Source organism: Oryctolagus cuniculus, chromosome 10 (genome assembly GCF_964237555.1).
Source record: "Oryctolagus cuniculus chromosome 10, mOryCun1.1, whole genome shotgun sequence".
NCBI lineage: Eukaryota > Metazoa > Chordata > Mammalia > Lagomorpha > Leporidae > Oryctolagus > Oryctolagus cuniculus.
Window position 1 is genome coordinate 100,379,154 of NC_091441.1, and position 232,294 is coordinate 100,611,447.

General features: G+C 57.5%; 12 protein-coding genes and 3 long non-coding RNA genes across 40 annotated transcripts; 11 read left to right on the forward strand and 4 right to left on the reverse strand.

Annotated features, from left to right (window-relative positions):
- Positions 1–2,330: 2,330 nt before the first annotated feature.
- On the forward strand, positions 2,331–34,933 carry IP6K2 (inositol hexakisphosphate kinase 2; the record flags this gene model as incomplete). The annotated part of the gene is given in 6 exon segments (NM_001082377.1): positions 2,331–2,373; positions 25,037–25,357; positions 27,246–27,468; positions 28,596–28,771; positions 33,563–33,738; positions 34,166–34,933. Coding segments are annotated over 5 exon segments (1,278 nt in total). The 3' UTR covers positions 34,667–34,933.
- LOC138844104 (uncharacterized) lies at positions 29,426–34,275 on the reverse strand. The gene is made up of 2 exons (XR_011379549.1): positions 34,142–34,275; positions 29,426–33,150 (listed from the first exon to the last, which is right to left on the reverse strand). It is a non-coding gene; the product is annotated as an uncharacterized lncRNA (long non-coding RNA).
- Positions 34,934–37,026: 2,093 nt separating the features above from the next.
- On the forward strand, positions 37,027–46,464 carry NCKIPSD (NCK interacting protein with SH3 domain). Its single transcript, XM_051852467.2, has 13 exons — positions 37,027–37,308; positions 39,371–39,480; positions 39,673–39,877; positions 40,050–40,140; positions 40,392–40,918; positions 41,910–42,080; positions 42,222–42,308; positions 42,397–42,535; positions 42,613–42,693; positions 42,859–42,987; positions 43,079–43,171; positions 43,282–43,454; positions 45,579–46,464. Exons 1-13 carry the CDS (start codon positions 37,138–37,140, stop codon positions 45,780–45,782), a joined length of 2,181 nt encoding a protein of 726 aa, XP_051708427.2. The 5' UTR covers positions 37,027–37,137; the 3' UTR covers positions 45,783–46,464.
- A 4,403-nt stretch (positions 46,465–50,867) lies between these two features.
- On the forward strand, positions 50,868–78,302 carry CELSR3 (cadherin EGF LAG seven-pass G-type receptor 3). 7 transcript variants are annotated; one of them, XM_008260612.4, is made up of 36 exons: positions 50,869–55,965; positions 57,468–58,118; positions 58,436–58,661; positions 58,867–58,982; positions 59,317–59,405; positions 59,499–59,656; positions 60,120–60,283; positions 60,571–60,696; positions 60,787–60,956; positions 61,348–61,533; positions 62,102–62,218; positions 62,585–62,756; positions 62,925–63,066; positions 63,170–63,290; positions 63,608–63,791; positions 64,092–64,193; positions 64,399–64,413; positions 65,441–65,535; positions 65,718–65,927; positions 66,185–66,380; positions 66,604–66,759; positions 67,059–67,221; positions 68,467–68,634; positions 68,864–68,990; positions 69,082–69,288; positions 69,526–69,700; positions 69,883–69,995; positions 70,401–70,480; positions 70,910–71,033; positions 71,379–71,495; positions 71,585–71,733; positions 71,920–72,029; positions 72,365–72,523; positions 73,059–73,262; positions 73,887–74,772; positions 75,905–78,302. In XM_008260612.4, the coding sequence occupies exons 1-36, from the start codon at positions 51,768–51,770 to the stop codon at positions 75,930–75,932; spliced, it is 10,404 nt and encodes a 3,467-aa protein (XP_008258834.3). In that variant the 5' UTR covers positions 50,869–51,767; the 3' UTR covers positions 75,933–78,302. The 7 variants fall into 7 exon arrangements, 6 of the variants coding, with proteins under 6 accessions (XP_008258834.3, XP_051708402.2, XP_008258835.3 ...); XM_051852442.2 differs by having other exon boundaries at positions 72,365–72,496; XM_008260613.4 differs by having other exon boundaries at positions 70,922–71,033.
- Positions 76,999–85,398, reverse strand: LOC127492443 (uncharacterized). Of its 5 annotated transcripts, none has more exons than XR_007921923.2 (3): positions 85,271–85,378; positions 82,946–83,015; positions 76,999–82,794 (listed from the first exon to the last, which is right to left on the reverse strand). It is a non-coding gene; the product is annotated as an uncharacterized lncRNA (long non-coding RNA). The 5 variants fall into 5 exon arrangements; XR_011379546.1 differs by having other exon boundaries at positions 85,238–85,361; XR_007921924.2 differs by lacking the exon at positions 82,946–83,015 and having other exon boundaries at positions 85,271–85,398.
- Positions 78,344–88,038, forward strand: SLC26A6 (solute carrier family 26 member 6). Of its 2 annotated transcripts, XR_007921921.2 has the most exons (22): positions 78,344–78,476; positions 79,996–80,154; positions 80,237–80,376; positions 80,504–80,614; positions 81,432–81,595; positions 81,732–81,896; positions 81,986–82,138; positions 82,437–82,519; positions 82,606–82,753; positions 82,919–83,032; positions 83,138–83,215; positions 83,484–83,579; positions 83,676–83,782; positions 83,920–83,989; positions 84,793–84,885; positions 85,250–85,354; positions 85,726–85,818; positions 86,394–86,570; positions 86,704–86,758; positions 86,995–87,131; positions 87,341–87,405; positions 87,714–88,038. XR_007921921.2 is itself a non-coding variant. In XM_051852456.2 (21 exons), exons 1-21 carry the CDS (start codon positions 78,418–78,420, stop codon positions 87,353–87,355), a joined length of 2,322 nt encoding a protein of 773 aa, XP_051708416.1. In that variant the 5' UTR covers positions 78,344–78,417; the 3' UTR covers positions 87,356–87,632. The 2 variants fall into 2 exon arrangements, 1 of the variants encoding a protein (XP_051708416.1); XM_051852456.2 differs by lacking the exon at positions 87,714–88,038 and having other exon boundaries at positions 87,341–87,632.
- A 778-nt stretch (positions 88,039–88,816) lies between these two features.
- On the forward strand, positions 88,817–90,258 carry TMEM89 (transmembrane protein 89). Its single transcript, XM_002713348.5, has 2 exons — positions 88,817–89,750; positions 90,066–90,258. Exons 1-2 carry the CDS (start codon positions 89,457–89,459, stop codon positions 90,249–90,251), a joined length of 480 nt encoding a protein of 159 aa, XP_002713394.1. The 5' UTR covers positions 88,817–89,456; the 3' UTR covers positions 90,252–90,258.
- Positions 90,259–96,672: 6,414 nt separating this feature from the next.
- UQCRC1 (ubiquinol-cytochrome c reductase core protein 1) lies at positions 96,673–106,897 on the forward strand. The gene is made up of 13 exons (XM_002713384.5): positions 96,673–96,843; positions 97,069–97,209; positions 98,999–99,085; positions 101,476–101,605; positions 101,756–101,954; positions 102,645–102,724; positions 104,680–104,795; positions 104,992–105,135; positions 105,244–105,404; positions 105,482–105,567; positions 105,801–105,889; positions 106,210–106,285; positions 106,727–106,897. The coding sequence occupies exons 1-13, from the start codon at positions 96,775–96,777 to the stop codon at positions 106,789–106,791; spliced, it is 1,443 nt and encodes a 480-aa protein (XP_002713430.1). The 5' UTR covers positions 96,673–96,774; the 3' UTR covers positions 106,792–106,897.
- Positions 106,898–110,238: 3,341 nt separating this feature from the next.
- Positions 110,239–140,136, forward strand: COL7A1 (collagen type VII alpha 1 chain). Of its 3 annotated transcripts, XM_051851641.2 has the most exons (119): positions 110,239–110,325; positions 110,498–110,736; positions 111,173–111,353; positions 111,977–112,136; positions 112,227–112,320; positions 112,398–112,559; positions 112,675–112,838; positions 112,916–113,045; positions 113,146–113,262; positions 113,363–113,509; positions 113,597–113,713; positions 113,789–113,938; positions 114,016–114,147; positions 114,635–114,778; positions 114,867–114,992; positions 115,105–115,248; positions 115,768–115,887; positions 116,028–116,171; positions 116,451–116,576; positions 116,677–116,823; positions 117,084–117,206; positions 117,475–117,621; positions 117,812–117,946; positions 118,025–118,171; positions 118,251–118,387; positions 118,648–118,774; positions 118,857–119,003; positions 119,091–119,263; positions 119,368–119,403; positions 119,488–119,514; positions 119,609–119,653; positions 119,725–119,787; positions 120,204–120,284; positions 120,378–120,413; positions 120,533–120,568; positions 120,717–120,788; positions 120,873–120,950; positions 121,176–121,202; positions 121,283–121,336; positions 121,464–121,526; positions 121,628–121,687; positions 121,816–121,851; positions 122,023–122,067; positions 122,147–122,182; positions 122,424–122,468; positions 122,562–122,597; positions 122,694–122,729; positions 123,024–123,056; positions 123,213–123,266; positions 123,344–123,403; positions 123,501–123,536; positions 123,641–123,721; positions 123,805–123,840; positions 124,041–124,085; positions 124,266–124,337; positions 124,525–124,569; positions 124,813–124,839; positions 125,022–125,051; positions 125,185–125,265; positions 125,341–125,376; positions 125,452–125,487; positions 125,575–125,655; positions 125,823–125,858; positions 126,247–126,309; positions 126,394–126,438; positions 127,268–127,303; positions 127,387–127,422; positions 127,540–127,635; positions 127,755–127,790; positions 127,877–127,912; positions 128,023–128,070; positions 128,326–128,361; positions 128,462–128,584; positions 128,667–128,867; positions 128,963–128,998; positions 129,075–129,128; positions 129,275–129,343; positions 129,418–129,462; positions 129,557–129,619; positions 129,750–129,794; positions 130,080–130,115; positions 130,242–130,277; positions 130,410–130,454; positions 130,605–130,637; positions 130,717–130,779; positions 130,901–130,936; positions 131,017–131,097; positions 131,200–131,268; positions 131,402–131,437; positions 131,513–131,554; positions 131,724–131,768; positions 131,862–131,906; positions 132,574–132,609; positions 132,693–132,752; positions 132,898–133,005; positions 133,181–133,252; positions 133,375–133,410; positions 133,505–133,564; positions 133,673–133,717; positions 133,875–133,910; positions 134,025–134,060; positions 134,135–134,191; positions 134,322–134,393; positions 134,856–134,927; positions 135,114–135,149; positions 135,704–135,784; positions 136,000–136,053; positions 136,159–136,212; positions 136,287–136,349; positions 136,600–136,662; positions 136,751–136,867; positions 137,429–137,506; positions 137,601–137,654; positions 137,746–137,794; positions 138,386–138,418; positions 138,558–138,644; positions 139,054–139,146; positions 139,270–139,482; positions 139,814–140,136. In XM_051851641.2, exons 2-118 carry the CDS (start codon positions 110,652–110,654, stop codon positions 139,467–139,469), a joined length of 8,814 nt encoding a protein of 2,937 aa, XP_051707601.2. In that variant the 5' UTR covers positions 110,239–110,325; positions 110,498–110,651; the 3' UTR covers positions 139,470–139,482; positions 139,814–140,136. The 3 variants fall into 3 exon arrangements, with proteins under 3 accessions (XP_051707601.2, XP_051707600.2, XP_051707602.2); XM_051851640.2 differs by having other exon boundaries at positions 110,246–110,736; XM_051851642.2 differs by having other exon boundaries at positions 110,246–110,736; positions 114,019–114,147.
- A 121-nt stretch (positions 140,137–140,257) lies between these two features.
- On the forward strand, positions 140,258–141,834 carry UCN2 (urocortin 2). The gene has a single exon (XM_070050836.1). It carries the CDS (start codon positions 141,039–141,041, stop codon positions 141,375–141,377), a length of 339 nt encoding a protein of 112 aa, XP_069906937.1. The 5' UTR covers positions 140,258–141,038; the 3' UTR covers positions 141,378–141,834.
- Positions 141,835–142,996: 1,162 nt separating this feature from the next.
- Positions 142,997–173,629, forward strand: PFKFB4 (6-phosphofructo-2-kinase/fructose-2,6-biphosphatase 4). 3 transcript variants are annotated; one of them, XM_008260608.4, is made up of 14 exons: positions 142,997–143,087; positions 151,726–151,842; positions 151,989–152,085; positions 154,848–154,914; positions 157,607–157,681; positions 157,982–158,038; positions 158,500–158,621; positions 160,903–161,110; positions 162,090–162,236; positions 170,074–170,178; positions 171,464–171,593; positions 171,681–171,743; positions 172,377–172,441; positions 173,552–173,629. In XM_008260608.4, exons 1-14 carry the CDS (start codon positions 143,030–143,032, stop codon positions 173,609–173,611), a joined length of 1,371 nt encoding a protein of 456 aa, XP_008258830.1. In that variant the 5' UTR covers positions 142,997–143,029; the 3' UTR covers positions 173,612–173,629. The 3 variants fall into 3 exon arrangements, with proteins under 3 accessions (XP_008258830.1, XP_002713422.1, XP_051707615.1); XM_002713376.5 differs by lacking the exon at positions 142,997–143,087 and adding an exon at positions 146,430–146,621; XM_051851655.2 differs by lacking the exons at positions 142,997–143,087; positions 151,726–151,842; positions 151,989–152,085; positions 154,848–154,914 and adding an exon at positions 146,436–146,621.
- Positions 173,630–184,315: 10,686 nt separating this feature from the next.
- Positions 184,316–212,965, forward strand: SHISA5 (shisa family member 5). Of its 3 annotated transcripts, XM_002713345.5 has the most exons (6): positions 184,316–184,518; positions 186,120–186,276; positions 203,412–203,495; positions 211,237–211,352; positions 211,503–211,715; positions 211,834–212,965. In XM_002713345.5, exons 1-6 carry the CDS (start codon positions 184,446–184,448, stop codon positions 211,911–211,913), a joined length of 723 nt encoding a protein of 240 aa, XP_002713391.1. In that variant the 5' UTR covers positions 184,316–184,445; the 3' UTR covers positions 211,914–212,965. The 3 variants fall into 3 exon arrangements, with proteins under 3 accessions (XP_002713391.1, XP_017199290.1, XP_008258829.1); XM_017343801.3 differs by lacking the exon at positions 203,412–203,495 and having other exon boundaries at positions 184,339–184,518; XM_008260607.4 differs by lacking the exons at positions 184,316–184,518; positions 186,120–186,276; positions 203,412–203,495 and adding an exon at positions 210,067–210,256.
- Positions 203,502–207,341, forward strand: LOC138844106 (uncharacterized). The gene is made up of 2 exons (XR_011379554.1): positions 203,502–205,103; positions 205,184–207,341. It is a non-coding gene; the product is annotated as an uncharacterized lncRNA (long non-coding RNA).
- Positions 212,966–213,182: 217 nt separating the features above from the next.
- Positions 213,183–214,933, reverse strand: TREX1 (three prime repair exonuclease 1). Of its 3 annotated transcripts, none has more exons than XM_002713344.5 (2): positions 214,755–214,933; positions 213,183–214,178 (listed from the first exon to the last, which is right to left on the reverse strand). In XM_002713344.5, the coding sequence occupies exon 2, from the start codon at positions 214,163–214,165 to the stop codon at positions 213,221–213,223; it is 945 nt and encodes a 314-aa protein (XP_002713390.2). In that variant the 5' UTR covers positions 214,166–214,178; positions 214,755–214,933; the 3' UTR covers positions 213,183–213,220. The 3 variants fall into 3 exon arrangements, with proteins under 3 accessions (XP_002713390.2, XP_008258827.1, XP_008258826.1); XM_008260605.4 differs by having other exon boundaries at positions 214,456–214,933; XM_008260604.4 differs by having other exon boundaries at positions 213,183–214,207; positions 214,456–214,933.
- Positions 214,934–215,075: 142 nt separating this feature from the next.
- On the reverse strand, positions 215,076–230,571 carry ATRIP (ATR interacting protein). Of its 7 annotated transcripts, none has more exons than XR_011379553.1 (13): positions 230,199–230,571; positions 228,441–228,571; positions 226,016–226,186; positions 224,454–224,572; positions 223,428–223,585; positions 222,145–222,249; positions 221,684–221,813; positions 220,827–221,516; positions 216,898–217,034; positions 216,657–216,748; positions 215,970–216,046; positions 215,613–215,865; positions 215,076–215,233 (listed from the first exon to the last, which is right to left on the reverse strand). XR_011379553.1 is itself a non-coding variant. In XM_070050844.1 (13 exons), exons 1-13 carry the CDS (start codon positions 230,440–230,442, stop codon positions 215,172–215,174), a joined length of 2,370 nt encoding a protein of 789 aa, XP_069906945.1. In that variant the 5' UTR covers positions 230,443–230,571; the 3' UTR covers positions 215,076–215,171. The 7 variants fall into 7 exon arrangements, 4 of the variants coding, with proteins under 4 accessions (XP_069906945.1, XP_008258822.2, XP_017199288.2 ...); XR_011379552.1 differs by having other exon boundaries at positions 216,657–216,745; positions 230,115–230,549; XR_011379551.1 differs by having other exon boundaries at positions 230,115–230,548.
- Between the last annotated feature and the right edge of the window lie 1,723 nt (positions 230,572–232,294).

Genomic DNA, 232,294 nt, shown 5'->3' on the forward strand with positions numbered 1-232,294 from the left:
GTTCCTGGTGCACTGGGGTATAGGTATGAAAGAAAGTAGGCAAGAGGTATTCTGAAGGACCAAGCTGCTGTCACTGATCTGGGGCAGATGAGGTAGAGTGGGTCTGAAGGATGAGCCAGAGCTAGTTTGAGTGTGAGATGCTAGTGACTGGAAGTCGGAGTGAGGCTGCCTCGTCAATAAGTGGACATTATCAGGACTGGACATACATCTCTGGGAGTGATTGATGTAATGTATGTACACTGAATGTAAGTAGCCTGTGGAGCCGTGACCCTGGATGGGGTTATGAGGGAGTACATTAGTCAGCTTTTCATTACTACAATGAAATGCCTGAGACACGCTGCTTATGAAGGAAAGGGTTTTATTTAGCTCACAGTTTTAAAGGTTCAAGTTTAAGATCAGACAGCCTCAAAGGTTTGATGTCTGATGAGGATGGCAAATGACAATGGCTGAACACTGTTGGGGAAGGATCACATGGTGAGCCAGGAAGCAAAGAAATGACTTAAGGACCTCCCTCTAGGCCTACCTCCCAAGCATCATGATTGGATTAACTTCCACCCTCTTTTTCTTTTTAAGATTGATTTATTTGAAAGGCGTAATGAAAGAGAGAGCGAGTGCTCTTTCATCCACTGGTTTACTCTCCAAATGCCCACAACACCCGGGGCTGTGTCAGGCTGAAGCCAGGATCCTGGAACTCCATTCAGGTCTCCCGTTTGGGTGGCAGGAACCCAAGCACTCCCAGGCACATTAGCAGGAATCTGCATTGGAAGCACAGTAGCAATAGGGGATTCCCACCTGCTGGTCCACAATGCCCTCCCCAGTTTCCACTTTCGTATTTCCATTAATTTTTGACTTTGGAATTTTAAAGTCTGGCATGAATTTAGGAACCAGATCATGTTCAAACCATAGCAGAGTTGGTGTAGATAGAGAAAGAAAAGGTAATTACAAAAAACCAAGCCAGGAAAAGCAAGCCCTAGAAGCCACCCAAGGAAAGTGCTTCTGTAACAGGAGACTGGCTGACCACAGAAGTCCCTTGGTCATACCTGTAAAGGCATGGGCTTGTTTTTCTCTTTCTCTTTTTTTTTTTTTTTTTTTTTTTTTTTTTTTTTTTTGACAGGCAGAGTGGACAGTGAGAGAGAGAGACAGAGAGAAAGGTCTTCCTTTGCCGTTGGTTCACCCTCCAATGGCCGCCGCGGCCGGCGCGCTGCGGCCAGCGCACCGCGCTGATCCGATGGCAGGAGCCAGGAGCCAGGTGCTTTTCCTGGTCTCCCATGGGGTGCAGGGCCCAAGCACCTGGGCCATCCTCCACTGCACTCCCTGGCCACAGCAGAGGGCTGGCCTGGAAGAGGGGCAACCGGGACAGAATCCGGCGCCCCAACCGGGACTAGAACCCGGTGTGCCGGCGCCGCTAGGCGGAGGATTAGCCTAGTGAGCCGCGGCGCCGGCCTTTCTCTTTCTCTTTTTAACTGTTCTGGTTCACTCTGTGATTCCAGCACAGAATGTAGGTGCTTAATGAATACTGAAGTACAGCATGTATGAATGAATACACACCTTGCTAATGCCCAGGACACAGGGTTGTAACACTGGCCCCCTGTACAAAAGCAGGGATCAGTTAGGAGGGAACAGGCTCAGTGGCACCCACACCTTCCCTTCCCTTCCTCAGCTACACCAACATGCACTCAGGTGGGAGTCCTTCTGGTCAACACACACTCCAGGGCAAGCCCTGTGGTGTGGAGCTCGGTGGATCTGGGTCAGGCACTGGGTCACCCTGCAGCAGTCAGTCCGCAGAGCACTCTCCAGCCACCCCCTCTGTCCACTCCTCCATGTCTAGTTGCTTGGCCACCCATCTGTCCATCTGTCTATATAACCATTCCTTTGTCCACTTCTACAGTCACTTTTCTGTCCCTGCTGTGTATTCATAGCCAGTCCTCTGTCCATCCATCAGCTAGGGTGATCAATTTCCCAGTTTGCTGAAGACTGAAATTCTGGCATCATCCTTGGAGACCCCTAAGTAACGGGAAAACCAGAGCTTGGTTGACCCATCCTTCTCCAGGCATCCTACATTCTATTCCAGGGCTCCTAGCCAGACTGTCCACCTAACCACCCACCTGACCTCCAGCCCATCCTCCCCGGGAGAAAACAAGCCCCCACCCCCTTGTGACCCCGCCCCTTCCGGAAGTGGTAGCAGCTAATCCCGGCGCCCTAGCAACAGCGCCTTTCAGACCGGCCAGTCCGCTTGCGCGGCTCTCAGTGCGAGCCAATAGCGAGGGGCGTAGGGAGCGAGGCGCGGGGGGCGGGGCTCGGCGCGGCAGCAGCCATTTTGATGGGAAAGAAACAATAGGACGGAAACGCCGCCGGACCGGGCTGAGGCCGCAGGTAACGCCCGCCTCGCCGGGCTTAGGGCTCTGCTATTCCAGGAGACTTGGGGGAGGCTTTTTCCGGGTTGTTGGGGGGCGGAGTCTCTAGTCATTCAGGGTCTCCCCATCCTATTTGGGGAGGGGGTTCCCCGCGATCATTGTGGGGGAGGTCTCCCTGTGTCTTTGTGGAGCCGGATTTTCCTTGATTTTAGAGAGGCATTATGTTTTCAGGTCAATGGGGAGGGACGATCTCCCTTGGCTTTGTGGGGGCACAATCTAAAAATACGGGGAGTCTCCTGTGTTTTTAAGAGGGGGGGCAAGATCCTCATCCGTCATAGAGGATGTCTTCCCGGGTCTATGAGGGAGTTATCTCCGGTGTCATTGAGGGGTCTCCCCAGGTCCGAGGGCGGGCACGGTCTCCCGGATTACTGGTGAGGGGACGTCTCCTGGGGTCTTTGGGTGGAGGGGTCAGCCCGGCGCCTCAGGGACTGTTACCTGGGGCCAGCAGATGTGCAGCCATTTTGGGTCCTGATGCCAGTCGGGCCTGTCAGCCTGTGTTTGATGGGGCTGCACACCTAACGGTAGTATCAAATAAACTTCTTAATACATACCAGAGAATGCCTGCTTTATAGTGATGTTTCCACCTTGAGTGGAGTTTTCATTTCTTATATTTGATTACACAGTGTTTTTTGTATTTTGCTTCCTAATGACTTATTTTATTTTAGGATTTTATTTGGTATCATGTATCAATAAAGCTGCACTAGAAGAAAATGAATGAAAATAAAATGTAGAAACCAGTAGAATCTAGTGCTTTTAAATAGCTGGAGTAATGGCATTAGTCACTGCTTGGTTTTAAACGTTTTGAATGCACAATGTATATAGAAACAAGAATAGAAATCATCTCCATGAATAGTTTTAAGAAACAGTAGAGAAAGTTTTGAGGCTTGGTTACAAATGCTGCAGATCATCATTTGTTATTTATTTTTTACAAAGGACATAACCACAATAATTTTGTTGATGGTATTTTAAATGTTTGCTGTATTTGCATTTTTAGCAGGGTAACATTTTGAGTGGACTAAGATGCTTATTTACATAGGTTGTTGCTGTGGGGTTTGTATAATTACATCTTGTAACTTGGTATTAAGGATTTAAAGAGAAGTTTCAGGGTGTTTAAATGATCACCAGTTTCTGAATTAGAAATACATCATGAAAATGTTATGGTATTTGACATAATAGATGTTTAGATCACCCAGTAACTTTTTCTTTGGAGAAAAAAATCAGTTGAACTGATAACTGTTATTCAAGTAGATTTACCCGCTTTGGGACATGACAGTAGAATTCATAAGCATCGTTAAAAATCAGATGGATGAGAAGCAGGAATAGAGTTGAAATAATTGTGGAAACCACTTTAGCAGACGTAAAAGACTTGAAGTTGTGTGGGTGACAGAGGAGTACACTGTATACAGCCCTGTGTGTGTCTGAGCAGTGGAATATGCCAGGAATGAGCAACTACCAACTGATGAACTTTAGCCAATCTCTGTTGCAGAAGGATGCAGGAGCCTTCTGTAAGCTCCAGAGGTGTCATTGGTATCTAGGCAACAAGGATGAGCCTGAGCCTCCCTGAGGCCAGCTTGCTGAGGTGAAAATTTTCCATTGTTTGGCTCATCAAAAGGATGCATTGGGGAAGCGCTATCCCAAAGTGAAGTTATTTTGCATAGTGGGGTAATCATCTTAAGAAATAATTTAAACACACTTCTGTATGTTACATAGTAAGCAGATGATTACTTTTGTGTGGTTACATTTTTTAAAAGTAAATTATGTTTTTGCTTATTTGTATACTATATAATAAAATAGGTATTCATAGTAGTTTTGTAGTATTTCCTAATGACAATAAAATGGACTTTTTGCCCCATTTTTTAAAAGATTTTCTTTATTTCTCTGAGAGGTAGTCACAGAGGGAGAGAAGGAAAGACAGACAGAAAGGTCTTCCATCTGCTGGTTCACTCCCCAAATGGCCACAACGGCCAACAGGGAGCTGATCCAAAGCCAGGAGCTTCTTCCTGGTCTCTGACACAGCTGCTGGAGCCCAAGTACATGGGCCATCTGCTAGTGCCTTCCCAGGCTGTTAGCAGAAAGAGCTGGATCAGAAGAGGAGCAGTCAGTACACAAACCAGCTACCTGTATGGGATGCCGGTGCTTTAGGCAGAGGCTTAAACTCTTCCACCACAGCGCCGGCCCCCTTTGGCCCAAAATTGAATTTAGAAGCCACCTCAATTTGTAAGAAAAAAGTCTGGTAAGGAGTTGCATGGTTGATTTGAGTCTCTTACCATAGCTGTCTTCAGCAGGTAGCAGCGCCTAGCCAGTATTATTTATCCACATTCTGTGCCCTCTCTTTAAAAAAAGAAAGCTAGATTTTTTAAGGATACATATCCAAGAAATGTTATTTTTTCTGTAAATGTTTCTGTATGTATCTGTTAAGACACAAGGAGCTAGCCACAAATTGTTAGTACCATTGTTCTGCCCAAAAAACAATGATAATTCATTACTTTTTCCAAATTAAGTCATAATCAGATGTTCCTAGCTATCTCAGTAGTTTTTATTAATTTTTTTCATTTTTACAAGGATGTATTCATTTGAAGGGTAGAGACAGAGAAGGAGGGGGAGAAAAAAGAAAGATCTTCCATCTGCTGATTGACTCCCCAAATGGCCACAATGACCAAGGCTGGACAAGGCTGAAGCCAGGATCCAGGAGCCTCCTCCAAATTTCCCATGTGGGTGCAGGGGCCCAAGGACTTGGGTCACCCTCTGCTGCTCTCCCAGGCACATTAGCAGGGAGCTTGATCAGAAGTAGAGCACCACCACCACCATAACTACCAATTAAAAAAAAAAGAAGAAGAAATGGAGCAGCCAGGACTTGAACCAGTGCCCATGAGGGATGGTAGCACTGCAGGTGGCAGCTTAATCTACACTTAACGCCAGCCCCTCTCAGTAGTTTTTAATAATTGGTTTGTTCGGCTGGCGCTGTGGCTCACTAGGCTAATCCTCCGCGTAGCGGTGCCGGCACACCGGGTTCTAGTCCCTATCGGGGCGCTGGATTCTGTCCTAGTTGCCCCTCTTCCAGGCCAGCTCTCTGCTGTGGCCAGGGAGTGCAGTGGAGGATGGCCCAAGTCCTTGGGCCCTGCACCCCATGGGAGACCAGGATAAGTACCTGGCTCCTGCCATCGGATCAGCGTGGTGCACTGGCCGCAGCGCACTGGCTGCGGCGGCCATTGGAAGGTGAACCAACCGCAAAGGAAGACCTTTCTCTCTGTCTGTCTCTCTCTCTCACTGTCCACTCTGCCTGTTAAAAAAAAAAAATAATAATTGGTTTGTTCAAATCAGGATCTATGGAAGATCTGCATAGGGCATTTGATTGAAATTATTTTGGTTTATTTGTGTTCACTATATTTCTCTTGTAATTTTTCTGTTGAAGCAATTGATGTTTGTCTTGCAGAGTTTCACATATACTGGCTTTTGCTGACCATTCATTATACTTTGAGACTTTTTGACTCTGGTGGCTGGGTGTGAAGGGATCATCCTTGATCTTTTTAATGAAGTTATTGAGAAGGAACTGCCACAACTCATTAAAAAATGAGCCCCAGAGTGTGGACCCAGAGGATTAGCAGACACTTAAAGGGCCCTCTTCCCCTCTCTCTGTCACATGGCCTAAGGATTTGAGTGGTAAATTTATCTGTGTGGAACTGGGAGGAGATTCTAACTCTTAGACCCCAGAAGTGTATAGATGTTCCGCTGTTTGTGTCTTTTTGCAGGTCCCTTTCTCTTACACCGATGTTGGCTCCTTTTGCCCACAGGAGTTTCACAGTTTTCGAGGCTTGACCCCTTCTAGATTATTCACAAATATTTTCAAGTTAGATTCACTTAAGCTCCCAACTATCTGCTGAACATTTCTTCTTGAATACTGCTTGGTCATCTCTTTAAAAACATTTTTTTAGAGATTTATTTATTTGAAAGAGTTGCAGAGAGGGAGAGAGAGACAGAGAGATCTTCCAGCTGCTCCCCAGATGGCTTCAATGGCCAGGGCTGGGCTGGGCTGAAGCCATCTGGGTCTCACACATGGGTGGCAGGGACCCAAACACTTGGCCATCTTCTGCCACTTTTCTCAAGCTTTTAACAGAGAGCTGGATCAGGAGTAGAGCGGCTGATCTGGGATGCCAGCAGTGGCTTTACCTGCTATGCCACAGTGCTGGCCCCACATCGGCATGTTTCAAAGGATACCACTGCGCTGTTAAGAGGCAGTAAGTCAGGACCCAGGACCAGGAATGGAGAAGGAAGCAGGTGTGCTGTTCGGCTGGCCTTCTGTCAGTTGTGGTATGTCACACAAAGATGGATGCCCTGTGACCAGAGAAGCTGCAGGGTATGACCATTTTGCTGGTTTGTATATGGGCACTTGGACAGTGGCATTTCTTGACCCCTGACCGTAGTCTACAACCTGCTTTGTTACACAATGTATTCAAGTGTCTATTTTCAGATATCTTCTCCAGTCTTTTTCAGTGCTTTACATTTAATTTTTACTTTTTTTTTTAAAAAATATTTATTTGAAAGGCAGAGAGAGAGTGTCTGCTAGCTCACTCCCCACGAAGCCTACATCAGCCAGGGCTGGGCCAGGCTGAAGCTAAGAGCCCAGAACTCCATCTAGTTCTCCCAGGTGGGTGGTGGGGACCCAAGTACTTGGATCATTGTCCACTGCCTCCCAGAATACATTAGCAGGAAGCTGGATCCAAAGCAGAATAACTAGGACTGAAATTGGTACTGCCAGTATGGGAGGTTAGTGTGGCTTAACTTGCTGTTCCACAAATCTGCCACATAAATACATAAATACTTTAAAAAAAAAAAAAAGATTTGTTTATTTGAAAGGCAGGGTTACAGAGAGGCAAAAGCAGAGAGAGAGAGAGAGAGAGAGACAGAAATGTCTTTCATCTTCTGGTTCACTCTCCAAATGGTGGCAGTGGGCCGGAGCTGCACTGATCCGAAGCTAGGAGCCTGGAGCTTCTTCCAGGTCTTCCACGCAGGTGCAGGGGCCCAAGCACTTTTGAGCCATCTTCTACTGCTTTCCCAGGCTATAGAAGAGAGCTGGATCAGAAGTGAAGCAGCAGCCACTTGAACCGGCACCCATATGGGATGCCAACACTACATGTGGTGGCTGTACCTGCTGGGCCACAGGTCTTTATTTGAAAGAGTGCTGGAGAGAGAGAGAGACTGAGATTTTTTTCATCCACTGGTTCACTCCCTAAATGGCTACAACTGCCAGGGCTGAGCCAGGCTGAAGCCAGAGGTCAAGAATGCTTCCGGCCGGCGCCGTGGCTCAATAGGCTAATCCTCCACCTTGCGGCGCCGGCACACCGGGTTCTAGTCCCGGTCGGGGCGCCGGATTCTGTCCCGGTTGCCCCTCTTCCAGGCCAGCTCTCTGCTATGGCCAGGGAGTGCAGTGGAGGATGGCCCAGGTGCTTGGGCCCTGCACCCCATGGGAGACCAGGAAAAGCACCTGGATCCTGGCTCCTGCCATTGGATCAGCGCGGTGCGCCGGCTGCAGCGGCGGCCATTGGAGGGTGAACCAACGGCAAAGGAAGACCTTTCTCTCTCTGTCTCTCTCTCTCACTGTCCACTCTGCCTGTCAAAAAAAAAAAAAAAAAAAAAAAAAAGAATGCTTCCATCCTGGGGTCTCACATGGGTGACAGGGACCGTCTTATGCTGCCTTCCCAGGCACATTAGCTGGGAGCTGGATCAGAAGTAGAGCAGGGGCCAGTGGTGTAGTGTAGCAGGTTAAAGCCCTGGCCTGAAGTGCCAGCATCCCATATGGGCGCTGGTCCTAGTCCTGGCTGCTCCACTTCCAATCCAGCTCTCTGCTATGGCCTGGGAAAGCAGTAGAGGATGGCCCAAGCCCTTGGGCCCCTGCACCCATGTTGGGGAACTGGAAGAAGCTCTTGGCTCCTGGCTTTGGATCGGCACAGCTCCAGCCATTACGGCCGTCTAGGGAGTGAACCCTCAGATAGAAGACCTCTCTCTCTGTCTCTACCTCTCTCTGTAACTCTTTCAAATAAATAAAATCGTAAAACAAAACAAAACAAAAGAAAGTAGAGCAGACAGGCCTCCAACCAGTGCTCATGTGGGATGCAGCATTGCAGGTGATAACTTAACCCTCTGTGCTATAATACCGGCCCCTCTAAGCTTTTTTTTGAGAGACTGTACCCAGTTGGTATGTAAGGTGGATCTTAGAAGACTAGGTCCATGTGCTGGCCATGGATGTTGTGGCCATATCATTCTACCTGAACCCCACTGTCAGAAGAGCCCGCAGGGGTCAGTGGTACAGCAGGTGGAGTTGACATCTGCAACACTGTATGCCAAATGAGGGCTAGTCCCAGTCCTAGCTGCTCCATTTCAGAGCCAGCTCTCTGCTGAAGTCCTGGGAAAGCAGGGAAAGTTTGCCTAAGTACTTGGGTACCTGCCTTCCACATGGGAGACCCAGATGGAGTTCCAGGTTCCTGGCTTTGCCCTGGCTCAGCCCTGACCATTGCAGCTGTTTGGGGAGTGACCCAGCGGATGGAGGATCTCTGTCTTTCCCTTTTAAATAAACTAAATATTTTTAAAAAGAAGAGCCTGTTAGCCACCTCTCCTTGCTTTAAGCCTTGTGTTCTTTTAGTTTGGACTGATCAGATCTAGTGGGCTTTCCCAACTGCAGGTGCACACTCAGAAGTGAGATGCCCCATGGGCTTTGCAAGCTTCTCTCAGCTCTCTTGGGGAATGTGAAAGTCTGGCATCACCCTTCAGTGTTTGTTTAATAATAAGAGTAAGAGTATTTTTGTTTTGAAACACACTGGGTGTGTGTTTTTGCCGTAACCTCCTCCCCTTCTAGACTCTTACTCCCTCCGTCTCTGATTGAGATCCCACTTCTGTGCACATTCGATATTGCTGCACGTGGTTTTGGGGTGAACCAGCTGCAAGCCTGCCAGCTTTCACTCTGCTGCCCATTCGCTGAGATGCACTTCACACTTGGTGTCTGTTGACTGTGCATGGCGTTGCCCTGTCTCACACTGGATCTCTGCAAAGTTCGTAGTTCTTTGAAGAGGTGCCTGTGGAAGTTGCAGACCCAGTACCTCTTTGACTCTCGTGCTGAACAGAGTTGCACTGTTCCCTTGAGGACTTTCCCGGTCTTACCTCTAATGAAGAAGAGGAGAGGTGAATATAATATACTTAAAGAATGTATATTTTATGAGCTTCAGCAGCCTGATAGGAGAACATTCACCAATAACTTAATTCAGATTTGTTTTGAAAGGCAAAGTTAGAGAGAGTTTCCGGGGTGGGGGTAGGGGAGACAGAGAGATCTTCCATCTGCTGGTTCTCCATGAATGGCTGCAATGGCCAGTGCTGGACCAGGCCAAAGCCAGGAGCCAGGAGCTTCTTCCAGGTCTCCCACATGGGTGCAGGGGCTGCTTTTCTTAGGCCATTGGCAGGGAGCTGGATTAGAAATAAAGCAGCAGGGACATTGACAGGCTCTCATGTGGGACGCTGACATTGTAAGCAGTATCTTTACCTGCTAAGCCACAATGCCAGCCTCTAGTTAATTCTTACCGCATGTCTTCACTTTCGTTACTATTATTAATTGAGGTCTTACATGGCCTTGAGCAGTGTCTGTTCTCCAAAGTGAGTGCCTTGAGCAGAGTTAGCCGGTGGCAGACCCACTGCCAAGGGTTGGGGTTTCCTTGCTGTGTGTCCGTATCTGAGTGTGAAGGCACTAGTATGTCTTCCCCAGGTCCTTTGGACTGCTCCTGCCCTTTGTAGAAATTGTGGAACTGCCTTAGAGAATTGACAGCAATAACTTCCCAGGACCCTATGATTTAGTCCAAGGCTTTATGCTGCACCCTCACTGAGGAGGCCAGGGAAGGACTTTAATCCCAGGATGTAGGTTTCCGGGGCATTTTGGGGGTCAGACACTGTAGGGGTATCAGTAGGCAGTCGACAGGCTTGGGCACCCAGAAATTGAGGAGTGTATTCAACAGTGTTGGGGCAGGTAAGCCCTGGGAAAGGAAAGCACAAGTTACTCTCCACCCAGGAATAATTTATGCCAGTTCAACGAGTGTCTTTACTTTGAAAATTACTTAAATTACCTGTGATGCACCAAAGAAAGGGAACAGATGTCAAAAGTGAAGTGCTTTGTCCTTCAGTCTCAGCCCCCAAATGTAATCTTCATTAATTAAAGCCTCTAGCCGGCACCGCGGCTCACTAGGCTAATCCTCCGCCTAGCGGCGCCGGCACACCGGGTTCTAGTCCCGGTTGGGGCGCCGGATTCTGTCCCGGTTGCCCCTCTTCCAGGCCAGCTCTCTGCTATGGCCAGGGAGTGCAGTGGAGGATGGCCCAGGTGCTTGGGCCCTGCACCCCATGGGAGACCAGGAAAAGCACCTGGCTCCTGACTCCTGCCATTGGATCAGCGCGGTGCACCGGCCACGGCGGCCATTGGAGGGTGAACCAACGGCAAAGGAAGACCTTTCTCTCTGTCTCTCTCTCTCTCACTGTCCACTCTGCCTGTCAAAAAAAATTAAAAAAAAATAAAAAAAAAATAATAATGAAATCTAGAAGCCACTGGCTAAAGCAGGAAAAAAACAAAACAAAATTAAAGCCTCTAACTGCCCTCCTCACAAGCTGGCTGATTCCAGAGAGGACAGTGTAACCTTCACTTTGGAACTGTGAGGTTGTACTTAATTTCCTCAAAAATTTTTTTAAATTTTTTTTTAATTTTTTTTTTTTTTGACAGGCAGAGTGGACAGTGAGAGAGAGAGACAGAGAGAAAGGTCTTCCTTTTGCCGTTGGTTCACCCTCCAATGGCCGCCGCGGCCAGCGCGCTGCGGCCGGCGCACCGCGCTGATCCGATGGCAGGAGCCAGGTGCTTCTCCTGGTCTCCCATGGGGTGCAGGGCCCAAGCACTTGGGCCATCCTCCACTGCACTCCCTGGCCACAGCAGAGGGCTGGCCTGGAAGAGGGGCAACCGGGACAGAATCCGGCACCCCGACCGGGACTAGAACCCCGTGTGCCGGCGCCGCTAGGCGGAGGATTAGCCTGGTGAGCCGCGGCGCCGGCAAATTTTTAAATATTTTGCTGTCCTTTTTGGAAGGAAATCTCAGGGCCCATGAAGGACATTCAGCAAGTGGCTTTGTATTAAGACATGGTACTGTGACTGATGCCACCTTGTGAATTTTCACTCAGTCATATCTCATTGTTTTCCCGGCTGGTTCTGGGAGAACAGTGTGTTCAGGCAATGGATAGGTAACTGAAGTTGCTGGAGTAATGCTGTGAACCTGGGATATTTTGCAGACCCTTGGGAAGGTGGAATGTTTGCTTGAAAGGACCCAGAGGAAACTGTCAGAGTTCACTGGGCACAGGCCCTGGTACAGCTGGGGCACATCTCAGTCCCCTATCCAGCATGTAGAGGTCAGGGCTGCCTTGGTTCTGTGGCTGCCCGTGAACCAAGTCATTTTTGGTACCTTTTGTTTCAGATGATCTAAGTGTGTGTGTGTGTGTGTTTGTTATTTGTGTTTAGGGACAGACTAAGACCTGAACAGGGGGTAAACACTGACCACAGGCAGGGAGCATATAATCTTATCTGAAGCTGTGGTGCACAAAAGATCTTTGACTTGAAGCAGCAAAATCCGTCACAGATCAGGGACCTCTACTCATAGGGCAAGACCTCCAGGCAGTTGCAGCCATAGAGAGGGTCACTTCTGTGTGCACCTGTTGCATATGTTTCATACGAGGTGGTAGGAGTCCTATTCTGCATCAAAAAGGAGGATACTAGAGATGGAGACTTGCCCTTAAATGAGGATAACTGGCTTTTTAAGGATGATGGAAAATTCTTGGTGTGCGTATGGAATATATTTAGCTGTAAGAAAATTTTATATGTTCAAGTAGGGAACATAAGATACCTTAGAATCAGTAATCTAAATTTACTTGGGAATGGTACTATACTTATAGCCAAAAGAAGCCTTTTAAATTGGTAAAGTTATGTGTGAGTCTAGCAGCTTACTTGGATGACAGGTTTCTTGGTAGGCAGACAGCTCCTTCTCCTTATTTCCCTAGATGCTGGGGCTTTCTAGCCGGTCATCCCAGGAATCTCGCCTGACGAGGCACAGAGCTGAGAGGCTGCTACGTCCCTTGTGGAATGGCTCATCCAGATTTTTGGAACAGAATTTTCTGTTTTATGTGTTCCTTGACTTTTAGGAGAAGGGCTGCTTTATATGATTTTTGTAAAAGTATTCCAAGTTATAACTTGTGGTTTCTTTTTCTTTTCTTTTCTTTTCTTTTTTTTTTTTTTGACAGGCAGAGTGGACAGTGAGAGAGATAGAGAGACAGAGAGAAAGGTCTTCCTTTGCCGTTGGTTCACCCTCCAATGGCCGCCGCGGCCGGCGCGCTGCGGCCGGCGCACCGCGCTGATCCGATGGCAGGAGCCAGGAGCCAGGTGCTTTTCCTGGTCTCCCATGGGGTGCAGGGCCCAAGCACCTGGGCCATCCTCCACTGCACTCCCTGGCCACAGCAGAGGGCTGGCCTGGAAGAGGGGCAACCGGGACAGAATCCGGCGCCCCAACCGGGACTAGAACCCGGTGTGCCGGCGCCGCTAGGCGGAGGATTAGCCTGGTGAGCCGCGGCGCCGGCCAACTTGTGGTTTCTTTTTGATTAATTAGAATAAAATGCAGTTGAGGGTGAAAATGAACATCTAGTGTTGGAGACCAAGAGTGTGGCTGATGAAGGGGTTTTCTGTCTTTGCTGTCTGGTCCTGTGCATTAGTAGGTTTGTTGCCTTGCCGTGGTGTGGAGGTGACCCTCCCAGCCAGCCGGGCTTCAGCCCCTTCAAGGTTAGGTCTATGATGCCAGCGTTCTTAGCAGTGATTCTATTTATTTATTTATTTATTTTAAGATGTATTCATTTAGTTGGAAGAATGATACACAGAGAGAGCTAGTTCACTCTCCAGATGGCCACAAGGGTTTGGGTTGGGCTAGGCCAAAGCCAAGAGCTTCATCTGGTTCTCCCATGTGGGTGGCAGGGGCCCAAACACCTGGGCCATCTTCTGCTTTTCCAGGCCCTTACCAGGGAGCTGGATTGGAAGTGGAGCAGCCAGAACATGACTGGTGCCCACATCGGGTGCTGGTGCCACAGGTGGCAACTTCACCTGCTAGGCCGCAACACTGACCCAGAGTGGTGATTCTTTGATCTCTAGTTTCCATTGTTTTTCTGCGATGAGGCATAGGTGAATGTTGCTTCAGTGTACCCACCTGTAAGGACAGTGGTCCATAATATGTACTTCACAGAGTTGTGAGAACATAGTACCTTAGGAGCTATGTGAACAGTGAGTGCTTCATAAACAGGAGCTTCCATTTCTGGCACAGTTCTATCCTATTGTCTTACAAGGTTGAGGAGTTGGCCACTTCACTTCCTCTGACCTTCCAGTGCCTTTTGCACACTTCAGGAACAGTGTGTTTTGGGATTGTTATCTTCACTTGTATATGTGTGGTCCATCTCCCGGCTGTCATGGAGTGAAGTTAGGAGCTCGTAGATAGGCTAGATCAGTGTGTGTTTGTGGATGTATTGAAAATCCTACAGCGCCAGGCAGCCATTGTGATTTCAGACCCATGAATTCCCTCTGCCACCACCACCAATATTTTCTCCCTCAGTCATAAAAGCAATGTAAGTTCCGAGTTTGAGAATATTTTAAGAGGTTTGAAACATTTCAAAAACTGAAAAGAAGGGAATAATGATTTTTGTATTTAGTGCAGGGCAGGTTTTATGATGTCTGAAGTTATATAACAATTTATTCTTTATGTATAATTACAAATGTCATCCTTAAAAGGAATTTAGTTTTGGAAGCAGAATTAGGTAAGAAAATGACTGTTTATGTAGATTAGAGAAAAATCCCACAAAAATTACATATTTTAAAAAACAAATACGACAACTGTAATACTTTTTTCCCTGTAGTTTTGGGCGGCATTTTGACTGTTTCTTTGGCAGCAGTGTTACAGCTTTCTATAGAGAGAACAGAAGGGTTTCACAGTCACTGCCCCAGGGTGGTTGATCCCATCTGCTTTATGTTATTGACAACTCAGAGAATTTCTTTCAGCCTCACAATTCATATGTCATTTCAGCTTTTAGGACTGTTGCCATATTGGGAAAACCCATGTCAAGACTATCACACATGAGCTATGAGACTTCAAGGCATTAAAAGTTTTTTATGTTTTGACTGTAGGGCTTTGGAAAGGAGTGGGCAGCCTGGAGCCCCTCTAAGTAGCTGATACTTTTTTTTTAGTATGTAGTAAAATATACAATATAGTGACATAGCCTGTGCTTTTTGCCAGTCTCTTTCTAAGTTTCTAAAGTCCAGATAATAGAGAGGAAGAGATGGAGAGATAGAGATCTCGCATTTGCTGGTTTACTTTCCAAATGACTGAATGGCTGGGGCTAGGCCAGGCCAAAGCCAGGAACCAGGAACATGATCTGGGTCTTCCACATGAGTTCAGGGGCCCAAACACTGGGTCATCTTCCATTACTTTCCCAAGTGCGTTACCAGGGTACTGGATTGGAAGTGGAGCAGCCAGGACTCAATCGAGCGCCCATTTGGGATTCTGGCTTTATAGGCAACCTCTTAACCTGCTATGGCACAGTGCTGGCCCTCATAAGCAGTTTTTAAAAATTGTTTAAAAAAAAAAACTGGTAAGTAATTTTTTGTTTCACTGTTATTGCTGGAGCTGAGCGCATACATGATGGGGGGTGGATGAAATGTCCTTCTGAGACTTGAGTTTACGGAGCAGTGGGCTTGATTTTTACGGTGTTTTCCTGAGGCCCAGACAGATCAGTCTGGTATTCCCAAAAGCATCCTGTCACTGTCAAACATAGACAACTTTCCTCTTTGTTTCTTGGCTTTATTTCGCTAAAACTCCTTTTTGTATATGAATTTTGTTACCAAGGATTATACATCATTTGTTGTCCAGCTTCCCTGGAAGTGCAGGTAATGGGAGGGAATGTTTTGCCTTTGGCATCATGTTGCTGAGACACTCTTTAAGGCTCGCCCGGCAGACCTTTTGCTGAAGAGGCTTTCCTCATATAATGAGGAGCAACTTAGGGCTTCACTTTGCTTTGCCTGCAAAACATGGGGATAACTGTCTTTCAGTGACAGGTAAGCAACCTGAAAGCCTTGGATCCTTAGGATGTGACCTCAATACCAACACAGAACTTCCGAAGTGATTAATGCATTTGTTTTAAACTATGATAGGATTTAAATCTTACAGTCATGACCAATATTTCTCACTTAATTGTCCACAAGTGAAACTTTTCTATGGTTAGTTGCTGTCGTATAAAGTGCTTCAGCTTTGTTTACAGGAATGTTTCCACACCAGCAAGGCCCAGATGAGTGTTCAGTTGCAGGGCCCTTCATTTATGCTCTCTAGTTAATGAAGACTCCATAAAGGTAGGCGATAATACATGCAGAATAAACACATTTGGGACTGGCATTGTGGTGCAATGGATTACACCAGCATTCCATATAGATGCCAGGTTCGAGCCCCAGCTGCTCCACTTCCAATCTCACTCCTCACTAATACACCTGGGAAAGCAGCAGAAGATGGCCCAAGTGTTTGGGCCCCTGACACCCACATGGGAGACCTGGATAGAGTTCCGCTCCTGGCTTGGGTCTGGGATGGTTGGAGGGGGGGGGTAAATCTTTAAAAAGTAGGGTCTGGCATAATAGTATAATGGGCAAAACTGCCATTTGTGACTCTAGCGTCCCATTTGGGTGCCATTTTGAGTCCCAGCTGCTCCACTTTCCATCCAGTTCCCTGCTAATGGCCTGGAGAAAGCAGCAGAAGATGGCCCAAGGGTTTGGGCCCCTGCTACCTATGTGGGAGACCCGGATGAAGCTTCTGGCTCCTGGTTTCAGCCTTGCACAATCTTGTCTGTTGTGGCCATCTGGGTAATGAACCATCCCATGGAAGATCTGACTCTCCCTCTCTTACAATTCTGACTTTCAAATAAATAAATAGTAAACACATTCAGTGCTTGGAATGCATTTTGTGAACTGTGCATTGGTGCCTCTTGTTGATAATTATGCTTCATATATAATTGGTGTGGGTTTGGATGATAACTGCATTGGGTGCCTTCGGAGTTCTCTGATTACCTGTGTACAGCAGGTATTTATGACACAGTAGTGATTTGAGGCATGCTTTGTGGGGTTCCTTCTCTATGTTAGTGCTCTTTAGGTTTCTTGGAGCTTGAGCAGTGAACAGAACAACCAAAAATCTGACTTCATACAACTTGTTTTCAAGTGCATGTGGGGTGGAATGAGACAGACAATAAACAAGAAATTAAAAACCATAGACTGTTAGATGATGGTAAATACTGAGGAGGAAGTAAAGGGGTACATCAGGGAGCATGGTTGGTGAGGTGTGGTGTTTGAGTATTTTATTTATTCATTATTTAAGAGAGAAAGATCAAGACAAAGCTTTGATCTGATGGCTCACTTCTCAAATGTGCACAGCAACCAGGACTTTCTGGACCAGGCCAAAGCTGAGAATCAGGCCCTCAATCAGTGTCTCCCATGTGGGTGGTAGGTACCCAGCTGCTTGAGCCATCTGCATTGGCAGGAAGCTACAATCTGGAGCTGGAGCCAAGAATGAATTAGAGGAATGTGGGTGTCTTAACTGGCCACTTAACTGCAAGGCCAAATGCCTATCCCTTGTGGTGCTTTTAGACAGAAGCTCAGGAAGAACTAATTCAAAGGGTGACATTTGCATAAAGAACTGATAGAGGTTAAGAACGTGAGTCATGGCGGGGGGAGGGGCCTTCTGGGGAATAGTGTTCCAAGCAAAGGGAACAGCAAGTACAAAGGCCCTAAGTACATGTTTGTGTCAGGCGTATTTGAGAAATAACAAGAAAGCTAGTTTCACTTTATTTGAAAGAGATGCTGAGTCAGATCATCCAACCACAGATTTGTTCCTCAAATGCCTGCACCAGCTGTGACTGGGTAAGGCTAAAGATAGGAGCTTATAACGTCTGGGTCTCAAACAGGTGGCAGGAACCCAAGTCTTTAAGCCATCACCTTCTGCCTTCCAGGATGCACGTTAATAGGTAGGTGGGTCAGAAGTAGAATAATTGGGACTTGAACCAGGCACTTTGATATGGCATGGGGTCATCCCAAGCAATCTCTAGTCTGCTGTAGCCACTTCCTTGATTTTTCCTTCTTTATGGGTATTTTATGGGAAGGCTTTTTGGACCTTTGTGTTTGTGTTATGCTTTGTGCATGAAGATTGCTTTTGCTTTACAAGAACTAAGAAGGCTGGCACCGCGGCTGAATCTGCCTGTGGCGCCGGCACACGGGTTCTAGTCTCGGTCGGGGCGCTGGATTCTGTCCCGGTCGCTCCTCTTCCAGTCCAGCTCTCTGCTGTGGCCCAGGAGTGCAGTGGAGGATGGCACAAGTGCTTGGGCCCTGCACCCACATGGGAGATCAGGAAAGTACCTGGCTCCTGGCTTCGGATCAGCGCGGTGCGCCGGCCGCAGTGGCCATTGTGGGGTGAACCAATGGAAAAGGAAGACCTTTCTCTCTGTCTCTCTCTCTCTCACTGTCCACTCTGCCTGTCAATAAATAAATAAATTTTTAAAAAATGGAGAAAAGAGGCTGGCAGTAGTGCAGCTGGTTAAGCCACCACCTATGATACCAGCATCTCATATGGGTGCCAATTTAAGTCCTCACTGCTTCTCTTCTGATCCAGCTCCCTGCTAATGTGCTTGGAAAATCAGTGGAAGATGGTCCAAGTACTAGGGCCCCTACCTCTGGACGAAGCTCCTGGCTCCTGGCTTCCGCTTCACCTAGTCCCAACCATTGCATCCATCTGGGGAATGAACCAGTGGATGGAAGATCTCTCCCTTTCTCACGCTGGAGCTCTGCCTTTAAAATAAATAAATACATTTTAGAAAAACAGTTGAGGGGCTGGAGCAGTGATGTAGCAGGTTAAGCTGCCATCTGCAGTGCAGGTACCCCAAATGAGCACCAGTTCTCCACTTTCCATCCAGCTCTCTACTATGACCTGGGAAAGCAGTAGAAGATGGCCCAAGTCCTTGGGCCCCTGCACCCATGTGGGAGACCTGGAAGAAGCTCCAGGCTCCTGGCTTTGTACTGGCCCAGCTCTGACTATTGCAGCCAATGGTCTCCCCACCACTTCTGCCTCTTGGTTACTCTTCCTTTCATATAAATAAATATTAAAAAGAAAAAAAAAAATTTAAAGTGGGGCCAACACTGTGGTATAGTAGGTTAAGCATCTACCTGTGGCAGTGGAATCCCTTATGGGCACTGGTTCCTGTCCTGGCTGCTCCACTTTGATCCAGCTCCCTGCTGATGGCCTAGGAAAGCAGTAGAAGATGGTCCAAGTGCTTGGGCTCCTGCACCTGTTTGGAGACCTGGAAGAAGCTCCTGGCTCCTGGCTTTGGATCAGCCAATCTGTGACTGTTGCGGCTATTTGGGGAGTGGACCAGCAGATGGAAGCTCGCTCTCTCTCTGTCTATAACTCTGCCTCTTAAATAAATAGTAAATCTTAAACAAAAAGAATTGAAGAAAAAACTTTTTGTAATGATAGGAGTCTGTTAGTGTGATAAAAATTAAGATTTCAAAGTGAGGAGATGGCTTTGTTAGTGTTAGTATTAGCAGCTGGTGTCATGGGTTTACAAGGGAAAAACATGGCTGGCCATATTTCAGAGGTGAAAATCTCAGAGGATGCCTTCACTTTGTTTACGATTGCAGCCCAGGCTGACCTGAGCCTTAATGACTAAGATGCTTAAAGTGAGACAAAGGATTCCATTTAGAATGAGTTGGAAACGGGTATCAGGTCATGAGTTTGCATGTAGCAATTATTTAACAATGGATATGATCTTTTTAAAAGTATATTTTCTTCGTTTAAAATAGTGTATACTTGGGACCAGCGCTGTGGCACAGTGGGTTAACACCCTGGCCTGAAGCGCCAGCATCCCATATGGGCACCAATTTGAGACCGGCTGCTCCACTTCCTGTCCAGCTCTCAGCTGTGGCCTGGGAAAGCAGTAGAAGATGGTTCAAGTCCTTGGGCCCCTGCACCCGCATGGGAGACCCAAAGGAATCTCCTGGCTCCTGGCTTCGGTTCACTGCAGCTTTGGCTGTTGCAGCCATCTGTGGAGTGAACCATTGGATGGAAGACCTCTCTCTCTCTCTCTCTGCCTCTCCTCTCTCTGTGTAACTCTTTCAAATAAATAAATAAATCTTTTAAAAAAATAGTGTATACTTATAAAAATTTTGTAAATGCAGGGACCAGCATTGTGGTGTAGTGGGTTAAGTACCGCCTGTGACACCAGGATCCCATGTGAGTAGCAGTTTGAGATCCACCTGCTCCACTTCCGATCAAGCTCTGCTGATGCACCTGGAAAAGTAGCAGAAGCGGGCCCAACCCCTTGGGCCCTGCACTCACGTGGGAGACCTGGCGGAAGCTCTGGGTTCCTGATTTCAGCCATTGCATCCATCTGGGGATCTTTTTTTAAAAGTATAAATTCAATAATGTATAGGTTAATTTATATACAATGAGAGATACATTGATATTAAGTATATACTAAATGGAATTGTACAACTTACAGCCTTTTGTGATAGGCTTTTTTTAAGATTTATTTATTGAAAGACAGAAAGGAGCGAGATCTCCCATCTCTTGATTCATTCCTCAGATGTCTGTAACAGCCAGGGCTGAACTAGGCTGAAGCCAGGAACTAGGAGCTTTGTCCAGTTCTCCCATCAATGAGGTTTTTCCCACACCATTAGTAGGCAGCTGGATTGGAAGTGGAGCAGCTGGGATATGAACCTGTGTCCACATGGGATGCCGGCATCACAGGCAGCAGCTTTACTTGTTGCACCATGCCCTATGATTGGCTTCTTTCACTTAGCATAATGCTTTTGTGGTTCACCTGCATTGTGGTGTGTATTAGTATATTTATTCTTGAATAATACTCCATTTTATAGATAGACCACCATTTGTGTCTCCCTTAACCCACTTGTGGGCATTTAAATGGTTGTTTTCATCTTCTCGCTGTTATGAATAGTCTTTGCTGCAGCAGACACTCTTGTATAAGTCTTAGGTATGTATTTCTTTTTCTTTTCTTTTTTCTTCTTCTTCTTCTTCTTTTTTTTTTTTTTTTTTGACAGGCAGAGTTAGAGAGAGAGAAAGGTCTTCCTTCTGCTGTTTCACCCCCTAAATGGCTGCTACAGCCGGCACGCTGTGCCGATCCAAAGCCAGGAGCCAGGTGCTTCCTCCTGGTCTCCCATGCGGGTGCAGGGCTCAAGCACTTGGGCCATCCTCTACTGCCTTCCCGGGCCACAGCAGAGAGCTGGACTGGAAGAGGAGCAACCGGGACAGAACCGGTGCCCCGACTGGGACTAGAACCCAGAGTACTGGTACCACAGGCAGAGGATCAGACTAGTGAGCCGAGGCAACGGCCTGTATGTATTTCTTTTAGGTAAAGACCTAGAAGTAGAATTGTTATATATGTGTATATATAGTAAATATATGTTTAAATTTATAAGAAACTTCTCAGCTGTTTTGCAAAGTGGCTGTCCCAGTGTGTCAGACTTCCAGGGGCTCACCCTGGCAGCATGGTCAGGAGTTGTGTATGAATGTGTGCCAGGCAGATGCTGAGGGTCTGGGAAAAGGTGTGAGTGGTGAGGATAGTTTTTCCATCCTCCAGCTAGTGTGTCTCATGCCATCCCCTGTGACTGCCTAACCCTGGGGCTTTTCCTGGGGTACAGTAAGTAACCCCAGTGGATCTCATTTGTAGCCTCATTAACTAAATTCTGAATGAGTGAGCTAAAGGCCCAGGGGCTTTTATGAATCATAGTCATTTTATTTGCAATATTTTAAAAGTTAAGAGTATTAAGGCATTATTTTCAGTAGATTGTTAAACCAGTTTAATAGAGTTGGAGGGGTGGGCTGTGGGAGAAAACTGTCTTATCATAGGATGGATCGTGTTCTATGCTCCTTACTGTTCCTAGCTTGATGGACAAGTATGAGGCAAAATGGAAAGGTAAAATAATTGGTAATGTAAAGCCAGTGTTTTGTGGTTCTTCCCATCTTCCACAGGGTTTACGCGTTGCATGGGCTTTGCAGTAACCATTAATACTCCAGGGTTGCTAGGAAACTGGGTTTTAGACCTTGAATGTTTAGAAACCATTAAAAGAGAGTCCCTGCTCAAATTGCATGTGGGATAGAATGAGAGAGAGAATATGTGGGAGAGAGAGAAAACCAGGAGAAGTAGACTAAGTGCTTTGAGGCTTTTCTTTTTTCTGGCCTGGTTGAGGCCCCTAGAGAGAAAGCCGGACTGCTCTGCAATCCTTGGGAAGTTGATCCTTCGTTTTCATGCAGTGATAGGGCCTCTAAAGGGGCTTAGAGCAGAAGCTCTGTGTCTGTATATCTCCAGATGTGAGGAGTGTGTTGTCCAGTGAAGCCATACTTAGGTTCACAGTAAGAGTTGAACTTTATAACTGAAACAAAGGAGTCACAAAACAGGACTGAGTACTTGGAATGCATCGATGTTTTCTACTTCATTCTATTTGAGTAAAAAAGCAAAACAGAGCTGTATCTTCCTGAAACTGCTGATTACCACTCACTAATTTGGTTGCAACCCACTGAGTAGAAATCTCCTTTAAGCCTTTCTCTCCTCCCATTTTACCAGAAAACTGGAACCTAAAGGGGGGGAGTCAGAGGCTTCGAATGTTTCTACAGAAAAATTGAGTGGCAGAATTTGGACTAGAATGTGGCCCCACCTCACGGTTGGGAGTTTGCTCTGTCATCAGACTTCATGCAGGCAAGATTGAGCCTCATTTTTCCTACCTCTATACCCAAAATGCTGATTCTCCCAAGGGTAATTGTCCTATGGACTGCCAGAGTAGGGTGCAAGGGGTAGGGTGGCAAGGTGCCACATCACATGCCTCTCAACTAATGAACACTCTAGAGACGTGGGAGCAGGAGGTAAAGACCCAGGCTTCATATTTTGGTTTCCAGCTGCCCCATGAACCACACTCTAGAGAGATGCCATGACAGACCTGGGCTTTTTTTATTTTTATTTGTATTTATTTATTTATTTATTTGACAGGCAGAGTTAGATAGTGAGAGAGAGAGAGACAGAGAGAAAGGTCTTCCTTCCATTGGTTCACCCCCCAAATGGCCTCTACGGCCAGCACACTGTGCCGATCCGAAGCCAGGAGCCAGGTGCTTCTCCTGGTCTCCCATGCCGGTGCAGGGCCCAAGCACTTGGGCCATCCTCCACTGCACTCCCGGGCCACAGCAGAGAGCTGGACTGGAAGAGGAGCAACCGGGACAGAATCTGGTGCCCCAACCGGGACTAGAACCCCGGGGTGCTGGCACCGCAGGCGGAGGATTAGCCTTAAGAGCCGCGGCGCCGGCTTGGGCTTTTGTTTATTATTATAAGTTTTTTATGGGAGGTCGGGATGGGTAAGAGGGAACTTGGAGAAAGATATTTTTGTATTTAATTGAATACATTTAAGGAATCCTGAGCATAGTTTGAAAAGGGTTTGCATCATTAGCATTGCTGTAATAATAGAGGCAATTTCACACATTTCTGAAAACTTTGCACTGTGTGTCTCAAAGCCTGACCCATGAGGAGAGTCTTGTACTTTCAGTGTTCACCATGCTTTGGTGCTGGCAGGTTGGCTGAATCACTGTATTGTTTACTCATGAGATAGTAAACTAGTGCGAACTTGTTTGTATAGAAGTGGAGAAAGGGCTGTGTGACCAGTCATTGGAGAGCGCCATCTTCTGGAGAGAGTCTGAAATAACTAGGATGTACTCACCGTTAGGGTCCCATAGCCTGTGTTAAATTCTGGACTCTTCCTAACATGCCCTCCTGGGGACTTCTGTGGTGATTTGCAGGTAGTATTAGTGGGAAATGAGGACCTCTGGGTCTCTGTTCTTTGCATATAGAAAAAACTAGTGTTCCTAAACCTTGAATCCAGTTGGGGCTCACAGGTTCTAAGAGGAAAAGATTAATACCAACTTAAGTCATTAAAGAGGCTACTGTAGAAAAATACAATTATGTGGTAAAAGCACTCTTGTGAGACAAACACATTATATAGTAGGAATACTCTTCCAAGGCATAAGTGTCAGATCACAGAGGCTCCTGTCTTGGAGCACTCAATAGTCTGGGGTTCACTTGGGAGCTCTAGCTTATTGTCCCTGGCCCTGGATGCATTTCCTAACCTACCCAAATCAGCTTCATTGCAACAGGAAGATGTCGAGGGGGCTGGTGCTGTGACGTAGTGGGATAAGCCTCCACCTGCGGTGCCAGTTTCTGTCCTAGCTGCTCCTCTTCCAATCCAGCTCTCTGCTGTGGCCTGGGAAGGCAGTAGTGCTTGGGCCCTTGGGCCTTCATGGGAGACCCTGAAGAAGCTCCAGGCAGGCTCCTGGCTTTGGATCGGCCAGGTCCTGCCATTGCAGCCATATGGGGAGAGAACCAGCAGACGAAGGCCTTTATCTCTGTCTCTCCCTCTCTCTGTAACTCTACCTCTCAAGTAAATAAATAAAATCTTTATTAAAAAATGCTAAAAAAGGAAGTATGATGAGGACTAAGAAGTTTCTGTAGTCAGCCTGGCACATGACAGGTGCTTTATCTACCTTTGAGGACGAGGGCACATCTCCGGCAGATCCATCCTTACTTCCACCACCTCCTTTGGAATCATGAAAACTGAAAGGGTTTCTAGTAAGATCCTATGTGGATACTGAAATGTAGCTCAAGTCCTGGTAGTGCTAACAGAGACTGCATAGTCTGTCAAGTATAGATGGAAAAGTTCGCCTGACATGCCCTGAGATGGTTAAGAGGCACAGAGGTGTGTTTTTGCTGAAATCTGTGTGGCTCTAGATGCCACAGTAGATGAGTGCCCTGATTGCCCCAGGAGCTCAACTTTGTTTGAAAGGTGTGCCCCAGCTTTTGGCGATCAGGATAGAACCGATAAAAATAGTCGGTGACCTGGAACGCTCTGTGTCTTTTAAACGGAGTTTGCCAGCCTTGATCGGTTGTTTTTAGATACAGACGTTAATCATTAAATCTGGTCGCAAGCTTCATGGGTAATAAGGTTAATGGGGCTTGTCTTTGGCCTTGGGCAGAGAAAGGGTTTGTGGGCACCTTGGGCAAGTGAATCTTGATAGATGATGAATAAGTAGGTTTTAAGTGCCTTTTATAAAAATATAATTTAATGGAGAGATTTGGGCACCAGTCAAGCTTGACAGTCTTACTAGAAAATGTAAAATGTAACCAGAATATTAGGTTTTAAGTTGTGATTTCACCTCGTCACGGTTTAATGTTTTTCCATAGTGGTTTTTTAACTTAATAGATCGTGCCTGTTTATGGGCCCTTGGATCTCAATCCCTGCCTATCTGCATCCGCCCCGCCCACCAGGGGCTCAGGGTATTTGTCTTGAGGGAGGAGGCGGGGCCTAGGTGGGTGGCATGGGCGGGGCCTCGCCTGAATTCCGGCTGTTTGTCTTTCTGCTAGAGCAGCTGGGCCGGCCTGAGGCTCTAAGGCGGTTCCCAGGCAGTTTCTAAATCCCTTGTCATAATTGTGTTTGTTTCTGGCAGAGCGTCCTGGCCTGCGCAAGCCAAGCAGCTGAGACCAAACAGAAGGACAGCAGACGGAGGACGTGCTGGCCGCAGGACCCCGCTGCCTCCCCCTTCTCCCTGCTGCCTGCGCCCGGAGGATGAGCCCAGCCTTCAGGGCCATGGACGTGGAGCCCCGCACCAAGGGCATCCTGCTGGAGCCCTTTGTTCACCAGGTTGGGGGGCACTCGTGTGTGCTCCGCTTCAATGAGACAACCTTGTGCAAGCCTTTGATCCCAAGGGAGCATCAGTTCTACGAGACCCTCCCAGCTGAGATGCGTAAATTCACTCCCCAGTACAAAGGTGAGCCCCCAGCTTCTGGAGGGGTCACCAGGCTGGTGAGGAGATGTGAGGGAGCGTGGCCATGGAGGGCCCCAGAAGCCGTCCCGGGTGCCCCTCCCTCCCTCCCGCTCGCTGTGTTTTCCCTCCTCCTCCTCCTCTTGGCCCGCGCCCAGCACCTCACACCCTCAGTTTTCAAGCCCTGGTAAGATCGCTCAATTTTGTTTTGTGGATTTGTTTTGAGTTGATTTTTGGTGGAAGTTTAGTTGTGTTTTATGTTCAGGTATCTCTAGATCACAGTAACCCATAGTCCCCCATGGGGGGGGCCAGTGGGGGAAGACTTTGGGAGAATTTTACACAGAATACTTGCCGCCTGCTTTTTGTGCTCCAGGAAACCAGAAGCCCAAGTGATTAGGTAGGCTGGGAGCAGGGTTGAGTCAGATGGAATGCAGGAGTGGGAGGCTGTGCTGATTAGCTGAAGCCCTTTGCTGTTACGGAATGTCCCAAAATTTCTATGTGAAGGCAACCCTTTGATTCACATTTGGTGACTTCTTTTTTATAATGCATTTTTGGGGGGACAGCAGCCACCATGGTGGGGTGGGGATGGGGTTGTAAATCAAGGAAGAATTCTATTAAAGAAATGAATTTCTAAATGTGCATTGCCTGGTTATATGAAAGACTGGAACAACTTAGGTTTTTCTGGGACTGTTGAAACGTTCTTTACAGACAAAATGTACTGCGCACCTCTCTGTACTCTGAAATGCATGTGTGATGTGATGGGGGTGGGAAGAGTTGGGGGCCCTCACTTGGTCCTTCTCTGTTGTTTTTTCCAGGACAAAGCCAAACGCTCTTTGTTAGCTGGCCGCCCCTGTCCCCTTTTTTCCCTTGCTCATTTTCCCCATAGCCACAGGGAAGTGTGGCTCCCTGAATTCCCCGTCCTGGCTCCTCTCCGCCCAGCGCTGGGGGCCACCTCAGAAGTGTCGTCTCTCTCTGAGCACGCATTTCCCTGCAGCAAGCCAGCGAGCGGGCGGGCAGCAAGGACTGAGCAAATTGAGTGATCCTGGGGCAGAAAGGCCTGGGAGGAAAGGTGTTCCACCAGGCGGTTGTAAGGCGCTCGTCGGCACCTGCTGAAATGCTGCCACCTGACAGCCCCCTCCTCAAACAGAGACTGTCTAATTACACATAGCAAGTTCTAGAGACTCAAGGGGAGAGCTGCTTTCAAGTCCATCACATGTCTGTGCTCCCCACACAACCCCACCCGCCTTGTGTTCATTTTGTTCTTTTGTGACATGAGACTGCAAAGACCAATAAAAACATTTGAGAGGGACAAAAGGCTTGAGGTGCCACCCGTGTGGGGGTGCTACAGGAAGCCTCTGCTAGGGTGTCTGTTGTGCTGTGTGGTTTGTTTGCCCCTTTATTTTGCTTTGCTTACCCGGTCTTCCCTTACCCTTGGATGCTTCTCACCCCAAGGCAAAACTGTGTTCCTGCTTCATTCAGGCTCTGCTCTAAAGCAAGCCTCAAGGCCACCAGTTTCTGTTCAGGACATGACAAATTCCCACAAGATAAAAAGAGTGATGTTTTGCGTCTTTCTTAGGATTAGAAGAGTTACATGAAAATTAATAAACATTTTCAATGATGGAAAAATGTGTCTTGTAATTCTTTGGCTCTTGCCTTGTTGAGTGCATCAGAGAGGAAGACTCTCAGCCATGTTTGCTCCCTAATCGCTTGTCTTGTATGGTGTCATCTTTTCTAGCTGTTTTGATATTTGTTAGGTTTGCAGAGGAGTTTGGGGCCTCTGGCAACATAGAGACTAAGGAACAGGGTAAGAAAAAAACAAATGTTAAAATCATGTTTTTAGAATGCATCTTCTTATGGAATTAAAAATCTTTCCTGCTCCTCATCCCCTTTCCAGGTGTAGTATCTGTGTGTTTTGAAGAAGATGAAGACAGGAATTTGTGTTTAATAGCATATCCATTAAAAGGGGACCATGGAACTGTGGACCTTGTAGACAATTCAGACTGTGAGCCAAAAAGTAAGGTCCTGAGGTGGACAACCAAAAAACACCATGTTCTAGAATCAGAAAAGACTCCCAAGGAGTGGGTGCGCCAGCACCGGAAAGAGGAGAAGATGAAGAGGTGAGTAAAACTAGGGGGAACCTTGGGCTCTGTGGGAGCGGAGGTGTTGAACGCCTTGGGTACAGCCTGGTTCCCTGGGGATAAAGACTCACCATGGACTTAGGAGGTGCCTAGTCACACAGCGGCTAGTTCCCACTTGGCATACCCAGCCTCTTTTGACTGTGGATTTAGGTCATGCCATTTTATGTAAACAATCACAGCACAGTGGTGCCTGTAAAAGCCATTCAGCGATTCGGTCCATGGCTGCTCTGTGCCTGGAACTGTCTCTTTGTCTCAGGCTGCTCACTGAGAGTGAGGGACAAAATTGTCAGTTAAGCATTCCTGAAACTTGAGGATCCACCTAGGCCGCACCTTCCACGTCCCATACCTTGGCAGGGCTTGTGAAAATACAGATAATGCAGATAGAGTATATATAATGTAGCTAAGTAAATGACTTGCTTCCATGGAATTTCTTTTCTTTTTTTTTTTTTTTTTTTATTTGACAGATAGACAGAGAGAAAGGTCTTCCTTCCGTTAGTTCACCCTCCAAATGGCCACTATGGCCGGCGCTGCGCCGATCCAAAGCCAGGAGCCAGGTGCTTCCTCCTGGTTTCCCATGCGGGTGCAGGCGCCCAGGTACTTAGGCCATCCTCCACTGCCTTCCTGGGCCACAGCAGAGAGCTGGACTGGAAGAGGAGCAACCGGGACTAAAATCCGGCACCCATATGGGATGCCGGCACCACAAGGCAGAGGATTAACCAAGTAAGCCACGGTGCCGGCTCCCTCCATGGAATGTCAATTCAGATTTTCCCGTTCTCTAGTGTTTGCAGTCAGTGGAACTTGGGTGCATCAGGGGCCAGGAGATGTGGTGCTGCCTGGAAGTGTTGGGCAACAGAGGCAGATCATGTATCCTGGGTTCTTCTTGTGGCAGTCTGGCACTTATTTGTTTATTTATTTTTCTAATCAACTTGAGTTTTGATATACACTCTATAAAGTGTACCTATTTGAAAGAGATCAATGAATTTATGCAGATATATACCCTGTAACCACCACTGTATCAAGATCTAACTGTATCACTCTCAGAAAGTGCCTTGGTGTCTCTTTTTATAAGATGTTGTGATTTAATGGATCCTTATCTCTCTTTATAGCCATAAGTTAGAAGAAGAATTTGAGTGGCTAAAGAAATCTGAAGTCTTGTACTACAGTGTAGAGAAAAAAGGGAATGTAAGTTCCCAGCTTAAACACTACAACCCTTGGAGCATGAAATGTCATCAGCAGCAGTTACAGAGAATGAAGGAGAACGCAAAGCATCGGAACCAGTACAGTATCCTTTGTACCAGGGACAAGGAAGGAAAGAAGGTCCTTGGAACTGGTAGAGAGAAGTTGTGTTTTAAGTTGTGGGTGAATTTGAAATTCTCTTCCAGGATTGTGCCAGAAGCCTCCTGTGATGACTGGGGGCAGATAACACATTCCTCAGGGCTGGGAGCTTGCCTGGAAGTCCAGGTGGTGGGGAGTGGGGCTCGTGAAGAAGCCAGCTTACACCAGGTCGGCTTCAGCCTAGGTGGCCTGCCCGAAGCTGGCAGGGGCTGGTCCCTGTTTTCAGACTCCTGCACAAGCCCCCAAACCGTACTCAGCTGCGAGAGCTGAGGCCAGAAGGGTAGGGGACCAGCCTTTAAATCTGACTCATCAGACTGGCACAGGAAGTATACGTTAGGGTGGTGCTAGGTTCCTTTCCCCCAACCCCCACCCCTTGTTACTTGCCCACTAAGCTTTGCTTTAGTGTCTGTTATTTTGTTTGTTTTTATTTTATGGAATGAAATTCTTCAGAATTGAGGATGTTTTATTTTTAACTTTCATTTGGGAAAACAAGTTTAAAATAGAACAGTACATTGAATTTGTAAGTGCCTGTCACCCAGGTTCAGCAGTGAACCCTTGTGTCGTGACTGTCTGTATACCCAGTACCTCATAACTGGACTCCTTTTCTGTTCTTTTTAAAAAATTGATTAGAGAGACAGATGTTTTTCTGCTGTTTTATTCTCAAATGCTTGCAATGGCTGGGACTGGGCAAGGGCCAAACTCGGGCCAGAAACTGAATCCAGATATCTGCAGAGGTGACAGGGACTCAAGTCACTTGAGCCATCACTGCTGTTTGCCATAGTACACATTGGCAGGAGCTAGAGTCAGGAGCGAGAGTCAGGTATCCAACTTAGATACTCCAGTGGGAAATGTGGGCATCTTAGCTGGTAGGCCAGATGTCCACCCCAGACTCCTTTTGAAGCAGATTTGAGATATACCATTTCATATGTGCCTCTTGGGGCCTGGATTTTTATAAGACGTTGTGTGTGTGTACCAGCATGTGTCACTAAAGGATATTAAAACCATTACGTCTCCTCAAAAAGTGGGCAGTACATGTTCAGAGGATAAAAAACTCATCTGGGAGCCAGTGTTGTGGCATAGCTGTGACCTGGCATCCCATAGAGGTGCTGGTTTAATTCCCGGTTGCTCAACTTCTGATCCAGCTCCCTGCTGATAGTCTGGGAAAAGCAGTGGAAGATGGCCTAAGTGCTTGGGTCCCTGCCACCCATGTGGGAGACACGGAAGAAGCTCCTGGCTTCGGCCTGGCCCAGCCCAGCCTAGCCTTGCAGCCATCTGTGGAGTGAACCAGCAGATGGAATGTCTGTATCTCTCCCTCTCTTTGTGTATTTTTTCTTTCAAATAAATAAATAAATAAATCTTAGAAAACTCATCTGTACACTTAGGTACATTTCTTGGTATGTATACTGTATTTCAATAAAATGTTTAAATTTTTAAAAAGTAGGCAATAGTTCCTTACTGTCAAAAGCGTAGTTCTTGTCCATATTCTCCTATCTCAAAAGTATGTTTTTATTGATTGGTCTGAATAGGGATCCATATAAGGTTCATGTGTTGCATTTGATTGAAATGTTCAATCTTTTTTTTTTTTTTTTTTGAAAAAAATTTTTTTTAACTTGACAAATAGAGTTAGACAGAGACAGAGAGAAAGGTCTTCCTTCTGTTGGTTCACTCCCCAAATGGCTTCTACGGCCAGTGCTGTGCTGATCCGAAGCCAGGAGCCAGGAGCTTTTTCCTGGTCTCCCATGCAGGTGCAGGGGCCCAAGCACCTGGGCCATCCTCCACTGCCCTCCCGGGCCACAGCAGAGAGCTGGAGTGGAAGAGGAGCAACCGGGACTAGAACCTGGTGCCCATATGGGATGCCGGCGCTGCAGGCAGAGGCAGAGGATTAACCAAGTGAGCCATAGCACCGGCCCCCAATCTTTTTTTTTTTTTTTTTAAGATTGATTTATTTGGAAGAGTTAACACAGACAGAGAAGGAGAGGCAGAGAGAGAGAGAGGTCTTCCATCGGCTGGTTCACTCCCCATTCAGCCACAATGGCCAGAGCTGAGCTGATCCAAAGCCAGGAGCCAGGAGCTTCTTCCAGGTCTCCCACATGGGTGCAGGGGCCCAAGGACCTGGGCCATCTCCCATTGCTTTCCCAGGTCATAGCAGAGCTGGACTGGAAGTGGAGCAGCCGAGTCTTGAACTGGTCCCCATATGGGATGTCAGCACTGCAGGCGGCAGCCCCACCCGCTGTGCCACAGCACTGGCCCCAAAGTGTTTAATCTTTAATATAGCACTCCCATTTATTGGAAATTTCTTGTCCAGAGAAACTGGATCTTCTAGAGTATGCCATGATCTAGATTTTACTAATGGCACCTCTGGGTGTTATTTACATGTTATTCTGTCCGTTCTGTTTCCATTAAATTGAAAATTGGATCTAAAAGCTTGATTATATTTGGGTTCAGTTTGGGAGAGGGTGGAGCAAGGATCTTGCCATGATGGTATTGTACACATCCGTTGGGAAGCACAGGGCTTACTTGTCTTTCTTTTGGATCATAATTGCCTTTGATCCATTTTTTAATGAGGTGATTTTCTGATGTTGTCATTCATTAGCTGGAATCCCTCCATAAAGAGCAACTTTTCCCCATCAATGACATGTTTATCCTGAGATATTGCTTATATCGGGAAGGCAGTTCAAATGTTTACTTACATATAACATTTGGAATAATGAGTAGATTCCTTTATGTCTTCCAGAAGTGACCAGTGGATTTTTTAGCATCATGATAGATGCATGAATTCAAATTAATTGGTGGGGCTTTTAAACATTTAGTTATTTGAAAGAGCAACAGAGAGGAAGAAAGGGGAGAAAGAGAAATAAAAGAGATCTTCTCTCCGCTCTCCATAAGGCCCCGACAGCCAGGTCTGAGCCAGGCCAAAGCCAGGAACCCCATCCTGGTTTTCCACATAAGTAGCACTTGGGCCATCCTCCATTGCCTTCCCAGGTGCATTAGCAGGAACCTAGATCAGAAGGGGAGCAGCTGGGACTTGAACCAGCACTTCGATATGGGATACTGCATGCAACTGCCTAACCTGCCGTACCACAATGCAAGCCCCAATATGGTGTTTTAGTCCATTGCAGTTGTCCCAGTTGTCCAACGTTGGCCAAGAAAACCTTTTCAAATAGGCTTTTGAGTGATTTTGACACAGTCATGGTATGGTATGTCTGTGAAAGATAGCCTGAGGCCATGTACATTTCCTGCCCTAGACAGGAACTCAGATTCCTCTCAGGCAGAGGTCACCAAAGCTTTCCAGTCAAGGGCCAGATGGGAAATATTTTAGCTTTTGTGGAATATGTCATCTGTGTCACATCTCTGCCACTAGAGCGTGGAAGCAGCCATAGATAGTAATGTAAATGAATTCACGGCTCTGTCCCAGGCGGACCCTATGGTTACTGTCAGTGAATCTCATTGGATTTTCATGTGTCATAAAGTATTACCTATCTTGATCTCTTTAAAAATGTAAAAACTAGGGGCCAGCGTTGTGGAGCAGCAGGTTAAGCCATGTTGTCAATGCCAGGATCCCATTTCAGGGTGCAGGTTTGTGTCCCTGCTGGCCTGTTGCCTATCTGGCTTCCTGCTGATGCTCCTGGGAAGACAATAGAAGATGGCCAAGCATTTGGGGCTTAACAGGAGACCAGGATGGAGTTCCAGGCTCCTGGCTTCAGCCTGACTCAGATCTGGGGAGCAAAGTAGAAGATGGTAGGTCTGTCTCCCTCTACCCTGTCTTCATCTCCCTCTTCTCCCTTTCTCTCTGTTGCTTTGCCTTTCAGATAAATAAATATAAATCTTAAAAATGTAAAAACCATTCCTGGGCCGGCGCCGCAGCTCACTAAGCTAATCCTCCACCTGCGGCTTTCTAGTCCTGGTCGGGGCGCCAGATTCTGTCCCGGTTGTTCCTCTTCCAGACCAGCTCTCTGCTGTGGCCCGGGAGTGCAGTGGAGGATGGTCCAAGTCCTTGGGCCCTGCACCCGTATGGGAAACCAGGAGAAACACCTGGCTCCTGGCTTCGGATCAGCGTGATGCGCTAGCTGCAGCGCGCCAGCTGCGGCGGCCATTGGAGGGTGAACCAACGGCAAAGGAAGACCTTTCTCTCTGTCTCTCTCTCACTGTCCACTCTGCCTGTCCAAAAAAAAAAAAAAAAAAAAAAAATTCCTGGCTTATAGGCTGTGCAAGAATGAGTAATAGGTCATAATTTCCAGATTTCTGCGGTAGGGCTCACTGGTTCCTTGTAATCCGAAGTGGTGAGACAACAATTGCTGCAAGCGTTGAAGGCCTTGGTACACACAACTGGGAAAAAGACATTGTAAAGAGAAAAATATCTTCAGTTTATACTAATTTTAAATTTCATGTTTAAGGCTATAAGATGTACTGAACTTCTTTGATGTTCTGTGTATAATTGAGGCCAGTTTGCTGGACCGCGGTCCCACACGTAGCTGAGTTCAGGGAGTGGTGTGTGATGTCCCGCACTGGCAGTATCCCAGACCTGTGTGAGTGCAGATGCAGGCTGTGTGCCTGCCAGGTCCCCAAGAAATAGATGTGACTCAGCTCTGCAGTCTGCCCTGGCTCCCTGCCTGGAAGATGGGGGGACTGAGGGAGTCCCCTGTGAGATAAGGGGTCTCCACAGCCAGGCACTGTGCCCTGAGGGCACCAGGGTCCCGAGCAGTAACTTCCTCTTGGAGGATTGTCCTTAACCACTCAGAATTCATCTTACTGGAAAACCTGACTTCCCGCTACGAGGTGCCTTGTGTCCTGGACCTCAAGATGGGCACGCGCCAGCATGGTGATGACGCGTCAGAGGAAAAGGCAGCCAACCAGATCCGAAAGTGTCAGCAGAGCACATCTGCGGTCATTGGTGTGCGTGTGTGTGGCATGCAGGTGAGGGACGTGCTAGTGCAAGAAGGCGCAAGCTAGGGCCTCCAGCAGTCGCCATGCCCCCACCGTGGGATAGTCCTATTGATTCAGAGCGTTCCAGATTTGGCCCTGTGTGAATTTGTTGCTTTATGGTTAAGAAGGGAAGCATGTGTACCTGAGTGCTCCCCTCTGAGACTGGCAAGGCTGGCTGAGTCCAGAGTCTGTGGATAGGAGTGGGGAGGAAGGCAGGAGGGTTAGGCCCTCTCCCACTGACTGTTGAGTTAGGGGCTGTGGCACAAGGACCAACCCTGGGTGGATGGGGGGTGCTGATCAGAGAGTTTAACTCTTCTGCTTGACAAAGCATCTGATGTGGCCTGTCATACCACCCCACCCCACCCCGGTCTTAACATGACCTTCAGCTACTGACCTGCTGCTGTTCTGTCTCCAACAGGTGTACCAGGCAGGCAGTGGGCAGCTCATGTTCATGAACAAGTACCACGGGCGGAAGCTGTCGGTGCAGGGCTTCAAGGAGGCACTTTTCCAGTTCTTCCACAATGGGCGGTACCTGCGCCGTGAGCTCCTGGGCCCTGTGCTCAAGAAGCTGGCAGAGCTCAAGGCAGTGTTGGAGCGACAGGAGTCCTACCGCTTCTACTCCAGCTCCCTGCTAGTCATATATGATGGCAAGGAATGGCCTGAAGTGGCCCTGGACTCAGATGCTGAGGACTTGGAGGACCTGTCAGAGGAGTCGGCCGATGAATCTGCTGGTGCCTATGCCTACAAACCCATTGGTGCCAGCTCCGTGGACGTGCGCATGATCGACTTTGCACACACCACCTGCAGGCTGTATGGCGAGGACAGTGTGGTGCACGAGGGCCAGGACGCTGGCTACATCTTCGGGCTCCAGAGCCTGATAGACATTGTCACAGAGATCAGTGAGGACAGTGGGGAGTGAGCTCGCTGGCTGCTCAGTACCTGAGAGACGCTCTGTGTCCCAGGCACAGCTGTGCTGCGTCGGGGAGGAGGCCAGTATGGCCAGGTGGTGGCCCCTGCAGCCTGGAGCTGATGTGCAGCGGCCTCCGAGCCCCAGCCTGAGCCAGCCCCAGCTGCGCTTGGAGTCTTTTATTTATTTTAACTGTTTCTTCAACATTCCATATTTGATGATGCAGATACCTCTTTCTTCCCTGGGTGTGATTGTTCTAATACACATCTCTTCGTTTATTGTACGCAGTGCTGCTGTGGTTCTTTCCAGGGCAGGCAGCCCCCTCCAACCCTCGCCACGCGCTGTGACCTCTTCCCCAGCCCACCCCCCAGATCCTGAAGTCGCCACAGCCTCTTGGTTTGGCCCTTACTCCCTCAACCCGGCGCCTGGAAATTACCCGGAAAGCAACCTCGCCACACACCTCGCCCAGCCAGGCCCCTCTGTGGTCTGTGATGGCCAGCTATACCTGACAGGTCTTCCTGTGGGCCTGTGCAGCTGCAGCTGACATTGATGAGCAGATGCTGCAAACACTGGGCCTCGCTGTTGCTCCCTCCTGGGGCTGTGTGCTGCCCTTAGATGTCCTGGAGCTAGTTCTGGGGTTAGGTAGCCATGAGGCTCTGATCCATTGGCTGCCATGGGATCTGTGGTAAAGGGGCCCAGGGGATGGAGGACTCAGTAAGGGGGAAGGGGAGGGGATCTGAGCTACAGGGTCATCTTGGCCACGTCCCCTGTCCCCACTCCTACTCAGCTCTGGGCCCCACCGCAGTTCGTACACCAGTCTCATTTAGCAGCCGCACAGCCCAAAAGCTACTGCAGCTCTGTGCCAGGAGGGTTTTCTTTAATGAGGAGCTGAAGGGTGGTCTTTGTTTTTTGTTTTTTTTCATTTTAGTTTCACTGGGGCCGGCACTGTGGCACAGCAGGTTGAGCTGCGGTCTACAGTGCCAGCATCTCACATGGGCTCCAGTTCAAGTCTAGACTTTTCCACTCTGATCCAGCTCCCTGCTAATGCTCTCCACGGGAAAGCAGAGGAGGATGGCCCATGTGCTTGGGTCCCTGCATCCATGTGGGAGACCCGAAAGAAGCTCCTGGTTCCTGGCCTCAAACCAGCTCTTCTCCATCGGTTGCAACCATTTGGGGATGGCAGATCTCTCTGTATGTCTCTCTCAAGTCTGACTTTCAAATAATGAATCTTAAAATATATATATATATATATTTATTTTACTTAAAATGGTAAGATTTTCCAACTTCTGGTTCACTCCCTAAATGGTTGCAACAGCCAATGCTGAGCCAGGAACTCCCACGTGGGTAATGGGGGCTCAAGTGTCTGAGCCACTGTTAGCCGAGACACAAAGTAAGAACCCCAGCGTGGGGTGTGGCCGTGTGCAGCACAACGAGGGAGGTCTTGAAGTGCAGAGCCAGAGCTGATGCAGAAAAGACAGGGCCTGACTGTCAAGTCCTAGCAGCTCTGCCCCACACCTGAACCTCCTAGGACCAGCCCACTGAGGCCCCGGGGCCAGTGTCCACTACTGCATGTTCCAGTGGAAACGGTGTGGTTGGACCAGCCCCAGGAAGCCCTCTCCTCAGGACCCTGGGGGCTGCTTCCCTGGCTCTACCAGGGACCCTTACCCCAAGGGTTCAAAGACCTGGAGGTCTGGGCTGAGTACAGAGTTGAGCAGGTGTGGGTCAAAGTGCTCTTGCATCCCGCTCCTCACTGCCTGCCAGCCCCCCCCCCCCCCCGATCGCGCTCAGGAGTGGGTGTCTGGAGTAAGACAAGAAAACAGCAACATGAAAGCGAGTATCAGGGTGGGAGCTTGACGACCTCTTGCTGTGGGAGGCAGGAACGGGATGTGCAGAAGCCGGAGGCTGAAGAGGGAGGGCTGGAGCCGAGGAGCCAAGATGGGAGGACTCGGCACAGGATAGTCGGACCCCCTTCCCCACACTCGCTCCCCATTGCCCACCACCGGCATAGCACTGGAGCTGGGGTTTGGTGCGGAGCAGCCCAGGAGACCCGGCCTCTGTAGAGGCTTTCAAAAAACGAGAGCGCCGCGTCCGAGTCGCTGTCCTCTAGCAGGTTGGAACCCACTGCCCGGGAATGTTCGGGCTGCGGCGGGGAAAAGGAGCGGAGAGCCGGGCCAGGGAAGCCGAGGCCAGGGCTCTGGGGGAGGCGGGGTCGGTCCTGGCTGGCGTGGGGTAACCGTGCAGACTTTGCGAGGTTCGGAGCAGAGGCAGACTCCCGAGCCGCGCCCCGCTCCGTGGAGCCGCCAGGGGGCGCCGGCGCCCCGCTGCGTGGGCTGACACCCACGGGGCGGAGCAGCGGCGGGCGGGAGCGCGCACGCGCGGTGTGTCACGGGGCGGTACGAGCGCGGCGCGGCGCTCCTGGCCTGGCGTCCTGGCTCCGCAGCTCCTGCCGCTTTTGCGGCACCGGGGCGGCCCGGCCTGGCCTCATGTACCGAGCGCTGTATGCGTTCCGCTCGGCGGAGCCCAACGCGCTGGCGTTCGCTGCGGGCGAGACCTTTCTGGTGCTGGAGCGCAGCAGCACGCACTGGTGGCTGGCGGCGCGGGCGCGCAGTGGCGAGACAGGCTACGTGCCACCCGCCTACCTGCATCGCCTGCAGGTGAGTGTGCCCCTCCTCGGCGCGGCCTCCACGGCCCCTGTGACTGGACCCCGCAGGACGGACCCCGACGCTCGGGGACCAGCGGCCGGGACCTTTAGCAGACAGGAAGTTTGCGATCCTGACCCTTGAGATTCCTAGACCAATGGCGACTGAGAATCTCAAGAGCCAGCATCCCCTGCCGAAAACCGGGCTGTTGACAGCCAACCCCAGACACACCTAAAGACTCACTGTGGGACCTGAGACTCCTTAGGACCCGGAACGCCCGGCAGAGGAACCTCCGTCATAGAATAACAGAGCCTGAGACTCCCACCCTATCGAACGCTGGCCAATTAAGCCACTCCCTGAGACCCCAGACCCTTGATGCCTTCTGCCCGTCGAACCTCGGCCCGGAGCTGTGCCTCCGCTGAGACCTGGGTCACCTTCCACACCACCTGTTTCTCCAGCCATCTTCCAGGCCCTCAACCCCCCACTTGGACCCCACCCCTCACGGGATCCCCAAGCCCTGTGCTGTAATCAGCTTTTCCCAAGAGCCCCACAGATTCCCCTTTGAATCCAGGCCCCCAGCCCGCGCCGACATCCCTGGCGCTGCTCCTCAAGCCTCCGGTCCCAACTTCTGGGACTTCCTTCCTCCCAAAGCAGCGAAGCTCTGTCGCTCGTGCCCAGCCCGGAGTGGAGGCTTCTCCTGTCAGGAGGAAGTGAGTCCTCCTCGTGGTCTGACCGTGGCCCCATTTCCTTCCCATGGATGCTGCAGTCCCAGATCCTGCTCCCGGGGCTGGGGTGCGGAATCTCCAGCCAGTCTGTCCAGACCCCGGGGAGAAGGTGGGCCCGGAGCCGCCCTGTCCGTGCCAGACAGTCCCTAGCCTTAGGAAACATCCTGTCCCGGCCTGGTTGAGGACAGAAATAACAAGATAAATTTGGAAGTGTCATCTGGTCTTACTGGAGGGGCTGGGCCCAGGGCCCTTGGGGCTCCTTCCCAGACCCTCAGCGTAATCCCATTTGGACTGCTCTTGGGGTGAGAGCGGAGGCCCTGGGCACCCGGCTGCTGGGTCTGGAGCGAGTGCGTCAGACCGAAGCCTCTGTGGGGTTGGGGTCTCATCAAAGGCTCCTCTTCCCGTCCTGGGCATAGGTCGGGGCCTGCATCGTGTCTTTCGGCGAGCCTCCCTGTCTCTGTGGCCCGCTGTCGGTCTCCTGTGGCTCTCCACCTGCGTGTCTGTCTGTCTCTGACTCTCGCGGGCCGTCCGTGGCTCTCAGGCGCTCTGAGTGTCTCTGCGTGTCTCTGTTCCGCTCTGGTGTCACTCCCTCTCGCTGCACACTGGCATGCCCCGTTCCCCCCGGAGGGGCCATGGCCACCTCGGTGCTCCAGCTCCTGTGCAGCCTGATGGACCATGAGGGCCCGGGGCGGGTGGGGTGGGGGGCATCAGGTCCCACAGCTGCTGCCCCACACGCTACCCTGTGCCGGCAGGCGGGGTTGCCCGAGATGGCAACAGAACCTGGAGCAGGGGCCAGGCCCCTTTCTCATGTGCATCCATCCCACAACACAGAACCACTTCCCAGGGAAGTCTGGAAGGTTCCTGGGGGAGGGCCAGCAGCGGGGATGGGGAGGGAGGTCCCTTTGGCCCGTTCTCGGCTCCCAGGGCCTGCAGAGGGCTCCCTGAGGACAGGGCTCTTCTGGGGTGTGACCTTGGCTTTGTGAAGGATCAGCAAGCCCCAGAGTGATTTCTCGAGGGTTCCAGACACTGGAATCGTCCTGCTTGGCTTTTCCGCACGAGCTCCGAGCCCAGCCCCGGGATAGACGAGGTGTACCCTCCTGGCCTCAAGCTGGGGGTCCCTGGGCTGTGTCGTGGCTCTGAAGCCCTGCCTTTCACAGACATCTCAGCCAAGGTCCTCCCTGTGGGATAAAATTGTGGGTGGCCACACGAGGGCCACCCTGCGTCCTGGCTCCCCGGCAGGACGGTTTGTGAACCCCACTCTGCGTCCTAGTTCTGCCTTCTGTGCTCATGCCCAGCATCCCAGGCTTCAGCCATGGGTTCCCCCAGCCCTGACGGCCTCCCCTGCCCCCCAGGGCCTAGACCAAGATGTCCTGCAAGCCATCGACCGGGCCATCGAGGCCGTGCACAACACAGCCATGCGGGACGGGGGCAAGTACAGCCTGGAACAGCGTGGCGTCCTCCAGTGAGTGCGGCGGGTGGAGGTGGCACCTCCCAGAGAGCGTGCTGGGCGGGGACCCTCAGCGGCCACCAGAGATGTGCAGGGGACGAGACTGGCAGGGCACGCGCACGGGGTGCGGCGGGGGAGATGGTGTTCGTGGGAGGAGCAAGTGTGAGGACTCCGCACCCCCTGAGAGTCTCCCTGGCCCTCTGTCAGGAAACTGATCCACCACCGGAAAGAGACCCTGTCTCGCAGAGGCCCCTCGGCTTCCAGCGCTGCAGCGATGACCCCGTCCACCAGTGACCACCATCTGGATGCTGCAGCCGCCCGGCAGCCCAATGGGATGTGTCGAGCCGGGTTCGAGCGGCAGCACAGCCTGCCCAGTTCTGAGCATCTCGGGGCAGATGGCGGCCTCTACCAGGTGAGGGCATCCTGGAGAAGGGAGGGGTCGGAGCTTAAGGCTCAGGGGATGCACTGGGCTCTGCACCGCAGCCCAGCCCTGCAGCCCTCCCCCTGCCCGGAGCCCAGGGCCCCAGCCAGGCTGTCGCCTGGACGGCTGCCCGTCCTCCCAGACCCTATTTCTGTCTTCCCAGATCCCGCCACAGCCGCGCCGGGCAGCACCCACCACGCCGCCCCCACCCGTGAAGCGCCGGGACCGAGAGGCCCTGGTGGTCTCAGGGAGCGGTGAGAAGGCAGGGGTGGGGGTTCTGGGCTGGGGGCACCCAGGGCTTGGAATGGTTTTTCTGTCCACATCAGGGAGATGAGGCTCTAGGCTTGGATAAAGACAGGGCTGCCACGTTGGGGTATTGGGGCCTCTGGGCGTGGTGGGGAAACAGGAGCCAGCAGAGGAACAGGGCTGGGGACACGGGCTCTGGGCTAGGAGGGCGGGGAGCCCTGGGGGCTGGCCCAGCACAGCATCTACTCTCTGCCCACAGGCGGCCGCAGCGCCACACCCTGCGGGGGCAGTTCTGTGTCCAGCGGCTCCTCAGTCAGCAGCACCTCCCTGGACACACTCTATACCGGCTCCAGCCCGTCTGAGCTGGGACCCAGCTGCTCCCCCACACCCCCACCCGTGCCCCGCCGAGGGACCCATACCTCCATCTCCCAGCCCCAGCCTCAGCCCCAGCCCCAGCCCCAGCCCCAGCCCCTGCCCCCTCCCTCCAAGGTGCCATCTCCTGAGCCCACTGCCGAGGAGGTGGCAGTGGGTACAGCCTCAGCCCCTGAGCCCCTGGAGGCCCTGGGTGCGCTGAGCCTGGGCAGCACAGAGGAGAAGGCAGCGGCCGAGACCGCTGTGCCCAGGACCATTGGGGCAGAGCTGATGGAGCTTGTGCGGAGAAACACCGGCCTGAGCCACGAGTTATGCCGCGTGGCCATCGGCGTCGTGGTGGGTCACATCCAGGCCTCGGTGCCGGCCAGCTCACCTGTCATGGAGCAGGTCCTCCTCTCGCTGGTGGAGGGCAAGGTGAGGGTGGGCAGCATGGCCAGGAGCCTCCCCACCCTCAGTCCACCCTGCCACCCCCACACCCCCCCGTCCGCTCTCCTGCTCGCCCAGCCTGTGTGAGACAGGGACTTGTCAAGCGCCAGCCCTGGGCTTTCATTGTGCTGGGCACTGGGGACGTTTGAGCTTGTCCACGAAGAAAGGAAGGCAGGGAGGAAGTGCACTCAGGCGTGTGTGCAGCCCGGACAAGGGCTGTGCAGCAGGACTGAGAACGGCTCGCAGGAAGCGGAAGAAGAAAGCCCGCGGGGTGGGCCTTGGGGAGAGGGAGCTGGTGGTGGGGAGGAGGTGAGACACGGACCGGGGAAGATGAGACCATGTCTGAGCGGCCGGGAGGGAAAGAGGGCGAGGCGGGCCATGGCAGCCATGGGGCGGAGAGAATGGGTGCTTGGAGAGCTGTGACGGGGGCCTGGCACTGACGGACCTGGACGAGAGGGAGCAGGTGTGTAGGCATTGTAGGCTGGGACAGGTCCGTTCCCAGATCTGGCTGTTGGTCAGCAGCAGGACTGGGGGCAGTGACCCACATTCCATGAAGGGGGCCAGATGTGCCCAAGGTCCCTCCTTAGGGCTCTTCCTACCCTCTGGAGTGGGGGCAGTGGAGCAGCGGGCTTGCCTGTGCTGGGCATGGCAGCCAGTGCCTGGTTAGCAGGGCTGTGTGGCGGGTGGGTCGACGACAGCTGGATACCGTGGGGAATGGACGAGTGGGGGCTCCACGTCACACTCAGAGTGACAGCGCCCCTGACCTCCTGGGCGGTGTTTGTCCAGGTCTGGGAGGACAGACAAGTTGCTGGATCCTTCTACCCCCTCACTGTCTCACGCCCTGTCCTGCCCTGGGAGGCCACCATGGGCCCTGAGCGGGCCATGAGGGGCTTGAGCTCAAGGGGGCCCGGGCTTTGGGGGCTCCCTGGAGATGGTGGCAGGCAGAGCATGTAGTGAGGCACACCCCCTCTCCCCCCAGGACCTGAGCACGGCGCTGCCCTCGGGGCAGGTCTGCCACGACCAGCAGAGACTGGAGGTGATCTTCACGGACCTGGCCCGGCGGAAGGACGACGCCCAGCAGCGGAGCTGGGCCCTGTATGAGGACGAGGGCGTCATCCGCTGCTACCTGGAGGAGCTGCTGCACATTCTGGTATGGGGTGGGGGCCCCGCACGTCCCCCAGGGTGGGGCAGTGACCCCCACACTGCCCCGGCCCTCTTGAATGCTCGGGAGTCTCCCCCTGCACACAGGTGCTCAGCTCACGCTGGGTGACCCACCTCCTCTCCCCTGCAGACTGACGCAGACCCTGAAGTTTGCAAGAAGATGTGCAAGAGAAATGAATTCGAGTCTGTCCTGGCCTTGGTGGCCTATTACCAAATGGTGTGTGCAGGACAGAGGGGAGGGGGCGCAGAGGGTCCCGGGTAAGGGTGGGGCTTCTGGGCACTGAGTGCGCGGGGTCCCCTGCCAGGAACACCGGGCCTCGCTGCGCCTGCTGCTGCTCAAGTGCTTCGGAGCCATGTGCAGCCTGGACGCGGCCATCATCTCCACCCTCGTGTCCTCTGTGCTGCCTGTGGAGCTGGCAAGGGACATGCAGACGGACACACAGGGTGAGGCCGCTGGGCAGGCGGGTGGGCCGGGCTTCCCGCCGTTGTCGGGAGCTCTGACTGCCTTCCTTGCCTGCTAGACCACCAGAAACTCTGTTACTCTGCGCTCGTCCTGGCCATGGTCTTCTCCATGGGGGAAGCGGTGCCCTACGCACACTACGGTAAGACCGCAGGGTGGCTGGCCGGCCGAACGCAGGGCCTGGGCACCTGCTGACCTTCGCCTGGCAGGGCTAGGGTGTCTCCAAGGCTCCCAGAAAGCCAAGGAGGCTGAGTCCCGTTGGTAGGCGGCAGGGACGCAGCTGCTCACTTCCCTGTGCCCCTCCCAGAACACCTGGGCACCCCCTTCGCCCAGTTCCTGCTGAGCATTGTTGAGGATGGACTGCCCTCGGACACGACGGAGCAGCTGCCAGACCTGTGCGTGAACCTCCTGCTGGCGCTCAACCTGCACCTGCCAGGTGGGGCGGGGGCCTGGCCGGGAGGTGGCCGGCTCCCCGGGGGGCCGTCTGGCCTCAGCGTCTGTCTTGTCTACACTGTGCCCTTCCTCAGCCCCCGAGCAGAACATCATCATGGCTGCCCTGAGGAAGCACACCAATGTCAAGATCTTCTCCGAGAAACTGCTGCTGCTGCTGAACCGAGGGGGTGAGGGCGCCGAGCCAGTGTGCCGTGATGTCGCGGTCCCCTGCAGCCCCGCGGGGCGACTCTGGCACACCCCAGAGGCCATCCTGACCCCTGTGACTCCTGCCTCCTAGATGACCCCGTGCGCATCTTTGCGCACGAGCCCCAGCCGCCGCACTCCATCCTCAAGTTCCTGCAGGACGTGTTCAGCAGCCCCTCCACGGCCGCCATCTTCTACCACACAGACATGATGGCACTCATCGACATCACCGTGCGACACATCGCCGACCTGTCGCCCGGGGACAAGGTGCCTGGCCGGGGCCGCGGTGGGGGTTGTGTGAACACTGGGACGTGACGCTGGGTGGAGGCGAGGGGCCAGGGCCCCTGCCGGAGCCGGGCGAGTGTGGGAGACCACTTGGGAACCAGGACAGGTGTGGCAAGACACAGCGGGGGGCCACACTGAGGCCATCTGGAGAAAGTTGGAGGGGCAGGAAGTAAGGATGGGGGGGCATGGGGGGGCATGGGCATGGCTGCGGCAGGAAGTTCTGAGCTCTTCTGTGGCAGGGAAGGGACCCGACCCGCAGAGTGGAAGGCAGGAGGCCGCGAGGAAGCACCAGGGTGCCGCGGCAGTGGCGAGACGCGGCCCGGTCTGCGGTGTTGCAGGGGATCGGGCAGGGCTTGCGGCTGGATGAAGCCCCGATTGTCGGGCAGCAGCAAGGCAGGAGCAGGGACTTCCTGGGCAAGACCGTTGTGTTGCTGGTGTGTCGGGGTTGAGGAGCTACCTGCCGGCTACCCAGGTGCCCGGGGCACCAGGGGGACCATGGGAAGCGAGTTGGGAGCAGAGCGAGGTTTTAGAATCGTCTGTTCCGAGATGGGATGAGAAGCCCGTGGCGGTGCGGTCACCTGGGAGGTGAGATAGATGGCCAGGTCAGCCTGGGCGCAGCAGGGAGAGGCCCAGGGGAAACCGAGAGAGCAGGAGCCCCAGAGCCACGTGTCCGGTGGAGGAAAGGAAGCAGCCAACCCCTCTCAGCACCGTTAGGAGCCTGAGTACAAGGGCTGAGGACTGGCCCCTGGCAGTCGCCCAGAGGTCAGTGGCGATGGGCTGGTGCGCCGTGGCATGGAGGGCAGAGCGTGGGCAGGAAGTTGGGAGTGGGAATGAGGGGCCGTGGGAAGCAGTACGTGGAGACAGTGCTTGTGAATTTCTGTGAAGGGAAGCAGAAAATGGGGGGGGGGGGTCGTTAGGGGAAATGAGAGCTGGGGTCAGGAAGCCTTTGAAAGGTGGGAGGTGCTGGTGCATGTCCTGAGCCAGGAGTGGCCCAGCAAGCGCTGGCCAAGGGCCGGCCTCTGGGGAGGAGGCCGCCTGGACAGGAGCCAGGGCAGCTTGTTCTGAGGAGGGGCTGCCGAGAGGAGAGAGCTTCCGTCTTCTCCACGAAGCTCAAGGCCAGCTGTCTGCAGTTTAGGGTTGGGAGATAGAAGGGGGTACCGGTGCCGCCGGGAGCACGGACGCGGCAGAGAACAGCGCTGGGCGCCCCGGCAATGTTGCCTGTCGGTTTGAGGTTGGCGGAATTGAATGAAGTTCTGGCTTGCACCTGGCTCCGTGCTGGTCTACAGCTTAGACACTGGCGTGGGAGGCGCGGGCGCCGCCTGGTTCTCCCTCCCAGGGTTGGGAGTTAGCAGGGTGAAGCCTGGCCATCGATCCCTCTGTGAGAGACAGCGAGGGAGCAGACAGGGCTGGGGTGGGGGTGGGGAGGGGGTCTCGAGGAAGAGATGGGGGTCACATCACAGGGGTTAAGCCCGAGGTGTGGGGAGTATGGTTTCAGAGCCTGTGGCGAATGTAAGATGGCCAGGTCTTAGGCCGGGCTTGCACGTGGGATGCGTGGGGAGCTGGACTCCTCCCGGGTTTCCGACCCGTACTGTTGCAGCAACTGTGTGCTTTTTATTAGGACAAAGAGCAGGAGAAAACCTTCGCTTGGGAGGGTGATGGATCACGAGTTGATGGTGGGTTTATGGGTTTGAGGTCTCTGGGAGACGTGCAGGCAGTAGCAGGTGAACAGTGGGATGTTCTCGTCTGGAGTTCACAGGAGAGGCTGAGGCGAGGGGTGCCAGGGTGGGTCCCTGTTTGAAGCTGCAGGTGTGAATGAGATGTCCGGGTGGACGCAAAGGGCCTCTGACAGACGGACACAGCACCTTGAGGGCCCAGTTCTGAAGGCTGAGCAGGACCTCACTGGGCGGGCAGGTTCTGGGCCTGTCCGCCGCTGGGAGGACACACAGGCTGCCTGAGCCACCGGTGAAGGCGGGTTCTGGGCGCTGGGGACGCAGCCCGGATGTTCAGGTAGTGGGAGCTGGCCCATGGGGCAGGAGTGGCCTGTCCCCGTCTGGTGGCTGGCACAGTGCCTCCCTGGGGTGTCTGAGCTGGCTGCTCTCTCCACAGCTGCGCATGGAGTACCTCTCCCTGATGCACGCCGTGGTCCGCTCCACACCCTACCTGCAGCACCGCCACCGGCTGTCCGACCTGCAGGCCACTCTGCGGCGCATCCTGACGGAGGAAGAGGCTTCGCCCCAGTGCCAGATGGACCGGATGATTGTCCGAGAGATGTGCAAGGAATTCCCAGTGCTGGGAGAGACCGCCAGCTAGCACCTTCCCTCTCTCCTTCCCTGCAGCCCCAGTCAGGGTACAGGGGACTCAGGGGCTTGGCCCTAAGAATGTTTTGCACTGACAGTGAGGGGAAGAGGGGATAGAAGGGACCTGAGCCCTGAGCAGGTAGCCCCCACCTGAAGTAGTGCTCATGCAAGGGGCCAAGTGCAGGATTGGGGACCATGGTCTGGGAGCTACACTGGGGCAGGGGAAATGTACAAGCTGAAGCCCTCTCTCCCCTGGTAGGCCGCTTCTTCAGCATGCCCCCACCCCTACCCATATGCGCGCTCAGTCCTGCCGCTGCTCCAGGCTGGGCCAGGGCCCCGCTCTGCCTGGTCTGTGTCCTGGGCCTCAGCAAGCCATGTCCTTGGGGTGAGGGGAGGCACCTCCCACCAGCTCTGTTCTTTGCCTTAGCTTTGCAGTGAGTGCTGCTCATGTGCCCCTACCCCTAAGGGGGTCGCTGCCCCTCGCTCCCACCCCCAGAGGCCTTGGCCAAGCTGCTGCTTTGAAAGCGGGATCTTGGAGACAGGCCATCCATCCTGGAGCCTCACGGCACGGGATGATGGTGCTGAGAATGCCAACGACAGAATCTATTTTCTCTCTGAAAATGCAGACTGGAAGCCATGTGTATTTTCTGATGTGCTGCAGCTCACCTTAGGAAATAAATCACAGGCACCTGGAAGTGGGCTTCCCTGTCTGATGCTGTTGGGCGGCAGAGGAGGGTGGTAGGGGTCCCCGGACCCTGGCAGCCCAGCCTGTGCCGTCAGGCCCGAGAAGCAGTGGCCCTGGAGCCCTGTTCCAGTGTCTCCCCCTAAGCTTCTACTCCTCCTGGGCTCCAGCGCGGCGCCTCCCTCTGTCCACCTGCAGGCTCACTTACATCTTTGTCTGCTTTGAATGCCACCCCCTCTCCCTTGTTGGTCCCCTGTCACCCACAGCTGTTCTTAACTGCAGCAGGCCCTCCTCGCAGCCCTGGACGCCTGGGCCCCTGGTCCACCCTGATTTCCCGTATTTGTCATTGAGTCTGACACAGTCCTCTCATTTTACAACCCCAGAAGAGATTTGATGATGGTAGGGTGAAAAGAATATCTTAACCACCGTCGGGCTACGTTTGCACAGCTGTTTAGAGGAACTAGGGGCCAGACTGTGACAGAAAGTGCATTGTCGTGTCTCCGTGGGCTCCCAGGTTAGCCCAGAGGCTCTCCCTGCGTAGGGAGGAGAGTCGGGCACCCCACGCAGGCCCCAGTTGGAAGAAGTTTCCAGCAACTCCCTTCATTTTTCACCCAAAACTCTGCACTCACCATATGATCCCACTCATCCAGAATCGTTGACACTGTGATTTGTGGTCACCGTTTTTTATTTTTAAAGATTTATTTATTTGAAGGCAAAGTTGGGGGGGGGTCTTCCATCCACTGGCTCACTCCCCAGATTGCCAGGGCTGGGCCAAGTTGAAACCAGGAGCTTCTTCCAGGTCTCCCACGTGGGTGCATGGGACCAGGGACTTGGGCCATCTTCTGCTTTCCCAGGCCATAGCAGAGAGCTGGATTGGAAGAGGAGCAGCTGGCACTTGAACCAGCGCCCATATGGGATGTCGGCACAGCAGGCAGAGGCTTTACGCACTATGCCACAGCACCAGCCCCATGATTTTTCCTTTTCCACTGGGGAGCTGTGAAGGCAGGGAGCAGTTATTCCCCCAGCAAGCAGCAGCACAGGGTGGAGGGTGGGACCCCCACAAACAGGTCCTCAGGAACCCCATGGGCATGAAGTGCGGGAGGCTGAAGGGGAGATGTCCCTCATTGGCCACTGGCAGAAGGCAGAGCCTTCACCCACTTCAGCACTGGACGAGGGAGCCTTGCTCCGTGTGCAAGGGACACAGAAGCCACAGCTGACAGCGTTACACAGAGGCTGGGTCCCGGCAGCAAACACCCTGCTCATGGCCTCACAACACAGAATTGGAGCCGTAATGATGATGACTGGCCAGACAACCTCCCGGAGGGAAGTGCTGAGGACACCTCTGGCTGCTTGGCCAGAGGTAGATGTGGGTCGGGGCTGGGCAGGAGAAAGGGCAATGAGAATTAACCCCTCAGAGAAAAGGGAGTGGAGGTGACTAAGAAGAAAAACTCAAGTTTGGGGTCAGAAATGGCACCTAGAAGTGGATGGCTGCAGGTGCTAGCACCGTGTCTGGGCACGCACTGGACCACTGTGTGTGCGCATAAGGCAACCCCAGGATGAGGGGCTGAGTGCAGATGATCCACCTGCTTTCCCTTTACAGAAGTAAACACTAAGTGAGGACGGTCTTTCGTTTCTATGGAAGAGTAACAGTGTGAAAAGTACAGTTTCAAAGAGCAGGAAAAAGAATGAGAACAGTGAAAATGCTAATGTAACCACTACCTAGGTGAGGAGATACATGTCATCAACCCCAGAGCCTATTTAGTCACTCTCGATTGCTGACTGCCTTCTATAATAAAAATATATTTTGTTTTCATTATATTTAAAAGGCAGAGAGAAATAGAGACCTTCCATATGCTTGTTCACTCCCCGAATGCTCCCAACAGCTGAGCCTGAGCCAATTTGAAGCCAAGACCTTCATCTGGGTCTCCAACATGGATGGCAGGGACTCAGGTATTGGAGCCATCACCTGCTGCCTCCCAGGGTGAGCATTACTAACAGAAAGCTGGATCAGAAATGGAGCCAGGTCGGGGAGGGGGGGAGGACAGACTAGGCTGGTGTCCTATATGAGTGCCAGTTCGAGTCTCAGCTGCTCCACTTCCAATCCAGCTCCCTGCTAATGCATCTGGGAAGGCAGCAGAGTATGGCCCAAGTGCTTGCCGCCCACATAGGAGACCTGGATGGAGTTTGGGGAATGAACCAGCAGATGGAAGATTCTAATTCTTTCAAATAGATGAATAAATCTTAAAAGGGGGGGGGGGGAGGCTGGACGCCAGTGACTCTGATACAGCCTCTGCCAGATGCCCACCCAAGGCTCCTCCCCAGAAAATCATAAGTTTTGCCTGTTTTTGACTTCATCCAAGTGGAGTCATACAATATAACCTCTGTGTCTGACTTCCTTCATTTACCATTAAGTTTCTGTGATGCATCTGTCACAGTGTGTGGTTGCAGCCTGTCCATTCCCAGTGCGTATGGGACACACCCTCATTCCTCCAGCCACTGTTGAGAGCCTTCCAGTTGTTTCCAGTGTTTGCTACCGACAGTGCTACCGGGAGCATTGCTGTACCTGTCTTGCTGCTGGTGGTTTGCATAATCTGGGGGTTACTTTCCCTAACCTGGAGTTGCAGAGTCCCAGGCAGATACTGCCAAATAGTCTCCCAAAGTGCCTGTACCAATGCACAGTCCTCTGGTAGTGTCTGAGAGTTCAGCTCCTAGCTTTTCCAAAACTTGAAATGGTCGTTATTATTCTAGATATTCTGGTACAAAAAGGAGGCTCAAGGAGGCACCTATTTTTACTTGGCTTTTCCCCGATGACTAAAGGGGTTGAGCACCTGATCACTTTACTAGCCACTTGAGCATTCTCTTGTGAAGTACCTGTTCCGATGTCTTCCCGATACACCGACTGATTGATCAGTCTTACTGATTGTAGTATGTACTTGGGATAGGAGTCTTTTTTTTTTTTTTTTTTTGTATCTTGCAATTTTTTTTTTTTTCCCTCCAATGCTGATTTGATGAAAGGAAGTTCACTGCACTGTAATTCATCTTTAAGATCTTCTGTGGTCTCTGCCCAAGGCTGCATTGTCTTTCCCTTCATGTCCAGATGTCGAATCTACCAAGACTTAATGATGTGGCGATTAGGAATCTCATTTAATTTTTTCTATATGTATATCCAATGGTCCCAGCACCACTTATTAAAAAGCCCACCCCATGACAGGCATTGTGGTGCTGTGGGTTAAAGCACTACTCAAGATGCCTGCATCCTGCATCAGAGTGTCTGGGGTCCAGTCCCAGCTCTGCTACCAATTCCAGCTTCCTGCTAACGTGCACCCAGAGAAGCGGCAGATGATGGCTCAAGCATTTGGATCCCTGCCACCCACATGGGAGTTCTGCATTGAGTTCTGAGCTCCTGGCTTTGGAAAGGTACCCTGGGCTGGGAGAAAGGAGGAGGCAAACACAGGGTGGGGAGGAAGAGAGGCAGAACAGTGCTGGTGGCAGTATCTGCCATGCCGTCGCTCCACCGGGCCCATAGAAACCCAGGTTTCTGGGTCCTGGGAAGACCCTCCAGCTTGGAGCTCATGAAAGAGGATGAGGACCAACCATGTTTCCATGGGCAAGGCTGGCATTGGAGGCAGAGGCTTGTGTCTTTCCAGGAAGTGCATTAGGGCCTGCCACTGAGGGTGCGACATACAGGTGCATGCAGACAGGGAGGGCGAAGCCTCCACAGGGTCCACAAAGGCAGGTGGAGACCCGCCTGCGGTGGGCTCAGGTCGGCGCCAGCCCTCCTGCTGAGTCTGCAAACTTGACCTGTCCCGGCCATGCTCCTTTGCTTTCCTCCACATTTGCCCACTTAGCCCCCAAGACCTAGGGTGGCTCCCCCTTCTCTCGCAGAAGCTGATCTGGTGGTCGATCAAGGCGCGCTGCCCAGGCATCTTCTGCGGGAAGCCTTCCCGGATCGCTAAGAGCCTCAGGCGCCTCCTGTGGGACCTCAGCATCCCTAACCACCGGTTTACGCCGCCCATCCCTCCGCTCCGTCAGCGTCAGGTGCTGTGACCTTCACTCCTAGACCGGAGAGCAAAGGACTTTCATTCCTGGGTGGAGAGCAAAGGCGCTGTCAGAACCACCACCCCGGCCTTCCTCCTCCAGCCCCTATCCAACCGCCTGCCCCTGCCGCACCTCTACAGAGGCGGAAGCCGGGGCCGGCACGGGGTACCCCCGCGGAGATGTGACCCACGGGAGGTCCTAGGGTCCCGGGGAGGCTCCCCCAACCCAGGCTGCTCTCGGCGGCCACGTGGGGCGCCCGGGAGGCGGGCCCCGCGAGAGCCCCGCCTCCCGGAAGCGGCGAAGTCCAGGACAAGAAAACGCTCCACCTCATTGGTTGGTGATGATGTCATAGGCACCGCTCTGGGCGGGCCAGACCCGTGGCCCCGAGTCCTTGGCCTGTCGGAGGCGGCGGGGTCCGCTGCGTCAGGAGAGCCGCACCCAGGGACTATTCCGGGGTCCCGGCCCCGACCCCCTCCTCGGAGCCGAGATGCCCGCCTTCTCCGTGTCGGGCGCCGCAGCCTGTCGTCGACGCCACCTTAGGGTAGAACGTCCCGGGCGCCTGTGCCGGCGACCGCGGAACCCTGCGCCCCCTCCCCCACACAGTGTGTCCTCCGTGGGGGCGGGGCCTGCCATTGTGCCAATAGAAACAATGACTTTCTGATTGGAAAGCCGGGCTTCCCCCCAACCCGCCGAGCGTCGGTGACGTCGCTGCGCCGCACCCACCATTGGTGGGCTGCGGCCGGCGCGTGCCCAGAGCTGCGCGGTGCGGGCAGCGCCTGATTGAACCCCGCGGGCAGGCGGGAGCTGAGCTGAGGGTTGCGGGCTCCGCTGGCGCGGGGCGGGGATCCAAGGAAGCCAAGGCAGCTGCCGCGACACAGTCTGCTCTGCACGTGGCCTGCCGGAGCACTCGGGACCCCTGGCCGAGAGAGCGGGCGTGGCCGTCAGTGCCGGGACCCTGGGGTGGGGGGCGGCGAGTCACCTCCGTTCTCTGCTCTACAGGGACGCCCCAAACAGGTGCTCACACGTTAACACTCGCTGCTCAAGCAGCCAAAGCTATTGTTAGGGCTGCTGGCTCTCCAGGCTCCGTCCGGCCATCGTCTCTGCGCCCCAGCGCTGCACGTGGCACCCCCCACCCAGAGCCGCGAGGGCGCTCTCCTTCGCGTGTCCTGGCACCAAAGCCTCATCCCCAAATCCGGGACAGGATTAGGGCCAGAACTCAGGAAGGGGAATAAGAGATGTGCAAATAGAAGAAAGGCTGGAGAGGGCGCTGGGAGGCGGATGAGGGCGGCGGCCGAGAGCGAGGAGGGCGGATCCACCAGCTTGAAGCCCCGCGTTCAGCCCCGCACGGCGAGCGGCTCTGACGTCCTTAACAAAGATGGCGACCACGGCTTCGGGTGCCAGAGCTGCCATGCGCGGCGGGTCGTACCACCGGGTCCGGGGCATCGGGGCGGGGGTGGAGTGAACCATCGGGCGGCCGGGAGCCATGTTGGAGCGGCGGGAGGCGGCAGCAGCGTCGGGGATGCTGTGGTGGGGGCGGCAAAAGCCGGGGCCGCTCGCCAAAGGCGCCCTGGCCACGGAATAGATGGTGCCCAGGGGGCGGCGGCGCGGAGCGACAGGCCGAGGGGCGGGGGGCCGGGGCGGCGGCAGGGGCCCGGGAGGGGGCCTGAGCGGCGGGGCGGGCCTAAGGCCCGGACCGGGGCGGGGGGCGGTGGAGGCCGTGTGGGGAGGTGGAGGGTGATGGCGAGGCGGCCGCCGTGGCAGGGTCTCGAGAGACCATCGACCCCGGTACTCCTGCTCCTTCTCCTTCTCTCTTTGTTCCCCCTCAGCCGGGAGGAGCTGGGGGGCGGCGGAGACCAGGGCTGGGACCCGGGGGTAGATCTGCCCAGGGCGCGGATCAGCGGCGGAGCCTTAGCTCTTTGTCCCAAGCCGCCCGGGGCCCGGGAGGATGAGGGGCCTGGCTTGGGAGTCGGGGAGCCTGTTTCCGTGGCACTCCGAGGCGGAAAGCAAAGCGCCCAGAGCGGTCAAGGGTCCTCTGAGCAGCCGAACGCAGAGTTGGCCGCTGAGCACGGGATCCAAGCATTAGGCAGCCGCGCGAGAGACACGGGACAGGAGCCAAGGTCTCTGTTATGCTGGCGCCCGGAAGTCTCCTCTTGCCGGCGGACAGGACCTCTGCGAAGAGGTAGTCTGTCCCCAGAGGCTCTGTCCTTAGGGGTCCCGGGCCCGGGGAACAGCCTGTCCCTCCCTTCGGACTTCTTGATTCAGCCCGGTGGTCCCAAGCCAGCGTCCTTCCAGGCGAACTCTGGACGAAGCGCGCGGAAGAGAGTGGGAACCGTGCGCTGCTGTGGGGAACTGTGGGTGACAGGGCGCAGGGGTCAGGGGGAGAGAGCCGCGCCGTCCCGAAGGGAGAGGACAGACCCTCGGCGGGAGTGTCCCCCCTGGGCTGCGGAATCTGGCCCGGGGCTGGATTCAGCACCGCGCACGGCTAGGACAGCTCCTCTGGCGGGTTCAGCACCCCGAGAGCTTCGGACAGCTCCCGAGGCGGTGCCCCGGCGCATGCGCTCCCGTGGTCTCGCCCACCGCCGCTTCCTCCCGCAGCGCCCCGGGCCGCGCCCCCCCGGGGACCCTGCGGCTCCTGAGGCCTGGAGAACACCCCCAGCAAGCCGGGCACGTCCCCGTCGCGCCGCAAACCGCCACCCGCAGTTTCCGCAGTACAACTACCAGACACTGGTGCCCGAGAACGAGGCGGCGGGCACCGCGGTGCTGCGAGTGGTGGCGCAGGACCCGGACGCCGGCGAGGCGGGGCGCCTGGTCTACTCCTTGGCGGCGCTCATGAACAGCCGCTCGCTGGAGCTGTTCAGCATCGACCCGCAGACCGGCCTGATCCGCACGGCTGCCGCTCTGGACCGCGAGAGCATGGAGCGCCACTACCTGCGCGTGACGGCGCAAGACCACGGCTCCCCGCGCCTTTCGGCCACCACCATGGTGGCTGTGACAGTAGCCGACCGCAACGACCACGCGCCAGTGTTTGAGCAGGCGCAATACCGGGAGACACTGCGCGAGAACGTGGAGGAGGGCTACCCCATCCTGCAGTTGCGTGCCACGGATGGTGACGCGCCCCCCAACGCCAACCTGCGCTACCGCTTCGTGGGGCCGCCCGCTGCGCGCACTGCGGCCGCCGCCGCCTTCGAGATTGATCCGCGTTCCGGCCTCATCAGCACCAGCGGCAGGGTGGACCGTGAGCACATGGAAAGCTACGAACTAGTGGTGGAGGCCAGCGACCAGGGTCAGGAGCCTGGGCCGCGCTCAGCCACTGTGCGCGTACACATCACTGTGCTAGACGAGAACGACAACGCGCCCCAATTCAGTGAGAAGCGCTATGTGGCCCAGGTGCGAGAGGATGTGCGCCCCCACACGGTGGTGCTCCGAGTCACCGCCACAGACCGGGACAAGGACGCCAATGGATTGGTTCACTACAACATCATCAGTGGCAATAGCAGAGGCCACTTTGCCATCGACAGCCTCACGGGTGAGATCCAGGTGGTGGCGCCTCTGGACTTCGAGGCAGAGAGAGAGTATGCCTTGCGCATCAGAGCACAGGATGCAGGCCGGCCGCCTCTGTCCAACAACACCGGCTTGGCCAGCATCCAGGTGGTGGATATCAATGACCACGCTCCCATCTTCGTCAGCACGCCCTTCCAGGTCTCTGTCCTGGAAAACGCACCCTTGGGCCACTCTGTCATCCATATTCAGGCAGTGGATGCAGACCATGGGGAGAACGCCAGATTGGAGTACTCCCTAACTGGTGTGGCACCTGATACGCCTTTTGTGATAAACAGCGCCACTGGCTGGGTCTCTGTGAGTGGCCCCCTGGACCGCGAATCTGTGGAGCACTACTTCTTCGGTGTGGAGGCCCGAGACCACGGCTCACCTCCGCTGTCCGCCTCGGCTAGTGTCACAGTGACCGTGCTGGATGTTAATGACAACCGGCCTGAGTTCACCATGAAGGAATACCACCTGCGGCTGAATGAGGATGCGGCCGTGGGCACCAGTGTGGTCAGTGTGACTGCTGTAGACCGCGATGCCAACAGTGCCATCAGCTACCAGATCACCGGGGGCAACACTCGTAATCGCTTTGCCATCAGCACCCAGGGGGGTGTGGGTCTGGTGACACTGGCTCTGCCACTGGACTACAAGCAGGAACGCTACTTCAAGCTGGTGCTAACGGCATCTGACCGCGCCCTCCATGATCACTGCTATGTGCACATCAACATCACAGATGCCAACACTCACCGGCCCGTCTTTCAAAGTGCCCACTACTCAGTGAGCATGAATGAGGATCGGCCAGTGGGTAGCACGGTAGTGGTCATCAGTGCCTCTGACGATGACGTGGGTGAGAATGCTCGTATCACGTATTTCCTGGAGGACAACCTACCCCAGTTCCGCATCAATGCTGACTCAGGGGCCATCACGCTACAGGCCCCACTGGACTATGAGGACCAGGTGACCTACACGCTGGCCATCACAGCTCGAGACAATGGCATCCCACAGAAGGCAGACACCACTTACGTAGAGGTGATGGTCAATGATGTCAATGACAATGCCCCGCAGTTCGTGGCCTCCCACTACACGGGCTTGGTCTCCGAGGATGCTCCACCTTTCACCAGTGTCCTGCAGATCTCAGCCACAGACCGGGATGCTCACGCCAACGGTCGGGTCCAGTACACGTTCCAGAATGGGGAGGATGGGGATGGAGATTTTACCATTGAGCCCACTTCTGGCATTGTCCGCACGGTGAGGCGGCTGGACCGGGAGGCAGTGCCAGTGTATGAGTTGACTGCCTATGCAGTGGACCGGGGTGTGCCCCCGCTGCGGACTCCAGTCAGCATCCAAGTGACCGTGCAGGATGTGAATGACAATGCCCCTGTCTTCCCAGCTGAGGAATTCGAGGTGCGGGTGAAGGAGAACAGCATTGTGGGCTCGGTGGTGGCCCAGATTACTGCCGTGGACCCTGACGAGGGCCCCAATGCCCACATCATGTACCAGATCGTGGACGGGAACATTCCCGAGCTGTTCCAGATGGACATCTTCTCTGGAGAGCTGACGGCTCTCATTGACCTGGACTACGAGGCTCGCCAGGAATATGTGATCGTGGTGCAGGCCACGTCAGCCCCCCTGGTCAGCCGGGCCACTGTGCACGTCCGCCTGGTTGATCAGAATGATAACAGCCCCGTGCTCAACAACTTTCAGATCCTCTTCAACAACTACGTATCCAACCGCTCAGACACCTTCCCCTCGGGTGTCATCGGGCGCATCCCAGCTTACGACCCTGATGTCTCCGATCACCTCTTCTACTCGTTTGAGCGTGGAAATGAGCTGCAGCTGCTGGTGGTCAACCAGACCAGTGGGGAGCTGCGACTCAGTCGAAAGCTCGACAACAACCGCCCACTGGTGGCCTCCATGTTGGTGACCGTCACAGGTGAGGGGCAGGGGGCAGGCAAGTGACCCAGTGGCTTCAACCTGTCAGGGCTTCAGGGCTTCCCCAGGGCACCTCAAACCAAAAAGGAATTTTCAAGCTTCCAAGAAACCCTTAAGTGTTGGGTTCTGTGGCCCTCCCCCCCCAAAAAAATCTCACAGACCTCACAGGGACTCTGCTTAGGTTCTTGGGCAGTCTCTACAGAAGCCCCCACATTCTTAAGTATCTAGCAAACCTCATAAAGACTGTAAAAAACCATTTACTGCCCTAGGACTAGCTCTCTTCCTCCCAGAAGGCCCTACGGTGATGCTCCAGAGGTCTCAGGCAAAACCACACGATGCATCAGTCTGTTTCATGCCCACACGATGCATCAGTCTGTTTCATGCCCAGATTCAGATGAAGGGAGGCTTTAGGTCCAGTCAGATGCTCACCCCATCTGTGCAGGGAAAGGAGACCAACAGTTTCATGGTCAGAAACAGAAGTGTTCAGGGACAGTTTCAGGCACAGTAGGCTTGCACTGGCCTGGTTTCTCTTCAAGACCCTGCTGTTTGGGAAAATGTCCAGGGGCCCGCCTGCCTCTTCCCTGTGCTCACTGCCCCAAGCTTTCCCAAACCCTTCCCTAACAGAGGGTGCAGGCGGGGGAGGCTCTCAAGGCCCTGCCTGGGGGCCGGGGGGGGGGGCAGGTTTTACCAGCGCTCCTCAACTCCGCAGCAGGGACTCCTGGCATTGCTAGAGAAGACCTTCACCTCTCCCTCAATACACTCAGGAACCAGTCCTTAGAAGCCACTCAGTGTGTGCAGGCGTGGGGCAAGGCGAACAAAGCAGATGAGTCCCTCATCTCCCTCTCTGGGGTGGCCACTGAAGCCACAGGACCCAGCTCTGGAGTGGCAGGCAGCTGGCTAACTCAAGATTACTGGTGTGTGTCCGAGGCCCGCCTGGGGCTTGCTGATCCAGGGTTCCGGGGGGATGGTGCCATCGAGTCCCATGGGAGAACAGTCGGCTGAGTAGAGATGGGGGAGGGTGATCCCTGACCTGGAACCCTCCCTGGTTTTTTTGGAGGGGGTGTTTTGCTGGTTCTGCTGTGTGGGAGGGGCAGTTGGGAATGAGTGGCCAGTGAGCCTGGCTCCTGTTGGTGTCCTGAGTGGGCGTGGCCTGCTGACATTACAACTTGAGGAAGTGTGGGCTCCTAAGCACTTAAGGACCTTCCTGCGTGCTGCTGGAGGATGACTGAGCTGGGGGCTCTGTGGGGGGTTGGTTGTTCCTTCACCCAGAGCCCTCCTTGTGCTGGGAGCCAGAGGGGAGGAAGCAGCCACTTGTTGACACCTGGATGCTGGGAGAGCTGGTGATCACCAGCACCAGACCCGCGAGTGTCCCGGTGGGGCCAGTCTGTTGAGTCAGAGGTGCTGGCGGACCGGGGTGTCACTGGCTCCAGCCCTCTTGTGTCCCAGAGGGAGCCAGCAGCTGACCCCAGGCTGATCACTGACCCTGCCTGCCCCCACCTGCAGACGGCCTGCACAGCGTGACGGCTCAGTGCGTGCTGCGCGTGATCATCATCACGGAGGAGCTGCTGGCCAACAGCCTGACCGTGCGCCTGGAGAACATGTGGCAGGAGCGCTTCCTGTCGCCGCTGCTGGGCCACTTCCTCGAGGGCGTGGCCGCGGTGCTCGCCACGCCCGCTGAGGACGTCTTCATCTTCAACATCCAGAACGACACGGACGTGGGGGGCACCGTGCTCAACGTGAGCTTCTCGGCGCTGGCGCCGCGTGGGGCAGGGGCGGGCGCCGCGGGGCCCTGGTTCAGCTCCGAGGAGCTGCAGGAGCAGCTGTACGTGCGCCGCGCGGCGCTGGCTGCGCGCTCGCTGCTCGACGTGCTGCCCTTCGACGACAACGTGTGCCTGCGTGAGCCCTGCGAGAACTACATGAAATGCGTGTCCGTGCTCCGCTTCGACTCGTCCGCGCCCTTTCTCGCCTCAGCCTCCACGCTCTTCCGACCCATCCAGCCCATTGCCGGCCTGCGCTGCCGCTGCCCGCCCGGCTTCACCGGAGACTTCTGCGAGACCGAGCTCGACCTCTGCTACTCGAACCCGTGTCGGAATGGCGGCGCCTGCGCGCGGCGCGAGGGCGGCTACACCTGCGTCTGCCGCCCGCGCTTCACGGGTGAGCCGGGCGTGGGGCCGGGTGAACCGGTGGCCAAGTTTGGGAGCGGGGCCGCAGTTGAGTTTCAGGCCACTGGGGCTGCGGTGGGCGCGGTCAGACCGGAAGCGCTGGAGCCTGACCCTGGGAGAGCCCGACGCCGCGAAAGGAGAGGGGCACCGCGGGTGGGAGAACAGAGCTGCAGTGGGAGGGGGCGGGGCCAGTCGGGGGCGTGTCCACAGGCCGCGCCCAGCCCGAGGCCGGGGCCCCGCAGGCCGGCGCGCGGTCCTGAGTGGAGCCTGCGCTCGCCGCAGCGCGGTGACCGCGACTTCGCCCCCCAGGAGAAGACTGTGAGCTGGACACGGAGGCCGGACGCTGCGTGCCAGGCGTCTGCCGCAACGGGGGCACCTGCACCGACGCGCCGCACGGCGGCTTCCGCTGCCAGTGCCCGGTGGGCGGCGCCTTCGAGGGCCCCCGCTGCGAGGTGGCGGCCCGCTCCTTCCCTCCCAGCTCGTTCGTCATGTTCCGCGGCCTGCGGCAACGCTTCCATCTCACGCTGTCCCTCTCGTAGGTGCCCGCCCCGGGTCCGCGCGCCCCCCCGCGGCCCTTGCCTACCAGACCCTAACTCCTGACTGCGCGGCCCCGACGCCCCACAGGACGCCGGCCCGGCTCTCTGGCCCCAGCCCCGGCGGGCGTCCCGCCTACCTGCCCACTGCGGTGGTGGGTGGGAGGTGGTGGCTGGCTCCTGATGCCCCTCGCCCACCCTGCCCAGGTTCGCGACGGTGCAGCCGAGCGGGCTCCTCTTCTACAACGGGCGGCTGAACGAGAAGCACGACTTCCTGGCCCTGGAGCTGGTGGCTGGCCAAGTGCGGCTCACGTACTCCACCGGTGGGTGCCCCCGCGCGTGAGCGTGGGACGGCTCGGGGATACGTTCCGAGTCCCCTCAGGCCTGCCTCACCGTGCCCCTGAACACATGCCTGATAGCAGACAAGCGAGGACCCTGCTCCGTGCCATTCCCTGCGGGAAGGCCACTTTCTCCAGGAAGTGTGTGTCTCTCCTATGCATGCAAAGGCACTGCGGTCCAGCCCGTGTGGTCGCCAGTGGGGGGACTCACCAGATCCATTCAACGTGCTGGGGGTGAGGTGGGGGAGTAGCTGTGCCTCAGTGACCAGGGTGGGGGAGGGGCTACTCCAGACGTTCCTCCACGAACCCCCCCTTGCAGGCGAGTCCAACACCGTGGTCAGCCCCACAGTTCCAGGCGGCCTGAGTGACGGGCAATGGCATACAGTGCACCTGAGATACTACAACAAGGTGGGTACCACCGCAGGAGGGAGCTGGGAGTGAAGGCTGTGCTCCTTGGGGATTAACCCACAGCAGTGTTAACTGCTGTGCCTGGGTCCTTAGCCCCGGACGGATGCCCTGGGGAGTGCTCAGGGGCCATCCAAGGACAAGGTGGCCGTGCTGAGCGTGGATGACTGTGATGTGGCCGTGGCTCTGCAGTTTGGTGCTGAGATTGGCAACTACTCGTGCGCGGCTGCTGGTGTGCAAACAAGCTCCAAGAAGTGAGGCCCCTCCCCCCGCTTCCTGTGCCCATTGCCTACCAAAGCCCGCCCAGCCCACCATGTTCCACAGCCTTTCTCCACACTACTCGGTCCCCCTCCCCTCACAGACCCTGAAAGCCTACTCACCCTAGCCCGCATCCTGTAGCCAGCCCAGACCCCCTGTGCTCCAAAGCCCAACCCAGTCTCAAGTTTCATACCCAGCCCCAGACTCCACTTCTCCATCCCCTACCTCAGCCACCCACAAGCCTTGAGGCCCTCAAGCCTCGCTCCCCACCTTTCCCAGGCCATCAGCCCTACGTGTGCTCTGTCTGTACCCCTATGGTTGAAGGAAGGCTCTCACATCTTCCCTGGTCTGGCTTTGTCCTCACTCCCTCAGTCACCCTACTGTCTGAGTCCTGTGGTCCCCAGGAACAACCCTCTGCCGATACCCCTCCCACCAATGACACGGACCCCTGACCCCCAGGTCCCTGGACCTGACGGGCCCTCTGCTCCTGGGGGGTGTCCCCAACCTCCCCGAGAACTTCCCCGTGTCCCACAAGGACTTCATCGGTTGTATGCGGGACCTGCACATTGATGGCCGCCGAGTGGACATGGCGACCTTCGTCGCAAACAATGGCACCACGGCAGGTAGACTTGTGACTCCTACTGCCCCGCCCATGGCCCTGAGTTGCCACGGGGAGGGGGTGGAGGGCTGCATGGGGTGGCTCCGGGTCCCATCTCACCTCAGTCTGTTTTGATGGCAAGCGCCACGTTGTAGCCCAGCATCCTGCCAACCCCTACTGTGTTCCCTGTGGGAACACGGGGCTGACATGGTGACTTCTTTGGGCCATCTGGACCTCCACATCCCGCCCAGCCTCCAGCCTCGCTGGTCCCCCATGTTGTCTTCTTACTCTCCATGTGCCTTCCCTTCCCAGGCTGCCAGGCCAAGCTACACTTCTGCGACTCAAGTCCCTGCAAGAACAGTGGCTCCTGCTCGGAGCGCTGGGGCGGCTTCAGCTGTGACTGCCCTGTGGGCTTTGGTGGCAAAGACTGTCGGCTCAGTGAGTGGGCTGCCTGGGGCAGGAGGGGCCTGCAGGGTGAGGTCTGTTCCCGGTGTGGGGCCTGTGAACCTGTTCCTCTTATCCCCTCAGCCATGGCCCATCCCCACCATTTCCGTGGCAACGGCTCACTGAGCTGGGACTTTGGAGGTGACACGGTTGTGTCTGTGCCATGGTACCTGGGGCTGGTGTTTCGGACACGAGCGACGCAGGGGGTCCTGATGTACATGCAGGCTGGGCAGCACAGCACACTCCTCTGCCAGGTGGGTCCACCCTTCTGATCCCTCCCTATGCCCTCACCTCTCAGCCTCTGATGCCCCGAAGATGTGATCTTCATGTGGGTTCAGGCCTGGTTACACCGCCTGGATGTCCCAACCACATTGACCCTGCTATGCACTCTGACCCTTGACCCCCTTCCCCACAGTGATATCCTGTGCAAGTGCTAGTCACTAGCGTAGCTCTCTCTTGTGCTGGCCGTGTCAGTCCATGACCCCTGGTCCTGTCCCCTGCTCCTGGCCCCGTATCATCAGCGTAGTGCCCGTGGCACAGTGCCCCCATGCGTGTAAGCCTTGACTCTGCTGTTCTGATCTCATTTTCCAGCCCCAGCCCCACTTGGGGCTCTAAACCCAGGGCTGTGTGCATCTCTACCCACAGTTGGAGCGGGGGTTGCTGTCTGTGACTGTAGCCAGGGGCTCGGGCCGTGCTGCCCACCTCCTCCTGGACCAGGTGACTGTCAGTGACGGCCGGTGGCACGATCTGCGGCTGGAGTTGCAGGAGGAGCCAGGTGGCCAGCGGGGCCGTCATGTCCTCATGGTCTCATTGGACTTTAGCCTCTTCCAGGTCTGACCTCTGACCCTGGGGTAGTCTGTTCTCCTCCTTCCAACTAGACCCACCTTATCTGACCAGACCTCTAGTCCAGCCCTCCCAACTCCCCCCACTGCACATAGTCTGCTGCTGTCCCCAGGCCCCTTCTGTATGTCCTTGCCCTGAGCCCCCCCTCCCAGCCAGGTTGGTCTACTCCCAGGCCCTCCTTGTGTCAGGGAGACCACAGTTTTCTGTCTTGGTCTCAGGGTATGTCTGTAGCCAGTATTTTTTCTGACTCCTGGAAGCCCCTCCTGTTTGCCCTGATTCTTAGCCACCCCAAGTCAAAATCCTGGAATTTGCAGGTCTTTGCTGGGTCGCAGAGGGAAGAGCCTATCAGAGCTCTGCTCTCAGAGGAAGCCCTCCTCTCATGTTTGACCCATGCCCCGCAAGTTCTCCGCACTTCAGAGCGGCTCCTCCACAGCCCGTGCCCCTGGCACGGAGGCCAGAGCATGGTCACGCAGGGCCGGAAGGCCAGGGCCAGCTCTGGGGTACAGGGGTCCACCCAGCCCCTCCCCCCGCAGTGCTGACAGTGTCCCTCCTCCAGGACACCTTGGCAGTGGGGAGTGAGCTCCAAGGCCTGAAGGTAAAGCAACTCCACGTGGGAGGCCTGCCCCCCAGCAGTAAGGAGGCGGTTCCTCAGGGTCTGGTCGGCTGTATCCAGGTGGGGGTCGGCATGGGGCTGTGACTTGGGGGCACTAGGGCTAGTGGTCAAAGTTGAGGGCACCCTTGGACCCTGAAAAGCAGCATCCACATGGGGTTGGGCATGGTGTGTGTTGGGGGCGGATGGCCCAGAGCGGTCGGAGACAGAGCAGAGCTTTCCATGATGTTGGAGGGGAGAGTCCAGCTTAGATCCTCTGTGGTCACTAGGGATCTGTGTCAGACAATGCAGTTAGCAGCCCCGTGGCGGGGGGACTAGATTGAGACTGTTTTGGGATCTGGGTTTTATTGGAGCCTGCGGGACTGCATGTCAGGGTGGCCTGGTTCCCTGCCTTGGCATGGAGCTCATCCTTGTTGGCCGTATCCACAGGGAGTATGGCTCGGCTCCACACCTTCAGGGGCCCCGGCCCTGCCACCCCCAAGCCACCGCGTGAATGTGGAGCCCGGCTGTGTCGTGACCAACTCCTGTGCATCTGCGCCCTGTCCACCCCACGCCGACTGCAGAGACCTCTGGCAGACCTTCTCTTGCACCTGCCGGCCAGGTGGGCCCTGGGAAAGTGGAGGAAGGGTGGTCTGGGCAGGGACCGGTGGTCTGTGGTGAATCCGGAGGGCCTGGAAGACCTTGAGGAGGTAGGCAATGCAAACGACAGGTGCCCACTTCCTTCTCTGCTCTGTGACCTGTGTCCTGAGCTTCCTGACCCCATCTCCAGGTTACTACGGCCCAGGCTGTGTGGACGCCTGCCTTTTGAACCCCTGTCAGAACCAGGGATTGTGCCGGCGCCTCCCAGGAGCCCCCCATGGCTATACCTGTGACTGTGCGAGTGGTTATTTTGGGCACCACTGTGAGCACAGGTGAGAGACTGTGGGCTGAGATGATGGGGGGCCTGGCCGGGACAGGGAGGGTCACTGAGGTATCACAGAGCCATCTCACTTGACTGTTTGTCCCCACACCCAGGATGGACCAGCAGTGCCCACGGGGCTGGTGGGGGAGCCCTACCTGTGGCCCCTGCAACTGTGATGTCCACAAGGGTTTTGACCCCAACTGCAATAAGACGAATGGGCAGTGTCACTGCAAGGTGTGCCTTGCCCCTGACACTTGACCTTCCAGCCCTTCCTTGGACACAATCTGTGATTCTTGTCCAGCTTGCTGACCTCTGCCCCCTGACTTGGGCCCTAGCTTCTTCCCCGTGTCCTGTCACCTCTTTGCCTGCCAACTCTCATCCTTGATCCCAGCCCCTCCCTTGCCATCAGAGGCCCTGTCTTCCCTCCGGCCTGTGAGCACTGCTCTCTTTACCCCTTTCCCTTGATCCCATGCATGCCCCAAGCCTTGACCTGAGACCCTTACCTTGAGCCCTGACCTCTGACTCCAGGCCCCTGACCCATCCTCAAACAGGAGTTCCACTACCGACCACGGGGCAGTGACTTGTGCCTCCCATGTGACTGCTACCCTGTGGGCTCCACCTCGCGTTCATGTGCACCCCACAGTGGGCAGTGCCCCTGTCGCCCAGGAGCCCTTGGCCGCCAGTGCAACAGCTGCGACAGTCCCTTCGCGGAGGTGACAGCCAGCGGCTGCCGAGGTAAGCAGACTACGCTCGGCTCCAGCCACCGAGGGCTGGTCCCAGCGTGCTGCCCCCAAGGTACCCGTGGCCTGCTTGGCTCCTTAGGTAGGGGCTCTGGGGAACTTCTGAGGGGACCACTTACACCCAGGGAACCGCACGTTTGCTCCAAGACGCCGAATCTGAGACCAGCTCCTGAGAAGCCAGCAGAGGGCTGGGGCAGTGGACAGTGGGGGGGGGGGTGTGAAGGAGCCACACCAAGTGTGGCTGTCCCTTGGGCTGGGCCCTGGCCACCTGGCTCAGCACCTACTTTCTCCCTAGTGCTCTACAACGCCTGCCCCAAGTCCCTGAGATCTGGTGTGTGGTGGCCCCAGACCAAGTTTGGCGCTTTGGCCACAGTGCCATGTCCCCGGGGGGCCCTGGGTGAGTATTTGGGGAGCAAGGGTATCCCTGAGGGTGGGGGTGGGCTTGTTCTCTGACTGCCGGAGCCAGCTGTTCCTGAGTTGGGTGGTCTTATCCCTGCGCAGAGGCGGGAGTGGGGCAGGAGTCCTTGTGGGCCCCTCGTTACCCTCTTGGGCCTCTGGGTTCCTCACTGAGCCTCCATCTGTTTCTCTTGGCTTCTGGGCAGGATTGCGGGGTGCAGGTAAGGGGTACGTGTTTGCTCAGGTGTGCTGCCCCTCCCACCGCCAGAGCTTTTACAGACCCCTCCCTGCTGCTTGGTCTCTAAAAGCTACTCCCACCTGCTTAAGGCCCCTGGCTGCCCCTTCCTGCTGTCTGAGGGTCTGGAGGCCCCCCTCTGGCCTCCTCAGAGACCCCTCCCCATTGCCTGAGGACCCTGTAGAGCTCCCCAGCTTCCTAAGACCCTGGTAGAGCCCTCCTCCGTCCCGGAGGTACCTGCAGGCCTCTTCCTGCTGCCTGAGGTTGTGAAAGACCCTCCCCTGTGACTGAAAACCTGCAGCTCCTCCCTGCTGCTTGAGGCCCCGGCGGGGGCTGGACAGATTGTGTGCATGCTCACGTGCCCTACTCCTATGCCTGTGCACGTGTCTGTGAGTCTGTCTTGGGGAAGGGTTGTGTATTGAAGTCAGGGGCCCTCTTAAGCTCTCCCTTAAGGTACAGGTCAATTTTCCAACCTCCATCACCGTCCTCCAGATAAGGGAGAGCAGAGTCTCCAAGGGCAGCTGGAACTGGGAGAGAGCCCTACCCCCACTTCCCTTTGCTCACGGAAGACTTCTGGGAGACCTTGTCTGTGTTGGCGTGTCTGTGTGTGCACAAGAGAGCTTCGTGTGTGTGTATGTGTGCTTGTCCTGGTTCCTGGATCTGTGTGAGTGCCACTGTGGGCATTACATGTATGTGACTGTGGGCGTGTCTGTGAGCCTGTCCTGGTTTACATGTGTGAGTGTTGTGTGTGTGTGTGTGTGTGTGTGTGTGTGTGTGTGTCTGCAGCCCTACCCTTGTGTTGTCTTTGTGGTTGGTGGTGATAACCGTCCACAGACCCCTCAGGAATTCCCTGGCCAGCAGCTGGTCTTGGGCTGCTGCATCCAGTGGTACAGCCCTCGTTGCCTACTCTGATGGGCTCTGCCTCAAGGATTCCCCCTGGGGTAGAGTGCTGGGGCAGCTCCTCAGCAAAGCCGTCGCGGCCTGGGGCCTGAGCAGGGGTTGCCCACCCGCAGGTGCTGCCGTGCGGCTGTGTGATGAGGACCGGGGCTGGCTGGAGCCCGACCTCTTCAACTGCACCTCCGCTGCCTTTCGAGAGCTCAGTCTGCTGGTGAGACTGCCCAGCCCTTACCCCCGCACCCAGCCCTCCACAGCACCCCCAGGGCTGGGAGGCGCCCGTCTCGTGCTCCAGAGCTTTCCCTCTTTGCCCTTTTATCTGGTCACGCCCTTCTCCCTGGGAGGGAAAGGCCTCAGGGACCATAAGAGTGCCTGCTCCCACCCTTGTCCTGGCAGCTGGATGGCCTGGAGCTGAACAAGACAGCCCTGGACACCCTGGAGGCCAAGAAGCTGGCTCAGCGACTGCGGGAGGTGACTGGCCACGCTGGCCACTATTTCAGCCAAGATGTCCGGGTCACTGCCCGCCTGCTGGCCTACCTGCTGGCCTTCGAGAGCCATCAGCAAGGTTTTGGACTGACAGCCACCCAGGATGCCCACTTCAATGAGGTAGAACTGTGTCCTCTATTCCCAGTCCCCTGGCCCAGGGCCCCCAGCCCTGTGACCCTGGCTCCCAGCTCGGGCCCCTCCTGACCTCTGGGGAAGTGAAGGGTCCCAGCCTCTCCCTCTTTCTTTGTCCTCTTCAGCCCCTGCCCCCTTGCCTCTTGGGGCCCCTGTGAGCACGTGGTCAGTCCCCTCCTGCCTGCCCCGTTCCCTCATACCTCTCCACCACCTGGCTGAGCCCCACTCCATCTCCATCCTCCCAGAATCTGCTGTGGGCCGGCTCTGCACTGCTTGCTCCGGAGACGGGAGACTTGTGGGCGGCGCTGGGGCAGCGGGCCCCCGGGGGCTCCCCAGGCAGCGCTGGGCTGGTGCGCCATCTGGAGGAGTATGCAGCCACGCTCGCAAGGAATATGGAGCTCACGTACCTGAATCCCGTGGGGCTGGTGACACCCAATATCAGTGCGTGGTGGGTGGGGCAGGGCAGGGGGCCGTGAGAGGGCAGGGACCTGGAGGTCTGAGGAGCGGGACTGTGCTACCACCCTCATCTGCAGGCACAGGCCCTGCACTGGTAGCAAGGATGATGTGGACCGTGGGACTGGGGCGCAGGATGGGGATCAGAGGGCATGGGAGCCTCAGCTCGGGAAGGCGTCCTTGATGGGCCCCACCCCTTTCCTGTGGGCAGTGCTCAGCATTGACCGGATGGAGCACCCCGGGCCGACCCGAGGGGCCCGCCGCTACCCCCGCTACCACAGTAACCTTTTCCGAGGCCAGGATGCCTGGGATCCTCACACCCACGTGCTGCTGCCTTCCCAGCCCCCGCGGCCGTCCCCATCTGAAGGTGAGCCCTTGGGTGCCCCCATGGCTGGGTCTTGTCTCCTTGTTCCCTGGTCAGACACCGAGTCCCCTTCCCCCAGCCCATTTGCCACTTGCCAACCCTCCACTACATACCTCGCCACACCCTCAGCCTGCCACGCCTGTCCCTCACCGCAGACCACCCCTCCCAGGCCTTGACTGTTCCCTCCCTGGCTGCAGCCCCCCGGCCCCCATTCTAGATCTGCAGGGAAGAGATCACCGTGCATGGCGCTGGGCTGGTTGGCGGTCACTGACGGTGGCTCCTTCCCTCCCCTCCCCCCGCAGTTCTGCCCACAGGCAGCAGCGCAGAAAACTCAAGTGTGGGCCCCCCGCCGGCACCCCCGGAGCCCGAGCCCGAGCCTGGGATGTCCATCGTCATCCTCCTCGTTTACCGCACCTTGGGTGGGCTGCTCCCTGCCCAGTTCCAGGCCGAGCGGCGAGGCGCCAGGTACCGTGGGTGGAGTTACTTCAGGCCCTCACCCCTGGGCTTCCTGTGAGCTTCCATCCAACCCAGCTTCTCCTTTTGTGGTGGGCAGATAAGGAGGTTCAGAGATTCTTCTTCTTCAAAAAAAAAAGACTTTTATTTATTTATTTGAAAAAGAGTTACAGGCCGGCGCCGTGGCTCACTAGGCTAATCCTCCGCCTTGCGGCGCTGGCACACCAGGTTCTAGTCCTGGTCGGGGCACCAGATTCTGTCCCGGTTGCCCCTCTTCCAGGCCAGCTCTCTGCTGTGGCCAGGGAGTGCAGTGGAGGATGGCCCAAGTCCTTGGGCCCTGCACCCCATGGGAGACCAGGAGAAGCACCTGGCTCCTGGCTTCGGATCAGTGCGGTACGCCGGCCACAGCACGCTGGCCACGGCGGCCATTGGAGGGTGAACCAATGGCAAAGGAAGACCTTTCTCTCTGCTCTCTGTCTCTCACTGTCCACTCTGCCTATCAAAAAAAAAAAAAAAAAAAAAAGAAGAAGAAGAAAAAGAGTTACAGAGAGGGAGAAAGAGATCTTCCATCCACTGGTTCACTCCCCAAATGGTTGCAATGGCCGGGGTTGTGTCAGGCTGAAGCCGGAAGTCCTGAGCTCCATGGAGGTCTCCCATGTGAGTGCCAGGGTCCCAGTACTTGGGTTGTTTTCCGCTGCTTTCCTAGGTGCATTAGCGGGAGCTGGATCGGAAGCAAAGCAGCCGGGACTCCAGCCAGCAGCGCTCATCTGGGATGCTGGCATCACAGGCAGCAGCTTAGCCTGCTGCGCCGCAGCACTGGCCTTAGATAGAGATACTTCTGTGCACAGCTCCAGGGAGCTGTGTCCGTGCTGTGCTCCGAGTGGGACAGTCCCTGGAGCTGTGCAGAATAGCAAAGCTTAGGCTGACAGACACAGAGCCGCAGGTGGGGGCAGTCCCATCCAAGAGGGGTCTGTGATCCAGGTCCTGACAGAGCAACTGGCCCACAGAGGCAGGCAGGCAGGCTGGCTGATGGGGAGCAGGTGTGGGGGGAGGGAGGGCAGTTTGGAGCCAGCAGGGCCCGACCGTCTCAGACCCCAGTCTGGGGAGTGAATGTGAAATGGCGCACTGAAGGCTTGGGGGGTGGTTCTCAGACTAGCATCCACCCTAGGACACTTGGGACCATGGGCCCGCTGTGGTGAGAGGGGTGAAGACAGGGAGAGGTTGGCAGACACCAAGCTCGGATGGGTGTCTCCGTAGGCTTCCCCAGAACCCTGTGATGAACTCCCCGGTGGTCAGCGTGGCCGTGTTCCATGGGCGCAGCTTCCTTAGTGGGCTCTTGGAGTCCCCCATCAGCCTTGAGTTCCGCCTGCTACAGACGGCAAATCGGAGCAAAGCAATCTGCGTGCAGTGGGACCCACCTGGCCCGTGAGGATCCCACTCTGGAAGCCCCTGGTCCCTCTGGTAGCCCCTGGGAGGTCACTTGTCACTCCAGCCTTCCCCCGGGTCCTCACTAGGTGGCGCTGTGCAGCGAGGCCCGTAAGGAATGCTGCTCCCCCATCCACACATTCTCAATGCCTCCCACAATCTCACCACCCCCACCCCTCACTGGGGCACCCCAGAGGGGATGGTGGCTCTGACTGTCCCACGGCTGCAGGGCGGACCAGCACGGTATGTGGACGGCACGGGACTGTGAGCTGGTGCACAGGAACGGGTCCCACGCACGGTGTCGCTGTAGCCGGACGGGCACCTTCGGGATCCTCATGGATGCCTCCCCTCGTGAGGTGGGGCTGCGCTGTGTCCTGGGGAAGAGTGGGGAGGTCAGAGGGCAGGAGGCTCTGCCCAGCACCTCAGTGACCGTCTCTGTCCCCCCAGCGGCTGGAGGGGGACCTGGAGCTGCTGGCTGTGTTCACGCACGTGGTCGTGGCACTGTCCGTGGCTGCGCTGGTGCTGACTGCGGCCATCCTGCTGAGCCTGCGCAGCCTCAAGTCCAACGTGCGCGGAATCCACGCCAACGTGGCGGCTGCCCTGGGGGTGGCAGAGCTCCTCTTCCTGCTGGGGATCCACAGGACCCACAACCAGGTGCAGGGCCAGGGCCAGGGGACCTGTGTCCTCATGACCCCACTGGCCCAGGAGGGCCCCCTGGGGCCAAAGCTTGGGGTCGGAGATTGGGGATGCAGGGGTGGGGACCAGGGTTTGGAGCAAGAAGCTGGGGTAAGGTGTTGTGGCTCAGGGGTCCTAGGTGGGGAACAGATGCAGGGCGTGGGTGTCAGCCGTAGGGCGAGGCAGAGGCCCTGACCCCGCCCTCCCTGCCTGCAGCTGGTGTGCACCGCGGTCGCCATCCTCCTGCACTACTTCTTCCTCAGCACCTTTGCCTGGCTCCTCGTGCAGGGGCTGCACCTCTACCGCATGCAGGTTGAGCCGCGCAACGTGGACCACGGGGCTATGCGCTTCTACCACGCCCTGGGCTGGGGTGTCCCTGCTGTGCTGCTGGGTGAGAGCCCTGTCCACTCAGAGCTGTCACCCCGACCCTGTCCCTAGTCCTGATCGTGAGCCCCAGCCTCATCCTCCCCTCCTCCTGGGGGGAGGAGAAAGCAGCTCCGCCCTCACCCCTCTTCTCCCCACCCATGGGAGGGTCTCTAGAACCCCCTTCCAGCCACCGCTTCTCTCCCCAAGGCCTTGCTGTAGGCCTGGACCCCGAGGGCTACGGGAACCCTGACTTCTGTTGGATCTCCATCCACGACCCCCTCATCTGGAGCTTTGCCGGCCCTGTTGTCCTTGTCATCATGGTGAGTGCCCTGTGCTGGGGTGGGGTCCTGCAGGGTGCAGTGCCGGGCACGCTCCAGCTTCCTGGACTCCCTGCCTCTCTGTTGTCTGGGTGGGGAGTGGCCACTCCCCTCTCAGCCGTCCCGGAGACGGGGGCAGGGGTCAGAGACTTGGCTGCCCCTCCCCGCCTGTGTGCTGTCTCTCCGGCTCCGTCTGCATCTCAGTCTCGCTCTGCTCCCCCACCTCTGAGCTTGCGATTCGAGGCTCCCCTGCCTGTGTTTCTGATTCCTGCCTCTGGGAGCGTGTGTGTGTGCATGGAAGAACTTCTCACTGGCCCTGCCTCTGCCGTGAGTCTCTGTCCCGGCTCCCTCTGTCTCTCACTCCCTCTGTCTCTCCGTCTCTCTGCCCTGCTCCGCCCGGCCCCACAGATGAACGGGACCCTGTTTCTCCTCGCTGCCCACACATCCTGCTCCACAGGGCAGAGGGAGGCCAAGAAGACCTCTGTGCTGTGAGTCGGGGGCTCTCAGGAGCGCGGGCTCCTCCTGGGAGGGGTCTGGGGCCCCCAGCACATCCCCAAATCCCAGAGGAAGGGGAGGAGCTGCACCTGCCCTGGCGCCCTGGCTGTCTGCTGCTCTCCTTGCCTCCTGGGCCTGCCAGGGTCTCCTTACGGCTTGGGTGGTTCCCTTCGTCCCTGCCCCGTGCACCCGGCCCCGGCCCCCGTGTTCTCTCTCACGTGGATGTCGTTTTTCCTCGTCCCCTCGTGGCTCGCTCCTCCAGGGGTGCTCTCCTTGCTCCTGGTGTGACTCCCACCTCCCCTAGTATCCTCCCGAGGCCTCCATGTTCCTGGGAGTTCCTTTCATTCCATAGTCCCAGCGTGGCCCCTGCGTGTCGTCCCGTGTCCCCTGCATGAGCGTGACCTCGCGTGTCCTCACGGCAGGCCCCTCCGCAGCTCCTTCCTGCTGCTCCTGCTGGTCAGTACGTCCTGGCTCTTCGGCCTCCTGGCAGTCAACCACAGCGTCTTGGCCTTCCACTACCTCCACGCCGCACTCTCTGGGCTCCAGGTAGCTCTGGCACCCCTCCCCCACCGCAGCCCTGCATCACTCTTCCTGGATGACTGTGCCGTCCCCGGACACTGGCCCCGGCCGCTGACCCAGGCCTGGAGCTACCTCTCAAGTAGATACGGGTCCTGCTCTGACCGCTCTGCCCTGGCTGTCTCTCCCTGACTCCTCTCTGGGGCCCCCTCCCCGGGCTCCTCGCTATTCGCGCTGACCTGCAGTGACAGCTCCCTGCTAACCGGCAGGGACTGTGAGCTCTTGGTGACTCTCTGGCCTTCGCCAACTCTTCTGACCCTCTCGGTCCTTTGCTGACCCCTTACCGAGCCCACACCGACCCTTGCTAACCCACAGGGCCTGGCGGTGCTGCTTCTCTTCTGTGTGCTGAACGCAGACGCACGGGCCGCCTGGACACCAGCCTGCCTGGGCAGGAAGGCGGCGCCCGATGAAGCAAGGCCAGCACCTGGGACGGTGAGGGAGTCGAGACGGGCACCGGGGGGCTGGGGTCAGAGGCCCTGTCAGGGCTGGCTCACGCCCCTGTGCCCACCCCCGTCCTGTAGGGCCCTGGGGCCTACAACAACACAGCCCTGTTTGAGGAGAGTGGCCTCATCCGCATCACGCTCGGAGCCTCCACCGTCTCCTCTGTGAGCAGTGCCCGCTCTGGCCGGGCCCAGGACCAGGACAGCCAGCGGGGCCGCGGCTACCTCAGGTGAGTGGAGGAGTCGCCTCGTGATGGACACGCCGGCCTTACTGGGGTTGGCATCATGAGGTGCCCCTCCTGCCACATACCAGGGACACCCCCTAGCCATTCCGCACGCAGCTGGGAACCCAGAGTCCCGCCAGCCTCAGGCGCTCCATCACATCCTTCTCTGATGGGGGGCTCCTGCGTTTCCAGGGACAACGTCCTGGTTCGACATGGCTCGGCTGCTGACCACACTGACCACAGCCTCCAGGCTCACGCTGGCCCCACGGACCTGGACGTGGCCATGTTCCATCGAGACGCTGGTGCAGTTGGGGGCCTGGGAAGGGAGGAGGGAGGCGGAGGCGGAGGTGGAGGCTCTCTCCCCTGTCCCCCTTTCTTCTGCCCTACCTGGAGCAGTGGCTCACTGGGGTGGGCGAGCTCCCCCCAGCTTGCTACCACAGGAGGCTCCTATACCCCAAGTCCTGGTTCTCCCAAGCCATCCCGGGGAAGTCTCTGCCCCCCCCCCCCACTCCCACTCTGAGCTCCGCCCAGATCTCTGCCCCAAACCCTTGCGCCCACCCTCCAGACTCCTTACGGCCGAGCCCCTCGCCTCCCCCGCTGCTGCTATACCCTCCTGCCCTGCCCTTCCCAACTGCAGGTGCAGACTCCGACTCCGACAGTGACCTGTCCCTGGAGGAGGAGAGGAGCCTGTCCATCCCATCTTCAGAAAGCGAGGACAATGGCCGGACACGAGGGCGTTTCCAGCGTCCGCTACGCCGGGCAGCCCAGAGTGAGAGGCTCCTCACCCACCCTAAAGGTGGTGGAAGTCCTCTGACCCCGTGCATGACCAGGGACCCTCCCCTACTTTCCATTAGATGCGGGGACCCCGCCATCGCCTGAGCATGCCTGGGCTGGCCCATTGGGAACCTCTGGGGTCATCACTGGTACCGCATGCACCTGTCCCGTCCTGCGTCCTGGCAGTGCTTGGGGGACTGTGAACAGCCTGGGTGGCACAGGTGACGAAGTGGCCTGTTATCCCTGCAGCCCCTCATCTCCCCGGCAAGCTGAGGTTCAGCCTGGGCTCCCTGGCCCCTTAGTCCTCAGGTTCCTCCACCTCCAGTGTCTTTCTAGCTCCAGTTAAGGGTGGGGAGCTTGTCAGCTACCCCTTTCCTGGATGCCTCCACTAGCCTCGCAGGAGACGCCCTCCTGTTGCCACCTGTGCTCAGTGAGCACAGCCAGGGTGTCAAGGGTCACTCAGGTCAAGGTCATGAGTCTGGGTCACAGGGGCATGAGTCAGTGGGGTCAACACAGCGGGGCCATCAGCTCCTGTAACACCTGCCCTGGCTCCGCAGACGTGGACGGCAATGACCTCCTGTCTTACTGGCCAGCTCTGGGGGAGTGCGAGGCGGCTCCCTGTGCACTGCAGACTTGGGGCTCTGAGAGACGCCTCGGCCTGGACAGCAGCAAGGACGCCGCCAACAACAACAACCAGCCAGACCTGGCCCTGACCAGTGGGGACGAAACCTCCGTGGGCCGGGCGCAGCGCCAGAGGAAGGGTATGATCCCGATCCTTGTGTGTTGCAGGAACCCTGGGTGCTGCCCGTGCCCTGACCCAGGCGCTCACGGCTTCCTCATTTCAAACCCCGGGGCCCCTCCCATCTGGGGAACGTCCGCTCCTCTGGCCTGCTTCACAGTTCCCAGGGCGGCCCGCGTTCTAACTCGGGAGCTCCTGTCCCACGGGGACACAGGACCCCAGGGGTTACTCCTCCTCCAGCCGCAGTCAGGACCCGGACCCTGAGCCCCTGCTGTGCGCTGGAAGCTTCCTGTCCCTGCTCTCCTGCCTTACAGGGACCCCCAGAGCTTCTCCCTGTCCCAACCCGAGGTTTCGGCCCCTCCCTTGCATCTCAGGGGACTCCTGCCTGCCCCTTTGGCCCAGGCCTGTATTGCCGGAACCTGGCAGCTGCCCCTCTTCCAACCTGGGGGAGCTTTGCCTGTCCCGCACCATGGGGACCGCCCCCGCCGGATCCCTGCATCTCTGCCTCTCCACTCCCACCGCTGTGCTGCTGCCTCCCGCCCTCCCTAGGGGTGTCTGTTCCCAACCCAGTCTCACAGGGACCACAGGGGCCGCCACACCTCTCCATCCAGGGAAGTCTTGTGCCTGTTTTTTGTCCCTTCTGTAGGCATTCTGAAGAACAGGCTGCAGTACCCACTGGTGCCACAGACCCGAGGCGCCACTGAGCTGTCCTGGTGCCGCGCAGCCACCTTGGGCCACCGTGCTGTGCCAGCCGCCTCTTACGGCCGCATCTATGCTGGTGGGGGCACGGGCAGCCTCTCGCAGCCGGCCAGCCGCTACTCTTCCCGAGAACAGCTGGACCTGCTCCTCCGGCGGCAGCTGAGCCGAGAGCGACTGGAGGAGGCCCCTGCTCCTGTCCTGTGCCCCCTGAACCGGCCAGGTTCCCAGGAACGCCTGGATGCTGCACCAGGCCGCCTGGAGCCCAGGGATCGGGGCAGCACCCTGCCGCGGAGGCAGCCGCCCCGGGACTACCCTGGCGCCGTGGCTGGGCGCTTCGGCTCCCGGGATGCGCTGAACTTAGGGGCACCCCGTGAGTGGCTGAGCACGCTGCCTCCACCCCGCCGCCCCCAGGACCTGGACCCACAGCACCCGCCTGTGTCCCCGTCTCCCCAGAGGCAACTCTCAAGGGACCCCCTCTTGCCATCCCGGCCCTTGGACTCTGTGTCTAGGAGCTCGAACTCTCGCGAGCGGCTGGACGAGGTGCCTAGCCGGCACCCCTCCCGAGAAGCACTCGGGCCACCCCTGCAGCTGCTCAGAGCTAGGGAGGACCCAGCCAGTGGCCCCAGCCACGGCCCCTCCACAGAGCAGCTGGACATTCTCTCCTCCATCCTCGCCTCTTTCAACTCCTCGGCCCTCTCCTCCATGCAGTCCTCCAGCACGCCTTCAGGCCCTCACACCACTGCCACACCTTCCGCCACAGCCTCTGCGCTTGGGCCCTCCACTCCGCGCTCTGCCACGTCCCACAGCATCTCAGAGCTGTCGCCGGACTCAGAGTAAGCACGGTCCAGCCACTGTGCTGTCACCTGTGTACCCTGTCCCGGGTCCCACCACAGAGTGGGGTGGGATGGGGTGGGGTTGGGAGGTGCAGGCTACCCCTGGTTCTGCTCTCACAGTTGGGGGGCTACAGGCTGGGGACAGCAGTCTGGTAGGGCATGGGGGTGTGACCAGCAAGAACTCCCCAGCTGTGTGCTGGGAACGTGCCACACCTCCCTGCAGCTCCCGGGGAAGGAGGGGAGCTGGGTGCCTCCCAAAAGCCTTGAGCCAGAGGAGGGGGAAGCCCTAGAAGCAGGAGGCGACCTGGTCTTCCTGAGGGACAGGGAGGTCTCACCTCGGGCTGTATGGGGTGCCAGGATGTGCCAGCAGACGAGCAAATCATGCATTCATTCACGGATTCCTTCAGCCAGTGTGAAGCTCCTCCTGCCTGCGGGCACGGTGGAGGGGGCTCCCCGGAGTTGAGCTGGGACCTGGTGCATTCAGGCGCCTGTGGGGCAGCCATGGGACACGGTGTGCGGGCCTATCGGCAGTAGCTGCGTGCACAGGGCTCAGAGAGGGAGGGGCTCAGGGCTTGTCAGGTCTTGTGAGCCCAAAGGGGGGCTGAGTCGCTCTGAGAAGATAGTTGCTTCATGCTGTGCAGGGTTGCAGGGTGAGAGATGGCTGTGGGGGGAAGAGGGCCCCGTGGGTGGGGCCAGGGCAACTGAGCAGGACCCAGTGGTGAGAGAGGAGGGGTGGGGTGACAGGAGTGACCTACAACCTGGTCCCACTACCATCCAGCCTTGGGCCTGGTTGTGTGAGAGGTGGGCTGGGGGCCGAGCCGGGGTTCAGGCTCTGGACTCACGCAGGTCTGAGTTTGCGATCTGTCCCTACCTCAGTAGCTGTGTGACCCTGGGCAGGTTCTGTGCCTCTCTGAGACTCAGCTTCTTCATCCATGAAGGGGTCTACAGTTCTGAGATGTGAGATTTGTGAGACAGTATCTGCCAAGGGTGTAACACAGCAGGTCTTACAGAAAAGGCCCAGGCGGCCAAGGAGCCTTGCATCTGGCTGCAGGACTGAGAACCCTGGAGGGGATACTTGGGGGAGGTGAGGTCCACTGAGTGATGCCTATGATTTCCATCTCTAACTCTGCAGAGTTCCCAGAAGCGAGGGTCACTCCTGAGGGGCCCGCGGAGTGAAGGAGGAAGAGCAGAGGGCGATGGAAGATTTGGGCTAAAGAAGAGGCTCCAGGGGTCGGGGCCAACCCCAAGGCAGCCTCTGTCCCAGCTCCCAGCCCTGTGGAGGCGGTGCTGAGGCTGCGTGCATCTGTGAGCATGCCCATGGCAGGTGCAGGAGGGAACTGAAGGGAGGACTTTTATACGTTTTGTACCTTTGTAACCAGAGAGAGATGCTTATGTTATTTTTCAGCTCTTCTGACTCCAGGGGTCTGAGCTGGGCTGGGAGGGGGAGGGGACAGGATGAGATGCAGAGTTGGGCCCCATGTGGGTCCCTGGGAAGCCCTGTGCTGTCTCCTCGCATCTTACAGCGGTGGGGTCAGACAGGTGGCACTGAGGCCCTCCTCCCACCCCACCACGCCCCAGGTGGATCTGGATATTGTCGGGGCCCAAAGTGCAGAATTGATCTTTGCTGTTTCTCCAGTGCCCCCATCCCAAGGCCAAACTTCCGGGCTGGGGGCTGGTCTTGAAAACAGGGGTCCTCCGGCCTCCTCAGGGGCACCCGCTCCTGCCACCCCTCTCGGTGGACGTATGTGTTTAATACGTGGAGTCCTTGCCACTTGCTGCCTTATGACCTAGGACGGATGCTGTGGCGCGCTGGTGGAGCAGCAGATGTCGTGTTTACAAAGCAAGGCTTCCCTTTCGCCCAGGGGAGGGCTCAGGCCTCTGCTCAGACATTCCTGCCCAGTGTGGGTCGGGGTCATTGGGCAGCCCCCACCCCTGCCCTGCTCCCCGACGCTGCCCCCCAGGGGTGGATGGGAGGGTGAGCAAAGGGAGCAGAAGCAAGGGCATTCCAGACCCAGAATGTAGGTGCCACTGCCTCCCGTGTTTACAGGATCCTCCCTGGCCCTGGGCGCCGGGGCTGCCTGCCAGAAGTGACTCAGTTCCACGCTGCTTTACTCCCTTCAAAAGGGAAAACCGACTGTTCGACTCTGTCTGCAAAACTCCCACTCTTGTAGCTTTGTCTGATGTCCACCACTGGGGACTTTAACGTTTCGTTACTTTGTTTACAGGTTGAGATTTACAACATGTTTTTTTTTACTTTGTTTACAACTTGAAACTTGGAACTTTTACACTTTGTTTACAGTCGAGGATGTCCCCCCCCCCTTGTTTACAAGTGAAAGGTAGGGAAAGCGGAAGAGGGACTGGGAGGACCCACCTGTGAAGACCCTGGACCTGGCCATCTTGAGGGGGTTTCTAAGCTCAGCTCTCCCAGGCCAAAGCTCCACCCTGGTTTAATAGCAGACCCAGAAGGCCTGAGAGTAAGCATCCTCTTACCACGTGGCTGTAGGGCTGGGGGTTTGGTGCAGACACCTGCTCCCCTCCCCCGGCCCCATGCAGTTTCCAAGGAGATTAAGAATTCTGCTTCACTGACTGGTGCCAAGTCCCACCAGCCAGGACCCCACCTTCGTTCCCCACAAGGACGCCAGCCCTCGAAGCGCAGAGTGGCATCCTCGCTTGTCCTAGGTTCTGTAGATGCCCCTCTCCGGGGGTCTCCCCACTCCGGCCCAGCGTCCCCTCTCCCAGCTGTGTAAATTGTTCCGTGAAGCCGCGCTCTGTTTTGGGAATAAACTTCTATAGAAAACAGTTGCTGGCTCTTTCTATTGGGGGGGGGGGTGGCCAGTGGGAGACACTCAGGCCAGACTGACCTTTGGAAGCAATCTGAGTCCTCGTCCCCAAGAATATCCAGCTATTCTTAGCTCACTTCCTGGGAGATTTGGACCAGGTTCCCATCTCCTCGCTCTGAAAGCCCTCACCTTGGGATGGGAGCCTGAGGTGGGGGACCGGTGCTGTGGGGAGGGTGCCTGAGACTGCAAGCCTGGGGCCGAGCCAGTCCCAGGAGCTGTGTAGTTGCTGCCTTGCCCGTTGACAGCACCGACCCCTTGCCAGCCTCTCTCAAGAAGTCAGGGTTCTCCACTGCTCAGGCGGGAGCCCTGAGCATAGCCCCACGTCTGGGCTGAGCCTTCTGCCTTGGGGACCCTCTGCGCAGGGTCTCGGAAAGCCCGAGGGTGATGCCCTCAGCGACAGGCATAAGAAGCCCCACGAACCTGGATCCATCACCGAAGATTTACTGAGGTTCCTGGCCTCACCCGAGGCCTCGCAGCCATTCAGGGATTTCTGCTCCTTCCGCATCGACCCTCTGTAAAGCCAGGACTCAGGATCAGCTCCATCCCGCTCAGGAGCCTTGGAGGCGCGGCTTCCCGGTTCCCGGTTTGCAGTCCCACCTGCTGGGGGCCCAGGATTAAGTAAACCCGGCTGAAGGGCACAGTCCCGGCGGCGGGAGAGGAAGAGGTTAAACCTTCCCTTCCGCCCACAGCGCGTCACTTAGGCCACGCCCCTACATGCTGATTGGCCCCAGCCTTCCCCAAGCCGCCTTCGCGCCGCTGGCCGGGTCGACGCAGCCTTCCATCGCGTAGCGGCCTCTCCTTGAAGATGTCGGAGCAGTCGCCGCAGGGCCCCGTGCGGGCCGTGAGGCTCTCGGATGAGGCGGGGTGAGTGCAGGGCGCGGCCTTGGTCCGCGTGGCGAGGGCCCCCGGCCTGGGTTGGGCTCTGAAGAGGAACCCCCAAGCCCAGGTCCGGGGTGAGCACGTTCCAGCTGCCACGCCCAAGTTTGCTGCCGCGAGGATTTCCTAGAAGCAGGCGGCAGCCAGCCCGTCTGCAGCGAGGGCTGGGGGCGGCAGATGGCGCGTCCCCAGCCCGAGATTGCGTGCGGAGCAGCGGGGTCCCAGAGGTGCGCCCGCTGGAGGCGGCGGGGCCGGCCGGGATGTCTCCACGAGAAGGTCCCAGGCCGAGGCTTGTGGACCAGTCTGGTCCTGAGTCCACACCTCCCTCAGGGCGCGGCGAGTCCCGGCCCCTAGAGCCCCAGCCCTCCCGGGGGAGGGGCCAAGGGCCGAGGCTCCGCCCCCCGGCCCGCCAAGGGGAGGGAACCCTTTAAGAAGACCTGAGTGACTCCCGGGGCAGAGAAGGGGCCCTAAGATCTCGGCGAGACAGCGGTGGCCGGAATCCCCGCTCCCTGCTCCGGCCGAGACATCCCGGATAGAGGCCCTTCCCGGTGAGCTCTGGCCCCCCGAGTGGGGCTCTCTCCCAAATCAGAACTTTCCTGACGGGTGAAAGCTTCGGAGCCCCCTCCAGGTGAGCTCTCCCCTCTTTCTGCAGGAGCCTCCCCCAGTCAGAGCCCCTGGTCTCAGGGAGAAGCCGCTGGGCAGATGAGAGATCTCCCTCTCTCAGCTCTTGCTGGGTCGGGACTTGCCTGGCTGGCCAGAGTCCCTGGAGGCAGGATTGGCAGGATCTCCCCGTGCAAGCTCCTCTTCCCTGGACAACCGGCCCTGGACTCCAGGGGGACCCTTCCCCCACGGAGAGCTCTCCACTCCAGCAAAGGCTCCCTCCTCTGCGGAGACCCCTCCCCTTCCCAGACTAGGCTGAGCTTACCTGCAACTTGGGCCCCGGGGGGCTGGAGTCCCAGGGGCAACCAGGCCCCGACACTGACCCTCCCTGGAAGGAGAGGGTGTCTGCTGGCGGCCTGAGGCCCGACGAGAGAGTGGCTTATGGAACTGGGCCTCTGGCTTGCTGGAGGCCTTCCTTGGTTGTGCTCTGAGCCAGCCAGCTCTGGACTCACGGGGCAGCTGGATAAGGACTCTGGGACTGGACAGGGATTGGCTGGGGAAGGCAAGGAGTGGGGGGAGGGGCTAGGAGGTGCAGCGGACCTGGACCTGGACTGGTGGATCGATCAGGGCTGGGCGGCCACACCTAGGCTAGAGATGTGGATCGTGTCCATCCTGTTACCCCTTCATGAGGGACTTTGGTCTAGAAAGAGGCTTCCAGTAGCCAAAGTTCAGGGACTGCCCCTGCCTGTGTGTGGGCATGGGGCCCGAAGGGTGAGCTGGGGGCTGGGCCTACCTTGATCTTTGGGCCTGGAGAAGTCAGGCAGGAGAGTCCATGCTCCCACGTGGATGTGTGGGGAGGTAGGCCCAGGGGTCCCCTCACTGTACCCCTGTGGTCTTGCCACTCCAGACCGAGGGACACACAAGCACTGCTGTCTGCAACACAGGCCATGGAGCTGCAGAGGCGAGACTACCACGTGGAGAGGCCGCTGCTGAACCAGCAGCAGCTGGAGGAGCTGGGGCGCTGGGGCCCAGCGCCCAGGACCCACCAGTGGCGAACCTGGTTGCAGTAAGATCAAGGGTGGAGGTCTGGGGGTGCTGGCAGAGCCCAGGTGGCCCCTGTCCCTGACAGCGGCTCCTCATGTCCTCAGATGCTCCCGTGCTCGGGCCTATGCCCTCCTGCTCCGGCACTTCCCCATCCTGGCCTGGCTACCCCGCTATCCTGTGCGTGACTGGCTCCTGGGTGACGTGTTATCTGGCCTGAGCGTGGCCATCATGCAGCTCCCACAAGGTGAGCTACTTGCAGGGCCTCGCCTGGGAGCCGCCATGGCCTGCGACATCCTGGCCCCCAACCCAGGGCTGGGGCTCCCTCAAGCTTTCTCTACCCTCCAGTCTGCGTCCTCACCACTCCCCCGCAGGCTTGGCCTACGCGCTCCTGGCTGGATTGCCTCCTGTGTTCGGCCTCTACAGCTCCTTCTACCCTGTCTTCATCTACTTCCTGTTTGGCACTTCCCGGCACATCTCCGTGGGTAAGTGGAATCAGGCCTTGCTTTCCAGGGGGGCTTCCATCCGCCATGGAGGACAGGGTGAGGGCAGGCTGAACAGGGCAGAGAGCCTGGGGAAGAGGGCAGCATTGGTGATAGGTCACTGGGAGGCAAGCCCAGGGACTGCCCCAGGCAGGACCAGGCCGGTGACTGCGGGATCACAGGTTCAGGGTGACGCACAGCCCTGTCTCAGGAGGATGTGAGCAGATCAGCTGGAGCAGCTGTGACTCTGTCCTGCTCCACAGGGAGGCCGATGGACCCAGGCAGCGCAGGCTTAGCTGGTGCGAAGCCAGCATTTCGTCTCCTCCTGCCCCGGCCAGGCCTCGCTGCCAGCTCTGCCCCCATTTGTACAGCCTCAGTCTGAGGATGTTTGTCCAAAGCTGGGTTGTCTGTGTGTCTCTGTCTCCCCCACCCCCCACCCCATCTTTCTCTTTTTATTTTTTGTAACATCTTTTTCTCTTTTTTTAAAAAAATTGATTTTTTTTTTGAAAGGCAGAAAGCTTCCATTTACTGGTTCGTTTCTCAAATCCTCAAAACGATCAGGGCTGGGCCAAGCTAAAGCCAGAAGCCTGGAACTCTAACCCGATGTCCCACATGGGTGGCAGGGACCCAAGCACCTGCGCAATTGTTTGCTGCCTCCTCGGGTGTGCGTTAGCAGGAAGCTGGATCAGATGCCGAGGAGCTGGGTGCAGGCACCCCAGGCAGTGACTTAGCCACTCTGCCACACACCGGCCCTGCGTCTGGGCCCTCAGTGCAGGGTGGTGTCCTCCGGCCTTCAGAGCTGCCCTGCCCTGTCCTGCAGGGACCTTTGCTATCATGTCCGTGATGGTGGGCAGTGTGACAGAATCCCTGGCCCCGGATGAGGACTTCATGGACATCGCAAATTCCACAGTCAACGAGACTGCCAGGGACACCTACCGGGTGCAGCTGGCTTCCACGCTCAGTGTCCTGGTTGGCCTCTTCCAGGTGCAAGCCGGTCAGGAGTATGGGTCCCCCACGGCTCCCCTGGGTGCCTGCCCGCCCCCAGTCCCACTTGCCCTGGGGTCCTCTGCAGCCACCCCAGGACCCCCGTCTCCCCTGACCATCCCCGGCTACCCCGCAGGTGGGGCTGGGCCTGGTGCACTTCGGCTTCGTGGTCACCTACCTGTCAGAGCCTCTGGTGCGCAGCTACACCACGGCTGCGTCCGTGCAGGTCTTCATCTCGCAGCTCAAGTACGTGTTTGGCCTGCAGCTGAGCAGCCGTTCTGGGCCACTCTCCCTCATCTATGTGAGTGAGGAGGGGCGGCGGGCCGGGCGGGCTGGGCGGGCCGGGGTCCCCCGCCCCCGAGTGCCGGCCGTGACTTCCCCTCTCCTCAGACAGTTCTGGAGGTCTGCTGGAAGCTGCCGCAGACCGTGGTCGGCACCCTGGTCACCGCGCTCGTGGCGGGGGTGGTGCTCGTGGCCGTGAAGCTGCTCAGTGAGAAGCTGCGACGCTACCTCCCGCTGCCCATACCCGGGGAGCTGCTCACGGTGCGGGGCCGGGCCGGGCCGGGGCGGGCGAGCGAGGCTGCATCCCTGCCGGGGCGGCCTCCGGGTGGGCCCTGGGAGGGTGCCCAGGTGCCAGGGGGCCCACAACAGAAAGCCCCACGCTCTCTTCCCCTGCCCCTAATAGCATCTCTGTCTTCCCGGAATTGTGTGTGTCTCTCACCCTACTGATGCCTCCCCCGCCCCCCAGCCCCTGCAGAAGGCTCTGTCCCAGGGTCTCCCCGCCTCTCTGGGACCATAAGGCCCACCCGCCCCCGCCCCCTGACCCCGTCTCTCCCCACAGCTCATCGGGGCCACGGCCATCTCCTATGGTGTGGGCCTACAGCAGCGGTTCGGGGTGGATGTTGTGGGCAACATCCCAGCAGGGTGAGTGGTAGCTCCATGTCCCAGTAGGAGGGGCTTGGGCAGCCAGGGCCTGCCCCTGCCTGTGGCCTCACCGTTGTCTCTCCCAGGCTGGTCCCTCCAGTGGCCCCCAACCCACAGCTCTTTGCAAAGCTTGTGGGAAACGCCTTTGCCATCGCTGTGGTGGGGTTCGCCATCGCCATCTCGCTGGGGAAGATCTTCGCCCTGAGGCACGGCTACCGCGTGGACAGCAACCAGGTCCGGGTGACGCGGGACCCGTGGGGGGGCCGCCGGGGGCGCTGAGGGTGAGAGGACAGCAGCCAAGTCTCTGGAGGCCCTTGAGTGGGGGTGGAGGTTGGGGACAGTAGGACACTGACGGGCATGACTGGCGAGTGTCCTGACACCCACACTCCCCCCTCCCAGGAGCTGGTGGCCCTGGGCCTCAGTAACCTCATTGGGGGCATCTTCCAGTGCTTCCCCGTGAGTTGCTCCATGTCTCGCAGCCTGGTGCAGGAGAGCACTGGGGGCAACACGCAGGTGGGTGTCAGGTGTGGGCGTGGGGGATGTACCCCGTGAGCAACACTACTCTGCCAGAGCCACCCCACCCCTGCTCACCCCCACCTCTGCCGCCCCTCCCCCCAGATCGCTGGAGCCATCTCTTCCCTCTTCCTCCTCCTCATTATTCTCAAACTCGGGGAGCTCTTCCGAGACCTGCCCAAGGTGAGCCCCTGCCCTAGCCGAGTTCCAGGTGAGGGGTGGCACTGCAGGGTCATCCTGGGATTCCAAGACCAAGTTCTTTGGGGTGAGACTTGATGTCCAGGACCAAGGGTTGGGGCTGCGGACCCACGTTGTGAGGGCCGAGTAGGTGGTCCTTGCCGGCAGCTGGGGTTGCGCTCAGGCCCTTGAGGCCAGACGGGTCATGCCCAGGGCCAGGCTGGCAGCCCCAGGTGCCTCTCAGCAGCCCCTGGTGGCATTCCCCTCCCCCCAGGCAGTCCTGGCCGCTGCCATCATCGTGAACTTGAAGGGCATGCTGATGCAGTTCAAGGACATCCCCTCCCTCTGGAAGGCAAACCAGATGGATCTGGTAGGAGCCCTGGGCGACAAGGGCTGGGACGGGGCGCACGGGGACTTCAGCCCCAGTGGCCCCTGCAGACCCTTAGCCATTGCCCTTCTGTCCTAGCTCATCTGGCTGGTGACCTTCGTGGCCACCATCCTGCTGAACCTGGACCTCGGCCTGGCTGTTGCCATCGTCTTCTCACTGCTGCTCACAGTAGTCCGAACGCAGCTGTGAGTTGACCGTTTCTGTGCCCCGCCCCCGTTCCTGCTGGAGTGGGGGTCAGTGCCACACGAGCCCCCTCCCGGCTCTCCCCACTGTGGCTGCCTGTCTCTGCCCCCGCCTCTTATGGCCACTCTCTCCTCCGCAGACCCCGCTACTCTGTCCTGGGCCAGGTGACAGACACGGATATTTACCGAGACCTGGCCGAGTATGCAGAGGTACTGAGAGGATGGTGTAGGTAGGCCCTGTCCATCCCTTGCACCCCAGCAGGGACACTGGGCACTGGGAGTCGCAAGCCATGAGTTTGGGTCTAATGACCCCCATCGTGGTATAAGGGGTTGGGAAGAGCACCCAGGGTCAGCAGTGTCCCAGGGCAGGGACCTGGGGCACTGGGGTGTAGGGGAAGCTGTTCCCTGATCTGCCCAGTGGACCCCAGTCCCTACGTCTCAGGCCTGGCCCTGGGAATATGATGGGGAGGGGACAGAGGGATTGGGCTCCGGAATCAAACAAGCCCATCCTCCCCTGCCCCCCGACGTGGAGTATGGGGGTCTGCACACGGCTGGGTCAGACAGGAGGTGGGGAGGAGCCAGGGCAGCTGGGAGTGGGAGAAGGAAAGGCGGGGCCACGTCGCTGTGCATGCTGGTTGCTAAGCACAGAGCCGGGCTAGGGGCAGGGAGTGTCCAGGAGGGACAGGGTTCAGCACAAAGGGAATCGATCCCAGGGAAGGGCCGGGGACCCACGAGGACTGAGCCTGGCCGGGCTTGTGGCAAAGGGCAGGAGACGTGCAGGGTGTGCCCAGAGGCAGCCCTGTGGGGCCGGCTGAGAACTGGGCAGGGGCGGGGGAGCCAATGAGGAGGAGGATGCTGCTGCGGCCTCATGGCCCAAGCCACCAGGAGGATGTGGGGCACAGAAGCCTGGGAGTCGGGGGCACAGGGCTCCCTGGGTCGGGGGAGGCAGGAAAACAGCGTGCAGGGCAGGGAGAGGACGGCTCTGATAGCTCCAAAGCCACCCTGCTCCCCAGGCCAGGGAGGTCCCCGGCGTGAAGGTCTTCCGCTCCTCGGCCACCCTGTTCTTTGCCAACGCTGAGTTCTACAGTGACGCGCTCAAACAGCGGGTGAGGCCGGGGTCCCGGGGAGGGGCGGCCGGGTCCCTCCCTGGCGGGTGAGGCCGGGGTCCCGGGGAGGGGCGGCCGGGTCCCTCCCTGGCGGGTGAGGCCGGGGTCCCGGGGAGGGGCGGCCGGGTCCCTCCCTGGCGGGTGAGGCCGGGGTCCTGGGGAGGGGTGGCCGGGTCCCTCCCCGGTGGGTGAGGCCGGGGTCCCGGGGGAAGAGCGGCCGGATCCCTCCCCGGTGGGTGAGGCCGGGGTCCCGGGGGAAGAGCGGCCGGATCCCTCCCCGGTGGGTGAGGCCGGGGTCCCGGGGGAAGAGCGGCCGGATCCCTCCCCTGCCTGGAGTGCCCAGCCCCCTGACCTGCGCCCACAGTGCGGGGTAGACGTCGACTACCTCCTGTCCCGGAAGAAGAAGCTGATGAAGAAGCGGGAGCTCCAGCAAAAGCGGCTGAAGAAAAACAAGCGGCCCCGGACCCAGGCAGGGCCCCTCTGAGCCAGGACTCCTGGCCTCTGCCCTTTGCCCTGCCCTCTGTCCCTCTCCTCTTTCCCCTGGCTGCTGGCCCCTGCCCTGCCGCTCCCTACCCCTGCCCTTCCTCCTACTCCTGGCTCTACCCTCTCCCCCTTATCTTCATCCTCCCTGTCCTCCTGCCAACCCCGGGGACCCTGCAGCATCCCCCGCAGGTCAGGGTGTCCACAGCTGTCCCCAGGATGGGTCCGAGCCCTGCAGCCTCTGTGGGCCAGACTCCACAGCCTCAGGTCCTGACCTTCCGCCCTCCCGCCTGCCTGCCTGGCTTGGTTGTGCTAAGCAGCTGAGAGGGCTCTTTGCTGTCTCCCCCATCCCTGGCCTAGGCTGCTCCGTCCAAGGACACCTCTGTTTCCGTCAATGTCAACGCCAGCCCGGAAGACATCAAGAGCAATGATGTGGATGACTCCAGGGCCAAGGTGAGGATGGAGGTCAAGGAGAAAGGGCCGACCCTGACTCGCAGAGATGCAGGTGCCTCCGCGTGTCCCCCAAGGACAGCTGGGGTCCAAAAGTGCTGTTCCAAGGCAGGCGTGGGGGGCGGGCCAGGCATGGTGCAGGCCCATGTCCAGGGAAACACCGTGGAACTGTGCTGGTGGCTCTCTGGTCTGTGGTCGCAGGCCTGGATGAAGACCTGGCATCTGTAGATGTCAAGGACCCCACAGTCTGTGCTTGTAGGCGGAGGGAGGGACTCGCATGCGCAGAAAGCAGTGTAGGCGCCGAGGGGGGGTGCCGAGCCCAGTAGACTCAGGGCGGATACCGAGGCGCCTGCGTGTATTGTGGCCTGGCCGAGGACTGCACATGGCGTCCCAGCATCCGTCCTCGCGTGTCCCCACATGTACTGGACCTCCGTGTCTGTGTCCTCGTGTGTCCCCTGCACGCCCCATGTACATGCATGCTCTCACTTGTGGCCCTTTGTGTCCCTGCTCGCCTGTGTGCCTTCCCTGCCCCCACCTCCTCAAGAGCAGTCCCTTGCAACAGGTCTGTGTCCCCACAGGTAAACCCAGCAGCTGAACTGGAGGATGCAGTGGCCAGCAACCAAGAAGACGCCAAGGCCCCAAATGGGTCCACGCTGAAGGCCCTGGGCCTGCCCCAGCCGGACTTCCACAGTCTTGTCTTGGACCTGAGTACCCTCTCCTTCGTGGACACTGTGTGCATCAAGAGCCTGAAAAATGTAAGGATGCGGGGTGGGCCCAGGCCCCTTCAGCTGCACGCTGACCCTGAGGGCGCTCTGAGCCCCCCGCGTCTGCCGAGTCCCCGCGCCGAGTCCCGCGCCTCCCTCTGAGTCGGGCCCTGTTCTGCTGCAGATCTTCCGTGACTTCCGGGAGATCGAGGTGGAGGTGTACATCGCAGCCTGCCACAGTGAGTGCAGCGGGCACGGGGGCAGTGGGCCGGGAAGCGGGGCGGGGGGGGGGGGCCCTCTGGGCCAAGAAGTTTGCGGGGCAGCGGCTCTGGAAGTGGAGGCCCTGGGTGTGCTGGGAGGCAGGAGTCACAGGTTAGGAGTGACTGAGGGCTTAGCTACAGTCCCTGGGGCGGCGGTCAGGGGTCAAACGCTGGACATGCTGCCGGAGCCTGGGGAGACCCGTTCCTGCCGACAGGCCCTGTCGTCGCCCAGCTGGAGGCCGGGCACTTCTTTGATGGATCCATCACCAAGCAGCATCTCTTCGTCTCTGTCCACGACGCCGTCACCTTTGCCCTCCAGCACCCGAGGTCTGATCCCAGCAGACCTGTTTTGGTACGTTGACCTCTGGCCCACTGAGTTGTTTTTGTTAATCTCTTGCCTGTCCCCACTCCGACCCAGGAAATCCATCCTGGTGGCCAGGGCTCTGCCCGCAGTGGACCAACTGCCTTCCCCTCCTGCCCTTGACTAAGGCTGCTCCTTGGGGTGGGTTGGTGCGTGTCCTTGGGAAACTGACTGGAGCCTCCCCTCCTCTGTCTGTCCAGGCCACCAAACTCTGACCACGCTGCCACCCTGCCTGAGACTGCCTACCTCCAGAGGCTGTAACAGGGTATCCCTAAGAAGCCCCCCTCCCTAACCCACCCCCAGCCACCTCCAGGTGCTACCCTGGAGTCCTCTCCATGCACATACACAGAACTCAGGGATGGAGGTCCTAGGACTCCAAGTTCAATGCTCCAGGCTGGGGACAGGGTGTAGCAGCCAGGCTGGCCTTGGTTGGGCACAGGGAGGGAGCCGATGCGTATTTTTAGCCTCAGGAATAAAGATTTGTCGGCTCAACTCCAGGCTCTGCCGTGGTATGGCGGGGGGCTGGGCCAGGGCCGTGGGAGGTCCACAGCTTTGGCTCCTGACCCTTCTTAGGCTCCAGAGTGGAGACTGGGGTCCCAAGCTGGAGCACGATTCGGGACAGCAGGGTAAGACGGAGAGCAGAGAGGGGAGCGGGGGGCCGGGGGCGCGTCTCGCGCTCACGCTTCTCCCATGCCGCGCACAGCTGTCAGCTCCCCCAGCAGAGCTGCTTCTAGGGATCAGTTCCATTCTGGGGGATACCTCAGCTGGACAGGATGGCCGCCACCAGGTGGCCCCAGGAGAGGCCAGTGAACCCCTTAGCAGAGGAAGCACTACTGTCCTGGGTGCTGCCAGTCTGTATTCCGAAACGAGAATAAACATCACAGGCTTCCTGGGTGCCCTTACTGCGCCTGCTCACATCATCAGATCACCTGGCCTTGGCAGAGCCCCGCCAGCCAAGGAGCGTGTGCTGTGAAATCCCAGCCGTGGGCGTGCGGCCCAGCGGGCGGATTAGCTGAGCGCTGGGGGCGGGGCCTCAGTGTGCAGGCCTGGAATGCTGCCAGCACCCACCTGGGCTGCCCAGTGAGTGTGAGCTGAAGACATGCCAGAACAGCACCAGGCTCAGGCCACCCACTTAAAACATACAACCCGTGCTGCTTGTCAGGTACTACCTGGGCGCCAGGCCATGTGCTGGGCACTGGGCACAGGTCCCAGAGTGGACAGAGGCCACCCTCCCTTCTGAGTCCCCGCGGCACCCTGACCCAGCCCTGTTCTTATCGGGGCCCGCGGCGGCACCTGGCACTCCTCCCCGGCAACCTCGGCGCCCAAAGCCAGGGCTCTCTGTGTGCCCAGGTCACTCCATGTCCTGGCGCAGAAAGGCACACTTGGTAAATATTGGCTGAGCGAGGCGGATGTGCCGGAGCAGGCAGCTGGCAGTGCCCTCTCAGCGGGGAGAGAGGGACGCCTTAGAGAGGGGGGCTGTGTTTCGCAAGGTGGTCACAGGCGGGAGGCTCGGGGGCAGGTGACGCCGTGAGAAGGTGACTTTCCAGGAGCGGGAGAGGGAACAGCAAGGGTGAACAGCAAGGCCAGCCTGAGGCAGGAGCAGCAAGAAGGGTGAGCGGGGAGGGAGACGGGAGATGTCACAGGGCAGCACCAGCTTAGATATTAAAAAAAAAAAAAAAAAAAGTTGATTTTTATCTACTCAAAAGGCAGAGTAACAGAGACAGAGACAGACAGAGGTCTCCCATCTGCTGGTTCACTCCCCAGGAGCCTGGAACTCCATCCTGGTCTCCCAAGTTGGTGGCAGGGATCCAAGGGCTCAGGCCGTCCGCTGCCTCCTTCCCAGGTGCATTAGCAGGGAGCTGGATCAGAAAAGGCAACCTACGCTCTGGGACATAGAATGTGGGCGTGTCCTGCAGTGGCTTAACCCCATGCCACGCCTCCAGCTCTCACTGGGACTGTGGGAGGAGCCACTCTCGCTGTGGGGGGTGGGGGCTGTGAGGCCGAGGCCACGTGGAGAGGTCCCATGAGCAGCACTTGCTTGTTGGTGTGGGTGGAGCAGCAGGCTCTAGGGGCTGTGGGGTGGTAGAAGTTAGGGGTGGAGGACAAGAGGGTGTCCCTTCCCCCTTGGCCTGCCAGGCCAGCCAGGGGAGTAGGCCTCGGCCGGCTATCCTCCTCCAGCCCCCTGCCCACCCAGGCTAGGGCCGAGCTGCCTTGTGCTGGAACTGCTGGCTCAGCCAGTCCTGCCTGCTCCTGGGGGAGGGGCGTTTGCCTGTTGCCAGGCGCCCAGGTTCCGGCCACTGGGCACTGGCCGCAGCCATGCTGCCCGCGCTGTCCTCGCTGCTGTCGCTGCTCCTGCTGACAATGCCTGCTCCCTGCCGTTCCTGGACCCGGCCCCTCTGGTACCAGGTCGGGCTGGACCTGCAGCCCTGGGGGTGCCAGCCAAACAACCTGGAGGCCTGCGGGCGCAGCCTGGGCTGTCCTGGCTACTGGCTGGGCCTGGGAGGAAAGAGTATCTACCCCGTGGCTGGCGTCACGATCACCACCACCATGATGCTGATGCTCAGCCGGGTGATGCTGCACTGGTGGCGTTCTCAGGGCGCTAAGGGTGAGGTGAGCACAGCGCCTCTGGCCCCTGCCCGTACCCCCAGCCCCCGCACCATTGTCCCGCGTCTGTCCACACCTCCATTGTCCCATGCCATCCCCTACAGCCGCCTCCCTTTAGTACCCCCACTCCTCCTCCAGTCCCCGTGGGCCCTCGACCCCCAGCCCACTACAGACCCTCAGCTGGCCTCCCTCACCCCCAGGCTCCTGTCTCCTTCAGGCACCGCCCTGAGCCCCCACACCCCAAGCCCTGGCTCCGCGGCTGCCCCTTGCTGCGCCTCCGTCCCATCCCTCTGCCTCACTGCTGCCCCCTGCTCTTCTCAGGATCCGCAGGTGACTGTTGGCCCCTGTGGGCCCTGGAAACAGCGGCCCGTGGTCTCAGACCGCGCCATCGTCCGTGGGGTCCTGCACATGCTGGATGCCCTCCTGGTCCACATCGAGGGCCACCTGCAGTGTCTGGCCACCCAGAAGCAAATCCAAATAAAGGAGACTCCCACCCAGCTTGGGTGATCCGGCACACGCTTCTCCTTGCCTGAGCTCGGCCGGGGCTTGGTCTGTGTGTTCGTTCTAGACAGGCTGGTCTGTGAGGCCTCGGGGCCCCGGGTGCGTGGGCAGGTGGGGCCCAGGCTGACTCACACTTCAGGGAACCACCACTTCCTCTCTAAGGATCTCACAAGCAATTCCGGACCTGACCAGTTCCAGGGGGGACCCCAATGTGGTAGAGACGAGACCATCAGGGCTAGCTTGGGGGGCTCCAGGGAGGACTTCCCGGAGGATGTGACAACATGGCTCAGTCCTGAGGGGGAATGGAGGTGGGGACAGGTGGCCCAGGTGCAGCCTTGGTCCAGCCAAGGCCATGTGCTGTGTCAGTGCCCCATGCACATCCGTGGGTGTGGGCAGCACTACATCATGAGAGACCTCGGGGGCCAAGGGAGGGTTGCAGTCTTCTCCAGTCTCAGCGCAAGTCAGCAAGGAACCTGGGCAGCTGCGAGAGCAGGAGACAGTGAAGAGGCTGGAACGAGACCTCGGGGCTCTCCGGAGGGGACTGAGAGGGCCGGTCCTCGGTCACCGTGGGGTGGCACCCACTCCTTTGCTTCACCCACCCATCTCTGCCTCAGGGTGAGCTGTCCTCATGACATCAGTCCTCCAAAAGCCACCAATAGGCAGCTGGCTCTGGTTTCCTTCCCTGGCTTGCCTGGATGTGGCTGATCTACTCCCCAGATCCTCGGCTCCCACCCAGCTCGAGCCCACCTGGCCTGTGGTCGGGACAGGCTGTAGTCCTGAGTGGCCGTGGCTCCACAGAGCCTGGAAGAAGATTGAGGGTCAAATCTTCCCAGGGGAGCCCTCAGCCCCTCTCCTGCCTTTCTCTTGGCATCCATGTGCCAGGTTGACTTGGGCCTGAGACATGCTTAGGGCGCCTCTTTTAGAAAAACTACAACATTATGAATTGAAAACTTCGATGGGCTGGCATTACTGTCATGCAGTGCTGCCAGCATCCCATAATGGAGTGCCGGTTTGAGTCCTGGCTGCTCCGCTTCTGATCCAGCCTCCTGCTAATGCACCTGAGAAAGCAGCAGAAGGTGGTTCAAGTACTTGGGTCCCTGCCACCCACATGGAAAAACTGGATGAAGTTCCTGGCTCATGACTGTGGCCTGGCACTGCCCTGGCTGTTGCAGCCATTTGGAAAATGTACCAGCAGACAAAAGATCTCCCTCTCTCTCTCTCCCACTCGCACTCTGCCCTTCAAATAAATCCTTAAAAAAAAATCAGACAAGGGAATTAAAGGGGCTGATGCTGTGGCGCAGTGGGTTAAGCCACTGCTTGAGATGCTGACATCCCATATCGGAGCACTAGTTCCAGTCCCTGTTGAACATGACTCAAGTGCTGGGGACCCTGCACCCATGTGGGAGACTCAGGTGGAGTTCCTGGCTCCTGGCTTCAACCTGGCCCAGTCCCGGCCATTGCAGCCATTTGGGGAGTGAACCAGCAGATGGAAGATTCTCTCTCTCTTTCACCAAAAAAAAAAAAAAAAAAGTGGAAAGCAGGACTCAGATGTGTGCATACCAATATTCATTGCACCATTTTTCACAAAAATCAAAAGGTGAAAATGACCCATGTGTCTAGCACCCGATGAGTAAATACACAAAATGGGGTGCACACTTGCTGTGTGCTACAACATGGGTAAGCCTTGAATATGTTACACTCAGTGCAATTAGCCAGACACAAAAGGACAAATTCTGTATGATTCCACTTACATGAGGTGTGTAGGATATGCAAATTCACAGAATGAGGACCAGAGGTTACCAGGGAGGGGGAGGAGAGAGTGGGGAGTTATTGCTTTCCGTAGGCTGATAAAGTTGTGGAGATAGTGGTGGTGGTTACACACACTGGGAGCTAATTAATGCTACTGAATTGTAAAATAGTCAGGACCATAAATTTTTTATCATGTACTTTATATAATAAGGGCGGGCTTTGAGTTACCAGTTGGGATACCTGCCTCCCATGTGGATCAGAGACTCAGCTGCTCTGCTTCCAGTCCAGCTGCCTGCCGCCGGGCATTCTAGGAGGCAACAGGCAACGGTCAGGTACTGGAGTCCTCGCCGCCCACATGGGAGCCCTAGATGGAGCTCCTGACTCCAGGGTGGGGCTCCTGGCCCAGCCGTAACTCACAGGCATTTGGGAAGTGAAAAAGTGGATGAAAGTGCTCTTGTACTCTCTGTGTGTGTGTGTGTGTGTGTGTCTGCACTTCAAATTTCAAAAATAAAAATGAATCTCCAAATCAATATGAAGAGCATACAAATTCAATCCAGAAATAGGAAAAGAATTTGCAGAGGCAGTTCTTGAAATTGGTCTATTGATGATGTTAACAAAAAAAAAAAAAAAAACAAAAACAAAAACAAAAACAAAAAAAAAAAAAAAACAAGGAAAATAGTGAAATTCTGATACATGTTGTGATATGGGTGAACTTTGAGGTTGTTATGTTAAAGTGAAATAAGTCAGGACAGGAATCTCTGAGTCTACACACATAAAGCACCCAGCGTAGGCGAATTCACAGAGACGGAAAGTAGAAGGTACTGGGGGCTGGGAGAAGGAGGAAGCAGTGATTATTGCTCAATGGTTATGGAGTTTCTGTTGGAGATGAAGAAACTGGAAATACACTAGTGATGATTACACAACACTGAGTGTACTTGAGCCACTGGATTTGACACTTAATAATGGCTAACATACTGAGGTCTATGTTATGTGTATTCTAGAACAATTTTTTAAAGATTTATTGATTTATTTGAAAGGCAGTTACAGAGAGGGGGACAGAGAGAGAGAGAGAGCCATCTTCCACTAGCTGGTTCACTCCCACTATGGTGGCAATGGGGCTAGGCCAGGCCAGAGCCAAGAGACAGGAGCTTCATCTGCGTCTCCCACGGATGCGGGGACCCAGGCACTTGGGCCCATCTTCCCCTGCTTTCCCACCCACATTAGCAGAAGGCTGGATCGGAAGTGGAGCAGCTGGGCCTTGACCAGTGCCCATACGGGATGCTGGCACTGCAGGCGGCAGTTTTACCTGCTATACCACAGCACCAGCCCCTATAGTACAATTTTTAGAAAAAATAAAATAGGGGGCTGGTGTTGTGGCACAGCTACACACACACACATGTTAAGATAAAGTAAAGCTCAGCCTGCAGTTTAGGCAAAAAAAGATATTTTGAGCTCACCTCCCTCGACCTACCAAATACCAAAAGGTCAGTGAATCACCTATTTCCAAACCCATGCGCTGTTTGCACTTGACCTTGAGTAACATTTCTTTTTTTGTCCAGCCTCTTGAAACATCCTTCCTCATTGGTCTGCGAATCTCATTTCCTGCTGGCTCCCCGTTTCACTGGCCTACCCACCTCACCCCAGGGTGGCAGTGCGGGTGCGGAGGGATGACAGGTGACTGGATTTAGAAATGATTTGGAACAGGGTTTGTTAAAGGACCAGTGTGGATTATTTCCCATGCCCCCAGCAGATGCCTGGAGCCTAAAGCAGGCTCCAGAACATAGCAGGTGCTCAGTAAACATCTGTTTTAAGAATGAATATGGGGAGCCGGCACCGTGGCTCACTTGGTTAATCCTTTACCTTGTGGCACTGGGATCCCATATGGGCACCAGGTTCTAGTCCCGGTTGCTCCTCTTCCAGTCCAGCTCTCTGCTGTGGCCCAGGAGGGCAGTGGAGGATGGCCCAAGTGCTTGGGCCCTGCACCCCATGGGAGACCTGGAGGAAGCGCGCTGGCCGTAGCAGCCATTTGGGGGTGAACCAATGGAAGGAAGACCTTTCTCTCTCTCTCTCTCTCTCTCTCTCTCTAACTCTACCTGTCCAAAAAAAAAAAAAAAAAAAAAAAAAAGAATGAATATGGGACAGGCACAGTGGCATAGCGGGTAAAGCCTCCCCCTGCATTGCCAGCAGCCCATATGGGCACCAATTCAAGTCCCAGCTGTTCCACTTCCAATCCAGCTCTCTGCTATGGCCTGGGAAAGCAGTAGAAGATGGCCCAGGTCCTTGGGCCCCTGCACCCACGTGGGAGACCTGGAAAAAGCTCCTGGCTCCTGGCTTTGGATCAACACAGCTCCGGCCATTGCAGCCATCTGGGGAGTGAACCAGTGGATGGAAGACCTCTCTCTCTCTCTTCCCTCTCTCTCTGCAACTCTGCCCTTCAAATAAATATATAAATCTAGAAAAAAAAGAAAGAAAAGAAAAATGCAAGTGTCACAGGCAAGGGATGCTTACGGAGTCAGACAACTAAACGCAACGTGGTGGGGCTGGTGCTGTGGCACAGTGAGTAAAGCCATCGCCTGCAGTGCCTTCGTCCCATATGGGCATCCCTTTGTGTCCTGGCTGCTCCACATCCCATCCAGCTCCCTACTCATGACCTGGGAAAAGCAGCAGAAGATGGCCCAAGTGCTTGGACTCTAACTACCCATGTGGGAGACCTGGAAGATGTCCCTGGCTCCTGGCTTCAGCCTGGCCCAGTCCTGGCTGTTTCCTCCATCTGGGAAATGAACCATCAGATGGAAGATTTTCTCCTTCTCTCTCTGTCTCTCTCTGTCTCTCTGTCTCTCCCTCTGTCTGTAACTCTTTCAAACAAATAAATATTTTCAAAAATAATAAAATAAATTTAACATGGTATTCTGGGTGAGATCCTGGAACAGAAACAGACATCAATTAAAAAAAAAAAAAAAACCTGGCCGGCACCACGGCTCACTAGACTAATCCTCCGCCTGCGGCACCAGCACCCTGTATTCTAGTCCCGGTTGGGGCGCCAGATTCTGTCCCGGTTGGGGCACCAGATTCTGTCCTGGTTGCTCCTCTTCCAGTCCAGCTCTCTGCTGTGGCCGGGGAAGGCAGTGGAGGATGGCCCAGGTCCTTGGGCCCTGCACCTGCATGGGAGACCAGGAGGAAGCACCTGGCTCCTGGCTTCGGATGGGCGCAGTGCGCTGGCTGCAACACGCCGGCAGTAGCGGCCACTTGGGGGGGGGGTGAACCAACGGAAAAAGGAAGACCTTTCTATCTCTCTCTCTCTCTCTTACTGTCTAACTCTGCCTGTAAAAAAAAAAAAAAAAAACTGGGGCCGGCGCCACGGCTCACTAGGCTAATCCTCCGCCTAGCGGCGCCGGCACACCGGGTTCTAGTCCCGGTCGGGGCACCGGATTCTGTCCCGGTTGCCCCTCTTCCAGGCCAGCCCTCTGCTGTGGCCAGGGAGTGCAGTGGAGGATGGCCCAAGTGCTTGGGCCCTGCACCCCATGGGAGACCAGGAAAAGCACCTGGCTCCTGCCATCAGATCAGCGCGGTGCGCCGGCCGCAGCGCGCTGGCCGCGGTGGCCATTAGAGGGTGAACCAACAGCAAAGGAAGACCTTTCTCTCTGTCTCTCTCTCTCACTGTCCACTCTGCCTGTCCAAAAAAAAAAAAAAAACCTGATAAAACTCGAATAAACTATAGACTTTAAAAATATGCACCTTGGGCCAGCATTGTGATATAGCTGGGTAAAGCCACTGCCTATGATGCCAGCATCTAATATTGGACCAGTCCATGTCCCAGCTGCTCCACTTCCAATCCAGCTCCCAGCTAATTGCCTTGGAAAAGCAGCAGATGACCCAAGTGCTTGGGTCCCTGCCACCCATGTGGGAGACCCCAGTGAAGTTCTTGGCTCCTGGCTTTAGCTTGGCCCAGCCTTGGCCATTTGGGGGAATGAACCAGAATATGGAAGATCTCTCTCTCTCTCTCTCTCTCTCTGCCTCTCCTTCTCTCTGTAACCCTTTCAAATAAATAAATAACTTAAAAAATAAAAATAATGTGCCAATGTTGACTCATTAATCATAACAAACGTAGCGTGGTAACGTAAGATGTTCATAACAAGGGAAACTGCTGTGTGTGTGTGTGTGTGTGTGTGCATAGGAGAACTCTGTGTGATCTGTTAGCTTTTCTGTAAATACAAATCTGTATTTGTGTTGTGGCATAGTGGGTCAAGCTGCCCTGCTGTCCCACACTGAAATGCCCAAGTCCTGCCTCTGCTTTCAGTCCGGCATTCCGGCTCATGGGCACCCCGGAGGGCAGCAGAAGCCGGCTCAGGTACGTGGGACTTTGCCACCCACGTGGGAGACTTGGAAGAAGCTCCTGGCTCCCGGCTCCAGCCTGGCCCAGCCGTGGCTGCTGGGGCCATTTGTGGAGTGAACCAGCGGATGGAAGGTCTCCAAGCCCGCAGGGGACGCCCTAGGTGGCGGGAAGCACCGGACGCTCTGCCTCCCACGCGTGAACGCGAGCGATGGGCAGGACCGCGGGCTCCTCTGCGCTGGAAGATGGGCAGCCAGGGAATTTCCCAGGAACCTGCGCGCAAGCCGACGGACCCAGCGACCGCTCCCGGTGGAGGGCGCCCGCCGCGCCGGCTTCCACCAGGGGGCGGCCGAGCGCCGAGTCCGAGGTGCTGCGCCTGCGCCTTGGACGCGCCCCCGGCGTCCACTATGCGCATGCGCAGCGCAGCTGCTCACTGACGGGAACTAGAAGATGGCGGCGTCCGTGGTTTGCCGGGCGGCAGGCGCCGGGGCCCAAGCGCTGCTGCGCACAGGCCGCTCGGTGAGGCAGAGGCGAGAGCGCGGGGTTGCGGAGTTCTGGGCTTGGGGACGCGGACGGGGAATGGGCTGTTAGCGGTGGCAGGTGGAGGTGGGGAGTAGGCGGGGTCAGGGCGGTGGGAAGGTCACGGCCGAGGGCAGGGGTGCCTGCTTCGCTGGGGCTTCCGTGGGGTCGAGCTGGAGAGAGCCCCTCGAGCCAGCCCTCGTTCTTTGCCCTCCCTTCTTGCAGCCAGCCCTGTTGAGAGCGCCTGCCTTGCGCGGAACCGCAACCTTCGCGCAGGCCCTCCAGAGCGTGCCCGAGACGCAGGTGAGCCTGCTGGACAACGGGCTGCGCGTGGCCTCGGAGCAGTCTTCGCAGCCGACCTGCACGGTGAGTGCGGGGGCGCCTCCGGGTTGGACCCGCCGTCTCTACCGTGGTCGAGGCGTGACCTTGGGCACACGCCCTCTGGTTGTGGCGTGGCTCGCTCGCTGTAGCCTGTCCCCCTCCCCGACCCCACCGTGGTCGACACCGTTCCGCACACGGTGTCTGCCGAGCAGGAGGCCAGGTTCTTTGCCAGCTGATGGCTAAGCGGCCGAGTGATAGAAGTCGCGGCTCCATCTTGGCTGCGGAAGGTGGAATTCAGAGGCCGTGGGTGCCTTGCAGGGGGCCGCGGTTGTCAGCTTCCCAGCCCCGCGTCCTGATCGCCAGGCTAGGCCAGGCACGCACTTGCAGAGAAAATGCACTTGAGGATGACAGTGAGACGAGTGCGCGATTTTCCAAAACAAAGCACAGCAAATCCTTGGAATTGATCGAAGCATAGAAGTCTTTTTTTTTTTTTTTTTTTTTTGACAGGCAGAGTGGACAGTGAGAGAGAGAGACAGAGAGAAAGGTCTTCCTTTTGCTGTTGGTTCATCCTCCAATGGCCGCCACGGCCGGCGCGCTGTGGCCGGCATCCCGCGCTGATCCAATGGCAGGAGCCAAGCGCTTCTCCTGCTTCTCCTGGTCTCCCATGGGGTGCAGGGCCCTCCACTGCACTCCCGGGCCACAGCAGAGAGCTGGCCTGGAAGAGGGGCAACCGGGACAGAATCCGGTGCCCCGACCAGGACTAGAACCCGGTGTGCCGGCGCCGCAAGGCGGAGGATTAGCCTAGTGAGCCGCGGCGCCGGGCGAAGCATAGAAGTCTTGACCAGCCGTGTGACTACTAAGTGGGACGAGCCCCAGCCAGGAAGCCTGCCCTCTCCCCTCCTTCGTGCCCCTGCCCCAGCTCCGGGACCTAATGCTTTCACTGGCGGATTCTGTCGGTTTTCCGGGAACGGACTGTGTCCTGGGATGTAAGGAGAAGGTGGGGGCCGCTTCCTCGTCGTGGGGCGCCTGTGTGAGCCGACCCAGGCCCTGTGAGGAAGGCTCTAGGCAGTGCCGGCTCTCACGGGCTCTGATGCCCTGTTTGGTAAGGAGCACCACCGTGCCCCGCCAACTCCAGAGAAATGCTGGTGACTATACCGAAAGGGTCCTCTGGATTGTAAATGCATCTTGCATGTGAAACACATGTCCATCTGTGACTTTATGACACGCGGCGTGGACAGCAACATCTCTTAGCAAAGTACAGTGAAAAAATTAAGTCAGCCATGGGCAAAGCATTAATGAGATGATGAGAGCGCTGTGGCCTGGTGGGGTGTCTGGTGTGTGTCCCAGCATACCAGCAGACTTAAGAAAGTTAAGATTGTCTCATTGGGTGCCAAGGAGACATTTGGGCGTGATGGGTGTCCAGGTCTGATCAGGAAGTTTTTCAGTGTTGTTGGAAGGCTGCTGTGCTTAGTAACACATACAGTGCCGTCACTGGAGCGAAGGTAGGATATGCTATATAGAAGAGAGGGAATAGTTACTGCTGTTTGCAGATGGTATACTCTGAAAACTCAGAATCAGCTGGACAGTTTGTTGCGGGGGTGGGACCAGGTAAACGTGAGCAGTTAGAAACATCCCAGGGTGTTGTTGATCTCCACCTGGGAAATGGGGCAGTGTCACTGTCCGGGGCCCTGTGCCATGGGCACTGCTTACCTCCAGGCACAGGGCTCTGGGCAGGACAGCTCTCCCTGCCCGGGGCCTATGCTCAGTCACTCAGGGTGGCGGATGGCTGGGGGCCGGGGTGGTTTGTCACCTTTGTTGGTGGCTTCTTGTCCAGGTGGGCGTGTGGATTGATGTTGGCAGCCGGTACGAGACTGAGAAGAACAATGGGGCAGGCTACTTCGTGGAGCATCTGGCTTTCAAGGTGAGGCGCTCCAGGTCTGTGTCTTCCCTGGGCTCAGGCCTCCCTGTTGTCCCTCCTGAGGGGAGGTCAGCAAACTTAGGCTCCTGACTACTCCAGTCTCTGCTTTGCCCTCGGAGGAGCCTCTCTGTGAGTCCCTGCACGAGGTCCCTGGAGCACAGGAGCCCCACTTTGCACTAAGGCCAGGGCTGTGCTATGTGAAAGCAGGTGGACTTTGGGAAACACAGGGAGCTGCACACCTGCATGGGAGCAAACCCGCACATGGGCATGCACACCTGCTTACGGCAGAGTGTCTGCACCTGCTGGCTGTAGAGGCACTTTTTTTTTTTTTTTTTTTTTAATTTATTTGACAGGCAGAGTTATAGACACAGAGAGAGCGACAGAGAGAAAGGTCCTCCTTCCGTTGGTTCACACCCCAAATGGCTGCTACGGCTGGCACTGTGCCAATCTGAAGCCAGGAGCCAGGTGCTACTTCCTGGTCTCCCATGTGGGTGCAGGGGTCCAAGCACTTGGGCCATCCTCCACTACCCTCCTGGGCCACAGCAGAGAGCTGGACTGGAAGAGGAGCAGCCGGGACTAGAACCGGCACCCATATGGGATGCCGGCGCTGCAGGCGGAGGATTAACCCAATGAGCCACAGCGCCAGCCCGAGACCCTTGTTTTTTACATGAATAAGAAAATGGAGGAGGGCGTGTGGGATGGGCAGGGGTTGGCACCAGATCGGGTGGCCCAGCCAATTTCCGCATCATAGATGAATGTACAAAGAAAGGTGTTTTTGTTTTTTTCTTATTTAAGAGACAGAGATAGAGACAGATAGAGATGTTACTCAGTGGCTCCCTCTCCAGATGCCCACGGTGGCTGGGGCTGGACCAGGCAGGAGCTGGGAATGAAATGCAGGTCTCCACACGGGGACAGGGACCCAGCCCTTTCAGCCATCACCTGCTCTCTCCCAGGTGTGCATTAGGGAGTAGAGCCAGGGCTTGAACCCAGGTATTCCTGTCCCAACTACGTCTTAGCTGCCAGGCTAAATGCCGCTCTGTGCAGACGGGTCTGTCTGTCTGTCTGTCTTTCTAAGATTTTTACTTATCTATTTATTTGAAAGAATTACACAGAGGGAGAAGAGACAGATCTTCCATCTGCTGGTTCACTCCCTAAATGGCCGCTGGGGCTGGGGCTGGGCCAGGGCAAAGCCAGGAGATAAGAACTTCTTCCGGATCTTCCACATGGGGGCAGGGGCCCAAGCGCTTGGGTCATCTTCCAGGATCGTCTTCCATTGCTTTCCCAGCCACATTAACAGGGAGCTGGATTGGAAGTGGAGCAGCCAGGACTTGAACCAGCGCCCATATAGGATGTCGGTGCTGCAAGCAGTGGCTTTACCTGCTGCACCACAGTGCCAGCTGGCCCCGTGTGTGCAGATTTTTAAAAAGTTACTACTTACTGTTTTTAAAGAATTATTTTATTTATTTGAAAGGCAAAGAGAAAGTCTTCCATCTGCTGGTTCACTCCCCAAATGGCTGCAACAGCAGGAGCTGTGCTGATCTGAAGCCAGGAGCCAGGAGCTTCCTCCAAGTCCCCGTCATGAGTGCAGGAGCCCAAGGACTTTGGGCCAAACTCTACTCCTTTCCAAGGCCATAGCAGGGATCGGAAGTGGAGCAGCCGGAACTCAAACCAGTGCCCATATGGGATGCCAGCCCTGCAGGTGGTGGCTTTACCTGCTATGCCACAGCACAAGCCCCTTGTTATTTTTTTAAAAGATGTACTATTTATGAAAGATAGTGAGCTGCTTCATTCCTCAGCGGCTGCAACAGCCAGATTGGGCTTATTCTGAGCCAGGATCCGTCTGGATCTCCCACGTGGGTGGTAGGGACCCAGGGATGTGGGCCACCTTCCACTGCTTTCCTGGCACATTAGCAGGAAGCTGTGTCAGAGTGGCGCAGCTGGGACCTGAACTGGCACTCTGGTGCAGGATGCCAGCATCACAGGCAGTGACTTAATCCAGCGCCCACGCGCCAGCCTCATGCACGGATTTCAGTGTGTGTGCACGTTATGCGGTAGCAAGTGTTGCTCCTTAAATGCATACAAGCAGCAGAGGAGGCCATTAGCCCAGACACGCAGAGTGGAGGAATGGGTGCTGTCACAGGAACACAGGTGGGGGCTCATCTGACCATGCCCTCAGGAAGGAAGGGAGAGTACGGTAAGGCTGGGCCTGAGGCAGCCTTGGCTGTGGCCGGGCCCTTCCGTCCTGGCTGTCTCCACGCCCAGTTCTGCATTTTCAGAGTTCTGCTCTGGCGGTACGTGTAGAGCAGTGGTTCTGCCAGGACTTTAACCTATGAGAACAGGGTTCCTGGGTGCCCTCATGGCTCCTGAGTATTCTTTTTGATGTGTGGTTCCAGGGAACAAAAAATCGGCCTGGCAGTGCTCTGGAGAAGGAGGTGGAGAACATGGGGGCCCATCTTAATGCCTACAGCACCCGGGAGCACACGGCCTACTACATCAAGGCACTCTCCAAGGACCTGCCGAAAGGTGACAGCCAGAGGAGGGGTGGGAGCAGAGGACGGGCTCCCGGGAGCCCATGACCGAGGGTCTGGCCCCGCAGCAGCGCAGCCGGGGCGTTCCCAGCATCACTGGTCCCCAGGCCCCCCTGGCGCCTGAGCGTGTCCTCCTTGTGTGCAGTGGTGGAGCTCCTGGGTGACATCGTTCAGAACTGCAGCCTGGAGGACTCCCAGGTGGAGAAGGGGCGCGACGTGATCCTGCAGGAGATGCAGGAGAACGACGGGTCCATGCGCGACGTGGTCTTCAACTACCTGCACGCCACGGCCTTCCAGGGCACGCCTCTGGCCCAGGCTGTGGAGGGGCCCAGTGAGAATGTCAGGTGAGCGGTGGCTGGGCGTGGACGCGCCTCCGTGTGCTCCTCCTTCACACGGCCGCAGGTGGCTTCTCTTCCTGTGTGGTCCCTGTGGGCCTTTGTTTAATGACTGTGTGGTGTTCACCTGAATCCCGGGCTTTGTTCAGGGTGTGTGTGTCCTCACAGAGGGACTTAGGGGGCACAGTGCGACCTCGCAGCCCGGGGGTGGTGTGGAACAATCCAGGCAGTTGCATCCCGATCCCCTCAGACGGTCATCATCTCTCCGTGTTTGGAACAGTAAAATCCTCTCTGGTGATCTGAAATGCACAGTAGTTGCTAGGTAAAGAACATGAGATGTCATTCCTCCTGTCCAGCTGTACCCCGTCCTCTCTCTCTCCATTTCCTCCCCCCTTTCACCCCCTCAGGCTCTCATAACCCCTGTTCTGTCCTCCACCTCTGTGAAAGCATCCAGGACTTGGCTTTCTGTGCCTGACTTGGTAACAAAACATCCCTCCAGTTCCATCCGTGTTTCTGCAAGTGACAGATTTGCCTTCTTTTTTACGGCTGAATAATGAGTCCTGTATGAGTGCCATTTTCCTTATCTGTTCACGGACCCCTGGGTGTATTCCTGCTGAGGACTGTGCTGTTGTGACTTGTCCTCAGTCTGTTCGTTGTAGTTTGGGAGAGCAGTTGACCCATTGCCGCTCATCTTGGCAGGAAGCTGTCTCGTGCCGACCTGACTGAGTACCTCAGCCAGCATTACAAGGCCCCTCGCATGGTGCTGGCAGCAGCTGGCGGTGAGTTGAGGGGCTCACTGAAGCTCTGGGCGTGTGGACCCTGGCCTCATTTCAGAGCCCGGGTCTCCTGGGTCTCACCCTGGGGGACCTTCCACTCCAGGGGACCCTGCTCCTGCCCTGTCCTTTAGGGGAGGGACCTTCCTCCTGTGCTCTCGGAGGTGGGGTTGGATTCTGCCCTGCAGCCACCACTGGGGATGGCCACCCAGGGACGCCTGCCTCAGTGGCTGCTGGCCCTCCCCGGGCCCCAGGCCCTCTGAGCACCGCCTGGTGCTGTATGGTTCCCAGGCTGCTGGGGAGCCTGTGCTTTGGGGCTGGTTCCTGTGGCCTTGCCCTTGGGTGAGCCACACATGGGCTGTTTGATGATGCCCGCTTGATCATCACCGGGGAAGCACCTTGAGAGGGAAGCACAGACTGGTAGGGGAGGTTTTAAAGATTTATTTATTTGAAAGGCAGAGTTACAGAGAGGCAGAGAGAGAGAGAGGTTTTTCATCCTCTGGTTCATTCCCCAAATGGTTGCAATGGCCAGAGCTGTGCCGATTAGGAGCTTGGAGCTTCTTCCAGGTCTCCCACATGGTTGCAGGGCCCCAAGCACTTGGGCCATCTTCTACTGCTTTCCCAGGCCATAGCAGAGAGCTGGACTGGAAGTGGAGCAGCCGGGACTTGAACTGGTGCCCATATGGGATGCCAGTACTGCAGGCGGTGGCCTTACCTGCTATGCCACAGCACTGGCCCCAGTAGGGGAGATTTTAATGGGGACTCTTAAGTCAGAGGTTGGGGAGAGACAGCACTTTAAATTTGTTGTCTCAACAAGGCCTAATGGATGGTCGGTGTTAAGGAAGGAGGGAAGGACCTGAGCAGAGGGCAGGCAGTGGTCTGATTGTGTGTGTGTGTGTGTGTGTGTGTGTGTATGTAGCGGGGGTGAGGTTATTGTGGAGTGGTAGGCAGAGAAGGCACCCATCTGCTGCCTCACTCCCCAAATTCTGGCAACAGCTCCCTGCTGTGGACTTGGGGTGGAGTCAGGAATGCAGTCCTGGTCTCCCATGTGGACCCCTTGAGCCCTCAGCACTGTCTCCAGGGATCTTCTTTGGCAGGCGCTCTGATGTGGGATGCAGGCACTGGTAACTGCTGGGCCGAAGGCCTGTCTCTGATGTGCTTTAAAGCTTGCTGTGCGGCTGCGTGTGGGCAGAGCATAGTGGATGGACTAGGGAGAGTGGGAACGGGCAGGAATGGGGGAGAAGCGGGAGTGAATTCTGTGTGTGTGTGTGTGTGTTAAAATTAGGGGCCGGCGCTGTGGCTGGCCTGAAGCGCCCGTATCCCATATGAGCACTGGTTCGAGTCCCAGCTGCTCTTCTTCCGATCCAGCTCTCTGCTATGGCCTGTGAAAGCAATAGAAGATGGCCCAAGTCCCTGGGCCTCTGCACACGCGTGGGAGACCCGGAGGAAGCTCCTGGCTCCTGGTCAGATCGGCGCAGCTCTGGCCATTGTGGCCATCTGGGGAGTGAACCAGCGAATGGAAGACCTCTCAGTCTCTACCTCTCTCTGTAACTCTGTCTTTCAAATAAATAAAATAAATCTTTAAAAAAGCAAAAAATAAAAAAATAAAATTCATTAAGTAATTTGAAAAACAGATCTTCCATCTGCTGGTTCACTCCCCAGATGGCCAGAGCTGGGCCAGACAGAAGCCAGGAGCTGCCATCCGGGTCTCCTGTGTGGGTGGCAGGGGCCCAAGCACTGGGCCGTCTTCTGCTGCCTCCCAGGTGCTGAGGAGCCCCTGCAGCTGTCTGGCCCTGTGGTGTTGCCTTGTCTGTGAGGCGGGGTCTGTCTGTGGAGGATCCTCTTCCCTTACCCTGTCCCACTGTCGTGTCTTCCTTCTGCTGTCTCCCACCGAGCAGGACACGGGGGTCCCCGCCTGTGATGCCCCCCTCGTGCCTCAGACCTTGGCCGTCTCTCCGCAGGGGTGGAGCACCAGCAGCTGCTTGACCTGGCCCAGAAGCACTTGGGCAGCATCTCTGGGACGTACACAGAGGACGCTGTGCCCACTCTGACTCCGTGCCGCTTCACGGGCAGCGAGGTGCGCGCCTGCCGGGCATGGGTGCTGCTCCTGGCTGGGGGCCTCTGGGAGGACCCTCGTGTGGTTGTCCTGGTGGCTCCAGATGTGGCTCAGGAGCTGGCAAGGAGTCCTGTGGCTGCTGCCTCACACGCATGTGCACACTTCTCTTCACCCAGGCCGTGTGGCCGTCCCTCAGCCTTCCCGTGTACTGTTTCAGATCCGCCACCGTGATGACGCCCTGCCTTTGGCCCATGTGGCCATTGCAGTAGAGGGCCCTGGGTGGGCCAACCCTGACAACGTGGCCCTGCAGGTGGGCAACGCCATTATCGGTCACTATGACTGCACTTATGGCGGTGGCAAGGTGAGTGTCTGGGACAGGTGTGGAACCTGCCTTCGAGAAAGAGAGGGTGCTGGGACTGTGGGCTTCTGAGTGTCACAGATCCGTGCTGACCACCCCTGTCCCTGAAAGCACCTGTCCAGCCCGCTGGCTTCAGTCGCCGTGGCCAACAAACTGTGTCAGAGCTTCCAGACCTTCAACATCTGCTACGCGGAGACCGGGTTGCTGGGCGCACACTTTGTGTGCGACCGCATGAACATCGACGACATGCTGTTCTTCTTGCAAGGCCAATGGTGAGGGCCAGGCTGGTACTGGCGGGCGGGTGGATCGCCAGCACGCCACCTCTGAGAGTGACTGCCCCCCACTTTAGGATGCGCCTGTGCACCAGTGCCACGGAGAGTGAGGTGACCCGGGGCAAAAATATCCTCCGGAATGCCCTGGTGTCGCATCTGGATGGTGAGTCCTGTGGCTCTGGAGGGGAGGGGTGGAGTGTCGCTGCGGTCACCTTTCCTCACCCGTGGCCTGCCACCCACCACCAAGGGGCTGACCCAGGTCAGCAGCCCTCGGCCAGGAGAGAGGGTTGTGACCTGGGTTGAGGGCAAGGGCAGCCTGACACGGCACAGGGCTTTGTATCTGTGGGTCCAGGTGGACTGGGCAGACCTCCCTCTGAGCCTTCCCCCTCCTCGAAGGTACCACTCCTGTGTGTGAGGACATTGGACGAAGCCTCCTGACCTATGGTCGCCGCATCCCCCTGGCCGAGTGGGAAAGCCGGATAGCGGTAACACAGGCCCCTGGGGAAGGTTCTGGAGTCTTAGCCTGGCGTGAGGAGCTAGGGCCTAGTGGAGTAGATACCACTCCTGTAGGTGTCCCTGTTGTGCCAGCAGCTGTCGCCCACAGTGGGCAGCGTAGAAACACTGATGGCTGAGGTGGTGGGGGCATGGAAGAATACAGCGGGGAAAGCCCTGCCGCCTTGTCCGCTCTGGGGAGGAGCTCCATGGCATGTGTGGGAGATGGTCAGCTGGATGGTGTTGAGACTGGCTGGGTGGTGCCCGGGTGTCTGTCGGTCAATGGCCCCCCCCCCCCCACTTTGCCCTGCAGGAGGTGGATGCCCACACGGTTCGTGAGGTCTGCTCCAAGTACTTCTATGACCAGTGTCCAGCAGTGGCTGGACTGGGTGAGTGGCCTGGAAGATCTGCTATTGTCCTTTTCTTCGGCCATTGTCTTGGCCGCCCCTTCCACCCTGCCCCCCCCCCCCATGCCCCAGCCTACCCTGAGAAGCAGGTTGGGGCCCCCTGGGAGGCTCTCTCCGGCAGCCTGGCTGCCAGGAGTTCTTGCTCAGAAAACCTGTCCCAGCAGCTCCCTGACTGCCTGCCAAGGTGCCTCCATCAATACCCCACACCCGCCAGGTAACGGGCACCTCTGTGTAGGGTGGGGCTCCAAGAGCCAGAGCGTGAAGGGACAAGCTCAGCACCCTGGGGAATGTTCTTCTCCCTCCTTCCATTCAAAGCCTGTCTTGTGCTCTCTGGGCAGCAGCTCCGAGCTGGCTGCGGCACAGAGCCAGGTGTCCCTGTGCAGGCCAGATGCCCCACCCTGACGCCCCACCCTATCCCCACAGGCCCCATTGAGCAGCTCCCAGACTACAACCGGATCCGCAGCGGCATGTTCTGGCTGCGCTTCTAGACGAGGGGGTGGGGCTGGGGCTCATGGTCCCCCCCCCCCCACACCTACCACTCCGGCTCCTCAGACCCGTGCTGCAGATTCCACCAATAAAGTCTTGTATTGAGAACTGTGTGTTCTGTCCTCTAGCAGTGGCGTGAGGACCACTGGGCGTGGATGGGGGAGGAAGAACATCGCCCCAGTTCTGCGTCCCCTGGATCCTTCTGCCTTTCCACAGGCTGATGTGTCCTCAGCCAGGGGCAGGCGTGGGGGCTGCCCCAGAGACCGGAAGCCTTTGATGCTCCCGGGGAACTGAGCCCAGATGTTTCCACTCAACCCTGTGGGGGACGTTCCTTAACTGACCTATCCAGGAGTGGGCTGGAGGAACCCATGGGAACTGCAGATCCAGCCTTTGTGCTGGTAGGGGCCCCAGCCTGGGAACCCGGGGGTGGGGGTCAGATGGGAAACCCCTCCCTGAGGATCCTATGCGGTCTCCCTTGGGTGATCTCTGGATCTGGAGGGGCCGAGGGCTGGCCCTGAGGAAGCGGCTGCCTGTGTTTACTCTGGATTCTGGGAGGAGGCTAGCCTGGGGCATAGTGTTCCCATTTGGTTTCTAAGTGCTGCCTGGACAAGCAGGGCAAGAATCCTGTGCCTTGATTTGCCACTGACTCAGGCTCCAAGAATAGCCCTGAGCTCAGTGGGGCCCAAGCCCCCTCCCTGGACTGGATCTGTCCCAGACAAGTCTTGAGCTGTTGGCCCCACGATCCCCTCCCCATCTCCCAAGGCAGCCAGATCCTGGTGGAGCTCCCACTTGTCTAGTGCTTCTGCTGCCCTTGGGCCCTGGTCCAAAAGCAGGTGGGCACAGGTAGCTCCACTCTGACCTCCCCACCCCCAGCTGAGCCCAGAAGGGGTGATGGAAGTGAGGAGCCCAATTCTCTTTTGAGGAAGTTGCTGACGCAGTCAAGAGCAGGGGTCAAACTATTCAGAAGTCCCCTAGTAACCCCCATCCTAGCCTGGAAAGTAGCCTTGTATCACTCTTAGCCCGCCCACCCCAGTGCCTTTTCTCCACTCCTGCTTGGCTCTTGGAGTTGTCACTTAAGACACCAAATGCCTTTTCTAAGACTGGGCACTTGGCAGATCCTCCTACTTAATTGGCCAGAGAGAGGCAGCTGGGCATGGCAGCGCCTTCATGGTTCAGCCCTGGGTGCTCAGAGCTGCAGCACCAAGGCTGGGCAACAAGCACCAAGTTGATTGTCCTAGGATGGAGCTTGATTCCCCTTCGAAACCTGTGCTTGGCCCTGAAAGGCCACGGATGTGCTGGACACATGGAAGCCAGAGCCGTTGAGAGTGATCTGGCCCTGTGGGCCTGGCTAACCACGTCAGAGAATTTGAGATTTTTATTATTTTAAAGTTGGACCTGGACCAGGTCAAAGCTGGGTCCTGGGAACCCAATGCAGGTCTCCACGTGGGTGCCAGGGACCTGGGTACCTGAGCTGCGACCTGCTGCCTCCCAGGGTGCACTGCAGCAAGAAGCTGAATTTGGGAACAGCTAGAACTCAGACCCAGATGTTGCAGTGTGGGATGTGGGCTCTCAAGTGGTGTCTAGAACGCGATGCCATGAGCTAGGGAATGTGACCTTCACCCTGAAGGCCTGTTGGAGATGACACCAGGAAGAGGAATGACGTGGTCAAGCTGAGGTTTAGGATGAGGGCTCCCTGGTGAGCTTCCGCAGCCCTCCTGCTGTGGCAGGGCAGGGGCAGGACAGGCTGTAGAGGACACAGCAGAACAGTGTCCCCAGCTGGGCCAGGGGACGAGGTTGGAGGAGGAGAGCCTGCCATGCTGTAGCCAAGGTGTGCAGGAGGAGTTGACGGGGTGCAGTGGGGCGTGTGGGCTGAGACCTCTATAAGGGCCTGGCTGGCCCAGCTGGGGACAGGAGCCACGGAAGGGGATGTCCAGGGAAGGTGAGGAGAGATCGAAGCTGCGAGGGAGGGAGTGCAGGTAGGCACTGGTTTCTGGGGCTGTGCCTGCCAGGAGGCTGGACCTGGGGACCCTGGAGGGCCACACCCTTGCTCAAGAGCCAGGACGGGCTATCTTCCCAGCAGCCTCTCCCAGCACCGAGTGACCTCACAGCAGTGCCTGCTCGGTTTCAGGGCCCCTCCGTTCTGATGAGGTTTGCCCAAACCCGCCCTTCCAGCCAGGCCTCCCGCTTCCCTAAAGGCTGGCCCCCATGTCCAGACTGGCCAGCTCTGCCCTGGTCTCACCACCCTTTGCTGTGCAGCAGGAGTCGTGGGTCTCAGGGCCAAGAGCTGCCTGTGGGGTGCGCGCAGTTCTGGTTCTCTGCTGCCTGCACCTGGAGCCCACCTTCTGGGGAGGGGGTATCCTGGGACGTGGCTGAGGAGACCCTGACCTTGGAAAGAGGTTCTGGACCCTGCAGGGTCCCTGTACTGTGTCCCAGGAGAAGTGAGGAAGTGGTCAGTGACAAGGGGCAATTCCCACCTTCTTGGGCAATAGGAAAGCAGGCAGTGTGGACAGTCCTCACTGTCCCCAACTCTGGCCAGACCAGTGAGCCCTCAGGCCCTGCAGGAGTCTTGGTGACAGTTACAATAGCAGTGCTGTCCCCATAGCCCCCACTCAGCCTGCAAGGCCCTGGGAGGGTGGCTGTACTGTCAGGCCCATTGGAAGAGGCCCAGTGGCGAGGTGGGAATGTGCTTCCTGGGCTGCCCAGCACCGGCAGGAAAGTGGGCCGGGCCCACGCAGGGGTGTCTGCCGTGGGGTCAGCCACCAAATGAGGAGACAAACGAACATGACTGCTCAGGACTGTGGCCCTGGCCTGAGGGGACGTGCTGGGAAGACTCCAAGTCCCAGGAGGCAGTCCCCAGGGGAGGAGTGAGGCACAGGAGTATGGAGAAGGAAGCTGCAGGTGGGGGAGGGGGAGGGCCCAAGACGGTGTCGAGGAGGGGTCTCCAAGGGGAGTAGACTGGACTGGAGGGGATTCCTGTGAGCCAGAATGAGGACATGAAGGTAGAGGGGACCTGACCGGAGAGGGACAGGCCCCCCAGCCGCGGTGTGGGCAGGAAGGCTGGATTCCAGAGAGATGAGCTGTCTCCGTGGGTGGTCCCAACCTCCACATATGGACAGGCCCCCTGCCTGCAGGCACAGCTGGACCACATCTGCTTGGCACGGTAGGGCGTGGCGGGGCCCTGGGATGCACAGCTCACATAAGCACAGCACAGGTTCTCTCCGCTCCTGGCTTCCTGGTCCAGAGGAAGGGTGGATTTCTTGGATCCACCAGTGGGGCCTTCCTTTCCCTGGGATTGGCTTGGGGGGCTGCTCCCCCTGTCCAGGAGGCCCACCAGACAGACAGGGGTGGCTGAATCACAGGTGACGCAGGGCCCGAGGGCTTGTCTGGGCACCCCCAGGCTGGGGCTGAATCATCTCCAGCTGCAGTTTCCCCCTACCACAGGGTTGCTGTCCCTTGGTTCCTCACGAACCAGTCCTCATGCCAGCCCCCAGCAGACGCTGCGCTGCTTACGCATCGACCTGAGGCAACCAAGACCTGTGAGCCTCGGTGGGGTTGAGGGCGCCCTCAGCATCTGTCCCAGAAGCCGCGGGGGTGCTTGCACTTCAGCGCGTCATGGCATCAGTGGGGAGGTGGGTGAGGGCGGGCCGCCCGGGTTCCGCCCGCCGCTCCGCCCCCGGGATTAGGGACTTTTCTCCGCCGTGCCTGCAGGACTTCGGCAGTGGCGGCGGCAGCAGCAGCGGCGGGAGCCGGCGGACGCGCAGGCAAGACCAGGGCTGGGGTTAGGGGGGCGCCAGCCTCGCGCCCGCCAAGGCCGCAGGGCGCAAGGACAGAACTGGGGGTCCTGCTGACCCTCTCACCCAGGATGAGGCTGCGGCTCCTGGTGGCCACGCTCTGCGTTGGAATCCTGGCGGGGGCGCCCCGAGTGCGGGCCCAGTCCAGAGAGCAAGGTGGGCGCTTCTATAAGGACCCTGCTCGGGGCACTGCACTCTGGCACCCACAGCTCCGTGAGCCTTCATACCCGGCACCCCGGGGAGTCCTCCTAACTCTGGCTGGCTTTCCGGAGCCCTCCGCGACTCGGCACTGAGCTTCCTCTTACCCCGTTCGCACCCGAATTCTGGCTCCCTCCAAGAGGGCCGGGTCCCCTTTCCTGTGCTACCCCGCGCCGGCCCCTGAGGCTGACCTCGGTCCCAGGTCCTCTCCTGCGCCCCCAGCCCTCGGCAGGGGACGTCCACTCTGCACCCCCCGCACCTCCCCCGCAGGCTCTCAGGCCCGGTTTGCATCTGCAGACGAGGCCCTCTCGCTACCCTACCCTCAGTCCCAGGGGGCCGCGGCGCAAGGAGAGCCGCGGGCCCGGGGGAGGTTGTGACCTTGCACCCCCTCCAGTGACCTGCACGCGCCTTTACGCCGCGGACATCGTTTTCCTCCTCGACGGCTCCTCTTCCATCGGCCGCAGCAACTTCCGCGAAGTGCGGGGCTTCCTCGAAGGATTGGTGCTGCCTTTCTCCGGGGCAGCCAGCGCGCAGGGCGTGCGCTTCGCAGCGGTGCAGTACAGCGACGATCCGCGGTGAGTGGCGGCACTGGCAGCTGGGGGCGCAGAGAGCCCACTAAGACCCCTTCCCAGGAATTTCCAGGCCAGAGACAGGCTTTGGGGAACCCCGCGACCCCTAGCCAGGACCTCGCTGGAGACAGAGATAGGCATTCACTAGGTAGAGCCTTCCTGCCCCCAGACAAACTCTCCGCCGGGCCTGCCCTGCCAAGGCCGGGAGGCTGGGCTCTGATCTGCAGATTGAGGAGCCCCAAGTGCCCAGATGCCACACCTGCCGGACTCCCCACATCCAAGCCCCCTAACCCTTCAGTCTTCCTACGCACCACAAGGGCTCCTTTCTGGCCAACGTACACCCTCCTCCAGCTGCACCCTTGCTCCTCTAACTAACCAGACATCCTGTCCCCCTAGGCTGTGAACCCCAAGGACCCCAGGTTAGCCCAAGCACACCCCCATAGGCAGTGCATGAAGGAGCACCTGGGGAGTTTGGTAACCCCAGCGTCTGCAGAAGTGGGGGCAATTGAAAGGACCAAGAGGAGCCTCCAGATGGCCTGCTGCCCATAGCCCACACCCCATGGGCTTCCAGAGGCCAGGGCCAGAAGAGGTCCTGGCCCCTGGCTTGAGAGCACCCCTGCCCCCAACAGGACAGAGTTTGGCCTGGACACACTGGCCTCGGGGGGCGAGGTCATCCGTGCCATCCGTGAGCTCAGCTACAAGGGCGGCAACACTCGCACAGGGGCTGCGATCCGCCACGTGGCCGACCACATCTTCCTGCCCCAGCTGACCCGTCCTGGCATCCCCAAGGTGATCCCTGACCCCACTGTGCCTCCCCAAGTGACCCCAAATGAAGTGTCTGCTGCTGCAGCCCTGACCTGAGCCCTGCACCTGCCCCAGGTCTGCATCCTCATCACAGATGGGAAGTCCCAGGACCAGGTGGACGCAGCGGCCCAGAGGCTGAAGGGGCAGGGAGTCAAGCTGTTCGCTGTGGGTGAGTCCGAGCTGGGCCGGGGGTGGGAGCATTCTGAGGGTGCATGGGAAGCGGAGCCCTAACCAGGCTAACCCCAGGGATCAAGAACGCCGACCCTGAGGAGCTGAAGCGAGTCGCCTCCCAGCCCACCGGGGATTTCTTCTTCTTCGTCAACGACTTCAGCATCTTGAGGACCCTGCTGCCCCTCGTCTCCCGGCGGGTGTGCACGACTGCTGGTGGCATTCCCGTGACCCTCCCCCGTGAGTTCCCGGTGCCCTGGCCCTGACCTCTGACCCCAGCTCTGCACCCTAAATGCTGACCCCTGCTCTTCCTGCCTGATCGCCTGGTTTCCCCCCACCCCCCGCGCATCCACAGCCGATGACTCGACTTTGGGTCCTCGGGACCTGGTGCTGTCTGAGCCAGGCAGTCAGTCTCTAAGAGTACAGTGGACGGCAGCCAGCGGCCCTGTGACCGGCTACAAGATCCAGTATACTCCTCTGACAGGGCTGGGACAGCCACGGCCCAGCGAGCTGCGGGAGGTGAGGACGGCACAAGCCACAGGTGGGTGGCTGGGGACCTAGCTGGGCAAGGTGAGGTGACCTCTGACCCTGGGCAGGTGAACGTCCCAGCTGGTGAGACCAGCACGTGGCTGCAGGGCCTCCGGCCACTGACCGAGTACCAAGTGACCGTGGTTGCCCTCTATGCCAACAGCATTGGGGAGTCCGTGAGTGGGACGGCTCGGACCAGTGAGTAATTCTGCCACCCCCCTCACCCCATGTACCTAACCACGCCCCCATTCCCCTCTCCACTGCTGACTCCACTCATCCCCGGTGGGATCTTCCCCAGCTGCCCTGGAGGGGCCAGAGCTGACCATCCAGAACACCACAGCGCACAGCCTCCTGGTGGCCTGGCGGAGCGTGCCGGGCGCCACTGGCTACCGCGTGACCTGGCGGGTCCTCAGTGGTGAGTGAGAGGCGTGGGCTGAGGCCAGGCTCTGCGCCCCGACAAGACTGTAAAGCCACACGTCCATGAGTCCCACACGCCCCTTGCCCCCCCCCTTCAGGTGGAGCCCCCCAGCAGCAGGAGCTGGGCCCCAGGCAGGAGTCCGTGCTGCTGCGTGGCCTGCAGCCTGGCACCGACTATGAGGTGACCGTGAGCACCCTGTTCGGCCGGAACGTGGGGCCCGCCGCCTCCCTGACCGCCCGCACTGGTGAGGGGGCTGGGCGCTTTCCTCTGGCAGGGGAGGGCAGACAGGGCCAGGCCCAGAGGCCTCTGACATCCCACGTCCCCTGGGCAGGCCCCTCCGTTGAGCAGATCCTACGCCCGGTCATCCTGGGCCCCACATCCATCCTCCTTTCCTGGAACTTGGTGCCTGAGGCCCGTGGCTACCGTCTGGAGTGGCGGCGTGAGAGCGGTCAGTGCAGGGGCAGGGGCGGGCAAGCGAGGGGCAGGGGCTGGCCTCAGCTGGCCTGACCAGGTCATCTTGCAGGCCTGGAGCCGCCGCAGAGGGTGGTTCTGGCCCCGGATGTGACCCGCCACCAGCTGGATGGGCTGCAGCCAGGCACCGAGTACCGCCTCACACTCTACACCTTGCTGGAAGGCCGCGAGGTGGCCACTCCTGCCACCGTGGTCCCCACGGGTGAGGGTTCTGCGTGCCTGGCCGGTGAGTGGGGTGGCTCCCGGGGTGCCAGCTGCCCCTCATGCTGCGCTCTCCAGCAGGGCCGGAGCGGCCTGTGGGCCCTGTGACGGACCTACAAGCCACCGAGCTGCCCGGGCAGCGAGTGCGAGTGTCCTGGAGCCCAGTCCCGGGCGCCACTGAGTACCGAGTCACCGTGCGCAGCACCCAGGGTGAGTTGGTGGCAGCCAGCAAAGCCTCACACGCGAGCGTGCCAGGCCGCAGCGTCTAAACCGCAGCCTCCTCCCTGGCTCCTGTCCATCCCCCTCCCAAGCTGGCACTGAGCCCAGCACCATCACAGGGTCCTCTGCCCCCCACCCCCCACATACACCCTGTCCCCCCGCCTGGCTCTGTCTCCACTCCCTGTCTCTGGCATCCACCCCTCTGCACCACTGGCTCAGTCCTCTGCCCTGCTCCTACCCTGTCCATGACGCCGTCCACACTGACCTCCGTCATCCCACATCAGTGTCCATCGGCTCTCCTGGCCGCTGCCATCCAGCGTCCCCTCCATCACTGGCTTCTGACCCCGTGTGGCTGCCCATCACTGGCCACTCCCTCCCGCGTCCGCACCGCTTGCTCTCACATTCTGACAGTGACCGCTGTCAGCCCACGTGCCTCTCTCTTCCTGACCCCTACCTGCCCGCCTCTCTTCTCTCCTAGGGGTTGAGCGGTCCCTGGTGCTTCCTGGGAGCCAGGTGGCCTTCGACCTGGATGACGTTCGGGCTGGACTTAGCTACACGGTGCGGGTGTCTGCTCGAGTGGGCACCCGTGACGGCAGTGCCAGCGTCCTCACTGTCCGCCGTGGTGAGTACCGCAAGGGGCTAGCGGGGGACTGCTGCCCGACCCACCACAGTCCTGGTTCTGACCCCTGACCTCTGTCTTGAACTCTCAGAGCCAGAAACCCCACTGGCCGTCCCAGGGCTGCGAGTCGCGGCATCAGATATGACGCGAGTGAGGGTGACCTGGGGACCTGTTCCCGGAGCCAGTGGATTTCGGATCAGCTGGAGGACAGGCAGCGGTGAGTGTGGGGAGTGGGAGGGTTGCTGGGGGAGCTACCTGGGCCTGGGGCCAGGGGCCTGGGGGCCAGGGGGCCAGGCAGCAGCCCTGAGAACGTGGCCCTCTGATTTCAGGTCCCGAGTCCACCCAGACATTGCCCCCGGACTCCACGGCCGCAGACATCACGGGACTGCAGCCCGGCACCTCGTACCAGGTGGCTGTGTCGGCGCTTCGAGGCAGAGACGAGGGCCCCCCTGTGGTCATCGTGGCTCGAACCGGTCAGGCCCTGACGCTGCCTCTTGGCTTTCTGCCTCCCATGCCTCCCTCTCAGAGACCCCTGCTTCCCCCAGACTCCAGCCCCTCATTCGGATGCTCACCGCCTCCTCTCAAGCCCTTCCCTTCTTGAGGTTCCCGAGCCACACCCACCACACCCTCCATGTCCTTGGATTGTCACCACCACGTCACTCAGACCCCCCACCATCCTTCTTGCTGGCTCTACCTCTCCTCTTGGACTGGCGCGTCCTCCCTTGCCAGACCCTTTGACAGCCTCCTGGTACCTGCATCGGGTCCCCACCCCTTCTCTGCCAGGCCCTGTTGTCATTCAGGGTCTGATACCCTTCTGCCCAAACCCCTGCTTCCCAACCCACTCCCACCCATTCACTGCCTCCTTTCTCAGATCCCTGCCTTCTCCAAGCTTCCCGCAGCCTTCCCTAATCACATGGTCCCCACTGCCTCTGCCCTGGGACACCCCCCGCCCACCTCCGCTGTCACATTCTTTGTTGCCTTTTTCCCTGCAGACCCACTGGGCCCAGTGAGAACAGTTCATGTGACTCAGGCTGGCAGCTCATCTGTCACCATTGCCTGGACCAGGGTTCCCGGCGCCACAGGATACAGGGTGTCCTGGCACTCAGACCATGGTGGGGACTAGGGCTTTGGAAGGGTCATGGGGTCAGGTCTGGCTGCAACAGGGGCTGGGAATTGGGGGGGGGGGGGCTCAGGTGGGCCACTGGGGGGACAGTCTGGCTGGCTCTGGAGCTGCCTCCATCCCCTCTCCCAGACCCAGAGAGATCGCAGTTGGTGTCGGGGGAGGCCGCGGTGGCTGAGCTGGACGGGCTGCGGCCAGACACCGAGTACACAGTGCATGTGAGGGCCCACGTGGCGGGCGTGGATGGGGCCCCCGCCTCTGTGGTCGTGAGGACCGGTGAGTGGAGCCCAGCCAGCTACTCCTGCCCCTGCTGTGCTCCTCCGCCCCTGCTGTGCTATCCTCCAGCTGCCCACCCCGTCACTGTCCCGTCCACACGGATCCAGCCACGCTAAAGTGGCAGCCCACAGTGACCTCCTGGCTGCCCCACACCGCCCACTGACCTGACCTCCTCCTCCATCTCTGGACCGCCTCAAGCTAGCCTTCAGACCTCATGTTTTAAAAATGCCTGCCAGGCATCCAGCAGCACCTAAGCCCTGGCCTTGCCTCTGTCCCCAGCCCCTGAGCCTGTGGGCAGTGTGTCCAAGCTGCAGATCCTCAATGCTTCCAGCGACGTTCTGCGGGTCACCTGGGCAGGCGTCCCGGGCGCCACAGCCTACAGACTGGCCTGGGGCCGGAGTGAAGGTATGGCTCCCTGACCCTGCCTTGTCTTCCCTAGCCGGGGTTGCGCCTTTCTGTCCACCACCCCCACCCCTGACCACGGGCTGTTTGTTCACCTGGCCAGGTGGCCCCACAAGACACCAGATGCTCTCCGGAAACACAGAGTCCGCAGAGATCCGGGGTCTGGAAGGCGGAGTCAGCTACTCTGTGCGAGTGACTGCTCTAGTCGGGGACCGAGAGGGCGCACCTGTCTCCGTTGTCGTCACCACGCGTAGGCGGCGCTTGGGCGGGAGCGAGCCTTGGATTGGTGGCTCGGACAGTTTGGGGGCGGGTTTTGTGCTCAGGTTTGGAAAAAGACCCAAGAGATTGGTAGTGAGCCTTTGGGGGCGGGGTCTGAGAGAACAGGAAAAAATGAAGCCCAGGATAGGCAGAGGGGCCGGCTGGGGGCGGGGCGTGTGTCAGGGTTGGCCTGGGATTGGTGCCGGGCCAATGGGAGCAGAGCCTCCTTGATCTCCTCGTGCTTCTCTCCAGCACCTGAGGCTGCCACAGCCCTGGAGACTCTTCGTGTAGTGCAGCGCGGGGAGCACTCGCTGAGGCTGCGCTGGGAGTCGGTGCCCGGCGCGCACGGCTTCCGTCTGCGTTGGCGACCCGAAGGTGAGCGGCACCCCCAGAGCGGGGTTAGGGATGGAGGGTGGGGGCGAGACTGGCGGTGGGCAGGGCCTGCGAGATCCCCACCTGTAGGCGGGATCCATTAACCAGATTGTTGGGATCCTTGAGATCGTTGAGTGGGGTCAGTGAGGTGGGCAGGGTTAGCGAGGATGTGGAAGGACAACCAGGCGGGGACCCAGTTAGAGTCGTGCAATGAGGTAGGCGGGGTCAGTATCCCACCTGCTCCTGGCCCCCAACCTCTTGCCTGCCCCAGGTGGCCAGGAACAGTTCCGGCTTCTGGGACCCGACCTCAGTAGCTACCACCTGGATGGGCTGGAGCCAGCAACACAGTACCGTGTATGGCTAAGCGTACTGGGGCCGAGTGGAGAGGGCCCTCCCCGTGAGGTGACTGCGCGCACTGGTGAGCCCACCTTGCTGTCTGTGCTCCCGCCCCCACTGATGACCACCCTGAGTCCCTGCACCCTGGGCTCTGGGTGACTCCTCCTGTAGCCCCTCATGCCCTGCCCCTGGGTGATCCCATGGCACTTCACCAAGATGAACCCATCCCGGAGCGCATGTCTCTGATCCCTGGTCTCTGATTGCCCCTTCAGAGTCACCTCGTGTCCCTAGCACTGAACTACGAGTGGTGGACACGTCGATCGACTCAGTGACTCTGGCCTGGACCCCGGTGTCTGGGGCATCCAGCTACATCCTGTCCTGGCGGCCACTCAGAGGCGCTGACCAAGGTGAGGGGAAGGCCAGTGTTGGCGAGGGCTGGCAGTCCGTGGAGGGTCTCCTGTTTAACTGGGCTTTGTCCTCTGCAGAGGTGCCCGCTGCCCCCCTGACACTTCCAGGGATCTCGGGCTCCCAGCGCGTGACAGGACTAGAGCCTGGCATCTCCTATGTCTTCTCACTGACACCTGTCCGGGATGGTGTGCGGGGTCCTGAGACCTCCGTCACACAGAACCCAGGTCTGATGGGCACGATGGGTGGGGCTGAAGGGGCCAGCTGGAGGGGCGACCACTTCAGGAGCACGGCCTCTCCCTGCAGGGTGTCCCCGTGGCCTGGCGGACGTGGTGTTCCTGCTGCACGCCACTCGCGATAATGCTCACCGTGCGGGGGCCGCGAAGCGGGTCCTGGAGCGCCTGGTGTCTGCACTTGGGCCTCTTGGGCCACAAGCGGTCCAGGTTTGGCCCTAGACCTTTGCCTCTCCCTGCACCGCCCCACCCCACCCCACCCCACCCCACCATAGCTCCAGGCTTCCTCCTGCCTCTCCCTCAGGTTCTGTGTCTCCCTGCATGCTGGTGTCTGCCCATCCCCCCATCACCGCTGACCCCTTCCTGAGTGGTCGGGGTCTAGTCAGGCCCCCATGTCTCCATGATTCCCCAGGACCTGTGCACCCCGACGCCTGCATTGCCACATTCTCTGTCTTCCCCACCCACCCCAGGTTGGCCTGCTGTCCTACAGCCACCGGCCCTCCCCGCTGTTCCCGCTGAATAGCTCCCATGACCTTGGCATCATCTTGCAGAAGATCCGTGACATCCCCTACATGGACCCAAGTGGGAACAACCTGGGTGAGGGCAGCAGCAGGTGTGGGCCCCTGGGCTTCCCCGCTGGGTGCGTGGTGCCCAGAACTGTGACATTCCTCCCTCCCAGGCACAGCTGTGGTCACAGCTCACAGATACCTGTTGGCGCCGGATGCTCCTGGGCGCCGCCCACACGTGCCAGGGGTGATGGTTCTGCTTGTGGATGAGCCCCTGAGAAGCGACATATTCAGCCCCATCCGCGAGGCACAGGCGGCTGGTGAGAAGTGGCGCTGACGAGGACAGGGCCTGGGAGTAGGGGCGGCCGCAGCAGGGTTCTCATGCTGGCCGTTGGGCCCCTCCTTAGGACTTAAGGTGATGATGTTGGGCCTGGCGGGAGCTGACCCAGAGCAGCTGCGTCGCTTGGTGCCAGGCATGGACCCTGTGCAGAGCTTCTTTGCCGTGGATGATGGTCCGAGCCTGGACCGGGCAGCCAGTGATCTGGCTATAGCCCTGTGCCAGGCAGCTGTGGTCACTCAGGTTTGGAAGGGGCCTCTGGGGGACCAGGGGTGGGGAGGAGGGGAAAGGAGCCTGGGGGGTCTTGGTTAGAACCCCCTGGTCTCAAAGGGACCCTTTGTCCACAGGCACGGCCAGAGCCTTGCTCAGTGCATTGTCCGAAGGTAAGTGCTGAGTGGAGAGGGCAGGCGTGGGCCACACCTTTTGGGCCAGCCACTCAGACCGCCCTCTGACCTGTCTTTCCCCAGGGCGAGAAGGGGGAGCCTGGACAGCTGGTGAGTGGCCCGGGGCTGGGAGCAGAGAGTAGGTCGGTTGTTAGCGGGGCAGGGGTAGTTGGCAGCACGGGGCTCACCGACCCCTGCTTCCTAGGGCCCGCCAGGACAAGCTGGGCCTCCCGGCGCCCCCGGCCTCCCGGTGAGTGTCACCCCGTCCCCATCCCGGCACCCTAACTGGCTCCGCACCTCCTTACAGCTGTCTTCTCTCAGGGCAGGACGGGTGCCCCTGGCCCCCAGGGGCCCCCCGGAAGGACCAATGCAAAGGGCGAGAGGGTGAGTCTGGGGACCACCGTGCTTCCCCTGCGTCATGCCTGCAGGTTCTCAGGGGTTTTAGAGAAAAAAGACAGGCAGAGTGGGAGGCGCGGGTTCTGCAGGAGCCGAGTGGAGGTGTAAACCACACCAGAGACCCTGGGGAGGCGCTGGAGGAGACGGGCCAGTAGTGCGGCCCGGCGCCGGGGAGAGCCTGGCAGGCCATTCCCCGGTATGCCGGAGGCCTCTGCCTCGTCCCTGCCCCTGTGCCTGGCACTGGGCCTTGCTCGGCTCTCAGGGGCCTCTCCTCTGCCCTCTGCCCCACCCCTGACAATGCTTGGGGACCTGTGGAGTGGGGGCCTCAGGCTAAGGGGGGCTCTTCCAGACAAGCAGGGTCATTGCAGGAGGGCCCCTGCCTGCTCTGAACTCTGCCTCCTTAGGGCTTCCCTGGAGTGGATGGGCTTCCAGGTAGCCCTGGCCGCCCCGGGCCTCCTGGGACCCCCGGCGCCCCAGGCCCAAAGGTGAGCAGGCTGTGCCCTGGGGAGCCATGGTGGGATGCTTTGCTCAGGTGAGTGGGGGGCTCTGGCTGTTCTGACACTGGCCTCCATTTACAGGGCTCTCCAGGGTGGGCCGGCCCTCGTGGAGAACCGGTAAGGTGCTTCCCTTCGCTCTGCCAGCACCTCCCCTGGAGGATCGGGGAAGCTGATCTGGAAGCTCCCCGAGACTCGCCTGAGCCCAGGCACCACCCTGTGTTCTGTTTTATCCTCAGGGAGAGCCAGGACCGCGAGGCCTGAAAGGGGAGCCGGTAGGTGAATGGGAAGGCAGGGACCTGGGTGCCCAGGTCCCACCCGTGCAGGGGCAGAGGTAGAAGGCAGGGCAGCTGGGACGCCTCTAGGGGCTTCTTCCCTCCAGTCTGTCGTACCCTGAATGCTGGCCACTGCTCTGCCCTGCAGGGGGAGCCTGGACGAATCTTCGGAGGCGAGGGACCGGGGCTGCCTGGGCAGAAAGGGGACTCTGGGCCTTCGGTAAGTTCAGGGGGCACGGAAGACCAGGAGTGGGGTATGGGTGAGCTCTGGGGGTTGCACCTTTTACTTTGTCTCCTCTCTCAGGGCCCCCCTGGACCTCGTGGCCCACCAGGGGACCCAGGACCCCGTGGTCCTCCAGGACTTCCTGGAACAGCTGTGAAGGTGATAGCCTGGCCCCATATGGTCTCCTGACTTCCATGTGACTCAGAGACTTTGACCCCCTATTGGTTGCTCTGAGCCCGTGTGACCCTTTAACCACCCCCACCCCAGACTCCTCAGGCCCCGCATGATCCTTGTAAGCCAGTGTGACCCCATGAACTTTGCCCTTCTGGTGTCTTAGGGAGGGAGGTGTGGTCCAGGGTCATGGGGTCATGATCTGTCTTCCAGGGTGACAAAGGCGATCGCGGGGAACGGGTGAGTGAGGGGCAGGATGCACTGGGGGTGGCTGGGGGTCTGCGTCCCGCGGCCACCCCTGACCTGCTCTTCTCTCCCAGGGTCCTCCAGGGCCAGGTCTCGGTGGCACTGCTGCTGGGGACCCCGGACTGCCGGTGAGGGGCCCAGAGGCTGTGCTGGGGTGCTTTTCTGGGAGCATGGGGCGCAGCTGGGGCTGCTGGGCCGAGGGTGGGAGCTGGGTTTCAGAGTCCCTGTCTCATAGTTTCATTCACTTCCTCCTAGGGTCTTCCTGGAAGCCCTGGACCCCAAGGCCCACCTGGACCTCCTGGAGAGAAAGGGGAAAAGGTAGGAAACCTGGCCTCTGGGTGTGCCTGTCCTGGGCTGGGAGGCTGGGTGCTGGGGGCAGGGTTCCCCTGAGACTTCCCTCCCATGTCTTTCTCTTTTAGGGTGACTGTGAGGATGGAGCTCCAGGCCTCCCAGGACAACCTGGGACCCCAGGAGAGCCGGTGAGTGCAGGGGCCAGGCATTCTGAAGGCCCTGGGCATAGCTCAGCCCCCACATTCAACCATCAACCCCAACTCCATCCTTGTGCCCAAGCCTGAATCTCAGAACCGCCAAATGCATCCCCTTCCAGGGCCTACGGGGACCTCCTGGAGTCACTGGCCCCAAAGTGAGTACCAGCTGGGGGCTGGGGGCTGGGGCAGGTCCCAGGGGTTAGACTCTGCAACACACATGGATTTAGGGGAAGCTGGAAGATCAAGGGAGAAGGATTCTCCCTGTCAGAAGCTGTTGGATTTGAGGTTCAATGTCAAGGCCCTCTCCTCTCCTTCTCTCTCTTCAGGGTGATCGAGGGCTGACAGGGGCCCCCGGAGAGGCTGGAGAGAAAGTAAGTACCGCCTGGGGTGCTCTCAGCACTTGGGAGGATCTGGGACCAGCCTGGGCTCTGACCTCTTCTGTTCCACCAGGGCCAACGTGGACCCCCTGGCCCAGCAGGACCCCAGGTGAGCCCGCTGGCCCCCATGCCCCCGCTGGCTGACCTGGACTCTGTGCCGCGTCCTGCCTCTCACTTCTTGCCCGTGACCCTTCTTCACGCTGAATTCGACCCTTCCCGACCCCTCCCGACCTAGATGCCAGTCATCTGTGGCCCCTCTGCTGCCTCACCCCCAACCCCCAGCCCTGGGTAGCTTGTAACCCCTCCCCCTCCAACCCGCCTGGAGCAGCACTTCTGTTCCCCTCCTGCAGGGGCTGCCGGGGCTCGCAGGCCGTCCTGGAGCTGAGGGTCCTGAAGTGAGTCTGGGGCTGGGGTGGGCCCAGGGTGGGGCTTCTGTCTGTTCCTCCTGCCTCCCTCCCCTCCTGGGCTCACTGGTTTTCCACGTACAGGGCCCGCCAGGACCCGCTGGCCGCCGAGGAGAGAAGGTGGGTCATGGGCGAGGGGCTGTACCCTCTGGCAGCAGGGATGTGGTTTCCAGGCAGGTCTCTGACCTGTCCCTGCCCCCTGTCCTCTTTCTGCAGGGAGAGCCTGGTCGCCCTGGGGACCCTGCAGTGGTGGTGAGTGAGGGAGGGCTGAGCACGGCACCTGGGGGCAGCTCCCAGCCCTGGCCCCGGGTGGACTCGGAGGGCTTCCTTACGTACCAACCTGCTACCGGACTCTCGTCTATGCCCCTGCGACACCCAGGGCATGAGCCTTGGGCCGACTTGTCTTGTATAACCCTCTCCTGCTGCCAGTGGTGACCTGTGACCCCTGGGAAGACGTCCAGTTCTGGGTAACCCCCTCCCAGTGAAGCCTTTGGTCCTGTGGTTCCCCAGGCGGGGCCACACTGAGTCTGTCCTGTTTATTTTCAGGGCCCTGCTGGTGAAGGGGTCAAAGGAGAGAAGGTGGGTGAGGGCAGGCTGGGAGGGCAGGGTCGAGGGTCTGTCTCTAGGCCTGTCTGGAGGTCCCTGAAGGTCACAAGGGTGGTGGGTTGTCGGGATGAGGGCGTGGGAGCCTGGGAGTAGCATTGATGGGTTTTGTCCCCCCTACCCCGCACCCAGGGAGATGCAGGGCCTGCAGGCCCCAGAGGAGCTGCCGGCGTGAAAGGGGAGCGGGTGAGTGAGGGGAGAGCGTTTGGGGGTAGGGCAGGTGCAGGCGGTGCCCTCCTGACTTGTGACCCTTCCGCCCACAGGGCCCACCTGGGCTGGCTCTTCCTGGAGACCCTGGCCCCAAGGGAGACCCTGGAGACCGGGTGAATAGATGGGGGTGTGGGGTGTGAGGGAGGGAGGGAGAGGAAGTGACACCTGGGGTCCCCAGCTAAGTCCTGCTCTCCTGCCCACCCCTTTCAGGGTCCCATTGGCTTCACTGGCAGAGCAGGACCCCCCGTGAGTACCTGTGACCTGGGGTAGCCTCAGGGTTGGGGTCACCTCCCCACGAGCACAGCCTGGGGGTGTGTCCCGGCCTCATCTCCCTCCGCCTCCTCCCCCAGGGTGACTCTGGGCCTTCTGGGGAGAAAGGCGACCCCGGGCGGCCTGGCCCTGCTGGACCTGTTGGCCCCCGAGGACGAGATGTAAGAGGCTGCGGTGGGGGGTGGTTGGAGAGGGTAGGGGAGGAGGGGGTCCTGGGACCAGAGCTGACTGTCTGTCTTCACAGGGTGAAGCTGGAGAGAAAGGTGACGAGGGTCCCCCGGTGAGACTCCTCCCCACTGTGATTTCCAATCCTTTGCCCTTGATCTGACCTTCATGGGCTGGGGCCTCCACCAGGTCATCCAGGGTACCCCGCCCCACTAGCCAGCCTGTGCCCAGGCCTTCTCTGGCCTGACTCCCTGGGTTAGTGGTTAGTTAGAGCCTAACTCACCTGCACCAGGTGACTTTTCCCTCCACCACCAGGGAGACCCAGGTTTGCCTGGCAAAGCAGGGGAGCGTGGCCTGCGGGTGAGTGTCTGCAGTGGGGAACAGTATGGGGGGATGCTGGGTGAGCCTGTGGGAGGTGGGTGTGCAGGAAGCTGGAACCCTGAGGGAGGCATGGGGTGGTGGGAAATTCTTGCCTGGAGTTGGGGTGCATGGAGCAGTGAAGGGGCTCGCTGGGAGGCTCAGGCCAGCTGCTCTCCTCAGGGGGCACCTGGAGCCCGAGGGCCTGTGGGTGAGAAGGGAGACCAGGGAGATCCTGGAGAGGATGGACGGAACGTGAGTCCCAACCCCTGGCTCCCTGCCCCGACCCAGCCTCCAATCCCAGCCCTGACCCTGCCCCCCAACCCTGCGGCATGAAACCCTTGTAATCCTCACTTTTTGTGACCCCTTCATCACAACCACTTGAAGCTGCCCTGAACTGCTTCCTGGGTGGCCCTGACCCTGGCTCCTTGGCTTTCCACAGGGCAGCCCTGGACCGTCCGGGCCCAAGGGTGACCGCGGGGAGCCGGTGAGTGGTGCTGGGGTCTAACTCAGGAAGGGAGGAGACCTCCGGGTACCACTGCCAGAGCTCTGGTCAGTGTCCACCCAAGGGGCCTGAAGTCCAGGTGGGGAGCCCAGGTGGCCACTCCCAGGCCTGGCCTGCCTTGTGGGGTGCTGCTGGGAACTTGGGTGCTGAGGTGAGCCTGGGGCAACCCCGAGTGGTGCCTGGGAGTTTAGGGCTCCTGTTGACTGTGATCCTTTCCTTTCCCAGGGACCCCCAGGACCTCCTGGACGGCTGGTAAGGGTTGAGCTGGGTCTGGTCCTCTGTCATCTTCCCCACCTGCCCTGTGGGCCCCACACTGTATCCCCTCGGCTCTTCCCTTGGCTTCCACTCCCGTGATACCTCCAGGGATCCCCGAAGCCCCTCACTGGCCCACTTCTCTCGCTGAGCTGGTCTTCTCACTGGTCATTCCCTGACAGGTGGATGCTGGACTTGGAGCCGGAGAGAAGGTACTGGGGTCTGCGGGTGGAGTGAGCCTGTGAATCCGGCAGAGCATCCAAGCGGCTCTCATGCTGGGTCTCGGCTTGGGCGTGCCTCGTGCCTCAAGGGCCGCCCCCTCCAGCAAGCTTGTCTCTGCCACAGGGAGAGCCTGGGGACCGTGGGCAGGAGGGTCCTCGAGGACCCAAGGGTGACCCTGGCCCTCCTGGAGCCCCTGGGGAGAGGGTGAGTGTGGTTGCCCTGGTGGGGAGGTGGGGTGTGGGCGGGGAAAGCTCGCTCTGATTTCTGCCTCCCCCTCAGGGCATCGATGGGCTTCGGGGGCCCCCAGGCCTGCAGGTGAGCGCCCCGCTTTGCCCATCAGCCCAAGTTCCCGTCTCGCCTTCACCTCTCACCTGACCTTGTTCCCTCCAGGGTGACCCAGGTGTCCGAGGCCCAGCAGGAGAAAAGGTTAGAGGATACAGGGGCTTCTCCGGAGGTGGGCCTGGCCTATAGGCCCATTGGCTTCAAGGCCTCTGACTGCCCTTTTTTCCTTAGGGGGACCGGGGCCCCGCTGGGCTGGATGGCCGGAGTGGTCTGGATGGGAAGCCAGGAGCCCCTGGCCCCCCTGGGCTGCATGTGAGTGGTGGTCGTCACTGCTCTGCGACCAGATGGGGTGTCTCTGTCTCCCCCATAACCCTGCCTGGGTGGGGCATGTTCCTGCCATGGACTCATGACCCTGGCAGCAGGTGGTACCTGCCCGCCCAGGACCATGGTGAACTCCTTGACTTTGTGTCTGTCCCCAGGGTGCTGCGGGCAAAGCTGGGGACCCAGGGAGAGACGTAAGTGAGGGAGATGCTGGGGCAGAGGGTGACTCAGGCTGGGGGCCAGCTCCGCTCAGCCTGCCCTAGTGATGGCGTTAACAAGCGTGGGGCTGTTGGTCCTGCCGTGTCTCTGGGAGTGTGTCCCAGGCAGGCAGTTTGCAGAGAGTCCCCCTTTCTGACCTTCTTTGCCTTGGGGGTCTTAATAGCTCCCCAAGTTCTGGGGACTCTCCTCTCGGGGATCTTAGCAAGGACCCCAGCCCGTGAGGTCTGTGCTTCGGGGAGTCTCAAGAGAAACTCCCAATCCTGGAGGTCTCTACGCAGGAGAAGGGTCTCAGTGGGACCCCCGCCCTGGCCATGGGGTGTGGGGATCCCAGAGGCTGCTCCATCCCAGCAAAGCCTTTTCCAGGGGCTTCCAGGTCTCCGAGGAGAGCATGGCCCCCCTGGCCCTCCTGGGTCCCCTGGAGCACTGGTGAGTCCGGGCTTTCATGCTGCCCTTTTGCCCTTTGGTGATCCTCACCCTGACCCTGACCTTCAACTTGATCTGTTCCCACAGGGAAAGCCCGGCGAGGATGGCAAACCCGGCCTGAACGGCAAAAATGTGAGTGTGTCCAGGACGGCTGAGGCGAAACCTGCCAAGCACCCAGATGTGCAGGCAGCACACGAGACTCACATGTGGTCACATGTAGGCTTGAGCCGACACCTGCCTACCCAGCCCAGACACACAGATGTATGTGAAATACAGGGCCATGTGCACACATAAGGCCCTCACAGACACGTGGTGAGGGAGGTGGATATACCAGCTGGTGGCCCAAGGCACTGACTATGCCAAGCTGATCCCTAGCCACAGTTGTGGACAAGGGTACTGACAGGTGGGGCGACACAGGCACACTCGGGTGACACATGGGGACACAACCACACATGAACACTTCCACACAGACTCCAGTATGTGCTCAAACGTGGGCCCAGGATTGCATGTGGTCCTGTACTGTGACGTGGTGGGGTGCACATCCGTGGCTCTGCCACGAGACACCAGCTGGGACGTGCTGACACATGTGTTCTACCCACGGTCCCCATGTCCGTGACCACACACACAAGCCTTGCTGAGGGCAAGCGTGTCTGCGGGCATACGTGGCCACAGACAGACACAGGCCAACATGTATGCACGGCCTGAGACACGCAGACCTGTGAGTACACATGCTAAGACACGTAGACACCCGCCTGGGGGCCTGTGGACACTCCTCAGCCCGGACACGCACAGATACACAGTTACCTCTAGAGAGCTGAGCCCGGGAAGACATTTAGGGACACACGCAGGTGCTCCCAGGCCACGCCCAGACGTCCAGTCCTGGTCATCGAACATCTGACGACAGTGTCTGGCTGGCAGGCACTGGTGAACGTTTGAGCTGATGTGAGCCCTCTGCCCACAGGGAGAACCTGGGGATCCTGGAGAAGATGGGAGGAAGGTAATGGCCCGCACCTGGGAGCCACTTTGGCCTCAGACTGGGACCCCGTGGAACCCCGTCTGAAGCACCCTCGTCTTCCTTAGGGAGAAAAGGGAGATCCAGGTGCCCCTGGAAGAGAAGTAAGTGCTGGAGTCTTCTGAAGCCTCTGAGCCCTGACCCTGACCCTGACCCTGTGAGCTATGGCTGAGCTCTTTCCTGGGGTCTCAGGGATCTGATGCTGGCTGCATCGTCTGCAGGGTTACGACGGCCCCAAGGGTGAACGTGGAGCTCCAGGTAGCCCTGGACCCCAGGGCCCTCCAGGCCTCCCTGGGCAGGTTGGCCCCTCCGGCCAGGTGAGTGTTCTGAGGCTTGTGGGCAGCACTGAGAGTGTTAGGGCCATTGGGTTTCCGCGGGGTTGTACTTTGAGATTCAGTGACCCCGAATGGCCCTTTTGTGTCCTGTTGTGTCGCAGGGTTTTCCTGGCATCCCAGGAAGCGTGGGCCCCAAGGTGAGTGTGCATCTGTTGGCAGGGGCTGGTGAGAGGCTGCTCAGGGAGGGGAGATGGTCCCCTACCTGCTCGTTCTTTGTCCTCAGGGTGACCGTGGAGAGACTGGATCCAAAGGGGAGCAGGTGAGAGAGACCCCTACCTTTTTCACCTGCCAAGGTAGCCATGACACCCACATGGATGCACACGTACCCCACAAGCTGGGTTCTGTAAGTTTGTCTTTTGGTCTCCCCAGGGCCTTCCGGGAGAGCGTGGCCCCAGAGGAGAACCTGGGAGCATGGTGGTGAGCCAGCCTGAGACCCTGCCCCTGACTCCCATTAGTAAGCCCCTAAGGGGCGCCTCTCCCTCCCCTTCCTTTTGTCATGGCTTCTGTCCTGTGTGCTTGGCCCACTGGAGTCCCCATAGCTTGCACTCAAGGAAACCCAGACAGCGGGACTCGGGGCAAGAGGACTGGCAAAGGGGGCAGGGAGGACTTTCTAGGGTCGGGGTGGGGGGGTCTCCTTCCTAGGCTGCCCTTCAACCTGCCGTGTGTCCCCAGAACGTGGAGCGGCTGCTGGAGACGGCTGGCATCAAGGTAGGTTGTTTGGGAGCTGGGGCAGGCAGGACCCCCGGGGCGCCAGGGTGGGGGCTTGCAGGCCGGGGCCCCTGCTCCTCTGACCCTGGCTGTCCCCCAGCCGTCTGCCCTGCGGGAGATCGTGGAGAGCTGGGACGAGAGCTCTGGCAGCTTCCTGCCTGTGCCCGAGCGGCGTCGTGGCCCCAAGGGGGACCCGGGCGAGCGGGGCCCCGCAGGCAAGGAGGTGAGCAGCGGCCGCTTGGTGGGGGACGACCCGTGGGGGTGTGGCCGTGCAGCTGCCAGCTTTCCCTCTTCTGCTCCCCCAGGGCCCCATCGGCTTTCCTGGAGAACGTGGACTGAAGGGAGATCGCGGAGACCCTGGCCCTCAGGGGCCACCGGGCCTGGCCCTTGGGGAGAGGGGTCCCCCCGGGCCTCCCGGCCTTGCTGGGGAGCCCGGAAAGCCTGGTATTCCTGGGCTCCCAGGCCGGGCTGGGGAGACAGGGGAGGCAGGAAGACCAGGCGAGAGGGTGAGTGGGGGCCCGGCCGGAGGGCCAGGGAGGTGGGCTCAGGAGGGGTCTGGCTCCCTGTGGACCTAGCCCCGGCTCTGCCATTTGCATTTCAGGGAGAACGGGGTGAGAAAGGGGCACCTGGAGAGCAGGTGAGCTGTGGCCCCGTGGGGTGGGGGCCTTGTGGAGGTTGTACTCGGGCACCCCCAGACTTTTTCCGTTCTGTAGGGCAGAGACGGCCCTCCTGGCCCTCCTGGAGCCCCTGGCCCTCCTGGGCCCAAGGTAATCACCCCAGATCTGCCTCAGGCCTGTGCCTGGTGACCTGGAGGCCACTACCAGCTTGAACCCCAGAAATTCCATCTGGAGCCCCCTCTCTGATCGGTGACCTTGGATGACCCCTCCATGTCTCTGTGGCTTTGTGCTTGCAGGTGGCTCTGGATGAGTCAGGTCCCAGGCTCCCCGGAGAGCAAGGGCCCCCAGGACTCAAGGGCGCGAAGGTCAGTGTGTAGGACTGGCTGGGGGCACCCCCTGCCGTGGTGCCAAGGCCAGGCCTGACATCCCCTCCTCACAGGGAGAGCCGGGCAGCGACGGTGACCGAGGCCCCAAAGGAGACAGGGTGAGGCCTCGTGCCGGCTGTTTCCCTCCACCAGGGGCACACTAGGGGGCAAGTGGCGGGGACTTGGGGCTCAGGCCCGGCTCTGTGCTTGCAGGGCACGCCGGGCACCAAGGGGGAGCAGGGCGAGCCGGGACAGAGGGGACAGAACGGCAGCCCGGTGAGTCCTGGACCCGCGGGCTGCTCACGTGCAAGGATGTCGCCTGCCACCATCTGGGTCCTGCCTCTGGGTAGAGGGGAGGCCGGGACCCCATAGCAATGGCAGGTGGCCTTGCACTTGTTCTCCCCAGGGTCTGCCCGGAGAGCGAGGAGTGGCTGGGCCCGAGGGGAAGCCGGTGAGTGGGGGCAGGAGTGTGGGGAGCTCTGCAGTGTGCGGGTTGCTGGTGTGACTCCTGGGAGGGGCTGGGGGGAGGGCCCAGGTGTGTGACACCTGTGGGACGCCCGCAGTGTGTCGGCGGGGAGACTTCTGTGCTACTTGGGAGGGCACTCCGTGGCTGCAGGGCGAACTGTACCTGGGAAGGGTGGGGGCGTGCAAGAGTGCCCCCCAGGGTGAGGTGCCCACAGGTGGGAACAGACCAACTGAGGCCCAGGCTGAGGCTCACAACCCCTTCTGTCTGCAGGGTCTGCAGGGACCGAGGGGAGCTCCAGGACCAGCCGTGAGTACCCAAGAACCCTCATGTCTTGCACCCCATCCTGCGCCCCACCCCAGTGAGCAGTACCGCCTCAGTTGCCCTGAGGGGTGTGGCTGGCTCCTCTCTGCTGACTCTTTCTCTCCCCACCAGGGTGGTCATGGAGACCCTGGACCACCTGGTGCCCCGGTGAGTTACGGGGAGCGTGGCCCAGTGGGGATCCGGAGGGGACGGGCTGAGCCTCCTCTGTGCTAATCCCTGAGCCCAGGTAGATAAGGTTGACCTGCATCCTCTGCCCTTGACTGTGATGCTTTTCCCTAGGGTCTCGCTGGCCCCGCAGGACCCCAGGGACCTTCTGGCCTGAAGGTGAGTCTGGGCATGAGCTGTTGCATGCATGGGAGGAGGAGGTGGGGGTGCCCTGGGTGGCACCTGCAACCTGTTGGGACGCCATTCCCTGCGGTGCCAGGAGCCCTGGTCATGCGGGCTCTGCTCACGCAGCCTCTGGATCCTTTGCAGGGGGAGCCTGGAGAGACAGGACCCCCAGGACGGGTGAGTGGCGTGGCACAGGGGCGGGTCACAGGGAGACGTGAGGGGTAGGCACCACCCCTGAACTCTGCCCCCCCTTCAGGGCCTGCCTGGACCCACTGGAGCTGTGGGACTCCCCGGCCCCCCTGGCCCCTCAGGCCTTGTGGTGAGTGACCCCTGAGGCCCCTACAGGGATACCAGGTTCCCACCCTGGGCCCCACGTTCTCTTGTGCCCCCCTCTGTCCCTTGCCCCGTGCCACCCTCACATCTGATTCATTCCCCCTCAGGGTCCACAAGGGTCCCCAGGTTTGCCTGGACAAGTGGTGAGTCCTGGGGGTCAAGGGGCCGGATTCCAGGAGTTGGGGTCAGCAGGCCACCTCCTGACAGAGCTCCTCCCTCCCAGGGGGAGACAGGGAAGCCCGGAGCCCCAGGTCGCGATGGGGCCAGCGGAAAAGACGGGGACCGAGGAGGCCCTGGTGTGCCAGTAGGTGCTGGAGGAGCCTGGTGGGGCCTGGAGCATGAGGGGTGGGGCGGCGGTGGGAGTGGTTCATTGACAAGGCTGATCGCTTGTGCTGCTCTCCCATAGGGGTCACCAGGACTGCCTGGTCCCGTCGGACCTAAAGGGGAACCTGGACCTGTGGGGGCCCCTGGACAGGTGACCTTTGACCCTGCACCAGCTCCTCCACCCCACCCCCAAGCTTCAGTTTCGGGCCCTGCTGGGATGGCAGAGCAGGGGCGGGGAGGAGGAGGTGGAGGAGGCTGGGCAGCTCACTGGGCCATCCCCACAGGCCGTGGTCGGGCCCCCTGGAGCCAAGGGAGAGAAGGTGAGTGGTGGGAGGCCTGGGGGCAGGGGCCTGGGTGGGGGCCATGGAAGCCCACGGATTCCTCTACCTCTTCAGGGAGCCCCTGGAGGCCTTGCTGGAGACCTGGTGGGGGAGCCGGTGAGTGTGGAGCCACTGACTGCAAGGACCTTTGACCCCCGGCCTCCCCGCCCTCTGACCTCCAGTTTCCATCATATACCCCTCATTGACCCCTGACTTCTTGCCTCCTCCTTGAGTGTCATCTGTGTGGCACTGACACCTGTCTTGCCTCCTGGTCCTGTCATTCCAGGGAGCCAAAGGTGACCGAGGACTGCCCGGGCCGCGGGGCGAGAAGGTGAGTGGGCCTTGCCCCAGGGCCCGAGCGCTGGGCAGAGGGGGCCAGGGCTGGGTGGCCAGACACGTGTCGCTCACTACCCCTTTCCCGCAGGGTGAAGCTGGCCGTGCTGGGGAGCCTGGAGACCCTGGGGAAGACGTGAGTCCAGGGATCTGGCAGGGCCAGGTCTGCCTTGAGTGTGATCATGGGTGCGAGGGACCCTTCTTGGGCCCAAGCACGCCTCTGAGCCCCTGAGTCTGCCGCGTGTTCCAGCACTTGGGAGTGCACAGAGGTCCTGTGCTCTTGGCTTCCACACACTGAGCACTCAGGGGCCCAGTCTTGGCTCCTGCGCCTGCCCCTGGTCCTCTGTCCCTCACCACGTCTGAGCACATGCGTGCACTCCCGCCTGAGCCGCCTGCTCTGGGAACACATCTGGTTCTTGTGGGCTCCTCTTAGTCATATGTTTATAACCCTCCTTGCCCGCCCCCATCTCTCCTGGTTCCTGGCTGTGATCACGCTGAGCTCCCTGGAAGCGGACAAGGCAGAGTTCCCACCTGCTCTCCCGAGAATGCGTTCTTGTGTGCGGCCCCGAGCCTGTGCCCGTGTGTGAGCCCCACACGCGGGGTGGCTCCCGCGCCCCCGCCTCCCTGTGCTCCCCTCCTCCCATGTTCTCACGGGTCTGTGGTCGCGCCTGGGCTGCCGTGAGGAGATCCTCAGTCACGTGTCTGAGTCCTGTGTGTCCAGGACACGTCTGGGAATGCTTTGGGCCCATGTCCAAGCCCCCAAGTTCCAGCTGTCTCAGCCGTGGTTCGCTTTGTCTTCCTAGGGTCAGAAAGGGGCACCAGGACCGAAAGGCCACAAGGTAGCTGTTCCCGGAAGGGTCCCTGCTGGGCGTCCCGGTCCTGCAACTCCCCGAACCTCATCTCATCCCTCTTTCCCTCAAAGGGTGACCCAGGAGTTGGCCTCCAAGGGCCCCCTGGGCCCTCTGGTCCCCCGGGCATTAAGGTGAGTCAGCGTCCCATTGCCAGTGTGTATGTGTGTGGGGGTGAGCAGCAGGCAGGCTGGCCCCGGAAGTGGGAGGAGGAGGAGTTCTGGGGCTGGTTGTGGGAAGGCATCCCGCGGTGACCACGCCTCTCTCGGCTGTCTTTAGGGAGACCTTGGACCCCAGGGCCGCCCCGGTACTCCTGGTGTTGTGGGGTTCCCTGGGCAGACAGGCCCTCGTGGAGAGACGGGTCAGCCTGGCCCTGTAGGAGAGCGGGTAAGGGGGCCGGACACAGCGCATGGGGACTTGGTGACCCTGAGACCTCTGAGTCTGTGGCAGGGGAGGAGGAGGAAGTCCAGGCCCTGCCTTGAGGGCTTCTAGTCTGCAGGGAACAGGGGCGGAGGAGGGGTCCCAAGTCGCCTCTGCCTCTCCCGCCCCGTTTTCCCCATAGGGTCTAGCAGGCCCTCCAGGAAGAGAGGGTGCCCCAGGCCTCTTGGGCCCACCTGGACCACCAGGGTTGGCGGTGAGTGGACGCCCCCCCAGGGCCGCACTTGTCCCATCCCCCTGTGTGGGCGTCCACGCTGCAGGCTTGAAGGCTGGGGGGTTTGCAGCGCCATGGGACCCTCACCTCACTCTGGTCCACAGGGTGCACCCGGGGCCTCTGGACTCAAAGGAGACAAGGTAGGAGGAACGCAGCTGGCTGTGCCGTGCTCTGGCCACCCCGCCAACCTCCTCTGACCCCTACTAATCCTCCCCGTGTGCTGTTGGTCCCCAGGGAGACCCTGGAGCAGGACTGCCCGGGCCCCGAGGCGAGCGTGGGGAGCCAGGCGTCCGGGTACGTATGTCCTGTCCCTCAGCCCGGGCCCACGGGGAGGGGGAGCCACATCGGGGCTCGCCTCAGACTTCCAACCTCAGAGTGACTAAACCTAATGTCACCACCCAGGGTGAAGAGGGGCCCCCCGGTCGAGAGGGATCCCGAGGACTCGCGGTAGGTCCCCTCGGGGAAAGTGCCCCTGTGCCCTGGGCACGCTGTCTCTGCCTGCCCCAGCCCTCCCATGCCCCATCTGCCCTGCTACTCAGTTCCCTTACTCCCCCGGGAGCCCCTTGGGCCTGCCCTCAGCTCACAGCCACCTTCTCTGTCCCAGGGGCCGCCAGGCAGCCGGGGCGAGCGTGGGGAGAAGGTAAGAGTGGGAGCGAAGGGTGCCGGGGTGAATGTGGGGGAGGGGGCTGGCTAATGTGATTCAGGACTGGGGGCTCCTCAGTTTGGGTGGGGCTCACGCTCTTCCACCCAATAGGGTGACGCTGGCACCGCAGGGCTGAAAGGTGACAAGGTGAGTGTGAGCTGGCCGAGGGCGGGGCTGGGTCTTGGGCGCTCCCGGCTCCTCTGACAGCCTCTGTCTCTCAGGGTGACTCGGCCGTGATCGTGGGGCCTCCGGGGCCGCGGGGCGCCAAGGGGGACGCGGTGAGTGAGTGGGGAGCACGTGGAGTGCAGGAGGGCTTCTGCGGGGCTGGCCCCAGGGATCTGAGAACGCAAACCTCCCGAGGGTGAGGGCCCCACGGCCCCTGCCCCTGACCTCCGACCCTCGATCCAGGGTGAACGAGGGCCTCGCGGCGTGGATGGTGACAAAGGACCTCGGGGAGACAGTGGGGACCCTGGTGACAAGGTACTGGGCAGAGGGTGTGCTTCTGGCCATGGGGTCCTGTGGGCTGTGGTCATTCTTCAGAGGGCCTGTAAGGCAGGGGGCCGGGCCGCAGGGGTGGGGGAGGCAGTCTGGGGGCTCTGGGGACTATGGAGTGGCCAGTGCACAGGCCCTAGGGAGGGCTCGGGTGGCAGCATGCACTCTGAGGATTCTGAGGCCGGTAGCTCTGTGGGGGCCTGCGGGGGTGGGCAGGGGCTCCTTGGGTGTCGGGGGTGCTCCAGGTGGGGTTAGGTGTCTAGTGTAAGAGGAGGGGTCCTGCGGTGAGAAATGAGCCACTCTATGAGAACGAGCCCCCGCCTCCCCGGGCCACAGCCTGTGCTGGAAAGGCTGGGGCTGCAGGGGCCGGGCGGCGGGAGGGCGCTGAGGAAGGCTGCCCTGGCTGACGGTCTGGTCCTGATTCTGTCTCTCTCCTGGTCACTCCCACAGGGCAGCAAGGGAGAACCTGGTGACAAGGGCTCGGCCGGGTCGCTGGGAGCTCGCGGACTCTCAGGCCCCAAGGCAAGCCCCCCACAGCCCCCAGGGACACATCACGCACACCTGTCCCGTGTCCTGCGTGTTGGGGGATCAGGTCCCCCTGCTGGCTACACGTGCACTTCATGCGGTCTGTGTGCAGCCCAGGCCTGGCTGTGTTGGCCAGCTTGGGACAGTCACACCAAGCAGCTTCTCCCAATCTGTTTCCCACAGGGTGAACCTGGCGCTGCAGGGATTCCTGGTGAGCCGGTAAGAGGCCTCCACTCCCACAGGACCCCTGCCCCCAGCTGGCATGGCCTGTGCTCTCGTGTCTTCCTGTTGCCCAGGGACCCTCAGTTCCACAGTGACTCCCTGTGGTGGTGACCACTGCACACAGGGACACTCGTCCTCAGGGGCCTGGCATCTGGTGGTGCCCCGCTCCCTGTGGTGGTCCCTGCCTGTTATACAGGGCGATTCTCTCTCATTTTCTTAAACAGGTTTTCCCCCTGCCCCATTTCATTTGAAAGACAGAAGGGGAGAGAGAGAGAGACTGACAGAGATCTCCCATCCCATCTGTTGGTTTGCCCCCCAATGAACATAGCAGCCAGGCCTAAGCCAAGAACTGGGAACTCGTGTGGCTGGCAGGGACTCAAGTACTTGTCACTGCCTGCATTACCCGGACCTGGGATTCGAACCCAGGCACTCTGATCCGGCTTGCAGACAAACGGCCACTTAACCACTGCACCAAACACCTGCCAACAGGCTGCTTCCCTTTGACCCCTCGCTGACCTCCCCGACCTCACATTGACCCCTCCTCCTTCCAGGGATCCCCGGGGAAGGATGGAGCCCCTGGTGTCCGGGGAGACAAAGGAGACATCGGCTACATGGGTCCCCGGGGCCTCAAGGTAGGACCGGGACTTGGTTTCTCTTCTGGCCACAGTGGCCTGGTGTTGAAGTGCAAGGAAGCTGGGGTCAGATGTTGGGTATCCGAGGGCGAGTGTGGAATTGTTAGGTCGGAGTTTGGGGTGTGTATGGCCAGTCTCGGGGGGTGGTCTTGGGATCGAGGGGTCCTAAGGCACAGTGTCTGGAAGCTACCTTTACTCCTGCTTTCCTCCCTCAGGGAGAACGGGGCGTGAAGGGAGCCTGCGGCCTCGATGGGGAGAAGGGAGACAAGGTATAGAGGTGTTGGACTCTTGGGGGCCGAGGGACACAGGTGCCAGGGGCTTGAGGGGCCACAGGGCCTGGGGCCAAAGCTCATCTATGCACCCGATGCCTGCAGGGAGAAGCTGGGCAGCCAGGCCGCCCGGGGCTGGCAGGACGCAAAGGAGAGATGGTGAGTGTGGGGCACACCCGGAGGGAGGAGGGGCTGGGTGTCCCAGGGCCCAGCTCATGTCTTCTTCTCTCCAGGGGGAGCCTGGCGTGCCGGGCCAGCCTGGGGCTCCTGGCAAGGAGGGCCTGATCGGTCCCAAGGTACAGGGTCTCCCAAGAGGGGACTTGATGGGGGGTCAGCACGGCACTGGGAAGCTCGCTGTAGGGGCTTGGGGGTTGGGGTCCCTTTCGGGGTGGGGGCTGGAGTGGAGGTTATGTGCACTAAGCCACGGGGTCATGGCTGGGAGGGTCACAGGTGCAAGGGTCCTGGGGGACTCTGGGCACCAGCCACGGGGCTCGTGGGAATTCAGGGAACCAAGGCAGAGGGCCTCTCCTGCTATTTCTGTTCCAGGGTGACCGAGGCTTCGATGGGCAGCCCGGACCCAAGGGTGACCAAGGCGAGAAGGGGGAGCGGGTGAGTGCAAGCCAAGCCACGGTGCCTGGAGGGGAGTGTGCTCTCTGGGAGTGGCTCCAGCCACTGACCCTCTCCCGTCTCTCCCCAGGGGCCAGCAGGAGTTGGGGGCTTCCCAGGTCCCAGAGGCAATGAAGGCTCTCCTGGTCCCCCGGGGCCGCCTGGTAGTGTTGGCCCCAAAGGCTCTGAAGGACTGCAGGGCCAGAAGGTGAGGCCCTGGCTCTGCCACCAAACCCCCGGAGCCCTCTGCCCTTGCCCCCTCGCTGGCTCAGCCTGCAACCCCTCCCCCTGGCTCCCTGCCCCGGCCTCAGGCCCTGCTCCCCAGCTTGACCTATATATATATATATATATATATATATATATATATATATATATATATATATATATATTTACTTATTGGTTTGAAAGGCAGAGACACAGAAAGAGAGAGAGAGAGAGAGAGTGCTTCCATCCACTGGTTCACTCCCCAAATGGTCATAACAGCCAGAGTTTGGCCAGGCTGAAGCCAGATGCCAGAAGCTTCACCTGGGTCCCCCATGTAGGTTCAGGGGCCCAAGAACTTAGTCCATCTTCCACTGTCATCACTGTCATCCTAGGCACATTGACAGGAAGCTGGATTAGAAGTGGAACAGCCGGGAATCGAACCGGCGTCCATATGGGATGCAGGCGTCACAGGTGGTGACTTAACCACGACGCCAGCCCCTCAACTTGCTTGACTTCTGAACCCCACTGGCTCTGACTCTGTTCACATGGTCCTTGTGTCTCACAGGGTGAGCGAGGTCCCCCAGGAGAGAGTGTGGTGGGGGCCCCTGGGGTCCCTGGGGCCCCTGGTGAGAGAGGCGAGCAGGTAAGTGGGGATTTCCAGCCTGGGGATCAGACACAGAGATAGCGTCTGGTGTCCAGGGACCACAGGTCACGGCTTGGTCTCCTGTGTTGCACAGGGGCGGCCAGGGCCTGCCGGCCCCCGAGGCGAGAAGGGAGAAGCTGCCTTGACAGTGAGTGTGGGCCTGGGTGGGCGCTGACCCCATGCTGCCCCTCTGTGATCCCAATGCGTTCCTTGTGGTCCTCACGGCCTTGTGCCCCCAGGAGGACGACATTCGGGCCTTTGTGCGTCAGGAGATGAGTCAGCACTGCGGTGAGTGTGGCTGAGCCCTGAGTCTCCGGGTCGCCTCCCCGCCCGGCCCCAGGGCCCTGGGCAGGCGCAGACAGGCCCCCAGGAGTGCTGGGGGGAGCAGTGATCAAGGGGATGGAGGAGTGACGGCCACACAGACAGCCCTGGGTTGCAGGATGTTGCTGGGGGAGGCGGCTGTGGATGGCCATGGGGTGTTCGTGGCTGTCCAGCGTGGCCGTGTGTGGAAGAGGGTGGAGGCGGGAGCACAGTTTGTCCCACGGGGCCTGCCATGGCCCCAGGTCGGGGCTGTGGTGACTCCCTGGGGGCATCAGAGTGAAGTTCTGTCTCTCTTTTCCCTCTCTGCTGCTCTCTCACGCTCACCATGCCTGCCGGTTCCTCTTGCTGTCTCTCCCTTGCCTCCTGCCCTTGGCGATCTGCTCCCAACCTGCCTCCCACCCTGGGTTCCTTCTTCTTGGCCTTTCTTCCGCTCTCTCTGCCTCTGCCTCTCACTCCCCTGCTGTCTCTGCCCTTGCCCCCTCGCCCCTGTGTGCCTCTGACTTTTGGTCTGCTGCTCCATCCACCCACCCTCTCTCTGCCTGCTCTGCCCCCTCCCAGCCTGCCAGGGCCAATTTAGTGCATCAGGATCACGTGAGTAGTTCTCTGCTCCTGGAACTTTCTCCGCCCTAAGCCCTGCCCTGCCCGCCGCAAGGGTCCTCCCAGCAGGGGTTTGGCTGGGGTGGCTGCCGTGATGACCCTGGGGTCCCCGGGCCCCCCGTTTTTGTCCCAGGACCCCTCCCTAGTTACGCGGCGGACACCGCCGGCCGCCAGCTGTACCCTGTGCCCGTGCTGCGCGTCTCTCACGTAGAGGACGAAGGTAAGGACTGCCGGCTGGGGCACAGACTTGGGCACGGGGAGTGCAGGGCACGTGTCGTGTAGGTAGGCCCCACATGCAGCTACAATGGGGATGCTGGTCTTAAAACTTCTTTTATTTATGAACTTTATTTGAAAAGACAAGAGAGACAGACAGAGAGCTCCCATTTGCCAGTTCATGTCCCAAATGCCCACAACAGCCAGGGTTAGAGCAGGCAGAAACTGGGAGCCGGGGACGCCATCTGGCCTCCCATGTGGGTGACGGACCCAGCCCTCTGAGCTGCTGTCTCCCAGAGTGCACGTGAGCGGGAAGCTGGGATTGGGAGTAAGCAGGGACTCCAGTATGAGGCCAGGGTGTCCCAGGCCTGCACACCGAGGGCAGGCTGCCCCTCACCCACACCCGCTACCTGCAGGCCAGGTGCCCCCTGAGGACGACGAGTTCTCGGAGTACTCGGAGTATTCCGTGGAGGAGTACCAGGACCCTGAGGCGCCCTGGGATGCTGGTGGTGAGAAGAGGGCTGGGGCCCGAGGGGCGGCGGAGGGGCAGGCAGCGCGGGCCCCTGCTCCCCTCTGATGGCCCCCAGCCCCTCTCTGATGCCCGCTGCCCCTGCTGACCTGACCCCGATCAGCCCCAGACCCCTGCTCCCTGCCGCTGGATGAGGGTTCCTGTGCTGCCTACACCCTGCGCTGGTACCACCGGGCTGGGCCACACGGCACCGAGGCCTGTCGTCCCTTTGTCTATGGTGGCTGCGGAGGAAATGCCAACCGCTTTGGGACCCGTGAGGCCTGTGAGCGCCGCTGCCCACCCCGGGTGAACCAGAGCCCCTGAACAGGTGGAACAGGTATGCATCCCCACACCCTGTTACCTTAGGGGGCCTGGGTCAGGAGTCTTGGGGCTGGGTGAGAAGTGCCCTCAGGCTGGGGGACCTGGGCTGGGCCCCCACCCCAAAGAACTGAGTACGGAAGCCCATGGTGCAGCCCCTAGGACGTCCCCCTCCCTGGTCCCTCCTCTGAAGACCTGAGGATGGAGCCCCTCTCTGAGGTCAGAGCCCCACTCCCTGCTGTGGCATCAGCTCCGCCCTGGCTCCCCTCCAGCCTTGGGTGGTGCTCTGGGCCTACGCGCAGGGGAGGGGGTCTGGTGGCTGAAAATCGTTCCCCACTTGCCCTACCCAGGTGCTGCCCCGAGCTGAAGGCCTGACCGTGAGCTGACCTTCAGCGTCCCCTGGAGGAGCCAGGGTCTCAGCTGTGCCCTGCCGCCCCTCCCCTTGGTGCTAGAGGCACGTGAGCGTGCGAGTGTGTGTCCGTTATTTCCGTGACTTGGTCCCACGGGTCCAGCCTGCCCCCTGTGGACAAGCCCCCATTGTGGCAGCTGACTCACTGTGGGGGTGGCTGTGGGCTGTGAGCGGAGGTGACCGGCATCTGATCTGCTCCTGGACCCACGCTGTGATGACATGGTGCTGATTCTGGGGGGCATTAAAGCTGCTGTTTTAAAAGGCCCTGTTGTGACTCTTTGGGGAGCTGGAGGTGTTGGGGGCAGATTTCCCCAGAGAGGGCAGCACTGTCCTCTGTGGGCAGAGTCCCCCTGCACAGCCCTGGCCGTTGTCCTATGACCTTCCGTCCCCAGCTTGTTCCCAGAAAGGAGTAGATCGGGTCAGGGCTGAGGACGTGTCCTCACCGCTCCCCAGGAGGCATGAGTCACGGGCGGGGGGCTGCTGCTGCTCCCACCCTGGCGAGTCGGGGGAGATAAATGGGTGCTGAAGTGGGCAGAGCTCAGACGCCCGACAGCACTGCCTAGGCCCAGCCCCAGCAGCCCGACTCCTGGAGGAAGCCCCTAGAGGTAGGACTGGGGTGCGGTTGGGACGGGAGGGGTCTTGGGGATTGAATGGACCCGGGCTTTGGGTAGGTGGAGGTCTCGGGGCCTGGGCCTCGCTGGGGTCTCTGGCTGCTCCTCTGCACAGAACCCCCCACCCCCACCCGCGCGTCAGCTGCGAGCTCTTGCTAGAAGCTCGGAGCCTCCCGTTCTTGTTTCTGTTTCTGAAATGTTTATTTCCGTCGCGTGGTCTGTCTCTGGGATGCTTTCTGTCTCGTTTTCCTCCGGTTTCCCTCTAGTTCGATGTGCTTGCATCTCATTAATCTCCTCTCCTCCTCCCGCTGCATCTGTCTGTCTGTCCATCACTCTGTCATCTTTCTTTCTGCCTCACATCTCCGTTTCCTTCTCAGCCTTTGTCTCCCTGGCCCCTTTCTCTGACTCTGCCTTGATTTCCCTTTCTTGTCTTGTCTCTTCATCTCTGTCTCCGTGCCTCTGGCCCTGCAGCCTCTCTCGCTCGAATCTCCATCTCGCAGTCTCTGTCCATGAACCAGGGCTGAGCCTCTTTTCTCCTTGCAGCCTGAGCACGCGATGACCAGGTGGGCTCTGCCGGTGCTTTTGGTCCTGATGTTGGGTAGGGTCCTGGCTGCCCCAGTGACCCCTCTCCCAGCCTTCCAGCTGCTCCCGCAGAACCGTCCCCAGACCACTCCCAGTCCTGTGGCCTGGGAGAGCCCCCCAGCCACCACCACGGGCCCCCCAGCTGCGTGGGACTACCGCAGCCCCAGTGCCCGCCAAGGCCCACGCATCACCCTCTCACTGGACGTCCCCATCGACCTCCTGCAAGTCTTACTGGAGCAGGCCCGGACCAGAGCTGCCAGCCAGCGGGCTGCCACCAACGCCCGTGTCCTGGCCCAGGTTGGCCGCCGCTGAGCCTGAGCTGGAGCTGGGGGGGGGCGGGCAGCAATGGATGAGAAGACTTGGAGGATGATGACAGAGCTGGATGATGTCACATCTGGGCAGAGTGCTTCTGGACACTGCTGTGTGGGACCTCTGCCAAGTGGTATCATCTTACGTCTGAGTGCCCCGGAGTCACAGTGGGAATGGACAGCTGGCCATCTCTATGTCGGGTCACTGCTGGGGATGGCCACTGCCGGGTGGAGTGGGGGTCCTGCCAGGTCTGGGGGCCCCACCGCCACACAGCATCTGGACACCACCACGACGGTGGCCACCCTGTGACTTTCGGGAACCCATCCAAGGCCCGTGGGGCTGGGTCTCCCTCCCTGCCATCGCAGGCCAGCACCTGGGAGTGCAAGCTGAGGGCTGCTGCAGGGTCTGTGCCCGTGGGCAGCACCTACCCCCAAGGGGTGGGGCCACCAGGGGCCTCTCCAGGCACAGGCAGCGGTGCAGGGGCTGTGACACGGCAGCCTCTGCCCGCGCGTGTGTGCAGGTGCCTGTGGGCTCAGTGTTGCCTGCCCTAGGCCTGACAGCCGTGAGGGGGTGTGAGGACGTAGGAGGAGAAGGCGCTTCGTCCTGAGACCCGTGGGAAGCACACACATCGCAGAACTGGGCACTGTCTGGCCCTCCCCCCATATACCCGGCTCCAGGGATGGGGCTCGGGCTGTGGGGCTGCAGCCCAAACCCCCGCCTTCCTCACAGGAGTGTCCTGAGCAGCGGGGTTCACCTCTGAGCCTCCACTTCCTCATCACAAGTCAGAGTCATGTCACCCCGTTTCTCGTGAGTGACAGGCAGGTTCTGGCTGCAGGAAGCGTCCAATAAATGTGACGTGACTGGATCCGGGGTGCCCAGGAGCCACACACTCCTGTGCACCAGGCAGGGACGCATGGCTGAGTCACATCTGGCTTCCCGGCCCTTCTGCCCACCCTCCCTCCCTGCCTCCCACCCCCGTTTTCTCCATTGATTTGAAAGGCAGAGAGACGGAGAGAGACCTTCATTCACTGGTTCACTCCCCAGTTGCCTGCAACTGCCAAGGCCAGGCCAGGCCAAAGCCAGGAACTTGGAACTGCATCTGGCAGAGACCCAAGTGCCTGAGCCATGCCCTGCTGTCTCCCGAGTGTGCACTAGCAGGAAGTTAAAATACGAAACAGAGCTGGGACTTGAACCCAGGCACTCCAAGACGGGACGTGAGTATTGTAGCTGACGTCCTAACCCTCTCCCTGCCTTTTAATCTCACCTGCCTCCTTAGTGTGCAGGGAGGAGTTCGTCTTCTTTCACACCTCCAGCTGCGACATCGCAGGGCTGGAGCTAGGGCTGACTCTCAGGGCAGTGTGGACGGGCTTGCTGAGGGTCCGGCAGGGTCTCTGCGTTGTGTAGACCACTCCAGCTGGAGGCAAGGGCAGACCCCGGCAGCATGGGCCCCTCTGACTGGACAGAGGTGATGGTGGCAGGAGGGCAGCTGCCTGCCTGGGGTGGGGGCACGGACGTTAACCTCGCGGTTGTAAGCAGCCTGGGGGGCGTGCCCAAGGCGGCTGAAGAGGCGGGGCTGCCCTCGCGGAGCCTGCAGGGGCGGGGCTCCCTACTCGGGAGCCAAAGGGGGCGGTGGCCCGGGCCAGTTCGGTGGCAGGATGGACAGAGGCACGTTAGGAGGCAGCTCTCTGACGGACCCGGGGTGCCGCAGGCAGGGTAGGTGCGGGGCAGCGCGGGGAGGATGGGGCACTTGGAAAAGACCAAGATGCAGTGAGGGTGGTACTGGGGGGGGGGGACTGAGAGGGGTGGGGGTCTCTCCTGGTAAAGGGGTGCTCTGAGGGGGCATCAGACTGTCAGTCGCCTGGAGGAGGGGGAACTCTGTCGCCGCGCAGAGGAGAGGAGGCTGGGCCAAGGGGAAGCTATAAATAGTGCCTTCCTCCAACCCAGGGGCAGGGACGGCCAGCTGGAGCTGCCCGCGGCCCTCGAGCTCTGCCCCTCGCTGGCCTCCCAGGGGTTATGTTGGTCCAGGTCCTCCCCAGGGGTTATGTTGGTCCAGGTCCTCCTCAGGGGTTGCACCAGCTTGGGAGGTCCAGAGGCTCATTTGGGAAGTTTTGCATAATGATGTGGCCTTAGCCCTTAAACCAGCCTTTTTAGGGCACTTTCTGTGTGTCCCACGCCAGTCCTGAGTTTCTCTAAACACCTACTATGGGCTCTCTGAGCACTTTCTGTGTGTCCTGGCTGCTCCCGAGTCACTCTGAACACCTACTGTGTGCCTGTGCCAGACAAGAATCAGGAAGGGCAGGGTTCGCCAGGGTTGCCCAGCCACACAGCTCTCTAACCCCAGTCCCCAAGTCAGAGCTTCGTACTCCCTGTGCGCTCCGGGCCCCAGAGGACACTGGGAACACTCCTTCCTGGAACCGGCCAGAGGAAGCTGGAACTCCTAGAAACCCCACCACGGGGGGCGGGGGTGGAGATGAGGGGAAGGGGGGCAGCAGCAGACAGCAGTAGGCTCCCTACGGTACGCCTGTCTGCACAGGTCTGGCTGCCGGGCTTGTGTGTGTGTGTGTGCACACGCGTGCTTCTCTGCCTTACTATGGGGGTCTGTGTGACATGCACCGGGGCCCGGGGTCTTTATGCTGCAAAGGGTGGTGCCCCAGGCAGGCAGCAGATACGGGTGCCAGGAAGAGTGTGAACGTTGAGAACATGGACTGAGGACTTTGGCCACCCCCTGGCTTGTAGCCTAGAGCACTGGGAGGGGGGCCAGTGTTCAGTGCAGGAGGTGCCACGGGAATCCACCTGGATCAGGCCACCCACCCAAGTGCAGTGGTGGGCACAGGCTGAGCAGAACGTGTCCATGCACGGATGCTCGCTGACAGCCCCACACACTGCCCGTGCTGGGGACAGGGTCGCTGGCTCACTCTGAGATGCCCTGAAGAAGCTCGAGGGCTCGTTGCCTGGGCAACCATTGAGGCTGAGGGAGCGGCAAGCCAGGACGGCATTTCCATGGAGGGAAGCAGGAGGGGCACGGGGCTGGAGGCGGGAAGCGCAGCGACGGTGCAGGTGCCAGGTACGGGAGGTGAGGTTTGGATGGGCTGGGGGTTGACCTGAGTCCATCCTGTTTGCTACCTGGGGAATGAGGCCGCGGGAGAAGAGATGGGAATCTTCAGGTCAGGTAGAGATGCTTGATGTTGACCCGTGGCCTCTCTCAGCTGAGGACAGGGACTTGCGAGGGTGTGGCTGGGTCAGCCCAGGGTCAGACTGTTTGGGGAAGAGTAGGAGGTGCAGAGCCACAGCATTTTAGGGAACCAGGTTCAGACTGTCTGGCTGTGGGATGGCTTCCCAGAGACTTCCCTGGCCCCCTGCCCGGTCCTGGCTGCCCCCAACTAATGTCCAGGAGGACTGGGGACGAGAACACGCGGGCCTCCGGGGGGGGGGGCTGTTAGATGAGGCAGCCTTGCAATGAACGCTGGTGGCTGGACAGGGTGTGGGCGTGTGGCGTGGAGGTCTCTGAGACCAGGATGGCCCTGAGATGACCTTGGCGGTGATCAGCAGACAGACAGGAAGTTCGGCTGTGTCAGGGACGGAATGAATAGCATTGGGTAAGGAACAGGTGGATGGTCAGGAAGGGTGGCAGGCTCCTCGGAAGCCACCCACGGCTGTGCTTCTGGGTGGGGCTTAGAGAGAGGTGGTGCGTAGACGCTGCACAGAAGGGTGAGGAAGGAGGAAGTAGCCGACTCTCGGTAGGGCAGGACATTCTCCAGAAAAAGTACCTAGAGCTGGCTTCAGGGAGGGTCCATGCAGACGCTTCTGAACCCTCCTTGCCTGTGAAGTGGGCAAATCTCAGGGATCCTTGCCAGGCTGCGATGGTGACTGGGAGGACTGACCCAAGGCAGGCACGGGGAGGGGACGCTGCACCCGTGTGCACGAGGCCACCCTGTGGACACGCCACTAGCACTTGGCTCCTAACTGGGCACACACTGGGCAGAGAGGGCTTGAGATGCAGGACCCCGCCAGGGCTGTGGTGGGGCACATCGCTCGCTAGAGGGCAGTGTGGCCCGCGTCCAGGCCCGGGGGGTGAGGCTGCGGCAGAACCCCGTGGAGCTGGGGGAAGAGGGGCTAGGGGAGTCCGAGGCGGGCAGGGTAGGAGCCAAACACCGGCCCAGCAAAGGGTTCTGGACTTCGGGGTCTTACCGTTGCCTCTTGCCTCCGATACGTTATTTACCTACCCCTGTTTTGAAAATGCAATAAATGAGAACCCCGAAGTGTTTCAGAATGGCTTTCTCAGCGATTGACACATCTAATCTGTATCATTATCTTGTAAGACTGATGACGTGTGCGTTCCATTTTCCTGATGAAGAGACAGAAGCTCATTAAAAAAAAATGCGTAACTCATGATTAAAAATTTAATTGGTACAAATGAAATCCTGGAAGGAGAATGAAGATCCTGCTAGGGCTCAGTGAGTCCCCAAAGAACTTGATCACGAGGTCCCGCGCGTTTATTTCGGGGGGTGTTGGGGAGTTTAGCCTGAGCTCCCCCGCAGCCAAGCCCCAGAGGAAAAAACAGGACGGATTGTAGGACTTGTCCCGCGTCCCTGTCCCCGAGATAAAGGGGCCTCGGCGCAGCGCCAGGGAGGCACGGCGGCACTGACGGCCGGGACAGCAGCCCAGGGGCCGCTGGGCTGGTGCTGACCAACCCGGCCCTGCGAGTCACGCAACCCTCGCCTCCTCTCCCCGGGTCCCTGAGGTCAAGCACCACAGGCAGCGGAAGCCCCAGGAACCGTGGGGGCGGGGCCTATGCAAATAAGCTCGGTCGGGTTGGGCGGAGGGGCCCGCCCATCCGGGGCGGGGCCTGGGCAATGCGGGCCTTGAGCCCGCCGGGAGCTGGGCATGCGCCTTCTCGATCCTGGCATGAAGGATGGGGCCCGCTTGGTCCAAAAAGGGCCTGCAAGCGAGCTGGGCATGCGTAATCGGAGACTAGGGCCCCTTCCGTTGGGGTGGAGCCTATTCGTTCTGGGGCGGGACCTGCGGGAAGATGGACAAGAGTTGTTGCGGCTTGAGGAGGGGCGGGGCGCGAGGGGCGGGACCTCGGGTGGCCCGAGGTGGCCCGGCTGCTGGGTCTGAAGCGGCGCAATCCGGCGCATCCCGACCCCGGGATGGCGTCCCCACGGGAACTGACCCAGAACCCCCTGAAGAAGATCTGGATGCCGTACAGCAATGGGAGGCCGGCTCTGCACGCCTGCCAGCGCGGTGGTGAGGCGGGGTCCTCGGGCAGGGGCAAGGACGTGCACTGGGATGGGTGGGCAGGGACGCCTGGGCGGTGTCTCACGTGGACAGCGGGCAAGGGGGCAGGTGAGGAACCGTGGGCAGGTGAGGCCGTTGTGACCCCGGGGGAGGAGGCGGAGGGCAGGTGAGTGGCTGGGAACAGGTGAGGCGGATATGACAGTGGTGCGCGGAAGACAGGTGTGGCGCAACAGGGGACAGACAGGTGTGGGGCATGTCAGCTCGGTAGGGCCCAGGTCGGGCCACCATCACCTCCAGGAGGATTCTGGCCCCCTTGCCCCTGGCAAACAGAGGACTTCCTGGGCGTGACTTTCCTCTCGTGGCCAGATGGTGTGTTCTGACCCAGAACTGAGCTGTGTGGGCCTGGGCGCACACTGAGCTGTCTTGGCCTCAGCCTAGAATGTCCAAAGGCCTAAATGAGGGCCGTTCCTGTAGAAAGAGGAAGGGTATCTCTTGGCCTTAAGACCGAGTTTTTGGGGGAACTTGAGGGCAGTCCAGATGTGCTCAGGATAGAGACAGAAGACAAGGCCATCTGGCGCTGTCTCTGGGGCTCGTAAGCATGCATGTGGGTTCCAGGGTGAGTGGTCACCCTGGAGGAAGGAGCACCTAGGAGTTAGTGTCGAAACGCGAAATTGCTAAGGGACTCACCTCTCCTGGCCTCCTGGGTGTTTAATCCCCGTCCTGGACTTTCTGCCTGTCTTAAATGAGTCTGCAACTTTCCTTATAATCAACAAAAAGATTCCCTTTAGGAGTTGCTGTAATATTGTCTGAATTTGCTACTTGGCAGGGCTCTCAGAGCACATCAAGTACAACTGGTAGGAAAGATACGGAGATGGCCGTCGGAGGTTGTGGGATGTGCAGGTCCCTGCACTCCTGGCCGCCGCGTGTTTATGATAAGGGTGAGGAGAGTGCTCTACGCTCCTGCTGAGTCCTCGCTGGGCCCATGGCTCTGACGGTGCTGTCAGTTCAGGCTGGTGTGTGTGTGTGTGTGTGGCGGCCAGGTTCTGACCACACTGCGTTCTGGTGGGTCCTGGTGGCTCTGACTGAAAAGCAGTGGGAGCCATACGTGGAGGCCCAGTCCCGAGGTGCTGTGGCCACAGGCTGGCCAGCTCTCCTTTGAGACTCTATTGTTAGTGTGGAGGCTGAAGCCCCTCCGTCCTGTGCTGCTGGGGCTGTGTGGTCCTAACCAGGGGGTGGCTGCTGTTATTATGAAAGGGGAGTGAGGCCCTGGGCTTTGGAGGCAGAAGCCCTGACGTTGCGTGCTGGCTGCCCTGTGGGGTGAGACAGCAGCCCTAGGTGCACTAGCGAGCCAGTCCTCACTCAATGCAAGTGGGTCCCTTCCTTACCCCACCCGCTCTCTGTTTCTCACTACACCTGTGCTGGGCACTGAGCCGTTAGCCCGAGCCGACCCCCATTGCAGGTGGGAAGGGAGCGGAGGCCCAATAGGGTGCACTCCAGCCTTCCAGTGTGGACTGAAATTGACCATGGCTGGAGCAGAAGGGCTTGTCACGGCGTCTCGGGGTGTTGGAGAAGCTTGGGCTTCTGGGCGGAGGAGATGGCACCCAAGAGGCCAAAGCTGAGATGTACAGCTTGCTTGGGGGTCTGGACCAGGCCTGGGGTTGGCGGCAGGGAGCGGATGAGCAGTGAGGGATGGGGCCCTGTCTGTGCAGCGCGGGCTGCTGGTCCCTGCCCTCCTGCAGGTGACCCCCTGCACGGTGGGCTTCTGAACAGGCAGGAAGGAGCCTTGGAGGAGGTGGGAGTTGACTTGATCGCCAGCCAGAGGTGGGAGCAGGTGCTGTTCAGGAATCAGTCTGCAACCCACCCCGGGGCTTCGGGCTGCTCCCGCTGCGGATGTGCCAGGAGATAGGCAGGCACTGTCCGTTGCCTGGCCCGTCTCAGCCTTCCTGGTGCCTGGGGCCTCTGCAGGTTTGCAGGAGAGGGAGCAGTGGGGGAAGCTGGGTCCCTGTGCCTTCAGAGTTCCTTCTGCATATGCCCAGTGTGGTCAGCAGTGTGTTCTGCTGTCCTGTGTGCGCGGTGTGGTCCTGGCCACCCATCCCAGCTCACGCGGTCCACATGCCCTCTGCTTCAAGGCCTGGAGTGTGTCCCTTCCTTCTTGTGCCCCAGGTTGCAATTTCTCCGTTTTCCCCGCATTGTGCTGTTGTCAGCAGAGCTGCTGGAATGTACTTGAACTTTGGCTTTCTTTTGGGTCACTTCCTGGGGAGCCTATCTTGAGGAGCAGAGGTGACAGCTGATTTATGGCCTTGTTTTGTACCCAGGCCTGAGTTGCTGCCCTGTGTGCCCACCTTGCATGTGGGTGGGAGTGGGGAGAGGGGGCTGTCACCAAACAGCATGGGAGGAGCCTGGGGCATCTGTAGGGTGAGAAGGTGTGAAGAGAGGTGCAGCACGGGGCCCTCAGGCATGGGAGTGCCCCTGAGGGGGCTCTGGGAGGGAGTGGCCTCATCGTGGGAGCAGTGTGGCTGCAGGTTCTTCCCCCTGGTGAGTAACTGGTGCACTGCTCAGAGCCTTGGTCACCCTGGCTGGGAGTTGTGCAAACAAGGCAGGCCCTGACCATCTGCTGGCCCTGAGGACACGAGCCTTGCCCAACTTGTTTTCTGCACTTAGCCAATGCTGAGGTTTTTCTGCAAGTTCCTGCAGGGTCCCCTCCTGCCCTCCCTTGGAGCCTCGGAGCTCGCATTTGCACAAAAGCGTGCACAGGTGTGATGGAGCACCCCCTCGCCTCTCTGTAGGTCCTGCCTGAGGCGGCAAGCCGCTGCCACACCCCTGCTCCCAAGGGCACCCTGGGCTGAGGTGCACCTGCTAGGGCGAGGCAGAGGCCAGAGCTTCCCTGAAGGGCTCAGGCTTGGGGTTAGTGCTCTCGCTGAGGGATTGTCACCCAATTATACAGGTGAGGACACGAAGGCTCAGAGTTGCCAGCCAATGTCAGAGTCAAGATTGGAAGCCAGAGCCTGTCTGACACTGGACCCCCTGCGGAGCTGCCCCTGGGACGTCTGTGCTTCGGGAGGGGTGGGAGTGCAGCCGCCTGTCTCGGGACACACATGGAGGCAGAGCAAGTGGGCAGAGGGACAGTGGCAGTCCCCACATTTGCTGTCTGTCTGTCTGCTGTGGCTTTACTGGCCCAGGTCCTCAGACGGTGAAGGGGAAGTTTCCTGAGGTTTCTGAGGTCAAACTGCATTGCATTTAGCTGCCTTGAAAGCTGCGTTGGTCACCGAGGCTGACCCTTGTGCTGCCCGCAGCGCCGTCCTTGCCAGCCGCGACCGGAGGAGCCTCGGGCGTGGCACACTGACTGGTGGCACACAGGGTTGTGGCGGGTGGGCCGTCAGGACTGGCCTTGTGTCTGCTCTCAGGTCTGTCTTCTAGATGCTTCCTCCCTGCTCAGACTTCTACTTACATATTTATTTTTATTATTTATTTGAAATGCAGAGTTACAGAGAGAGAAATCTACCCTCTGGTTCACTCCCTAGATGGCCTCAATGACTGGACCAGGCCAAAGGCAGGAGTCTGGAACTCCATCTGGGTCTCCCATGTGGGCGCAGAGGCCCAAGCACTGGAGCCATTCTCTGTTGCCTTCCCAGGCCATTAGCAGGGAGCGGAACTTCTGGGGCTTGAACTGGCTCTGGTGTCGCAGGCGGATGCTGAAGCCACCGTGCCGCTGCGCCAGCCCCGGTGCTCAGGCTTCGGGATGCTCCCTCCCTGCTCAGCTCTGTAGATGGCTCCTTCCCTGCTGCTCCCTGAAGGGTTTTTTTTTTTTTTTTTTTTTTTTTTTTTAGATTTATTTATTTACTTGAGAGGCAGAGTTATAGAGAGGCAGAGGCAGAGAGAGAAGGGAGAGAGAGAGAGAGAGAGGTCTTCTATCTGCTGGTTCACTCCCCAAATGGCAGCAATGGCCGGAGCTGCACTGGTCTGAAGCCAGGAGCCAGGAGCTTCTGCCAGGTCTGCCACACAGGTGCAGGGATCTAAATACTTGGGCCATCTTCCGCTGCTTTCCCAGGCCGTAGCAGAGAGCTGGATCGGAAGTAGAGCAGCCAGGTCTTGAACTGGCGCTCATATGGGATGCCGGCATTGCAGACAGTGACTTTACCTGCTACACCACAGCACTGGCCCCTGCCTGTAATTCTTGAACACTGATTTTGTACAGGCTCTGGGTCCTGAACAGCTCAGGTACTGCAGGGCTGCTTCTGCTACAAGTGATATGTCGAGAGAGAGCAGGACCAAGGGTCGTTAGGTGGGCAGGGATGTGCCGTGGAGAAAGAACCCACTGAGGAAGCAGCTTTGAACTGGGCTTTGTGAAAAGAAATGCCACCGGGGACTGGCATTGTGGCGCAGTGGGTCAGGCCATTACCTGTGACTCTGGCATCCCACATGAGCACCAATTTCAGTCTTGGCTGCTCTACTTCTCATCCAACCCCCCAATAATGAGCCTGGGAAAGCAGCAGAGAATGGCCCAAGTGCTTGGGTCCCTGCACCCTTGTGGGAGACCCTGATGGAGTTCTGGGCTCCTGGCCCAGCCCCAGCCATTGCGGCCGTTTGGGGAGTGAACCATCAGGTGGAAGATCTCTCTCTCTCTCTCTCTCTCTCTGTCTCCTTCTTTCTCTCTCCCTGTCACTGTACCTTTCAAATAAACTTTAAAAACTTGAAAAGAAGTACACCACAGAGAGGGCAGCAGCAGACTGCATGCTGGGAATGCTACAGGATCAAGGGGCTGAGGGAGAGGAGGGAAGGTTAGGGGTGGATCCGCCCAGAGAATGTCCTGCTGGGTCTTGGCTCTGCCCAGCTTCCCAGCAGTGTCTGGCTGCGGTGTGTCAGGCTAAGAAGGGCTGACAGGTTCCCTTGACATCTGCCGGAGCCCAGACAGGCCTGGGGAAGGGGGTCGTGGAGCAGTGGCTTCAAACCAGCACCTGATGGTGCTTGGGGAGCTGTGCAATGCAGGAGGCCAGGAAAGAATGTCGGTGCCAGTCCTGCGCCCTGAGGCTGCGGGAGCACAGACAGGGAGGGCGGGAGGAACGCCCCGGGAGGACCCTGCCACGTCTGACGCTGCCTGCTGCTTGCCTTCCAGTGTGCATGACCAACTGCCCGACGCTCATTGTCATGGTGGGTCTGCCTGCCAGGGGCAAGACCTACATCTCTAAGAAGCTGACTCGATACTTGAACTGGATCGGTGTGCCCACTCGGGGTGAGGCTTGGCCCCGGCTGCCTAAGGGGACGTTGTGGATGGGGGTGGGGGTGGGAGAGAAGGGAGAAGGCTGGACGATGGGCGAGGCCTGGGGATGGGTCAAGGTCAGGAATTACGATGAATGCTGGGCCTCTCCTTCCCTCCAGAATTCAATGTTGGCCAGTATCGCCGGGACATGGTCAGGACGTACAAATCATTTGAGTTTTTCCTCCCAGACAATGAAGAGGGGCTGAGAATCAGGAAGTAAGTGTGCATGTGTGTGTTTGTTGGGGGGAAAGGGAGGCTAGCAAGTTACTGCCCGTTAACTGAGGAGCCCTGGGGGCTGGAGCCAGTTGCTGGTGAATGAACCTGGCCTTGCCCTGTCCCAGCCCCTGTGTGACAGAGCTAGTCTCTTGACCTCCCAGGACATGGAGGGGTTGGGATGTGATGGGTTTGGTGATGAGAGAGGGAGGCGTGTGGCCTGGTGCTGGCCTGCCCCTGCCCTGGTTGTCAGGGTAGGGACATGCTGTGAGAGTATAGTGCAGGGCTGCGGGGGGATGAAGGCCTGGCCAGGGCGGGGGAGCAGCTGCCATGTGGCGGTCACCTTCACTTACCCCCGCCCTCGATGGGAATGGCTGCGATGGGGAGAGGAGCCTGAGTGGGTGCAGGGATGCAGGCCTCAGGGATGGAGCAGGGTGGAACCCTCCTCCCTGTCCCTTCCTTTATATTGGGAGGATGTTTCACGTGTTCTTGGCACGTGTGGGATAGGCCTTGAGTTTGCTTTGATGGTGTCTAGATGTTGCTGGGTGAGTAGTTCACATACCTGTCATTACTCAGAAGGTAGAATTTGCATATAATCACACACACACACACACACACACACACACCCTGGTTCTGACTTGAACTGAGTGCTTTTCTAAGAAACTGAGTGGTCTAAGGAGCTGTGTTCTGCCCTTCTTGGTGGGAGTTGGATGGGGGATCAAGATGCCCACTTTTTAGCCGTGGGTGGCAGAGAATCACTCTGGGCCCAGTCCGGATGGTAGAGCAGTGATCAAGCTGGCGCGGCACTAATGACTTCCCCAAATTAAGCCCAGCTCCAGGGCAGAAACCACCCCTCTGCCTTCCGGGTCTGAATTGTGGAATGCTTGTTCCTTTTCCTGCTCTGGCCACTAGGTGTCAGGCACTCCCCACTGTAGGGCTTGCACCTTCAGGTCACCTCCGCCCTTTCCTTATTGGGGCGGGGCCAGGCTAAGGCACCAAGAAGGGAAGTGGAGTTTGAAGTTCAGGTTTCTGTGGCCAAATAGTGGGTGAGGTACAATGCTGTGCCCTCTGGTGGTATGGAGCCAGACAGAAGGGGGAGAGTGACCCACACAGCTCGTGTGTGCTGGGGCTTGACAGCCAGGTCACGCCTTCCATTTTACAGATAAGAAAACCGAGGCACAGGCAAGCCAGTCTCACCCAAAATAGCAAAGCCCAGACTTGACGCTACTAAACATTGCCCAATATTCACCCCCAAATTTCTCATAAGTAAAATAAAAGGATCAGAAGTTTAGAAAATGGAAAAGCTGGGAGGAAAGGCTGCATCTCCCCGAGCATGCGCAGTCGAAGTCTTTAGGGCTGCGCGGTGTCGGGGTCTCATCTGGGCAGAGTAGAAGTTCTAGAAATGCGCCTCCACAGACTGCGTGCACCGCAGACCACGGGCACACCTGCCCCAGCAGACAAACCCGTCTTCCTACATGGGATCCTGTGCCATACGTGTGGGCACACACATGCACATGCATGCCTTGTGCAGACGTCTGGACACGCATGTGCACCCTGTGTGTACACTTGAGTAAACATGCATGCGCATCCCTGTGCTTATAGTCGTAGCATGTGAGTGTATGTACACGCATGTGGGCACCCACTCGTGAACATTTGTGTTCATTCATTCTGTGCCCTCACTCCTAAGTCAGATGCCATACTCATTGGCAAGTACACACACAGGCACACACGTGCTTGTGTGCACCTATGCACATGAGCACAGGCTAGGGCACATACAAAAACCTCCTCTTGTGCATGTGGGTGAACACACACAGCCCATTCATACCTGTGCCCATTTAGTTCTGTGTGACATGAGGGCCTGGCACATCAAGTGCGCATACACAGCTGCACTCACGTGGCCCGGGGACTCGTGCATGCTCACTCACACGTTTACATGTGCACACTCCCCATGCCCCCACATAGGCACCACTCACATACATACACACACATGTACACCCAGGCTCCTGGGCTGTTCCCCAGCGACTCCCCTGGAGCCCCGACATTCCTCCCCCACGGTGGAGCCACAGTCCAGGCAGCCCACGAAAGAGATCTTAGCCTAGAACGTGGGGCTCTAAATGAAGGTGGTGAGAACTAGCCGCAGCCTTGCTGGTTCCCTGGATGCTCCGAATTCAGATTTTTGGCAGAAGAACACACTCTAGGCTTGAATTGAAAGATCACTGGGGCACAGGAAGATCACAAGGATTCGAACTGTGCCCGTGTGGGATGCTGGTGCTGCAGGCTGTGCCACAGCACCGGCCCTGAGAAAAGCAACTTTTTTTTTTTTTTTTGAAAGATTTATTCATTTATTTGAAAGGCAGAGCTACAGAGAGGCAGAGAGAGAGAGAGAGAGAGGTCCTCCATCTGCTGATTTATTCCCTAAATGGCCGCAACAGCCAGAGCTGGGCCTATCCGAAACCAGGAGCCAGGAGCTTCTTCCAGGTCTCCCACATGGGTGCAGGGGCCCAAGGACTTGGGTCATCTGCTGCTGCTCTCCAGGCCAGAGAGCTGGGTAGGAAGTGGAGCAGCTGGGACTAGAACCGGTGCCCATATGGGATGCCGGCACTGTAGGCGGCCGCCCCACCTGCTCTGCCTCAGCGCCTTCCCTGAGAAAAGGAGATTAACCAGAGAGGAGGGGACCTGGGGCCGTCTGCTCTCGTGTCTGGTGGGCTGTGTCGCTGCTTCCTTAGGCCTGGTGCTGGGCTGACCCTGTGTTCTCTCCTCTGAAGACAGTGTGCCCTGGCAGCCCTCCGTGATGTCCGGCGGTTCCTCAGCGAGGAGGGCGGGCACGTGGCGGTGAGTGCGACACCCTGGTGCCAGCTGGGAGTGAAGTGTGGGAGCCCACCCACTTCTGACCCTGTACTCCCGGGGCGTCTGGAGGGGCAGGCAGGGTGCGTGAGTCCCCGCGGGCAGGAGGCTGCAGCAGCTTTCCGGAAGGCAGCCCGAGACTGGATGTGGGCCAGGACTTTCCCTGGATGGCTCTGGCTGTACTTGACCCTGCAGGACCTCCTTCTGCATACTCGCATTGTTGACCATCCGGGACTTCTGGCTGGGTGTGCTTTCTCCAGAGGCAGGGTGCATCCTGCCAGCATCTGCCAGCATTTGGCCGAAGCCAGGATAATCCTGGCTGAAGGCATCTCCTTTCCAGTCAGCTGCAAGGGTGGGACAAGGACCCTCCCCAACGCCGCACTCTCCAACCCAGGAGCTGCTCAGTTTTCTTCCCGGAGTCGGGCCTCCGGGAGCTCCCCACGGAATTCATTACTGAGACCCCGCCCTCCCTGGGAACTCCCTGCTCCTGCAGGGCTGAGCGCCCTGCCCCCAGCCTCCTTGGTTCCCTGACTCGCTCTGCTGAAGCACACCCACCAATAACTTCCTGAGAGCAGTGCTTAGGAAATAAGTCACGTGAGACCTTGCTTGCCAGAGATGTTTCTTAATTTTATTTAAAGATTTATTTTATTTCTTTGAAAGGCAGTGTTACAGAGAGGGGCTGGCACTGTGGCTTAGCGGGTAAAGCTACCACCTGTAGTGCCCGCATCCCATATGGGCGCTGGTTCAAGTCCTGGATGTTCCACTTCTGATCCAGCTCTCTGCTATGGCCTGGGAAAGCAGTAGAAGATGGCCCAAGTGCTTGGGCCCCTGCACCCTTGTAGGAGACCTGGAAGAAGCTCCTGGCTTCTGGCTTCAGATTGGTACAGCTCTGGCCATTGTGGCCATCTGGGGAGTGAACCAGTGGATGGAAGACCCTCCTCTCTCTCTCTCTGCCTCTCTGTAACTCTGCCTTTCACATAAATAAATAAATCTTAAAAAAAAAAAAAAAAAAAAAAAAAGGCTGTGTGACAGAAATACAGAGATGGAGGAGGAAAGAGAGAGAGAGAGAATGAGTGAATGAGTGTTTCCATCTGCTGGTTCACTCCCCAGATGGCTGTGACAGTTGGGACTGGGCTAGGTCAAAGACAGGAGCCAGGAACTCCATCCAGACTCCAATGTGGATGTGGGGGTCCATCTCCTTTTGCCTTCCCCAGCACATTAGCAGGGAACTGGATTGGAAGCGGAGCAGCCAGCATTCAAACTGGCGCTCCCATATGGGGTCTGGCATCATAGCTGGTGGCTCAACCTGTTGTACCATAGCACCAGCCCAGAAATGCCTTTTTTTAAAATTCTGCATGTGGGGCTGGCACTGTGGCATAGCAGGTTGAGGTGCCACCTTTGATGCCAATTTCCCATAGGAGCGCAGGTTTGAGTCCCAGCCACTCTACTTCCAATCCAGCTCCCTGCTGATGCGCCCAGGAAAGCAATGGAAGATGACCCAAGTGTTTGGGGCCCTGTGCTCCTGGCTTTGGCCTGGCCCAAACCTGGCTGTTGCAGCTATCTGGGGAGTGAACTGGTAGATAGAAGACCCCTTGCTCTGTCTTTCCCTCTCTGTCTATGTAACTCTGCCTTTCAAATAAATAAAATGTCTTTAAAAAAATGAATGAGTAAAAGGAAAGTTCTCGTTTGGCAGTTGGGTGTTGAGTTCTTCCCTCAGCATCCCCTCAGTGCTGCTGTGCGCGCAGTGACTCCCAGCGAGGCCCTGGTCTGACTCGCTGACCTCCCTGAGGGCTGCACACTGTGGGAAGGGGCTGGGGGCTTCTCTGGTCCCTGCCTCTTGTGTGGCCTTGAGGGTCTTCAAGGTGCTGTGGCCACGGTGAACCTGTGGGGCCCAACAAGGTCCAGCAGGCCCTCCAGGGCAGGGAAATGCACCGTATTATTTCTCTGATAAAAACCACCTCTGCCACATTCCAGCGACTCCTCCCTCCCCACACTGTTTTCTGAGCTGCTCCTTCTAGAACTCCAGGTGCCTGCGTGCTGGGCTTGATCCCTAATCCTATCTTTTCCTCCCTTATTTTCACTCTTTGTCTTGTTATTTTGAGAGACTTCCTCAACATTATCTCACACATATTTGGTTGCCTGTCTAAAAAAAAGAAATGGCTGTGATCACATGTTACATTTCTTGATCTGAGTGTTCCAGTTTTTAGAACTCTGCTTTTGTTTCATGCTTACCTTGTCCTGTTTAACCATCTTTGGGTGACCGTAAGGGGTTTTCCAGTTTGTTTGTTTATGTTTTCTTCTGTTCCATGCCTGGTCTCCATTTTCTCCAAGTTGTTTTTTTTTTCTTTGTCTGTCTGATTTGGTCCCTGTTCTTTTTGTCGGGGGTTTTGACGGAACATCTGGTGAGCTTTGATTGAATTCCCTTTTTAAAAACTGGTATTGTGAAGGCTGCTTGCACTGCCTGTGAGTGGGCTGCACCAGAGGGGCCTTGGGCAGGCCCTGCACTTCACAAAGAGCCCCAAATGGGTCGGTGCTGGGTCCCAGCTGCTCTGTCAGCCCCCCAGCCAGCCCTCCCATTTCCTCTCCACCCCTCCCTCTTTTCAGAGGTGCATCCTGGGCCTGCAGGGGTCTCGCCAGGCCAGCTCCAGGGCTGGAGGCCAAAAGAACTCTTTGTTTCTAGGTTTTTGACGCAACAAATACCACCCGAGAAAGGAGAGCAACCATCTTTAATTTTGGGGAGCAGAATGGCTACAAGGTGAGGCCTCCGCGCTGCCCTCCTTGGTTGAGCTGTGGCACTGCCGGGCCCTCCAGGCCTCATTTCTCTGCCGCCTGATGCACGCCAGGCATTGGGCAACCGGCATTCGGGATGACGGGGACCGCTCTTCCCGCCTGAGCTTTCCCTCCCAGGGGTCGGGGTTGTGGCAGCCCTGCCTCCACGTCCAGAGGCAGGGCCAGGGCCCGGCACAGTGGAGATCACGGAGCCGGGCCCCAGCCCTGAGTGTGTCCCTGCTTCCCCCCCTGCTGCCCGTGCTGCCACGTCTGGTCTTCGCTGCAGACCTTTTTTGTCGAATCCATCTGTGTGGATCCTGAGGTCATAGCTGCCAACATCGTGGTGAGTGCTGGGGGCAGTGATACCCCAGAAGGCGGCCTGTGGCAGTGAGGTCCCTCTCCCAGCTGGGGCTGGGGCCTGGGCTGCCCTTAACTTGATCTTGAGCCTTGGGGGAGGAGAGGCCGTGCAGTGTTAGGCGGGAGCCTCCTCCCCACTCACAATCCCCTGGGCAGTGGGAAGGGCTTTGGGAAAGGGAGAGAGATGGGTCCTCCCCCTCACCCCATTTGTCAGGGCTTGGGGAGATGTTCAGGGTGGCAAACGGCTTCCAGCCCCCTGGATGCCACGAGGGCGGAGGCCTGGACCTCAGGGCTCCAGTGTGAGAGCGCAGGCTGGGGAGCTGCGGGTCTCCCCCATGGGAGCAGCTCCCCCAGGGCAGCCTGCAGGCTCAGGCCCCCCACCCGCTGCCCAGCAGTCTCCTTGGCCTCCGTCCTGATGTGTCCCTGCTCTGTGCCCGGCTCTGGCAGCAAGTCAAACTGGGCAGCCCCGACTACGTCAACCGCGACAGTGACGAGGCCACCGAGGACTTCATGAGGCGCATCGAGTGCTACGAGAACTCGTACGAGTCGCTGGACGAGGACCTGGACAGGTGAGTGAGGATGGTGCCTGTGCTGCCGCCGGCTGGGCAGGGCCAGCTCCTTCTTGGCCGCCTCCTGTGGCTCCCTCTGGTGGTGGCTGCAGCAGAGGTGCTATGACCTTTTTCAGTTCTCTGCTTGGAGCGGAAGTCGTCGGCCAGAGGTGACTTGCAGAAGGCCTGTTGCCTCACCTGGAAGCCTGCGAGTCCATCCTAGCATCAAGCTTGGCTTCTGTGCAGAGGTCTTCCCACAAGACATTTGCAAACTGACATACGTTTCTTTATTTTTTCATCTTTTTTTTTTTTTTTTTTTTTGACAGGCAGAGTGGACAGTGAGAGGGAGACAGAGAGAAAGGTCTTCCTTTGCCATTGGTTCACCCCTCAATGGCTGCTTCGGCCAGCGCACTGCGCTGATCCGATGGCAGGAGCCAGGTGCTCCTCCTGGTCTCCCATGTGGGTGCAGGACCCAAGCACTTGGGCCATCCTCCACTGCACTCCTGGGCCACAGCAGAGAGCTGGACTAGAAGAGGGGCAACCGGGACAGAATCTGGCGCCCCAGCTGGGACTAGAACCCAGTGTGCCGGCGCCACAGGTGGAGGATTAGCCTATTGAGCCGTGGCACCGGCCATTTTTTCATCTTTTAAAAAATATTTTATCTTTTTGAAGCAGAGTTACAGCAAGAGAGAGAAAGAGAGAGAGAGAGAGAGAGGTCTTCCATCTGCTGGTTTACTCCCCAAATGGCCACAACAGCCAGGGCCAGACTGAAGCCAGGAGCCAGGAGTTTCCTCTGGGTCTCCCACCCCAAGGACTTGGGCCATCTTCTGCTGCTTTCCCAGGCCATTAGCAGAGAGCTGGATCAGAAGTGGATAGCTGGTTCTTAAACAGGTGCCCATATAGGATGCCAGCATCACAAGTGGTGGCTTTGCCTGCTAAGCCACAGCGCCGGCCCCATATGCATTTCTCTAAATGTTCAGCCTGGTTTTTGGGAAGAGGGAGAGCAGGCAGTGGCTGGGTCTTGCTACCTCCACTTGTCTCCCTCTGGAATGGAAGAGCAATCAGATGCTGGGTGGTCAGGGGTCTGTCGGCCCCTAAGGAGGGTTCAGCTGAGGGCCCATCACCAGGGGTTGGCACCTGTAAAGGGTGGGAAGGGGGACATTTTGTTTAGGCTTGAAGGGTGGGCGTTCCTTTGACAGTTACTCAGCTCTGCGATGTGGTGCAAAGGAAACATAATAATTAAATCAGTCAGCAGGGCTGTCTTCCAATAAAACTTTATACAAGCAGCCTGCGGGCTGGCTTTGACCTGCTGGCCATGGTTTGCCAACTCCCGTCTCAGCATAAATGGGGCAATGGTTAAGCAAATAACAGCGTAGCCCTTGGCAGACGTTACACAGCCGTGGTAATTCATGATACGGAGAGACTGGGGCGAGCGTGTAGTACAGCGTGGAGTGCTGGGCGGGAATGCAGCCTTGCGCCTGGTCGTCCATGATCCTGGAGCAGTAGGCGATGCTCGGGACCAAGGAAACCAGCAGCTGGGGAGGGATGGCTCAGGGGGACTCCCAGAAGTGGGTGAAAAACAGAATTAACAGATAAGCTGATTTTCATACAAAATGTTTGCAAACCCCTAACTGAGGTCCCCCTCAGTGCAGAAATGAGAGGATCCAGAGCGTGTCAGGGTTGACCGGAGCCACCCCTGCACTGCGACACACACCCACAGGCTCTCCAGCGTTGCTGAGAAGGTGGCGGGCGGGGATGGTAGTGACGGCTGCCTGGCACCTCCTCCTCCGCTTCCTGTCCTGGCCCCAGCTGCCGGGCTGGGGTGTGGCAACGACTTGGCATATACAGATGACCTGGACCAGGTTCCAGGGCCAGGGAGTCCTGGGGAAGAAGAGCCCAGGTCCGTAGTGAGCTGATGAGGTGGGGAAGGGGCAGGAGTGTTTGCTGCTTCCGGGGCCACCCTGGGGAAATCTGTCTCTTGATTCCCTTGCAGACAGTGCGGTGAGAGCTCTGAGGTAGGTGAGAGGGGGCCTGGGGCCACACGAGGGTCAGGAAGTCACGACTGACCCCCACCTGGGCAGCATGATGAGTGCTGAGCACGTCTCACCGGCTTTGTCTGTGTCACACACGTTGTGTTGTTCCTGCCTCACTCCCAGCACTCTCTCCCCGGCTGCCAGTCCTGCGTGCTGTGGGCTCACACCAGGTGATGCAAGGCCTTGCAGCTGGCTCCTGGGGCGGGCGGGCCAGGCGTGCCCCTGAGGGCCTGGGCCGCATTCACAGACCTCTCCTTCTCTCTGGAAAGGGACCTGTCCTACATCAAGATCATGGACGTGGGGCAGAGCTACGTGGTGAACCGCGTGGCTGACCACATCCAGAGCCGAATCGTGTATTACCTCATGAACATCCACGTGACCCCGCGCTCCATCTACCTCTGCCGGCATGGGGAAAGCGAGCTCAACCTCAAGGGCCGGATTGGTGGGGACCCGGGGCTGTCCCCCCGTGGCAGGGAGGTCAGTTGTCTGTGCACTGGTGGCTGGGTATGTGTACTCATGTGTGTGTGTTGGGACCAGGCTCCCGGTCTTACAGCTCTGTGCAATCTGGGTAGATGATCTTCACGCAGTCTAGAATGTTCACACCCTGTAGGGAAGGTCTCCCTGTAAGCTGTCACCAGCAGAGCCCTTTCTTGGAGAGCCGTGCCGCCCCTGAAGGGGACTGAGTCTGCACTGTGTGGCTGGTGGCTCTCTCACAGTCCAAGGAAGGGAGCTGTGGGCAGGTTGTGTGGCCAGGGCACATGGTTTGAGGTGGGGTCACCTGATGAATCCTCACTTGGCCTGCACGCAGGGTCTGGGGGGTCTGCACAAGGATGGCACTGTGGTACAGTGGGTAACCCCCCTGCCTGGGATACCAGCATCCCATTGGGTGCTGGTTTGTGCCTCAGCTGCTCCACTTCCAGTCCAGCTTCCTGCTGATGGCCTGGGAAAGCAGTGGAAGATGACTCGAGTGTTTGGGCCCCTGCCACCCACATGGGAGACCCAGATGAACCTCCTGGCTCCTGGCTTTGGCCTGGCCCAGCGTGGCCCTTTGTGGCCATCTGGGGAATGAGCCAGCAGGTAGAAGATCCTCTCTCTGGCTCTCTCACTCTCTCTAACTCTGTTTTTGATTTTTTGTTTTGTTTTGTTTTAAGATTTCTTTATTTGAAAGGCAGAGTTAGAGAGAGTGAGAGACAGAAAGAGTTCTTCCATCACTGTTCTACTCCCCAGGTGGCCACAGTGGTCATGGCTGTGCCAGGCCGGAGCCGGGAGCCAGGAGCCAGGAGCCTGAAGCTTCCTCTGGGTCTCCGCATAGGTGCAGGAGCTCAGGCACTTGGGCCACCCTCTGCTGCTCTCCCAGGCACACAGCAGGCAACTGGACCGGAAGTAGAGCAGCTGGGTCTCAAACTGGCACCCATGTTGAACCTGTGGGTCTGAGCTTGCCTGTGCTGTGTTCCAGTTTGCTAAGAGCCTGGCCCAGTTCATCAGTGATCAGAACATCAAGGACCTGAAGGTGTGGACAAGCCAGATGAAGAGAACGATCCAGACAGCTGAGGCGCTGGGTGTGCCCTACGAGCAGTGGAAGGTCCTCAACGAGATTGATGCGGTAATTCCTGTTCTGCTGCCCCCCCCCCCCCGCCCCCTACCCCGAGTCGGGGCCCAGCTGTGCTCACCTGCCGTGACGGTGCCGAGGGCCGCAGAACACTTCCTCCAGAATTTATTTATTTCCTTCCTTCCTTCCTTCCTTCCTTCCTTTCCTCTCTTCCTCTTTCTTTTTAAAAATTTTATAGACAGAAAGAGAAAGACCTCTCATTACTGGTCCACTCCTCAGAAGTTCACAATGGCCAGGGTTTGGTTGGGGTCAGACCTGGGACCAGGAACTCAACCTAGATTTCCCACATGGGTGGCAGGAACCCAACTGCTGGAGCCATCAGCTTTGCCTCCTTGGGTCAGGAGCCAGAGCCAGGCACTCTGATATGGGACACAGGTCTCTCTCTCTCTCTTTAACATTTATTTGTTTTATTTGACAGGCAGAGTTAGAGAGATCTTCCCTCTGGTGGTTCACTCCCCAAATGGCCTCAATGGCTGGAGCTGGGCCAGGTTGAAGCCAAGAGCTTTATCCGAGTCTCCCACATGTGTACAAGAGCCCAGAGACTTGGACCTTCTGCTGCTTTCCCAGGTGCATTAGCAGGGAGGTGGATGGGAAGTGCAGCAGGGACTAAACTGGCACCCATAAGGGGTGTAGACATCGCAGGCTGTGGCTTTACCCACTACGAAATGGCACCAACCCTGGCACACGGGTGTCTTAGCTGCTGGGGTAAACGCTCCCCCTGTCTTTTTCATTTAGCTACTTAGACCACCCTGTTCTGACAGAGGCCTTCAATCTAATCTTTTTCCAGTTAGCTTATTACTAACCGAATATGTGTCCTTTGTTTGTTATTTATTCTACTTTCCTTCCCGTGAGGTTCTTAGCATGTATGATGTGTGTCTGTGTCATGTCCACCAGCAGTCTCCTGTCTTAATTAGGTAGTCGACCGTGGTTCTGAGCATCTGGATGTCTCGTGAGCTTTTGCCCCTTTTCCCCCTGCCTGTTAGATTGTCTCGCTTTCTCTTGTTGATTTTTAAGAGTTCTTTTTTTTAATGATAAAAGATTTATTTGTTGGTTGGTTGGTTGGTTTGAAAAACAGAATGAGAGAGAGACAGAGGTCTTGTGTCGCGTGTAACCGTGAGAGCTTTTATGCACTGAAGCCGGAGCCGGGGATCCATCTGGGTCTCCCACATGGCTGACGCGGGCCCAGGTCCTTGAGCCATCGTCTGCTGCCTCCCAGGATGCACATTAGCAGGAAGCTGGAGGGAAGGCAGAAGCAGAACTCAACCCCACGTGCACTTGGGGCTGTGCCACAACGCGTGCCCCGATTTTTAAGAGTTCATTATGAACTTGGGGTCTGATGCATTGCTGGTGATTTTTAATTGAGTGTGGGCATTTCGTGTGAGCCTTTGTGAGACTCTGAGGCTCTGGCTAACGTCGCCTCTCTCAGGAGCGTTTCCTTCTGCTGTGGGACATGGGGTCGGGATCACCCTCATCCAGGGAGCTGCTGCAGAGCCGGGCTCTGGTGCTTGCAGCGCCTCCTTGGTTGTCAGGTCACTCCTGCTCCAGGCTTCTGGCGGAAACCCACGACTGCTGGCAGCTCTGCCAAGCCCTTGCCTGCCTGGGCCTCTTTCCTGCTCAGCTTCTGGAAACAGAAATGCTGTGCACTGGGCTCACCGTGGGGCTCCCTGTGCCCAGAGGTCCCGGCTCCCAAGTCCTCTTTCCCTCTCTGCTCCATGGTGTGTCTACCAGATTCAGGCGTTTGTTGGCACAGCTGTTCTGGCTGCTCTTACTGTCACCATTGGAAACACTGCCTGCAGCAGGAGTCTGGGAAGGGATCAGAGGTGGATCCTGGGGAGAACCTGGTTGGTGTTGACTGTCAGGCCCACGGTGCTGAGAATGGCTGTTGGGGCCAGGCAGGGGCAGCCTGGAGAAGGTGCTAGTGGGGGGCTTGCCACGGCCTGGTAGGGTGCTGACACCTAGTGGGGGGCTTGCCGCGGCCTGGTAGGGTGCTGACACCTGGCACTTGGGTGGTGACAGAGAGAGAAGAGCGGGTGGATTTGAGCACTGTTTATGTGTATTTTCTCTGGGTATTGTTGGTTCACAGAAAACCCACAGCCAGCTTCTTCTGCCCTAGTGGCTTTTCCGTCTGTTCTCTTGGATTCTCTTGAGGCGCTGCCTTCTGAGATCAGGATCATCCAGGTGTGGCCTTGCCGGTCATGTACCTTGTGTTTTATTATCATTTATTACTCTTGCATTGACAAGAATACTTTATTGATGGGCAAATCTAATGTCCTTGTTTTTTTTTTTTTTTTTCTCTTGTTTCTTTTAAATAAGATTTAGTTCATTTATTTGAAAGGCAGAGTTACAGGGTGGGGTAGGGAATAGCAAGATCTTTTATCTGCTGGTTCATTCCTCAAATGGCTGCAATAGCCAGGGTTGGCCAGCCTGAAGCCAGGAGCCAGGAGTTTCATCTCGTCTCCCAGGTGGGTGGCAGGGCCCCAAGCATTTGGGCCACCATCCACTGCTTTCCCAGGGGTATTAGCAGGGAACTGGTTTGGAGGTAGAACAGCCAGTGCTCAAACGAGCCCCCATATGGGATACCAGCGCTACAGGTGGTGGCTTACCCCTAAACGCCACCTCACCTCCGGCCTGGTCTTAGTTTAATGGGCTTGCCCCTCAGGCTCCCGTCCTTTTGGAATGGTGAGCGTTGGCCTATCACGTTCCTGTTTTGTTTTTTAAACTTTATTTATTTAAAGATTTACTTATTTATTTATTTGAAAGGCAGAGTTACAGAGAGGCAGAGGCAGAGAAAGAGAGAGAGAGATCCTCTGTCTGCTAGTTCACTGCCCAGGTGGCTGCAACAACTAGAGCTGCACCAATCCAAAGCCAGAAGCCATGAGCTTTTTCCAGGTCTCCCATGCAGGTGCAGGGGCCATCTTCCACTGCTATCCCAGGCCATAGCAGAGAGCTGGATCAGAAGTGGAGCACCTGGGTCTAGAGCCAGCACCCATATGCGATGCTGGCACTGCAGGTGGTGGCTTTACCCGCTAGACCACAGCACCGGCCCCTAAACTGTATTATAGAAAATGTAAATTATATATAAAAATAAGGAGACTATTATCGTGAATCCCCATGTACCCAATACCAGCCTTAGCAATGTTCAACGTGCGGCCTGCATCAGCTCTTCCATGCTTATACCCAACCGGGTTATTTTAAAGCAAGTTTAAACGTGATGAAACCCCGGCTCCAGATTCTACCATCAGCCTTTTCCCATTCACTCTCCATCGCTGAGTCATATCAGCATTGTCTGCAAAGTAACCCACTTGCTTGGGGAGTGGGGCCACGGGTGTTTAGATGAATGCGATTACCTGTGTGTTGGTAATATTTTGGACAGGAGTGGGTGTGTGGGTTCATCATAGTGTTGTCTCTGCTTTTCTGTGTGGCTCAAAGCTCCCGTAAGAAAAATTGCATATGTATAGCTCATTCAGCTGCTTTCATCATATCGTTCAAATTTTGTGTCCTTAATTATCTTCCGCTTGATCATCATCAATCAACAGCTGGATGTTAGAGGACACTCCATGCTTAAGATTTTCTTTGTTTTTCTTGCATTTCTAGCTATTGCTTTGCATATTTTATTCTTTTGTTTTTTTAACATATTTCGATGCTTTGTTATGAAGTAATCGAAAGCTCATGACTTAGGAATTTGTGAGACATAAAAGGAAACAGATGGCCACTGCAATTAGGTTAATGCAATGAAGGTTTATGAAGGGACTGTTTACAAATATGTGGGCAGGGTGCAGGCAACCAGAGAGCTCCTGCCCTTTGTTGACCCTGGGGCTGGAGCCAGGAGCCAGGGGATGCAGCCTCCTGGGGGGGGGGGGGCAACATGGAAGGGGTAACCTGATGGGGCGGGACCTTGGGGAGGACTGAGGCCTGAGAGCAGCTCTGCACGGGGAGCCCGGGAGTGAAACTCTGAACCATGCTCTCCTCCTTCTCTGGGCCTCCCGCCAGGTTCCCCGTGACCCAGTCCAGCCAGAAGTTATGGGCCAAGGGAGCCTTGTGGGTGTAGTCCACAGCGGTCACCCAGGAGAGAGCAGGGGGCAGGGGAGAGGGATCTGGAAGCCCCAGTGAGGTGGAGTAGCAAAGCCTTAGCTCTTGCAAGCTGCTGTTCTGGGGCTGGGTATTTGACCGAGCAGTTAAGCCGCCCACTGGGACACCTTCACCCCGTATCAGGGTGCCTGAGTTCAAGTCCTAGCCTGCTTCTAAGATTCCAGCTTCCTAATAACATGTACCCTGGGAGACAGCAGGCGATGACCCATGTAGTTGGGTTCCTGCCACTGAATGGGAGACTTGGATGAGTTCCTGGTTCCTGGCTTGGCTCAACCCCAGCCATTGCTGGCACTTGGAGAGTAACTGGGGGTTGGGAACGCTGTCTCTCTGTCAAATAAATAAAGAAGTAAATAAGGAAAGTTTTCTAAATAGATGCTGCTCCATTGTCTTCTGGGTGGCATTGTTGCTATAGGAAGCATTCCCAGCTCTGTGCTGTACATACTGTATCTATGATACATCTTTTTCTCTGATGACTTTTAATATTTTTTCTCTTTTTTTAGATTTATTTATTAATTTGAGAGGTAGAGTTACAGAGGAAGGGAGGGAGAGAGAGAGGTCTTCCATCCACTGGTTCACTCTCCAGATGGCCACAACAGCCAGAGCTGGGCTGATCCGAAGTCAGGAGCCAGGTCTCCCATGTGGTTGCAAGGATCCAAAGACTTGGGCCATCTTCCACTGCTTTCCCAGGCCATGGCAGAGAGCTAAATTGGGAGTGGAGCAGCTGGGACTTGAACCCATGCTCTTATGAGATGCTGGCACTGCAGACAGAGGCTTAGGCTGCTACACCACAGCGCTGCCGGCCCCTAATATTTTCTCTTTTATCACTGATTTTCAGCAATTTGATTATAATGTGCCTTGGTATGGTTCTCTTTGTTTATCCTGCTTGGGGGTTCATTAAAATTCTTAGATTTCTGGGTCTCTAAAATCTGAACATTTTTGACATTATTTCTTCCTATATTTTCTGTCACTCTTTCTCCCACTCTGGACTCCTGGACTCGCGCTGTACAAATATTAGTTTCTCCACATCCTTGCCAACACTGTTATTTTCTGTTTTGTTGTTGTTGTTTTTTTGACAGGCAGAGTTAGATAGTGAGAGAGAGAGACAGAGAAAGGTCTTCCTCCCGTTGGTTCACCCCCCAAATGGCCACCATGGCTGGAGCTGCGTCGATCTGAAGCCAGGAGCCAGGTGCTTCTCCTGCTCTCCCATGCAGGTGCAGGGCCCAAGCACTTGGGCCATCCTCCACTGCCTTCCCGGGCCATAGCAGAGAGCTGGCCTGGAAGAGGAGAACCAGGACAGAATCTGGCGCCCCAACCGGGACTAGAACCCAGTGTGCCAGCACCGCAGGTAGAGGATTAGCCTAGTGAGCCGCGGTGCCGGCTTATTTTCTGGTTTTTTGTTTTGTTTTGTTTTGTTTTGTTTTTTTAATAGTGGCCCCTACTGGATGTGAGGTAGCACCTCACTGTGATTTTGATTTGCCTTCTCTGCCTTTTATCCACACTTTTGTTTTATTTCTTCCCTTTTATTTTTAAACTTTTTGTATCATTTTCTTTCTTTTTTAAGAGGAGTTATTTATTTGAGAGATAGGTATAAAAAGAGTCAGAGAGACAGACAGACAGAGAGGGCTCCTATCTGCTGGCTCACTCCTCAGATGCCTCCAACAGTCAAGGCTGAGCTGGTGCCAAAGCCGGGAATTGAACCCAGGTCCTCCGCTATGTGATGCAACTGTCTTGTTTGTCTGTTTAAGATTGACTGTTTATTTGACAGGCAGAATGACAGACTTAGAGGGAGATACTAAGAAAGAAATCTTCCAACTGCTTTTTCACACTCCTGATGGCCACAGGGTCAGATCTGGGCCAGGCAAAGGCCAGGAGCCTGGAACTCTACCCAGGTCTCTTACATGGATGTGGGGCCCAACCCCCCGGGCCGTCCTCTGCTGTCCTCTTAGGGGCACCAGCAGGGAGTTGGATCAGAAGCAGAGCAGCCGGGACCCGAACCAGCATTCTGACGTAAGATGCTGGCATCACAGGTGGTGGCTTAACCTGCTGTGCACAGAACCTGCCCAGAATATAAGCCGCTTAGCTGCTAGGCTAAGTGTCTATTCTTTTGTTACTTTCTTTATGTGAAAGGAGTATTTTTTGTTTTGTTTTTTTTTTTTGTTTGTTTAGCCTAACCTAAGAGCGGTTTTCACTGAGGGATCTAAAACGACGCACATTTATTCTGTTAATATCGCCTGATCGTGTTTTCAGTATCCTACAGTTTTTATTTCAGTTTTTCTGAGTAGACGCTGTCTGCTGTGATTTGGAAGGTAGACAGTGAGGCCTGGCAGAAGCGCCTCTAGTTCGCTGGTGCTGCTGTGAGCCCTCCGCTCACGAGGATAGCCGTGTTTGCTCAGACACCAGGAGCTTTCTCTGCCATCCCGCCACGCTCTTCACCTCCTCTGGGGCCTTTGCCGGGTCGCGTTTCCTTCCCGCGTCTCTACCGCAGCCTCCAGTTGGCATTCGCAGCTCCCGGGGAGTAGGTCTTCAGTGTACCTCCCTGGGGGACACAGTTCAACCCGCAGCAGGTAGTGGCTGCCTTCCTAGGAATTTTCCCCTTTCCCCTAGGTTATTTAGCTTGTTGGAATGTAGCTGTCTGTAGTGGTAGGCCCTGGCAATCTGCCTTGTTTCTGGAAGGCTGGCAGTACTGCCTCCTCTTTTTATTGGGGGCTTTTTCTCCCCTCAGTCAGTCTAGCTAAAATAGGTTTGTATTTATGGAGCTTTTCAAAGAATCATATATATATATATTCATATGTACATATATATACACACATACTCACACACATGTATATATACATATGTTGGAGAGGGAGAGGAAGAGGGAGGGGGAGGGGGGCACACACACACACATATAGCACATATATACATGTGTGTGCTTCCTGGGCACATTAGCAGGAAGCTGGATCAGAAGCCGAGCAGGCAGGACCTGGCCCGCACTCTGATGCAGGATGTGGGCGTCCCAAGCAGCAGCCTAACCCACAGTGCCCCAGTGCCCGCCCCTGGTGGCACTCACAGCTGTAACTTTGCATCTTTGTCTTTCTTAGACAGTTTTGCCCCTAAGGCCTTGTAGGAAAAGCCTGGGACAAAGGCTGAGGGCGTTATCCTGTCTCCCTCCCTGGGTGTGGCTGCCCTGTGCGTGTCTTGGCCTGAATTCATAAGTTCAGGCATTCCTGGGCTCCTTGGCAGAGGAATGAACTCGGAGGCCAAGGGGAGCGGTGTGGGACGCTGCTCAGGCCGTGCTGTGGGGCGGGGTGGTCGTGGCTCATGACGTTCCAGCTCCGCTTGCTTTGGGCCTCCCTGGGCCTTTAGTGCCCAGTGCGAGTGTTAAGTAGTCTTCTCTGTCCTTGTAGTGGCATCTGTAGAAGGTGCCGTGAGTGTGCGTGTGTGTGTGTGTGTGTGTACGTGTGTCCCAAATGGCACAGTGATGTCCTGCTGTATACTTTACACAATTGTCTGTACTCAGAAACAGGGTTTCCCCAGCACAGGAAGAAAGTCCTGTGGGGGCACGGACTGTTGAACTTGCTTTTACAAACACGGGGCTGCCCAGGGCTCAGTGTGCTCCAGGGCCTGCTCTCCTCCTGGTTTCTAAGCTCCAGGCATCACCCAGGAAATGCCCCATAAGCCTGGTCTCCACTTGCTGCTGCCCTGAACGAGGCCGGCCTCCGTGCCTGGCACCAGAGCTGTGATGACCGAGTGTGTCCCCTAGGGCGTCTGTGAGGAGATGACCTACGAGGAAATTCAAGATCATTATCCACTGGAGTTCGCCCTGCGGGACCAGGACAAGTACCGGTACCGGTACCCCAAGGGGGAGGTAGGTGGGACCGGGGGCTGCCTGCCTGCGAGTGTGCCCTGTGGCTGTGGGTCTGTGGGGGCCCTGCAGGGGCTGTGTGGGCAGCGGAGGGGGCCTGGCCTCGGCAGGGCCTGCTGGGGGCGTGCTCCCCCTCTGCTGCCCAGCTGTGCGGCCCAGGCCTCTGCCCCCTCCCTGGGTGGAGGGAGGACGTGATGCACAGGGCAGGCACCTGGCGCGCACCCAGCTGATCCTGCTGCTCGTCCCCTTCCCACGGTGGAGGGTTAGGAAGGGCAGGGCCTGAGCCGAGTCTGGCTCGTGGGGTCCAGCTCTCCAGGGATCCCGTGGGTAGTTTCTGTTCCCCTGCGTCCGCAGGCTAGCCCCTTCACAGGGAGCTGTCGGCGCTTTCTAGGGCACCCTAGGAGTCAGGGCGCCCTGCCAGCATGAGACCCAGGTCTCTGAGCCCCGTCCTCCTGGACGCGTCCCCCATCATAGGGCGACCCCGTCCTCCCTGCCGCTCCAGGCACTGACCCCACCTCTGGTTCCAGACCCAAGGGGACCTTCCGCAGAGGGCCCGTGGCACCCACATGCAGTCTGCCCTTGTCACCTACCCTTGCGCAGGCTCCCTGCTCAGCCCAGGCCCCAGGTCAAACACTTTGGTCACCTTTGACCCTGCATCTCTGCCTTCTCCCACGTGCTCTGGGGAGTGGCCATATTAAAATGCCCCCAAGGTGCACGTGTGTGCACTCATACACACACATACACAGACCTGGAAGCACCCCCACCCAGACGCCGGGCTCACAGCCCCCACACCGGCCCATCCGGGGGATCATGTAGCTCTGGGTGGCACTGTTGCCTGCACCGGAGCTGAGACCAGCCCAGATAGCGGAGAGCCGGCAGCTGGGTGCTCTAGCTTGAGAACGCAGGGAGAACACAGGTCAGAAAGTGACGGTTTCCGAAAGACCTGATCTGGGCTTTCCCCGGCGCCACCAGGGCCAGCAGTCCCTGCAGGCCTCGCTTTACAGCCAGAGCAGGCAGGAATCGGGCAGACTCAGCCTGAGCGCCTGAGGACCTGGCTGTGTGCAGGGGTTGAAATCCCCAGAGCTCCGGCCAAGGCCTCAGGCTCCCCCACCACACACCCGCAGCTTCCTGCTTCAGCCTGGTGTCTCACTGCTGCAGTCCTGTTGGAGCAGCTGCCCACCCTGTGCTTAGCCTGCCAGAATGGGGAGGGGGCCAGGAGCGGGACGGTGGCCTTCCTCCCCACCCCGGCAGCCAGGCCTGAGGGACCGCCCCCTGCTTGCCCTTGCAGTCCTATGAGGACCTGGTGCAGCGACTGGAGCCTGTCATCATGGAGCTGGAGCGGCAGGAGAACGTGTTGGTCATCTGCCACCAGGCCGTGATGCGCTGCCTCCTGGCCTACTTCCTGGACAAGGCGGCAGGTGCAGGCCTGGCCCTGGGGCAGGGCTGGGGGGAGGGACTGTCACCGAGCACCCCTGGCATGCCAGCCTCCCCCTCTGTGTCCACAGAACAGCTGCCCTACCTCAAATGCCCGCTGCACACAGTCCTGAAGCTGACCCCCGTGGCTTATGGTAAGGAAACCTCCCGCACTCTGGCCTTCCATTGCCATGGCCTTGGCTCTTTGTGGGATCTTGTTATTTTCTGAAAATCCCATAAAGAATCCACCCCCCGACACACACATACACACACACACACACACCTTCCCAATTTGCAGGTGTGTCGTCAACACAGCTGTGGCTCAGGGAACCTCCCCAGCATCCTTCCTTGACCATGGCCCACCTGGGAGAAGGGCTTCTCCCCAAAACCCATGCAGCACTCAACAGGGCCGGGATTGTAGAACATTCCGGATGTTGCTGCCCGCCCGAGACCCCCTGGGTCAGCCCTCCCCTGCATCACAGGTGCTCTGGGGAGAGGGACCGAAGCTCCGTGGCAGCCAATGGACCCACCGGGTGTCCCATTGCACAGAGCCTTGTGTGGCCCAGTGGGGTGTGGGGCACTGGGGTCCCGACAATTGGGAGTGGCCCCTGCCGGCTTGTGGCTGCTGCAGCCGCTCATGGCCGCGGGGTGAGGAGCTGCCTGGGGGCCTCCGGAGGATACATCCTTGCATGGGGCTTCACAGAGCTGGCCGTGGGGGCGGGGGAAGGACTCCATCCAGTGACGCCCAGCCCCTCGTGAGAAGCTCACCCGCCTGTCCCCTTTGGCAGGCTGTAAAGTGGAGTCCATATTCCTGAATGTGGCGGCTGTGAACACGCACCGGGACAGGCCTCAGGTAGCAGGGTCACTGCTGGGGTGCTGGGCGGGTTCCTGGGGTACCCACACACCGTGTCTGTGGGGCCAGGCCCGGCAGGGGCACTGCCAGAGGGAGCTGTGGCCCCTGGTGTGGGCTGGGTCAGGTGCTTCCCAAAGTCAGGTGCCCCGGGGGTGGGGAAGTCCCCTGGGCCGGCAGCCCAGGAAGCACCTGAGCTTGGGTGTGGCTGGCTGCACAGCAGCCCCAGCCCAGCGGTCTGGGCCCACGAGGCTGCGAATGGCTGGAGGCTGCAGGGGCGGGCAGGGCTCCTTCCCTGGCCTCCCGGCTCTAGGCCTCTTGAACACCTTTTCTGACCCGGGCAGCTTTAAGGACTAGGACAGGACCGTGCGTTAGGGCCCTGCACTGGGCAGCCACCATCTTCCAGAAGAGCCGTCCTCTCAGTGCCCTTGTGGTGACTGTTCCACAGGGCAAGGCAGGGCCTCCCACGAGAGCCCCGGTTCCCAGAGGCCACTGCTCCGAGAAGGCTCCTGGGGCGCAGTCATACCTGGTGCCCTCCACGATGGGCTACAGCCAACACCGTCCCCTGACGCCTAGAGCCAGGGAGGAGACCCCTGGGAGCTGAGCCCCTTCGCTGCCCCTGCTGCTGAGGGTGCAAGCCTAAGCCCGGCCCTCCCGTGCTGGGGGAGCCCTGGCCGGGACACACACCCTGCCTTTGTCCTGTTGTCCAAGTTTTTTTTTTTTTTTTTTTTTTTTTAAGATCATTTATTTATTTAAGAGGTAGAGTTACAAATAGAGAGAGGGAGAGAGATCTTCCATCCACTGGTTCACTCCCTAAACGGCTACAACAGCCAGGGCTGAGCCAATCCAAAGCCAGGAGCCAGGAGCTTCCTCTGGGTCTCCCACGTGGGTGCAGGGGCCCAAGGACTTGGGCCATCCTCCACTGTTTCCCCAGGCCATAGCAGAGAGCTGGACTGGAAGTGGAGCAGCCAGGACGTGAACCGGTGCTCATATGGGATGCTGGCACTGCAGGTGGAGGCTTAGCCCACCCACTATGTCACAGTGCCGACCCCTGTGCAAGGTCTTGACCCTGTACCCTGAGGGTCAGCGCTGTCTGTCTTTATTGTTGTGCAGAATGTGGACATCTCGAGGCCTCCGGAGGAAGCCCTCGTCACAGTTCCCGCTCACCAGTGACGGCCTTGTCTGCTGTGACCCCTGGGCAGGCGTGGATCTCTGCACACGAGCATTCCAGACGCCCTCAGTCTGTGTGACACCGTGCAGGAACATTCTCGAAACCAGGCATGGCTGGTGGCCCCCAGAGCCCCCACCAGCCTGCCTCCTTGTTGACAGCGACACAGCAGGCCGGGCACCGACCTGCCGCTCTGCGTGTGTGCAGGCTGGGCTGGCGGGCCTGCGCCGGCCCTCGGTCACAGCCCCTAGCTGTCGTTGTTCACCGTGTGGCTTTGTGACTTGTGAAACCCTCAAATGTGAAACAGAAAGTGCTCGCCGGGAAGTCGCTGCTGTGGCCTGGCGGCCTGGAGTGGCGCTGGTGGCCTGGCTGGGTCTCTGCTGTCCTCCGTATGGCCACTTCCTGTGCCAGAGGTCATCACGGGACCCCGAGCTGCCGCTGCTGCAGGTGCGAGAGAGGGACGGCCCCCTGGGAGCTGCAGGGTGGCAGCCAAGGCAGAGCCTCTGGGGCAGCATGGCCAGGCCCCAGTGTCCATGTCGCTCACATGTGTGGGCGCTCATGGAAGCAGTGTGCTGGCTCCTGCATGCTGTGATGACAAAAACCTGTGGGAGGAGGCCACAGGTCACCCCTTCCCTGTGCATGTACTGGTGGCCCTGGCCGCCCCTCCCCGCCGCTCACGGTGAGATGGGGCAGTTGTACGCATTCCCTTCATGGTACCCACACCCAAGTGCTCAAGGGAGAGGCCGCCCCATCTCCCCTTCCCGGCTGTGCACATGGGCATCCGGGGGGAGGCGGCCTCCCACCTGCGGCCACCTGTGTGCACGCGGGAATGTGTGCAGCTGGGTCGGGGAGCCTGCTGTGGTCTGTAAGACCTGCCCTGGGCTTTGTCCACCTCTCCCTAAGGGGCTGAGGCAGCGGAGAGGACAGGAACGGAGGCAGCCCGCATGGAGGGAGCGTTTTCCCAGTCCCGTCACAGTTGTTCACTTGGGTGCCGTGCGCCTGGTGACAATGGCCTTGGCAAGTCTGGCCTCTGTGGTGCCTCTGGGTCCAGGCCCCGGGGCCTGTGCCCATTTGATAGCTGGCAACCAGACTGGCTGGCTGTTAAGGGCCTGGGCCAGAAAGTGTGTGGATTTGAAGCCAGGGGCTCTGCTCTCCCCACTGGTGGGCCGCGGTGAGGCCAGGCTGGCTTTGTACACAGAGCCTGGCCCCAGAGCTCTCTGCAGGTGCCACCTCCCCGAGAAGTCAGCGTCCTTGGCCCCGCCTGGCGGTCGCCTCTGTGGAGGTGACAGCAGCTATGAGGGCTGCAGGTGGAGCAAAGTCTGTTGCGTGGCTGGGTGGGAGCCCCCTGTGGGACTGTCTCCTGTCGGAGCCCCCTGCCCTCAGGCCGGGCCCAAGGCCCCACTGCTGCCTCTGGGACATGAAAGCGGGACCTCAGCTCTGTGTCCCTCGAAGTTCTGGGACTTTGGTCACTTGGACACACTCCATAACGGGTCCCTTCGGTCAGCAGCAGGGGGTACCCACGTGGGTGTCCCCTGAGGCGAGCCCACCGAGGCCCCGTGTGTGCAGAGGGAAGGCAGGCGCTGCTGGACTCCTGCGTTACCAGGGCTGGGACAGGGCAGAGGGAGGTCTGGGGTCAGGACAAGGGTGCAGCCCCCTCCCCAGCTTTGGCCCTGTGTGGCCTCTGTGTGGGCGGCGCCAGGCCTGGTGGGCTGCTGGGTTTGGCTGTGACGATTGAGGCACCTGAATGACGGCGTTCTGCTTCCCCAGAGCGCACGGGTCTCAGCCGCACACCACACTGTGTCCAGCATTCTTTGCAATAAATACTTTTTTAAAAAAATATTAACTTAGATTGTATTTTTTTTAAGAAAAGATTTATTTATTTGAAAGAGTTACAGAGAGAGAGAGGGAGAGACACAGAGCGAGATCTTCCATCTGCTGGCTCACTCCCCAGATACCGAAGCCAGGAACCAGGAACTTCATCCAGGTCTCCCATGTGCGTGCAGCGGCCAAAGCACTTGGCCCATCTTCTGCTGCTCTACCAGGCCATTAGCAGGGAGCCAGATCAGAAGTGGAGCAGCTGGGACTTGAACCAGTGACATAGGGGATGCCAGTGCTGCAGGTGGCAGCTTTATCCGCTTCACCACAACACAGGCCCCACTGAGATCATATTGTGTAGCCCAGTGGTGAGGTGTTCTTTCTGCCAGCTCTGTAGACACCTGTGTTGTGGTCTTTCTCATGGTTGTGAGTTAGGATCCTGGGTTCAGCTCCCACCTCTGGGCTCCCTCACTGGAGAGGATGTGGGCTGCACTGGGCCTGGCACCTGGGCTGCCCTGGGCGCTGTGGGGAGGCAGATGTGTGAGCATAGGATGGGCATCCGGAGCAAAGTCCTGGGAGGGAGAGCCCGAGATACCCGGAAGCAGGGGTCTCAAGTGTGGGCGTCCTTGGGGGAGGGAACCCGGGGCTGGGCGGGACGAGGGCTGCGAGGGCCGGGGCTGCGGCCTGCTGGCTGGATCTGAGGCCTTTGGGGAAGAGAGTGGCAGGGTCTTCCCTTTCCCCTGCCTCCGAGTGTTGTTGGACGTCCATACTTCCTGCCCTGGGCTGGCTACAGGAGGGGGGTCGTGGGTGCTTCTCTGTGGCCGGATCGGGGCTGGGCATGGCTGGGTGCCCATCTCTGCCTCTCGCAGTGGTCAGGGCAGAGGGTGGCTGTGGCCAGGCTGCTTCTTTGGTGGTTTGGGGAGGCCGACGGCCATGTGCTACCTTGCCCAGCTGGGCCACCCCAGGGGCCAGAGGGAGAGGGAGATGTGCAGGATTGAGGTCCGTGGCAGCTGGGACTCTGCTCCTAGGGAGTGGGTCAGCCTGGGGGACAGCCAGGGGGTCAGGGGTCCTCACCCGTCTTGGAGCACGGGCAGCAGGGAGAGCTCTGAGACTCCTCAGCCCTTTCTTTGAAAGTTCTGATTTTTTTTAAGATTTTATTTATTTATTTGAGAGGTAGAATCACAGAGGGGGAGACAGAGAGGTCTTCAACTCGCTGGTTCACTCTCCAAATGGCTGCAATGGCTGGAGCTGTGCCAATCCAAAGCCAGGAGCCAAGAGCTTCTTCCGGGTCTCCCACGTGGCTGTGGGGGCCCAAGGACTTAGGCCATGTTTTGCTGCTTTCCCAGGCACATTCGCAGGGAGCTGGATCAGAAGTGGAGCAGGCAGGACTCATGACCCAGCACACATAGGGGATGCTGGTGTTGTAGGCAGTGGCCTAATCCGCTATGTCACAATGCTGGCCCCTGATAAACATCTTAAAGGAGGCCTCTGGCTGCTACAGAATCAAAAACACACTGGAGGGGCCAGCACTGTGGCATAGCGGGTGAGGCTGCCGCCTGCATGCCAGCATTCCATATGGATGCCAGTTTGGGTCCCAGCTACTCCACTTCTGATCCAGCTCCCTACAAATGTGCCTGGGAAAGCAGCAGAAGATGGCCCAAGTCCTTGGGCTCCTGCACCTGTGTGGGAGACCCGGAAGATGCTCCTGGCTCCTAGCTTTGGATAGGCCCAGCTTCAGCCATTGTGGCCATCTGGGGAGTGAACCAACAAATGGAAGACCTCTCTCTCTCTGTATGCCTCTGCCTCTCTGTAATTTTATGTTTCAAATAAATAAACAAATCTTTAAAAAAAAATTTAACAAAGGCCGGCGCCGCGGCTCACTAGGCTAATCCTCCGCCTAGCGGCGCCGGCACACCGGGTTCTAGTCCCGGTTGCCCCTCTTCCAGGCCAGCTCTCTGCTGTGGCCAGGGAGTGCAGTGGAGGATGGCCCAGGTGCTTGGGCCCTGCACCCCATGGGAGACCAGGAAAAGCACCTGGCTCCTGGCTCCTGCCATCGGATCAGCCCGGTGCGCCGGCCGCGGCGGCCATTGGAGGGTGAACCAACGGCAAAGGAAGACCTTCCTCTCTGTCTCTCTCTCTCACTGTCCACTCTGCCTGTCAAAAAATAAAAGAAAAAAAAAGAAAAGCACAATCTTTCTAAAAAAAAAATTTTAATAAAACCAAACCCCCCACAAACACACTTGAGGGGCCCAGCATCCTGCCAACTGTGACTCCCACATGCCATGCAGTGTGTGGAGGGTGCCCGAGGGTTTTTGGTGCAGTCCCCTAAACTGAAGGGCAGATATACCCCCCCAGCCCCGCCCAGAGTTGCGAATCACCTTGCTGGGAGAACTCTGGGACCGCAGACGAGTCACCCTAACTGAGGAAATGCTGCAGTTCCAGGTGTGCTTCTTGGACTGTAGTCCATATTGTGACAGACAGCCTCTGGCTGTCCTGCCTGCTGCTCCCTTGCCAACAGTCACCTGACTACAGTCACCCTGACTAAGAAGGAGCTGCTGTTACAGGCATACCTCTGAGCTCACAGTCTATTCTTTAACAGGCAGTGCCTTTGCTTGTTGTCTTTAGTTGCTGCTTCCTCAGATGGTGTGTTGGTAAGTTCTTGGCATTCTGGTATGTGTTATATCTCACAGCATGTTAGTGTACTAGGGGCTTGGGTTTTATGTCCCTTATTAGGGTGCACACTATGAAGCGGGAGTTGATGATATAAGTAGCTGCCTCTCTGACGTCTATATGGGAGGTCTTGGTTGAGTTCTGAGCTCCAGGCTAGCACCTGGGCATGTGAAGTCGGTGTTTCTAAGACAGAAGGGTGTACTCTAATGGGGTGGGGTGAAGTTTACCCTTCCGAATGGTGTATGCGGTGGTGGACAATAACCGACCAGGAGGCAGGAACCCTGGCCTCCCTCACCCTTCCCGATGAAGCCACAGGCGGCCCTTGCACCTTTCTCACCCCATCAGGGATCTCACCCACTGTTCATACATCCGACTCCCCACGGTGAGAGGCAGGACGCTGGGATGGGGTCCTTTGCCAGGTTTTGTTGTAGGCTCCAGCTGCTGTGTGGCAGAGGCCTCTGGGACTGGTACCGGTGCTTCATTGCAAGCGGCAGCTTAACCTGCTGTGCCATGATGCTGGCCCCAGTGGTCACTGCCTTAATCCCTCGGGGAATCTGGGAGCTGAGCAGCAGCTGCACCCTTCCCCGGTGCCCTTGATGGCTTGTTGCACACTGGGCATCTGCACCAGTCGTGGAGTCAGGTAGCGACTTGTCTAACCAATGCTGGTGATGTTCTAGAACGTTTTCATCTGGAATACACACAGCCCTTGGACCTGCTAACGGACTATCTCAGCCTCGTTGCTTAGCAGGGCTGAAAGTTTTCTTTTTGTGCCTTGACAGGTGTCATTCTCTTGAAGTTGTTTGGTGCTATTAAAAGCAACCACCTGGGGCTGGCGCTGTGGTGGGTGTAGCAGGTAAAACCTCTGCCTGTGATGCCGGCATCCCATATGGGCGCCCATTCGAGTCCCAGCTGCTCCACTTCCAATTAATGTACCTAGGAGAACAGTGGAAGACGGCCAAGTGGTTGGGCCCTTGCACCCATGTTGGAGACTTCGAAGAAGCTCTTGGCTTTAGCCTTGCCCAGCTCGCTCACTCGCTCGCTCGCTCTCTCTCTGTTTTCCCGTTTTTCTTTTGAAGGGCAGAGTTAGAGGTCTTCCTTCCGCTGGTTCACTCTCCAGTTAGCCGCAAAGGCCAGAGCTACGCTGATCCGAAGCCAGGAGATTGTTCTGGGTCTCCCACGCGGGTGCAGGGGCCCAAGGACTTGGGCCATCTTCTACGGCTTTTCCAGGACAGAGCAGAGAGCTGGATCAGAAGTGGAGCAGCTAGGACTCGACTGGCGCCTAAATGGGATGCCGGCACTTCAGGTAGTGGCTTTTACCTGCTACGCCACCGTGCCGATCTCTCAAATAAATAAATCTTAACATATGTGCATAAAGCGACTACGGAGCAGGGGAGCAGGCATTTGGCCAAGCAGCTGGGCACTGCGTGGAGTGCCTGCATCCCAGCATCCTCTATGAAGGGCCTGGTTTTGATCTGGGCGAGGTAGGGAGCTAGCGAACAATGGAGCTAAGAGGCTGCAGCTGTCTCCTTCCTTACCCTTGTTCTGCTAAAATCCCACCCCCTTCCTTGGTGATTTGGCACTCACTTTGCCATGATGCACCTGAGACTACCGCACCACATACAGGACGCCATGATGAATGCGTGCGTGTTGAGCTCCACGTGGAGATGCCATGAGACCCTGCTGGAGGTCATCAAACCCCACCCCATTTGTAGATTCAACCAGGGCACCACCCCCACCCAACAAAGGAGCGATGGAAGCCGGGTGGGCAAGAGTCTCCCTCTGGGGGTTGCCGTCTTCACCTCCGGTTGTGTTCTCTCTCTGCCCCTTTAATAAATCCTGCTCCCTTCTTGCACTTGGTCTACAGCTTTGCTTTGAATTCATCTCTCACAAGAACTTGGAACAAATGCAGCTGGGAACATGCCCTCCCACCCCTCCCCCACCTCCAGCAATTTCAGCCCAGACTCTGCTTCCAGTTCCAGCTTCCTGCTAATGTGCACCTGGGAGGCAGCAGGTGGTGGCTCAAGTAATTCTGATTGTACCACCCACGTGAGAGACCCGGATTGAGCTCCTGGCTCTGCTCTGCTGGAGCTGCTACAACCTCTGGAAAAAAAAAAAAGTTCCAAGGAGCGTAAACCCAAAACTCTTGGGCCAAGAGATTTCAGAAATAAAAAGGTTTTCTGGGCCATTACAGATGTCAGCCAAGAAGAATGGACAGGTCCTGGGGCAAGTTTGTGCAGCCACCAGCAGCAACAGTGGGTAGTAGCTGGCAAAAAACACCCGCCAAAACCTTGTCCTGTCTGAAAAACCAGGGCAGTTGATAATGAAATGCTGTGGAAGGCAGGTGCGAGTTATTCACATTGCGTCTACACTGGCGGTGCGGTGCGTGAGAGCAGAATGCTTTGGGACAGGAGGGCTGTCCACAAGCAGGGACTGCTGCCTCTGGGACGGCTGGGGCTGCCAGCAGGATTGTGGGGGGGGCACCCAGGGAGTCGGGCAGAGTTGGCCCTAGGGTCTTAACCCACACTCAAGGTCAGATGGTCCTCAGTTCTCTTCTGCCTGTAGCTCCTTAGGGGTCAACCCCCCTCCTCCCTTCTACCCCACCCTCACCCCAGTCCAATTTAGGGCATCTCAGGACTTCACAAACTTTTGGGGGCCACCCACCCACACTCTGGCTGGCTGCGGATGGCAGGTGGGATGACTCAGAAGAGTGACTCAGAACTCAGGAAGACATTTTCCCCAGATTGGCTGCTTTCTTGTAGAGCGCATGGAGGATGCGGTTCGGGAACAGCCTGTGAGCCAGAGCCCGGCGGCCGCTGCTTCGCACCCAAATGGAGTCGTCACGCTCAGTGTCCCTCCTCATGCTGAAACTTCACAAAACCAAGTGGATCCCAAAACAGAGCAGTTTTGTTTTTCCTTGAAAACAGGAAATTCCAGTCTGCCAGTCAGGATAATAAGGACGTCCCCCTGCTTTAACCCTTACAGAGGAACAACCTGGTCTGAACCAGTCTGCTTCCTCTATGCTGTTCTTCATCGCATCCACATCTTGTAAAACCTGCTGCCCCGCTGTGGGGGTTCTAGAATCCAGCAAAAGCCTGTTCGCTGTGGAACTAACTGTGGGGTCACCTACTAGCTGCCGGGGAGGGGCTCAGAGCCCAAGTCCCCCACGGAGCACTACGTGTTCAATCAAGAATGACAGAGAGCCGGCGCCGTGGCTCACTAGGCTAATCCTCCACCTAGCAGCGCTGGCACACCGGGTTCTAGTCCCGGTTGTCCCTCTTCCAGGCCAGCTCTCTGCTGTGGCCCGGGAGTGCAGTGGAGGATGGCCCAAGTGCTTGGGCCCTGCACCCCATGGGAGACCAGTGGTACGCCGGCCGCAGCGGCCATTGGAGGGTGAACCAACGGCAAAGGAAGACCTTTCTCTCTGTCTCTCTCTCTCACTGTCCACTCGGCCTGTCACAAAAAAAAAAAAAAAAAAAAAAGACAGAGAAAGAGCGAGCTTCCATCCTCTGGTTCACTCCACAAATGCCTACAACATGCAGGGCTGGGTCAAGGCAAAGCCAAGAGCCCAGAACTAGGTCTCCCACGTGTGTGGCAAGGACTCAGGTACTTGAGCCATCGCCTGCTGCCTCCCAGGGTGTGTATCAGCAGGAAGCTGAATCAGAAGTTGAGTAGCCAGGACTCAAACAGGGAACTTGGACATGGGCTATGGGAGTTCCCCATTGCAGCCTAACCCACTGTGCCGCAATGCCCAAGCAAGGGGTTTTTATTTAAAAAAATATTTGAGAGGCAGAGCAAAGTCTTCCATCTGCTGGTTCGCTCCCCTAATGGCTGAAACGGCAGGAGCTGAGCCGGTCAAAAGCCAGGAACTTCTTCCAGGTCTCCCACGTGGGTGCAAGGGACCCAAGCACTCGGGCCATCTTCCACTGCTTTCTCAGGCTATAGCGGAGAGCTAAATCAGAAGAGGAGCAGCTGGGACATGAACCAGGGTCCATATGCCGCTGCCATAGGTGCAAGCTTAGCCCACTGTGCCACAGCACTGGCCCCCTAAACAAGGGGTTTATGGAGGTTGCACCACAAACAAGGGCAAGATCAATCAAATCATTGGCTATTGATGATTGAATCGAGCTCTAGCCAGGTCCACTACTGAGGCTGGGGATGGGGCTTAAAGTTGCAACCCCCTCATGCTAGTCTGGTCTCCTGGAGACCAGCCCACATCCTGCTGGAAGCCATCCCACTAGACAGTCAACTCGAAGGGTTTTAGGAACTCCCGTGGTAGGAACTGCAGACCAAATATTTATTTTTTATTATGTCGTATGACTGGCGGTGACTCTAGGAGCTCTGTCACCCTTTCTCCAGAGGCGAGCCAGACTCCCACTGCCTTTAGCTCCAACCAGGCAGGGGACCAGTCCTGACACCCCCACTTCCCTGGACACCTGCTGCCATTCCTGGTTCGAACTGCTCTGTCAGGCGGAAGCCACAGATCCCACCAACCATATCAGAAGCCCAGTTTGTGAACCAGTGCCTGTGCAGCCCTGAGTCACCACTGGGTCTGGAGGGCAAAGCCCCAAGGCCACCACGGCACACTACTGCTGGCACAGCAGCTGCAGCCCCCACAGCTGGTCACCAGCACCCCCACCAGACCCCAGGGCGCACACCAGCCACAGCCCTGCTCTGGCACAAAGCAGACTGGGAAAGGGTGCGTGTGGCACGTCTGTCCTCTGAGACGGACGAAAGGGGCTCAGGGGGCTGAGGGAGGGTCTTGACCAGCTGAATCCACACAGGTCAGCACTCCATCCGGCACTGGGCCGCCTGAGCATCGCCGGGTGCTGCTTTGTTCCCACGCCGATTCCCACCAGCATAGGACACAAAGGTTCCAGCAGCAGGCAGCTTGGAAATGCTGCTCCCAGGGCTGTGGGTGGGGTGGGGAGCTCCCTAGGCCAAGCACCATGGGAGCCCTTGTCAATCCTGGGCCGACAGGGCCAAGGCAGGAGGGCAGCCCCCTCCTCTACGGGCCTCCCACCTCCCACCTCGTTTCTGTAATCCCCTGTGGGCGGGAGACAGGGTGGACTGGAACACCACGGGACAAGAGACCAAGTCTGTGGCTGATGCAGGATAGAATCCACACTTACCCCAGGGTGTCCCACAGATATGGCGCTTTGTCCACAGGATGCCCCATCCCCCCCACTAGAAATGGGCCCAGGCACATGGTGCAGGAGGGTACACGCAGACTCGGGGGCCTGGAGTATGCTGCACTGATAGTACGGGGTGCAAGGTGGGCGCAGGTCAGGACCCCTGGGCATGAACAGAAGCAGCCGCATCCTTGCTTCACAGTGGGGACAGTGGCAGTGGTCAGCCCTGGGCCAGGAGCTGGCCTAGTACAAGGGGGCTTTAAAAAGGGCCAGTACAGCACATTAAGTCGCCACCCAGGACACCAGCATGCCACATGGGCACTGGTCCAAGTCTGGGCTGCTCCACTTCCTCTCCAGCTCACTGCTAATGTGCCTGGGAAAGCAGTAGAAGATGGCCCAAGTGCTCGGGCCCCAGCCACACACGTGGGAGACCTGGGTGGAGTTCCTTTCCTGGCTCCTGGCCCAACCCTGGCTGTTGTAGCCTTTTGAGGAATGAGCCAGGGGATGCAAGATCTGTCTCCCTCTCCGATGCTCTCCCTTTAAAATAAAAAAATAATAATCTTGTTTAAAAAAACTTGTTTTGGCGCAAAACAAATGTGAAATCGTGCATAGGAGTGTGGTGCTCTGGGAGCTACCCGCTGCACCGTCCGTCCAGGTGCTATCAGCCGGGTGAGCCTGCTGCCCTGGGGCCGGATCACCAAGAGCATGGACAGGTCGCCCCGGCCACACGGGTGGCCTCTTCAGCGGGGGTCCTGCAGAGTCTCAGGACTGGGCCTCCAGCAGCAAAGACTGCGCAGGCACTGCTGGCGCGCAAGGCGCGCCCGGCGCACCTGGGCTCCAGGTGGCCCTCCTGGAGGGCGGGGCGGCGGCCTCCGCAGACAGCAGGCGCTCCAGTGTTAGGATGTAGGTGCCTGCGGGGTCCCCGTCGGGGCTCCGAGCCCGAAGTTTGGGGACTGGGGGTGCCCCCAGAAGGCTCCGCGGAGCAGAAGGCGACTTGGGCGCGTCCCGGAAACGGGTCCCAAGTTTCGAAGCAGACCCGGGCGTGGGGCTGGCGGGGCTGGGAGGGGCGTCCGCTCCCCTCGACCCCTCCCCCTCCCGGGCGGGGGTTCCGGGAACCGGCCGGGGCGGGGCGAGGAAGCGGGCGGCCGCGCGGTCGCCCAGGCTGCGGCAGCTCCTCGACCCGGAGCTTGCGTCCGTGCGCCAGTCCGTGCGCCCACCATCAGCCATGGCCCCGCGGACCCCCGCGCCTCGGACGCTGCTGCTGCTGCTGCTGTCCATGCTGCTGCCGCCTCCGGGAGGTGAGCCTGGCTTGGGGGCGGGAGGGGGCGCCCGTCTTGCCCTGGGCCGGGGGCGGACACCACCTCTTCGCTGCCTCCCGGGCGTGCCAAGCACTCTCCGACTCATTGCTGCCCTGGGGGCCGTCGGCGGAGCCCGTGAGATGCCCAACACCCCGATTTGACCCGGCACTGTCCGGAGCTCGGGCAGCTGCCACCTTTGTTCCGTCCAGGAACGATGGGGAGGGGGCTGCCTGCCTCGGGACCTGCAGGCATTGGGTCTCAGAGGCTGGGGCGCGATCCTCTGCCGGGCTTTGGAACTATGTGTCCGTCGCCGTTCCCGTCCCCTCTCAGCCTCCAGCCCCCATCGCAGAGCCGCCCCCCCCCCCCCCCAACTGCGAGCGTGAGTTGGTGATTCACAGACTTGGGAGGACAGCCTGGGGGCCTTTCAGGGGTAGCAGTTGGGCCCGGCTCTTGGAAAAGTCCCCTCGGGCATGGGTGGCTTCCCGGAGAAGACTTCATTTTCTGGGGGTTGGGAGGAGGCTGGGGGACTGAGAAGGGGGAGCTCTGCACCCACAATCAGTGCACCCGAGTGAGCCCGTGGGAGGCCCTGCTCTGATGTGGTTTGAGAGCCACGCCAGAGTGTCTGGGGACCCGGGGACCCGGGAGCACGGGTGCCGCCTGACCCCGGCCAGCCTCTGGCTCAGGCCCCTCAGCTGTGGCTGTTCTTGGGAAGAGGCCGCTGGAGGCGGGCTCACCTGGGCCTCCTTGGCCTCAGGTGGGGGCAGGCCGGGCCGGCCCTGCCTCACAGCCTTGCCCAGAGCAGAGCTCTGCCTGGAGCCGCCGAGAACCGAGTGCAGCCTCCCCTCCCCCAGTTATCTCCTCTCAAGGAGCTCATTCAGGGTCTCTGTCTGAGCCTGGTGCTGCTGGCAGCCTCAGGGTGTCCTCTCCTGCTTGTGGGCAGTGGGTCTCTGCTGATGGAGCCGAGGACGCCCGAGGCGTTTGGCTGCAGACCCTGTGGCCACCCAAAGCCCTGGGTCATCCTCCCACGTTGCTGTCAGCCGGGTTCCCCCGCCGTGATCTTGCCCATGGAGCATCGAGCCCGTGTGCCTGGATCCCAGCTATGGCGGCTTCAGCGGATGCCCCAGGCCCTGCTGTCCTGGGCACCCGGGGCTCAGTGCTTGTGGGCTCTTGCGTGGTGGCTGTGATGGACTGGGCGTGCGTTGTGAGGGCTGAGCCCCTTTGTTGTGTCCAGCAGGGGCTGAGTGATGGGGAGGACCCTCCGCTGCCTGGTCCCCGCTGGTTATGTTACTGGCGTCGCTGGGCTTGGCAGCTTCTGCAGCAGGCTGCCTGCAGTGAGGCCTTGAGGGATGAGTGGAGTTGGGGGGTGGGGGGGAGTGTGGACAGTGGAGTGGCCTTCAAGGTCTTTGAAGTTAGGCCCTGCTAGGCTTGACCCTTAAGGACAGGGAATGTCCAAGAGCTGAGAGTGGCCCAGTGAGACTCAACCTGGGCGAGTTCGCTGTCCCATCATGAGGCCAGCCGCCGGCGGGGGCGGGGCCCAGGGGAGAGGCCCCGGCAGCCCCGAGCAGGTGGTGCTGCAGCAGCGGTGTGTTTGTCTGCTACAGCTTGCGGAGAAGTGTGCGTGGCGTCCCGTGGAGGAACCCCGGCCCCCGACTTCTGTCCTGATTTCTGCTGTGGCGCCTGCGACGCCCAGTACTGCTGCTCGGACGTGCTCAAGAAGTTGGTGTGGAACGAGGAGGCATGTGCTGGGCCTGAGACCAGGTGGGTGCACCTGTGCGTCCCAGGATGGGTGCGCAGGGCCCGGGCCAGCAGCGGGGAAACAGACCTGCCCCTCCGGCCTCTTAGGCCTCTTACGAGGGTGGCTGGAACTGGAGAGAGGCTTTGGGAGCCCCAGTTCTGAACTGGACTCCCTCAAACCTCAGTGTGCCCCTGCCCCTTCTCTCTGCCACCCTTGAAGGCTCTAGCTCGCACAGCTGTGGGCTAAGCAGGTTCCCCGGCGGTGGGGGAGGTGGTCAGTGGCTTCAGCTGGTGCTGTATGCTTGTTGTATGCGCTTGTTCCCACGTGTGCTCAGGGTGGGCACCTGGGCGTGCGTGTGCCCCACAGCGGCCCTGTACGTGCGGGGAGGCCTTTGCCAGGCACAGTGCATGGTCGTGCGCCCCGTGTGAGCCGGGCCCGTGTCCTAGTGTGGGCAGTGAACTGACACCGCCCCTGGGGCGGAGGTCCCAGGCCCTGGCTGTGTCTCCCTTGTGTTTGCCCACAGGGGTAGGGGGGTTGAGGTGATCAACCTTGGGCTGGGCAAGAGCAGCTACCCACCCCCGCGTGTTACCTTTGACCTCCTGTGGCGGTTGCGTACCCTGCTGCCCGCCAGTCTTCATGGTTGAGGTGTGTGTGCTTGGAGCTGGTGTTTTGTGGGCATGCCGTTAGGGTCACAGGGACCTCTGTACTTTTCTCTTTCTTCTTCTCTTCTCTTCTCTTCTCTTCTCTCTCTTCTCTTCTCTTCTCTTCTCTTCTCTTCTCTTCTCTTCTCTTCTCTTCTCTTCTCTTCTCTTCTCTTCTCCTTCTCTTCTCTTCTCTTCTCTTCTCTTCTTTCTCTTCCTCTTCTCTTCTCTTCTCTTCTCTTCTCTTCTCTTCTCTTCTCTTCTCTTCTCTTCTCTTCTCTTCTCTTCTCTTCTCTTCTCTTCTCTTCTCTTCTCTTCTCTTCTCTTCTCTTCTCTTCTCTTCTCTCTCTTCTCTTCTCTTCTCTTCTCTTCTTCTCTTCTCTTCTCTTCTCTTCTCTTCTCTTCTCTTCTCTTCTCTTCTCTTCTCTTCTCTTCTCTTCTCTTCTCTTCTCTTCTCTTCTCTTCTCCTCTTCTCTTCTCTTCTCTTCTCTTCTCTTCTCTTCTCTTCTCTTCTCTTCTCTTCTCTTCTCTTCTCTTCTCTTCTCTTCTCTTCTCTTCTCTTCTCTTCTCTTCTCTTCTCTTCTCTTCTCTTCTCTTCTCTTCTCTTCTCTTCTCTTTTTTGAAGATTGATATATTTATTTGAAAGGCAGAGTTGCAGAGAGAAGAGAGAGGTCTTCCATTCGCTGATTCACTTCCCAAATGGCTGCAACAGCCGGAGCTGGGCTGATCCTGAGCCAGGAGCTGGAAGCTTCTTCTGGGTCTCCCTGGTGGGTGCAGGAGCCCAAGCACTGGGGCCATCTTCTGCTGCTCTCTCGGGCCACAGCAGAGAGCTGGCCTGGAAGTGGAGCAGCCGGGACTAGAATCGGCGCCCATATGGGACGCCGGCGCCGCAGGCTGTGGTTTCACCCGCTGAGCCCCAGCGCCGGCCCTCTTACTTTTTATGCCCAGTGCAGTGCTTGTAAGACCCAGCCGTGTTGCTGTATGTGTTTCTGGTTCTCCTTCTCTGCAACTGTCTGAGAATTTCTTGGAAACAGGCATGGTAGTGGGTCACACAGGTGTCCCGTGGTTCCTGCCTGAGGGCCGCCTGGTCTCGCGAGCCCCTGCTGGCCGTGCCTGAGGGCTCCTGACTGGCCACACTCGACCTTTTACCTTCTACCTTCTGATAGCCTTATTTTTTTTTTATTTAAGATTTTATTTATTAGAGAGGTAGAGTTACAGACAGAGGTCTTCCATCCACTGGTTCACTCCCCAGATAGCCACAACGGCTGGAGATGGTCTTCTTCCAGGTCTACAACGTGGGTGCAGGGGCCCAATGACCTGGGACATCCTGTACTGCTTTCCCAGGCCATAGCAGAGAGCTGGATCCCAAGAGGAGCAGCCGGGACTCAAACCAGAGCCCATGTGGGATGTTGGCACTGCAGGCGCAGGATTAACCCTCTGCACCACAGCGCCGGCCCCAATATCCTTACGTCTTACAACGTCTTTCTGTTTTTAATCCATTCTGGTCAGGTTTTTTTAGCTAGGAGTGGAGAGGCATTTAGCCTAGCAGGAAGATGCTGGGTTCTGCATCAGAATCCTGGGTTTGATTCCCAGCTCAGCCCTCTGACTCCAGCTTCCTGCCAGTGCAGACCCTGGGAGGCGGCAGTAGTGACTCAAATAATTGGGATCCTGCCACCTGCATAGGAGACCTGGATGGAGTTTTGGCCCAGCCAGTCCTGGCTGTCAAGGTTGTTAGGAGAATGAACCAGCAGATGGGAGCTCCCTCCCTCCCTGCGTATGTCTATTGCAATATGTCTGCCTTGCAATAAAGAAATAAGTATCGATTGAGTATTCCATTTAAATGTAATGTATATTGCATTTACATTAATATTCTGGGATTACATTGCTATCTTATTTTATGCTTTCTATTTATTTCTTCTGTTTTGTGTTTCTTTTTCCCTTTATGTGTTTTAAGACTTATTTATTTGGAGCTTGCGCTATGGCACAGAAGGTTAAAACCCCAACCTACAGCGCTGGCATCCCATATGGGTACTGGTTCAAGTCCTGGCTGTTCCACTTCTGATCCAGCTCCCTGCTAATGTGCCTGGGAAAGCAGCAGAGGATGGCCCAAGTGCTTGGGCTCCTGAACCCCCATGGGAGACCTGGAAGAAGCTCTTGGCTCCTGATCAGATCAGCTCCAGCCATTCTGGCCATTTGAGGGGTGAACCAATGGATGGAAGACCTCTCTCTCTTTCTCTACCTTTCTCAGTAACCCCGAGTCCCGGCTGCTCCACTTCTGATCCAGCTCTTTGCTGTGGCCTGGGGAAAGCAGTGGGAGATGGCCCGAATCCTTGGGCTCCTGCACCCACGTGGGAGACCCGGAAGATGCTCCTGGCTTCGAATCAGCACAGCTCTGACCATTGTGACCATTTGGGGAGTAAACCAGCAGATGGAAGACCTCTCTCTCTCTCTTTCTCTCCTTGCCTTTCTGCAACTTGCCTTTCAAATAAATAACAAAATATTTTTTTTTAAAAAAAGAGAAAGATCTTCCATGTACTGATTCACTCCCCAGATAGCCGCAATGTCCAGGGCTGGGCTAGGCTGAAGCCATGTGGGTGCAGGGTCCCAAACACTTGGGCCATCTTCCACTACCTTGACGGGCGCATTAACAGGGAGCTGGATCAGAAGTGGAGCAGCTGGGATTTGAACTGGGGCTCTGGAGTTGCAGGGCCCACCTTAACCTGCTGCCCCACAATAGCCCTAGTGGGGGTTTTTCTCATAAAAGGACGTGGGGTTCTTTTAATGCTTTTCCTGCATTTGTGGAGATGCATATGGGACTTTTTGTTTTCAGTTGGTTAGAACAGTGAATCACTTTGGTGTCAGTTTTTAGTATTTTAGCCAAGCAGAGAACTTAAGTCAATGGTTACTTTGTCTCAAAGGTTCCCTTCCTCTGTGTTCCGACTTTCACTGTTCCTGTTGAGACGTCAGCTCAACAGCCAGTTTGTCGTTTGTGTAAAAGACATCTCTCTTCCGCTTTGACTGCTTTTTAAGTTTTTTTTTTTTTCCTTGTCTTTGGTATTATTCAGTTACGCGGTACTAGATCTAGTTAGGGATTTCTTTTTATTTTTGCTGTAATTGATTTGTTGAGCTTCTTGAATCTGTGGCTTAGTGTTGCATCAGTTCTGGAGAATTCTCTGCCACCACTGTAAGTGTCACTTCTTCCCCCCTCTTTCCCTGTGGAACTTGGATTAGACACCTGTGACTCCTCTCTGGCCTGGATCCACATCTCCTGGCTTTCTTTCTGTATTTTCATCTGTTTATGGCTTTCTGGATGCTACTTCCAACCTTTCAGTTCGCATAATTCTTTGTTTAGCTGTGTGTAATATGCTGTTATGAAACTAATCCACTCGTGTTACTTTTGCCTTTTAAAAATATATTTTATTTGAAAGGCAGAGTGTGTGAGAGAGAGAGATCTTGATCTACTGGCTCATTCTCCAAATGGTTGTGATGGCTGGGGCTGGGCCAGGCCAAAGCCAGGAGCCTGGAACTCCATCTGCGCCTCCCACGTGGGTGACAGAGGCCCCAGGACCTGGGCCATCTTCTGCTGCCTTCCCAGACACGTTAACAGGGAGCTGGATCAGAAGTGGAGAAGCTGGGACTCGAACTGACATTTGGGTGTGGGATTTCGGCGTTGTAAGCGGTAGCTCAGCCTGCTGTGCCACACTGCCAGCCCCACGCTGATGTTACTCTGTGTGCTCTTCTCTCGTGAATGATAACTCAGGGAAGAGCTCAAAATATTGCACAGCTGTGTGATTTAGCACAAGCCAGCCACCTGCATCACCGCCATGGCGTACACCACAGCAACATCTCCTCTGCGGTCCCCGGCGTGGCCATCAGCCCGACTACACGTGTCTTTTATCTCATGCACACACATGGGCACAGTCACGCACACATGTCCTCGTGTTTTCTATCTGGTTGAAGTTTCACCCATGCTGTTTATTTTCACCACAGTTTATTCATCCATTGTGGTATCGATAGATACCTGAGTTGTTGCCCCTTTTTGGCTGTGACAAATAATGCTGCTGTGGCCATTCCTGTTTGCATTCTTTGGTCCGTATGTGTATACCTTTAAGCATATGACCAGGAGTAGATGTAAGTACAAATCAAGCTGCTTTTTTTTTTTTTTTCAAAAATTTCAATGTTTATTTACATATTGCATATCTTAAAAAGTTTGGGGAAAAAAAGATTCAACAGGAAGTCAGCAAATACTTATAGCACTTAGGGAAAAGGAGTCTTGGAGTCCCCAGAGATGGAAATCTTGATGGCAGAGGAATCAATCACTTGCCAAGGAAGTGCCATATTTGCTCTTCTTCATCATTTTCATTGTTCTGTGAAGATGACAATTTCGATTCAACGAATGATCTTGCTTCCTCTTGAGTGCAAAGGAAAGGGCTATCACACACCTGCACGTTTGTGCAATTTATTGCCCCTCCATCACATTTCTTCATGAGCAATGCCTTCCAGTGATCATGAGTAGACTTAATAACTTCAAGAGCAAAAGCCTTGTTTCTGAATTCTCCATTAAAAGCAAACTGGTTTTCTGGTTTTCCATCTGGTACTTTATAAAACTTAAACCAGTTAAGAGTAGCTTCCAGGTATCCAGGTTTGAACTTCTTATGCTTTTTTTTTTTTAAGTAAAGATTTAGTTGTTTATTTGAAAGGCAGAAATACAGAGGGAGAGAGAGACAGATCTTCCATCTGCTGGTTCACTCCCCAGATGGCCACAATGGCTGGAGCTGTGCTGATCCAAAGCCAGGAGTCTGGAGCTTCTTCTGGGTCTCTCACGGGGGTACAGGGGCCCAAGGACTTGGGCCATCTTCTACTGCTTTCCCAGGCCGTAAGCAGAGAGCTGGATTGGAAGTGGAGTGGTTGGGACTTGAACCAGCACCCATATGGGATGCCAGGACTGCAGGCAGCAGCTTTACCCACTATGCCACAGCACTGGCCTCTCCTAGGCTCATTAGCAGGCAGCTGGATTGGAAGTGGAGTAACTAGGACTCCAAACCAGCACCCATATGGTCTGCTGGCACTGTAGGCCATGGCTTAACTTTCTACACAGTGCCAGTCTGTCAAGTTTCATTTTTAAAAAGTTTATCTACTTGAAAGAGTAGGAGAGAGGCAGGAAGTGAGAGGGAGAGGGAGATCTGTCTTCTGCCGATTCACTTCTCAAATGCCCACATCAGTCAGGGCTGGGCCAGGCTGAAGCCAGGAGCCCAGAATTCCATCCGGGTTTCCCACATGGGTGGCTGCGGCCCAAGCACTTGAGCCACCATGTGCTGCCTCCCAGGGTACCTTAGCGGGAAGCTGGATCAGAAGTGGAGCAGCCAGGACTTGAAGCAGCTCTCCGATACGGCTCCATTATGGGATGTGAGTATCAGCAGCAGCAACTTAACATAGGCTGCTCTACATGTTTGCCCCTCGAATTTCATTTTCTCAAAAATTTTTACGTGAGACACAGAGCTCCTGTCTACTTGTGTACTTCTCAGATTCTCACATTGGCCCCAGGATATGGGGACTGAGTCTAGGTGTTCCACCTGAGCCGCCACCACCACCTCCCAGGGAAAGGAAGGGAGCTGGGGTCAGGGGCTGGAGTCAGGTGTTGAACTCAGGTACTATGATGTGGAATGTGGGCTGAGTTCTTATTTTTTTTCCTAAGATTTATTTATTTATTCAAAAGACAGAGTTACAGAGAGGCAGAGAGAGAGGTCTTCCATCACTGGTTCAATCTCCAGATATCCACAACGGCCAGATGTCCACTGAGCCAGCCATGATCCAGAAGCTTCTTCCAGGTCTCCCATGTGGGTGCAGGGGCCCAAGGACTTGAGACATCTACTGCCTTCCCAGGCCTTAGCAGAGAGCTGGACTGGAAGTGGAGTGGCTGGGACTCGAACCAGCGCCCATATGGGATGTCGGCACTGCAAGTGGCAGCCACGGTACTGGCCCCTTAACTGGGCTCTTAACTGCTAGACCAATAATTGCTCCAGTATTTATTTGATTAAAAAATTTTTCATTTTTATTTGAAATGCAGAGAGAAAAACTGAACTATAGACAGACCTTCCATTTTCTGGTTCACTCTTTGAATGCCTACAATAAACGGGGTTGGGTTAGGCCACGGCCAGGAACCTAGAATGTGAGTGGCAGGAACCTAAGTCCTTGAACCGTCACCTGCTGCCTCCGGGATGTGTGTTAGCAGGAAGCCGGAAACAGAAGCAGAGGTCTGTTTTCTTCTCTAGTTTCTCCATTATTTGAAATGATAAATAAATAGAGATAATAAAGATGGAGATCTAGGGGCCAATGTTGTAGCCCAGTGGGTTAAACTGTTGCCTACAACACCAGCATCCCATATAGTCACCAGTTCAAGTCCCAGCTGGTCCACTTATGATCCAGCTTCCTGCAAATGTGCCTGAGAAAGCAGTGGACGATGGCCCAGGTACATGGACTCCTGCCACCCATGTGGGAGACCTGGATGGAGTTCCAGGCTCCCAGCTTTTGCCTGGCCCAACCCCAGCTGTTGCAGCCATTTGGAGAGTGAACCAGCAGAGGAAGAGATGGAAGAGCGCTCTTTCTCTGTCTCTGTCTCTCTCTTTCTCTGTAACTGCCTTTCAAATAAATCTTTCCAAAAAATTGAGATCTAATTCCATAGAGCAAAGTGCATGGATACTAATTTCTTTTTTTATGGATACTAATTTCTTTTTTTCTTTAATATTTATTTTATTTATTTGAAAGAGTTACAGAGAGAGGTAGAGACAGAGAGAGGTCTTCCATCCTCTGGTTCACTCCCCAGATGGCCGCAACGGCTGGAGCTGTGCCGATCCGAAACCAGGAGCTTCTTCTGGGTCTTTCATGTGGATGCAGGGGCCCAAGGACTTGTGCCATCTTCTACTGCTAACCCAGGCCATAGCAGAGAGCTGGATTGGAAGAGGAGCAGCTGGGACTCGAATTGGCGCTCATATGGGATGCCGGCGCATCAGGCCAGGGGTTTAACCTGCTGCGCCACAGCGCTGGCCCCTGGATTCTAATTTCTATTTGGATACTTTTCATGTGTGCAACACTGTATCTAATGAAGATGTACTCAAGATATAAATCTTCGCCACTATAGAAAACAATGCGGAGGGGCTCATGACATCAGAAATAGAGCTACAGGTGTGAGCGTTTGGTTGAGTGGCTACGACGCCTGCTGGGGTGCCTGTGTTCCATGCTGGGGTGCCCAGGTTTGGGTCCTAGCTCTGCTCCAGGTTCCAGCTTCTTGCTGATGTGCTCCCAGGGAGGCAGGAGGGGATGACTCAAGTTGGCCCCTGCCACCTGAGTGAGAGACTCATTTGGCTCTCTGGCCCCTGGCTTTGCACTGGCCGAGCCTTGGCTGTTGTAGACATTTGGGGAGTGAACCACCAGATAGGAGATTGCTCTTTCTCTGTCTCTGTCAAAGGAAGAAATAAAAATTTAAAAAAATAGAACTGCCAGGGGCCGCTGCCTGCAGTACTGGCATACCCATGTAGGCGCTGGTTCAAGACCCGGCTTTTCCACTTCCGATCCAGCTCTCTGCTTGGCCTGGGAAAGCAGTAGAGGATGACCCAAGTCTTTGGGCCCCTGCACCCATGTGGGAGACCTAGAAGAAGCTCCTGGCTTCGGATCAGCACAGCTCTGGCCATTGCAGCCAATTGGGGAGTGAACCAGCCGATAGAGGACCTCTCTCTCTCTCTGTAACTGTGACTTTCAGTAAAATAAATAAATCTTAAAAGAAAAATATAATTGCCAGGGGCTGGTGCTGTGGTGTAGTGGGTAAAGCCGCCGCCTGCAGTGCCGGCATCTCGTATGGGTGTCGGTTTGAGTCCTGGCTGCTCCACTTATGATCGATCCAGTTCTGCTGTGGCCTGGGAAAGCAGTGGAAGATGGCCCAGGTCCTTGGGCCCCTGAACCTGCGTGGGAATCCGGGAGGAAGCTCCTGGCTTTGAATTGGTGCAGCTCTGGCCATTGCAGCCATCTGGGGAGTGGACCAGCAGGTAGAAGACCTTTCTCTCTCTCTGCCTCTATGTAACTCTGCCTTTCGAATAAGTAAGTCCTAAAAACAACTGCCAAACGATCCACTAACAGCACTTCTGGGAAATATCCAAAGGAAGCCAGTGTGTCTGGGATACCCGTATCCCTATGTTCATTGCAGCGCTATGCACAGTAGCCAAGCTAGTTGTGGAATCGACCCAGGTGGCCATCAGTGGATGAGTGGACAAACAGAACGTGGGTGTCTACGCAGTGGGTGCTGTCCAGCCTGTGAAAAGGAAATCCTGTCGTTTGTAACAATGTGGGTGAACCTGAAATGAAGCCAGGCCTAGAAAGACAAACATGGTATAATCTAACTCTTATGTGGAGTGTAAAATTGTTAGCTCATGGAACAGAAGGGAGAAGGTGGTAGGTACCCAGAGGCTGGGGGTAGGGAGATGGGGAAGATGTTGACCAAAGAACACCAGCTCTGGTGCCAGCACTGTGGCGCGGCGGGTTAAGCCCCGTCCCACATATTACAGACTTGAGAATTGCTGGGAGAGTGTTCTCGCCCCAGAATAGGATGAGCCTTGAGGTAATGCGCATGTTAAGTGTTGAGTGGTCTCATGATTTAGCGATGTATCCGAATTTCAGAGCATGCTGTATACCATGAATATATACAAGGTCAAAGCAAAAGACCTAGGCGGGGGGCTGGGGCAGTGCTTTCGTTGCAGCTTGGGACCCCTCTGTCAGACTTGAGCACCGAGGTTTGTGTCCTGGCTCCACTTTTTTTTTTTTTTTTTTAAAGATTTATTTATTTATTTGAAAGTCAGAGTTACAGAGAGAGAAGGAGAGACAGAGAAAGAGAGGTCTTCCATTCACTAGTTTACTCCCCAATTGGCCAAAATAGCTGGAACTGTGCTGATCCGAAGCCAGGAGCTTCTTCTGGGTCTCCTACGCGGGTACAGGGGCCCAAGGACTTGGGCCATCTTCTTACTGCTTTCCCAGGCCATAGCAGAGAGCTGGATGGGAAGTGGAGCGGCCAGGTTTCGAAACGGTGCCCATATGGGATGTTGGTGCTGCAGGTGGGGGCTTAACCCAATATGCCACAGCGCTGGCCCTGCCACTTCTTTCTTTCTTTTTTCTTTTCTTTTTTTTTTTAAATATTTATTTAATTACTTGAGAGGCAGAGTTACAAACAGAGGGAAGGTCAGAGAGAGGTCTTCCATCCACTGGTTCACTCCCCAAATGGCTACAACAGCCACAGCTGGGCTGATCCGAAACCAGGAGCCAGGGGCTTCTTCCAGGTCTCCCATGTGAGTGCCAGGGCCCAAGCACTTGGGCATCTTCTACTGTTTTCCCCAGGCCATCAGTAGGGAACTGGATTGGAACAGGAGCAACTGAGACTCAAACCAGTGCTTGCATGGGATGCTGGCGCTGCAGGTCGTGGCTTTAACTCACTGCCATGGGGCCGGCCTCCTGGCTCCACTTCTAATCCAACTTCCTGCTAATTCACACGCTGAGAGCCAGCAGGTGGTAGCTCAGGTATCTGGGTCTGTGCCACTTGTGAGAGACCTCCATGTAGGCTCCTGGCATTGGCCTCACCCAGCCCTGGCTGTGTGCATGTGCGGGGAGGGAACTAGCGCATGGGAGTTTTCTCTCTGTCTCTCTGTCTCTCTATTGCTTTGCTTTTCAATTAAATACAAATAAGGAAATAAAACTTAAACTCCTTTTTAAAGAGATATAGGTCATAAAGATTTATTTTTTAGCAGTTTTGGTGTTTTCTATTAGCATGTTTTTTAAGATTTTATTTGTTTACTTGAAGGAGTTACAGAGAGAGAGAGAGAGAGAGAGAGAGAGAGAGAGAGATATCTTTCATCTGCTGATTCACTCCCCAGATGGCCGCAATGGCCAGAGCTGTACCGATAAGAAGCCAGGAGCCTCGAGCCTCTTCCAGGTCTCCCACGTGGGTGCAGGGGCCCAAAGACTTGGGCCATGTTTTACTGCTTTCCCAGGCACAACAGAGAGCCGGATTAGAAGTGGAGCAGCCGGGACTTGAACTGGCGCCCGTACAGGATGCTGGCATTGTAGACGGTGGCCCTTCACAGTGCTTTAAGATTTTAGTCTTGGGGCCGCCACCATGGTGCAGTAAGTTAATCCTTTGTCTGTGGTACAGTAGGTTAATCCTTTGCCTGTGGCACCGGCATCCCATATAGGTGTCAGTTCTAGTCCCAGATGCTCCTCTTCCAATCCGGCTCTCTGCTGTGGCCTGGGAAAGCAGTAGAAGATGGCCCAAGTGCTTGGGCCCCTGCACCTACATGGGAGACCCGGAAGAAGCTCCTGGCTTTGGTTCAGTGCAGTTGTGCTCACTTTGGGGAGTGAACCAATGGAAGGAAGGCCTTTCTGTCTCTCCCTCCCACTGTCTGTAACTCTACCTCTCAAATAAATAAAAATCTTAAAACAAAGATTTTAGTCTTGAAATTTATTGAGACTCAGCATATTTGGTGAAACTTGGGCGAAGGCTCCCTGTGTGTCCCGGGCCATTTGCACTGCTGTGGGGTTTGCTGTGGCCTAAAGGACAGAGGGTTTCCCCGCAGTCCTGAGGGCAGGAAGCCCAAGATCAGGGCACCGGCGTGGTCTTGTGGTCTTGGTGAGGAACCTCTTCCTGTTATGTCCTCAGTGTACACACAGACGGACTTTCTCTTCCCTTTTTTTTTTTTTTTAAATACAACTTTTTGTTCCCCTGAGAGCCAAAGAGAGAGGGGACAAAGAAGTGAAACAGAGCAATCTTCCCCCATGCTGGTTCACTCCCAGATTGCCTTCAACAGCCTGGGCTGAGTCATGGACCAGAGCCACGGGCCAGGGCCAGGGCCGGGCACTCCGCCCAGGTCTCCCACTCCAGTGGCAGGAATGCAACTGGCCGGGTCCTCCCTGCTGCCTCCCAGGGTCTGCATGACCAGGAAGCTGGGTTCAGGAGCCAGATCCAGGATGTGGACCTCCCAGCCGGCATTTTAACTGTGAGGTCGAGCGCCTGCCCGGCTCTTGTCCTCTTACGGTGCTGATTCCAGCATTGCGCACCGTGGGAGCCCTAGTGTTGAGGCTGCGTCCCGACCTGCCTGGTTCCCAGGACCACATTGGGAGTTGGAGCTTCGGGGTGTGTTTCAGGAGGGCACACACACTCGGCCGATCACATTGCAGCCCTGGTCAAACTCATGTTTTTCTCACCTGACCACTGAGGCTCAGGGTTAAAGTCTGAAATCTAGAATCAGATAAGGCTAAGACCAAGAACTCCCCTGAGGCAGGTCTCCTCTCCAGCTGTGGACCTGGGAGGAGGGAAGGTACGCACCCAGTGGTGGGTGGGCCAGTGTTCCCAGCCCACGGGGAGAACTTGGGGGCCCCCCAGCGGGTCCCCAGCTGGGCACTCTGCGCTCAATCATTTTCCTCAGCAGGGACTCTGCCCACTGGGCCCACAGGGGCGGGGCTTCTGGTGCCCCAAATCAAGATGGTGCCCTTCTGCCTCCCGGGCCTGGGGTGGGAGCGGCAGCCTCGGTCTCCGAGTGGCCTGGGAGGTCTCTTCCTCGTCCTGATGAAGAGCCGTGCACATTCAGAGCTGTGAGAGCCCTGGTGAGGCCCTTCAGGTCTGAGAAGTTGCACAAGGCCGGCGGTGTGGTGTGGCGGGCTGAGCCTCCGCCTGTGGCGCTGCCATCCCGTATAGGGTGATCCCAGCTGCCTCTCTTCCCATCCAGCTCTCTGCTGTGGCCTGGGAAAACAGTGGAAGATGCCTGAGTCCTTGGGCCCCTGCACCCGTGTGGGAGACTTGGAAGAATCTCCTGGCTTCAGATTGGCAGTTCCAGCCGTTGTGGCCAATTGGGGAGTGAACCAGTGGATAGAAGACCTCTCTCTCTCTCTCTCTTTCTCTCTCTCTCTCTCTGCCTCTCCTTCTCTCTCTGTGTAACTCTGACTTTCAAATAAATTAATAAATTTAAAAAAATTCTATGTTCAATCCATTTCTGAGTTTTACTATAAGTAGTCAAGAGGAAGTGAGCTGTTGTAATGCCTGCTTAGCAGTCTCTCCGGCTGAAATTCTAACCTGTGTTGTCTCTGAACTGCTCAATCTTTTCTTTTTAAAGATATATTTTATTGGGCTGGCACTGTGGTGTAGAGGGTAAAGCTGCCGCCTCAGTGCCGGCATCCCATATGTCGCAAGTTCAAGTCCTAGTTGCCCCACTTCCTATCCAGCTCCCTGCTGATGCGATGGGAAAGAAGCAGAAGATGGCCCAGGCGCTTGGGCCCCTGCACCCATGTGAGCGACGTGGATGAAGCTCCTGGCTCCTGGCTTGAGCCTGGCCCAGCTCCGGCAGATGCAGCCATTTCTCTCTAATTCTGCCTTTCAAATAAATAAATCTTAAAAGGCAGGGGCTGGGTGGGGTCTTCCATCCACTGCTTCACAGCCAGCACTGGCCACGACTCCTGGGTCTGGGACTTGACCTGGTGCGGTGTAGGGGATGACGGTGCTGCAGTGGCTGAGCGTCCTGGGCCACAGTGCCGCCCCAGTCTTCTCTTTAAGCTCTGCCTCAGTCTCACTGTTGATTGTGCAGACGGTGAGTGCTCGCTTTTCACGTGTTTTGGAAGCCCTGCGAGTGTTTCGCCCGTTGTTACCGTTGTCTTCTGTTGGTGTTGTGTCGTCTCCTAGCCTCCCTGGGCGTGTTTGGTTGTGTGCCTAACATGGCATCTGGGGCACCAATAGTAGGATTTTGGAGCTCAGCCTCTCTCCAGGAGGATTTTTGTGGCGTGTGCCAGGAACACCAGCACTGTGAGATCCCCTTGGCCCAGCTCAGAGCCCGAGATGCCTGAAAGCTGCGCTCTTCGCTCCTGGGTACAGGAATTCAGGTCCTGGCCCAGACGGTCACCAGGGCCTCCCACTCTGGGTCTAATCCCCGTTTGCTTGGGCTGCTGCAGCCTCCAGAGGCCCTGCCCAGCTTCCTGGCTGCCCCTCTGAAATCAGCTGGTGCCCCCGGGGGAGAAGGACCTGGCGTGCCCGGTTCCCGGCCACCAGCCCTGCGCTTGCCCGACATTCTCCACCAGGGGCTTGCTCCCTCGCCTGAGCCTGCTCACCGGTTTTCTTAGAAACATCATCACTCAGCTGTGCTGGCTGCCCTTCAGATTTATTAGGATATAGTTGTTCCTACTGCTTGTAAGTTTTTAAAAATGTATTTGAGAGGCAGAGTTACAGATACAAAGAGAGAGGTCTTCCATCTGTTGGTTCACTCCCCAAATGGGGGCCGTGGCTGGAGTTGGGCTGATCTGAAGGCAGGAGCCAGGAGCTTCTTCTGGGTCTCTCAAGGACGTGGGCCAACTCCTACTGCTTTCTCAGGCCATAGCAGAGAGCTGGATTGGAAGAGGAGCAGCTGGGTCTCAAACTGGTGCCCATATGGGATGCCGGGCCCCTGATTATTTGGTTTACACTTAATTTGGGGGGAAATTCCCCAAGAGTACGAAAGCAGAAAGGATGGTGTAATAACTTCTCCACAGCACTGCTGCTCCACGTGCCTCCCGCTAGTTTCGTTTCTGGATTATTTTAGAGCAAATCTCAGATGCCCTAAACATTTCTACTGAATGTTAGTTTCCAGTGCTGAAAATGAGCCCTTGAAAACGAAATCTAATCACTCTCTGGGGCTCACACGGTGTGGTTAACAGGGAGTCACTTCCTGTCCCGTCTGAGTTTATTGTTTGCAGTAGTTTGCACAATGCCTTTCCACAGGTAGGTTTTTTTCCAAATCGGAATCCAAGCCAGGTTATTGTTAGCCTTTTTCTTTAGCCAGGGAGCGAGTGAAAGCGCTGGCATTCGGGTCGCCCCGGAGGGTGGCAGGGACCCAGGCGCTTGAGTCATCCCTTGCTGCCTCCCAGGGTGCACATCAGCAGGGAGCTGGACGTGGTAGTGGGGCTGGGGCTTGAACCCAGGTGCTCCGATATGAAAAATGCTAGGAGTATGTGACACTGGTGTCTGTGAGATTCCATTATCACATGTTTGTGAATGTCACCTACTTCCTTGTTTTGTTGATGTCCCAAGTGGCAACTGCACTGAGTTCCTGTCACCAAGGGTTTTTGTTGTTGTTGTTGTTGTTGTGTGTGTGTGTGTGTGTTTAAAGATTTATTTATTTGAAAGGCAGAGTTAGAGCGATCTTCCATCTGCTGGTTTACTCCTCAAATGGCCACAACAGCCAGAGCTGCACTGATCTGAATCCAGGTGCTTCTTCTGGGTCTCCCACATGGGTGCAGGGTCCCAAGCACTTGGGCCATCTTCTACTGCTTTCTCAGGCCAAGGCAGAGAGCTGGATTGAAGTGGAGCAGCTGGGACTTGAACCAGCGCCCATATGGGATGCTAGCATTGGAGGCAGTGGCTTAACCTGCTATGCTACAGTGCTGCCCCTGCCTCCAGTGTTTTTTTTTTTTTTAAGTCTCCTATCATCTATCATTTCACATCATGTTTTTCTTTTTTAAAGATTTATTTATTTATTTGAAATTCAGAGTTATTCAGAGAGAAGGAGAGGCAGAGAGAGAGAGAGAGGTCTTTGATCCACTGCTCACTCCCCAACTGCCTGCAACAGCCGGAGCTGTGCTGATCCAAAGCCAGGAGCTGCCTCCGGGTCTCCCATGTGGGTGCAGGTGCCCAAGCCTTTGGGCTATCCTCCACTGCTTTCCCAGGCCGTAGCAGAGAGCTGGATGGGAAGTGGAGTACCCAGGACTCAAACCAGTGCCCATATGGGATGCTGGTGCTGCAGGGGCAGCTTTACCCGCTATGCCAAAGTGCCGGCCCCCCCAATGTTATTTTAAAAATTTGTTTTGGGCTGGCGCTGTGGCTCACTAGGCTAATCTTCTGTCTGCGGTGCTGGCACACCGAGTTCTAGTCCTGGTTGCGCCTCTTCCAGTCCAGCTCTCTGCTGTGGCCCGGGAAGGCAGTGGAGGATGGCCCAAGTGCTTGGGCCCTGTACCTGCATGGGAGACCGGGAGGAAGCACCTGTCTCCTGGCTTCGGATCTGCACAGTGCTGGCTATGGCAGCCATTGGGGGGGGGGGGGGCGAACCAACAGAAGGAAGACCTTTCTCTCTGTCTCTCACTGTCCAACTCTGCCTGTCAAAAAAAAAAAATATATATATATATATATATAAAAATCTGTTTTGTGGTTATTTTCTCATATAGTCTATAGTCTTTTTTCCCCCTTTTGTCTTTTTTTCCTTTTTCTTGATGCTGGCACTGCAGGCAGCAGCTTTACGTTGTATGCCACAGTGCTGGGCCCCATCTAATTCATTTTTAAACGTTTCTATTTACTAATAAATGTTTAAAAAATACATATTTTTCTCTAAGGACTGCTTTGGTTGTATTTCATGAATTTCAACATGTATTTCATCGTCATTCAGTTCAACACATTTGTTAATTTTCTTTATGATTTCTTTAACTTGTTATAATTCTTGTTTTTTGTTTTGAGGGTTTAATTAGTTTTTTAAAAATTATTTTGAAATTCAGAAAAATGGAGAGACGGTGATCTGTTACTCATTGGTTCATTCCTCACATGGCCACAAAGGCCAGTCCTGGGCCAGGCCAAAGCCAGGAGCTTCTTCTGGGTCTCCCACGTGGGTGCAGGGCCCAAGCACTTGGGCCATCTTCCTGTGCTTTCCCAGGGAGCTGGATGGGAAGTGGAGCAGCCGGGACCCAAACTTTGGATGCCAGCATCCAAAGTGGTGACTTTACTTGCTAAGCCACAACACCAACCTCCTTAATTAGTTTTTATTTTATTTTTGAATAAAAATAAAAGATTTGAAAGGCAGAGTGTGAGAGAGAGTGAAAGGCAGACACACAGAGACAGACAGATCTTCCACCTGCAGCTTCACTCCCCAGCTGCCTGTAACCGCCTGGGCAGGGCCACGCTGAAGCCAGGAGCCTGGACCTGCATCTGGGTCACCTGTGTGGGTGGTAGGGAGTCAGCTACTTGGGCCATCACCTGTTGTGTTAGCAGGAGGCTGGATCAGAAGTGGAGTTGCGGGGACTTGAACCAGGTACTCCAGTATGGGCTGCAGGTTTAGGAAGCAGTAGCTTAACCTAGGGCTCTGCATGGTCTGCCCCTAATTTTGTTTTTGTATCATGTTACTTCCCCTGGGCATGCCCTTTAAGCTGGCTTCTTTGGTGGACTTGTTTTAACTTTGTGGCCATGCCGCTCTTCGTTACTGACTTCTACCTTCCTTCTCTTCAGATCGAGCAGCTACTTTGTAGATCTCACTTCTGAAATCTGTCCAGACTTGTTCTGTGGTCTGTGCTCCAGCCTGACCCTGTGACTCTGAGAAACGTGACCGCTGTGTGTTCTGAGGTCCCGGTGTGTGCGGCATCTGTCCTTAGGGGGCCGCCCACGTGCCCGGGTGTGGTAGCCCCGGTGGGTGTTCTGTGTGTGCTGGTGTCTGCTGTGCAGGGTGGGGATCCCGAGCTAACCCTGAGCTCTCCTCCCTGTGCAGTGCCCCCGCCAATACGGAGCCGCTGGAGCAGTTGGGCTCGGCGCTGAGGTTTCGGTCCAGCTTCGACACTGACCCCATGTCAGGGTAAGCAAAGCCTGCAGGCAGAGTGCCTCGTTCTGGCGTGTGTGTGCTGCACATTCGGGTGTGGCCCGGATAGAAGCAGTCACCGTTGTTGGACCACCAGGAAGCTGCCCAGGCGCGGGTGCGGGGGAGGTGGGGGTGGCTGTGGTGTGGGGTGACAATTCAGGGTCGAGGGTTGGGGTCCATATTGAGGGTGATGGGCTGGGGCAGGTGAGGCAGCAGTGATGTGTGGATGCAGGTCGGAAGGCCCGGAGTGGAGAGAGAAGGGGAGGGGTGAGAATGGAGGGGCGAGGCTGCTGGGACCACTGATGATGCCACGGTGAGAGTGTCGAGGTTTGTGGGTCACGGTCACTGTGTTAGGTCCTCTTTTCTGGACCAGAGAGCAAGCCTGCCCCCTCCGCTGGGCTCCTGCGCTGTCTTGCTGCCCCTGTAGGAGATGTGACACATACTTCCCGCAGCTGCCTCTGGCTGGAGTCTGTCCTGTGCTTTCCACCGTTCCCGGTGGACCTGGGGGTTGGGTTGTCCCTTTGGAGGAAGTGACCTTGGGCTCTGAGCCTGTGTATGTGGGGTGGCCAGGGGGGTCCCTCCCTCAGTACCTGGGGCTGCCCAGGGGCTGCCCAGGGCCTTGCTGTGGTCAGCTTTTTGTGACTTAGCTGAGGCCACCGACTTTACAAAGAGAAAATGTTTGTTTAGCTAACAGTTTTGCTAAAGGCCCAGGCAGGAGAGGCAGCAATGGTTGGCCTCTGTCTGGGTCAGGGGTGAGGGGGTCACAGGGCCAGCCAGGGAGCAGAGACAGAGTCTGGGCCTGGCTCAGGCTTTCACAGTAGTGAGGACCTGCCCCCAGGCCCAGCCTCCCAGACACCATAATCGGATTCCTGTGTCGCCATCCCCCACCCCATGCACCTGGACTTTGGGATTTAAGTCAAATTCAACTGCAAGCACAGCTGAAGCCAGAGAGCTCCAGAGAGCCGCTCCCACCCTGAGTTCCCAGGAGGGCCCAGAGGGTGCAGTGGTGTTGCCCTGGGGATGCCCCCCCCCAAGATGGTCTGGGTGTCACTGGAGAAAAGAGCTGTAGCAGCCGTGGGGTTCTTGTGCTCACACAAGAAAGAATTCAGGCGTGAGACAGCGCGCGGGGTGATAAGGCTTTATTGGGGATGGGGCATTGGTCAGAATGGAAGCGACAGAGAGCGCCCAGTGGCTCGGACTGGGGGAGAGGGTACATGGTTGAACGGAGAGAATACACCTGGGCAGGCAGGCCCGCGGCTCAGCCCTCTGCCTCTGCCGAGCCGCAGTTTGGACTCCCTAGGTTTTTAAGGGAGTCTGTTTACCCACCTCCCCCTCTCCTCCAGGACAAAGGATGGGGAGTCCTAGCGTCTGTTGGGTGAAAATTAGCAAATTCCTCCCGATCTGCTGGTGCTGGGCAGTGCAGAGGGGCTTCCCTGTGAAGGTTTTATTGCCCCATGTTATCAGGCCAGGTAACCCCTTTGGTCCTGAGAGAGAATTCTCCTGGGAGCTTTCCCTGGGGGAGGGCTGGGAGCACCTGGGAGGTTTTCAGGGTCTGGGCGGGACTTTGAGGTGCACGATGCTGGGCTTCTGGAGCTTCCGCAGCAGGTGCGGGTCTTCAGGCCACACACACACACACACACACACACACACACACACACGCTGGGCTTCTGGAGCTTCCGCAGCAGGTGCGGGTCATCAGGCCTGACACACACACACACACACACACCTACCTGATTCCTAACTTCCTGCCCCGGAGGGGCAGTGCTGGGGTCTGGATGCCATTTTAGGAAGACCACTCCAGCTGCTCCAAGGAAGGCAAAAGAGCAGGCAGGGGGCCGGCAGGCGGCTGTGGGAGCCGCCCTGGCTTCCTGGCCAGAGAGTGGCCGGGTGGAGGCGACGGGGCCTGGGGCACGAACTGCACCTTGGAGAGCTGGTGTGGGCGAAGGGCTCTGGTGTGGGTCAGAGGAGGGTGTTGAGGGGGACCACAGCAGGGGCTGTGCTGTGAGCTGGGGCTGTGCCCTGGGCCCCAGCCACCCCGCGAGGAGCTGAGAAGCGAGCTGAATGTGTGGATGCGGATGTGGAGTGCAGCTGCCTCTGCAGGCCGGCCCAGGGTGCTGAGGAGCTGGGAGCACAAGTGGGAAGAGGGCCCAGGGTGCAGGGGCTGGGCAAGGGGAGAGGGGCTGCCCTGGGCTGTGCATGTGCAGTGTGGTGTGTGCAGCTCCAGTGTCCTCTGCCCCCACGTGCCTCCCTCCCTGGTGGGAGGTGTGGGTGACCTGGGGACGCCACCTCCATCCTCCCCCCCTTTGCTCTTCTGAGGCCAACTGTGTGTTTGGAAAAGGGGGAGACGCTGGGGCTTCTCTGACCGGGCGGCGGCGGTGGCCAAGGCCGCTGTGTGTGCCTGCCAGGGAGTGCGCTGCTTCGTGTGGGAGTCCAGGAGAAGCCCGGCAGGGAGGGAGCCCATGGCCACGGCCCCCGCTTTTCCCACCCAGACTATCCCCCGTGATCCTCCTCGGTTCCCTAAGCGTGAGGGTCCCCATGAGCACAAGAATCTGATGAGGACCCTCTACCCCCGGCCTCCAGATGCCACAGCCTGGGGGGAGGGGTCCTCCATTGAGTGGTGCTGGGGCTCCCATGGTAGGGGCGGGGTTGTGCTGTGCTGCCTGTGGGCTGGGTTTGGCCTTGGGCTTCCCCCTCCCCAGCCCTGGCAGCCGCACCCACCCTGCCCTGGGGGGTGGTCTGTGGTCTGCGTCCTTTCCTGGCCTGTTCCCTCTTCAGACCTTCCTTGATCCCTGTCCTGGTTCCTTCCAGTCCCCTGGCCACGCAGAGGACCGCTGGGTGCTCCTGGTGCAGTCTGAGACCCCTGAGGGTACAGTTGCTGTCCACAGGCGTTGGCTGGCCACTGCTGCCCCCACGCCCCAATTCTGCCTGGCACCACAGAGGGCACACTGGTGTGGGCTTGCACCTGGCCTGCCTGCCAGCCCTGAAAGCATCCTTGCTGTGGTTCTCGGCCTGCAAAGCCACTACCCGCCTGGCACTTGGCCTCCCACTGGCCCCCCAACGTGGAGAGGGCCGGGTGCCCCCGCTTCCAGAACCGCCCCTGCTGAGGGAACACGGGGAGGCGGCCAGGTTCTCCCCCAGCCCCACAACCCTGCCCCGCTGCTGCCAGGGGCTGTGGCGCCTGTCCCTTCCTCCTCCTCCTGCTGGGCTGGCTCTGCCTTCTGAATTCTGCCTGTGGATGTCTCAGCTCAGGAGGTGGCCCTGGTCCTGGTCGGTGCACGCATCCATTCTTGTAGCCTGACTTGGCTCCGCCTGGCCCTCTTGCTGAGAGCTACCTGTGGGATCCCTGCTTGAACTTAATCCTTCATTCGTCAGATGCAGTTCAGCGAATACTCAGAGAAGTGTCTTTGTGGGTTTCTTTGTAAGACTTTATTATAGCAAGTTGATTACCTGAGGCATCTGTCCATATCTTGAGTTTAGGGCTATGTTACAGAATGCTGGGGGTCTCCATTGCAGTTTTAAAAAATATTTGAAAGAGTTAAACAGAGGAGAGGCATAGATAGAGGTCTTACATCCGCTGGTTCACTCCTCAGTTGGCTGCAATGGCTGGAGCTGCTGCTGTGTCTCCCACATGGGTGCAAGGGCCCCAGGACTTGGGCCATCTTCCACTGCTTTCCCAGGCCATAGCAGAGAGCCGGATCAGAAGTGGAGCAGCCGGGACTCGAACTGGCACCCATATGGGATGTAGGCACTGCAGGTGGTAGCTTTACCCACTACGCCACAGTGCTGGCCCCATGTGTGTGTGTATTTGTAAACTGAGGTGGAATGAATTCTTTTCAATTTTTTTTTTTTTTTTTTTTTTTTTTTTTTTTGACAGGCAGAGTGGACAGTGAGAGAGAGAGACAGAGAGAAAGGTCTTCCTTTGCCGTTGGTTCACCCTCCAATGGCCGCCGCGGCCGGTGCGCTGCGGCCGGCGCAGCGCGCTGATCCGATGGCAGGAGCCAGGAGCCAGGTGCTTTTCCTGGTCTCCCATGGGGTGCAGGGCCCAAGCACCTGGGCCATCCTCCACTGCACTCCCTGGCCACAGCAGAGGGCTGGCCTGGAAGAGGGGCAACCGGGACAGAATCCGGCGCCCCGACCGGGACTAGAACCCGGTGTGCCGGCGCCGCTAGGCGGAGGATTAGCCTAGTGAGCCGCGGCGCCGGCCAAATTCTTTTCAATTTTTTAAAAAAGAAGCTGGTGTACAGGCAGCTTAAGCTGCTTCCTGCAATGCTAACATCCCATATAGGCAGAAGTTGCTCCACTTGCAATCCATCTCCCTACTAATGCTCTGGGTAAAGTAGCAGAGGACAACCCAAGTACTTGGGCCCCTGCTCTCAAATAGGAGACCCCCGTTGGAGTTCCTGGCTTCAGCTTGGTCCAGCCCTGGCGGTTGCAGCCATTTGGTGAGTGCACCAGGAAATGGAGGATCTGTCTCCTCTTCTCTATATTGAACCGTGCCTTTAAACTAATATTAAAACAAAAAAATCTTTATTGTGGGCCAGTGTTGTGGTATAGTGGGTAAGACCACCACCTGCAACTCCGGCATCCCATATGAACACTGGTTTGAGATCCGATTGCTCCACTTTTTTTTTAAGATTATTTATTTGAGAGGCAGAGTTATGGAGAGAGAGATTTCTGTTTGCTGGTTCACTCCCCAGATAGCTGCAACAGCCAGAGCTGGGCTGATCCAAAGCCAGGAGCTTCCTCCGGGTCTCCCACGTGGGTGCAGGGGCCCAAGCGCCTGGGCCATCTTCTCTATTGCTTTCTCAGAGCATAGCAGAGAGCTGGAGCAGAAGTGGAATAGCCGGGTCTTGAACTGGCGTCCATAGGGGATGCTGGCATCTCAGGCAGAGGCTTAACTTGTTACACCACAATGCCGAACCCCAGCTGCTTTTTTTTTTTTTTTTTTTTTTTTTTTGTGAAGGTTTTTTTTATTTTAAAGTCAGAGTTACACAGAAGAGAGGCAGAGAGAGAGGTCTTCCATCTGCTGGCTCACTCCTGAATTGGCCCAACAGCTGGAACTCTGGGTCTCCTACCAGGAAGCACTCTCAGCTCCTAGCTGTGTGCAGGGGCCAAGGGCTTGGGCCATTTTCCACTGCTTTCGCAGGCCACAGCAGAGAGCTCGCTCAGCCAGAGGAGCAGCCAGGACTTGAACCGGTGCCCATATGGGATGCCAGCACTGCAGGCGGCGCCCTCTGCACCATTTTTGATCCAGCTCCCTGTTAATGTGCCTGGGAAAGCAGTGGAAGACGGCGCAAGTGCTTGGGCCCCTGTCCTAACATGGGAAACCCAGAAGAAGCTCCTGGCCTAATTTCTACTTTCCAAATAAATAAAATCTTGGGGCTGGCGCTGTATCTTAGCGAGTGAAGCCACTGCCTGCAGTGCTGGCGTGCCATATGGGCCTGGTTCAAGTCCGGGCTGCTCCACTTCCAATCCAGCTCTCTGCTATGGCCTGGGAAAGCAGTGGAAGAGGGCCCAAGTCCTTGTGCGTCCCCCCCCACCCCCCGACATGGGAGACCCAGAAGATGCTCCAGCCATTATAGTTAGTTGGGGAGAAAACCAGTGGGTGGAGGAAAGACCTCTCTCTCTGCTCTTTTCGTTCTTGTAATTCTGACTTGAAAATACTTTAAATAATCTTGATTTATTTTAATTTACTTGACAGAAACAGATCTTATGTTTATTGGTTCACTTCCCAAATGCTCCCCGTGGAGCCTGGACCTGCACCCAGGTCTCCCGTGTGGGTGGCAGAGCCCCGAGCGCCTGAGCCCCCTTCTGCTGCTGCCCAGGATACATTACTGGGAGACTGGACTTGACCAGCACTGGGATACATGATGCAGGCATCCCCAGTGCTGGCTGCGCCCGCTGCACCCCAGCGTGTGCCCAGCAATTTAATTCTCTGTGAGCGTTTACCATGGAGCCTGACCCCCGCCTCGTGGTGAGGGAAGCTGTCCTGGAGGAGATGATGCTCTGAACTGGGGTCTGAGAGACCAATGGGAGGTGAGGGTGGGGGAGGGACCAAGCGACTGTCCCAGCAGGGAGGGGGAACTGCACGTGCAGAGGCCTTGGGCTGGGACACAGTGTGGGGCTCCCAAAGCCCAAGGGCAGGGAGGGAAGGGGTCCCGCATCTCCCCGGGCTTCTTGGGCCTGGTAGGGAATTTTATTTGCAACTTAAAGGTTAAAGTTTTCTTTAGTGTAAGATTTACTGCCTAGGGAGACATACCTCAGTTTTCTCTTTTCTTCTTTGGTTGTCACCTGTCATCTAAGTATTGGAAAGTGTGAATGAACTTAGTTTAGCAAGGAAATTCCTATGTGAGCCCTGGCAGATCTTAGGGCTGGGAGTGAAGGTAGCATTGGGGGGGGGGGGGGCAGGAGGGGATGGCTGGGGTCTGCCCGGGCTGCAGGGTGACACCTGTGGGCCCTGGTGGGTGGAGGCAGCAGGTGGAGGGAGCTGGGAAGGAGGCTAGAGCTCTCCGAATCCCCTCCTCCCCCTTGGGCTCCCTCTTGCTGCTGCTGCAGCTGGCCACAGCCACGCTGTGTCTTTAAGAGGGTGCTGTGTGCCGTCCTGCCTGCTGCTGACGTCAGGGACGGGAAGGTCGGGGGAGGAAACGTTTGGTTTTCTTTTCCCCAAAAGGGGTGGAGATGGAAACCAGCCTGTGATGAAAGGAGGGGAAGTCCGGGGGTACAGGCGGCCCCTGGGTGAAGGCAGAGGCTGACATGGGGTGAGCTTGGGTGCCATTCTGTAGCGGGAGACCTGGTGCCCGAGACCGCGTGTATGGACCTGTGTTCCCTTGTTCCTGCCTCTGGGGGTCTCGTCCCAGGCTACACAGTGGCTGAAGGCTGAGCATGAGGGGTTTGTCCCTTGCTCAGGCTGTGGGGTAGAGGTTGGGCTGTAGGGCTGGAGCAGGGGGGCCCTCTCCCTCCCCCAGCCTGGGCCTCAGGGTGGGCCGTAGCCTGCTGCTGACAAAGCTCCTTCAGTTTGTAAAGGCGCTTGGTGTGATTACCAAGTATTTGCCTTTTCCAAGAAGAAAGCCTGGCCTCTAGGAACCCAGGAAGATACGCAGGGGCACCTTTGGCCCTGGATGTCAGCCTCGGTGGCTAGCCCAGCTCTGGATCTGCGTTTTGGAGGGGAGCCAGGGCAGGGAGGGAGGCTGTCTCCAGCTCCTCTGCTGCTTCAGCCTCCCCGCTGGGGGTGACCCCACCAGCCCGCGTGGTACAGCTGTCCTGGGCCCCTGCTCTGGGCTGTGACTGGAGCGCAGGGCCACCGCCTGCCTCATACCGCCACCCTGGCTTCTGGCCTCCTGGCACTGGTACCCTCTCCTCGCCTGTGCTCCCCAGGGCCTTCTGCCTCCGGTGCTGCCGTCCGAGGCCAGACCTCAGTTGTCTCGGCCATAGCTAAGAGCTTGGATTGGTTTGTGGAATGTGCTGGAAACATTTGCTGCTGGGTTGCTGAGGGCAGGGCAGGATGGGGGAGAGGGGCCTGAAGCAGGTCGTCCCTGCTCTCTCGGGAGGGCCGGCTTCATCTGGACTCCCAGCCCCATTTTAGGCACCAGGAAACTGAGGCCAGAACAGGCTCAAGCTGCACAAGGGGCCGCTGCTGTCTGTTGTGGTCTGCGTCGCAGCAAGGAGGTGGCCCCCTAGGGAACCCATACGGTGAGACCGCTGGTGCTGGGGCCCTGGGTTGTGACTGGGTCTTTGGCAGGTTCGGCGCGACAGTGGCCATCGGCCTGACCATCTTCGTGCTGTCTGTTGTCACCATCATCATCTGCTTCACCTGCTCCTGCTGCTGTTTGTACAAGATGTGCCGCCGGCCGCGCCGTAAGCATGCTTGTCCTCCCCTACCCCACTGGGACACCCCCCGCCCCCGTGTCGGCATGGGAAGCTGGCCAGGGCCCTGTGTTGGTTCAGCGGGAGGGGCAGGACCCAGGGAGGGACACAGAGGGGCCTTGACCTGGTTTCTCTTTGCAGCGGTTGTCACCACCACAACGGCCACCACGGTGGTGCATGCCCCTTACCCACAGCCTCCAAGTGCGCCACCCAGCTACCCTGGACCAACGTACCAGGGCTACCACCCGATGCCCTCCCAGCCCGGCGTGCCGGCGGCCCCCTATCCGACGCAGTACCCACCCCCGTACCTGGCCCAGCCCATGGGCCCGCCTGCTTACCACGAGACGCTGGCTGGTGAGTGCCCCTGAGTTGGTGACTCTGCCCCTGGGTCCATGGCTGCTGGGCCACTGCCTCCTGCCAGCCAGCCAGCCAGCCTGGTGCTGCCCAGACAACACACTCCTCTCTGTTGCAGGAGGAGCAGCTACGCCCTACCTTGCCAGCCAGCCGCCCTACAACCCGGCCTACACGGATCCCCCGAGAGCAGTCCCCTGAGCCGGGCCCCGCCGCCCTGGCTGCCACGTGAGTGGCAGGCAGGCACTGTTCTCTACTGCCCTGTGTGTGCCTGGTGCGTGTCCTGGCCACCCGCCGGGCTTCTTCTGATGCTGACGAGGTGGGGAGCAATTCTTGCCAGGGTGGGCTGGGTCCAGACTTTGTTCTTTTCCTCACTTGAAGTTATGCTCCCTGAAATCTAAGCCAAATTTAAAGAACCAAGGGGGATCTTTTTTGGCTCTCCCTGGGCAGCCACGCGAGGAGAGTGCAGTTTTTCGTGGACACAACGCACATGTGTCCGGGATTGCACAGTGGCGAGCTGCTGCTCGAGGCTGGGGTTCAGCCCCAGAGTTTCGGTGCCTTTTGCAGGGCCACGGCCAGGACCGAGGCAGGGTGGGTGGTGGTGCTTGGCCCCCGGCCCAGTAGGCTCTCTGTCTTTTGAGCAGAGATTCACTGTTGCTCCCTGGAGCCTGCACTGCACCTGTGGCGGTCTGGCAGCCAAAGCACCGCCACCAGAACTCCACCCATTTGACCGTTGTCTGCCTGGACTGTCTCAGCCGCTCTTCCTGGGGCCACCTGGAGGGCTACGGCCCCGGGGGGGTGTCCGTGCCCGGGCCAGGCCCCCGCCCCAGGTGAACAGACTGGCCTCTGTCCACCCACACACTCAGGTCTCTTCCCTGCAGTGTTTCTGTTCTCCTGTAGCTGGTTCCCATTTTCTGTTTTAAAATGCGTAATGGTTGATGTGAGGCTGAAACCCCTGGGTGCTAGAGGGAAACTGGCCGCGAGGAGAGGGACCGTCCAACCTCTGAAAGTGCTGCCTCCCCAGAACCTCCAACACCAGTACCTGAGTCCACGACTTGTCCTGGCAGCAGGCACAGCTGGGCCAAGGGGCCCTCTGGACCAAAAGTGGAAGGCCAGGCCTGGCTGGCAGCTCTGGCCCAGACATGGATACCTCGGTGTTCTGCTCTTTGTTCCGGTTTCATATCTGTCTTTGCTTTTGATGTATTTGAGTCTAGGGTCTGTACCCTTCTTTATAATAAATGCAAACATTTGGAGCTGCTGCCTCCTTTCTTCAGAGCTTCAGCAGCTGGAATGGGGCCTCGGCCAAGTGCTGTCTCCCTCCACTGGGATTCCCCTGTTTCCCTTGCTTTTACTGGGTCATCTGATCATCCTGCTAGGGAGAGAGAGAAACAAAGGCCGGCCCCTCCCTGGGTCCCCAAGTGTGGGCGGAGGCCCAGCCGCCAAGAAGCGTGGGAGGCAGTGACGATTCAATGCTGGGATGGGGCGGTCTTTATTGGGTTTGCCTTGGCCTACTGCCCCGGTGTGGCCAGGGATAGTCCATACAGTGTGGCTACTGCCAAGGTCAAGAAAGCCAGCAGGCCCAGTGGGGCCAGCAGTTCCCCCCTGGGCGGGGCTCCAGGGCCCTTTGTCGTGGGAAGTGTCTTGGGTCTCCGGCCCTTCCCCCTGCTTGGACTGGCGTTCTTGGCAGTGCCTACGGGTGGGGTGGTTACCAAAGCAGAGGACCTTGGGCTGGTCCCAGTAGTGGCAGTGGCCCCATACATGGGCTTGATGGCACTGAAGGGGGTGGCGTGAGCATCCACCCAGCGCAGCAGGGCCTGTGGCCTCCACTGACAGACGCTGAGCAGGGCGAGGACGTCACCCTCGGCCGTGTGAGACTCCGGCGGCGCCTGCCCATACAGGCGGGTGTAGATGCTGCCCAGGCTGTAGCTCTTCCTTGGGCTGTGCTCCGAGGGGCTACTGCTTTGTTCCAGGGCCTTGAGGGCAGCCATGCTGTCCACACAGAAGGCACTGTCCAGAGCATTGGAGAGGCCCAGCGTAGCCAGCTCTGCCTGGAGCAGGGGAAAGTCGTAGCGGTCACCGTTGTGTGCCACGAGGCACCAGGGCACCGGCTGGCGCTGCAGGAAGGCCAGGAGCAGGGTGACCAAGTTGTCGTCAAAGCGTTGACGCCCGTGTGCTGCCAGCGCAGCGGTGCTCAGACCTGTGATCTTGCTGGCTGCGGGGCTGCAGGCCTTTCCTGGGGCCACACACAGGGAGAGCTTGTCCACCACACGAGGGGGCTGGGGCACTGCGGCAGGCGGCCCCTCGGAGGGAGGGGCGCTCTCCAGGGCACATCTGTGAACGGCCAGCAGGCACAGCTCCGTGATCTTGGGCTGGGAGAAGGGCAGTCCGGTGGCCTCCAGGTCCAAGAATATAAGGGCCTGCATAGGCCCTGGGGGTGGCGCCTGCGAGCTCATCGTGGGGTACCTGCTGTGGAGCATGTGGCAGGGGGTGAGTGCCTGCTAGAAAGATCTAAAGTGGGCAGAGAGCTGGGCAACACCCCTCAGGCCTCCCCTGCGGCATCATGCAAGGTCCCTGAGCTCCAGTGCCCACTTTCCAGGCAGAAGGCTGGAGGGTACAGTGGTTTCCTTACTGGGATGAGCACCCTGTCCCTTTGGACTTTGGGCCCCCCATCCCCCGAGTGCCCACCTCGCCTGGGAGAGGGTCGCCCATGGCCTTCCTTCCCTGCCCGTGGGCCCACACTTACCAAGGCAGCAGCAGCAGCAGCAGCTGGGCCACTCACCGGGTCTGGGCTGCTGCTTCAGCAGTGGCGGGAAGCGAAACTCAATGCCTGACCCGCCCACAGCCCATGTGAGCAAGGCCCGCCCTGCTTGGCAGCCTGCCGGGCCTCTCCTGGCCCTCTCCTGCCAAGATCCATCTCTCCCCAGCACCCCAAGGGCCTTCCGCAGGGCCTGCGGGCTGGCACTAGTGCACCAGGATCCTCACCCAGCCGGAGTCCACCGGGAGGACGAGGGCAGCGGTAGCCAGGCTGGCTCCAGGTCTTACCTGCCGCCGCAGCCCGTCCTGGCCCCTCGCTGCCTATCCCTCGGCGCTGCCTTCCCAGGACTTTGTAGGCCTTCCTGTGTAGACCTGAGCTAAGGGCACCTCCTTCCTCTTGCCACACAATGGTTTCTTCCCCTGGCCTCAGCCCAAAGCAATGACTCAGGACAATTCCACAAGCAGGGCAGGGCTCTCTCCTCCAGGCAGATTAGTTACCATGGGGACCGGATCTCAGCTCCAGCCAGGGGGCGGCCCCCAGCCACCAGGGTTCCTCTCATGCTCCATCCCTCCCCCTCCACAAAACAGAACAGATTCCGGAAACAAGGCTGCTGTGTTCTCAGCAGGAACTGCCAGTCACCGTTTTTTAATCAGTTGAGCAAAGTGGTGGAGGTGGTGCCACCATGTGGCTCGATGGGTTCTGCCTCAATCTGCCTCAGGGTCTTCCATGTCAGCCTCCGTGGCACACAGGTCATCCAGGGCTGCCTCTGAGCCAAAATCAAGAGGGCTTGATGGTGAAGGACCAGAGGTGCAGGGCACGGGGGAGCCCCACCTCCTCACCCCCCCACCCCCAAAACCCACAGGAACCAACCAGTCCCTTCCACACCCAGGCCTTGCTCCCTCAGCTACTGCAAGCAAAGCGACACAAAGGCAATTCAGGCATGGATATTTCTAGAAAAACCGTGGCTTTGCTAGGCCGACTCAACACATGGGAGTAAAAGGCAGCCTGAAATACCGAGGAGAACCAGAGCAGGGAGACAATGCCATGTGCCCAGTGCTGGCAAAGGCCGTGGTGACAAGGGGGCTGCTGGCGAAGTCAGGATCCCGGGGGGTCCCCGTGTGGCCCGGGACAGAGCAGCAGCTCACCTTCACAGTCGGTCACGTCGGGGAGCCCGCGGAGGAGCGTGCTGACCCCTGGCATCACCTGGTCGTATTGGTGCAGGACCTCCACGCAGTGCACGGTGAAGAGCTTGTCCTTCTGCGACAGGCTGTGCAGCAGCAGCACCGTGTCCCGCAGACACCGCACTGCCCGGCCCTGCTGGGCGGGCCCTGGAGCAGTCCCTGCTCTCCGTAGCGTCAGCCACTGTCTGTGCAGCATCACCGTCAGAGCTCTGACCACCTGGCGGGGACCACCTGCTTAGCCTTGCCACCCCGGGGAGCAGGATCCTCACCTACCTACCAAGATACTTCGCCACTGGCCCCCGCCTGCCTCTGGCCACTCACCTCCACGCTGCACTGGCAGTCGGACCCAGTGACCGGTGGGGAAAGGCTCTGCACACCGAGCTTAGCCAGGAGCCACACTGCCTAGACCAAGAACAAGACTCCAGTCACAGCAAGGTTTTCTCCAGCTTCCCCTACAAGAGCTCTGGTTGCTTTAGAACTGCTGTCTGCACCTGTGGGGCCCAGAAGGCTAGACCCAGGTCAGGTGCCTGTCTCACCCAAAGCCCATCTGCCTCTGTCCCCAAAACCCAGGAAGGATTGGGAGCTATCTGCCTTGCACCAAGATGAATTAATGCCTTTCTCCCTAGATAAACGGAGACAGAATAGATTCTGGGGGTGGGTATTGTGCTACAGCAGGTTAAGCTCTGCTTGGGACACCTACGTCCGTACCGGAGTGCCTGGTTCCAGTCCCAGCTATCTGTACATCCAATCCAGCTTCCTGCTAATGCGCCTGGGAGGCAGGTGACTGCCACCCATGTGGGACACCTGGATGCAGTTTTGGGCTCTTGCCCTTGACCTGGCCCAACCTTGGCTGTTGCAAAGTAGCAGATGAAACCTATCTCTGTCTCTCTCTGCCCTACCCCCTTTTTCCTCCCTCTGTCATTCAAATCCGTCTCTTAAAAAAAAATCCAGTGGGCTCAGGATGCAGTGGGGGCGGTGTACAGTTTCGGAGGTCTCTGGAGTTTTTACCTCTTGTTCCAGCTGAAGCCACTGAGCCTCCGAGGCCGTGCCGTCAGGCCTTGATGTGATGTACATGTAGAGCAGCAGCAGGAGGCAGCCTTCTGCAAGGGACGCCCCACCTTCTCACCAGCAGCCTGGGTGCCATCCGCAGAAGCCCTCCAGGGGCTTCTGGCCCTGGCCTTGCCGTGACCCCTCCCCCTCCGGCAGGAGCAGTCATTTGCCCTCCCCCCCCCCCCCCCCCCAGCTTCACCTGAGTGGGAACAGAGCTGAGGAGCAAGCGTGTTGTCGTCCACTAGGAGGGCAAGCAGTTTGACGGTCAGCAGCACACTGGGCAGGGGCGTCTCAGGGCTGAGGCACTGCGGCAGCACCCGTAACACACACTGGAACCTAAAAGACAGGGGCCCAGGACGTGACACTTCCCAAACCTGAGCCAGGATCTATTCCCCCCTTCAGCAAGGGAACAAAGTCAGGGTGGAGCAGTATTGAGAGACTCAGTTCAGCCAGTCCTGGGTTCGAACGCTGGCTCAAGCACTGCCTGCTTGCTATGAGGCGTGCTCCAAGTGAACACGTGGTGCTGACCACCACTGGAGGAGCACTGTGGCTTGCTGATGTTGGCGCTTACCTACACAGCACCACCCAGAACAGGGAGACGACCTCTGGGCCTCCACAAGCTCCTGAGTGCTTTCCTGCCTCTGCTTCAAATAAGGGTGAGGGGCTCCGGGTACACCCTAGGCCTCAAGCACATCAGAATGCTTAGTACCAAGGAAGCAGGCCCCAAGCACTTGCCACTGTGTGCAATGTACCTAGGCTGAGGCAGCATGCGGAGGACTAGCCTGCTGGTGGGGAGGGGGCCCAAGGACTTAGGCCATCCTCCATTGCTTTCCCAGGCCATAGCAGAGAGCTGGATGGGAAGTGGAGCAGCAGAGCCTCGAACTGGCACCCATTTGAGATGCTGGCACTGCAGGGCCAAGACTTTAACCTGCTGTGCCACGGTGCTGGCCCCTGCTTCTCTTTTGATCCAGCTCCCTGCTAATGTGCCTGGGAAAGCAGTGGAAGGAGGTCTAAGTCCTTGAGCCTCTGCACCCACGTGTGCCACATGGATGGAGCTCCTGGCCCAGCCCTGGCCACTGGGACCATCTTGGGTGATGGAAGCTCTCTCTCCCTCTGAGTGCCCTTCCTCCTCCTGCAGGGGCCCGGCACAATGCCGCGATCAAGAAGACCCCTCAGTGCATCATTAGGGAGCTCTCACGACTTTAGAGCAAATCCTGCATGGCAAACAAGAAGCTGGGTGTCCTTAGTTGCTGCTGTGTGTGGAAGTTTGTGTGAAAACAGAATTTGAGCTGGGTGTTCCGATTCTGCTGTCAGGTTCAAGTGGCTACTAAGGTTCACCAAGGCTCCTGACGGTGACTTAAAGAAAAATCCACCTAGGGCCAGCTTTGTGGCACAGTGGGTTAACCTTCCACTTCCAAACACCTGCAACCCATACTGTAGTGCCAGCTCCCTGCTAATGCTCCTGAGCCCGAGAAGGCAGTGGAAGATGCCCCTAGTACGTGGGCCCCTCCCACCCTTATGGGAGACCAGGAGGGAGTTCCTGACTCCTGTTTTCAACTTGGCCCAGACCTGGCTGTTGTGCCTATTTGGGATGGAAGATCTTTCTGTCACTCTGCGCTTCAATTTATAGATAAATATTTCAAGAACAAGAAGGAAAAATCCTCCTTTATAAATGAGAGGTTTCCAAGTTATTCTGATAGCATTATCATCTTTCAACATGAAATTCTATGCCAAGCCTCAGTACACAATAGGTAACAGCTAAGCTGGGGATGAGACCTGTATGCTCAGCGGCCCCGCCAGCGCCAGGCCGGGAGGGCTCCAGCACTGCAAGCAGGAAGGCCAGGGTGCCCAGTCCCAGCCTGCGCAGGCGAGGAGACAAGGGACAGGCAGCAGTCCTCCCAGCTGCCAAGTCTCAACAGCACCCCCGGCCCGGGCCTCACCCCAAAGTGAGCCAGGGGCTGTGCAGTTATGGGGCTCAGCTCAGTATGGCAGTATGAGGAGTCCTGAAGAAACACTGAGTGGGAGGTGGTATCGGACAGTGAGAGGGGACGCCACTCGGGAGATGAACCGAGTTGAAACTGACTCCAGCATGCTGCCTGTGGGATATCAGACAGGTTTTCCTGCCTCCACACAGGGTTTATTCACTCAGCAAATAAAGTGAGCCATGCTGCACTAGCTGTGAGGGTACTGGGCCATGGCTGTGCCACACAAGGAAGTGAATGGAAGGCTCTGTGTCACCTGGATTTAGTGTCCTCTCAGTGGCTGCATCTTGAATATCCTGTGAACAAAATCAACAGGAATGGAATAAAGGCAACTCTACCAGAACTGGCAAAAAGCAGGGCTTCTGGGACTCATTCATTTATTACTATTTTTTTAAAGATTTATTTGAATATCAGAGTTATGGGGCTAGTGCTGTGGCATAGCAGGTAAAGCTGCCACCTCCAGTGCCGGCATCCCATATGGGTGCCAGTTCAAGTCACAGCTGCTCCACTTCTGATCCAGCTCTCTGCTATGGCCTGGGAAAGCAGAAGATGGCCCAAGTCCTTGGGCTCATGCACCCATGTGGGAGACCGGGAAGATGCTCCTGGCTCCGGGTGGACACAGCTCCGGCCATTGCAGCCAACTGGGGAGTGAACCAGCAGATAGAAGCTCTCTGTCTGCCTCTCCTCCTCTATTTTACTCTTTCAAATAAATAAATCTTAAAAGTTACAGAGGTAGAAGCAGAGAGAGGTAAGTCTTCCATCCACTGGTTCATTCCCCAGATGGCTCCAACAGCCAGAGCTGTGCTGATCTGATGCAAGATACTTCTTCAGGGTCGCCCATGCAGGTGCAGAGGCCCTAGGATGTGGGACATTTACTACTGTTTTCCCAGGCCATAGCAGAGAGCTGGAGAAGTGGAGCAGCCTGGTCTTGAACTGGCGCCCATATGGGATGCCAGCACTGCAGGTAGTGGCTTTACCTGCTACGTCATAGCACCAGCCCCAGGGTCTCAATCATGTAACAAATATGAAAGCTGCACCCAGCCACTAGGAACAGGGCTCCTCCTGGGTGATGGCTCCACCCTCCATGGCTACCCATATACATACTACTCTGCACAATGTGCAGCTCAGAACTCTGGATGGTGGGTGGACCAGGCCAACCCAAACATACTCAGATGGAAACCAGGATGTTGATCTGGGAGATGGGAAGACTTAGAAAGTATCCAGCTAGTGGGTCATCCCAACATAGAGACTGGCTTCTTGGAAGCATGCTGAGCAGAGGGCTGGCTGGTGTTTATGGTTCTTTCCAATCTTGCTGCTCTGGAATCCCAAGTTAGGACTTCTGCTAATAGCATTCATGAGATACATACACTGTACTATCCCGTCCAGCAAACCTTACGAAGAGCAAGCAGGGCTGGAGTTGTGGTGCAATGTGTTAAGCCACTGTCTGCAACACTGGCATCCCATATGGGCACTAGTACAGGTCCTGGCTGCTCCACTTCCAATCCAGATCCCTGCTAACGTGCCTGGGAAAGTAGTGGAGGATGGCCCAAGTGCTTGTGAATGGTGTTCTGCACCCACGTGGGAGACCCAAAAGAAGCTCCTGGCTTTGGCCTGGCCCAGCACCAGCCACTGAGGCCATTAAGGGAGTGAGCCCACAGATCTAAAATATTCTAACTCTGCCTTTCAAATAAATACAATAAATCTTTAGAAAGAATAAGAAGAGCAAGCAGTCTGAGACTGTGCTAGAGGTGAGCACATGACAATGGGCAGAGACTCCCAGCAAAGTCAGCCTACTTCCTTAGGGAGCTCCAGGAAACCTAACCGTGGACTCTGGTCTTTGCTTGCGCCACATCTCAGGCTTGGTTCTAGCCTTGGTTCTAGGGCAGGGCATAATTCCACAGTGGCTAACAGCTTCCTTGGTCACATAAGCCTTTTGCTTACCTGTTGTTCAGAGGCAGAATCAGACCAAATAAACCACTTCCTTGGTTCTCCCAACACGTCCTTACCTCAGAACTCTCTGAACCAAGCCTTCGAGCTGAGCAGTATAGAAAATTCAAGATGTGAGCAAAGTGCAAGGGCCACAGGTTAGTCTGTAAGAGGTCAGGGAAGACCCACACAGAATCACAACTCCCATGCTGCTTTATACCTGGGCAAGAAATCAGAAGCAGCATTTTCAGCTAATTTCACCAAAACCTTAAGGCACTGGCTTAGGACAGTTGTCTGAAGGCGACCTGCTGCTGCAGAGGAGAGCGCCAGTAGGTGAAGCAGCATCTTCAGCAGTGGATGCTGTCCTTGGTCATCGGCAACCGCCCTTGGGGCTGGGGTCGCATCACCGTGACTGTGTCCGTGCACCAGGCTCGTGCTGCCTTCCCCAGCTGCAGGGTCCACCCCCGCTCCTGACAGTAGTAGGCAGACAACTGCCCCACTGTGGCACACCAGGTGCTGAAGAACACTAAGCGAGGCCACAGAGAAGCCTTCCAGGGTGCAAACTGAGTCCTCATGGCTGGCCTCCAACCTAGAGCTCAAGCGGGGGGCGTGTGTTGGCGAGTTCCCAGGTGCTCCGCTTCGCTTAGCTGCTGCCAAGTCCTGCAGAGCGTGGCAGTGTAAGCCAATGAAGAACTGTACAAGGGGAAGGAGATGCACGGCTCCAGGAAGCTGGCACAGTGGGAAGGTCCTTCTGCCTCCCTCTGCTGGGTCTCCATCAGGGGAGCCTTCATTCCTGGCAACCAGGTTCAGTGCAGTGAATGCCAGGCTCTGTGCTTCTCTCAGGGCCGAGAGGGAAAGTGATCCATTGTGAGAACCTGAGGTCCTGAGACCAGAAATCCCAGCCAAGATACTGGCAACAAACAAAGCAAACAGGTAAGTGTGGGGTAGAGATAGAGTCAAGAGCCCAAAGCAGCCTCCCTGCTTAGCCCAGATCTCCCTGGCTGGGCCAATGCCAGAAATAAACTTGCTTTCTAGAAACCCCTTCTGAAACCAGCTTTGCAGGCATCCCATGCTTACCTGCCAAACCCTGGAGGCTGTAAGAGGGAGCCAGTAGGACCCTCAGCACAGTTGCTCAGAAGGTGGCAGAGACTGAGAGGTGACCCTGGGACCAATGGCTGCTTCAGGAGCAAGTTTATCAAAATGGAACCTGAAAAAGACAAGGCAATTCTAGGAGGCTCCGACATGGGAGGCCCTTCCTATGGCACCAGAAGTAACAGGTGAGGTTTCCTTGGATTGCGACTGTTCTCCAGGCCACCAGAAAGCCCCACGAAGATGACTGTGCGTGCAGAAGGCTCTGGGACTTCACTGTTTTACCGAGACTTCAGCTTCTATCACAGACACCGCTTCCCTGCACTCTCTGAAGGCCTGCCTAGGACGCTGCTTCTTGGGACCTCAGACAGGCCCCAGGTGATTCTACTGGGCAGCAGAGGACAACCAGAGCCACGTGGGCGCTGCAGGAGAAGCAGAGACTCTGGTACCTGGAGGGTTTGGTCTTTGCATCCAGCAGTCAGTGAGACTTTTCCGGGCTTCGTCTTGCTTCATGGGGTCATTGCTCACACTGTGGCTCTTACTTTCTGTGTAAACTGTGAATCAAAACATGAGCACAGAAGCAGAGGTATCAGAAAGTCTTAGACTAACAGGTTGTTTTACTTCCATCCTGGATCAAAAGAAAAGCCAAGCAGTTCAAGATCTCCTGTATCCTTTGCTTTCCTCATGTAAAATATGAACTTGCACAACTAAATGAAAATTAAGCTGAGGCAGTGAGTTAAGTATAGCAACTGACATAGTGCTGAACACATGCCAAGGACCGCTCTCAGAGTTTGCACACATCATCAGCTCATCTGTACCTCATGGCGTCCCTACCAGGAGGTGCTATCATCAGCTCTCTTTTACTTGCAGGGAAGCTGAGGCACGGAGGTTAAACGTCTTGCTCAAATTATATACGCCAATAAACACCTAATATGACTGAGACTCCCTCCAGGCTGGTGGGCTCCACTGTACACTGGTCACAGTACCCTACACTGCCCCTTTAGTTGTTGGATGCTGTTAAATGGGCTGCAGTTTGGCAGAACTGGCATCAGGGCCAATGCTTTAAGAAGGCTGACAGTGCCAACAGAGTCGATGTATCCAAATTCTGCTCCATGAGCCAGCAGAGTCTCAGAGGCCCTACTGATGCTAGACTGTCTCTCTAGAAAGCAGCCGGACTAGCTGTGCAGACTCGGGCTGGACTAGAAAAGGAATGCGGATCCCTGCAGACAAACTGTATTTTGGCATGGCCGATGGATGCTGATGTGATGCTTTCAAAACACACCAGCACAGTCTTAGCCACCTTCTCCCGAGAGGTGTGACCTAGCTTCCTTCCCTTGAACAGGGCCCAGAATCAGTGAGTTGCTTCTAACCAACAGAATGTGGCAGACACGATTCTACGTGACTTCCAAGGCAAGGCCATCCAAAGAACAGCTTCCAGTTGGCTCTGTGTGGGTTTCCCAGGTTTAGAGGCGGCCACCACTAGGTTACAAGGACACCCAGAAGCCCTGGGGAGAGGCCCATGTGGAAAGGAGTTACAGTGCCAGCCACATGAGTGAGCACCGTTAAACAGAGCCTCAGGTCTCAGACAGCCTCTTAGTGACTGTCGTCCCCACTGTGCTGTCAGCACTGCTGACCCGCAGAAATCGGGAGAAAACAACCAACTCCTATTGGTTCAAGCCCCAAGCTGGGCAAGTCTGTTGCATAGCAATGGACGATCAAAAGGCTGACTTACCCTCTCTGCTCACCAGAGACTTGGGCCCTGCTTCTGTCTGGCAGGGGTGGAGAAGGGACATGTTAGCACTAAAAGATTCCTTTGTAGGGAAAGATGTTTTTCCAAATTGTGGAGAATATGCTTCTTGTTTATTAACCACAGAAGGGCTTTTCCTAGGACTGGAAAAAGTTAACTATATGAAACCAAAGTAACAATTCTGTTAACCACCTAAAATACCTGGTTACAAAACTTCTAACAAATTGAAACGTTTTCCCATCTAGGTGTTGTGACCAACAACATGTCAAACCAATTACATAAAAATTAAGACTGGCCCACCCCCCAAAATTGGAGATCATCTTTTCAACTTTCTCAGTCCCAAGCAATTGTGTTTCTAAAGTGCCACATAGAGGGCTGGCGCTGTGGTGTAGTGGGTAAAGCCACCACCTTCAGTGCTGGCATCCCTTATGGGCGCCAGTTCGAGTCCCAGCTGCTCTACTTCTGATCCAGCTTTCTGCTATGGCCTGGGAAAGCGATAACCTGCTGTGCCACAGTGCCGGCCTCTGCTCCAGTTCTGATCCAGCTCCCTGCTAATGCACCTGGGAAAGCAGTGGAAGATGGCTGAAGTCTTTGGGCCCCTGCACCCATGTGGGAGACCTGGAAGAAGCTCCTGGCTTCGGATTGGCCCAGCTTCAGCTGCTGTGGCCATTTAGGGAGTGAAGCAGCAGATGGAAGACCCCTCTCTGCCTCTCCAACTCTACCTTTCAAATAAATAAATTGTTGAAAGGTAATCAGTACCTTTTTAAAAAAAAAAAAAAAAAAAAAGTCCCATATAGAGGTAAGACTTCTGGAGTATGGGTCTCTATGCCCATACTGCCTCAAGCCATGAAAGCCTCATCCACCTTTGGATGGATCCCCCTCTTTCAGGAAAGAGGCTCTCTCCCCAGATGGCACAGCATCAAGGACCCTCGCTCACGTTAGCCTCATCCAGCTATGGAGACTTTTTACTGAACTCACAAAACTGAAGTCTCTCTCCAGCACCGTCATTACCTGACATGGGCGACGGAGGGAGAAGCCAGCCTGTTTACTCGTTCACTGTTCTGAAGTTTTGTCCTTAATTCATTCATCTCGGCATCTTTAAACTGGAGCTCCGACTGTAATGACTGGAGCTGGAAAGCACAGGGAACATACTCCAAGTGGCCCCAACGGATACACCAAAATATCTTGTGAACTCAAAAATCCCAAGCTAGTAAAGGAAAAATACTCTACCAATGTCCTACAACATCAAACACTGGCCTTCTTCCTCAAAGACAGCATGACACTCTAAAATGATATTGGACTCTGGCTACTGTACGGGCAGTCTGAGGGTGAACTCCCGCCCCCGCCATGACCTAGCCTCACTGACCCTCAGCTCGTCTCTCTTCCCTCGTGGTTGGGAGGATGCAATGGAATGACGAACATAAAACGCCCAGCTTGGCAAAGTGCTTGGCAAGCAGCCGCATCTCAGCAAGACAGCTGATCTTAGGCAGTGAAGGACAATTCCAGGTCTTCCTGAAAGTTTGGGCAGCAAATCTGGAATGGTTTTATGAAAACCCCAGGACCTCCAGCCAATAGACACCACCATCATTTCCTAAACACACTCTTGCTCCATGCCAGGCATCATCACACACAAGAAGTATGTGAGCCTCCCAATAGACTTTCCGATTTCATTCTGAAACAGATAAGGGCAAAGGATAACGGAGCTTAGGTCATTACACTGAGGTCACCACTTGGTTGTGATGAAGCTGGAAATCAAACTGATTTGTCTGATGACGAATTCCCTGTTCCTCATCATGAACGTGCAAAGTCAACTGCCATTAGTGCTGGGGATGGCTAAGTGCTCACTGTAATGTGTGCAATGAAGCAATGGCAGTGAGAGCTCCTGAGTGGGCCTGAAGCATCAGCACGTGCAGAAGGCAGCGCAGGTCTGCACTGGATGCCTACTGCTCTCTCTCCCAGGACAGTGTCTCCTTGTCCCTGAGAAGCAATCACCTCTCAACCTCTGCGTGACTGCAGTGGCAGATTTTATCTCTGCGCTTATATCAGCTCATCCAGGGACAAGCACCTGACTCAAGTTAGGTTTATCACAGGCCTCCTCAGAATTTTAAGCCTTCAGATAAGGGAGCCCCAGTCTGAACTCTGCACTGGAGTTAGGAAGTCAGCCCGGCAGCTCCTGGAGAACACATCCTCTGCCCCAGGAGGGAGCCTCTCTAGAGCACAGGCCATGAAATTGTGTCCTGGCAAGGTTGAAGACATTCCAGTTTCCCCCAGGCTCGATTACGGAAGCCAATACATTCCCTTTTCGCCTACACTAGGTCAAGTAAGTTTCTAACCCACTACAAGAGCCTTCATTTACCTGCTTCTAGACATTCTAAATCAGGGGTTTAGCCTTGCTAAGACCAACTACCAGGGCCAAGTGGCATTTCATCTAAGTCATTTTCCTGACTACATGCACACCACGGAAGAACATCTGCGGGACAACTAGCTAAAAGCACCAAAGTGTGTACCACAGCACGTGCTGAAACCTCCCTGGGCAACACCGGCCCTTGCTTCTCAAGGAATGCTTTGCTCACCTTCTTGGAGAATTCCTTTTCTTTGTCACTAAGGGCTTGGGTTTTCTCCTGCTCAAGAAGGAAATGGGATCTTCTCTGCTCCTCTAGAACAGATTCTGTCTGATGCAGCGAGTCTCGCAAAATTTTAATTTCTCCATTCTTAATGAGGACTTTTTCTTCCATCGCCTTCAGCTGTAAATTAAACATTAATCTTGTGAAAAGTCTGTACGGTAAAGTTATTTACACACTTTGTTTTAATCTACAGCTGGGGAGATACAGAAAGCACAGGGAGACCGGCACTGTGGCATAGTGGGTAAACCTGCTGCCTGCAATGCTGGCATCCCATATGGGCGCCAGTTCGAGTCCTGGTTGCTCCACTTCCAATCCAGCTCTCTGCTATGGCCTGGGATAGCAACAGAAGATGGCCCAAGTCCTTGGACCCCTTGCACCCATGTGGGAGACCTGGAGGAAGTTCCTGGCTCCTGATTTCAGATTGGCCCAGCTCTGGCTATTGTGGGCATTTGGGGACTGAACTAGCAGATGGAAGATCTCTCCAACCCTTTCAAACAAATACATCTTAAAAAAAGGGGAGGGGGGTGTGTGCTGTGGGATAGCGAGTTAAGCCGCCACCTGCAGTGCCAGCATCCCAAATGGGTGCCGGTTCGAGTCCTGACTGCTCCACTTCTGATCCAGCTCTCTGCTATGGCCTGGGAAAGCAGTAGAAAATGGCCCAAGTCCTTGGGCCCCTGCACCCACATGGGAGACCCAGAAGCAGCTCTGGGCTCCTGGCTTCAGATCAGTGCAGCTCCAGCCATTGTGGGCAACTGGGGAGTGAACCAGTGGATTGAAGACCTTTCTCTCTCTCTCTGCCTCTCTGTGACTCTGTCTTTCAACTAAATAAATCAATCTTTAAAAAAAAATTATTGGGGTGGGCACTGTGACACAGTAGGTTAAGCCAGTGCTTGGGATGCCCACATCCCACACTGGTGTGAGGGTTCATTTCCCAGCACCACACTTTTGACCCAGCTTCCTGTTAATCTTTCTGGGATACAGAGAATAGCTAAGCACTTGGGTTCCTGCCAGCCACGTGGGAGTCCCAGATGAGACTCTACCTTACCCTCTGTCATCCTGCCTTTTCAAACAACTTTTCTTAAAAATTTATTTAGGAGCCGGCACTGTGGCATGGGGGGTAAAACCACCACCTTCAGTGCTGGCATCCCATACAGGTGCCTGTTCGAGTCCTGGCTGCTCCACTTCCGATCCAGCTCTCTGCTATGGCCTGGGAAAGCAGTGGAAGATGGCCCAAGTACTTGGGCCCCTACATCCATGTGAGAGACAAGGAAGAAGCTTCTGGCTCCTGCCTTTCGACTGGCACAGCTCTGTCCTTGTGGCCATCTGGGGGAGTGAGCCAGCTTATGGAAGACCTCTCCTTCTGCCTCTCAGTAATTCTTCCTTTCAGATAAGTAAATTAAAAAAATTTATTTAAATATAAAATTAAAAAAACATGCATACCATAAATTCATCTCTCATTTTATCTCTTCTTGGATTTAGTATAAAATGTTTCTTTTCCTTCTAAAAAACTTTTTTTTTAATTAGAAGAGCAGAGTGACAGAGTGATGTTCCACCTGTTGGTTCACTCCCCAAACGTCTGCAACAGCTAGAGCTGGGCCAGGCTGAAGCTGAGAGCCTGGAACTCAATCAGGGTCTTCCGCATGGGTGGCAGGGACCCAAGCACTTGAACCATCATCTGCTGCTTCCCAGGGTGTGCCTCACCAGGAAGCTGGAATCAGAAGCAGAGCTGGGATTTAAATCAAACATTCCGATACAGAAAGCGGGCATCCCAAGTAGCCTTTTTTTTTTTTTTTTTTTTTTTTTTTGACAGAGTGGACAGTGAGAGAGAGAGAGAAAGGTCTTCCTTTTCCATTGGTTCACCCTCCAATGGCTGCCGCTGCTGGTGCGCTGTGGCAGGCGCACCGCGCTGATCCAATGGCAGGAGCCAGGTGCTTCTCCTGGTCTCCCATGGGGTGCAGGGCCCAAGCACTTGGGCCATCCTCCACTGCCCTCCCTGGCCACAGCAGAGAGCTGGCCTGGAAGAGGGGCAACCGGGACAGAATCCGGCACCCCGAATGGGACTAGAACCCAGTGTGCCGGCGCCGCAAGGTGGAGGATTAGCCTAGTGAGCCGTGGCACCGGCCCCAAGTAGCATCTTAAAGTTCTGTGCCAAATACCTTTCCCATAATTTTTTCTTCTCGCCTAGCTCTAAGCAACCTCACAATCTATAATTCTTCAGCCTAAATGTTCTGGCTTTCTTTCCCCAGTGTTCTTCATTTTGTAGCTGTGAATCTATGCTCTTAAAAACCTTCATATTTTTATCTTTTATTGTACAATGTCTTCTAACACGTAAGTGAATGAATTAACTGCAAAAACCACAGGTTAAATTACTTACCTTTTCTTTTAGTTCTTTGTATTGTGCTTGAAGTATTTCTAACTCAAAATTATCTTTAACAGGTACACTTTCTCTGTTTTTCCCTGCTGGAGTTTTTGACATCCCATCTAACCTGGGAACTTTATGAATACCTGTAGGAAAAGAAAAAACAGTTCCCATACATAATTTAGCACCCAACATTTTCCTACTTTTGCTAGAAAATGCTGAAAAGAATCAATCTTGAGAGCAAAGTAGAGAAAGTTCTATAAGCAAGACATATAGGGAATTCCCAACCTAAGAGGAGGATTCAAACTCATAAATGATACTTAGGAAATAGTGGATCTTTTCACCCTGTCTATATCCTCACCCGATTTCAAGTCTCACTGAAGGGTGAGAGGTGGTGAGGGGCTCTCACCGGCCAGAGCTCGGTGTCACGTTATTTAGCAGTATTTACTGAGCGCCAATACAGCTGGCATGGGGAACACAACAGATACAGTCTTCATACACAAATAAATGTTAAATTACAACCGTGAGGAGAGCCTCTGCTAAGAGGCATCTGAGCCAAACGCAGTGACTGGAAGGCTTCCCTCAGGAAGCCTTCAGGAGCTGTGGTTCAAAGACAAGCCGGACTGAACCCTGAGGGCAGATGGCTAGCAAGAACAGTCAGTGTGTAACAAAGAGCAACGTGCAAAGTTCCTGTATTAGAAGCAAACAGGGAGCAATCACAGAACGAGGCAAAGTTAGTGTGGCTAGCAGTCGGGGCAGACCACGCACGTTAAGGGTTTAGGTCTTCATTCTAGAAGCAGAGGGAAGTTATTAAAGGACGTCCGGCAGCTATGTTCACATTTGTCTGTGCGACATGGCCCAGTGTGGGTTCTGCAAGGATCGTTCTGGCTGTAGTGTGAAGTCTGACTTGCAGGCAGTCAGCACAGGGAATGGGGAGCCAGGTTAGCAATCTCGTGCAGGGGCGGACTCTCAGGGAGTTCAGAGACCATGGGAACAGGATGGAGTCCAGAGACAGACCCAGGAAGTGGGCAGGATTGGCAAAGGAAAGAGAGGTAGGGTGAAGGCGGAAGACAGTCTGCCGGGGGGAGCATCTGGTCATCACAGGTGTCTTCTCCAAGTCTGCCGAGCGGGAATAGCGCGGGAGACGCTGCAGGAGGCCTGGGTTTCCGGACCATTACCGTGTTGAGTTTCAGATGCCTGTCAAACAACTACAGAGGCAAGATGTCCCGGAAACCTTTCTGGAAGCCGCATGAGACTCAACTACGGAGCGAGCGCCATGCAGGATGTGCCCTATTTTGTTAATTGGTAGGCCGGCTGCATGTGGCGCTGATTAAGCTTGTCTAAGAATAAATTTTTGATCTGTTGCCTCTGCTAGGCTCCTCCTAGGCTCATGCTAAGGGGCACGAGGGCTTCAGATTTAAAGACTCGCACGTGGGTAGCCATGGTTCCGGTAGATGTGTTCCACGGATCTCTGCTTAGAACCTTTTAAGAACCGAGTAGCCTTAACTTAAAAAAAAAAAAAAAAAAAAGTCAACCTAGCTTTCTATATTTCCAAGTGATATTCCAGATGCATTTCTCCCCCAAATCGAGGGAGCTCCTGGAACACAACCAACTGCTCCAATCGGGGCGTTACTGTATTTTTAAGAAGGTTAAGGGAGTGTTAGTTCAGGACACTGGGGCAGCGCTCGCCTGGAGTTCGGAAGCCACAGCGGTCAAGGAGATGTGGTGCGGTCTGCACTGCCCTCCGGGGAAGAGGCCGGGAAGGGCACTCACTGGACACGTCCCGGGCCGCGGCCGGGCATTGGCTCAGGGCCTGTGACGCGAGGATGTCGAGCTCCTCCAGGTCGTCAGCGGTGAAGTCTCCGTGCTCGCCGAACGGGTCTTCAGGGTCCGGGGCGGCGGCCTCAGGGAAACCCCGGGCCCGCTTGCTTGGGGGGTGCCCAGTGGAGGGCAGCGGGCTAGGGCGAGGGGCTGCGGGCCCGCTCCGCCTCCTGCCCGGCGCGGAGGTCCCAGCCATGCCTCCAGCCGGCCCCAAGCATCTGAAGACGCCAAATCCCACACGGCAGCGCGAAGCCGCCGGCGAGCCAACCGCCCGCGAGCCGGCACTCGCCTCAGCCTCTTATGCACCGCCCCCGACCCCACGGGCCAATCAGCTGCCGGCCCGCGAGCGCGGAGAAATGACGTCTCTCCGAGCGCGCCGCCAGGCTCGGCCGAGTCCCCGCCAGTGTCGATGGCGCCCCGCCCCTCTCCGCCCAGCTGAGCCCGGCTCCGGCGCCGGGGGTTTTCGGGGAAACCTCGAGGTTGCCTGGCGCCCAGCAGAGCACAGAACTGCGGGGGACAGTTCGCCCTGACAGTCACCCTTGTGCGTTTGAATCGAGGCAGGCAGAGTTCAGGGTTCTGGCCCCCGAGAGCTCGCTGCCTCTTTCCATCACATACTCCGAGGCTCCTTTAGGGAGATTAGGCGAGGAGTGTGAAATGTGTGGCATTTGAGGTAGGTTTCGGGAAGACAGGTCCAAGGAGAACCATCCGTGTGGGAAGTGCTCAGACTTCTTTCATTCATTCATTCATTCATTCTCTCGGAGATTGCTGGAGCATATTTGTCACAAGCACTGGTTGTATAAAGATGAGTGAGGGTCAGGTCAAGGAAGAGCCCCCCCCCCCCCCCGAAGTGGCACCTGGGCTGTCCTACAGGTTGTCAGGTGGGAGACAGCAAGATAAAGGGGTAGAAGGCTAGCGCAGAATTCCCCACCCAAGGCAGGCCAGGTGTTGGTAATCTATGGCAGACAGTAAGGCTTCCCAGAGTGGTAGCTGCGGTGCGCAGAGCAGTTGAACAGGGGAGATTGGCACGGAGAGTAACAGGAGCAAGATTCTTAAACCTTGGGTACTCAGTGCCAAACTGAGCCTGAGTCTCCTACCAATACCTGTGAGGGCAGACTGCTGTCAAGTCCTAGAAGGCTTTCGTGTTTTCTGAAACTCGGCTGCACAAATGTCGAATGCTTCCATATTAATTGCTGTAGGTCTCTGGCCTTGGAAAGACAGGATCACCCATCAGGAGGGATTAGATTCTGCCAGAGAGCAGCGACTTGCTCTCAGAGGCAGTGTGCTCTCACGGGCGGTGCAAGGACTGATTTTGACAGCACACTGCGGGGTGCCAGCTTGCAAGGCCCCATGGGAAATGTTCTGCAGCCCAGAGGAGCTGCTAGTTGTGCAACTTCCCAGAGGACCAAAGCACCCTGTCACCATCGACTACGTTAATCACAGGACAGGGTTTAATCTGTCACTTTTCCAGTTTTCACCTGGCCAAGCCTACAAGCCTCTCTGAGGACATCCTCAGAGAAAGCTTAGCTTTAGTCCCATAGCTGCATCAATGGCCTGCACTTGTGCTTCTGAAGTGATACAATAAATACATGTGACTATCATGGGCTTCAAAATATTTTGCCACCAAAATAAACTCCCACTTCCTGCAGACTTTGGAGTACCTCCACATTTAGCACACCTTATGGTCACTGTCCTAACGTTTACATTTTAGTCAGAGATGGTAGATAACTGGGAGAGAAAAATAAAGACAATGGGACTGACTGCAAACTCATTGTTAGCAGGAGAGCTCACTATTGTGATGGCGGAGTTTTGGTCTTCTGAGGAATACAGGGAGTGTTCAGCATCTATGAGAACGTGCAGGTGGAAAGGAGCTGGGAGCTGGCCTCAAGCCGCTGGCTGAGGAGGACCGGGGGCTGGGTAATGCATATAAGGCAGTGGCATCCATACCCCTTTGCACTGTGGCGTTGCTAACTCTGAGCCAAGAAACAAAGTATGACTCACGGTTCAGCAAGCGCGCTCTGGACCCGAGTGAACTCTGGAGGCAACTGCAG

Coding starts and splice junctions, on each gene's coding strand:
- SLC26A6 (XM_051852456.2), top strand. CDS start 78,418: ATGTCGGAGCAGTCGCCGCAGGGCCCCGTGCGGGCCGTGAGGCTCTCG. Junction 80,155..80,236: donor CAGTGGCGAACCTGGTTGCA/GTAAGATCAAGG, acceptor TCATGTCCTCAG/ATGCTCCCGTGCTCGGGCCT. Junction 80,377..80,503: donor CATCATGCAGCTCCCACAAG/GTGAGCTACTTG, acceptor ACTCCCCCGCAG/GCTTGGCCTACGCGCTCCTG.
- PFKFB4 (XM_002713376.5), top strand. CDS start 146,525: ATGGCGTCCCCACGGGAACTGACCCAGAACCCCCTGAAGAAGATCTGG. Junction 170,179..171,463: donor ACCGGTACCCCAAGGGGGAG/GTAGGTGGGACC, acceptor TTGCCCTTGCAG/TCCTATGAGGACCTGGTGCA. Junction 171,594..171,680: donor CTTCCTGGACAAGGCGGCAG/GTGCAGGCCTGG, acceptor CTGTGTCCACAG/AACAGCTGCCCTACCTCAAA.
- TREX1 (XM_008260604.4), bottom strand. CDS start 214,189: ATGCTCCACAGCAGGTACCCCACGATGAGCTCGCAGGCGCCACCCCCA.
- UQCRC1 (XM_002713384.5), top strand. CDS start 96,775: ATGGCGGCGTCCGTGGTTTGCCGGGCGGCAGGCGCCGGGGCCCAAGCG. Junction 99,086..101,475: donor TGGAGCATCTGGCTTTCAAG/GTGAGGCGCTCC, acceptor GTGTGGTTCCAG/GGAACAAAAAATCGGCCTGG. Junction 101,606..101,755: donor CTCCAAGGACCTGCCGAAAG/GTGACAGCCAGA, acceptor CCTTGTGTGCAG/TGGTGGAGCTCCTGGGTGAC.
- ATRIP (XM_008260599.4), bottom strand. CDS start 230,442: ATGGCTGGGACCTCCGCGCCGGGCAGGAGGCGGAGCGGGCCCGCAGCC. Junction 221,517..221,683: donor CAGCCTCCAGGGTTTGGCAG/GTAAGCATGGGA, acceptor GTTTGTTGCCAG/TATCTTGGCTGGGATTTCTG. Junction 215,866..215,969: donor ACTGCCAGTGCAGCGTGGAG/GTGAGTGGCCAG, acceptor GGTCCCCGCCAG/GTGGTCAGAGCTCTGACGGT.
- COL7A1 (XM_051851641.2), top strand. CDS start 110,652: ATGAGGCTGCGGCTCCTGGTGGCCACGCTCTGCGTTGGAATCCTGGCG. Junction 134,061..134,134: donor CAGGGCTGAAAGGTGACAAG/GTGAGTGTGAGC, acceptor TCTGTCTCTCAG/GGTGACTCGGCCGTGATCGT. Junction 135,150..135,703: donor CAGGGATTCCTGGTGAGCCG/GTAAGAGGCCTC, acceptor TCCTCCTTCCAG/GGATCCCCGGGGAAGGATGG.
- CELSR3 (XM_008260612.4), top strand. CDS start 51,768: ATGAGGGCGGCGGCCGAGAGCGAGGAGGGCGGATCCACCAGCTTGAAG. Junction 55,966..57,467: donor CATGTTGGTGACCGTCACAG/GTGAGGGGCAGG, acceptor CCCCACCTGCAG/ACGGCCTGCACAGCGTGACG. Junction 69,701..69,882: donor TGTCCCTGCTGTGCTGCTGG/GTGAGAGCCCTG, acceptor TCTCTCCCCAAG/GCCTTGCTGTAGGCCTGGAC.
- SHISA5 (XM_002713345.5), top strand. CDS start 184,446: ATGGCCCCGCGGACCCCCGCGCCTCGGACGCTGCTGCTGCTGCTGCTG. Junction 184,519..186,119: donor GCTGCTGCCGCCTCCGGGAG/GTGAGCCTGGCT, acceptor TGTCTGCTACAG/CTTGCGGAGAAGTGTGCGTG. Junction 211,716..211,833: donor TTACCACGAGACGCTGGCTG/GTGAGTGCCCCT, acceptor TCTCTGTTGCAG/GAGGAGCAGCTACGCCCTAC.
- TMEM89 (XM_002713348.5), top strand. CDS start 89,457: ATGCTGCCCGCGCTGTCCTCGCTGCTGTCGCTGCTCCTGCTGACAATG. Junction 89,751..90,065: donor CTCAGGGCGCTAAGGGTGAG/GTGAGCACAGCG, acceptor TGCTCTTCTCAG/GATCCGCAGGTGACTGTTGG.
- UCN2 (XM_070050836.1), top strand. CDS start 141,039: ATGACCAGGTGGGCTCTGCCGGTGCTTTTGGTCCTGATGTTGGGTAGG.
- NCKIPSD (XM_051852467.2), top strand. CDS start 37,138: ATGTACCGAGCGCTGTATGCGTTCCGCTCGGCGGAGCCCAACGCGCTG. Junction 42,309..42,396: donor TGGTGGCCTATTACCAAATG/GTGTGTGCAGGA, acceptor GTCCCCTGCCAG/GAACACCGGGCCTCGCTGCG. Junction 42,694..42,858: donor GGTGCCCTACGCACACTACG/GTAAGACCGCAG, acceptor TGCCCCTCCCAG/AACACCTGGGCACCCCCTTC.